We start from the raw sequence: 288,358 nt of genomic DNA, 5'->3' as shown, positions 1-288,358 counted from the left end.
ATTGTTCAGACCCTTAGAGGCACAATGTCACACCACATTTCTCCAAACAAACATTATGCATTTCTCTCAATAATAAACTCTGTCAAAAAAGAAACGCAACCCCTGTATTTTAGAGATTTTGATCTGAAGTTTTAGGACGACACGGCATTTTTATTATTTAAGACAGAAGTCTGAAATTTGGCAGAATAATAACCCAGATGGGCATGTTTAAAATTGTCATTTCAAAAGTCATCTCACAGACACCAGTTTGTCACCAGGGGGGCGTCTTTCTCAGTATCTCGTATGAGCACCACGCGCTGCAATCACTGCACGGCATCTCCTTGGACAAGAACGGATAAGACGCCGGATTCTTTCCTGGGGAATGGCTCTCCACTCCTCCTGCAGTGCAACGGCGAGCTGTTGCAGCGTCTGTGGCGGCGGCTGACGTTGACGTACGCGTCGATCCAGAGTATCCCACAGGTGTTCAATAGGGTTGAGGTCTGGTGATTTAGAGGGTCATGGCAAGACATTGACGTTGGAATTCTGCAGAAAGTTCATTGTTGCACGTGCAGTATGAGGCCGGGCGTTGTCCCGTTGAAAATCTGTGTCTGTTGGTCAATAATCGGGAGAAGGTGAAGCTCTAACACGTGGTTGATGTAACGTTGGGCTGTCAGGTTCCTGGAACGATCACCAAGTCTGATTTCTGGTTGTATGAGATGGTTCCCCAAACCATGACGCTTTCTCCGCCAAATCTGTCCACCTGTCGGACGCAGATGGGCGCAAAACGTTATGACGTCTCCTATACAGACGCTGTCTTCCGTCGTGACGTTGCAAAAGAAAACGTGATTCATCAGAAAACCAGATTCGCCTCCAGTTTTGTAAAGTCCGTATCCTTACGTTGTTGCACCACCTGAGTCGTCGGCGTCGATGTAGGGGCGTAGTACAGGTCCAACAACTGGTCTACAGGCACGTAAACCCGCTTCTTTCAGACGGTTCCTAATCGTTTGAGCTGACACTCTCCTCAAACCTGGTATTTGTGTGGCAGTCACGGTTGGTAGGGCATGCCGATTACGCAGGTGATGGACCCGGATGTACCGATCTTGAAGGGGGGTCGTGATTCTTGGCCTTCCACTTCTCGGGCGATCGTTGGTCAAATTGAAGTTGTTGTAGCGGCTCCAAAGTCGGGATATCGTTGTTTTGTGAACATTTAGGTGCCGTGCAACAGTTCCAAAACTTTCTCCGGCTTGAACACGACCAATGGCGATATTTCGGTCGGCAGCACTCAATCGTGGCATTATTAACACAGCTTTTCGGCGACAAATGAATGAATATAATACGGAAGCACATGGGCTTTTATACACCCCTACATTAACTGCCATTTTCATGATTTGCATGTGTTTTTTTTGTGCGAAGTCACCATGAGGGTCATTTCATGCGTTGTGACGGAATAAGCAATAAAATACACTTATGCGTACAAATGCAGTTGTTTGGATGGTAATCTTCATTAATTACGTGTATCATTTCAATACATTCGAATAAAATTTAGTTTGGAAGCAATAACTTCATTCAAACGAATTTTTCATATCTGAGGACAGGGGTTGCGTTTCTTTTTTGACAGAGTTTACTAACTATTAGCCCTCAGGGTAGCTACCATATAATTTATTCAAAACAAAAGTACGTATAGGGATTACAATATTAAATTTTAAAGTTCGAATGAATTAATGCAACGTTGCATTTAATCGACTCTCGCGCCCTCTACCGGCCGACAATTATTTCAAGCGAACCCTATAGTGTCATGTCTCTTGGAACACTATAACGCAACTTGTGATTGAAAGCAGTTCGGCAAACACCCTCAACACCGCCTGCGGCAGTTATCGATGTATGGAGCAATCGTTTACATTCCATATATGGCAAGTATTATCTGTTTGGAAGCTGTTCGCCTCGAAGTTTCAGTTATCGATTTCAGGCAATTTGTAAGGGATAATAAATCTTTTACTGCATCAACAGGAAGCTAAAGTGAGTACACGCGACCCCAATATATAAAATAGAGGCCAAAATATTGTCGAAATGTGTGACATTGTGCCTTTAAGGCCAAGTGCCCGGCAGGACTATGTCGTCTTTCAACCAGCCGCTCTTTCCTCCAAACATTGGCCAGCATCGCGAAGTCAATTCGTTCGTATGCAGCTAGTCTCAAGCAAAACATCCTCTGCACTTAAAAATATTCTTTAAAACCATCGATTTAAATATAGTTCATGTAAGTGGATCGACGTGTCAGTCACTGGATTACCTGTGTAAATTGGACTTTTTACGGACCGCCGTCTTCAACTCGACAGTTGCTGAGCGTGGCGTTAAACAAACAAACAAATTGACAAAACATATTTAGATCACTACTTGTAAGTTTACTGGTTCAGAGGGTATATTACATAATCTCCGGCGGCGGAGATGCCTAGTGGATAAAGCGTTCGCTCGTCACGCCTAAGATCCGGGTTCGATTCTCCACTTGAGTACAGCTTTGGAAGACCTTTACTGATGTCCCCCGTCGTGACATTGCTGGAATATTGCTAAAGGCGGTGTAAGAGCCTCCTCACTTACTCACTCACTCTCTCACTCACTCACTCAAACAGGTTTACCTCACGCAGGTATTACTCACTGAAATGTTTATTTCTTAGTGAACTTCAGTGGTTGGCAGAAATAATAGTCAGGACACCATATAGACGTTGTGCCATTGTTAAGATGAACTCTAGAGTGGGTTTCATGCACGTGTATGAGCAGGATGTGTTGTGAGTCAGTTTAAAACTAGAATTTCACTGCGATTAAGCGGAACTGGGCAAGGGGGGTTGTTTTTCTGTTCCTATAGCAGGTACCACACGTGCATCAAGGACTACTCGCGACATAAATGAAACATGCAAACATCATATACGTTGCCTTTTAGGCTCGTCAGGATGCATCGCTTATAAGTGATTACAATTCAGGAACAGGGACCAAATGAGACCTTCATTTGTCGCAGTACTCACACAACAGTGCTCAAGTCTATTCTTTCGCGTCATACCAAATGACGTTAAAATATGGTACTTGTTGGTCCCTGCCTGGCACTCGGCATTAATGGGTACATCAAGGACTGGTCGGCTAGGAGTCAGTATAATGTGTCTGAGTGGGGTATTCATGCTTCACTGCGGTATGGTATCTCAGTGGGTTAGCACTATAATACCAGCCTCAGTCTCAGTACAAGCAGCCGCACATTCACATATACAGGCATGCACGTCGTTATATGAGCGAAATACTCTCAAGCACGACGTTAAACCCAACTTCACCTCACCACACCTCTATTCTTTCGAATGCAAGGTTTTGTATGTTTCTCTCTCCCTTATCATTTCAAGCAAAACCGGGTTAGAATTGGTCTTCAGCAAGCCATGGTTGATGCAAGAAGCGACTAACGGGATCGGGTGGTCAGGTTGAACTGGTTAGCATATATATCCCAATTGCGTAGACCCATGCTCATGCCGTTAACTGGTTCAGACTGGATTATTTACAGAAAGCCGCCGTATAGCTGGAATATTGTGTTGAACACTAAACAACATCAAACAACATTCCACCGCCCTCGACCACATTTAGTACTGAATAGCGACAGTGGTGCTATACTCACGTTTCTTAGAACGCCATAGTAGACCTTGCTCTTTGGATCCTGTTTGGTGACCTTGTTTTTTTGATCTGGTCTGTTGACCTTGGAATCTGGTCTGTTGACCTTGGAATCTGGTCTGTTGACCTTTGAATAATGTCTGTTTACCTTTGGATTTTGTATGGTGGCGTTGCCAGGCCCACCTTGTTCAGCAGGTGCTTGTTGTGCGGTTGTAGTTCTACACTTCCCCTCGCTCTTCCAGTAGAACACAGGGGTGCAGGAGATGTTTTCAAAGCATATCAGGGTACACTTTACTTTGCTGACGTGGCTGAAGCCAGGACCTGACAGATCGGCCATGGACGTCCGGCTGTCCAGTTGAAATGAGATTCTTTCATGACGCAGGAAGGGGTTTGGGGGCTGATGACACAGACACATACACAGTGTGATCCACCAAATTATTAGTTTCATTGTAGCTGTGGCCATATTGCAAGACACTCAACTGAACTGTGCTAAATCCAGGCCGCAACTATAGAGTCAGTGCCGGATGTGGTTCGGGTTTTAGGCGGAAACGTTTGGCATCAAGTATTATTTACGGAGACTGTGTGACTGTTTATCGGCGCTAAAATGACAGATTTCCGGAAAAAGTCAATTATTCATTAAGTTCTGTCCCAATAACAGAAACAGAACCTTAAAACGTTCTACAAGCCCCTTATGTTGCATTGGAATTGTATCGCTTCTTTCAGTAAGACAAATCACCGAATATTCGTTTATTCATCTGTTTGCTGAAAGTAAACAAAGTGTATTTAGACATTGTTTTGGATTGTATCGCTTCTTTCAGTAAGACAAATCACAGAATATTCGTATATTCATCTGTTTGCTGAAAGTAAACAAAGTGTATTTAGACATTGTTTTGGATTGTATGGCTTCTTTCAGTAAGACAAATCACAGAATATTCGTTTATTCATCTTTTTGCTTAAAGTAAACAAAGTGTATTGAGACATTGTTTTGGAATTGTATCGCTTCTTTCAGTAAGACAAATCACCGAATATTCGTTTATTCATCTTTTTGCTTAAAGCAGGGATACTCTACAACAGGGATAGGTCACTCGCTTGCTTTCTTTACCATTTGTACTAATTAACGTGTGTCTCGTCATGCTCCAACGCACACAGTGACTTGGTTCGGTCCAAGCGCAATTTCGGCTGCGTTTAACAGTACATCAGCCAGTGTATTGTATCAGTCGGAATTTTACAATGAATGAATGAATGAATTAAGAGCAAGAATTTTATGCGAATGAATGAAAGAAATTAAGAAAAAGAACAAAAGAAAAAGAACTTATGTGAATAAATGAAAGAATAAATGATACAACACTGCCATCCCTCCCCAAATATGTTTAAAAACGCAAAACTATCGGTAGAACACATATTTTAACATCAGCTGTCCTTTTTAAAAAAAAATACTTTGAGACATTTTGTTACATTAGTAACTAATTCAGATATCTTATTGCATGTGTGGAATGACATGGGCATTGACAGAATGTTAACTGACACTGTCACAGACCCCTCAAGAACAGAAAGTTTAGAACTCTCGCAAAGCGTTGTAAACACCTTTCCAGTTTTGTCAAACACTAAGATCAACAAGAAAGAAAGAAGTTTTAGAACTATAACACTCAAGCATCACAAGCACCAATAGCGTCTCAGAACAGATCGGCGATATGTCATATTTTTCACACACCTCAAATACACACTAACAAAAACAAAACAAAAATGAAAGTATCACTATTACTTGCAAAAACCTTTCACCTGATGGTATATTCCCCTCATAAAAATTAAAGGTGTAAGTGAAAGATGTTTTAGAACAATAACTAGAAACACTCAAACAACGCCCTGTAGTATTCCAATGGCAGATCGGCGATATGTCATATTTTTCACACACCTCAAATACACCCTAACAATTTTTTTTAGTTATAAAACTATCACTATTACTTGCAAACACCTTTCAACTAAAGGTATATTTCCCTTCTAAAAATTAAACGAATATGTGAAAGAAGTTTTTAGCGATATAATTTAGTCTTTCTTCGCTGTGTACTGATCATTGAAGCTAGTGAGCTACAACACGCCCACTTGAAACTTTACTACAAAGCTACTGTACTTATACTGACACTAATAACAATTATTTGACTTAAAATGGAGTGACAGAATAGGTAACTTATCTTCTACATGTAGGTTTTCAGTTGTCACAACACTCAGCGTATGTAATCAGCTGTTGAAAATACACCGGGCTCAATCTTAAAAACTACGCCGCCGCCATATTGGCTACACTGGTCACGTGACGAGCCGAGGCATAGCTTAGGAGCTTTCCGAGGAGTGACCACTCCCTCTTATAGAATCTCCCTGCTTAAAGTAAACAAAGTGTATTTAGACATTGTTTTGGAATTTGTGCAATCATTGTTGTGCCATATAGAACTGGGAAAATATGTTACGTGCCTAGAATAACTATCAACGTGTTTGAATAAGAACTTAAATAAATGCACACAGAAGTGAATGATGTTATATTGTGTACACTTGTCTGAAAATGACCAGAATATGCCAATGAGAATTCCTAACCTAAACACGTCGTTAGTCCTTAAAGCAGGGAGGACAGGGGAAGACGAGACACAGTGGGGTAACTGGCAGACAGCGGGAAGAGCGCGGACAGATCAGCAAGCCAGGGACAAGGAGGGCCGAGTACCGACCAACCAGTCCATCCCATCTACCGCCAAGGGTCAACCTGACTTCGCCGCCTTCCACTGGTAGCCTCTGCTGTGTAAATTGTTCGTCCGACGACGCAAACTTGTATTGCGAGAATAGAATAACCATTCTTTGTACGCCAAACTGTCAGTTGACCTGATGTTGAATGTTAGATGAACATGAAACACAAAACGTTTTGTGGGTAACGCAGATGCGCGAGTAAACTCTGACATTTGTAAATTGGTAACACTGGTACGGCTCCCATTTCCTAAGCTGTGAATACACAATGTATTTTAGAAGATGGCCAGATATAACGTATGGTATTTTTGAGATTACATTTCCTCAGTAATTTCCACAATACCATTTAGCAATAGGTCAAATGTAATAATTTCGGATTCCACGGCCACTGTACGCAATATTTTACGAACGTTTCAGTCATTTGTCGCCCCAACCCCCTGAGCACTGTTCCGTGGAATTCCCTGGTTCATGTTGATCATGCTTTATGTGAGAGGCTAACGGAAATGGCATTCGTGACCAACTCGTGTTATTCCGGGACATGCCGACTGGAGGTTACGGAAACGGGCTAGTGGTGACGAATGCGGGAATGGTTGGCCAGCCTCGATGACGTTACGGAAACGTGCCGTCTTCAAGCTGTGTATAGCGCTGCTCATGATGTCATCTATATGTACAAATTTACTTTATTATCATTTCAAATCAACTAACAATAATCTTAACTGCAAAATAAAACCTTCTTATGTAGGAAAACCAAGTTGTACGGATAGTCAACTTGTTTATTGCAGTGAGTGTGACGTTTCGGTGTAGGTACTAATACCGTATTCAAGCAAGTGATACACAGAGTTGTAACAAGGAGAATATATACATAGCTGCAAAGTGAGTATAAACAATGAACATGGTTGATGTACATTGACTTTCCATAGAACTTGGTTTTCCTTCATCTTTTACAACTTCTAAAATTCCTCTCAAAGAACCTTCTTTTGTAGTTCTCGGTCCTGTATAAGGAACTGATCAAGCACCAAGTTACAAATTCTAAAGGATTCTTTAAGATCTTAGTGCACCTTGTGAATAGTGGTCACAAAGTGCTCATACGAAGTGCTAGTTGCCATGTCATGCTATTATAGCATCGGCGGTGGAGTAGCCTAATGTTTAAAGCGTTCGCTCATTACGCCGAAGTCCCGGTTAGATTCTTCATATGGGAACAGTGTGTGAAGTCCATATCTGGTGTCCCCAAATAATGCTGGAATATTGCTAAAAGCGGCGTAAAACGACACTCACTCACTAACATAGCAGGTGACACAAAAGCCACGCTGTTGTTAACCAGCTCTTGACTAACCGACATCTTCGCTGCTTACCCCTCAAAGTGATTGCAAACCAACTTTCAAAATCTATCCTGGGAATAGTATGCAAAATAGGTAGGACACCCAAGAAAGAATCAATAAGCTTCATGAATGTGTACCAACAAACGGTGATACCTACCTGGGTTGCCAGTGGCGACATTGGGAAATTGTATTGATCACGTATAGCAGCTGAGGACGACGTTCCTAAATGTATCGATCCTTTGTGATGAAAGGTTCCACTTCAAGCAGATCTTTCTTGACTGTTTGGACCTTTTAAGTTGCATGTAAGACAGCTTTTGCCTTGTGCCCGTTAGGACGACCTTTAGCGCTAGGAGTGCTAAAGGTGCTGTCAGGCCTCGATTTGGGGGAATTAGCTATAGGGAGCGAGCCTTGAAACAAGAAACGAGAGAGCTGTGAGTTCCTGGGTTTATTCAAGCAAGTGTGTTTGCATGACATTCAAAATACATCAATTCATACATAATAATGACATACAATAATAGAAATAGAAATTAATGATAACACAGTTTATATCTAAGTCAGGTAATATAAGCAATGTGTGGTACAACAGGGTATGTACGGTAACTGCTTACAGAAACATAATACAAATAATACAACATTTCCTTGAGTAACTACGGTACTGCTAAACAACATAACCTGAGGGATAAATTAATCATCAACAACAATTGCAAAGAACAAGCTTTTTAAGTACTGAGTGGAGCGTCCAACAGTTTAATTACAGCATGTAGTGCCTAGTTCATTAACTGTTGTGCGGATTTATGACTATTACGTTATGTCGCGCCTAATGCGTTAACTACGGTACCGATTTATGACAATTACGGTATGTAGTGCCTATTGCGTTAAGTTAACTACGGTAGGAATTTATTATTATTACGGTATGTTGCGCTTAATGTATTGACTACGGTAGGAACTTACGACTATAACAGTAAGTTGCGCTTAATGCATTAACTACGGTAACGATTCACGACTAGTGTAAGTAAATTTCCGTTATCAACATACATGCCTTGAGCAAATACGGTAAACGGCGCAAAGTGCTCAGATTTGACATCTACCATTTAACTTCGGTATTGACTGTACGCGTTCTAACGGTAATGTTAACATTTACTTTCTCAATACAATAATTTCAGTAGATACAGTAAGGGATATTAGAGAGATGTAAAAGTATTGTAAATACGGGGACAGAAGGCCTAGTTTTAGTTAGAGTACTACTACTTAAGCTTGTTTTATCATGAATTATTTGGGTGACTACGGTAAGTGTATTTCGACGGTGGTGTTGCTATTGGCAACGTGCAATTTCGACATATACGGAGTTAAGCCATGACCTAGAATATATGTAATCCTGTAGTGCTACATTTTTGTGCTTTACAAAACAAGACAGTAACTTAGTTAAATGAATATGTAATAATGTACTAGGACGGCGCTGTTGTCATTGGCTACGCGTATTTCGTAGATTACGGAGCTAAATAAATACGGAACGAAGATTGTAATTGCAAACTACACGGATTTGAATGTATATTTTCTGGTAATATGAAGAGTAGACAATACCACTTTCTACTGATTACGGTAATGTGATTCTTGTATTAACTGTTCTGCACGGTATACAACTGCACGCGGAACGGAACGTTTAATACATCATTATTCAAATACTTATAGTGCTGGTGAAATATCAAAACACAAATGTTGGCTGTTATACCTATCATGTGAGCGCGTATCTGAGGTAAATCTACACGAATATCATTTGATCGGCGGACTATTGTAAAATACATACAACTTCGTCTTTGCTGGAAATGATTGTATAAACTCTCGGAACTGTTTTTGTGACTAAGCTACTAGAATCTAGGCTACTGAACGGGAATCTAACCTGCATGTACAGATCTAACACGCAAACATGAATGAAACTAGACAAGGACTGGGAATACACACATGTGTGTCGAAACATAGAAAAGAAATATTCGTTTGTTCATGAAAAACATAAAAACTTGAGGAGCCCACGATGCAATGTGCATAAATAAATATCCCTGGATAGTGCCTAAGAATTATCGGTTAACTAGAACTAGCATTTACAATGATAGCTATTTAAAAAGTGCTGCAATATCGTGGGAATGTTTCAAACCTAACTCTAACATATTCTAGACAATGATTACAAAGAAATTACAAGTTAAACATAAACAAGAATAAAGTTAAAATATTTCTTATCTTGAAACAAGAAAGGAGAGAGCTGTTAGTTCCTGAGTTTATTCAAGCAAGTGTGCCTGAGATGGAAGAACCCAGGATTTTATAACCCACGGCTCTACTCGTTTGTCATTATCAAGTTTCCCTAAAGTTGGAGATTCCATATGCGTTATCTACCCTATGCTGACAAGGTTTACTACACGAGGTAGGTGGTAAGAAGATGATTATCTAACACGGTTTGATTTTCTTTACGGTGTAGCCACGGTCAGCTTACGCCAAAATATCTGTCAGTGCTTGACCATGGCATTTACGACAGGACAAAGAGGATGGTACGATGGTAATCTCGATCTTGTTCAACAAAAGTTGATTTTCGATTAGGACTTAGTTGGTGGTAGACATGCTCCTGCTGGGATGGGACTACTTATCTGTTCTTGACCAATGGATGTACCCGAGAAGAAAGGCCGGAGCCGACACAGCTCAATGACTTCATCTTTGATTAAGTAGTTTAAGGTTGGCGTGGACGCATTTGCTTATTGCCTACTACTGCGCTTGACATGCCTCCAATTTGTAAAATTGTTCTACTCACTAGAGGTTTATCTTTCATCATGAAACTAAAACAACTTTTAGCTAATCCCAAATTTTATCGACACAAAACACTAAAGAACAGTTTAATCCCTCCCTTGATCTCATCTGTATACTCTATGCACTAATCTCTCTTTGGGTCAGTTTATTATGCCAGACAGGTAAATGCCGTGTGTTGTTTTAACTAATTGTAGGGGTACTGGGCTGTAGGGGTAATGGCATGTAGGGGTTATGGGATACAACCCTTTAAACAAGACAGACTATGCACAGAGACTTGCACCTATACAGAATTCCTTCGTTAAGAATAATTTGTGAAAAATATAAAAATGTATGAAGAAATATTTGCACTGTAATACATTGAACACAAATTATTAAGCAGTAAGTCGGAAAGATCCGTTAACCGTATGAGCGGGCATCCTATTATCAACCACTTGAAATGATGGCATTTCTTTCTAAATTGCATTATGTATTCAAACTTGAAAGAAATAGGTGTGTCAAGAATTGTAAAAATGGATGTGTGTAATTAATTGCTTGTTTTTAATTGTACACGTCAGTGTGGTTTAAATTTTGCGCAATTTTGAAATGTGTAAAAAAGGAAATGCCTTTCAAATATACTTTGAATTTACATGGAATTATGTGTATGTGTAAACCTGTGAATACACAATACCATTTAGAAAGTGGTCAAATGTAGCATATGTTAGATTTGGGATTACACTTTCTCAGCATACAACGTCAGCCATCTCACCCACCCAAACACCTCTGCTTTCATTTTTTGACGATAAGGTACCTGAGTCTGAGGATATAGGTTCGAATCCCTTATGGGACTCAACCCAACAAACAGTATTAGAATCTGTACTTTACTGAGAAAGTGTATCCATCTAAGCCCGGTTGTGTTACTATATGTGTGAAATATATCCTATGTGCAATTAAATATTAACTCGGTCTACCTACTACTCGGAGTTACACATTCTTAAGGATTGATTTGCACTTTTTCCATTAACAACAACATTATCTAAACTTGGTAAAGGATTAGATGATTGTCCTCCGATACAAACGAGACTAGTAAAGCAATTCATAAAATTCCAAAGTAGTGTAACGACTATCCTCCTTGTGGCTTGAGATGTAATGTGAATGAGAGGCAAGAGTTACTTCTCCATATATACCTCTCTAAGGTAGATGACACTGGAACTTCTATCGTGTCCCAGATCATTCTATAATATTCTGTCTAAGTGTGGCAACGTCTACATATAGCACACCATTGCCCCTTACTGAATCTGCAGGTACAATGTATAACAGTTTATACACTGCAGCACCTAGAATAACACAGCCTCATAAATAGTACAAGGTTAACACTGATCATGTTTGTTGTTTATGTCATAACGTTTGCCTTTGATAATATTATCATCTAATTCAGGTTCTTGTATAACTCTAGGTTTATCTCAAGGTATCAATCGTTTCTAAATATATATCTGGTGGACTTCAGGATTGTCTACATTGATTTACTTACACTGTACTGTTTCAACAATCTTACACTTGATGTTTTGAGAAGACAGTTAATATTTTGACAAACAGATCTTTGGACATTGATTGTTACAGTTGTAATGCATAGAGTTGTTAGCTAATGCTATGCATTTTATAATGATATAACATGTTTATTCTAAGTGATGGTTAATTATATTTAAGCACCTTTAATATTTAGCAGCAGAAAAAAGCGTCAGTACCAATTCAAAATTAGATAGGCACTGTAATCAAATCATAACAGAAATGGACATAATAAGCGGATGAAAAAAGCGTTTTTGTGTACAATATTCTGACACATCAATGAATAACTCAGCACAAGTCCAAGACATCACGTGAACGTTTGCAGTCCATTCAGACTCTTGACTTCAGTATCTAGTGTGACCACCACGAGCGGCAATAACTGCAGCACAGCGTCTATGCATGAGAGTGCACCAATCGATTGATGAAGGCCATTGGTACCTGGAACCACATTCTGAGAAAGGTCTGGCGCATAAATCGGCCGTGTTTGGCCTTGGTATGACATTATTCAGTCTCCTCTGAATTTCATCCCAAAGATGTCCAATTGGGTTTAAATGAGGACTCAGGGCTGGCCACTGGATAATGTTGACACCGTTCTGCTGTAGGAAGTCCCGTGTAGCTCTGGCAGTATGGGCCCGGGCGTTATCATGCTGGAAAATGTTGTTCCGGTGACGTGCGAAATGAGGTATGACGTGGGGTCCGAGAGCTTGGTCGATGTAACATACCGCTGTGAAGCCGCCTCCTCTCCTTGGACCAGAGTTCTGTAACACCACAGGACCCATTCTCTGGTTCAGGCCTATTCCAACCCATACCATGATGCTTGCATCTCCCCATGAGTCTCTTTCAATAACACATTGGCCACGTCGTCGCCATATTCGTCGCCAGTTTTGGTGTTGTAAGGCAAACTGTAGACGTTCACGCCGATGTCGAGGGGTGAGGATAGGTCTACAGTAAGGTCTACGGCAATGGAGGTTCCCGTTGTTAAGACGTCGGCGTACTGTATCAATACTGATTGGTCTTCCGTGTGTGCCCACTGTCTGGCGTGTTGTTTCGGATGCCTGCATGAAGGGATTCTGTACATGCTGTCGCATAACATGGCGGTCTTGTCGTCTTGTGGTCACCCTTGGTCTGCCAGTATGGGGCGATCATTTGTGAAGTTGGTGGCCCGGAAACGTTGCTGCAGCCTGTAGAAGGTCCTAACGTTGACCTAGAAGTGATTGGCAACGACTTGTGCAGTGTGGCCAGCTTCAAGTCTTCCTAGCGCCTGGTTCCTCTGAGCTGTCGTGAGTCGCGGCATCCTGCTGACGTTGTAATGTGAATGTTTCAACCAGGTTTGGGGTGCATTTAATAGGTCTGGTCCTTGTGAACAGCACGTGCAGCACGAGTTGCATGAAAAACATGGAGAACACCGTACCATCTCCGAGATCAGGTTGCGTTTTTGAAACCATCTCCTGGGTTCCATTCTGAGTTTGGGAAGGAATGTCTATGCTCAGGTAAAGTTGGAGATGTTGTCCAATATATACAATCAAAACATTACATGAGTTTACACTTATTCGTTTCTGCGAAGGAAAATTCCAAACTGACGTTTCTTTTGCAGCTTAGTATATATCCATATATTTCTTCTATCTGTGTGAATGTTTATTGAGTGAGTCAGTGAATATGGTTTTACGCTGCTTTTAGCATAATTCCAGCAATATCACGGCGAGGGACACCAGAAATGCGCTTCACACATTGTACCCATGTGGGGATCGAACCCGGGTCTTCAGCTTGACAAACCCTCGCTTTAACCACAAGGTTACCCCACAGCCCCCTCAAGGAGAAGTACTTTGTATAGTCGACATTGATGTTGCTGGAGCACCTATAGTAGGTAGATAGCCTAGTAGGTTCATTTGTTTTTGCATTTAAATCATTTTAATAATGATGTATTGAGTGAATGCGAAGTTATTATAATCAGGCGCGTAGCAAGCCAAGTGTTATGTTAAGCCCGATAGGGTGCAAAGCTTTATATTTAGATAGTATTGAGGGCTTGTCCAACTTTCATAGACAAAATCATGTGGAAGCCCGAGCTTTTTTTATAATGGTAGCTACGCCCCTGATAATTATGTTACTCGGAGATTTGTATGCAATGTGAATTATTGTAAGTAGTAGTTCGAATAATGAGTAATTAATTTAACACTGCTATAATACTCCAGTTATATTAAGTTCCCTACAGCAATACATTGTTTGTTGTCGAGACTACACCTAGAGCTGAGGTCACATCCGGCTGCTGATGCTGCTGCCCACGAAGACTAAGCACCCTCGTGCCAACCACAGGCCTGAGTTAATGCTCATGTTTGTTGTCTTTTTCTGTATAGCTTAAAAGTAGTATATTTTGTTTAATTGTTGTGTAAAGCGCTCTACACAACATAACAGCTATATGGTGGCGGTCTATAAATAGTCGAGTTTGGACCAGACAATCCAGTGATCAGCATCGATCTACATAATTGGAAAAGGATGACAAGCGTCGCCCAAGTCATCGAGTCTGACCACTCGATCCCGTTAGTCGCCTCTTACGACAAGCATGGGTTCCTGAAGACCTAATTGTAACTCGGAACTTCACGGGTCTTACGTATGTTGACAAGTGTGAGTATCTATTATGCCCTCACCACCTAGCTAAACATAGCAGGCTTAGTACATGGTCAATCACTTTGTCAACTGTTAGGAATGAAGACACAAATTAAGACTGTCCATTGTAATGCTCATCCATATTGTTGTATTTAAAGATTTGACATTTATGTGAGCATTAGTTTCTGTTGTGTTGTGTTTAATACAGCTGTAAGGAATCTCAGTTTCTGTGGGTTTTACTGCGATTGTTATAAAGTTCTTAGGTCACACAATTCTGATCTGGAGTAAACTGTATGTAACTGATGAAGTGAATACAGGTTGCCGTGTACTGAATGTAATACTTTAAGCACCATGTTATTTCACATCTGTAGTTAAATCGTGTCCATTGAATGTTGTACAGCGTACCTTGGTTTAGTAATGATGTCTTGCTTGGTAGATGTTTGTGTTGTAGGATGATCTTGTTATAAGACAAAACCACATTGAGTACAAAGGGCAGAGGCTCCTATCACATTCAACAAGATACAGGAAGATTGCCTAAACAAGGCCTCTTCAGTAATGGTGACACTTTGCAGATACGATAGCTGGTAAATATTACCAGTTTTTTCAGGACATTTGACTATCCTTGAAGGACCATTCCCATGGCATCTTTGCACAGTATGTGTTCATTGAGGTGATCAACGGGCATCTTAACAAGTATTAATAACGGGCATCTCAACAAGTACTGCTCACGGGAATCTTAACAAGTTTTGGTAACGGGCATCATAGCAAGTATCGGTAACAGGTATCATAGCAAGTATCGGTAACAGGTATCGTAACACGTACTGGTAACGGGCATCTTAACACGTACTGGCAACGGGCATCTTAACACGTACTGGCAACTGGCATCTTAACACGTACTGGTAACGGGCATCTTAACACGTACTGGTAACGGGCATCTTAACACGTACTGGTAACGGGCATCTTAACACGTACTGGCAACGGGCATCTTAACAAGTATTAGTAACGGGCATCCTAACAAGCATATGCATTGGTAACGGGAATCTTAACAAGTACTGGTAACGGGCATCTTAACAAAGGGGGCAGACACATCCGAGCAGCACGTAATTTGTTTATGGCATCTTACCATCTCAAGAAAGAGTAGTTCGCTCTATCCCTGTGTTTTGGGTTTTGCCCTGAACCGTTATAACGCAAGCGCCCTCGAGTTGCGAGTATTGTCATCAGCCGTTATGTAGGTGGAATATTGCTGAGTGCGACATTGAAACAAGGAACAACCCTTTTTACACAATGTTAACCAGTGAATTTTCAAAACCGTTGTTATGTACTTTCAACACGGAGGCCAGTCTACGTTTTATTTTAACATTAAAGACATTCAGTATTAGACCAATATATTAATACCTTTGAAGAACAGGTTCGTTTTTCACATGTCTAAAGGTCAAAGTAAACAAATGTTTTGCTTGCATCTATTTTAACTCACTTACCATTCGGAACACCAAACTCCTTGATTTCCATTTGGAACTGGCAAATAATTTGCTCAACTGTCTTTTCAAATACATCGTATCCTCCGTTCGGCTTGGTACAGACACTTCTTGCTTTTTACTTATCAGGTTTTGCGCAAGTCCAGCTGGCTTTATCGTGCTGGCCTGTTGTCATCCACTTGTAGCCGGAGGATCTACTCAGAGCGGCAAAGAATGGTAAATGAGGCTCCCCTGGTTCCCAGTTCGTGTAGTTGACATAGTCTCCATCAGGGCCAGAATATGTCCAGAGAAAAAAATTACTGTATACGCCAATGAAAATCAGCTCCCTCCCCAGGAAAGAAAGAAATAAGAAAATGTCGAGCCCTTCTGACAAAAGGTCGATTTAAACTATCCTGTGATTAGAGGTCAAGAGTGATTAGCTGGTCAAGAAGGATTAGGTGGTCAAGAGTGATTAGGTGGTCAAGAGTGATTAGGTGTCAAGGGTGATTAGGTGTCAAGAGTGATTAAATTGTCAAGAGTGATTAGGTGGTCAAGAGTGATTAGATGGCAAAGAGTGATTAGGTTGTCAAGAGTGATTAGGTGTCAAGAGTGACTAGATTGTCAAGAGTGATTTGGTGTCAAGAGTGATTAGATGGCAAAGAGTGATTAGATTGTCAAGTGTGATTAGGTGTCAAGAGTGATTAGATTGTCAAGTGTGATTAGGTGTCAAGAGTGATTAGGTGTCAAGAGTGATAAGATGATCAAGAGTGATTAGATTGTCAAGTGTGATTAGGTGTCAAGTGTGATGAGATGGTCAAGTGTGATTAGGTGGGAGAGAGAGAGAGAGTGAAAGTGAGAGAGATTGAAAGAGAGAGTGTGTGAGAGAGAGAGAGTGTGTGTGTGCGTATACCCTGGAAAATCTAAGTTATTCTACTTAGTTTACTTTACAGGACGAGACTCATGAAAGACATATGGAGCAACACGTATTTCAACAATAGAGTTCTGCCCCCGAGCATATCTCCTCTCTGTATACCGACACCAACCGAGAGTCACTCATGTAATACTTAAGTGTAAATATTACCTGAAAACTCCACCAGTCGTTCTGCAGCATCCTGTTTCTTCTGGATGTCAATGGGGAACATAAAACTACCCTCCTCGTAACATGCACTGCTCGCCTCGTGCCATGATGTGTTGTCCAGGTGATGTATCAACGATAAACCGATCTCCTTGAAGTAATAGTATTGCTCTGACTGCAACAGGAGAGCAACAAGATGGTTGCAGTTGTTTGTTGGACCACGCGGACCCCACTTTAATCATTTTACCTCCAGTAGATTGCATATATTATATATCAATCACTGTAATGTCCGATTCTTTCCATATCACCGTCGTAAAACTGGAATGTGTTATTATAAAATTACAAACAAAAACTAAGGTGGAACTAGGTGTAATCAGTGTTATCCTGTGAATCCTGCTTGTCGTAAGAGGCGACTAACGGGATCGGGTGGTCAGACTCGATGACTTGGTTGTCATCGTACCCCAGTTGCGTAGATGGATGTTCATGCTGCTGATCACTAGATATTTTGGTCCAGACTCGATTATTTCTAGACCGCCGCCATATAGCTGGGATATTGCTGAGTGCAGCGTTAAACAACAAACAAAGAACAAAATATTATAATAACAGAAGTGAACAATCTAATAGATCAGAGATACGTTAGCAAAAGGAAACACCACAGCCAAACGAAATGTTAATACACTTGCAGACGTTGTCACATACCATATCAATCAAATTCCAAAAATTTGAAGGTTTTTCAGTTATTGTCATGAAATGTTTTGTTACAACTTCATGAAATTCGTTACACTAATCCGTCTTCGTTTCGGCAATGTTACGTGTTACAATTCTCACGGGTTACATTCTGTCTCTAGGACACATACGGGTTGCATTCTGTCTGTGAGACACATCGTTCACTTTCAGGATACACCGCGAATCGAATATGACGTCATATATTGTAAGTTGGCTGTTTAGTTTTTGTCTGTATATTTGTCAGGTAGTTTAACGTCTAACCCTACTAGCATCAAACTGTATGACGTCATTGTTTGTACATGCTTGCACCGGGACAATACAGTCCTGTAACTGATCATCAGTCCACGAGACTGAGATACAATGTCATGCAATCACCCATGTCATCGAGCCTTCCGCCATTCCACTATTCCCCTTTCACAAGAAGCACAAGTTGCCGGGCACTTGAATATTTCCCATATTTAATTTGAATCCTCGTACAACGAAAACTGCGCTTTTGCTATGACATACAACCCTCACTCAGAGTACATCCAAACAATAATCTTAGCTCGCCTTATATCTTCTTATTGCCTGGCTGTTTTCCTCGGCGGGTTCTGTAAGCATTTTCTCAGAATCTTCTTGGCCCAGTCTAAGCGTCTTGTTTTTGCAATGATGACACGTGATCTTAAATATGATTCAAATACTCAACAGAAAAAAATGTTTCAAAAGTTCCAAATTATCAATTCTGGTGACAGTTTTTGAGTTCAGTGATTTGGGGATGGTGCGATTATGGGAATAGTGCAGACAAAGTCTAAAACAAAATGGACGAAATTGGCCTTTGCACCAACGATCATAGATTTCTGACACGACAACGGGAAGCAACTATGCAACACAAATACTAGCACCTATCTACGATCACTGGTACTCTCTGTAAGAGACACGGAGACTGGTGTGACGAAATTATGACCAATCTTTATCAGACCAAAGTAAGAATGAGGATTCAACCGACATTTATGACCATGGTGTTTCCACCACACATTAGCATGTTTGAGATAGGGGAGATACTTCTCAGGTTGTCTGTCTACTGAGTAAAATAATAGTACAATTATATTTTTTTACGTGATACTCACTTTTCTTAGAACACCATGGTAGACCTTGCCCTTTGGATCCTGTTTGCTGACCTTGTTCTTTGGATCTGGTCTGTGGGCCTTTGTCTGATTTGGATCTGGTCTGTGGGCCTTGCCTTTGGATCTTGTTTGCTGGCCTTTGGATCTATGTATTGTGACGTTGATCTTTTGAATCATGTCTGTTTACCTTTGGATCTTGTATGGTGGCGTTGCCATGCCCACCTTGTTCAGCAGGTGCTTGTGGTGCGGTAGTAGTTCTACACTTCCCCTCACTCTTCCAGTAGAACACAGATGTGCAGGAGATGTTTTCAAAGCATATCAGGGTACACTTTACTTTGCTGACGTGGCTGAAGACAGGACCTGGATCGACCATGGAGGTTTGATTGACAACATGGAATGAGACTACTCTCTGGGGCATCGCGCGATGAAAGGGTCGAAAACACAGACACACGTGTACTGTGATCCAACACAATAAGAGCTTCATTGTAAATGTGACTGGATTGCACGGAACTCAAATGAAATGTGCTGAACATGGACTCAAGAGACAACAGTCGAGAGCTGCAATGGAATAGTGATACTCCTGCAAAAACTGTGAAACTTATACTGAAATTCCAGAAGTGGTCCTGTTTCTGAGTTGTAAATGAGTTGCATTATGTATGTGTCTTTTAAGTTTGGTTGAGTGGAAATCTGAGTGCTTCATCCGCCGGAAATATCCCACAGCCCTGACCGTGGTGTTCTCCCATTACACAGACAGGCAGTTCGCAGACGCCTTAAAACAACAACATTTACGGTTCAATGAACGGATTTGCTACTACTTGTTACCTACACATTATAATAGAAAAGTCCAAAAACAGAAGAAAAAACTGGAGTTATATTTACTTTGAAAGATGGCTGAAAATACATTAATTTGAATTTTGATTGCTGCAAAATGAAAACAGTATAGTTTCATAACCATTTTGGTTTAACCTTCTCATTTAATGAGAGTTGGCAGCATCATATTGAAAACATTTTCAAAAAGACATCTAAAATGACTGGAGCATTTCAGAAATTAAAGTTCCTACTAAATAAAACAACACCAGTTTTTCTTCAGGATTTACTCCCACCTATAGTAGGCGATCGGACAAGTTATGAGTTAAGAAACTCCAATAACTTTAGCTTGCGACCCTGCAGCATCATTTAAATCTTATATCCACGTGAACGAAAAATGTGCACCTAAATATTATTTATATGGAACAAGGAAGTTAAATGTTTTGCACACAAGATTAAGATATATCATAAGTACACTTAATTATGATTTATTTAGAATAAATATAAAAAATGACCCATCATGTCGATGTGGGATGTGAGAATGTTTTTCATTACTTCCTTGAATGTCCATTGTATACTATTCAATCTTTAGAAAGTATTGTTAAAATTAGAACACTGATTGGTATTGATCTTATCCTACATGGCAATGAGGTCTCTCAATTGCTGAAAATCAGAATATTTTCAAATATATACATATCTATATCTCCCAAACAAAACTTTTTTCTCGGTTAACTTCTGTTGTATGTATCCTATTATTGGGAGATATCTTTTCCTGAGCTAAATAACTTGTGCCCAATCCTTTTCTTGAATGAATAAAATATCGTTCAATCAATAAACACAATCACACCCCTCAGTGACATATTACACAGTTTATATTCGATAATAGTTGATAATAAAACAATTTTGAGAAGAGAAGACAGAGAACAAACTATCAGTAACGAACCTGTTTCAGGCTCACCCTACTCTACTCAATAGACAGGGGACTGTTCCATTATACCCGTAGGTGTTACCCTAATTAACCTTCTACTTCAGTGTCTGTCAATTGACTGTCTGTCAAATGGGTGTCTGTCAATTGGGAGATAACCCTGCCCGTAGCTCCGAAAGGTCTAGATGTTGAATTATTCACTAACCCTTGCTACCAGGTTACTCGTGTGATCACTCAGCAATGTATTTGACTTTCTCAAATTGTTTTGTGTAAGAGGAAGGACGGAGACACTACATTACGCTCAGATCGGTATACTCGGCACAAGAGTTCCAAATATACAGTTAAAAAAAAACGTAGGATGGCGGGATGGTTTACATGGAAGATAGTACAGATTGCTTGATGGTATTGCAGAATGTACACACCTCCTCTTTATAACTATAGAAACATCTGCATGGCCAGATTTACTGATAGCATAAACAATGAATAAGAGGAAGAAACGTATACTTCGGTAGTGATCTAAAAGGTAACCTCAAAACCTGGGACTGATTACTTTTCGAAATGTTGAAAACAGTTCAATAAAAAGAGGTATACCAACTTCCCTTTCATCCTGGGTTGAAACAAGCGGACTTAATGCAAAGAGTTCGACGATGAAATAATATAGTTAGAATGTAACTATTATATATGAGATTTTCAAATATAAGCAAGAGTAAAGTTACTGAAAGTGCTGTGATATTAGACCATTGAATTGGAATAAAGAAGAATTAAGGGGAGAGGATCGAAAGCACACCGATAAGCCGAGGAACAGTATAGAGACAAATTAAGGTCAGGAAATCACAGACAGGAGAACCAAGGCTGGTTGGTAACGCTGGGACTGCAGCTTCAGAAACATAACGTATACACTATGACTACACAAGGTTATTTAGAAAGTGAGATATTGTACTGAGAAAGTTGCATCCCAAATATAACATGTGTTACATTTGACCACTTTCTAAATGTGTATTCATAGTTTGACCATAAGGTGCCTGACTCTACGGACGTGGGGTCGACTCCGGCATGGAACCCAACAAAAGTACTAGTATTTGTACTTTACTGCACACGTGAAGTCCCTTATGTACCATGTGTTTCTTCGTGTACATATAGAATATATCTGCTGAATATATTGACTGCCGTGGTGGTCCCTGGGGGTGCCCTGTTATTCAACAAATATCTGAGCTGAGGACCGGGGTTGATTTCCCAATATGCGTACAATGTGTGAAGCCCATTTCTGGTTTCTTCAATGATATATATTCCCAGTATCAGTCAGGGGCAACTCGGCGAGCTGTGATGGCTGAGTTGGTTAGATCGTTGACTTTGTGTGCTGGCGATTAGGTGCCCCGACTGGGACTCAACCCAACAAAAGTACTAGAATATGTACTTTACTGAGAAAGCATAACCCCAAATATAACATATTCTATTCGATACTTTCGAAATGGTTTTGCGTAATCACAGGATATATGGTGCTCGTCAGCATCGACATTACAAGTACGGAAACTTCTGTCTAGCATACACTTGCGATCCAATTTCATCCTAGTGCTAAACATCCTCGTCGAGAGTTCAAGACTATTCTGGTAAATACAGTAAAGTTACAAATATATTTCCTTACTTATGTTTGGCTTTTGTTTGTTTGTTTATTCATTAAATGCCACAATCCGCAATTTACAAGCAAAATGACAGCGTCCGTGTGAGGATGGGCATTATCTTGTTGACATGTCAATCCTTGGTCAGGACGTTATACTACTGATCCGGGAATGTGATCTCCGCAGTCCACACCTGTCAAACTGCCCTGAACAAGAGCTAAATGGTTTGAGCACTTATCCCATACTAAATTATTTGGGAGGGCCTGGCTGTCTGTGCATCTTATACTGCAAAGGTGTGGCCATCTGTGCATCATCGTACTGAGAGGGCGGGGCTATCTGTCCAAGTAGTATACACAACAATGGTATGGGACCAGGTCCCCCGAGGACTCCATTTGCAAAAATGAGCCCTTGTGAAATGTCCCTTATCCCATAACACCACTGTGTATATTACTACTGAGTTGCATGCAAATCTGACGAAAATCGGTCACAAAGTTTCTAAAATATTGACTTTTAAGTGAGCCTGGGGTTGGTCGAAAAAGGTCAAATGTTAAACGTTTTGTTGTAATTTAGTCTTTATTATCGGTCTAATAGTTTAGGAAATAATCACTTTTTAGTGAGCACGGGGTCGGTCTGGCGAAAGGCTATAACTCCAACGTATTATCGTACTTGTTATATTTTAGTGAGGCGAGAGGTGTTTTTTTCTGAATGAAACACAGCTATCGGTAGTTCCCCCGAGCTGCCTAGCTGCCTTGCTACCATCTTGTTAGGACGTACTTGTAGCGATGTGACAGCTGTCTCAATGTGAATGAAATGCAGATCTCAGCAGTTGTCGCCTCGCTACAGTCTCGGTTTGCTCTGAGCGAGCGGTGTGGATGAGTATTGTGCTGTCACAAGCGACAGTGAAATCTTTTTTATGTATTTTTCTCTTAGGACCGTAACCGGTTTGTCAACCAGTGCCGATACCTGGTTTCGGTTTGCGCACAATCAGCACGTGCAAGTTGGTTAACAGCGAGAGTTTCTGTCCCTCATTTTAAAACACGTGTAATAGGCACCCTGTAGTAGGCAACCCAGTGACAGGAGTTCAATGTAGAATGTACCTCGGTGTTTCCCTGTTCATAGTTTTATTATAGACGTTGCGTTGTGTACTTTTATTAAATGATGGAAAGCTTTAAAAACCAGCGGAACAGTGTACAGTCTTCTTCGGTTCAGTGGCAGTTGTCAACTCTTGCAGCAAAATATGACACAAGGCAGAAATGGGCTTCACACATTGTACCCATGTGGGGAATCGAACCCGGGTCTTCGGCGTGACGAGCGAACGCTTTAAGCACTAGGCTACCCCACCGCCCCTGGCTCTTATGAAGAGAACAGACAATTACCAAATGTTTCTTGAGAGGAACAATACTTCTATGAGTAGGAATGATCTACAGTATTTCTAACTTGACTTTGATGAGCGTCGAGGGGCGGTGGGGTAGCCCAGTGGTTAAAGCGTTGGCTCGTCACGCCGAAGACCCGGGTTCGAATCCCCACATGGGTACAATGTGTGAAGCCCATTTCTGGTGTCCCCCGCCCTGATATTGCTGGAATATTGCTGAAAGCGGCGTAAAACCAAACTCAGTCAGTCAGTCAGTCAGTGATGAGCGTCGCGACTTCATCGAAGAGGCCAGGACTGCAGTAGACAATGCCATCCAAAAAAAGTTAGAGACAGTATCTGATCATCTGTAAAGGGAACAGATGAGTGTTGCAGGAAGCAAACGATCGTGAGGATCATCTACTTCTGTACGTTTAAAGGCAGAAGACGCCAAACTGTAGCTAGAGTTTGCAGTTAAGGAAAGCCTTGTAAAGAAGAAACAAGCTTTACTGGAAGAGGAAGAAAGAATAAGACTTGAAAGAGTTACTCGACAAAATAAGGATCTTGAGACAGAGCTTGATGTTTTGAGGCGGGAAAAGGTAGTGGTGTCAGCTATGGCTAATATGGAGGCTGATGCAGAGCTTGTTGGTTTGCCTCAACAGGATCCAATCGAGAGGACACAGCAGTATGTCGAACGATGTGCTAACCTGAAAGCTTCTGACGATGCAAGAGGTCAACAGAAACGTCAACCTATTGACCCGACGGCAGGGTTTAGCAAGTACATGTTGAGGAGAGACTTACAGATGTCACGTCTGCGGAGCTACGATGACAGACCAGAGACTTACAACTGCTGGAAATCAAATTTCAAGGATGTGCTGAGGGACATTGATGTCAGTGCTGCAGAGGAGATGGGCCTGCTTATTAGGTGGCTCGGTCCCGAGTCAGGGAAGCAGGCACAGGGTATCAGGGTATCTTGGACCTGCTTATTAGGTGGCTCGGTCCCGAGTCAGGGAAGCAGGCACAGGGTATCAGGGTATCTTGGACCTGCTTATTACGTGGCTCGGTCCCGAGTCAGGGAAGCAGGCACAGGGTATCAGGGTATGTAGGACCTGCGTATTACGTGGCTCGGTCTGGCTCACAAGAGTTGATAGAGATTAACTTGAGAAAGAGACTTTGTAGTTTTGAGAGACAATGGTAAATTGTATGAGCTGGCAGATTTATTGTCTGAAATTGAGTGTTTAAAACTGTGTGATAAGTACAGGTCATTGCTTGCATACTTTGATTCTGCTGTTGGTGTTTTGCCCATTGTATCTAAACTACCATTTCGCTTTCAGGAGAAATGGAGATCCACAGCCTTCAAGTATAAGGAAGATCACAGGGTTCCCTTCCCACCATTCAGCTTTTTGTGAACTTCATCAAGGAACTAAGCCGTATCCGCAACGATCCAAGTTTCTTCGTGGAACAGGCAAATCTGAAAGAAGAGAAGCCATCCTACGACCAGAACAAATCAAGACCAAGAGTAGCGTCGAAGAAAGTTGAGGTAACATATCGGTATGACACTATGAAACCAGTTTGTCCTTTTCATAATACAAATCATCCTTTGAATCAATGTAGGACATTCAGCACTAAAACCTACATTGAGAGAAAAGACTTTCTCAAGAAACATGGCTATTGCTACAGATGTTGTATGAATAACAAACACTTGGCTAGAAACTGTAGAGAGGAAATTAAATGTGGAAAATGTGGCACATCTAAACATCCTACATTCCTTTATTTTGAGTATTCTTCAGCACAATCTGAGGACAGAATATTACAGGAGAATGGTGGGGAGAAACCAAAGGACCAGGTGATCTCCAAGTGTTCACTGATCTGTGGAAAAACTTTTGGGGGTACATCTTGCTCTAAGACAGTCTTAGCGAGGGTACATCATAAGGACAAGCCAGAATTATTAGTAAAGGTTTATGCTATTCTGGATGACTAGAGTAATGTCACACTCGCTCGGCCAGAACTATTTGAACTCCTGAAGGTTGACAATGATGACATTCAGTATACAATTTCCTCATGTACAGGAACTTCAGACGCCTATGGTAGAAGAGCTTCCAACTTAGTAGTTGAATCATTTGACAGATCACACACTCTTGATGTTCCACATGTCATTGAATGTCCTTAGGTACCAGATATGAACACCAGAGATATTTCTCAGTTATCCACATCTACAGGATATCCAGATTCCCCAACTTGACAATGACGCACAAATATTGTTGTTAATAGGTCGAGACCTCATTGAAGCGCACCATGTCTTGGACCAGAAGATTGGACCCAAAGGTTCCCCTTATGCACAGCTGCTTGCTTTAGGATGGGTCGTGATAGGAGAGACATGCCTCGGGAAGGTTCACCGACCCAACCATGTGACAGTCAACAAGATATACATCTCAAGGACAGGACAGGATCATCGGGGATCTGTTTTTCATCCATGCTCTAATAACCTTTATGTGGAAAAGGTCAGCTTGATTTTTGAGGTCACAAAGGATGACAATAAACAGGGTAGGTCAATGGAAGACATAGATTTCTTACAGATAATGGGCAATGAGATGAGTATGGGTCCCGAAGGATTCTGGACAGCACCCCTGCCATTCAAGCCAGAGAGACGTCGCATTCCAGGTAACAAATCACAGGCTTTACATCAAGCATATTCACTGGACCGGAGTCTTCAGAAAGATCCCATAAAACGCGCCCACTTCGTAGACTTTATGAAGAACATCTTTTACTCAAACAATGCAGAACTGGCACCACCATTAGATGGTGAGGAACATTGGTATCTATCGTACTGAGAGGGCGGGGCTATCTGTCCAAGTAGTATACACAATAATGGTTTGGGACCAGGTCCCCCCAAGGACTCCATTTGCAAAAATGAGCCCTTGGGAAGTCCCTAATCCCGTACCACCATTGTGTATATTACTACTGAGTTGCATGCAAATCTGAAGAAAATCGGTCACATAGTTTCTGAAATAGTGACTTTTTTGGTGAGTCTGGGGTTGGTAGAAAAAGGTCAAATGTTAAACGTTTTGTTGTAATTAAGTCTTTATTATTCTGATGAAGTCAACGAGAGTTTTCCCAATGTCGTTTTTCTATAGCGTAACCATCTGCCAAGATGCATGCAAAATTTCACGGAAATCGGTCTAATAGTTTAGGAAATAATCACTTTAGCGAGCACCGGGTCGGTCTGGCGAAAGGCTAACACTCCAACGTATTGTCGTTCTTGTTATATTTTAGTGAGGCGAGAGGTGTTTTTATCCGAATGAAATACAGCTATCGGTAGTTGAGTCTCCTTTAAACCAGCAAAATAAAATACAGACATAGTATCAGGCTATAGTATTCAATTAAATATTGAATAAACCATGAGCAAGGTTACAATGAATGACAGTACAAATTTCTAATAATGGGTCCAATACACTCAAAATCATAGATGCGTTTCTTTTGTTGAAGAATATATATGGCTACCATGGTCATACCATGGCTACCTTGGAGTAGAGTAGTAAATGACGCACATTACTTCAATACTTGTAACACCCAACCTCTAACCAGGTTATAATGTGGCCGTTAATAATATATTCACCGAAATGTCCCACCGAACCATGCTATTATGGGGCTACCAATATTCTTCTTCCCCCTTTTTGCAAGCGAAACCTTGGATCAGCAGTATGTGTTCGTTGCTAGGCAACTTGCGGTTTGTCATGAAATAATCAGTACCAGCTGATATCAGTGACAGGTATGTCTTCTCAATGATGGATGTTACACATTCCAAAGTGTGAAGTTGCACAGTATCCGTCGGTACACTTCTAACGTAGTCAATCCTTCAGGCACAGAAGTATACACCTATTGGGTGAGTGAGTGAGTCTAGTTTGACGCCGCTTTTAGCAATATTCCGGGAATATCACAGAGTGGGACACCAGAAATGGGCCCATGTGGGGAATCGAACCCGGGTCTTCGGAGTGACAGCGGACGCTGGTATACAACTATTGCATATACCACACTGAATAAGTGGATAAGGTACGAGTGGTGGGCGGGGGCAGGGGATCGATAATTGGTTCATATCCATGTTTCTTGTGCCTCATCTCTGTCATACGTACATCCATGCATAAAGATTCAGAGAGGGAAACACTCTAAACAGGACTGCAGGAAACGGGTACGACTTACCACTTATAAGTTTTATGTCGAGCATAATTCCAGCCCCAGCCTTTGGTTTTCACAATATACACGTTTGAGGTTCAGTCAATTTGGCAGGTGCAGTGAAGAATTCAATCGTGTCTGTGGATAGTTCCTGGTGGACTTCAATTTACTGTCCGGTGGGAACACCTGGTGTCATCACTATTTGATAATGGTTCATAAACAGCATACAACTTGGTTCTAGTATTTATAAGTTTACATCTGGCAGAGATCATCAGCTCAGGTTCCCTTGATCCTGGCACAGTCGGGGTGGTTAGACCCACCATCAGCTCGGGTACCTAAATGACTATAATATATATATATATAGAGAGAGAGAGAGAGACAGAGAAAGAGAGAGAGGAAGAAAGAGAGAGAGGGAGAAAGAGAGAGACAGAGAGAGAGACAAACAGAGAGAGAGAGACAAACAGAGAGAGAGAGAGAGAGAGAGAGATCCCCAGTATCCCAGGTAGGTGGCTCAGGATTGGTTGCTGGCATGAGTCCCTCGCCGTCATATTGCTGTCATATTGCTGTCATATTGCTATAATCGGCGTACAACCTGACTCTCTCACGTGTTGCTGGTTGCTGGAATGTGTCCCCAGCAGTGATATTGCTGTCACATTGCTGTAAGCGGCGTACCTCACTCACTCATCACTTGTAGCTGATGTTTTTCTGTCCGTGTTTTCAACAGTTGTATATTTCACACCATTGTTTTATGAGTATGACAATTACACTTTTTGATATAACATTGCATATGATTTACTTGGTCTCGTAGCAATGTGGCTGAAATAACGCCGATGTCATGTTCAAGGTGAATTCACTCACTCACTCTGAAAAATGGGGGTCATGACACTGGTGCATGAACCAGGGTCTAGATTTTCGAAGCTCACTTAGCGCTAAGATAGTCGTAAGTTAATGTTAATGTATGGCACTTACGACTATCTTAACTCTACGAGAGCTGCGAAAATCTAGCCCCTGGGGTTTACAAGGGGGTTTTGTGTCATAAATGATGCAACTCATTTCTTTGACTGGGGAACGGAACGATAAAAAGTATGAACGCGATAAAACACCCTTTCTAAATCTACAGGAAACCCATTCCAGGTTGGACCCATGCTCGTCGTAAGAGACGACTAACGGGATCGGGTACTCAGGCTCGCTGACTTGGTTGACACATCTCATAGTATCCCAATTGCGTAGATCGATGCTCATGCTGATGATCACTAGATTGTCTGGTGCAGACTCGATTATTTACAGACCGCCGCCATATAGCTGGAATAGTGCGGCGTTAAACAGCCAACCAACCAATCCTTCCAAGATGAATGTCTATTGCAGGATTCCGACTATATCATTCTATCATGGATATCGTATCCATGGATCACATCAAATAGTCATGATATCAGGTGTTCACGAATTCATATGTCAATTCTCATGACAACCATTATCAACAACATGTTAGACTGTAATACCTGAGAACTACCCCCAAAATGTAATCTTTTGATCAATTGAATTAAACAGTGACTACAAATTATCTGGCAACGTGATGACGCCACACGTGGTCACGTCTGAGCACCACAACATTACTCAACATATGGATTAAGCCCAATTTATTGTCTTATTAGCAGCACGTCAAGTGCCACAGTATACACGAGTATATTATCAACATGGGTTCACCATAGTACGTGTATATAATTAAGAAAACAACATAAAACTATGTATGTTCTCCCTAACAAATATACTTATTATTATGGCGGTGGTGCGGCCCAGTGGCTAAAGAGTTCGCTCGTCACGCCGAAGACTCGGGTTCGATTCCCCACACAGGTACATTGTGTGAGCCCATTTTCGGGCATGACATTGCTAGGATATTGGTAAACTGTAAAACATAAAACCAATAAAACCACACTCGCTCACATAACATTACCCCGCCTTGGTCTCTCAAGTCTACCTTTCTATCCCCACAGGTGAAGCCCATTTCCGGTGTCCCCGCCGTGATATTGCGGGAATATTGCTAAAAGCGTCGTAAAACCCAACTCACTCACTCACTCCTGCCACTTGCCCCATCGGTTTAGTTTGGGGGCTTTTTTTGACAAATCCAACCTGTCTTCTCTTCAAAGCTAGTAGTCTTCCATTTGTAACCATTCGTTTTAACCAGCATCGCTGACCGTGCAAACTGCGGAAAATTGGCCTTCCCGGGAGCCCAGTTGGTGTACTTGGCCGACGACCCGTCCATGTACGTCCAGCCACCAGGAATGTCATAGTACACGCCGATGAAGATCTTTTCTTGAGCTAAAATTAAATGTCATTTTGTCAGTGACATACTTAACATCTTAAGTTTGAAATGGATTGAAATATTTATTTATGATTACATAACGAACTTAACAAGATAATTTACACAAAAATGAAATATTTTGTAATTGTGGAGACGATCCGTTAGTAAAGCAGCCCCTCCCAGGCAGTATGTACGGAATGTAGTACTGGTATGAAATTCAGTTTCTACATCATTCATCTGCATCCTCTCACGCACCGGCAAAGGGGGCGTCTCAAGCGCCGCACTTGAATATATGTGCACAGTATCCCGTAGGCGTGCCATTAACCTGTTATTGTGGGTTCGATTCCCGCGGGCCCCGACTATAGGTTTGCAAGGACCAGATCTGTGTGTATCACGAATATTGTCAGTATCTTTAAGACTTATCTTATTAAAAACAAATTCCAGATACGACATGTCAGGATATGACTGTAATACTGTTCAAGGTGATTTTAAACTCACTCACTCAACCACCCAACTACGCATTCATCCATCCTGCCACTCACTCAGTCACTCACTCAATCACTGAACCATCCAATCACGCACTCAATCAATGAGCCATCCAATCACGCACTCAATTACTGAACCATGCAATCAGGCACTCAATCACTGAACCATCCAATCACGCACTCAATCACTGAGCCATCCAATCACGCACTCAATCAATCACTGTGCCATCCAATCAGACACTCAATCACTGAACAATCCAATCACGTACTAAATTACTGAACCGTCCAATCACGCACTCAATCACTGAACCATCCAATCACGCACTCAATCATCCACTCATCCACTCACTCAGTTGCTGTAGGTAAATACCAGAGTGTTCCACTAGTCTGACGGCGATGTCTTGTTTCTTCTGGCTGTCTACTTGAAAGAGGGAGGTGTCTCCTGGTAGGTTCTTTCAAACAACTTCTGCCTCCTGAAACCGCTTCTTGTCATCGTAGTAGATCAGGTACAAGTCAATTTCCTTGAAGTAAATCCACACCATAGGCTGGATAATCTGGAAAAGAATGGTTTGTAAATCTACACATGATCGTGAACTGAAAATGCCCCGAGACAGATACGTTATTCATGGGACACATAAAGTATAGTGAGATTCTGTATCGTCGAAACTTTGAGCAGCTTGTGTTCTCACGTCACCACGTTGAAACACGTTGAGTCCTACCGTTGGCTCGGTAAAGAAGGAAACTTGATTCCCCGATGAAGAGAACTCTTTTCCACTTACGCCTTCCCCATCGTCAGTGTTCTCTTCTTCAATGGAGACTTCGACGTTGATGTTCTCGCGTCAAAATTCAGTTCTGGCGTCAGACTGGGCGTCTTGCACTTGTGCCGTAGAGATGTAGATATAGTCGAACTTTTCTCGCAAATACACCTCTGTTGCCAGGTACGATATGCGTTGTAAGGGTTGCTGGCTGAAACCTGTGCCGGAGGTTCGAGTCCTAGAGGGTCGAAACTGGAAGGCGGCCATGGGGACGGTTGATACCTTCATTGCGTGGCTAATAATGTCGTCATAAGTGCCAACTAGTGTTTTCTAACACGTTGAATCGACGAACAATGACAGAAGTACCGGTTTGAAGCATTGTCAACTACATGTATTTTTATTCGTGCAATTCGAACACAAAAATGCTTGATTGTGTTTCTTCGACCATTTCAACGCTCTTTGTGGTTGGGTAAGTGAGTGAGTTGGAGAGTGAGTGAGTGAGCGAGTTTAAAGCAGCCATAAACAGTCTTTCACTCAAGTCGAAAAATTCTTTCACAAGATTACCGAAGAAAGAATTTCATGTCATAATAACTTTTGCCTCTGAGTACAAATATTTGGTGAGTTGTATCAACATTTACATGTTTTGTGTGCGTGCGCGTGTGTGCGCGCTTTCTTGTTTGAAATTGTCCCAACTAATGCTGGTCATGTAATGCTATTTCATTGAGATACCAATCCGTAGTATAACAAAGATACCCGACACACTCAGTTGACTCCGATTGTTCAGACCATTAGAGGCACAATGTCACACCACATTTCTCTAAAATTACATTATGCATTTCTCTCAATAATACAAACTATTAGCCCTCAGGGAAGCTACCATATAATTTATTCAAAACAAAAGTACGTATAGGGATTACAATATGAAATTTTAAAGTTCGAATGAATTAATGCAACGTTGCATTTAATCGACTCTCGCGCCATCTACCGGCCGATAATTATTTCAAGCGAACCCTATAGATTTATGTCTCTTGGAACACTATAACGCAATTTGTGATTGAAAGCAGTTCGGCAAACACCCTCAAAACCGCCTCCGGCAGTTATCGATGTATGGAGCAATCGTTTACAGTCCATATATGGCAAGTATTATCTGTTTGGAAGCTGTTCACCTCGAAGTTTCAGTTATCGATTTTCAGGCAAGACGTAAGGGATAATAAGTCTTTTACTGCATCAACAGGAAGCTAAAGTGAGTACATGCGACCCCAATATATAAAATAGAGGCCAAAATATTGACGGAAAGTGTGACATTGTGCCTTTAAGGCCAAGTGCCCGGCAGGACTATGTCGTCTTTCAACCAGCCGCTCTTTCCTCCAAACATTGGCCAGCATCGCGAAGTCTCTTCGTTCGTATGCAGCTAGTCTCATGCGAATACATCCTCTGCACATCGATTTAAATATAGTTCATGTAAGTGGATCGACGTGTCAGTCACTGGATTACCTGTGAAAATTGGATTTTTTACGGACCGCCGTCATTCAACTCGACAGTTGCTGAGTGTGGCGTTAAACAAACAAATAAATTGACAAAACATATTTAGATCACTACTTGTAGTAAGTTTACTGGTTCAGAGGGCATATTACATAATCTCGGGCGGCGGAGACGCCTAGTGGATAAAGCGTTCGCTCGTCACGCCTAAGATCCGGGTTCGATTCTCCACTTGGGTACAGTTTTGGAAGACCTTTACTGGTGTCGCCCGCCGTGACATTGCTGGAATATTGCTAAAGGCGGTGTAAAAGCCTACTCACTTACTCACTTACTCACTTACTCTCTCACTCACTCACTCACACAGGTTTACCTCACGCAGGTATTACTCACCGAAATCTCTTAGTGAACGTCAGTGGTTGGCAGAAACAATAGTCAGGACACCATATTGTAAAGATCAACTCTAGAGTGGGTTCCATGCACGTGTATGAGCAGGGTGTGTTGTGAGTCAGTTTAAAACTAGAATTTCACTGCGATCAAGCGGAACTGGGCAGGGGGATTGTTGTCTGTTCTTGTAGCAGGTACCACACGAGCATCAAGGACAACTCGCGACATACATGAAACATGCAAACATCATATACTCGTTGCCTTTGGCTCGTCAGGATGCATCGCTTATAAGTGATTACAATTCAGGAACAGGGACCAAATGAGACCTTCATTTGTCGCAGTACTCACACAACAGTGCTCAAGTCTATTCTTTCGTGTCATACCAAAAGACGTGAAAATATATTACTTGCTGGTCACTGTCTGGCGCTCGGCATTAATGGGTACAACAAGAACTGGTCGGATCGGAGTTAGTATAATGTGTCTGAGTGGGGTATTCATGCTTCACTGCGGCATGGTTTCTCAGTGGGTTAGCACTATAAAATCAGCCTCAGTCTGGGCTAGTACAAGCAGCCGCACATACACATACACAGGCATGCACGTCGTCATAGGAGCGAGATACTCTCAAGCACGACGTTAAAGCCAATTTCACCTCACCGCACCTCTATTCTTTCGTATGCAAGGTTTTGTATGTTTCTCTCTCCCTTATCCGGGTTAGAATTGGTCTTCAGTAACCCATGGTTGTTGCAAGAAACGACTAACGGGATCGGGTGGTCAAGGTGAATTGGTTAGCATATGTATCCCAAATGCGTAGACCCATTCTCATGCCGTTGACCACTGGCTTGTCTGGTTCAGACTGGATTATTTACAGAAAGCCGCCGTATAGCTGGAATATTGTGTTGAACACCAAACAACAACAAACAACATTCCACCGCCCTTGACCACATTCAGTTCTGAATAACAACAATGATGTTACTCACGTTTCTTAGAACGCCATAGTAGACCTTGATCTTTGGATCCTGTTTGGTGACCTTGTTTTTTGGATCTGGTCTGTTGACCTTGCGATCTGGTCTGTTGACCTTTGAATCGTGTCTGTTTACCCTTGGATCTTGTATGGTTGCGTTGCTCTTTGGATCTTGTTTGTTGGTCTTTGGATCTTGTATGGTGGCATTGCCATGCCCACCTTGTTCAGCAAGTGCTTGTGGTGCGGTAGTAGTTCTACACTTCCCCTCACTCTTCCACTAGGACACAGATGTGCAGGAGATGTTTTCAAAGCATACCAGGGTACACTTTACTTTGCTGACGTGGCTGAAGACAGGACCTAACAGATCGGACGTTCGGCTGTCCAGTTGAAATGGGATTCTTTCATGACGCAGGAAAGGGTTTGGGGGCTGATGACACAGACACATACGCAGTGTGATCCACCAAAATATTAGTTTCATTGTAGCTGTCAGTGTCAGTGCCGGATGCGGTTCGGGTTTTAGGCGGAAACGTTTGGCATCAAGTATTATTTATGGAGACTGTGTGACTGTTTATCGGCTTTAAAATGACAGATTTCCGGAAAAACTCAATTATTCATTAAGTTGTGTCAACAACAGAAACAGAACTTTAAAACGTTCTACCTTATGTTGCAATGAGAATAGACCGATCCAGTCTCGGCCGATAAGCCCTGCCCACTACGTTTTTTACGTTAGGGGGGGGACAACCACTGGCAAATCACAATGGCGTCACCGCCGGCGAAACGTTACGTGATTGCGAACGTTGTTGATGAATTCTGCTTGTGATACTTTGGTATCCGTCGTTTGTGAATGTTATTTAAAGAGGCAAGTTATACGTATGTGATTTTTAATATACATGTATTTTAGCTGGCAGATTACAACTGGCGAGTGAAAATGAGTTACATGACCGATGAAAAAGCGTCTCGACTAGCTGCTGAGACTGTAGGAAGCGTAATTTCTTTCGAGTCAATTAATCTATCTGGCAATTCACCTCCGTCACAGATATTAGCAGGGAAAGGATAACTGAATTTTGTTGTTTTGGTTTATAATTTTTTTAAACTCGTGAACACCACATGGTCATGTTGCACATCGTTTCGGTATCTATAAATAGATTATCAACACTGCGCGTGGCGCCTTTTCTTATCCGTTTGCGTTGTTCAAATTTAGTTCAATAATCTGAAAACATGGGTTTCTATCTTTTAATGAATTAAGAGAATGGTAAATAAAAAGCAGAAAATATTTCCCGTCTACAACTTCATGTACCTTATTTCTCTGTACAATTAATGTAAACAAATCAATCACAGCATAACCTATTTGATCTTATTTGGAAATCTGGAGAAGTTGGGCTTGTAAACAATATGTTTCCATGGACGTATCTGGACATACCCAGAAGCAAATATTCAACAGCTGATCTGCAGCAACTCTCAGTAAAGTTTCTCTCTTCAAAATCTGTACACTATGATAAAATGACACTGAATATAAGGAAATAATTTTTTTAATCATCATTTCCATTTAATTTTTCTATATGTACTTTCTTGTGGAATCCTAATTTACATACAAACTTCCACGATACTGGACTTCATGAACTGCCAGCGTTTATGTACAGGTATATCACAGCACCAGAACACAAAGAAGATCCAAGATACAGTCTGCACCTGTACACTAGCTGACCCATCTTCCAGAAATAGGAAACGTGATGCAAAATTTTGGAACAGAGAATCCACAGTTATTCGAACAATTAACTAGCATTGAAATAGAATGTTACACAAAATACAAATGTAGATCTATTGTTTTTTCATCAGAGATGTTTAACTGCTAACTACTAGTGTAAATAAGGTGCAAAGAATATATCCTATGTTCAAAGCCTTCTGTCAATACAATTATTGCTTCTTAATTAAACAATGATAATCTTAGTTTTATTAGATCTGAGACCATATCCCTAGAGGACATAACACTGATTTTGATCTATTTCCTTTTCTGAGATACTTACTGGTGTCATAAAAATTATAGTAAAGTTGATTCAAAATTTGGTAAAAGTCGTAACAAAGGTTTAGGAAAACAGACATGAAAATGTCCTGAAGCGTTCACCTCCTACAAACCAGTGTGCCATTTAATATGAAGCTCATTTTGCAAATAACCATCAACAAACCTTGAACAATTTGTCGAAATCCACCATCTTAATAAACACTAGCTTTTGCTCAGTCTTCAAATAGTAGTAACCTCCTATAAAACCTATGATTTATCAGAACAATTACATCAAATATGGGTTAAATATATGTTTCAATCTTTATTCCGTTACATGAAAAGTCACCTGAGATTTTTGTAAGTTATTCTGTTCCAGGACTACATAATGCCTGACCAGGGTTTGACCAAAACGTAGCCTTTGCTTTTTCAAATTTTCTGGATGTTGAAATAACTTTAATGAGTTATGATACTAGCAATCACTTTCAGAATTATCTTATTAGTAAATGTAGTATTTAAAAAACCCATCTAAAAGCAGGAGCCAAGAAACTAAGTTAATACCAAGTGATTGTCCTGCCATAATATGTATGGTGTTTGTTTGCTTAGTTCTGCCTTAAAATCTAAAACATCTGATATGTCAATCAATTAAATATTTATTTATTATTGATTAGATTATTATTAATTTTATTACCCTTCGACGTTTACTAAAAAAGGCAAGATTCTGAAAACATACCGTGATATCATTTCCAGTGAATTAATCAAAATTACAGTTGTAATATTACTCCTAAAATGTACCATTATATGTGAATAATATATGTGGTAACAAAACTTCAAATAATGCTCTCATAATTAAGATATACACTTTATTTCACTCCGTCCAATACTCCAGAAAGTCACTATTCTTCTCACATAGTTTTCGTATTCGATCAACCTGGAGGAAGGTAATTCAGTTCAAAGTCCCATGCAATTCTTTATAAAAAATCTGAAATATTTAAAGCATGGTTTTGTAGGCACTCATAAGAACTAATTTTGATACTTGGATATTGCATGATAGGCAACTGCTGACACTGACAATATTTCCGTTTGAATAGAAAATATTACTCCTCGAATATTTTGCTCTGTTAACAAAATACTGTAGGCCTTCAGATTGTACTTATAAAACTTAAAACATCCTAAAATGTGTGACAAATTGAAGAATATCTAAGAGCGAAGGGGACAATATCCGCCACATTGTTCTTTCATGTAACATGTTTTGCTATTTCGGTTGACCCTAACCGAAATGAAGATTTGTTTACATTGTGTCACGGCTTTCTCGCCTGTCTCTTTTGAGCTGGGGGTCAACCTGACTTCGCCGCCTTCCACTGGTAGCCTCTGCTGTGTAAATTGTTCGCCTGACGACGCATAGTTGTATTGCGAGAATAGCATAACCATTCTTTGTACGCCAAACAATTGACCTGATGTTGAATGTTAGAGGAACATGGAACACAAAACGTTTTGTGGGTAACACAGAAGCGCGAATAAACTCTGACATGTGTAAACTGGTAGTATTGGTACGGCTCCCATTTCCTACGCTGTGATACACAATGTGTTTGAGAAAGTTGCCAGATATAACGTATGGTATTTTTGAGATTACATTTCCTCAGTAAAATCCACAATACCATTTAGCAATAGGTCAAATGTAATAATTTGGGATTCCACGTCCATTGTACGCAATATTTTACGAACGTTTCAGTCACTTGTCGCCCCACCCCCCTGAGCACTGCCCCGTGGACTTCCCTGGTTCATGTTGATCATGCTTTATGCGAGAGGCTAACGGGAATGGCCTTCGTGACCAACTCGTGTTATTCCGGGACATGCCGAATGGAGGTTAAGGGAACGGGCGAGTGGTGATGACTGCGGGAATGGTTGGCCAGCCTCGATGACGTTACGGAAACCTGCCGTCTTCAAGCTGTGTATAGCGCTGCTCATGATGCCATCTACATGTAAAAATTTACTTTATTATCATTTCAAATCAACTTACCATTTCAATCTTAACTGCAAAATATGTAGGAAAACCAAGTTCTACGGATAGTCAACTTCTTTATTGCAATGAGTGTGACGTTTCGGAGTAGGTACTAACACCGTTATCAAGCAAGTGATACACAGAGTTGTAACAAGGAGAATACATAGCTGCATAGTGAGTATAAACAATAAACATGGTTGATGTACATTGACTTTCCATAGAACTTGGTTTTCCTTCATCTTTACAACTTCTAAAATTCCTCTCAAAGAACCTTCTTATGGAGTTCTCGGTCCTGTATAAGGAACTGATCAAGCAACAAGTTACAAATTCTGAAGGATTCTTTAAGATCTTTGTGCACCTTGTGAATAGCGGTCACAAAGTGCACATACGAAGTGCTAGTTGCCAGGGCCCTTATTCTCGAATCGTTCGTAGCCCTAAGAATTCTTAACTTTGATCGTAGCCAATGTGTTAAGAATGGGCATAAGAAGTTCGTAGGACTTAAGAAGTTTCGAGAATAGCTAGCCAGGTCATGTTATCATAGCATGGGCGGTGGGGTAGCCTAGTGGTTAAAGTGTTCGCTCATTACGCCGAAGTCCGGGTTAGATTCTTCATATGGGAACAGTGTGTGAAGTCAATATCTGGTGTCCCCAAATAATGCTTGAATATTGCTAAAAGCGGCGTAAAACTACACTCGCTCACTAACATAGCAGGTGACACAAAAGCCCACGTTGTTGTTAACCAGCTCTTGACTAACCGACATCTTCGCTGCTTATCCCACAAAGTGATTGCAAACCAGCTTTCAAAATCTATCCTGGGAATAGTATGCAAAATAGGTAGGACACCCAAGAAAGAATCAATAAGCTTCATGAATGTATACCAACAAACGGTGATACCTACCTGGGTTGCCAGCGGCAACATAGGGAAATCGTATTAATCCCATAAAGCAGCTGAGGACGACGTTCCTAAATGTATCGATCCTTTGTGATGAAAGGTTCCACTTCAAGCAGATTGTTCTTGACTGTTTGGACCTTTTAAGTTGCATGTAAGACAGCTTTTGCCTTGTGTCCGTTAGGACGACCTTTAGCTGGTGAAATATCAAAACACAAACGTTGGCTGTTATACCTATCACGTGAGCGCGTATCTGAGGTAAATCTACACGAATATCATTTGATCGGTGGACTATTGTAAAATACATACAACTTCGTCTTTGCTGGAAATGATTGTATAAACTCTCGGAACTGATTTTGTGACTGAGCTACTAGAATCTAGGCCACTGAACGGGAATCTAACTTGCATGTACAGATCTAACACGCAAACATGAATGAAACTAGACAAGGACTGGGAATACACACATGTGTGTCGAAACATAGAAAAGAAATATTCGTTTGTTCATGAAAAACATAAAACTTGAGGAGCCCACGACGCAATAAATAAATATCCCTGGATAGTGCCTAAGAATTATCGGTTACCTAGAACTAGCATTTACAACGATAGGTATTTAAAAAGTGCTGCAATATCGTGGGAATATTTCAAACCTAACTCTAACATATTCTAGACAATGATTACAAAGAAATAACAAGTTAGACATAAACAAGAATAAAGTTTAAATGTTTCTTATCTTGAAACAAGAAAGGAGGCAGAGCTGTGAGTTCCTGGGTTTATTCAAGCAAGTGTCCTGAGATGGAAGAACCCAGGATTATATAACCCACAGCTCTACTCGTTGGTCATTATCAAGTTTCTATAAAGTTGGAGATTCCATATGCGTTATCTACGCTATGCTGACAAGGTTTACTTCACGAGGTAGGTGGTAAGAAGATGATTATCTAACACGGTTTGATTTTCTTTATGGTGTAGCCACGGTCAGCTTACGCCAAAATATCTGTCAGTGCTTGACCATGGCATTTACGACAGGACAAAGAGAATGGCACGCAGGTAATCTCGATCTTGTTCAACAAAAGTTGATTTTCGATTACGACTTAGTTGGTGGTAGATATGCTCCTGTTGGGATGGGACTACTTATCTGCACTTGACCAAGGGATGTACCCGTGAAGAAAGGCCGGTGCAGACACAGCTCAATAACTTCATCTTTGATTAATTAGTTTAAGGTTGGAGTGGACGCGTTTGCTAATTGACTACTACTGCGCTTGACATGCGGGCTTTAAACAAGACAGACTATGCACAGAGACTTGCACCTATACAGATTTCCTTCGTTAAGAATAATTTGTGAAAAATATAAAAATGTATGAAGAAATATTTGCACTGTAATACATTGAACACACATTATTAAGCAGTTAATCGGAAAGATCCGTTAACCGTATGAGCGGGCATCCGTTTATCAACCACTTGAAATGATGACATTTCTTTCTGAATGGCATTATGTAACTTGAAAGAAATAGGTGTGTCATGAATTGTAGATATGGATGTGTGTAATTGCTTAAGCTTGTTTTTAATTGTACACGTTAGTGTGGTTTAAATTTTACGCAATTTTGAAATGTGTTAAAAAGGAAATGCCTTATAATATACTTTGAATTAACATGGACTTATGTGTATGTGTAAACCTGTGAATACAGAATACCATTTACAAAGTGGTCAAATGTAGCATATGTTAGATTTGGGATTACACTTTCTCAGCTTACAACGTCAGCCATCTCACCCGTCCAACCACCTATGCTTTCATTTTTTTAAGGTTAAGGTACCTGACTCTGAGGATATAGGTTCGAATCCCCTATGGGACTCAACCCAACAAACAGTATTAGAATCTGTACTTTACTGAGAAAGTGTATCCATCTCAGCCCGGTTGTGTTACTATATGCTTGAAATATATCCTATGTGCCATTAAATATTAACTCGGTCTCCCTACTACTCGGAGTTACACATTCTTAAGAATTGATTTGCAGTTTGTCCATTAACAGCAACATCATCTAAACTTGGTAAAGGATTAGATGTTTGACCTCCGATACAAACGAGACGAGTAAAGCAATTCATAAAATTCCAAAGTAGTGTAGCGACTATCCTCCTTGTGGCTTGAGATGTACTGACTGACTGAGTTTGGTTTTACGCCGCTTTTAGCAATATTCCAGCAATATCACGGCGGGGGACACCAGAAATGGGCTTCACACATTGTACCCATGTGGGGATTCGAACCCGGGTCTTCGGACTTGAGATGTAATGTGAATGAGAGGCAAGAGTTACTTATACCTCTCTAAGGTAGATGACACTTCTATCCTGTCCCAGATCATTCTATATTACTCTGTTTAAGTGTGGCAAAGTCTACACATAGCACACCATTGCCCCTTACTGATACTGCAGGTACAATGTATAACAGTTTATACACTGCAGCACCTAGTATAACACAGCCTCATAAAAAATACAAGGTTAACACTGATCATGTTTGTTGTTTGTGTCATAACGTTTGCCTTTGATAATATTATCATCTCATTCAGGTTCTTTTATAACTCTAGGTTCATATTAAGGTATCAATCGTTTCTAAATATATATCTGGTGGACTTCAGGATTGTCTTCGTTGATTTACTTACACTGTACTGTTTCAACAATCTTACACTTGATATTTTGAGAAGACAGTTAATATTTTGACAAACAGATCTTTGGACATTGATTGTTACAGTTGTAATGTATAGAGTTGTTAGCTAATGCTATGCATTTTATAATGATATAACATGTTTATTCTAAGTGATGGTTAATTATATTTAAGCACCTTTAATATTTAGCAGCAGGAAAAAAGGTCAGTACGAATTCAAAATTAGATAGACACTGTAATCAAATCATAACAGAAATGGACATAATAAGCGGATGAAAAACAGTTTTTGTGTACAATATTCTGGCACATCAATAAATAACTCAGCACAATTCCAAGACATCACGTGAACGTTTCCAGTCCATTCAGACTCTTGACTTCAGTAACTAGTGTGTCGACCACGAGCGGCAATAACTGCAGCACAGCGTCTATGCATGGAGCGCACCAATCGATTGATGAAGGCCATTGGTACCTGGAACCACACTCTGAGAAAGGCCTGGCGCAATAAATCGGCCGTGTTTGGCCTTGGTATGACATTATTCAGTCTCCTCTGAATTTCATCCCAAAGATGTTCAATTAGGTTTAAATGTGGAATCAGGGCCGGCCACTGCATAATGTTGACACCGTTCTGCTGTAGGAAATCCCGTGTAGCTCTGGAAGTATGGGCCCGGGCGTTATCATGCTTGAAAATGTTGTTCCGGTGACGTGCAAAATGTGGTATGACGTGGGGTCTGAGAGCTTGGTCGATGTAACGTACCGCTGTGAAGTCCTTTGACCAAGGTTCTTGAAAACCACAGGACCCATTTTCCGGTTCAGGCCTATTCCAACCCATACCATGATGCTTGCACCTCCCCATGAGTCTCTTTCCATAACACATTGGCCACGTCGTCGCCATATTCGTCGCCAGTTTGGGTGTTGTAAGGCAAACTGTAGACGTTCACGCCGATGTCGAGGGGTGAGGATAGATCTACAGTAAGGTCTACGGCCATAGAGGTTCCCGCTGTTAAGACACCGGCGTACCGTATCAGTACTGATTGGTCTTCCATGTGTTCCCACTGTCTGACGTGTTGTTTTGGATGCCTACATGAAGGGATTCTGTACATGCTGTCACACAACATGGCGGTCATGTCGTCTTTTGGTCACCCTTGGTGTGCCAGTACGGGGCGATAATGTGTGGAGTTGGTGGCCCGGAAACGTTGCTACAGCCTGTAGATGGTCCTAACGTTGACCTAGAAATGATTGGCAACGACTTGTGCAGTGTGGCCAGCTTCAAGTCTTCCTAGCGCCTGGTTCCTCTGAGCTGTCGTGAGTCGCGGCATCCTGCTGACGTTGTAATGTGAATGCTTCAACCAGGTTTGGGGTGCATTTAATCTGGCTGGTCCTTATGAACAGAACGTGCAGCATGAGTTGCATGAAAAACATGGACAACACTGTACCATCTCCGAGATCAGGTTGCGTTTTTGAGACCATTTCCTGGGTTCCATTCTGAGTTTGGGAAGGAATGTCTATGCTCAGGTAAAGTTGGAGATGTTGTCAAATATATACAATCAAAACATTACATGAGTTTACAGTTATCCGTTTCTGCGAAGGAAAATTCCAAACTGACGTTTCTTTTGCTGCTTAGTATATATCCATCTATTTCTTCTATCTGTGCGAATGTTTATTGAGTGAGTCAGTGAATATGGTTTTACGCTGCTTTTAGCATAATTCCAGCAATATCACGGCGAGGGACACCAGAAATGCGCTTCATACATTGTACCAATGTGGGGATCGAACCCGGGTCTTCAGCTTGACAAACCCTCGCTTTAACCACCAGGCTACCCCACAGCCCCCTCAAGGAGAATTACTTTGTATAGTCGACATTGATGTTGCTGAAGCACCTATAGTAGGTAGATAGCCTAGTAGGTTCATTTGTTTTTTGCATTTAAATCATTTTAATAATGATGTATTGAGTGAATGCGAAGTTATTATAATCAGGCGCGTAGCAAGCCAAGTGTTTCGTTAAGCCCGATAGGGTGCAAAGCTTTATATTTTAGATAGTATTGAGGGCTTATCCCACTTTCATAGACAAAATCATGTGTAGGCCCAAGCTCTTTTCATAATGGTAGCTACGCCCCTGATAATTAGGTAACTCCGAGATTTGTATGCAATGTGAATCATTGTAAGTAGTAGTTCGAATAATGAGTAATTAATTTAACACTGCTATAATACTCCAGTTATATTAAGTTTCCTACAGCAATACATTGTTTGTTGTCGTGACTACGCCGAGAGAGCTGAGGTCACATCCCGCTGCTGTTGCTGCTGCCCACGAAGACCAAGCACCCTCGTGCCAACCACAGGCCTGTGTTAATGCTCATATTTGTTGTCTTTTTCTGTATAGTTTAAAAGTAGTATATTTTGTTTATGTGTTGTGTAAAGCGCTCCACACAACATAACAGCTTTATGGTAGCGGTCTATAAATAGTCGAGTTTGGACCAGACAATCCAGTGATCAGCATTGATCTACATAATTGGAAAAGGATGACAAGCGTCGCCCAAGTCATCGAGTCTGATCACTCGATCCCGTTAGTCGCCTCTTACGACAAGCATGGGTTCCTGAAGATCGAATTCTAACTCGGAACTTCACGGGTCTTACGTATGTTGACAATTGTGAGAATCTATTATGTCCTCACCACCTAGCTAAACATAGCAGGCTTAGTACATGGTCAATCACTTTGTCAACTGTTAGGAATGAAGACACAAATTAAGACTGTCCATTGTAATGCTCATCCATATTGTCGTATTTGAAGATGGAACTATTTATGTGAGCATTAGTTTCTGTTGTGTCGTGTTTAATACAGTTGTAAGGAATCTCAGTTTCTGTTGGTTTTACTGCGATTGTTATAAAGTTCTTAGGTCACACAATTCTGATCTGGAGTAAACTGTATGTAACTGATGAAGTGAATACAGGTTGCCGTGTACTTAATGTTATACTTTAAGCACCATGTTATTTCACATTGGTTGTTAAATCATGTCCATTGAATGTTGTACAGCGTACCTTGGTTTAGTAATGATGTGTTGCTTGGTAGATGTTTGTGTTGTAGGATGATCTTGCTATAAGACTATATACAACATTGTGTACAAAGGGCAGAGGCTCCTATCACATTCAACAAGATACAGGAGGATTGCCTAAACAAGGCCTCTTCAGTAATGGTGACCCTTTGCAAATATGATAGCTGGTAAATATTACCAGTTTTTTGAGGACATTTAACTATCCTTGTAGGACCATTACCAATGCCATCTTTGCACAGTGTGTGTTCATTGATGTGATCATGGGTATCTCAAATCCCAAATCCACCACAGTTTGTGTACCAACATATCTCGTACTGTTGTACAGTTTTTAAATTCATGTACTCAACAGCCAATAAAGCCACACACAAAAAAAAATTAAAAGCAATTAAGCAAATTGTCTCCTCAATGGTTGTTGGTAAGGCCACAGATGGGCAGTACCGTTTGTAGATATACCATTCCAGATGTACTCATGACTACTTCTTGAAAGGTAAGGATCCTCCATTTACAAGCATTCGTAACGGGCATCGTAACAAGTATTGGTAACGGGCATTATAACAAGTATTGGTCACAGACATCTTAACAAGTATTGGTCACAAACATCTTAACAAGTATTGGTAATTGGTAACGGACATCGTAACAAGTATTGGTAACGGGCATTATAACAAGTACTGGTAACAGGCATCTTAACAAGTATTGGTAACGATTATCCTAAGAAGAACTCATAACAGACATCTTAACAAGTATAGGTACTTCGTAACAGGCATCTTTACAAGTATTGGTCACAGGCATCCTAACAGGTATTGGTTACGGGCATCTTAACAAGTATTGGTAACGGGCATCTTAACAAGTACTAGTAATTGGTAACGGGCATCTTGAAAAGTATTGGTAACAGGCATCATAACAAGTATTGGTAACAGGCATCTTAACAAGTATTGGTAACAGGCATCTAAACAAGTACTGTTAAGCGGTAACGGGCATCTTAACAAGTACTGGTACGTTCATCTAACAAGTACTACTAACGGGCATCTTAACAATATTGGTAACAGGCATCTTAACAAGCATTGGTAACGGGCATCTTAACAAGCATTGGTACGGGTGTCCTAACAAGTACTGCTAACTGCCATCTTAACAAGTACTAGCAACGGTCATCTTAACAAGTATTGGTAACGGGCATCCTAACAAGTATTGGTAATTGGTAACGGCCATCTTAACAAGTACTTTTAATTAGCATTTTAGCAAGTATTGGTAACAGGCATCTTAACAAGTATTGGTAACATCATCTCAACAAGTATTGGTAATAGGCATCTTAAAAAGTATCTGAACGGGCATCTTAACAAGTATTGGTATCAGGCATTTAAGAAGTATTGGTAACAGGCATGTTAATAAGTATTTGGTAACGGGCATCTTAACAAGTATTGGTAACGGGCATGTTAACAAGTACTGGCAACGGGCATCTTAACAAGTATTGGTACAGGCATCTTAGCAAGTTTTGGTAACGGGCATTTTAACAAGTACTGGCAACGGGCATCTTAACAAGTATTGGTAACGGGCATCTTAACAAGTATTGGTAACGGGCATGTTAACAAGTACTGGCAACGGGCATCTTAACAAGTATTTGGTAACGGGCATCTTAACAAAGAGGGCAGACACACCCGAGCAGCACGTAATTTGTTTATGGCATCTTATCATCTTAAGAAAGAGTAGTTCGCTCTATCCCCTTGTGTTTTGGATAATAAAGTACAGTTTTGCCCGGAACCGTTATAACGCAAGCGCCCTCGTGCTTTCACTGTGATAGTGATATCTATTCCTTAAATGAAGTGCTTGCTCGAGTTACGAGTATTGTCATCAACCGTTATGTAGGTGGAATATTGCTGAGTGCGACATTGAAACAAGGAACAACCCTTTTCACACAGTGTTAACCAGTGAATTTTCAAAACCGTTGTTATGTACTCTCAACACGGAGGCCAGTCCAAGTTTTATTTTAACTTTTAAAGAAATTCAGTTCCAGAATATTTGACCAATATGTTAATGCATTTGAAGAACAGGTTCGTTTTTCACATGTCTAAACGTCAAAGTAAACAAATGTTTTGCTTGCATCTATTTTAACTCACTTATCATTCGGAAACACAAAACACCTTGATTTCCATTTGGAACTGGCAAATAATCATATTTGCTCAACTGTCTTTTCAAATACATCGTATCCTCCGTTCGGCTTGGTACAGACACTTCTTGCTTTTTACTTATCAGGTTTTGCGCAAATCCAGCTGACTTTATCGTGCTGGTCTGTTGTCACCCACTTGTAGCCGGAGGATCTACTCAGAGCGGCAAAGAATGGTAAATGAGGCTGCCTTGGTGCCCAGTTTGTGTAGTTGACATGGTCATGAGTGCCAGCATATGTCCAGGAGAAATTAAAACTGTATACGCCAATGAAAATCAGCTCCCTTCCTGGAAAAGAAAGAAATAACATTAGGTTGGGCCCTTATATCAAAAGGTCGATTTAAACTATCCTGTGATTAGATGGTCAAGACTGATTAGATGTTCAGAGTGATTAGATAGTCAAGAGTGATTAGGTGATCAAAGGGGGTGATTAGGTGGTCAAGGGGGTGATAACATGGTCAAGGGAATGAATAGGTGGCACAGAGTGATAAGGTGGTCAAGGGTGATTAGGTGGTCAAGAGTGATTAGGTGGTCAAGAGTGATTAGATGGGCAAGAATGATTAGATGCTCAAGGGTGATAGGATGCTCAAGAGTGATTAGGCGGTCAACAGTGATTATGTGGTCAACAGTGATTAGTGGTCAAGAGTGATTAGATGGTCAAGGTGGCGATTAGATGGTAAAAGGGGTGATTAATGGTCAAGTGTGTTTAGGTGGTCGAGTGATTAGGTGGTCAAGAGTGATTACATGGTGTAGGGGTGATAAGGTGGTCAAGGAGGAGGTCGAGAATGATAAGATGTTCAAGCGGGTGATAAGGTGGTCAATAGTGTTTAGGTGATCAAGAGTGATTATGTGGTCAAGGAGGTGATTAGATGGTCAAGGGGGTTATTAGGTTGTCAAGGGGGTGATAAGTTGGTCAAGAGTGATAACGTGGTCAAGAGTGATAAGGTGGTCAGGAGTGATTAGGTGTTCCAGAGTGATTAGGTGGTCAAGAGTGATAAGATGGTCAAGAGTGATAAGATGGTCAAGAGTGATTAGATGGTCAAGAGTGATTAGGTGGTCAAGGGTGTGTTTAGTTCGTCAAGGGGATGATAAGGTGGTCAAGAGTGATAAGGATGTCAAGGATGTTATTAAGTGCTCAAGGGTGATTACGTGGTCAAGAGTGATTAGGTGGTCCAGAGTGATTAGGTGGTCAAGAGTGATAAGATGGTCATGAGTGATTAGAAGGTCAAGAGTGATTAGATGGTCAAGAGTGATTACGTTGTCGAGAGTTATTAGGTGGTCATGAGTGATTAAGTGGTCAAGACTGATTAGATGGTCAAGAGTGATTAGGTGGTCAAGAGTGATTAGATGGTCAAGAGTGATAAGGTTGTCAATCGGCTCATAAGGTGGTCAAGAGGATGATAAGGTGGTCAAGAGTGATAAGGTGGTCAAGACTGATTAGATGGTCAAGGGGATGGTAAGTTGGTCAAGGGGGTGATGAGGTGGTCAAGGGAGTGATAAGGTGGCCAAGAGTGATAAGGTGGTCAGCAGTGATTAGGTTCTCAAGAGTGCTTAGATGGCAAAGAGAGATTAGGTGGTCAAGAGTGATAAGATGGTCAAGAGGTTTATAAGGTGGTCAAGATTGATTAGGTGGTCCAAAGAGGTTAGGTGGTCAAGAGTGATAAGGTGGTCAGGAGTGAACAGGTGTTTCAGAGTGATTAGGTTGCAAAAGTGATAAGATAGTCAAGAGTGATAAGATAGTCAAGAGTGATTAGATAGTCAAGAGCGATTACGTTTTCCAGAGTGATTAGGTGTTCAAAAGTGATTAGGTGCTCAAAGGGGTGATAAGGTGGTCAAGAGTCATCAGGTGGTCAAGAATGATTAGGTGTTCAAGATAGATTAGATTATCAAGAGTGATAAAATGGTCAAGAGTGATTATGTGGTCAAGAGTGATTAGGTTGTCAAGTGGCTCATAGGGTGATCAATAGAGTGATAAGGTGGTCCAGAGTGATAAGGTGGTCAAGAGTGATTAGATGGTCAAGGGGATGGTCAGTTGTTCAAGGGTGGTAAGGTGGTCAAGGGAGTGATAAGGTGGTCAAGAGTGATTAGGTGTTGAAAAGTGCTTAGATGGCAAAGAGAGATTAGCTGGTCAAGGTTGATTAGGTGGTCAAGGGTGATTAGTTGGTCAAGAGCGATTAGATGGTCAAGAGGTTCATAAGGTGGTCAAGAGTGATTAGGTGGTCTAGTGTGTTTAGGTGGTCAAGAGTGATAAGGTGGTCAAGAGTGATGAGGTGTTCCAAAGTGATTAGGTTATCAATATTGATTAGATAGTCAAAGTGGTGATAAGGTGGTCAAGGGCTGATGAGGTGGTCAAAAGTCATCAGGTGGTCAAGAGTGATTAGGTGGCCAAGATAGATTAGATAGTCAAGTGTGATAAGATGGTCATGAGTGATTAGGTGGTCAGGAAGGATTAGTTGGTCAAGGGGGTGATTAGGTAGTCGAGTGGGTGATGAGGTGGTCAATGGTGATAAGGTGGTCAAGAGTGATTAAATATTCAGAGTGATTATATGGTCAAGAGTAAATAGGTGGTCAAGAATGATAAAGTGGTCAAGAGTGATTAGATGGTCAAAAGTGATTAGATTGTCAATCGGGTGATAAGTGGTTCAAGAGTGATTAGGTGGTCAAGGGTGCTTAGATGGCAAAGATAGATTAAGTGGTCAAGAGTGATTAGATGGTCAAAAAATGATTAGATTGTCAAGGGGGTGATAAGTGGTTCAAGAGTGATTAGGTGGTCAAGAGTGCTTAGATGGCAAAGAGAGATTAAATGGTCAAGGTTGATTAGGTGGTCAAGGGTGATTAGATAATGTGGTCAATGGTAATGGATGTGATTAGGTGGTCAAGGATGTGATAAGGTGGTCAAGGGGATGATTAGGTGGTCAAGGAGGTGATAAGGTGATCAAAGGAGATAAGGTCGTCAATTGTGATCAAATGTTCAGAGTGATTATATGGTCAAGATTGATTAGATGGTAAAGGGTGTGATTAGGTGACCAAGGGAGTGATAAGGTGTTCAAGAGTGATAAGGTTGTCATGGGAGTGATTAGGTTGTCAAGGGTGATAATGGGTAATGACAAGGTGGTAAATATTGATTAGTAGGTCAAGAATTATTAGATGTTCAAGAGTGATTAGGTGGTGAAGAGTGATTAGATGGTAAAGAGTGAATAGGTGGTCCAGTGTGATTAAGTGGTCAAGAGTGATAAGATGCTCAAGGGGGTGAAAAGGTGGTCAAGGGGTGTGATCAGGTTGTCAAGAGTGATTATATGGGCAAAAGTGATTATGTGGTCAAGGGGGTGATTAGAAGGTGAAGGGTGTGATAAGGTGGTCAAGGCGGTGTTCAGGTGGTCAAGGTGGTGATAAGGTGGTCCAGGGGGTAATAAGGAGTTCAAAAGGGTGATAAGGTGGTCAAGGTGGTGATTAGATATTCAAAGGGGAGATTAGGTTGTCAAGGGGGATGATAAGGTGGTCAAGGGGGGATAAGGTGGTCTGAGTGATTAGCTGGTCAAGAGTGATTAGATGGTCTAGTGGGTGATTAGGTGGTCAAGGGTGATTAGGTGGATGAGAGTGATTAGGTGGTCACGGATGATTAGATGGTCAAGAGTGATTAGATGGTCAAGAGTGATTAGACGCTCAAGGGGGTGTAAAGGTGGTCAAGGGGGGTGATAAGGTTGTCAAGAATGATTATATGGAGTAGGGTGATTATGTGGTCAAGGGGGTGATTAGAAGGTGAAGTGGGTGATTAGGTGGTCAAGGGGGTGAGAATGTGCTCAAGGGGATGATAAGGTGGTCAGGGGAGGGGTAAGGGCATCAAGAGTGAAGAGGTGGTTAAGAGTGATTAGGGTGTCAAGAGTGATTAGATCGTCAAGAGTGATAAGATGGTCAAGGGGGTGATAACGTGCTGAAGAGTGGTTTGGTTGTCAAGAGTGATTAGGTGGTCAAGGGTGATTACGTGGTAAAGAGTGATTAGGTGTTCAAAGGTGATTAGAGAGTCAAGAGTGATTAGATGGTCAAGCGGTTGATAAGGTGGTTAAGAGTGATTAGGTGGTCAAGAGTGATTAGGTGTTCCAGAGTGATTAGGTGGTCTAGAGTGATAAGATGGTCAAGTGTGATTAGATGGTCAAGAGTAATTAGGTGGTCAAGGGGGTGTTTAGTTCGTCAAGGGGATGATAAGGTGGTCAAGAGTGATTAAGTGGTCAAGGGTGTGATTATGTGCTCAAGGGTGATAAGGTGTTCAAAAGTGATTAGGTGTTCAAGTGTGATTAGATGGTCAAGAGTGATTACGTTGTCGAGAGTTATTTGGTGGTCATGAGTGATTAGGTGGTCAAGGGGGGGGATAATTTGGACAATAGTGATCAGGTGGTCAAAAGCGATTAAGTGGTCAAGAGTGATTAGATGGTCAAGAGTGATTAGATATTCAAGTGGGTGATTGGTTCGTCAAGGGGATGATAAGGTGATCAGCAGTGATAAGGTGGTCAAGAGTGATGAGATGGTCAAGGGTATGGTAAATTGGCCAAGGGGGTGATAAGGTGGTCAAGTGAGTGACAAGTTGGTCAGCAGTGATTAGGTGCTCAAGAGTGCTTACATGGCAAAGAGATATTAGGTGGTCAAGGGTGATTAGGTGGTCAAGGGTGATTAGATGGTCAAGAGTGATTAGATGGTCAAGAGATTCATAAGGTGGTCAAGATTGATTAGGTGGTCCAGAGTGATGAGGTGGTCAAGAGTGATAAGGTGGTCAGGAGTGAACAGGTGTTCCAGAGTGATTAAGTTGTGAAGAGTGATAAGATAGTCAAGAGTGATAAGATGGTCAAGAGTGATTATATGGTCAAGGGGGATGGTCAGTTGTTCAAGGGTGTGTTCAAAAGAGTGATTAGGTGGTCATGAGTGATTAGATGGTCAAAGAGTGATTACGGTGTCGAGAGTTATTTGGGTGCTCATGAGTGATTCGGTGGTCAAGGGGGGATAATTTGGACAATAGTGATCAGGTGTTCAAGAGCGATTAAGTGGTCAAAGAGTGATTAGATGGTCAAGAGTGATAGGATATTCAAGGTTGTGATTGGTTCGTCAAGGGGATGATAAAAGGTGATCAAAGAGTGATAAGGTGGTCAATAGATTCATAAGGTGGTCAAGATTGATTAGGTGGTCCAGAGTGATTGGGTGGTCAAGAGTGATAAGGTGGTCAGGAGTGAAAAGGTGTTCCAGAGTGATTAGGTTGTGAAGAGTGATAAGATAGTCAAAGAGTGATAAGATGGTGAAGGGATGGTCAGTTGTTCAAGGGTGTGGTAAGGTGGTCAAGGGAGTGATGGAGGTGGTCCAAGTATGATTTGGTGGTCAAGAGTGCTTAGGTGGCAAAGAGAGATTAGGTGGCAAAGAGAGATAGTCAAGTGTGATAAGATGGTCATGAGTGATTAGGTGGTCAAGAGGAATTAGTTGGTCAAGGGGGTGATTAGGTGGTCAAGGGTGATAAGGTGGTCAAGAGTGATTAAATATTCAGAGTGATTATATGGTCAAGAGTAAATAGGTGGTCAAGGATGATAAGTGGTTCAACAGTGATTATGTGGTCAAGAGTGCTTGGATGGCAAAGAGAGATTAAGTGGTCAAGGTTGATTAGGTGGTCAAGGGTGATTAAATGGTCAAGAGCGATTAGATTGTCAAGAGTTCCATAAGGTGGTCAAGAGTAATTAGGTGGTCAAGGGGGTGTTTAGTTCGTCAAGGGGATGATAAGGTGGTCAAGAGTGATTAAGTGGTCAAGGGTGTGATTATGTGCTCAAGGGTGATAAGGTGTTCAAAAGTGATTAGGTGTTCAAGTGTGATTAGATGGTCAAGAGTGATTACGTTGTCGAGAGTTATTTGGTGGTCATGAGTGATTAGGTGGTCAAGGGGGGGGATAATTTGGACAATAGTGATCAGGTGGTCAAAAGCGATTAAGTTGGTCAAGAGTGATTAGAGGTGGTCAAGAGTGATTAGATATTCAAGTGGGTGATTGGTTCCGTCAAGGGGATGATAAGGTGATCAGATAGTGATAAGGTGATTGGTTCGTCAAAGGAGATGATAAGTGATCAGAGATGGTCAAGGGTATGGTAAGGGTATGGTAAATTGGCCAAGGGGGTGATAAGGTGGTCAAGTGAGTGACAAGTTGGTCAGCAGTGATTAGGTGCTCAAGAGTGCTTACATGGCAAAGAGATATTAGGTGGTCAAGGGTGATTAGGTGGTCAAGGGTGATTAGATGGTCAAGAGTGATTAGATGGTCAAGAGATTCATAAGGTGGTCAAGATTGATTAGGTGGTCCAGAGTGATGAGGTGGTCAAGAGTGATAAGGTGGTCAGGAGTGAACAGGTGTTCCAGAGTGATTAAGTTGTGAAGAGTGATAAGATAGTCAAGAGTGATAAGATGGTCAAGAGTGATTATATGGTCAAGGGGGATGGTCAGTTGTTCAAGGGTGTGTTCAAGAGTGATTAGGTGGTCATGAGTGATTAGATGGTCAAGAGTGATTACGGTGTCGAGAGTTATTTGGTGCTCATGAGTGATTCGGTGGTCAAGGGGGGGGATAATTTGGACAATAGTGATCAGGTGTTCAAGAGCGATTAAGTGGTCAAGAGTGATTAGATGGTCAAGAGTGATAGGATATTCAAGGTTGTGATTGGTTCGTCAAGGGGATGATAAGGTGATCAAGAGTGATAAGGTGGTCAATAGATTCATAAGGTGGTCAAGATTGATTAGGTGGTCCAGAGTGATTGGGTGGTCAAGAGTGATAAGGTGGTCAGGAGTGAAAAGGTGTTCCAGAGTGATTAGGTTGTGAAGAGTGATAAGATAGTCAAGAGTGATAAGATGGTGAAGGGGATGGTCAGTTGTTCAAGGGTGTGGTAAGGTGGTCAAGGGAGTGATGAGGTGGTCAAGTATGATTTGGTGGTCAAGAGTGCTTAGGTGGCAAAGAGAGATTAGGTGGCAAAGAGAGATAGTCAAGTGTGATAAGATGGTCATGAGTGATTAGGTGGTCAAGAGGAATTAGTTGGTCAAGGGGGTGATTAGGTGGTCAAGGGTGATAAGGTGGTCAAGAGTGATTAAATATTCAGAGTGATTATATGGTCAAGAGTAAATAGGTGGTCAAGGATGATAAGTGGTTCAACAGTGATTATGTGGTCAAGAGTGCTTGGATGGCAAAGAGAGATTAAGTGGTCAAGGTTGATTAGGTGGTCAAGGGTGATTAAATGGTCAAGAGCGATTAGATTGTCAAGAGTTCCATAAGGTGGTCAAGAGTGATTAGGTGGTCTAGTGTGTTTAGGTGGTGGTCAAGAGTACGATAAGGTGGTCAAGAGTGATTAGGTGTTCCAGAGTGATTAGGTTATCAAGATTGATTAGATAGTCATGAGTGATTAGATGATGAAGAGTGATTAGATGGTCAAGGGGGTGATAAGGTGGTCAAGAGTCATCAGGTGGTCAAGAGTGATTAGGTGGTCAAGATAGATTAGATAGTCAAGTGTGATAAGATGGTCATGAGTGATTAGATGGTCAAGAGGCATTAGATGGTCAAGTGTGATAGGATGATCGTGAGTGATTAGGTGATCAAGAGTGATGAGATGGTCAAGGGGTTGATTAGGTGGTCAAGGGTTGATAAGGTGGTCAAGGGTGATAAGGTGGTCAAGAGTGATTAAATATTCAGAGTGATTATATGGTCAAAAGTAAATAGGTTGTCAAGGGGGTGATAAGGTGGTCAGAAGTGATTAAATGTTCTGAGTCAGTAGATGGTCAAGATTGAATGGATGGTAAAGGGGCTGATTAGGTGGTCAATGGGATATGGTTGTCAAGTGTGATAAGGTGGTCAAGAGTGGTTGGTTCATGGTGGTTTATTTCAGAAAAGTAATTTAGGCCATAGGCCCAGGTTACAATTTGAGAATTACAGAGTGAGAAAATATGTTATAATGAGGACTGTCTCAGTAACGTAGCTTGATATATATATGCCGATAAATGTTTTAAGATGCTTGCATTTGATGATTGCAGAAGCGTATTAAATTTTTGGATTGTTGGATATTAATAAAAGTGTAAAGGTATATACAGTCGCCGCAATACTTGATATTTATTACAAATAAGTAAGAAGTGATATTCATCTTCTATATATGGCAATTTACAGATATTACATAATCTGTCATTTCTAGCCTCTCCAATATACCTGCCAGTTTCTATTCGTAGTTTATGAGACCCCGATCTAAACTGAGCAAGCGCACGTCTATGTTTAAAATAGCTAACTGTGAAGATATATGATTCAACACCGAACATAGGTTTAAACAACGTGTATCCAAATGTTTTGTGCCTTTTATTAGTGCAGAATGCCAGTCCTGTTGACACGAAACTTTGAGTCTACCAAGAAATTCATTTAAAAATAGCGTTTCACTTCGAACCATCTGTTCTTGCCAAACAAATCCAAATCCATAGACTTCTAATATATGCTTTATCCTAGATGCCCAGCTCCTGCAACCATTACTTTCCATTTGTTACAAGCATGTTATAACATTTCTTTACATATCGCTCATTTGACATTTTCAATATACACACCAATATTTGATAGACCTGTTGATGGTATAAATATACAATGGATATCTTCCACATTCGCCTCGCACAACATGCGCTGAAACAGAGGATTTAATTCCTAGAAATCGTTTACAAGCTGCTACATGTATAACTTCTATTTCGTTAACAACATTCAGTCCCCATATTTATGCACCGTATAAAAAAATTGGACAAACTTTGGTGTCGAAAATCTTAAAGAACAAGTGAAAAGGTAATGGCTTAAATATTGACAGTGATCTAAAAATACCAAATAAAACTTGCTTAGCCTGCAGACATACATGTTCTATGTGTTTGGTCCATACTAATGACCTACTGAATAAAATACCTAGATATTTGTACCAGGAAACACATTCTATTTGTACACCATTGATTTTAAATCAATCACTTAAAAGCCAGTCACAGTCTTTGATGACTGATTTCTTCAAAAACTGAAGCTGTATGTAATAAACAAATGTAAATGTACTTTGTCAGTGTTTCGTCTTTATTATACCCATTCATGTAACATGTGTTTCATGCACGATCGTATGTTCGTCAAAGGGAGATAACTCCATAACTCCATTGAAATCTGTGTACTAAGGACTACTGTATAATTCGGACTTTTTAGTCGGTCCCAAGCTGGTCCGAATTAGACAGAGTGCACTGTAACTGTATAAGTTCAGGATGAAGCTGAATTCCTGGTACGCAACATGCTTCGATTTCATAAGCTAGTTCATTGATAAGAATAGAAAAAAGAAGAGGGCTTAGGATACACCCTTGTCGTAGACCCAATGGACAATCAAAACATGTTGATAAATTATTATTAAATTTGACACACGCTTTAACACTTGCATAGAGGGCTTGGATTGATTTAAGCATTTTGCTGCTTACTCCTCTTAGCCTTAAAATATTCCACAGTTTTGTCCTATTCACGAAGTCGAAGACTTTGGGAAAGTCTATGAAACATGCATACACTTTACCTCTCTTTTTTGAGAGATATCGTTCAATAATGGACTGTAGGATAAAAATGTTATCAATAGTACTGTCACCTTTGCGAAACCCCTCTTGCGATTCAACGATTATTTCATAGCAAGAGCACCAAAATGTTAGTCTATTATTCAGAATATGTATGTACAGCTTGCTGAAGATACTTGTAATTGATATACCTCTGTAATTGTTAACTACACTAGTGTCCCCTTTTATGTATAGGTACAATAAGACCCATACACCACGATTCTGGAAAATACGCTCGATCAAACAGAACATTGAATAGCAACTGAATATAGGGAACTAAAATATCCTGTGAGGGACTTAAAAATTCTGCTATGATATGATCAGGCCCAGCACTCTTGGATGATTTTAGTTCTGTACTCGCTGCACAGATCTCATCTCTTGTAATAGGAGCGTCAAATTATACTAGGGCTGTCTTGATCTATCTTCACTTCAATATCATGATCGATAGAATGTAAATCGACATTAAATGTATCCGTATGTTGAAATATGTTTTTGAAATGTGTATACCACGAGAGTCCATTGTTACGTTGGGAATAAATTCTTAGATGAAGAAAGCCTGCACATGGTGTTCCAGAACAATTTTGAGCTATTCAGATTTGTAAGTAATTTATCTTTTACAAATCCGTAGTAATTTCTTTTTAGATCTTAAAGTACAATTGGTATTTGTTTCTGGCGATATTACATACTTTCGTGAGATGCTCCATCGTTAAAATGCCTAAAACACCCAGAAGTCTGTCTCTCATGTCTTAGAAATGTGCACTCTTTGTCAAACCAAGGTTGTGAATTTCGTCTATTTATGCCATGTTTGCGTTTCATACACTGTGCAGCTTGACATATTGCATTTGTAGAAATGTTACTGCGTTGTTAATATCTGAAGAACGTTATCACAAAGCTTTCAAGCAATCTAGATATATCAGGTGAAAGTAAATTCTCCTGAATTGGCCGACCTTGTCCACATCCATAAATCTAAACTTCGCACCCTCGCCATTGCATCCTGTGTTACATTACCATCCTCGCGTAGAGTGGCGTGTATGCCACGTGACTGAAACGTACATCGTACAGGTGAAATGATCAGACTCGGACCTCGTAACGACATCGAATTCGTGACACAATGTGAATAAAGAACTTGAAGTGATAATAAAGTCAATGACACTTGTGCCCACTGCTGAAACAAAAGTATATTCACGAACACCTGCATCTGAACCACATCTTCCATTCATGATAATGAGATTGGAAGTAAATACATAGCTGTAGCAATGAACGCCCGTATTTGTTTTATCACCATGTCACGCGAATGACGTGATATATTACGGGTATCGTGGCATATATGAGCAATGGTCTAAACCAACATGACTCGAAATATCATGTAGAATGTAATCCAACTCTATACCTGTTCTTTGCATTAAAATCCCCACCTAGTAGTACATCTACATTTGCCAAGCTCTTGAATTATGTCAAGTAATGATTCTTGTAAAATACGTATACCGCACTTAGTGGGCTTGTTGTTATACCATGGAGAACTTTCTGGGTGTATGTACACACAAGCCATAAGCGTATCTTTATTTGTAGAGAGCATAGATTTGTCAAACACAACAAAATTGCATTCTCAGTACATTTTGTGTAACTTAATGAACTTCTGTATACTCCTTCTAACTAACACTAGAATGCCGCCTGATAGTCTTCCTGCATTGGATAGTTTCACTGCTGGAACACTATAAGAGCACATACTCAGGAAATCATCTTCAAAGAGACATGATCATGCCGGGTCTCAGTGGAGTCCCACAATGTCATGGTGTGCTAGGAAGGATAAGGAGACATTATCACACACCTTAGAATACAGTCCATTAATGTTCCAAAAAGGAAACTAATACAAAGATTCCCGCCTGGGCAGAGCCACGCCCTATCTGTTATCATTCTGCCCACCCTTCCTATGGAGCTCGTAGTCGGGGAGGCGAGTTTTGGTATCGCTCTGTCTGTCAGACTGTCTGTCTGACTGGCTAGCAGAACGATTCATCAGCGTCCTTGATGATAAGCTTGCCGTTCTTATAATAACCGAATTTGTTTTCACTTTCAGTTTCTGTAAAGTTTCTCTCTGTTTCTTTGTAAGGTCGTTAGAGATCCCATACCCAATACATTTCAGTTTATGTCTCCAGACTGACCGCCCATGACTTATCCTCTGGGTACATAAACGTCACTATCATGGGTATAGGTGATCTTTTACCTGTTGAACCCAGGCGATGTGCTGCTACGATAGTATCAGGTGTGAGTGGTGAGTCCTCTTCTCCGGCTGTGTCGCTGGGTATATCACCAAAACATACTTCTTACATACGAGAGAAGTCTCGTTCTCCTTCTCTGACATACCGTAGATGATCGCGTTATTTCTTCTGCTGTACTGCTCCTGTCTGTCGATTTCACTAGTAAGCGCGTCAATCTGCTGTGGTAGGCCTCTTCTATTGTCGGGGTTTAACAACTCGGTTACGTCTTCCAGGTGATCTAGGCGGTTAGCAACTTCAACAATGTCACATTGTATTATGTCCTGCTGATGCTGAATATTGTTCATATCTCGTTGCACCTCAGCTAGGATCGTGTTGATTCTACGTGGCTCCATCTTTAGTTCATCTATTTCTTTCTTCATGTCAGTCTTAAATGATTTTAATTCTGATAATATTTCCTTTTGAATAACCATAACTCTTTCTTCACCTGTAGGCCCTGGGTTGAGTTCAACATCTCCACATAATGCAACATGACTGGTCCACTGACAATTGCAGAATGTTACCCACTTGTTGTCTCATATTTTCGGGAGTTACTACAATGAGCATATTCAGTACACGATACGGTAAAAGCGGTGCTTATATCAACCGAGCATATCTGACAAACTGTGATTTTCCAACACATACAATGCTGACAGCAGCACACATGGTAACAAAAATTCTGTACCTGAGCTCAAGTCCACTGCTCCATGTCGTTGATCCATTGTAATGGCTGCCGCCTCGCCCCCCACCGTGTGAGGCAGGTTGAACGAAACATCCAATCCGCTCTCTCCAAACTTCTGTAGAAATCCCATTTTGCTAACTTGGTATCTTTACACCTTACACATACATCCGGGAAGTGTATTGACCCTGGTTAATGCAGGAACATGATATTATTCTTAAAACCTCTCAGACAACAATCACTGCCCGACTTCCTCACTCAGGGGAGATAACTGGCTGGTTGGATGGTCAAGAGTTATTAGGTGGTCAAGAGTGATTAGATGGTCAAAAGTGATTAGATTGTCAAGGGGGTGATTCGGTGGTCAAGAGTGATTAGATGGTCAAGAGTGGTTAGATGATGAAGCGGAAGATAAGATAGTGAAGAGTGATTAGGTGGTCAAGAATGATTAAATGGTCAAGAGTGATTAGATGGTCATGCGGGTGATAAGGTGGTCAAGAGTGATTAGGTGGTCAAGAGTGATTAGATGGTCAAGAGTGATTAGATGGCCAAGTGTGATAAGATCGTCATGAGTTATTAGGTGGTCAAGAGGGATTAGATGATCAAGGGGATGATTAGGTGGTCAAGGGAGTGATAAGGTGGTCAAGGGTGATAAGGTGGTCAAGACTCATCAGGTGGTCAAGAATGATTAGGTGGTCTAGATAGATTAGATAGTCAAGTGTGATAAGATGGTCATGAGTGATTAAGTGGTCAAGAGGATTAGATGGTCAAGGGGTGATAATAAGGTGGTCAATGGGATGATAAGGTTGTCAAGTGTGATTAGGTGGTCAAGAGTGGCTGGATGATCAAGAGTGATTAGGTGGTCAAGAGTGATTAGATGGTCAAAAGTGATTAGATTGTCAAGGGGGTGATTCGGTGGTCAAGAGTGATCAGATGGTCAAGAGTGGTTAGATGGTGAAGCGGATGATAAGATAGTGAAGAGTGATTAGGTGGTCAAGAATGATTAGATGGTCAAGAGTGATTAGGTGGTCAAGGGGGTGATAAGGTGGTCAAGAGTGATTAGGTGGTCAAGAGGTGATTAGATGGTCAAGATTGATTAGATGGTCAAGGGGGTAATAAGGTGGTCAATGGGGTAATAATGTGGTCAAGACTGCTTAGGTGGTTAAGAGTGAATAGTTGGTCAAGAGCGATCAGATGGTCAAGAGGTTCATAAGGTGATTAAGAGTGATTAGGTGGTCTAGTGTGTTTAGGTGATCAAGAGTGATAAGGTGGTAGAGAGTGATTATGTGTTCCAGAGTGATTAGGTTGTCAAGATTGATTAGATCGTCAAAGGGGTGATAAGGTGGTCAAGGGGTGATAAGGTGGCCAAGATAGATTAGATAGTCAAATGTGATAAGATGGTCATGAGTGATTAGGTGGTCAAGAGGGATTAATTGGTCAAGGGGATGATAAGGTGGTCAATGGTGATAAGGTGGTCAAGAGTGATTAGATGGTCACAAGTAATGAGATTGTCAAATGGGTGATAAGTGGTTCAAGAGTGATTAGGTGGTCAAGAGTGCTTAGATGTCAAGGAGAGATTAAGTGGTCAAGGTTGATTAGGTGGTCAAGGGTGATTAGATGGTCAAGAGGTTCATAAGGTGGTCAAGATTGATTATGTGGTCTAGTGTGTTTAGGTGGTCAAGAGTGATAAGGTGGTCAAGAGTGATTAGGTGGTCTAGTCTGTTTAGGTGGTCAAGAGTGATAAGGTGGTCAAGAGTGATTAGGTGTCTCAGAGTGATTAGGTTGTCAAGATTCACTAGACAGTCATGAGTGATTAGATGATCAAGAGTGATTAGATGGTCAAGGGGGTGATTGGGTGGTCAAGGGGGTGATAAGGTGGTCAAAGATGATCAGGTGGTCAAGAGTCATCAGGTGGTCAAGAGTGATTAGGTGGTCAAGATAGATTAGATAGTCATGTGTGATAAGATGGTCATGAGTGATTAAGTGGTAAAGAAGGATTAGATGGTCAAAGGGGTGATTAGGTGGTCAAGGGGTGATAAGAAATTTGTGGTGGGGGTGATAAAAGGTGGTCAAGAGGATTAGGTTGTCAAGAAATAGTCCAAGTGGAGAAAGGTCAAGTGTGATAAAGACATGGTCATGGTAAGAGTTAAGTGTTCAAGAGGGATTAGGGGTGCCAAGGGGTGGCAATTGGGTTAGTCAAAGGGTGGTGGAATAAAATGGTGGTCATTCAAGAAATTCATGACCAAGGTGGTCAAGAGTGAAGTTAAATATTCAAGGTGTGATTATAATGGTCTTCAAGTAGTAAACAAGAGTGGTTAAGGGGCTGATAAGGTGGTCAGAAGTGATTAAATGTTCTTAGTCAGTAGATGGTCAAGATTGAATAGATGGTAAAGGGACTGATTAGGTGGTCAATGGGATGATAAGGTTGTCAAGTGTGATAAGGTGGTCAAGAGTGGTTGGATGGTCAAGGGGGTGATTCGGTGGTCAAGAGTGATTAGATGGTCAAGAGTGGTTAGATGGTGAAGCGGAAGCTAAGATAGTGAAGAGTGATTAGGTGGTCAAGAATGATTAAATGGTCAAGAGTGATTAGATGGTCATGCGGGTGATAAGGTGGTCAAGAGTGATTAGGTGGTCAAGAGTGATTAGATGGTCAAGAGTGATTAGATGGTCAAGTGTGATAAGATCGTCATGAGTGAGTAGGTAGTCCCAAGAGGGATTAGATGATCCAAAGGGGCCGTTAGGTGATTAAGGCAGTGAGAACAGGTGGTCAGGAAGTCATCAGAACAGTCCAAGAATGATTAGGTGGTCAGATAGATTAGATAGTCAGAAAAGTGTGATAAGATGGTCATGAGATGATTAAGTGGTCAAGAGGACAGTGGGGATGGTCAAGGGGTTGATTAAGTGGTCAAAGGGTGATGAGGTGGTCAAGGGGGTGATAAAGATTGGTCAAAGATGGATTAGGTTTACATTCAAGATAGATTAAATAGTCGCAAGTAATGATAAGATAGTCAGGCTGGTGTTAAGAGGTGATGGTCAAGAGGGACTAGATGGTCAAGGGGTGATTAGGTAGTCAAAGGGGGTGATATAGGGTGGTCAAGGGGTGATGAGGTGGTCCAGAGTGATTAAGTGGTCAAGAGGGATTTGGTTGTCATGATAGATTAGATAGTCAAGTGTGATAAGATGGTCATGAGTGATTAGGTGTTCAAGAGCGATTAGATTGTCAAGGGAGTGATTAGGTGGTCAATGGGATGATAAGGTTGTCAAGTGTGGTTAGGTGGTCAAGAGTGGCTGGATGATCAAGAGTGATTAGGTGGTCAAGAGTGATAAGATGGTCAAAAGTGATTAGATTGTCAAGGGGGCGATTCGGTGGTCAAGAGTGATCAGATGGTCAAGAGTGGTTAGATGGTGAAGCGGATGATAAGATAGTGAAGAGTGATTAGGTGGTCAAGATTGATTAGATGGTCAAAGGAGAAATAAAGGTGAATCAAATGGGGTGTTAATGTGGTCAAGACTGCTTAGGTGGTTAAGAGTGATAAGGTGATTAGGTGGTTTAGAGTAATTAGGTGGTTAAGAGTGATCAGATGTTCAAGAGTGATTAGATGGTCAAGATTGATTAGATGGTCAAGGGGGGAATAAGGTGGTCAATGGGGTAATAATGTGGTCAAGACTGCTTAGGTGGTTAAGAGTGATAAGGTGATTAGGTGGTTTAGAGTAATTAGGTGGTTAAGAGTGATCAGATGTTCAAGAGTGATTAGATGGTCAAGGGGTAGATAATGTAGTCAAGGGGATGATAAGGAGGTCAAGAGTAACAAGGTGGTCAAGGGGGTGATTAGATGGTCTAGGGGTGATTCGGTGGTCAAGAGTGATTAGTTGGTCAAGAGTAATTAGATGGTGAAGGGGATGATAATATAGTGAAGAGTGATAAGGTAGTCAAGAGTGATTAGATGGCGAAGATTGATTAGATGGTCAAGTGGGTGATAAGGTTGTCAAGAGTGATTAGATGGCCAAGAGTGATTAGATAGTTAAGTAGGATTAGGTGGTCAAGAGTAATCAGGTGGTCCAGAGTGATTAGGTGGTCAAGAGTAATTAGGTGGTTAAGAGTGATTAGGTGGTCACAGGGGTCATGAGGTGGTCAAGGTGTGATAAGGTAGTCAAGAGTGATTTGGTGGTCCAGAGTGATTAGGTGGTCAAGAGTTATTAGATGGTCTAGAGTGAATAGATGGTCAAGGAGGTGATATGGTGGTCAAGAGAGATTAGATGGCCTAGAGTGATTAGATGGTTCAGAGTGCTTTGGTGGTCAAGAGTGCTTAGGTGGCCAAGGGGATGAGAAGATGGTCAACGGTGATTAGGTGGACAGGAGTGATGAGGTGGTCAAGAGCGATTAGATGGTCAAATGGGTGATTAGATGGTCAAGGTGGTGATTAGGTGGTCAAGGGGGTGATAAGGTGGTCAAGGGGGTGATCAGGTGGTGAAGAGAGATTAAATTTCAGAGTGATTAGATGATCAAGATTGATTAGATGGTCAAGAGCGTGATAAGGTGGAAAGGTGATTAGGTGATCAAGACTGATCAAGTTGTAAAGAGTGATTAGGTGTTCAAGTGTGATTAGATGGTCAAGGGGTGATTAGGTGGTCATGAGTTTTTAGGTGGCGAAAGGAGTGATTCTGTGGTCAAGGGTGATAAGGCGGTCAAGAGTGATTTGATGGTCAAGGGGGTGATTAGGTGGTCAAGGGGATGATAATGTGGTCAACGGTGATAAGGTGGTCTAGAGTGATTAAATGTTCAGAGTGATTAGATGGTCAAGAGTGATTAGATGGTCAATGGTGTGATTAGGTGGTCATGAGGGTGATAAGGTGTTCAAGAGTGATTAGGTTCTCAAGGGAGTGATTAGGTGGTCAAGGGTGATGAGGTGGTTAAGAGTGATTAGGTGTTTAAGAGTGATAAGTTGGTCAAGTGTGCTTAAATGTTCAGAATGTTTAGATGGTCAAGACTGATTAGGTTGTCAAGGGCAATGATCAGGTGATCAAGATGTATTAGGTGGTCAAGGGGGTGATTAGATGGTCAAGAGGGTGATAAGGTGGTCAAGAGGGTGATAAGGTGGTCAAGAGTGATAAGGTGGTCAAAGGGTAGATGAGATAGTCAAGGGGCTGATTAGGTGGTCACATGGGTGATAAGGTGGTCCAGGTGGTCATTAGATGTTCAAAGGGGTGATTAGGTGGTCAATGGGATGATCAGGTTGTCAAGGGGTGAAAAGGTTGTCAAGTGTGTGATAAGGTGGTCAAGGGGATGATAATGTGGTCAAGATTGATAAGATATGTCAAGGGGTGATAAGGTGGTCAAGGGAGTGATAAAGTGGTCAAAAAGAGGCAAGGGAGAATTCTAATCCTGATGACCAGTCAACTTCTGAACAGATTATACTCCCGAGGAACAACAGCAACCGTCGGCGACTGAGAGTCAACCCCGCACCTCCGGACAGGAGACAGAGAAGATAGGAGTTAAACCAGCAGGAACCTTGGGGAAGTACCTTCTCAGCGTTATGCTGTATTAAATATCCACATAATGAATGGTCGATGTGGATCGGATGCTGAAGTAGGTGATTCTACTTATATTGGTGCTAATGGCACGAGGTTTAGTAGACTATGCTATAGCGTCGTCATCACTGACTTTTCGCGACTTTTCAATCCCGTCCGCACAGAATTCGACCATCTACCTTCTACTTTGTGTTTACGTGCACTTCACTCATATGGTACCCCAATACAATGAAAATCCTTTAGATTTATTTGGGGAACAGGATAAATTAGACCACTTTAGACAAAATATTCTCAGACAATGTACAAGGACTGACTTAGTGAGTCTCTGGATTCAGCATTTACTGATATCGATAGGAAGTGTTGATTTGATAACTGAAGCTCTTTGCATAGCTGCTGGCGACATGAAAAATAAATCACAACTTCAGTAGACAATATGAAAATCCATGGCACGATCGTGAATGCAGGAAACTTAAAAAAGGAAAGATGTAGATAGTTAAACAGATTTAGGAAATCGAGAACGCAGACACTTTAGAAAAAATATCCACCTTGGTAGGGAATGCATACCATGCACTTTGTAACAAAAAGCAATGAATATTTTAAGGTAAAACAACAAAATTAGAGAATTGTATAAATGATTCAAAAACATTCTGGTCTATGCTGAAACAAATAAAACGGACAAGCGTATTCGCGAAATAATATACAAATTGAAGATTGGTACAATTATTTCAGTGACCTGTTCTCTCCACTCGGATAATGACAGTGCATTACATGACCAGTCTGACACAGGAAGTGAACAATTCTGATTGTTCTGATTTTAGTCAAACTTCAGAAGATATTCTTGACTCACCAATTACTAAGGAGGAAATACTTCATAAAGTATCACAAACTTAAAAGCTAATAAATCTTCTGAGTATAGACTCTACCATCTCTGAATTTTTAAACACTATATATACAGATTTACTGTTTGCCATCTTAGAACTGATATTTCAATATCATCTTGGAAAAGGATACTTCCCAAATCCTGGTCCACTGGCATAATAGTTCCGCATACATAAGAACGGAGACGTAAAAGCAATCCTGAAAATTATAGGGGCACAACGTTATTAAGCATTTGTGCTAAAATATTTACATCTACCATAAATAAGAGGTTGTAGTTAAATGGGCAGATACTCTATAGACAAGATATAACAAGAATCACAAGCTGGCTTTAGGAAAGGGATACACTACTATTGATAAACATATTTGTTTTACATTCTATTATTCAGAAATATCTTAATCAAAAGGGACAAAAATTCTATGTGTCTTATTTGTGGATTTTTTTTCCAAGGCGTTCGATTCAATAAACAGGAACAAACTATGGAATCTCTTAGACAAGCATAGTGTCAGTCAAAAATGGGAAAAGTACTGCGGAGCATATATGCAAATGTGAAAATTTGTGTATGAGTAATAATGAATTATCAGATACATTTCCGAGCCAATTAGAGTCAGACAAGGCTGTATATTCTAAGCCCTTTCTATTTACATTTTTTCATAAATGAACTAGCAACCCGAACAAAGAAAACTGTTCAAACGGTATCCAATTACATCCAGACATAATGCAAAATATTCCTGTTACTGTTGCCAGATGACATCATATTGTTTTCAAGTACAAATTAAAGGCCTACAAAGAAATTATTGAACTAGAGAATTATTGTGATAAATGAAACTAACTGTAAACCAGGCTAAAACAAAGATAGTTGTTTTTAAAAATGGAGTAAGCTTTAGCCAATAATGAAAATGGTTCTTCAAGGGAAATAGACTGGAAACAACCACTTCGTATAAATACTTAGGCGTGCATTTTACCAATCATCTTTCATGGGCAGTACACACATCATAGGCAACTATACAAGCAAAGAAAATATTAATAGGTACATGTATAATAAAATATATATATATATTTTAGGCGACTTGTCTTACAATTCTTTTTCAAAATATTTGACGCCAAATATACCCAATTTTTGTTATATGGTGCAGAAGTCTGGGGTTTTAAAACTTTGATGTCATAGAAAAGTCAGAATTTGTATGCATGCAAGAAATTTCTGGGCGTAAAACAGCCAATGTCCTTGTATGGTCTACGGAGAATGTGGAATATATCCATTGTACATAGAATCAAATGTAAAAATTATTAGATATTGGTTGAAATTATTAACAATGCCCTCACACAGAATTGCCAAGAAAAATGTTATGAAATATTGATACTATATGATAGCAATGGGAAACGTAATTGGGTAACAGACATAAAAACAGTTATTATCATCTATCGGCTTCGGCAATGTACCTGGCATGAACAATTTGTAGAATCTCATTCTCACTTTCGTCCGCTGTACAGTTAAACAAAGACTTAAAAGATATATTCCTTCAAAACCGTGGTTAACTAGTCTCTCATTATCTAATAAATGTTTTGCTACCACAAAATGATAAAAAGATTCCATATATGCAGAACATTATCTTTCAGTCTTGACCATAAGGAAATATAAATCTTCATTGGCGAGATTCCGCTGTTCGCGCATGATTTATTATGTTGAAACTGGAGATACCAGGTATTGAGAAAAGTAGAATCTGCAAATGTGTAACTATCGAGGTCGAAGATGAGTTTCACTTTTTATGTGTTTGCCCAGCATACTTATCGTTAAAAATAGATATATAAAGAAATATTATTATGTACATCCTGAAATGCATAAGTTTATATCATTGATGAATAATTCCAGTAAAACACATATAGAAAGATTGTCCATATATATCCATAAAGCTTTTATTCTCCGAAAGAATGCTCTACTACCCGCACATGATTAAACAATGTACTACAGGCCTGTGGCCTTTCAGTATGAAATAAAGATTGATTGATTAGATAGTCAAACGGGTGATAAGGTGGTCAAGGGGTGATAAGGTGGTCAAGAGTCATCAGGTGGTCAAGAGTGATTAGGTGGTCAAGATAGATTAGATAGTCAAGTGTGATAAGATGGTCATGAGTGATTAGGTGGTCAAGAGGGATTATATATTCAGAGTGATTATATGGTCAAGAGTAAATGGGTGGTCAAGAATGATAAGGTGGTCAAGAGTGATGAGGTGGTCAAGAGTGATTAGATGGTCAAAAGTGATTAGATTGTCATTCGGGTGGTAAGTGGTCAAGGTTGATAAGGTCGTCAAGGGTGATTAGATAATGTGGTCAAGAGTGATAAGATGGTCAAGGGGGTGATTAGATGGTAATGGGTGTGATTAGGTGGTCAAGCATGTGATAAGGTGGTCAAGCGGGTGATAAGATGGTCAAGCGGGTTATTAGGTGGTCAAGGGTTGATAAGGTGGTCAAGGGTGATAGGGTCGTCGAGAATGAAGAAATGTTAAGAGTGATTATTTGGTCAACAGTGATTAGGTGGTCAAGGGAGTGATTAGGTGGTCAAGGGTGATAAGTTGGTCAAGAGTGATTAAATGTTCAGAGTGATTAGGTGGTCACGATTGATTAGATGGTCAAGAGTAATGACAAGGTGGTCAAGATTGATTAGGTGGTCAAGAATTATTAGGTGTTCAAGAGTGATTAGGTGGTGAAGAGAAATTAGATGTAAAGAGTGAATAGGTGGTCCAGTGTGATTATATGGGCAAGAGTGATTATGTGGTCAAGGGGGTGATTAGAAGGTGAAGGGTGTGATGAGGTGGTCAAGGCGGTGTTCAGGTGGTCAAGGTGGTGATAAGGTGGTCAAGGGGGTAGTAAGGAGTTCAAAGGGGTGATAAGGTGGTCAAGGTGGTGATTAGATATTCAAAGGGGTGATTCGGTAGTCAAGGGGGTGATAAGGTGGTCAAGGGGGGATAAGGTGGTCTGAGTGATTAGATGGTCAAGAGTGATTAGATGGTCTAGGGGGTGATTAGGTGTCAAGGGTGATTAGGTGGATGAGAGTGATTAGGTGGTCACGGGTGATTAGATGGTGAAGAGTGATTATGTGATCAAGGGGGTGATTAGAAGGTGAAGTGGGTGATTAGGTGGTCAAGAGGGTGAGAATGTGCTCAAAGGGATGATAAGGTGGTCAGGGGAGGGGTAAGGGCATCAAGAGTGATGAAGTGCTTAAGAGTGATTAGGGTGTCAAGAGTGATTAGATCGTCAAGAGTGATAAGATGGTCAAGGGGGTGATAACGTGCTGAAGAGTGGTTTGGTTGTCAAGCGTGATTAGATGGCAAAGGGTGATTACGTGGTCAAGGGTGATTACGTGGTAAAGAGTGATTAGGTGTTCAAAGGTGATTAGATAGTCAAGAGTGATTAGATGGTCAAGCGGTTCATAAGGTGGTTACGAGTGATTAGGTGGTCAAGAGTGATTAGGTGTTCCAGAGTGATTAGGTGGTCAAGAGTGATAAGATGGTCAAGAGTGATTAGATGGTCAAGAGTGATTAGATGGTCAAGAGTAATTAGGTGGTCAAGGGGTTGTTTAGTTCGTCAAGGGGGTGATAAGGTGGTCAAGAGTGATTAGGTGGTCAAGAGTGATTAGGTGTTCCAGAGTGATTAGGTGGTCAAGAGTGATAAGATGGTCAAGAGTGATTAGATGGTCAAGAGTGATTAGATGGTCAAGAGTAATTAGGTGGTCAAGGGGTTGTTTAGTTCGTCAAGGGGGTGATAAGGTGGTCAAGAGTGATTAGGTGGTCAAGGGTGTTATTATGCGCTCAAGGGTGATTAGGTGGTCAAGAGTGATTAGGTAGTCAAGGGTGTGATTAAGTGCTCAAGGGTGATAAGGTGTTCAAGAGTGATTTGGTGGTCAAGAGTGATTAGATGGTAAAGAGTGATTACTTTGTCGAGAGTTTTTTGGTGATCATGAGTGATTAGGTGGTCAAGGGGAAGGGGGGATGATTTGGAAAATAGTGATCAGGTGATCAAGAGCGATTAAGTCGTCAAGAGTGATTAGATGGTCAAGAGTGATTAGATATTTAAGGGGGTGATTGGTTCGTCAAGGGGATGATAAGGTGGTCAAGAGTGATGAGATGGTCAAGGGGATGGTAAATTGGTCAAGGGGGTGATAAGGTGGTCAAGTGAGTGATAAGGTGGCAAAGAGTGATAAGGTGGTCAGCAGTGATTAGGTGCTCAAGAGTGCTTAGATGGCAAAGAGAGATTAGGTGGTCAAGGGTGATTAGGTGGTCAAGGGTGATTAGATGTTCAAGAGTGATTAGATGGTCAAGAGATTCATAAGGTGGTCAAGATAGATTAGGTGGTCCAGAGTGATGAGGTGGTCAAGAGTGATAAGGTGGTCAGGAGTGAACAGGTGTTCCAGAGTGATTAAGTTGTGAAGAGTGATAAGATAGTCAAAAGTGATAAGATGGTCAAGAGTGATTAGATGGTGAAGGGCATGGTCAGTTGTTCAAGGGTGTGGTAAGGTGGTCAAGGGAGTGATGATGTGGTTTAGAGTGATTAGGTGGTCAAGAGTGCTAAGGTGGCAAAGAGAGATTAGGTGGTCAAGGGTGATTAGTTGGTCAAGAGCGATTAGATGGTCAAGAGGTTCATAAGGTGGTCAAGAGTGATTAGGTGGTCTAGTGTGTTTAGGTGGTCAAGAGTGATAAGGTGGTCAAGAGTGATTAGATAGTCAAAGGGGTGATAAGGTGGCCAAGATAGATTATATAGTCAAGTGTAATAAGATGGTCATGAGTGATTAGGTGGTCAAGAGGGATTAGTTGGTCAAGGGTGTGATTAGGTGGTCAAGGGTGATCAGGTGGTCAAGAGTGATTAAATATTCAGAGTGTTTATATGGTCAAGAGTAAATAGGTGATCAAGGTTGATAAGGTGGTCAAGACTGATGAGGTGGTCAAGAGTGATTAGATTGTCAAAAGTAATTAGATTGTCAAGAGGGTGATAAGGTGATCATGGACTCATAAGGTGGCCAAGATAGATTAGATAGTCAAGTGTGATAAGATGGCCATGAGTGATTTGGTGGTCAAGAGGGATTAGTTGGTCAAGGGTGTGATTAGGTGGTCAAGGGTGATAAGGCGGTCAAGAATGATTAAATATTCAGAGGGATTATGTGGTCAAGATTAAATACGTGGTCAAAGATGATAAGTGGTTCAACAGTGATTAGGTGGTCAAGAGTGCTTGGATGGCAAAGAGAGATTAAGTGGTCAAGGCTGATTAGGTGGTCAAGGGTGATTGGATGGTCAAGAGCGATTAGATGGTCAAGAGGTTCATAAGGTGGTCAAGAGTGATTAGGTGTTCCAGAGTGATAAGGTTGTCAAGATTGATTAGATAGTCATGAGTGATTAGATGATCAAGAGTGATTAGATGGTCAAGGGGTGATAAGGTGGTCAAGAGTCATCAGGTGGTCAAGAGTGATTAGGTGGTAAAGATAGATTAGATAGTCAAGTGTGATAAGATGGTCATGAGTGATTAGGTGGTAAAGCGGGATTAGATGGTCAAGTGTGATAACATTGTCATGAGTGATTAGGTGATCAAGAGTGATGTGATGGTCAAGGGGTTGATTAGGTGGTCAAGGGTTGATAAGGTGCTCAAGGGTGATAAAGTGGTCAAGAGTGATTAAATATTCAGAGTGATTATATGGTCAAAAGTAAATAGGTGGTCAAGGGGGTGATAAGGTGGTCAGAAGTGATTAAATGTTCTGAGTCATTAGACGGTCAAGATTGAATAGATGGTAAAGGGGCTGATTAGGTGGTCAATGGGATGATAAGGTTGTCAAGTGTGATTAGGTGGTCAAGAGTGGTTGGATGATCAAGAGTGATTAGATGGTCAAAAGTGATTAGGTTGTCAAGGGGGTGATTCGGTGGTCAAGAGTGATCAGATGGTCAAGAGTTGTTAGATGGTGAAACGGATGATAAGATAGTGAAGAGTGATTAGGTGGTCAAGAATGATTAGATGGTCAAGAGTGATTAGGTGGTCAAGGGGGTGATAAGGTGGTCAAGAGTGATTAGGTGGTCAAGAGTGATTAGATGGTCAATATTGATTAGATGGTCAAGGGAGTAATAAGATGGTCAAGCGTGATTAGATTGTCAAGAGTGATTAGATAGTCAAGGGGGTGATAAGGTGGTCAATGGGATGATAATTTGGTCAAGACTGCTTAGGTGGTTAAGAGTGATTAGGTGATTAGGTGGTTTAGAGTGATTAGGTGGTTAAGAGTGATTAGGTGATTAGGTGGTTTAGAGTGATTAGGTGGTTATGAGTGATCAGATGTTCAAGAGTGATTAGATGGTCACAGAGTAGATAAGGTAGTGAAGAGTGATTAGATTTTCAAGAGTGATTACATGGTCCAGAGTGATTAGGTGGTCAAGACTGATTAGGTAGTCAAGGAGGTGATGAGGTGGTGAAAGGGGTGATTAAATGGTCAAGGGGATGATAAAGTGGTCAAGGGGGTGATAAGGAGGTCAAGAGTAACAAGGTGGTCAAGGGGGTGATTAGATGGTCTAGGGGGTGATTCGGCGGTCAAGAGTGATTAGTTGGTCAAGAGTAATTAGATGGTGAAGGGGGTGATAATATAGTGAAGAGTGTTTAGATGGCGAAGAGTGATTAGATGGTCAAGGGGGTGATAAGGTGGTCAAAAGTGATTAGATGGCCAAGAGAGATTAGATAGTCAAGTAGGATTAGGTGGTGAAGAGTAATCAGGTGGTCCAGAGTGATTAGGTGGTCAAGAGTTATTAGGTGGTTAAGAGTGATTAGGTGGTCACAGCGGTCATGAGGTGGTCAAGGGGGTGATAAGGTAGTCAAGAGTGATTAGGTGGTCCAGAGTGATTAGGTGGTCAAGAGTTATTAGATAGTCCAGAGTGAATAGATGGTTCAGAGTGCTTTAGTGGTCAAGAGTGCTTAGGTGGCCAAGGGGATGAGAAGATGGTCAACAGTGATTAGGTGGACAGGAGTGATGAGGTGGTCAAGGGCGATTAGATTGTCAAATGGGTGATTAGATGGTCAAGGTGGTGATTAGGTGGTCAAGGTGGTGATAAGGTGGTCAAGGGGGTGTTAGGGTGGTCAAGGGGGTGATTAGATGGTCAAGGGTGATAACGTGGTCAAGGGGGTGATTAGGTGGTCAAGGGTGATAACGTGGTCAAGGGGGTGATTAGGTGGTCAAGTGGTGAAAAGGTGGTCAAGGGTGTGGTAAGGTGGTCAGGAGTGATTACCTGGTCAAGAGTGATTAGACGGTCAAGAGTGATTAGATGTTCAGAGTGATTCTAGGGTCAATTGTGATTAGATGGTCAAAGGTGTGATAATGTTGTCAAGAGTGATTACATGGTTAAGAGTGATGAGGTGGTCAAGGGGGTGTAAAGGTGGGCAAGAATGACAAGGTGGCCAAGAGTGATTAGGTGGTCAAGACTGAATAGGTAGTCCAGAGTTATAAGGTGATTGTATGGTGAAAAGTGATTAGACGGTCAAGGGGTTATAAAGTTTTCAAGAGTGATAAGGTGGTCAATGGGATGATGAGGTTGTCAAGTGTGATAAGGTGTTCAAAAGTGATTAGGTGTTCAAAAGTGATTAGGTGTTCAAGAGTGATAAGGTGTTCAAAAGTAATTAGGTGTTCAAGAGTGATTAAATGGTCAAGGGGGTGATTAGATGGTCAACGGGGTGATTAGGTGGTCAAGGGGGTGATAAGGTGGTCAAGGTGAGTGATAAGGTGGTCAAGGGGAGTGATAAGGTGGTCAAGGGGGTGATTAGATGGTCAAGGGGGAAATTCGATGGTCAAGATAAATTAGATATTCAAGAGTAATTTGATGGTGAAGGGGGTGAAAATATAGTGAAGAGTGATAAGTTAGTCAAGAGTGATTAGATGGTCAAGGTGTGATAAGGTGGTCAAAAGCGATTAAATTGTCCAAAGTAATTATGTGTTCAAGAGTGATTAGGTGTTCAAGAGTGATAAGGTGTTCAAAAGTGATTAGGTGTTCAAAAGTGATTAGGTGTTCAAGAGTGATAAGGTGTTCAAAAGTAATTAGGTGTTCAAGAGTGATTAAAAGGTCAAGGGGGTGATTAGATGGTCAACGGGGTGATTAGGTGGTCAAGGGGGTGATAAGGTGGTCAAGGTGAGTGATAAGGTGGTCAAGGGGAGTGATAAGGTGGTCAAGGGGGTGATTAGATGGTCAAGGGGGAAATTCGATGGTCAAGATAAATTAGATATTCAAGAGTAATTTGATGGTGAAGGGGGTGAAAATATAGTGAAGAGTGATAAGTTAGTCAAGAGTGATTAGATGGTCAAGAGTGATTAGATGGTCAAGGGGGAGATAAGGTGGTCATGAGTGGTTTGGTGGTCAAGAGCGATTAGATGGTCAAATGGGTGATTAGATGGTCAAGGTGGTGATTAGGTGGTCAAGGGGGTGATACGGTGGTCAAGGGGGTGTTAAGGTGGTCAAGGGAGTGATTAGATGGTCAAGGGTGATAACGTGGTCAAGGGGGTGATTAGGTGGTCAAGGGTGATAACGTGGTCAAGGGGGTGATTAGATGGTCAAGAGGGTGATACGGTAGTCAAGAGTGATAAGGTGGTCAAGAGTGATTAGATGGTCAAGAGTGATTAGACGGTCAAGAGTGATTAGATGTTCAGAGTGATTCTAGGGTCAATAGTGATTAGATGGTCAAAGGTGTGATAATGTTGTCAAGAGTGATTACATGGTTAAGAGTGATGAGGTGGTCAAGGGCGTGTTAAGGCGGTCAAGAATGATAAGGTGTCCAAGAGTGATTAAGTGGTGAAGACTGAATAGGTAGTCCAGAGTTATAACGTGGTCAAGGGGGTGATTAGATGGTCAAGAGGGTGATACGGTAGTCAAGAGTGATAAGGTGGTCAAGAGTGATTAGATGGTCACGAGTGATTAGACGGTCAAGGCAGATTAGATTTTCAGAGTGATTCGAGGTTCAAGAGTGATTAGATGGTCAAGGGTGTGATAATGTTGTCAAGAGTGATTAGATGGTTAAGAGTGATGAGGTGGTCAAGGGGGTGTTAAGGTGGTCAAGAATGATAAGGTGGCCAAGAGTGATTAGGTGGTCAAGACTGAATAGGTAGTCCAGAGTTATAAGGTGGTGAAGAGTGATTGTATGGTGAAAAGTGATTAGACGGTCAAGGGGTGATAAAGTTTTCAAGAGTGATAAGGTGGTCAATGGGATGATGAGGTTGTCAAGTGTGATTAGGTGGTCAAGAGTGGTTGGATGGTCCAGACTGATTAGGTGATCAAGAGTGATTAGATGGTCAAAAGTTATTAGATGGTCAAAGGGGTGATTCGCTGGTCAAGAGTGATTAGATGGTCAAGAGTGATTAGATGGTGAAGGGGTGATAAGACAGTGAAGAGTGATTAGGTGGTCAAGAGTGATTAGATGGTCAAGGGGGTGATAAGGGGGTGAAGCGTGATTGGAAGGTCAAGAGTGATTAGATGGTCAAGGGGGTGAAAAGATAGTGAAGAGTGACTAGGTAGTCAGAGTAATTAGTTGGTCAAGAGTGGTTAGATGGTCAAGCGGGTGATAAGATTGTCAAGAGTGATTAGGTGGTCAAGAGTGAGTACATGGTCAAAGTGATTGGATGGTCAAGGGGGACATTAGGTGGTCAAGAGTGATTAGGTGGTCCAAAGTGAGTAGGTGGTCAAGAGTGATTAGACGGTCAAGAGTGATTAGATGTTCAGAGTGATTCTAGGGTCAAGACTGATTAGATGGTCAAGAGGGTGATACGGTAGTCAAGAGTGATAAGGTGGTCAAGAGTGATTAGATGGTCAAGAGTGATTACGATCAAGGCAGATTAGATGTTCAGAGTGATTCGAGGTTCAAGAGTGATTAGATGGTAAAGGGTGTGGTAATGTTGTCAAGAGTGATTAGATGGTTAAGAGTGATGAGGTGGTCAAGGGGGTGTTAAGGTGGTCAAGAATGATAAGGTGGCCAAGAGTGATTAGGTGGTCAAGACTGAATAGGTAGTCCAGAGTTATAAGGTGGTGAAGAGTGATTGTATGGTGAAAAGTGATTAGACGGTCAAGGGGTGATAAAGTTTTCAAGAGTGATAAGGTGGTCAATGGGATGATGAGGTTGTCAAGTGTGATTAGGTGGTCAAGAGTGGTTGGATGGTCCAGACTGATTAGGTGGTCAAGAGTCATTAAATGGTCAAGGGGGTGATTAGGTGGTCAAGAGGGTGATAAGGTGGTCAAGGGGAGTGATAAGGCGGTCAAGGGGAGTGATAAGGTGGTCAAGGGGGTGATTAGATGGTCCAAAGTGATTAGATGGTCAAGGTGTGATAACGTGGTCAAAAGTGATTAAATTGTCCAAAGTAATTAGGTGTTCAAGAGTGATTAGGTGTTCAAGAGTGATTAGGTGTTCAAAAGTGATTAGGTGTTCAAGAGTGATTAGGTGTTCAAGAGTGATTAGGTGTTCAAAAGTAATTAGGTGTTCAAGAGTGATTAAAAGGTCAAGGGGGTGATTAGATGGTCAACTGGGTGATTAGGTGGTCAAGGGGGTGATAAGGTGGTCAAGGTGAGTGATAAGGTGGTCAAGGGGAGTGATAAGGTGGTCAAGGGGGTGATTAGATGGTCAAGGGGGAGATTCGGTGGTCAAGATAAATTAGATATTCAAGAGTAATTTGATGGTGAAAGGGGTGAAAATATAGTGAAGAGTGATAAGTTAGTCAAGAGTTATTAGATGGTCAAGAGTGATTAGATGGTCAAGGGGGAGATAAGGTGGTCAAGAGTGGTTTGGTGGTCAAGAGTGATTAGATGGTCAAAGTGATTAGGTCGTCAAGAGGGTGATTAGATGGTCAAGGGGTGATAAGGTGGTCAAGAGTGTTTAGATGGTCAAGATTTATTAGATGGTCATTGATGTGATAAGGAGGTCAAGGGTGATTAGATGTTCTAGAGTGATTAGGTGGTCAAGAGTGATTACGTTGTAAAGGGGGTGATAAGGTGGTCAAGGGGCTGATAAGATGGTCAAGAGGGTGATTAGATGGTCAAGGGGGTGATTAGATCGTCAACGGGGTGATTAGGTGGTCAAGGGGGTGATTAGGTGGTCAAGGGGGTTATAAGGTGGTCAAGAGTGATTAGGTGATCCAGAGTTATAAGGTGGTCAAGAGTGATAAGATGGTCAAGAGTTATTTGGTGGTCAAGGGGGTTTATAAGGTGTAAACAGTGATTAGGTGTTCAAGGGGGTGATAAGGTGGTCAAGAGTGATTAGGTGATCCAGAGTTATAAGGTGGTCAAGAGTGATAAGATGGTCAAGAGTGATTAGGTGGTCAAGCGTGAATAGATGGTCAAGATTGATTAGGTGGGAGAGATAGTGACAGTGAAAGAGAGAGTGTGTGTGAGATAGAATGTGGGAGAGAGAGTGTCTGTGTGTGTGCGTGTCCGCGTGCGCGCGTGCGTGCACCCTGGAAAACCTAAGTTAATGTACTTAGTTTACTTTGCCGCACGAAACTCATGAAAGACATATGGAGCAAGAAATATTTCAACAATAGAGTTCTGCCCCCGATTATACCTCCCCTCTGTACACCGACACCAACAGAGAGACACTCATGTTATACTTAAGTGTAAATATTACCTGAAAACTCCACCAGTCGTTCTGCAGCATCCTGTTTCTTCTGGTTGTCAATGGTGAAAATGAAACCACCCTCCTCGACGCATACACTGTTCGCCTCGTCCCATAATTTGTGGTCCAGGTGATGTATCAACGATAAACCGATCTCCTTGAAGTAATAGTATTGCTCTGACTGCAACAGGAGAGCAACAAGATGGTTGCAGTTGTTTGTTGGACCACGCGGACCCCACTTTAATCATTCAGTAGATTCCATATATTATATGTCAATCACTGTAATGTCCGATTCTTTCCATATCACCGTCATAAAGCTGGACTGTGATATAATAAAATTACAAACAAAACCTAGGGTGGAACTAGGTGTAATCAGTGTTATCCTGTGAATCCTGCTAGTCGTAAGAGGCGACCAACGGGGATCGGGTGGTCAGACTCGATGACTTGGTTGTCATCGTACCCCAGTTGCGTAAATGGATGCTCATGCTGTTGATCATTAGATTGTCTGGTCCATACTCGATTATTTCTAGACCGCCGCCATATAGCTGGGATATTGCTAAGTGCAGCGTTAAACAAGAAACAAAGAAAGAAAGAAACTATTATGATAACAGTAGTGAACAATCTAAGAGATCAGAGATACGTTAGCAAAAGGAAACACCACAGCCAAACGAAATGTTAATACACTTGCAGAAGTTGTCACATACCATATCAATATCTCAGATAAATTCCAAAAATACTTGAAGGTTTTTCAGCTATTGTCATGAAATGTTTTGTTACAACTTCCGGAAATTCGTTGCACTAATCCGTGTTCGTTTCGGCAATGTTACGTGTTACAATTCTCACGGGTTACATTCTGTCTGTAGGGCACATACGGGTTACATTCTGTCTGTGAGACACATCCTTCGCTTTCAGGATACACCGCGAATCGAATATGACGTCATAAATTGTTAGTTGGTTGTTTAGTTTTCGTCTGTATATTTGTCAGGTAGTTTAACGTCTAACCCTACTAGCATCAAACTGTGTGACGTCATTGTTTGTACATGCTTGCACCGGACGATACAGTCCTGTAACTGATCATCAGTCCACGAGACTGAGATACAATGACATGCAATCACCCATGTCATCGAGCCTGACCGCCATTCCACTATTCCCCTTTCACAAGAAGCACAAGTTGCTGGGCACTTGAATATTTCCCATATTTGAATCCTCGTACAACGAAAACAATGCTTTTGCTATGACATACAACCCTCATTTAGAGTACACCCAAACAATAATCTTAGTTCACCTTATATCTTCTTATTGCCTGGCTGTTTTCCTCGGCGTGTTCTGTAAGCATTTTCTCAGAATCTTCTTGGCCCAGTTTAAGCGTCTTGTTTTCGCAATGATGACACGTGATCTTAAATATGATTTCAATATGTTACAAAAGTTCCAAATTAATCAATACTGGTGACAGTTTTGGAGTTCAATGATTTGGGGATGGTGTGATTGTGGGAATAGTGCAGACAAAGTCTAAAACAAAATGGACGAAATTGGCCTTTGCACCAACGATCATAGATTTCTGACAGGACAACGGGAAGCAACTTTGCAACACAAATACTAACACCGATCTACGATCACTGGTACTCTCTGTAAGAGACAAGGAGACTGGTGTGATGAAATTATGACCAATCTTTATCAGACCAAAGTAAGAATGAGGATTCTGCCGACATTTATGACCATGGTGTTTCCACCACACATTAGCATGTTTGAGATAGGGGAGATACTTCTCAGGTTGTCTGTCTACTGAGTAAAATAATAGTTCAATTATATTTTTTTACGTGATACTCACTTTTCTTAGAACACCATGGTAGACCTTGCCCTTTGGATCCTGTTTGCTGATCTTGCCCTTTGGATCTTGTCTGATGGCCTTGCTCTTTGGATCTTGTTTGCTGGCCTTTGGATCTTGCATGGTTGTGTTGCTCTTTGAATCATGTCTGTTTACCTTTGGATCTTGTCTGATGGCCTTGCTCTTTGGATCTTGTTTGCTGGCCTTTGGATCTTGCATGGTTGTGTTGCTCTTTGAATCATGTCTGTTTACCTTTGGATCTTGTATGGTGGCGTTGCCATGCCCACCTTGTTCAGCAGATGCTTGTGGTGCAGTAGTAGTTCTGCACTTCCCCTCGCTCTCCCAGTAGAACACAGATGTGCAGGAGGTGTTTTCAAAGCATATCAGGGTACACTTTACTTTGCTGACGTGGCTGAAGACAGGACCTGACAGATCGACCATTGAGGTTTGATTGACAACATGGAATGAGACTACTCTCTGGCGCATCGCGCGATGAAAGGGTAGAAAACACAGACACACGTGTACTGTGATCCAACACAATAAGAGCTTCATTGTAAATGTGACTGGATTGCACGGAACTCAAATGAAATAGGCTGACCATGGACAACAGTCGAGAGCTGCAATGGAATTGTAATACTCCTGCAGCAACTGTGAAACTAATACTGAAATTCCAGAAGTGGTGAAATATCCCACAGCCCTGTCCGTAGCTCCCAAAGTTTTAGATGCTGAATTATTCACTAACCGTTGTTACCAGATTACTCATGTGATCACTCAGCAATGTATTTGTTTTCAAAATGTAGCAGGATATGATGTCAATTGAGACATATCAGATTTTATTGTTCAGGTGAAGGTGTTTTATGTAATTATAAAATTATGCAAATAAAAAGTATAAACTGCTAAACTCCAAAAATATGTTTAAAGCTTTCATTGGTGAAGGGTTATTTAATAAACATTGTGGTTGTTTAAAAATCAGATTTACAAAACTGATAAAAGGTTTTGTTGAGGGTTTGTTAATAAAATTCTATGTGGTTGAGGTGCATCTGAATTATGCCCCTTTGTGGAATATTTACATCACTAAGGAAGTGAGGTGGTTCATTCTGGCCTCAATTTCATATTGTGTGTAATGTGACCAGAGATTAAGTCTCTGATTGGGTACAAGTTTTTTTAGGCATATTAAATACACTGAGTGTCCAAGCACATGGCACTTAGTATCCAGCATTGCACAGCACAGCAGCAGCACTGTTACTTGCCACAGAAGGTTAGTTGAATACTTGTTTTGTTTAACAAATTAACTTTAGAGGTTGTTATTTATATTATGCTTGAGAAAACATTTAAAATACTACAAATAAATAATTAGCAAATTATTTCTAGCATAACATGTAACTGTAGTGTATGCACTTGTGTATGCCTTGGCAATTTTTGTGAACTTGGCAAATGTTGTTTGCAGGTGCCAAAAAGGGGTAGAATAGTAAACTCCATTCCATTCCATAGATGGGTAAGGTGTATTTTCCTTAGTACATTGTGTGAATGTTTTGAACGTGGTGTGCGTGTGTATTTGTGTCACATGACTATTTTAATTTAATTAATGCAACCAATGAAATGTTACCCTATTTGTGATATAGAATATTCTTATAGAATGATTGTTTGCTGTCCATTGGATTCTTTGTCAAATGTTTCAGGGTGATGTTTTTGTGGACTTAACTACCCAACGGAGAATAAAATGTCCTCCCCTATACCAGCGACTTTGTTGTTTTGAAGACCTGGTCACACAAATATACCGTTAAAAATACGTAGGATGGCGGGATGGTTTACATGGAAGATGGTACATATTGTATCATGGTATTGCAGAATGTACACAGCTCCTCCGAGGAACAGTATAGAGACATGTAGGGTCAGGAAATCACAGACAGGAGAACCAAGGCTGGTTGGTAACGCTGGGACTGCAGCTTCAGAAACATAACGTATACACTATGACTGCACAAAGTCATTGAGAAAGTGAGATAGTGTACTGAGAAAGTTTAATCCCAAATATAACATGTGTTACATTTGACCACTTTCTAAATATGTATTCATAGCTTTCGGTTGTGGGAGGTGGGCCAATCACCGAACCCCAGTTGTATCAATGCAGATACTGATCTCTTGGCTCTAGGGTTTTATATACCTCACAGCATTCCGTTTCATGATAGATGTATTGATTCTAGGTGGATGGAAACGTGTTGGTATTTCAATATAAATAATGAACTGTTTTGTAGATGAACAAATTGTCCCCTTGGGTAGAGAAACAGACAGCCGCATGGAAGACACATTTTCAAACAGACCACTTGTGAGAGTCATACTGTTTTATGTACGATATTTATAGTTTTTCAAAAGATTAATGTTCATCCTGACGATGGGGAATGTTAAGTCAAGGAGAGAGAGATCAGACGACTGTAACTCCTCAATAACCACATTTTATCCATGTGCTGTCACTCTGACATACCAGGAATAAGTCAACACCAAGTTTTATACTCACATAGGTTTACTCGATCCATCTCTTCATTACAAGGTGCCTTGGACATGACAGGACAGGGCAAGCTCTCAGTTCCGACATGGCGCTGCAATGGAGCCTGGAGCAATCTCAGTAGTCCGGGGTGTAGCAGAGTATGGCCGACAGATAGCGTCTATCAAATGGGCATGGAAGGCTTGTGGAATGGCTTCCCATATTCTAAAAGCATAACTCTGCTGCCAAATCACGAACGTTGTCTGACGGAATCAGTACACGGTGTAGACGTCGCTCCATTTCATGGGAGAGATAGCGATGTTTTGCCAAAGCAGGACTTGAACATTGTACTGTTAAAGTAAAGTGAAAGAATCCCTAGACGTGTGAGGATGGGCATAATCTTGTTGACATGTCAGTCCTAGGTAATGACATTGAAGAAAGGGTTATACTACTGGTACGGCAGCCCACACCTGTCAAACTGCCCTGAACAAGAACTAAATGCTTTGTGCACTTATCCCATACTAAATTATTTGGGAGGGTCTGGCTGTCTGTCCATCGTATACTGCAAGGGTGAGGCTATTTATACGTTATATACTGCAAAAAGGTGTGGCTATCTGTACATCATCGTACTGAGAGGGCGTGGCTATCTGTATATCATCATACTGAAAGTGCGTGGCTATCTGTACATCTACTGTCAGGGTGTGGCTGTCTGTACATCATCGTACTGAAAGGGCGTGACTGTCTGTGCATCACCTACTATCAGGGCGTGGCTGTCTATGCATTATATACTGTCAGGGCATGGCTATCTGTGCATCATCGTACTGAGAGGGCGTAGCTGTCTGTGCATCATCGAAATTGTCATCCAATTAGGTTTCCTTCTATCCCTGGCGGATCTACGAGGTAAAGTTTGTTCTTGAACTTCCGAGCCTTGTTACTTCAGTCTCACTGATGTCTGCAGTGTCAACTAGAGGTGTCAGTGCCTCAGTTACTGACTCTACATGCTCAGCAGTCTCCGTTTCTGTTTCAGCAGCAGTTTCTGGGGCACTCATCTGAGATCCTGTCTCCTCTATCCCTTCCCCCTCTTTATCAGATTCCTGGTCTTGTCCAACATCTGGATGATCGTCACCATCCTATTGAACGTCTTCCATAACTTTCAGCTCAGGTGCAACTCCATTGGACACTGTAAATAATCCATAAGTAGCGGAGTCTGTACTCAAGACAGGAACTGTATCAATACGAACAAGGTCATCCTCTGAACAGGTGGATTCAGCTTCAGTCAAATCACTCTCAGACTTCGACTAGTCCTGTCGTATACTGGGCATAGGCTGGGGCTGATTATCTTCCCGACATGGTAAATGTCATATGGGCAACAAATGATTGCAATGGAGGATTTTCGTCCGACCATCACCGAACTCAGGTGAAACCACGTTTGGTTGATTAGTGACGATATAAACTTTCTCCTCCCATTTGTCTTCTAGCTTGTGTTTACCATCATGTGCTAAAATTTTCACCAGCATCCTATCACCTATCTGAATTCCAGCTCCTCTAGCTTTCTGATCATAACTTTTCTTTTGTTTTTCTTTTGATTTGATAGACATTTCTGATGCCAACTTGTATGCTTCTTGAAGTCGCAACCGTAATGTCTTTGTGAATGACAGTAGATTTTCATAGCCTGGGTTCCTATCAACCCCAAAAGCAATGTCTATTGGCAATCTTGGATGCCGACCAAAAACATCAACATATACCGGGGATACACGGTTGTTTCGTGTTTTGTGCAATTGTAGGCATGAACAAGCGGTCCCACGTGAGGTTTCCAATCTGCCTTCTTGTTATGGTCCAATGTTCCAAGCATATTCAACAATGTTCTGTTAAAACGTTCACATTGTCCATTTCCCATTGGATGATATGCAGTGGTACGTGATTTTTCCATTCCCATGATGTTGCAAAGTTCTTTTATCAGTTTACTTTCAAAGTTTGCACCCTGGTCAGAATGAATTCTGGTAGGTATTCCACAATGTAAGATGGTTCCAAGATCAAAAAGACCATAGAGACAAGTTCCAGCGGATATGTTGTAGTGACATTTACAAGTGGCACTCTGGTATTAGTCTTCGTCTTGCGCCGAAATACATCATATGCTGAGAGGGCGTGCCTGTGCATCATCGTACTGAGAGGGCGTGGCTGTGTGTGCATCATCATACTGAGAGGGCGTGGCCGTCTTTGCATCATCGTACTGAGAGGGTGTGGCTGTGTGTGCAGCATCATACTGAGAGGGCGTGGCTGTCTGTGCATCATCATACTGAGAGGGCATGGATGTCTCTGCATCATCGTACTGAGAGGGCGTTGCTGTCTCTGCATCGTCGTACTGAGAGGGCATGGATGTCTCTGCATCATCGTACTGAGAGGGCGTTGCTGTCTGTGCATCATCATACTGAGAGGGCGTGGCTGTCTCTGCATCGTCGTACTGAGAGGGCATGGCTGTCTATGGAACATCGTACTGACAGGGCATGGCTGTGTGTGCATCGTATACTGAGAGGGCGTGGCTGTCTTGCCCTCGTATACTGAGAGGGCGTGGCTATCTGTGCATCACCATACTGAGAGGGCGTGGCTATCTGTGCATCATCGTACTGAGAGGGCGTGGCTGTCTGTGCATCATCATACTGAGAGGGCGTGGCTGTCCGTACATGATCCTACTGAGAGGGCGTGGCTGTCTGTGCATCATCATACTGAGAGGGTGTGGTTCTCTGTGCATCATCATACTGAGAGGGCGTGGCTGTCTGTGCATCATCATACTGAGAGGGCGTGGCTGTCTTAGCAGCATCATACTGAGAGGGCGTGGCTATCTGTGCATCATCGTACTGAGAGGGAGTGGCTGTCTGTGCATCATTATACTGAGAGGGCGTGGCTGTCCGTACATCATCCTACTGAGAGGGCGTGGCTGTCTGTGCATCATCATACTGAGAGGGTGTGGTTCTCTGTGCATCATCATACTGAGAGGGCGTGGCTGTCTGTGCATCATCATACTGAGAGGGCGTGGCTGTCTGTGCATCATATTCTGAGAGGGCGTGGCTATCTGTGCATCATATACTGAGAGGGCGTGGCTGTCTGTGCATCATAAACTGAAAGGGCGTGGCTGTCTGTGCATCATCATACTGAGGGGGCCTGGCTGTGTGTGCATCATCGTACTGAGAGAGCTTGGCTGTCTGTGCATCATAAACTGAAAGGGCGTGGCTGTCTGTGCATCATCATACTGAGGGGGCCTGGCTGTCTGTGCATCTTCGTACTGAGAGGGCATGGCTGTCTGTGCATCATCGTACTGAGAGGGCATGGCTGTGTGTGCATCGTATACTGAGAGGGCGTGGCTGTGTGTGCCTCGTATACTGAGAGGGCGTGGCTGTCTGTGCATCATCGTACTGAAAGGGCATGGCTGTCTGTTCATCATCTTACTGAGAGATGCTTGTGCATCATCGTACTGAAAGGGTATGGCTGTGTCTGCATTATCATACTGAGAGGGGGTGGCTGTGTGTGCATCGTATACTGAGAGGGCGTGTCTGTCTGTGCATCATCGTACTGAAAGGGCGTGGCTGTCTGTGCATCATATACTGTCAGGGCGTAGCTGTACATCAATGTACTGAGAGGGTGTGGCTGCCTGTGCATCTACTGTCAGGGCATGGGTGTCTGTACATCATATGCTGAGAGGGCATGTCTGTGAATCGGCATACTGAGAGGGTGTGGCTGTCTGTGCATCATATACTGTCAGGGCGTGGCTGTCTGTGCATCATGTACTGAGAGGACGTGGCTGTCTGTGCATCATCGTACTGAGAAGGCGTGGCTGTCTGCACATCATCATACTGAGAGGGCGTTGCTATCTGTGCATCATATACTGAGAGGGTGTGTCTGTCTCATCGTACTGACAGGAATATTATCACAGAAAATTTGGAAGTATATTCGGATGTATGTAAGCACGATAAATATTTGGGTGTCTATTTCAGTAACAAATTTAGTAGGTCTACATATGTAAAAAAACGTCAGCCCAAGAAAGACTGGATATGCAACCACCCAGGCTGCTATTGTCATCTGCAGACCACGTTGCAGGCTGTGATCGATTAGCATGCTTAAATCAGAGTTATGTTTCGCACAACGAATTAATAAATAATATATTTCTGGCGTCAAAAGCTTGATTTATTAATTCGTACGACAGGCAGCTAATCGGCTATGTCAGCACTCACCAGACTTATTTCCTTTTGTTTTTGAGGTTTTTGTGGTTGTTATTTGTGTTTTGTTTTTTGTTGTTTTCGTTTTGTTTTGTTTTGTTTTTTTGTTTTTTTGTTGGTTGTTCTTGTTTGTTTGGGTTTTTGTTGTTTTTTGTTGGTTTTTTGTTTTGCCCCTCGTTACCGTTATTTATCGACAATCGATATTTAATTAACGATTACGCCATATAGCTGGAATATTGCTGAGTGTGGCGTAAAACTAAACTCACTCACACTGACTAATCAACGATTATCGATCTCTATGATCTATATCGATGGCCAGCCCGAACAGTTGTCTCCCCTTTCATTACATGTTCTGTGTATACTATTGAGTGGAGGGGCGATGAGGTAGCCTAGTGGTCTGGGTTCGATTCCCCACATGTGTACAATGTGTGAAGCCATGCAAAGAATCTGGAAAATGTGCAAATGTTGAATCCAAGTTTCGAATATTCAGTGTATTACCTTGACTTTCAGAACTAGGAGTCCAGGAGACTCCACAAATACACTCCCGGGCCATTGCATCCTTTAGAGTAATGAGGGCAGTGGGGTAGCCTAGTGGTTAAAGCATTCGCTCGTCTCGCCGAAGGCCCTGGTTTCGATTCCCCTCATGGGCAGAATGTGTGAAGCCTATGTCTTGTGTCCCCCGTCCGGATATTGCTGGAATATTGCTAAAAGCGGGGAGTAAAACCACACTCCCTCACTCCCTCCCTCTCTCACTCACTCGGTGGTATATTTTAGCCATATGAAAATGTGAGACAGACGTTTATGTTTTCAAAATTTACGATCAAGTTACGACCGTCACAGCGCAACACGGCTTCGTGCAAAAAAGGCCTGCGTAGTATTGTGTTTGTTTGTTGTTTAACGCCGCACTCAGCAATATTCCAGCTATACTAAGCAGCAAAAGAAACGTCAGTTTGGAATTTTCCTTCGCAGAAACGGATAACTGTAAACTCATTTAATATTTTGATTGTATATTTTAGACAACATCTCTAATTTTACCTGAGCAAAGACATTCCTTCCCAAACTCAGAATGGAACCCAGGAAATGGTCTCTCGGAGATGGTACGGTGTTCTCCATGTTTTTCATGCAACTCATGCTGCACGTGCTGTTCACAAGGACCAGTCCTATAAAATGCACCCCCAAACCTTGTGGAAACATTCACATTATAACGTCAGAAGGATGCCGCGACTCACGACAGCTCAGAGGAACCAGGCGCTAGGAAAACTTGATGCTGGCCACACTGCACAAGCCGTTGCCAATCACTTCCAGGTCAACGTTCGGACCATATCCAGGCTGCAGCAACGTTTCCGGGCAACCAACACCACAAATGATCGCCCCCGTACTGGCACACCAAGGGTGACCACAAGACGACAAGACCGCCATGTTGTGCGACAGCATGTACAGAATCCCTTCATGCAGGCATCCGAAACAGCACGCCAGACAGTGGGAACACACGGAAGACCAATCAGTACTGATACAGTACGCCAACGTCTTAACAACGGGAACCTCCATTGCCGTAGATATTACCGTGGACCTATCCTCACCCCTCGTCATCGGCGTGAACGTCTACAGTTTGCCCTACAACACCAAAACTGGCGCCCTGGACAACACCAATGGCAGAACAAGAATATGGCGACGACGTGGCCACTGGGTTACCGTAGACCAATGTGTTATGGAAAGAGACTCATGGGGAGGTGCAAGCATCATGGTATGGTGGAAATAGGCCTGAACCAGAGAGAGTGGGTCCTGTGGTGTTCCAGAACCTTGGTCCAGGAGAGGAGGCGGTATCACTACAGTGCGCTACGACAAAGCTGTCGTCATCCCTCATTTGCACGTCACCGGAACAACATTTTCAAGCATGATAACGCCCCGGCCGAGGACTTCCTACAGCAGAACGGTGTCAAGAAGCCCTGAGTCCTGATTTAAAACCCAATTGAACATCTTTGGGATGAAATTCAGAGGAGACTGAATAATGTCATACCAAGGCCGAACACGGCCGATTTATTGCGCCAGGCCTTCTCAGAGTGGGTTCCAGGTGCCAATGGCCTTCATCAATCGATTGGTGCACTCCATGCATAGACGCTGTGCTGCAGTTATTGCCGCTCATGGTGGTCAAACTAGATACTGTCAAGAGTCTGAATGGACTGCAAACGTTCACGTAATGTCTTGAAATTGTACTGAGATATTTATTGATGTGTCAGAATATTGTACACAAAAAGTGTTTTTGATCCGCTTATTGTGTCCATTTCTGTAATGATTTGATTACAGTGCCTATCTAATTTTGAATTCGTACTGACGGGGTTTTTTTTGCTGCTGAGTATATATGACAGCAGTCTGTAAATAATCCATTCCGGATCAGACAACTCAAAATTGACATCATGATCATCGATCTACGAACCTGGGGTACGATACCATATATATCAACCAAGCCAGTCTGATCACCTGATCCCGTAGCCGCTTCTGGCGACAAGCTTTTAAGCATGGGGTTCTAAACGTGTTTTCACGTCTCCCGTATAAATAGAGATATTAAGGGATTGTGTACACACACGCGTTCCGTTAATGGGAACGCACTCTGTAGATGCACGGCTTCAAGTATTTACAAGTGAAAGGATATCGCGATTATTTGAAATGTCCATGGCGTATATCCACAAGTCAGTCTCAGTCCATTGATTTCCCTGCTGTATTATACATGTCATGAAACAAGCCATGCCGGGGTTTTCTCAGTTCACACTATTCGTCTTATTGTCTCTGTTTGTCAGCACTCTACCCCCGTGCTTATAGGTTTCACCGAAATGGTAAATGACTGGGTGTTTGTTTTGTTATTATTGTTTATGTTTTTTGGGGTGGGCTTTTGGGGTTGTTTTGTTTTGGAGGGGGGAGGGTTGTTTTTGCTTAGTTTTGTTTTTGTTTGATTTTTTCTATGTTGTTGTTTGTTTGTTTGTTTTTTTGGGGGCTTGGTTGTTTCTGTGTGTGTTTTTTGTGTGTTTATTTTATTTTTTCATTTTTTTTTGGGGCATATTTGTGGGTTTTTTTTGTTGTTACATAACGCCGCACCCAGCAATATTCCAGCTATATGGCGGCGGGCTGTAACCCAGATAGCACGACGTCATCGGTCCGTCGGTGGCTACAGTCGGCAAGCCGACAGCGGCTAATAGCTGGCGGCCCGCCTGCGGTGCGCCGGATCTCGACGGGTCCGTAAACGTGCGAGACCTGCATAATGGATCAATTATAAATTGTGACTTTCCTTCCACGATATATGTGAGTGAGCTTAGTGAGCTAGTGAGTGACTTTGATGTTACGCCGCTTTAAGCAATATTCCAGCAATATCACGGCAGGGGCCGGGGCACCAGAAATGGGCTTCACATATTGTAGCCATGTGGGGAATCGAACCCGAGTCTTTGGCTTGACGAGCGAGCGCTTTAACCACTAGGCTAACACCACCACCACACCAACACACACACCCCACCCCACCCCACACCCCTCCCCCCCGGCCCTCCACGATTTGAAGCTGACATGTCGTTGATATAGCTGGAATAGTGTTAAAATCAGCGTTTGAACCAAACGCACTCACTCGCTCAAATTAATTAAGATAGCATCTGTTGTACGAGACGGGCAATTACTGTTAATTAATTTCCATCAATCATTAAAACACGTTTAAATGTTTGCTAAAAATATTTTGAAATGGATCTGGTTCATTTTCGTCTATTATTTATTTGTCCCTGGTATAATTGACAATCATCACTTATAGTAAGTTACTTCTAGGCTAGACATACCGTGATTACGGAATCACAGTAGCTCTCTCACTTAAGATTCTTCGACGAAGAACATGTGTCACCTGTTGGGGGTGTGTATCTTCTGACAGAGTATTAGCCAATCAGAGCTCTCTTTCTTATTTACTATATATTCATACGCCAAGGTCCGACTTACATATAGTGCCTAGTTTATAGTAAATTCACTATCATTAACTATATTTAAACGGATCGATAAAGAAATAAGTGACAACAAAGAACTTGAATTGAACACAAATAGAACAGAATTTAGTTTAATGATGTACATAGCTCAAGCGGAAATACTTCCGCCACCGGGATATTGGACATTTTACACCACTTGACAAGTCCACGCTGCAAGCTGTGGTCGTGTGTTGAGCAGACGAAGTTGTTTCGAAGCTGTTAGCAATGGATGTGGCCGGTGACAACACCCCTAGGGTCATGTGGAAGCCTGATAGAAGCAAACCAACCAAAATGGATAGACTCAGGACATCCATCAATGAGAAATACGGAGTTAAATTGGGTGTGTAGCGAAGCGTCTACTCAGTATAGACTACTGTTTGAGAATGAGTTTTGATTGGGCATGTTTACAGCAGTCATGTCATGCCGATAGTCTATGATTTACTGCTTTGTTTTTATGTAACCAGAGTTAGCTCTGTTTGCGTGCGTGTAAATAAGACGAGACAGAGACAGTCGCGAGACTCAAGTAAACTAGCCATTGATATGTCTTAAAATAAGTAGTTGTTCCATGTAAGTTAGGTACGTATAGTTTGTTGACACTATTTTGGTGACTAAAAATTGGTGTTTTGTAAAACAAAATTCAACAAATTCTCATTGACGGTCAGTTTGTTTCGTTATGAAAAGAGACTGCTGTCCAGCCTTGCGTGTCTTTGCTTGACTGACCACTAAGATTCAGATGGAATATAGATGAGATTACTAAGTGCCTGAGAAAATATACATGACCATAACAAGAATGTCCCCGTCAATGACAGAAGACTATAGGCCATCAGTCTTCCATGCGTATCTTCAGGTTTGTTTTCTTTGTTGTTTAATGCTGCACTCAGCAATATATATGGCGGTGGTCTGTAAATAATTCAGTCTGGACCAGACAATCCAGTGATCAACAGCATGAGCATCGATCTACGCAATTGGGATTACATGACATGCATCAACAAAGTCAGCGAGCCTGACCACCTGATCACATTAGTCACCATATAGCTGGAATATTACGGCTTTAAACAACAAACAGACAAACATAGAGCTGACACGCCATTATGTACGTAACTTGAAAACTTTTCAAATCAGCTTAGGGCAGCATTTTGTTTTATGTGTTTCACTTAGCCACGAAATTCTGAACATGGGTCGGTCAGGAATGAAAATAAAAAAAAAACTTGATAAAGACAAAATTATCCAAATTATGTTGTTGATTCTCATTTATTTTGTAATTCTTATTAGAATTTCTTTTTGGACTTGTGGCAGCGAATGATTAAAACATTTTAGATAGATAGATAAACATTTTATATGACGAGGCGGTACATTCAAGGTTCAAGTCGGCGGTGTTGGAATGAAAACAAAGTATTTGGGGTGGGTAGATAGTAAAATTAGAAGGGTCGGTCGGACGATGAGAAACACGAAAAATAAAAATGCTGCCTTGATACCCAACCCAGTAATGTCAGGGTTTGACAAGGTTTTATTTTCAAGGTGTTTATCTATATTGACAATGCAAGAGAAATGGTACGACAGTGTCATCTGTTATTTTACACCACTATGTCCCGCCAGTTCTTGACAGTGGAAGGTTACAAGACTGACATCTTGTATTTTTGTTATTAACCAAGAGACATCCTTGTTTTGTGGTTTTCATTTTGTGTGCCAGTGTCTCTGAGTCATGTACTTGCCATCTATTTTTGTTATATTCTAATATCCTGAAAACTAATTATGAAATGTTTTTGCTTCAGAAACATACCAACAATTCCATCGATGGTCATGTGATCATTATGCTGCATTTTGGGAGGAAGTATGGAAATTTACAGGCGTGATTTCCTCTGCTCCATACAAACAGGTCAGATAACAAACTAAGAGTATTATGCTTAGTCTTGTACAGAACCTGAAGCAAAGATATTTGAAAAGTGGAGTCTATAAGTTTTGACAAGTTGGATTTAAAAAGGTCAAGGAATATTATTATGGATAACTGTGTCTATCTCCTGCATACATGAGTTTGGGCAAGACAGTCCAGATTTCCAATAGTGTAGATTAGGTAAATGAAAGCCTGAAGCAGGTCTACTGTACTTTGTAAAGGCAATATTTCCCTTTTATTGAAGAGATTATCTTTGTGAAGAAATCTCAGAATACTGTCATGAGATTAAATTTACTGATGGTACATATAGTACACCCCACTCACTCTTCAACCAGGGAAAGGACAGATGCCTAAGCAACTTGGGTAGTTGAACTGTCCTGCAGAAAATATCAATTAGAGTTGGAATGGATTGAATATATCATGACAGCCAGTTGGGAACTTCAATCAATAATTCTTAATATCAAGCTCAACACTACAACAATTCATTCCTTTTTTGTAGTAATAAATGTGTCGTTGTGATGTAGTACACTCACAGCTCACCAGCATATAAACATGCTATTTGATACCAACATACAATATGTAAACATACAGGCTGTTGACAAATGTGTACAATATTGGATTTCATTTGTATTGAAAGGCGAACACCCAACTGTGACATGTGCTTGACATGGGTAGGGATTACCGAGTCTCTTCATGTATATTTGTTCCAAAGAGCTCTTGATAATCCATATTGGGTGTCCTGGGGCCAACTGTTCCTACTGGACTAAAACACACAAATCTGATATTTCCCTCTTGGCTATTATTATCTCTTGCAGTGCGTTTTGCAAGGGTATTAAATTGTATGCCTTCCGTCCGTGTGTCTGTCCGTACAAATTCGTCTTTTCCGGACTAGAATATACAAACCATTCAATATTTCTTCACCAGTCTTGGCACATAGATAGGTCTGATGGTGAACTTTTGCCTTTTGGTAGTTTTGGATATCTGAATGAAATAATTTTTGCATTTCCATGGCAACAAGTTTGACTTGAAATTTCTTCTTTTTTTTTCTTTCTTTTTTTTTATTCATTCAAAATCAGTAGATACATGTATACAAAGTACATGATGCAACACCACTTGTACACGGTAGAACAGAAATTCATATGGGTTGGGATTACACATATTTGGATCTTCATTAGGCTTGAAATTGGTGGTAGTGCTCCTTTCCAGAGCAGAACTTTAAAAGCTTTCTGTACTTTCTTTCCACCCTGTGGGTCTCCAAGAACATAATGACATATATCAACAGTACCACTCTATTTAATAATGATATAATTATGGCCATTTATAATACCACGCCTTTTCCACACATTCGTGGGTCTCCAAACATGCTCAAAGCACTAACACATTATTACCCCGGATAACCCAAGCAGCCTTTGAAGCACTAGAAGGTTATTAGTTACATAACCTGTCCCACCGGGTACCCACTTTCTGCTGGGTGAACAGAGGCAATTTTGAACAAGCTCACTTGCCTAAGATGAGACCACATGTGTAACAACGCTTTGTTGTGGGGCAGGACCGAAGTCACAGAAACTCTCAGGAGTCAAGCTGCCACGGGCACCCATCCAGTGACTGTCCACACTCAGCGTTGCTTAACTTGTGACCTGAGCTCTATGCATAGGACCACACGCCACCTCTCCACGCCATTTCCAGTATTAACATTACTGATATACAGTGAAGCCCTGTTAGTCCGGACCCCGATAATCCGGATGTCTCACCTCCCGGACGATTTCAGCTTGTTACCAATCTATGCCTATTTAATTTGCCTTGATAATCCGGAAATTCGGTTTCCGGAACCGGATGGTAAGTAGCTGTAACCAATCAGTAAAATAAACAGTAAATTGCTTCACAGTCCAGACGCTGTAAGTCATGTTCACGAACGTAACAACACCTCCCAGCGATGTTAACTTAACTGGCCTCGAACAATAAACACTCGGTGTCATGGAGTTGACAAGATGAACTCTTGTTAACTTTTGAGAAATGTCAATTAAGGGTTGTTGTTTTAATTAAGAAGACCGAGGTGTTTACAAAGGCGTGGATGACAAGTGAGCTGTTTTGTGATTGGTTAATGTACTTTGACAGACAGATGCAGTCACGTGGACTTAAAGTGATTTTGCTTCTGACAACGCTGCAACGCGCAAACAATTAGCAGCTGTTACAGACATGTGGATATTATTTCTCATGAAGATGATGATTGTCAAGAAGAAGAGGAGGAGTCGTGTCGTTTTTGTAATAGTAAGGGATAGGGCTGCAAACGAATACACTATGTGGCGAATATGATACGTATCATGAATATTGGGTAACGAATACGAATAATTATTCACGAATACAATATTGTAGTTAAGTGATTGATGTACAATATGGAATGCCCATGTTGACAGTTTTGATTTGTCACAGCAATAACCAGTGATCTCATGACACTCAGATTTGGTATGTAATCTTGGTAATAGTTATAATCAACAGTATCATGTGCAGTCTTGGCAAACTAACATGACTTGCGCTACTGCAATGCTAGTACATGTTCCATTCTTGCATATCTCACTTTGAAAAGGACATAAGGGTTCAAGTAAAACATGCTCCCTTAAAAAAATCATTAATATTCGGTTCTGGTGACCACGAATAACGAATTGAATTCATGAAGGGCTACGGTTCGATTCACCGAATATGCGAGTGAATCGTTACAGCCTTAGTAAGGGAAGCAACTCTTGCTTGAACTTGGGTCTTGATTCAGTAGTCCAGACGATTCGCAATCGAGACGAATTTGCTTAGAAACGCAACCGTCCGGATTAACGAGGCTTCACTGTACATCAAATGGTAGATTTGACATAGTCATGACTAGTTGACATATTCATGAAGAGTATTTTACCATTGCGGGAGATATTTATGACTTTTTTTCTTGTTGAAGTGGATCTACTATCAGAATTTACTATCGAATCAAACCATTGCGATTGTGTAAATTAAATCTGACATGGCCTTTTCAAAATTCTGCTTTCAGTTATAGGTATTTAAAGATAATTACTGGTGTATTTAGGTTAATGCTATTGACATAAATACTGACATTACCATGATATAGGTAATAAATATTATGTGTAATGTCGTATTGTAGAAATCATACATTTTGAAAAGAAAAAATATTAATTGTATACACATTATTTGTTCCCATTGTTTACGATAAGTAAACACAAATGTCAATTTCTTCCTTATGTAGTGTCATACTTACAGTGATCTGTATTTCAGATGTTATTGAACTCAATGAACTGACACATTGCAAAACCCTGACATAAGCCTTTGAAAAACATTTTCCTGATAAAGGAAGCATTGCTGCAAAGCATATATCTTGCAAGTAGGGCCTAGGTGAGCAAGCTGTCGAAGGCACCGTGCTAGTAAGTGAAAGGTGCCTCGATCGATCCCAACTTGTGACTGGGTGTAAACAGCCTTGGAGCTAACATTCTTCAGGCTCTTGCAGTGTTGTTACAACCCCTAGTGTGCAGTACACAAGGTTGGATATCTCCGTGGGTCATTTCTAAAACGGCAAACACACCCAGAGTTTCAAGGAACATTAAGATGGGTATCAGTGTGTTTGAATGTGTTTGCAGGTGGTAGATACCTCCAAGAACATAGCAGAGGTGCCGGAATGGTTTCACGGAGCCAGACTGAACTATGCAGAGAATCTACTGCAGTACAATGATGACAGAGTGGCTATCTATGCTGCAGGTTTGGCTTGAGTTATATTCTGTGTTTAACGTAATGTGCCAGGCAACAGAGAATTAGGTTGACATGCAGGTGTATGTGTTGTGATGTGAACTTGAAATAATCTTCCTTAATACCAGAACATGGCATGCAGCAAAATATGCCAAAAATTTGGAAAATATAGAAAGTTCATTCAAAGTCCAGGAGACTCCACAAATACATTCCAGGGCCATTGGATCCTCTAAAATAATATTGGGCGGTGGGGTAGCCTAGTGGTTCAAGCGTTTGCTTGTCTCGCCAAGGCCCCAGTTTTGATTCCCTTCATTGGCACAATATGTGAAGTTTATTTGTGGTGTTCCCCACCATGATATTGCTGGAATATTGCTAAAAGCGGTGTAAAACCCAACTCACTCACTCAAGTAATAAAACGGTATAGTGTAGATATGTCTAAGATTAGATAATTACTATCAGGGGTTGAAAGTTTTTCAAAACTAAACTTTGAACTTTCAAAATCTGCTTGACCAAATATTAATTTCACTTGACTACAATTAACAATTTGGTTTCTTTTGCAAATAATCTTTATCAATTGTAAACAACAGTACAGCTAAAACAATTCTGCACAGTTTTTAATCAATAAAACACCAATTTACTATACAATGACTACATCTGTAATTTTCAAAAAGCCGCTTACAGGTCTTTTTTCAGGATTCATTTTGAATAAAATAGTTAATTTAGAATGTAACTTAGTTGAAATTACCCATCTCTCAACTAACAGACATTTGATAATAGATTGACTTCATCGGTCCTTGTCTCATTTTAATGGTCACAAATTACTGTGCGCCTGTACGATAGTAATATCAAACCAATAAGTTACAAGTCAATCTAGTCTGAACATGCAAATTAGGGTCATATCAATTAGATGTCAATATGTTACTGTAAATAGATTGTGACCATTTTTGACAATTAGTTTGTAGATCTCGACATTGCAAATGGCAATTGAAGAAGTACAATGCAAGTCGTTATAAGAATACGCTAGGAAATAAAACACAGATGTTAGTTGGTAACAATTGCATTTTTATTTCATCATCAAAATACATAATTTTTAACTAATCCTGCACTACTTACTTCCTGCACTTATTGCTTACGACTCGAAACGTGGCTGTGCCAGACGATTGATGTTGAAAGCGTAGACTATGATCACTTCGTGGCCTCGGGTAAACATCCGTCTGCACACGCATCAACGGAAGGTGATGTCAGCCACCTCAGATTATTGCTTTTCGCACGCCTCGCAAGACGTGTGGTTTGCCAGCTCGACTGATTTGTATCCTATGAATTGTGCTTGTTCATAATATACTGACTTTTGGATGTTTTTCCTTTGTATTTCAGAGAGTGTAGGTATTACCCTTCTGTTTCTGTTTTGTAGTACTGTTGTAGTGATGGTGTTAGTGTTAAACACAATATTTTTCATTATTATTATCGGCCACTTCGCCATTCAGAACACGTGGCCTCGATGTATTCGTAGCGGCTTGTTCATGGCTCATGCTTATTTGTTATACTATTATCTTATATTAAGCCTTAATTCTTGTCTTCAGTTTTTGTCAGTATTTGTGAGACGTTTGTTCTCAATTATGCTGTTTACCTGTGTGTTCCTCATTACTATTGTAATGTTTTTCACCGTGTGTTTGCTGGGGGTTTCTAATATGTTGCAGTTTCTATACAGCACACGCTGTATAGTTTGTAAGGCGGGGTATCTCATAAGTGCCTTCATTCATACTGTTTGAATTGCACTTTTCCGTGTTTTTCCCCGTTTTTTCACATGAATGAATGTGCTTGTTGCGCTTTCTTAATATATCATCTTAACACCTTTTTTCTGTCTATGAAGCGCCAGGTCCAACACCGACGTCGCCTATGGCAAGCACCCAGATACTTGCCACACCACTGATGTCCACTAACTCTAGGGCGTCTGGCACTCCGTCTTCATTCTCCAGGTTGCTGTTTTCAGAGTTTCCATGGCAGGCGTCATACTCCTGACGCCTAAGATCCATGCGCCGCACACTCAGCAGTCACTGGATGTTTCGACATCCATTCCACACTTGGCCTAGTTAGCAGGGACTGCAGCGCCTGTACGGCACTACCAGCTGTATGGCGCCTCTACTAGATCTAGCACCTGTATGACGCTACCAGCTGTATGGGCCTCTACTAGATCTAGCGCCTGTACAGCTACAAGCTGTATGGCGCCTCTACTAGATCTAGCGCCTGTACGACGCTACCAGCTTTATGGCGCCTCTACTAGATCTAGCACCTGTACAGCTACAAGCTGTATGGCCTCTACTAGATCTACCAGCTGGATGACGCCTCCACTATATTCAGTGCCTCCGTGTTTAACATACTGCGCCAACACCTCCAACATCGTCAAGGGTTCAGCAGCTGTTGGTTGCACTACTGTCTCCGATGGCCCCTAAGTCGGGAGACGCATACACATCTTGCCCTCGGAGATTTCAACTATTATGGCTTCTAAGGCCGGATGTGGCGCTTTACGCAATCCCTTGTCAAGAAATTAAGCGCGTGACAGTTCTCAAACTTAACTTCGGCTATTAACACTGTCTCTCCAGACCTGACCTGAGATGAATCCGTACAGGATCGTCACCTCTCTTCTATGATGGCTTGGTAGTGGATGGTCCTCACTGTCCTTGGCGAACACTTACGGGCAGATCTCGCCAATGCATGTGTTTTTTGAGGTCAAGGCTTTCTCTCCCCTTTTCCGGTTGGGATTCAAAGTTTTAGTGGAATCTATCTGGCCAACCCTAGTCCTTGACTACCATATTTAATAACGAGTTCAAGGACGTCTATCGAACAGTGTGAGACTTTCCTCAGAGGGAGATAGCGTTGACGGCCTTCCAGCAAGTCCAACATCCCTCATCACATGAATCCAGTACCTACTCTTGCCTCGGCACCACACTGTTAGGCAGGCTTGGAATCAGGCTCCTATCTGTGGTTGGAGACGTGGTGACAAGTCTCATATCGACACTGGAGGATATGAACGTAGCTACGTCCCCTTCAAGGGTGACGGAAGCAGGGGCAAATGAAGCTCAAGATCCACACGACTGGACACTCCCTCTTCCAGAGGCCCTTGTATTATCCAAACACCCGTACACTGGTGACTACTGCGTTTCTGACGTAATTGGTTATTTCTTGGGGGTCCATACGTCACGACATCTGGAAACATGTGTTCCGGCTCCTCATAGCTCTGCCTCAACGATGTGCCTGGTTCCGAGGTTTACTTTCGACCGGGAGTACCTGCGCTTTTACTTCAACAGCTCCATGGTTATTAACTCATATCATAATGCAGCAACATTGATAATTTGGTGATTTCACATGTGCTCTCCACCATATGGCGTAATTTGCATACGGACAGCAGCCGTTTTTCACCATAAGTCTTTTTACTAGCTGGGCTAATTAGCTGGGTTGACTTGTCAACCAGGAAGTTTCAGACCTTGTACCATCACACACACTGACGTACATTTGAAGCCTCTTTCAAGCAGACAGGATCCTCATTCGGAATCCGGCAGGTACAGGTTTTAGACCCTCATCCCATGTGTGCTGTTCGGACCGATGTCCACCCGGGAATGACAGGCGGACATTAGTCAACGTGTCGGTCTCCTGCCTCCCTTACCTCAGTGTCACAGGTTCAATTGTTCATACAATGTACAACACAGCACCCCTGGCACATTTTAAATTTTTGTCCCTAACAGCTTGCCATACAGATGAGCAGGCTGCAGGCAGGTACATCCTGGGCTCTGGCACATGCTGCTCCTGCAGTCTGTGCACTCAGGTGATATAAAGCTGCATGTACCATGTGCCTGGCACATACCATGCTGGCAGTGGCAGCCCTCTATGTAATTTCCTAATTACAGGTAATGCAAGTTTGTTTGAATTGTTCATATTAAACAATTAGTTAGGTGTAATCCTGTATTCAAATAATTATATTTAATAATGGTTTAGTAACCATTAACTTTCATAATTATTTATATGTAATAATTATGTAAAATGTCACAATAGTTTTACTTGTCGTATTGATTTATAAAGACACACCATGCTGGCAGTAGCAGCCCTCTATGTATTTTTTTTCTTGTAGTGGACTCGCCCATAGATGTCATAGCTGCAGTCCCCTTGACTGAGCGAGTTCCGAACTACCTACATTTAGGTCAGCGCCTTCATGCAGAATTGAGGCACCCCCTTACAATATCTGATAATCTCAGGGTTTCGGTCATGAGCTCAATCAGCAGTTTGGAGCTCTAGGCAGTGTTCCTCGCTATTCTTCACTGGACGCATTGTCTCCCGGGCAACCCGATTGTTGTGTGGTTTAACAAGAGTTTGACCGGGTTACTGTTTCCAGAAGTTCCGTCTGTTCTCAAGGAATAGCCGACACCCATGTCTGTCTGAGAATTCAGCATATTCCTGGGTGCGGGTACATCTTAGCGGATGCTATATTGGGATCTGACAGAGTCGCTTTCACAGACTGAATGCTACACAAAGAGATACCGGTTTATGTGTCTCTGTCTCCGGATGGTCAGCCTGGGCAGCGGATGGCTTAAGCCTTTCCTGTCCTCCGGTCTTGCTTCCAAATGTTTTCGTCCCAATCAAGAATTAACAACTTGACGTCAACAACTTGACTTCAAATTGCACAGCGTTAGCTACAAGGGTCATGTGTTTGGTGCGCTTGGTGTTAATTGGATACAGTTTGAACGACACAGTCATGGTTCTGTACCTCTGGGTATTTTATGGGGATTTCATCACTACACACCTGTTGCCGGCTAGGGCGAAATGATAGACGGTTCTCTATTTCGCCCTTATTGTCTGTTGTCGATGTGAAGACGTTCCTGTGTTCCTCTTGTGTTCAGCTGGTGTACTCAGTTTGTACATTAAGCGAACTCAAGCCGTCAGAGGCATGTAAGCAAAACCCTGAGTGTTTTGTGGATACGGACTTCCTTTATTCATGCGTATAATGCGGCTGGTCTGGTTTCCCCTACATCTAAGCCAACCTCCAGTACTTCGCACACTCGCCTCTACTATGGCGCTTCACTGTTACTGTACAGTGGCATTGATAATGCAAGAGTGTTTCTAGAAGTCGGACACAGTCTCCGCCAATCAGTAGCCACACCATATGTGTCCAACGCTACGGGCCATTGGTGCCAGACCAGCACTTCAACAATCCCCGAAGGATATCACATCCTACATTGTTGTTCGCACTGAAGCACGACGATGTCGTGGGGAATGAGTTGTTTTGAGCAAAACAACTGGGTATGTCAGTTAAGGAGTAACACTTGGATAGACTCAGGGCCATGCTTCTTACTGCATTCCCTAAAGCTAATAACGCTTTAAAAATCGGGTGGCCTTTTCCATTTAAGCCTACATGGCTTATATGCGAATGACCACTGATCTGAGGTCTCTATCGACCTGGTGTCTTCCAGATTCCATGAAGGTGTCTTCATTCATGATATTTCTTCCCATGAGGCATGATGTTGCCGTGTGGGAAAAGAGTTGTTCCGAGGGAAACAACTGGGTGTGTCAGTTAAGGAGCAACACTTCGAAAAACTCAAGTCAATGCTTTTTACTGCATTTCCCTAAAGCTACTCTCGCTTTAAAAATCGCGTGGTCTTTTCCATTTAAGCCTACATGTCTTATATGCGAATTACCACTGAGAGATAGTCACTGTCTGTTGACTATTCTGCCAGGTGCAACAAGGATAGCTTCCACCATGCTTTTTCTTCCCAAGAAGCACGCCGACGACGTATGGAAAAGAGTTGTTCCAGGAGAACAACTGGGTGTGTCAGTTAAGGAGTAACGCTTGGGTTATCCCGAGTCACTGCTTTTTACTACATTTCCCTAAAGCTAATAACGCTTTAAAAATCGTCTGGTATATTCCATTTAAGACTCCGTGTCTTATATGTGTATTACCACTGCCTGATCGTCACTCGCTGTCCGATCTAGGTGCGACGACGGTTTTCCACCACCGAGGCGCACTTGATAACATTGACCGAGCTGTCTTTGTTTACCTTGCTAGGCGATCCCCACAGATGACACGCCCTCCATCCTGCCTGTCCGATAAATGTGCAGGAAGCAAGTAGTGCAGGATAAGTTAAAATTTTAGTAAAGTCTAAATATTTTTATATTTGTATACTTATCCTGCACTACTTATGATAAGGGCCCACCCTGCGCTTTCAGCTACCTCCCCTCTTTGTTTTCTCTGTGGGATTTACGGCAATAATCTGAGGTGGCTGACGTCACCTTCCGTTGATGCGTGCGCAGACGGATGTTTACAGAGACCAGGAAGTGATCACAGTCTACGCTTTCAACATCAATCGTCTGGCACAGCCACGTTTCGAGTCGTAAGCAATAAGTGCAGGATAAGTATACAAATATAAAAAATATTTAGATTTTACTAATATCAAAACATTTCAGTAGTTTGGCACTGTTTAAGTTTAATTTGGATATTAACTTGACCGACCTGGGCGTCGGGCAATGGTATTTTTCACCCCCTGACTTTAATTATAGGATCTTTATATTCTTTTGAAGACATTGGTATAATGAACACTATTTGCATGCATGCATCATATTATTGTGGGTGCATCTATTTCTGTACATTTATGTGTACTTAACTCTCATTTGCTGCGTCATGTAAACTGTGTGATAACGTCCCCTGATTGGATCACCTGATTTGACATGTGCATGCCGGAAGTTAATATTGATAGGCATACTTATCTTGACATTGATGTTTTGATGTGATTATTTTTAGGTGTGTACAATCATAAACTGAAATGCAGAGTTGGTGTTATGCCAGTCCTTGCAGATTTTCACTTGTCACAGATTCCCTTTTTTTCCTATGTTGAATTAATAAAATGTCCTGCTTCTCTCATTTGTGTGCCAGAGAAACATTTTTATGCAGTTCATATTTTGTTGTAGGTGAGGGAAGATCTGAGGTGATAAAGAGGACGTACAAGGACCTGAGGAAATCTGTAGGGCTGTATGCATCAGCCATGAAGAAGATGGGCGTGAAGTCTGGTGATCGAGTTGTAGGTAAGACATAATAATAATAGTAATGAGAAGTCTTATAATGCGCTAATCTCCACGCAACAAAGCATGCTCAAAGCGCTAACACCCTGATTATTATTACCCCGGATAACCCAAGCTGCCTGTTAGGCGCTAGAAGGTTATAGTCACATGACTTTATCCAACCGGGTACCCATTTTCTGCTGGGTGAACAGAGGCAATTTTGAACAAACTCACATGCCTAAGGTGAGACCACATGTATCACATGTGCTTCGTTGTTGGGCAGGACGGAAGTCCTAGAAACTCTCAGGAGTCAAGCTGTCAAACACGGTCACCCATCCAAGGACTGTCCGAGCTAGACGTTGCTTAACCTCAACTGATTCGTGACCTGCACTCTGTGCACAGGACCACACGCCACCACATAGTCAGGGACAGGGCACATTCCACTTGTATAGGCACACATCGATTGAAGTGCTCATGTGATCGTGACTCCCGTACTTTACCACAGACCTATGACTGTCCTTGTTTTCAGTCACTTTGGAGAATGGCTCCCAGGTAAGTTGGCAGCGGGACTGACAGTTTTTTTCTAGTTGAAGGCTACAATTTCTGGCTTTTTAGGTCAGCATCTTGTGTTATTTTGCTGGATTGGTAAATGTTTCATGTTAATTTGCATCTCTGTTAGGTTTCATTAGCATTGAGAAATTGGTTTGAAAAAGAAGTCTGTAGTCCCCAGGGGACACCAGAAATGTGCTTCACACATTGTACCCATGTGGTAAATCAAACCCACCAGGAGCGAATTCTTCAACCGCTAGGCTGCTCCCTAAGCCCCATCTGTATGTTGATATGCTGTGTTGATGTGATATGCTGGGATTGTTGTTGGACTAAAAGACGCACCCGCCAGCTTTGTTTGTCTGTGAAGCAAGTTGTAGGTATTCCTGTGATCATGCTTACCCTGATGTACGCAGTATGTCTTTGCCGTAGGTTACATTCCCAACTGTATCGAGGCTGTGGAGGCGATGTTAGCAGCAGCAAGTATTGGAGCAATATGGAGCTCAACATCACCTGACTTTGGTGTAGTGGTAAGTAGATACCCGACCCTAAGGGATGTCACATTATTGAACTGTGTCTTGATTGGGTTAAACTTGATCTTCAGCAACACATGCTTGTTGTAAGAAGCAACTCACGGGATTGGGTGTTCAGGCTCGCTGACTTGGTTTAGGTTTGTGGATTTACTGACCTCCGTCATACAGCTTGAACATTGTTGAGTGCAGCGTTAAACGACTAACATGAAAGGGGGGGTTCAGGGGGTTCGAACCCCCCATTGGCTCCACCAACGCAAAAAAAAAGCTTCAACGTGGTATTAAGTTATTTTCAAAGGGAGGGAATCTGCCAATGCGTATGTGTTAATGATGTCAACATTGCCATTGCTGTTAACTGTAGCTTTCAACAGAAATTCTCTAGAATGTAATATAACTGGTGAGCTGATTTTGACATTGTGTCACATATCTAAGCTAGACTTGTGTATGTGTTAAGGGAATTTGTGAAATTATGAATGTGATAAGATGCACAGTATATCAATGCTGGTAGATACATGAAGTATACTTTTGATAAAAGGACAATTGTTAAATAAAACTATCATGTATGATAGTGGCCTCTTACGACAAACATGTCATACTGAAGACCAATTCTAACCCAGAAGTTCACAGGTTGATACTCAAAATGGGGCGAAATCATGACTGCTACTCTCTGTTAAAAAAGATGTCCTTTCAAAAAAGCTATTTCCTTTTATCTTCATGTTTTGAAACTGGTTGATATAACATGTCCTGATGCTAGTGGTTGTAATGATGATCAGTCTGTTTATACCTTTTCAGGGTGTGTTGGAGAGGTTTTGTCAAATACGTCCCAAGTTGATATTTAGTGTGAATGCTGTCAACTACAATGGCAGAATGCACAACCATTTGGAAAAGTTACAGCAGGTTGTCCGAGGTATCCTTTTGTTTTTATTTCCTTTGTTTAGATGCAAAATCAGCAACAGTGTTATTCTTTACTTGACTGTAACTGTTGTGTGTGCGTGTGTATAACACCACAAGATTTGGATGTATGGCAATGATGTGTAAATGTTCTGGACCAGACAATCCTGTGATTGACATCATGAGCAGTTACAATATGATGACATGAATCAACAAAGTCAGTGAACCTGTGTTTTCACTGCTTACAACAAGCTCGTGTTATTAAATATTCCTGAATATATACTTCATGCCCTTGTGGTGAAAATCTTTCTTCAAGTTTTATTACATAGGAGCAATAATTTAAGCCCAAATTATATGTCATTTTATCGTGACAGATCGCATTGACTATCCTATGAAGCCTTTCACTTCTGTGTAGACCTTGACAACATGCTGTTATTATATAAGCTTGATATGTTGTTTTGTCACATAGTTAGCCGTGTCCACACAATACAGAGTAGCCTCCCTTATATATCAGAAACTTAGTCCTATGTTCAACAGTACATGTTTTACTCCCACAGGCAACAAAATAAGTAGTACACTGTACAAAACACATTTCACCAACCATGAAAGAATAGAATTAGTCAGATATAAACAGATTGATCTCTTCTCTAATGCAGTCAGATTCCATATTTGGTGTGCATTTGGCATCAAGTAATGACAGGAGTTAATATAGCTGTGTATTTAGAGAGTTTTGTGCAGTTGCATAATTTTTTCTTTTCCTGACTCACGATCTTTTGCTTATATCTTTCCTATGCGAATGGTAGTGGAACACTTGAATCCTTTAAAGTTCCCGAAGCGGACATAAAAATACACTCACCCACGAGTTACCTCCCTTTTCCTGCGTAAACAGTCATGTGACCAGCCTTACTTGTCACTTTCCCTTTTCGCCCAAGCGGATGGTTGGGCGAGCACTGGAGTCCTATATACACCATTATATATAAAGAGATCGGCTACAACGCAGTTGACACCGGCTCAAAGTAAGAAAAAGACGTCGACTTCTTCTACGTCGCAGAAGAGAGCATCTGTTTCCAGATCGGAGGTTAAATCTACGCAGCCTAGTAAGTCAACGCATCAGAAATCCTTCAACAAAGAGATTATACCTCACGAAGTAGACGTTTTTGATGATCCCTCGTTACTTTTACCTGAAGTACCGCCTAGATCCTCTCCTGCAACTGCCACAGCAGGTCAGCTGTTTGACGAACTACCACTTACAACGGAGTGAAGTTGACGCACACAACTCATCAGCGTTCGCGAACCGCAGCAGCTTCAATCAACGCAGAACTTGATCCGGGTGAAATTATGAGGCAATTCACCACCAGATGATGGTCATGATGGAACGTAGGTTAGAGGAAGAGGCGAAGGCTCGACGGAACCACTCATCTGCTGACAACGTACGCAATCCCACGGACCTGCGCGAACCTACTCCTCAGGGAACTACGTCTCAAGAAAATGTTGGAGGAATGTACACCTTTGCGAAGGTCTTCACAGTCTGACCACTCAGTCATCTTGGAGGAGGATAGAAGACATGAGAAGCCTACTCACTCTTCAACATCTGCAAACCCTCAACATTCGAGAACATCTGAGGATCCATTTCCTACACCAAGCCGCTCTAGATCGCATCACTCATCAGGTCACAGAGGTTCGCGATGAGAAGGCTCAGGTCACAGAGGTTCGCAAAGAGATGTATCCAGAGATAGAGGTTCGCGAAGAGAGGACTCTCAAGATAGACGTTCGCAAAGGGAGGAATCTACAGATAGACGTTCGCGGAGGGAGGAATCTACAGATAGAGGTTCGCAAAAGGATGATGGAGGTTCGTGAAGGGATACATGTTCGCAGAAGGATGATTCGCGGAGGCATAGCTTTACCGATCGAGAGATAACTGATGAACAAGCAGACTTCGTCTTCCCGGACTCAGAGGTTACAGCTTGGATAGCCAGTGGTTTGAACTTGGAGTCTCCTTCTAAGGATATAGATGAAGTCTACATTTATAAGATGCGTAATGACGACTTTGACTCGGTAACTATCCCACCGATTGAACCTATATCCAAGGTACCTTCCAACCTACACACAGCTTTCGAGAAAGCTACCAAGTTCCAAAATCAGCATCTGCCATCTTTTAATGTGAAGAGATGCCCCTTTACATCATATGGATCCCTTTATGAAGGCACCGGAATAAGATGATAACTTGAAGTTACAAGATATACAAAGTGGAAGATAAAAAGTTATCCGAACTTAATACTGCTACAAGGAGATCCTTCTTCATTTTGGCCAGGTCCAGAGCTATCAATGAAGCATTGATTAATAAGTTTCAGAACCCAAGTTCGGAAGAAGATAGAATGCTATTATAGGCTCTGCTCACTCAGAAGAAGGACCAATACTTTTTATCGGACCATTTGGCATCAATATTTGCGCAGACAAGGTCTACTGGCATCTTGTTCATGGAGTAACAGATTCACCCAACCGCTGCTTAGAGTAGAGCTCTGTGGGAGGCGTCTACTATCTTTGGAGGAGAGATAGACGATGCAGCTAAGGAAGCTACTCACGATTCAAGAGAAGTCATGATGATAAAGTCTATAGATACTCTGGCTAACGTCGTTCGTCATACTTCCCAGAAGTACAACAGCAAGTCCAAATATTCCGGCATCCAGAAGGCTAAGGAGAAGAAGTACTCTAGCTTCAGAGGCGGGAAAGGTTCCTTTCGTCACCCATCCAGAAATTACAGAGGGAACTCGGGGAGAGGCCGCACTGGAGTCTTCCACCCCCAGCCGTTCCTGTAAAACGATCAACATAGGGTGGACGTCTACAAAGGTACTGGAAAAATTGGGGAATACTAGAGGACGACTACGTCTCCCAAGTACTACGAGAAGGCCACACCTCCGCTAACCCTCAGCCCGATGGTCTTCGACTATGGAGAGGAGCAGGCAGACAAGTTAAAAGAAGCCATCAACTCACTACTTATGAAGGAGGCGGTAGAGATAATAGATCAGCATCATCTCACGCCAGGCTTCTACTCCCCAATTTTTCCAGTACCCAAGAAGAACTCCAAAGAGAAGTTCAGATTGATTAACAACATGTGCAAATTCAACAAAGACCAACATGTGCAAATTCAACAAAGACTATCTACTGAAACCAGACAGGTTCAGAATGATCCACCTACCTCAACTCAGACTGCTCGTCCGTCCAGCAGATTACATGGCCAGCATAGACCTTCAGGATGCATATCTACACATCCCCATACATCCGGAATCAAGAAAGTATCTGCGATTCCTATTCAGAGGGCAGTACTTCCAATGGAACGTCCTACCGTTTGGAATATCTTCGGCCCCTTGGCTATTCACACGAGTAACCAAGCCTATAGTCGCATACCTACATCATCGAGGTCTACGCAATGCCTTCTACCTGGACGACAGCATTCAGGTTCACCAAAATGCCAGTCAACTCAAAGACTTGACTCGCACAGGAAGGTTACAACTAAGACCGCTGCAACGGTTCCTGACAAAGCATCTCAACAGCGTCGACCCTATCTTGCTGCCAGACAATCTCAAGAGGTACCTACTTTGGTGGAGTCACAGGTCGAACGTTTGCGGAGGGACCTATTTACAAGAGCCGGACTTCGACACACATCTCTACGTAGATGCTTCGATACAAGGCTTGGGTGCGCATCTCAACAATCAAGTTGCATCAGGGAGGTGGTCCAAAATAGAGCAGCATCTTCACATCAATCTGCTGGAGATGAAAGCTGTGATCAACACCTTACAACTAAGGTCGAGCTCGCTGAGCAACAAAATGCTGATGGTCCACACAGACAACTCTACAGTGACTCAACACTTACGCGTTTCCACCCCCGATATTACTACTGAAAGTACTGTTGAAGATCAAACAGACACAGGTGCTACAACTGACTGGTCGCGCCCTATTGGCCAGCGAGAGTATGGTTCCTAGACCTAGTAGAGGATCTCGGAAGTCCAACAATCAAGTTGCCAGATTGGCCGAACCTATTCATACATCCGCACACCAAGCAAGTCCATGGGAACCCAGTACTGTTCCAGCTACACGTGTGGACCGTATCAAAACAAGTTTGAAGAAGAGAGGATACTCCGCCAGAGCAGCCAAGGCAGTAACGTTGGCGTTACGCAGATCCACTCGTAATCTGTATGATGACAAGTGGCTGAAGTTTGAGACTTATGCAAGGCAGAAAGGCTTCATTGCTATGAAAGCTACTCATCCTCAAGTGGCGGAATACCTATGTCATCTTAGACATACTAGACATCTGAAAGGTTTGACATTATCCACGTACCTCGCTGCCTCAGTACAGTGATCACCATGAAGACAGGCATCAAGTTGACGAAAGTACCAGAATTACTTGCTCTGCTGAGATCTTTTAAACTGGAGGACCAGCAAAAGAAATTCAGAGCTCCGGCCTGGGATCTGAACGTAATTCTACGTCATCTCATGAGTGATGCCTACAAACCTCTAGATCAGACTACCCTCGAGCTGCTGACACAGAAGACTCTGTTCATGCTTGCACTAGCCACGGCAGCTCGAATATCAGAGATACATGCGCTGAACTTTGCTCGAACTAGATTTGACATGGGGCAACGTACTGCAGTACATGTAGGACTTAGATGGGATTTTATTGCCAAGAACCAACTACCTGGTCAGCCAGATAGACAGTTCCATGTACCAGCTCTATCCACAATCCTCGGACCAGAGGATATGCAGGACCTATCCTTGTGTCCGGTCAGAGCCCCGAAGATATATCTTCAAAAGACTAAAACAAGGATACGAAAATTCAAGCGCCTGTTCATCCCATTATCTACAGAGACATCAGCAGAAGTCTCAAGAACGACCATATCGTTCTGGATGAGAGCCGTCATATTGAGAGCCTACAAAGCAGAAGGACTAGAACCTCCAAGAGCTTCCAACCCACACGAAGTCAGAGCACTGGCGTCAACATTGGCTCTGCACGGAAATTGCTCTATAACAGCAATTATGAAAGGGCTGCTTTTGGAAGTCAGATACGGTGTTTGCCAACCACCACTTCCGAGACATAGCCACCGAAGAAGTCTCAGGCATTCATCAATTTGGGCCTCTCGCTGTAGCACAGCAACTAGTGGTTCCACAAAGGCTCTGAGTTGGAAAATCTCACCCTTTATCATGTTGACTTGTTGATAACTTTTACTAAGGAAAAGTATTAGTTTAAAAGTCCATGTGCACAGTCTAGGACAAACTAGCATGAGTGATTAAAGACCCTGTACAGGTAAAGATCTTACCTGTACATTAAGGGGTCGCAACTCATTTATGATAAAGATCTTATCATAATCTATTGGTTGTTATAGATATCTAGTGATAAGAAGATACTAGTATATCTGAAGCCACATAGATCAACATGATTCAACTTGTCTGAGATTGAAGTAAGTCAAGAAAGTGGTCCCCCGAGTTATAACGGAAGTTGGAAGAATAGGATCCCGGAAATGCCGTTACACAGTTTCCCATGGGGGGATACAGGACGTATCTAAGGACAGCTGATGAATCCAGGAAGTGGCCTGACCCACCACCAATCTGCAGGATTCTATAAGCAAAAGATCATGAGTCAGGATAAGAAATAAAATGTAATTTTTCAAGTAAAATTGATACTTTTATACATATCCTGACTCGTGAGGTCAAGCCCTCCCAACCTCCCCGCTGGAAACACTTCCGATTTGACAGTAGATCCATTTTACGCGGGAAAAGGGAGGTAACTCGTAGGTGAGTGTATTTTTACGTCCGCTTTCGGGAACTTCAAAGGATTCAAGTGTTCCACTACCCATCGCATAGGAAAGGGAGATAAGCAAAAGATCATGAGTCAGGATAAGTATAAAAATATCAATTTTACTTGAAAAATTACAGTTTTTTAGGGCAATCAGTAATTTTCTGCAGCACTAGTGCATGAACTCTGGCAGTGTTGTGACAGATATGATATTCACACTGAAAGAGTTCATAAGCAACTAAAATTCAGTCACATTTATGTTTATGTGTTTAACAACTCATGACAAAAGGGATATTCTACAAGGCTTTCTCAGTGATGTTTTCTTCAAGGAATTCCAGGCTGTTGACATGCTTTACTTGATTTTCAGAAAGTAAGTTAAGTGCTGTCTTAATTTCAGGTTTACCAGATCTGGAGAGAGTTGTCATCATTCCTTTTGTGGCAGAAGCACAATGTGACCTATCACACATTCCTAATGGGTAAGTAAGTTTCACAGTATCCAGTTTATATAGAGGTCCCTCTATTTCATCTTATCTAGCGCTGTAGCCTCAAATAGATTATCAGCCAAATCATTTTTGAAGTCTGTATGGTGGTGTTTATCCATGTTCAACTGCGGAATGATACTTCAGTGGTCTAGCAGTTTAAAACCAGCAATGAATGTGATGTTAAACAACACAACACAGCACTACATTGCTGTATAAGTGCAAACACTTAGTATTTGGGAGGCAAATATTTCAGGAACATAGGGTAGGCAAATGCTGTTATGTTTGTTAAATATTTTTCATTTCACAATATGTTGATATTGTCAGCTGGACCATAAAATGATGAAAAGGAACTGGAAAGGTCATACCTGTGGATCTCAGATTCATTTGTTAATCTGACCGTTTCAGAAATGACTTTATACTTTACTTTATACAGCTGCTTTTACTTTATACAGCTGCTTTTACTTTATACAGCTGCTTTAAGTTAAGAAGTTTCTGACAAGAAATGATACAGATGTTCAGAAACTAGGGCTGGGACGGGTAGGAAAAATTGGAATCGAGGACCCGCATGTACTTACCCGAATCGGTATCGAGTACCCGGAAATGTAAGGAATGCATACTTTCAGTCAACTTTCTGAATATTCAATCACGAGGTGACAGATATTATAACAGAAAACCTCAAAGGATGGCAATGAAACATTGAAACTGATCTTAGGCTATTTGATTTACATCTGTTTATAACTAATATAAAGAGTAACACCATTACTTACATTGTTACTTAAAACACAGAACATTTGTTAAAACACAGAAATTTTCATTCCCGCTGTTACTGTAACTTGACTACTCACTGCTCATGCGCAGATAAATTACCGTCGTTGATAATAACGTCCATTAACTGGACAATGCCAAAAATGTGTGTTACGTTAATAGTGAAAAAGACCAGTTATTCATTCAACCAGTAGACAACTACGTTCATGTGTGATATTCTAAATGAACCTATAATGTTTTACATTTGATTATTTGATTGATGTATTTACTGACTGGAGAATTCTGTACAAGATATACAGACAGGCAAACTGTAATGCAACTGAGTTAAGCAATATAGCAAAATGCTTGGCTCGCATCTGGGAAGACTGGTCATTTTGCTCTGTTGCGCAACTCAGTTGGATTACAGTTTCCCTATTAAATGAAAAGCAAAACTATTGTTAAATCGATATTCTGAAACCGATCTATCTTCATTGGAATAACTGCATGCTGATTATTATTTGTTAAGCTATAAAATGTATATGTTACGTGAGTTCTGCTTCTATTTCTGATCATCTTTCTTCTTATTGTAATGATAACCAGTCGAACATTGTATTTGCAAATCAGAATGTTAATTCCTTAGTTTTAATTGATATTCCCATCACATACAATCATTTAATTCCAATCTCTTTAATAGTCAATGTATTCATGTTAAACGCAAATGTAAAAGCTGTGTTTCATGAAATTGAAATAAAACAGAAACTAAAGACAAAATTCAATGTTCATGTAATCTTAAAAACTTGATAAGCAATGAACACAAATACACAATGTAATGAACACGTTTATTATCCCCACGCGAACGCCCCGTCCGTCCGTTCGTCCTTCCGTGTACTTTTTTCTTTTCCAGAGCAGAACTCTAAAACCGTTCACTATTTCTTCACCAAACTTGGCACATAGATAGATCTGGTGGAGTACTGGTGCCTTTTGGTAGTTTTGGAATTCTGAATAAAACATTCTTGGCGTTTCCATGGCAACAAGTTTGACATAGACTGAAATTAGTGATAATGCTCCTTTCTGGAGCAGAACTTTAAAAACCTTTCAATACTCTCCTTCCACTCTTCTATATACACACCTAAATATTTGACATAATCATAACTCGTAGACATAATCATGAAGAGTATTTTGCCATTGCGGATGATATTGATGACTTTGTCTTCTTGTTGTTTAGGTTGTGTTTTAGTGCAAGATGTTTTTGCATTGACCTTGTAGAGCTTCCGCAGTAGATTGACATATTAGATAGAAAAAACGTATGGGTCTCCAAATTTGTAACTGTGTTAAATTATGAGATTAAGTATATCCTGATCTTGGCGTGTCAGCTTAGGAGTAGTCCCACACCTTCACCACTTCAGTAGAATTCACCAGCAGGGTCTAACACTAATAAATCTCAAAACCATAAGCAGACTGTACTATCAATTTCAGACATGATACCACAGAGTCAACATCTCGTTCTCTTGCCATTTGCATCAAGCTCAAAATGAGCCCAAACACTCAACTTAGCATGCGTGTCGTCCATATTGCTCTAGGTTAGAGATACGAGCCCTTGTCATTACTGAGTTCTCTCCCTTTCCGGGTACTCGATTCCTTGAAATAGGACTCGATTCCAGCTGTACCCGACCCGGATTCGAGTACCCGAGTATCCGTCCCAGCCCTATCAGAAACATTTTGATTGATAAATCCATGTGTATTTCTTTCAATAATCTATTTTACCAGTACATCTGTACTTATTTATAAACATTGACTGTTCAACAGGTGCCTGTTGGAAGATTTCTTGAATGATGGGAAGGAGGATGGTGCTATTCCCCAGCTGGAGTTCGAGCAGGTGCCCTTCAACCACCCCCTGTTTATCATGTACTCTTCTGGGACCACTGGGGCACCCAAGTGTATGGTCCACTCAGCTGGGGTAAGCAACATGTCATTTGGCTTAGGGAAGTCTTGAGGCTTGAGAGTCTCTGACCAGGAGCCGGAGTTATGTCCCTTACTTGTGACATGGTCTGCCAGCTGTTAAGTCAGATTCCAGATTCCAGATTAGCAAAGTGGTAAATGAATGAGACGTGTTGAATTTCCCTGTAAATGAATTTATATTGTTCTCTGTGGTTGCTTGGATGTTAGTGACTAAATGAGCTGTCTGTAAACCTATTACTGTTGACATGTATTCTTCAAGAGATTTGATTGTATTATGTTTTTGCATCTATGGTGGTGGTGGTGGAATTGGGTTTAACGTTGTGCTTGAGAATATTTCGCTCATATGACGACATGCATGTGTGTGTATGTGTATGTGCGGCTGCTTGTACTAGCCCAGACTGAAGCTGGTTTATATATAGTGCTAGCCCACTGAGATATACCATGCTGGGGTGAAGCATGAATACCCCACTCAGACACATTATACTGACTCCGAGCCGACCAGTCCTTGTTGGACCCATTAATGCCGAGCAAGTACCATGTGACGTGTGACGCGGTCGGGGATCAAACCCGTAACCTTCTGCACTCTTTTGCATTTATGGGGGTTTAGGAGTATTTACAGTATGCAAACCAGTTTAGACTTCTTTATTCCTGAAATGTCAAATAGTTCTATTCTTACTAAAAACATGTCAGAAGTTGTAGTCGTACTCATTCTGTTATCAGTCATTCAGAAAACAATATTCAGCTTTTGAATGTGACCTAGTATCCTGTTTGTACATGAAAACATAAATGCAGAAACATTTGCACGATTGAGCAGTCAAATGCCCCAAAACACTGGTAGTTAATTAATTGCCAGATGAAATAATGGACCATAACAGTATCCTGATCTTGCAGAAACTCATGTCAGTTTACTGTAACACGTGGCTTATTAATGCTGGTACAATCAGTATTGAGTGATGCTATTCATCAAAGGGAGGTAACTACAGTCAGCTTCCTCCAAATATGGACAAAAGATCAATGTCTGCAAATGGAAGTTAGCTATGTATGCCTTGAACTAAAAATTGCCTTTAATATTTTTCATGTTAATAGAGGTATATATGTAAAATCTAGTTTGTAAAGTTATTCTTATAAATAAATGTGAAAACAATAATAACTTCACAGACAGCTTATGAAATAATAACACACAATTATATGTAGACAACAGTAGGAAATCGGTGACATTGTTCCATGCAATAATGTGACACAAACCCCATTATCTTTCATTATCAATCAGTTCATGGTAGTCTGCTTGGCCTATTTTTGTAATTGGTGGAAACATAATTACAAAGAATTGCTTTGTTAGCTGACCGGTGCCCCACACAGGCCTACCAAAGAACTTATCCTCTGTGCAGAAAAACGCAGAAAAGCTCACATTAATCGTGTAAATAGCAACATAAACATATTACCTCGCAACTGAAACAGTATAAACAGCAACGAAAGATTATGAAACTGCAACATTTTTGCAACAACGAACTTTGTCCTCTGCCATGCATGTGCATTACGATCTGCACTTCTTTCAAATTTCCTAGCAACCTTGAATCGCCTTGCTTAGAAAATGTATTGAATATGTCGAAATAATTTCTGTCAATCATTTCATACGAATGCATAGTAAACTTAACAAGTGTGCACACAAGTATGATGATGATAAACGCCAAATAACACAACAGAAATACTCTGAAAAGGGAATGTAACTTGTGTCCAAGCTGGAAGATGTCAACATGCGGTGGGGACTTCCTCTTCCATGTGTACATGCTCAAAAAGTTGCAGCTCCTCGGTTATTATATCCCGTATCATCGATGTAAAGTTGCCATTTTTACTGTTTCAGTAGCGAGGTATTATGTTCACGTTGCTATTTGCACGATTTGTGTGGGTTTTTCTGCGTGTAACTGCTCAGTGGGAAAGTTTTCTTTGGTAGGCCTGACACAGTGCCTTGCAAAATGAAATCCAAGAAAGGGAACACGTTCAGCATACCATGGAGATTGGCTGTGAATTCATATTTGTTTCAATGGTGGTTCCCACAGCTCTGTCAAGAAGACATATGGGAGTATTGACATGTTAGGATCGTTCAGCAAAAACAGTTTGCATTTGATGTCGGTAAAATCAAAATGTCAACGTCAGTGAATAACCTTGAGTTTAAGCAGGAATGTAATCCATTGTAGGTACATATATTGAGATAAAAAGAATATCTGATAAGATCTCTGAAAATTATTGATAACTAAGATTTGATTATATGCTTGCAGTTATTTGTCATGTACTATAATTTCATATGATAATATACAAGTTTGGATTTTTCTTTTTTGCGCAGGGCACCCTGTTAAAACATTTAGAAGAGCACTGTATTCAGAGTGACATGACACGAGATGACATCATGCTCTACTACACAACAGTAAGTACCCCATGAAGAGTGCTGTATTCAGAGAGACATGACACGAGATGACATCATGCTCTACTACACAACAGTAAGTACCCCATGAAGAGTGCTGTATTCAGAGTGACATGACGAGATCTGATGACATCATGCTCTACTACACAACAGTAAGTACCCCATGAAGAGCACTGTATTCAGAGTGACATGACACGAGATGACATCATGCTCTACTACACAACAGTAAGTACCCCATGAAGAGTGCTGTATTCAGAGTGACATGACACGAGATGACATCATGCTCTACTACACAACAGTAAGTACCCCATGAAGAGCACTGTATTCAGAGAGACATGACACGAGATGACATCATGCTCTACTACACAACAGTAAGTACCCCATGAAGAGTGCTGTATTCAGAGTGACATGACACGAGATGACATCATGCTCTACTACACAACAGTAAGTTCCCCATGAAGAGCACTGTATTCAGAGTGACATGACACGAGATGACATCATGCTCTACTACACAAACAGTAAGTACCCCATGAAGAGTGCTGTATTCAGAGTGACATGACATTTAGATGACATCATGCTCTACTACACAACAGTAAGTACCCCATGAAGAGTGCTGTATTCAGAGTGACATGACACGAGATGACATCATGCTCTACTACACAACAGTAAGTACCCCATGAAGAGCACTGTATTCAGAGTGACATGACCGCGAGATGACATCATGCTCTACCACACAACAGTGACATTCGAGATGACACGTGATGACATCATGCTCTACTACACAACAGTAAGTACCCCATGAAGAGTGCTGTATTCAGAGTGACATGACACGCAGATGACATCATGCTCTTACTACACAACAGTAAGTACCCATGAAGAGTGCTGTATTCAGAGAGACATGACACGCAGATGACATCATGCTCTACTACACAACAGTAAGTACCCCATGAAGAGTTGTATTCAGAGAGACATGACACGAGATGACATCATGCTCTACTACACAACAGTAAGTACCCCATGAAGAGTTGTATTCAGAGTGACATGACACGAGATGACATCATGCTCTACTACACACAGTAAGTACCCCCCATGAAGAGTGCTGTATTCAGAGTGACATGACATCGAGATGACATCATGCTCTACTACACAACAGTAAGTACCCCATGAAGAGTGCTGTATTCAGAGTGACATGACATCGATGACATCATGCTCTACTACACAACAGTAAGTACCCCATGAAGAGTGCTGTATTCAGAGTGACATGACACGAGATGACATCATGCTCTACTACACAACAGTAAGTACCCCATGAAGAGTGCTGTATTCAGAGTGACATGACACGAGATGACATCATGCTCTACTACACAACAGTAAGTTCCCCATGAAGAGTGCTGTATTCAGAGTGACATGACACGTGATGACATCATGCTCTACTACACAACAGTAAGTTCCCCATGAAGAGTGCTGTATTCAGAGTGACATGACACGAGATGACATCATGCTCTACTACACAACAGTAAGTTCCCCATGAAGAGTGCTGTATTCAGAGTGACATGACACGTGATGACATCATGCTCTACTACACAACAGTAAGTTCCCCATGAAGAGTGCTGTATTCAGAGTGACATGACACGAGATGACATCATGCTCTACTACACAACAGTAAGTACCCCATGAAGAGTGCTATAATGGAGAGGATTGAATTTCAGGCATGTCGATTGCTGCTTAAAACAACATTCTTTCATTGTGGAATGACTTTATAAGTTATCACATCGTGTCGAGGTAAATACAGGATTTTATCAGTCCTGAGTAAGGTTGTATTCCCCGAAACACATTTATCTAGCTGAATGTTTTTACTAAATCAAAAGAAAACAATACGCATCAAATCGACTTGTTTTTATTTATGTGAGATGCCACATTGACAACAGCTGATCGATTGACCTCAATGCAGCTCATGTTACTGAAGGCTTGGCAATGCACACTTTTCTCACTTCGTGTGGTCACTGAGGCGTGGCGGGATAATATGACTTTTGTACTCCCTGCTCGTGAATCTTGACGGGTGTACATGGTGTTTTATCAGAGTCACGTGAACCAATCAAAACTCGACATTCTTACATGATGCTGGATAACAGTATTTGTCACATGCCTGTGTAGGGCTCAGTAGTTTGGGAAGACCCCAGTATGACTGCACTGAGTATGTGACTGTATCTCAATTATACACATTCAGTATTATCGCTGTTTACTCTGTGGCCATCTCATGCGGACACTGCTGTAGAACTGCACTAACCAGCTGTGTCTGTGATATTGTGATTCTCTTTCATGGACACAAGGGCTGGTTATTTCTCACAAGTTGCCGATCGATAATCGGAGCAGAGTAATTGATCAATAATTGATAAATAGCCAATTGTAATCATAAACCTCTACCACAAAACTCATGTGGGCAATAATGCACACAATCCTAACATAATACTACAATCATGAGCATACTTCCTGTTGACTCGCGCTCAAGTATGATGTTTACATTGCAGTTTTACGAGTCATAACAAGTGATGCCGTTTCCTGTCTTGATTTAACAAACATAACAATAAGAAACATACGAAAGTTAAATTTGTTGTTTCAAATCTGATGCATATCGATTAGTCCATCGATAATCACTGATGCAAGCGAGATCAATCAATTGACCAATTATTCGATCAATCACTCCAGCACTAATGGTCACTGCCTCAGTACTGAAGATGTACTAATACTGTGATTGTCTGCAGGCTGGCTGGATGATGTGGAACTGGTTGGTCTCTGTCCTGGCCGTCGGGGCAGCCATTGTTCTGTATGACGGCTCACCACTGGTGCCCCACCCCAACGTCCTGTGGGACCTGGTGGATCAGATAGGTATCACTGTCCTGGGAACTGGAGCTAAGTGGTTGTCTGTGCTGGAGGAGAAGGATGTCAAACCAGGTAACAATTTCACCATTGAAAGGAGATCTCCCTGAAAAACATGATGCTTATGTTAAGTTAAAATGTGAAAAATCAAGCACCCTTGTGAAATATTAAGAGTATTTGGTTTGTATTTTGGGTAGGTGCTTTCGCTCAGATTGGTAATTCATGTCTTCTGGGATCAGGGTTTACATTGCATACCAGAAAACTAGGTCGTTCGTCAACGATGCTTATCGGCTACGCACGATTAAGCAAAATGGCCGTCAAACGACCAACTCCTAAACTCAATTTCAATGCGTACGACGTGGGCATGCTGGTCTTTGATTTGGAACTAGCAATGGCCACCAAGGATATGCTCATCAAGCAAGGGGTTATTCCGGAAAACTTATTGAAGTAAAGGGCTGTTATATGATATATAATGGCCACATAAAGAAACTGTGCATTGTCAAAATATTATCCCAGTTGATAAGTACGATAACAATGTCAAAGGTACATATAAACTTTAATGGGGGGATCATGAGACCATAACAAGTAAGGAGAATTTCAATTGAAAAGTCAATCACGAGTCCACAAGCGGGACAGGGGTCAAACGACCATGTCACAAGCTCAATAACAGGTATGTCCACCATCGGCATTGAGAACAGCAGTGCATCGACGACGCATAGAGCCTATCAAACGTGCAAGGAAGACTTGTGGGATGTCACGCCAGATTCTCTCAAGTTCTGTTGCAAGGTCAAGGACGTTATCTGGAGGATGAGGAAGACAGCGTAGACGTTGATCCATCTCGTCCCAAACATGCTCTATCAGGGAGAGATCCGGTGAATTTGCAGGCAAAGGCAGTAAGTCAACGTTATGGTGTTGCAAGAAATCCATAGCAACCCTTGCCATATGAGGGCGGGTATTGTCCTGTTGGAAGGTTAACCCAGGGCCATGACGTTGCAGAAAAGGAATTGCCACAGGTAGAATCTGATCCCAGTAGTCCACACCAGTTAAGTTGCCCTGAACAATCACCAAAGGAGTTCTTTGGCGTGCTGTTATTCCACCCCAAATCATCACGGAACCACCACCAAAGCGATTCCTCTCCAAGACACAGGCCTGTGCATAACGTTCTCCTGCGCGTCTATAGGCATGTTGAGGTCCATCACTATAGGAAATGTTAAACCTGGACTCATCTGTAAAAACAACATTTCTCCACCAAAACAAGGGTCTGCGGACATGATTTCGTCACTACATTTGGCGAGCTTGTCGATGACATTGTGTCAGGATAGACCATATGGCGGGACGTCGTGGTCTGATCCCGTGATGACGTAAACGTTGTCGAACGGTGTTGGGGTGGATACGGCGAAGTCCTGGGATGGTTCAGGCAGTCATCACTGCAGTCTGAAACCTGTGGCGAAGATGGGTCACCCTTATCCATCTGTCCTGTCTTGGCGTTGTTACACGTGGACGTCCAGAACGTGGCCGGTCGATGACGTCATTTGTGTTCTGGTAGCGTCTCACCAGTGCAGAAATGGTGTTCCGGTGGCAGTGGAAATGTGCAGCCACTTGTCGTTGAGATATTCCCCCACAGACCATCCCAATGGCCTCATGACGTTGTGCAGACGTGAGCCTTGGCATGCAATGCGTTTCAATAGCCATTTTGAGCTTTCCAAAGTGACAGTATTGTGTGGCATTCATTTGCTCTGTTTCTCTTTCCCAGAGTGCATGTGCAACAATGTATTGCACGTCTCAAGGACGAACCCACTGATGTCACGGAACGTGGCACGTGCAAGCATGTTGGATACATGTCACTAATCTCTGAGTTTAAATCCTTATGTCTCTACACAGGTTTGATAAATTTAGATTTTAAATTTTTGTATGCACAGTTTCTTTATGTGCCTAGTATTTAATAATGGCAACGGTTGCTTTGATGGTCGGTGGGGCTATAGTCAGTGCGCTGGCCGTTTCAGGTAGTAATTACCTTTTTTGTACACCATGGCATGATGTCACTATGGTAATCAGCCTCCACAATTCATGCTTGTCCACCACCCCAAGACTGCTATATTGTGTTGAAGACAGGTAAATTTCCAACTATGGTCTACATAGACAAGAAGTATTTGAGGACTATGATTCTAAACTCTGTTCTCAGTGCTTCAGTTTTGCTACAAATTGGAGCTGAATAAAACTGACCGAAATGTTTTTTGTCTTTTGCATACATGACTACTTATAAGAGGACTAGTCTTAAAGTTTCAACGCGTCATATGGGTATGCTTTTGGAGAGAAACAAGTATCTGATACTGGCATCATGTTTGTTTGTATACTCCTCAGCGAGCTGAGAGTACATTATCAACAGAACAATGGTTGATCTCATATTTTCTATTAGTTTGTTTGTGGCTAATATGAATGTACAATGAAATTTATTCACACACTTACTTCATTTTCCCTAACAATGGAGATGAAATAGCCTACTGGATAAAGTGCTCACTCATCACGGCAAAGGGCCGGGTTCAATTCCCTATCTCGGTACAATGTGTCATGCCCATTTCTGGTGTTCAGTGCCATGATAGCTAAAACCTGAGTAAAGCCATATGTAAATAATCATGCCTTAGTTGATTGTCAATTGTCTTTTTCTAACCAGGTGAGACGCACAAGCTGACGACATTGAAGATGATCCTGTCGACAGGCTCCCCGCTCAAGCCCCAGTCCTATGATTATGTATACAGGGACATCAAAAGTGACTTGCTCCTGGGCTCCATCACAGGTGAGGTCTTCTAGTCGGTGGGGGAGGGGCCATGGGTTGTCCAGCTATCAAGTGTTGCAATAGCTTATGTAGAGTTGTGTCCCCTTGGTAAATATTCCAACCATGGTCGTGGGATAAGACGCCGAGGGGATTGTGTGTTAGAATTGGTCCGCAGCAGTTCCTGTTGATGTGGATTGGTGACTGATGCTGTGTAATGCTGTGAGTTGGTCATGATGGTTCGGGCAATATTGTTTACAGTCAGCCTTCACATAGCTAGAATATAACACAGTTCAGCATTTAGAAACAAAGAAAAACATTAGTTGAATGAAGTATTCTTCTTGTTAGGCACACTTAATTCAAACAGCCACATCTAAACATATTTGTGAGTGATTGTGGCACATGTAAACATAATCATGCGTACCCTGTAACGTTGTGTTTTGTGTGTTCTGAATCAAAGCCGTTTCCTCATTACCCACAGTGATTTGCTGTCCAGAGTTGGGTCCCTTGACTTTATGAGGATCTTCTGACCATGGTTTGAATACCCCGCTAATATGATCATGATCCATGTTTAGTTGTCCAAGGACCACATTTCACTCTACAGAGTTTCACTTTGATGTAATAATGTTCCAGACATTCATCTTGACATGCTCAAAGGTCAATTCCTGGCAACAAGTATGCAGCAATTGACAGTTATTATTCAAGTTCAATAAGATATTTACTTACTTATCAAAATTTGCTTAAAGATTCAGGTTTGATTCCCACATGGGTACACTGTGTGCAACCCATTTCTGGTGTCCCCACCATGATATTGCTGGAATATTGCTAAAAGCGGCATAAAACTAAACTCACTCACTCTAAGAAATACTGAGTCTATGTCTAATCCTATATATACTGTAAGCCATTAAAACGCAATTGGTATTTGTTGTCCTGAAACTTACAAAAAGTTCTATTGAAGATTTTTTCCTGCGATACAGAGGGATGTAGGGATAAAAGGCTGTTATTCTGGCCCATTTCGAGTTCGAGTCCCGGAGCATTCCTCTCACATGAACTTTGATACTTAAAACTGAACCTTTGACATTTCTCGTAAACACAACCACATTCATGAAACACGTTGTTCACATGCATTACCTGCACCCAGGCCCTGTAAAAGCACTAGGAATTGTGGAACTCAATCACTTTGAGACAATGCCACACTTGACACAAGACGAAAGGAATCAGGTTATCGGTATGGTCAGCCAAGGTGCTTCAGATGTGATGATTGCCAGGCACTTTAATGTGCATCCATCCACTGTAAGTAGACTCAGACAACGTTTTCGGGCTACCGGAAGTGTTGCTGATCGTCCGCGACCTGGTGCACCACCTGTGATAACAGTTCAACAAAAACGCAATATCCGAGTATCACACTTGCGAAATCGGTTCCAAACAGCTGATGATTAGGCAAGGAGGACAACTGGGACAAGTCAACGTCATTTCAGCGCCCAAAGGGTGCAAAGGACGCCTTGCTGCCTTCAACATCCGGTGTCGTCACCCGTACCGTGGTCCAACCTTATTGCATCGCCACAGACTTGCCAGACAGCGATGGGCAGCAAATGGGGCCAGTCTTGGCAACAGGACATGGCCAGATGTCATTTTTCAGATGAATCAGGTTTAACTTATCCTTTGCAGATGGACGTCAACAGATTTATCGACGTAAAGGAGAAAAGACTTGCGCCAAACTGTGTCCTTGAACATGATCGTTTTGAGGGGTGGTGTCATGATCAGACCACAGACCATCAGAGGCTGCAGACCATCCAACAGCTTTCAATGCCCCAAAGACTGCGAACATGTCTTGTAGCGCACGGTGGACACACACGATATTGACTGCAAGTGACCCCTCCTTTGTTTGATGTCGTTGTTGCGTCACTGATGTTGTTGTTGACTGGACATTTTCAGATGAAATTATTCACAGATGTTCACTTAAAACATATCTGCCAGTTAGGTTTATATATGTTGAAATTAGTGTGAGTAAAGAAAGTATGAATGTCAAATTACGTTTTAATGGCTTACGGTATATATGTTTTATGTTTGCAGTAATTTGAGTTGGATATTTTACAGTTTGGTGACTGTTGAATTGTGTATATTGCAGTGACGGCACCCTGAATCCAAACGGTGTAAGATTCGGCAGTGCAGAAATATACAACATAGGTAAGCCTTGTCACCTTTGAAATTCTTCTGTTTCTGTTCAGTACTTGAGGTTGCACCATGGGGTTTTCATTTGCAAAGAGATTGATTATTTGCAGGCAGTGTTATTCATTAACTGGAGTATTGCTGACTGCATCGACCAGTCAAGTTTGTTTGTTGGAGCTTGTGGGTAGCAGGTGGTCACAATGTCTGATTATGTAGTGTCATGTCCAGTGTTTGAAAACAGTACATATGCCTTTGGTTTCTGGAAGAAACTTCAGTTGACTGTCAGGATGTGTTTAGAGGTGGCTGATGTTTTGCCAAATGATGATTTCTGATAAATATTCTTACATCATATGATAGTGCCATGCCTAGAGGGGAGCTTTCAGACTCATTACATGAAAAAAAGACAATAAGTAACTAGCTGTGGAATATAATGTGCAAGTTGCAAAGTTTGATCAACTACACCTTATTGTCACAATAAGTCTCCACCTTAAATCTATTACATAAGGGCCCATGCAAATTTGAAACTATGTGCCCACCATTTTATAAAGCATTCTGAATTTAAAGAAATTCATTTGTAATTTAATTAATTAAAGGTCTAGATTTCATTCAAGTTTGACTGAAGTAACAAGAGACAGAAGAGTTTAGCTAGGGCCTAAAGTCTAAAGTCTAAATAATGATGTTTTCTTCTTCCAGTGGAAGCCTTCAAGGAGATTCAGGACAGTGTGTGTCGCCCAGCGTAGCGCAGACAGGATGGAAGAGAGAGTTGTCCTCTTCCTCAAGATGGCGCCGGGGAGCGAGTTCAGCAAGGAGGTTATTGGCAACATCAACTCCTCCATCAGGATGTATCTGTCTGCCAGACATGCGTGCCTTCTATTATTCTGCCGATTGATGATATTCCTGTGAGTGAAGATTGTTTAAAGACATTCCTGAGAACCATTTGTATTTATTTTGACTCATACACCTCATGACAGAATGATTTCCCAGAGTTTCTTGTATATATCCTTTGGTATTCCAGGGCCGAAGGGTTTTCCAGTAATCTTTGCTTGTCATGAGAGAGAATACCATAATAATAAAACTCGATTGTTTGTATGGCCATGACAGCATTTCTTCATAATATAGCTGGAGTAAGCCTCCGAATCCAGTGCTCTCTTACTCACCACCCAACCTCAAACAAAAGATGCGGACCCAGTTTGCTCACCATATATATATATAGCCACATAAAGAAACTGTGCATTGTCAAATTATTATCCCAGTTGATAAGTAGGATAACAATGTCAAAGGTACATATAAACTTTAATGGAGGGATCATGAGACCATAATAAGTCAGGGAGAATTTCAATTGAAAAGTCAATCACAATGACGTCACGAGTCCACAAGCGGGACAGGGGTCAAACGACCATGTCACAAGCTCAATAACGTATGTCCACCATCGGCATTGAGAACAGCAGTACATCGACGACGCATAGAGCCTATCAAACGTGCAAGGCACGCCAGATTCTCTCAAGTTCTGTTGCAAGGTCAAGGACGGTATTTGGCGGATGAGGAAAACGGTGTAGACGTCGATCCATTCCGTCCCAAACATGCTCTATCGAGGGAGCGATCGGGTGAATTTGCAGGGCAAAGCAGTAAGTCAACGTTGTGGTGTTGCAAGAAATCCATAGCAAAGCAACCCTCTTGCCGTATGAGGGTGGGCATTGTCCTGTTGGAATGTTAACCCAGGGCCATGACGTTGCAGAAAAGGAATTGCCACAGGTCAAAGAATCTGATCCCTATAGCCCACACCAGTTAAAGTTGCCCTGAACAATCACCAAAGGAGTTCTTTGGCGTGCTGTTATTCCACCCCAAATCATCACGGAACCACCATCAAAAGCGATTCCTCTCCAAGACACAGGCCTGTGCATAACGTTCTCCCACGCGTCTATAGGCACGTTGACGTCCATCACTATGGGAAATGTTAAACCTGGACTCATCTGTAAAAACAACATTTCTCCACCAAAACAAGTGTCTGCGGACATGATTTCGGCACCACATTAGGCGAGCTTGTCGGATGACGTTGTAACAGGATAGGCCGTACAACAGTTGTCGAACTGTGTTGGGGTGGTTCGGGCAGTCATCACTGCAGTCTGAAAACTGTGGCGAAGATGGGTCACGCCTTATCCATATGTCCTGTCTTGGCGTTTGTTACGTGCACGTCTAGAATGTGGCCAGCGATCGATGACGTCATTTGTGTTCTGGTAGCGTCTCACCAGTGCAGAAATGGTGTTCCGGTGGCAGTGGAAATGTGCAGCCACTTGTCGTTGAGACATTCCCCCACGGACCATCCCAATGGCCTCATGACGTTGTGCAGACGTGAGCCTTGGCATGCTATGCGTTTCAATAGCCGTTTAATTTTTTTAACGATTGCAAGGGCAGGGGTTGAGCTTTCCAAAGTGACGGTTTATATATATGTATATATGGGTACTTGTTGTCCAAGATTTTTAATGTCCAAGGTGACAGTGATTTTTCTAAACTATTTTTAGAAACAGAACATAACTTTCTTCTCTTCTAGGGCAATTGGGTAGCCTAGTGGTTAAAGCGTTCGTTTGTCACGCTGAAGGCCAAGGTTTGATTCCTCACATTGTCTGACGCCCATTTCTGGTGTCCCCCACTGGCGATATTGCTGGAATATTGCTAACAGCATCGTAAAACCATACTCACCCCCTTTCTTCTAACCTATATGCATACTTTTACAATGTGGTGTTCACGTTTCTCTGTGTCACTTCAGTACACCATCTCTGGTAAGAAGGTTGAGGATAGCCGTAAAACGTGCCATCTCCGGTCTGGACGTCCCCCCAACATGGTGCCCTCGCCAACCCAAGCTCCATCGACCTCTTACTACAGCATTCCAGAGCTGCTGAACTTCTAGAAGTTTCATTAATATGAATTCAACAGTTGTCAATTGTCTGACACTTAATCTTTAGGGTCTTATTTGTTTAACATCTTTTAACCAAAGATTTACGTCTCGACATTTCTGTGGGATGCCAAAATAGTATCAACAAATTCATTGTAACACATGCCCAAATACCACAAGACATTTGGAAGACAAGTCCAGTGTGCAAGCCAACTTCCTGCCCATGTCATGTTAAGCCCTGTAGTTAGATTGTGTGTTTTCACTGGAAAAAGTTTAGAAACTTGGCTGTCAAATATATAGAATTATTTGGTCAAATTGATTGGAAACTTCAACAGGCATTGCTTGGGTGATATTAGCAGCCACGTTTCTCAGGAACATTGTTGATTTTATAAAACATTTCTACTTTAAACTTATCCTATCTCACGGTATGTACCTCTTTTTCTTCTACGACCATGTGTGGGAAACGTGCTGTAGGCTAAATTGAATAAAAGTTATCTGGCCTCTGACCCCCCCCCCGACCTCTGCCCCCACTCCGATAGCAGTACCCGTCAATCATCTCAATAAGCGTGAGCTCAGATGATCACGTTACGGTCTGTGCCTGTCATTCTCGTCTTGGAGCTTCTAGTAATCTGTGATGTGGGGCAGGTTGGGTGGGTACAGGATAAGTATATAAATATACAATTTATAGTAAAATTTTCAACTTATTGAACTATCAGTATGTGTGATGGTGCACTCATATTGGATTAAAATGGCAAGTGTGGAATCTAGACTTTGATTTACTGAGGTATGCGAGAGGACAAGCTTGTTTCACGAAGATGTAGGGTTGAAGAATCTGTTCACTGGAAAGAATCCACACATTTGACTGTAGCTGATTTTATGAGTTTTGTATTTTATGAGTTTTAGTGGAATACTGACTGGTCAGTTTTGTTGAGCATCTCGCAGAAAATCTTATGGAACTTCCAGCATGATGTGCATCTAAGTTAGTGAGTGCATAGTGGGATATCGGAACAATTCACATATTCCTTATTGTTTCAGTTGTGTCAAGTGTCGGATATTCAGAGAGATACTTCAATAATCTATAATCAACTCTACTACGTTCTCTACAAGAGACATGAGCTTGGTGAAAGCACCACTAGGGAACTTTCTGAAGAAGCAGAGTCCCATCCACAAAGTGATGGGTCACTTTAGTGCAAGGATGCTTTGTGGTACAGGGCATCCATCATGATGAAAGTGTACTTTGTTTTGTCTTATATACCACATATTCTGGTGATAGTGTTACAGTGGTTGATGAGGGAGTATGGTGATGATGTACTATTGTATTATTATGCTGTTGTTGAGGTGCCTAGTTAAAGGAAGGAACCCAGACATCCCAAGATGACTACAGGGAATGTCCTTGAGATTGCTTGTCTATTCATTATTCAAAATTCAGATGAGAATTGGTCATGCTTTGTCGTAAGAGGCATCTAATGTTTGACACATGCCGTTGTATCCCAATTGTGTTGATAGATACTTGTGATCTGAATCACTGGATTGTTTGGTCCAGACTATATTATTTACAGACCACCGCCATAAAGCTGGAATATTGCTGAGTGCAGCATTAAACAACAAATAAACAATCCTTAAGTTATAAGTTAAGATTACCTTCGTTCTTCCGTCAGTAGGACGTGGAGAACTATTATCTAGGGTATCTGATCTAATTAAGCCTGCATAGTTCCATGTGTTGCAAGTGCCTACATATGTTTTTTATCACTCAGTTTAAGTGTGTTATAGTGTATGCAATGATTTAATTGTTGGTGATTTGTATATTGTTTGTTTTTAGTTCTTTAAGCTAGACCTTGATTTGATGAGTGAGTGAGTGAGTTGAGTTTTACGCCGCACTCTGATTTGATGACTGTTGAGTGATACTAAAAAGCGTAACAGTGAAAGGTCACGAAGTGTACTCTACAGAGACGACTCCTCCGTTTTCAGGAAAATTGTAATGATAACTCCTCCCTTCTTGTTATCCGTGCTCAGAGATGCCAACCCCTACGATTTTATCATGCATAGCCCCACCTCCCACCCAGGGCTCAAATTTAAAAATTTAACAATTGAGCCTTGAGGAGTCCTTTCAATCCCGCAGCCCCATTGTGTATACTACTACTGAGGTGCATGCAAAATTTGATGAAAATCGGTCAAATAGTTTCTGGAACTATTGACTTTTAAGTGAGCATGGGGTCGGTCGGGAAGAGGCAAAATGTCCAACTTTTTGTCGTAATTAAGTCTTATTTAATCTAATGAAGTCATCGACAGTGTTCCCAATGCCGTTTTGCTATAGCGTAACCATCTGCCGAGATGCATGCAAAGTTTCACGAAACTCGATCTAATAGTTTAGGAAATAAATCACTTTTTAGTGAGCATGGGGTCGGTCTGGCGAAAGGCTAACAAATCTAACCTATTGTGCGTCGTACTTGTTATATATTATCGAGGCGAGAAGTGTTTTAGCTGAATGAAACGCAGGTCTCGGCAGTCATCACCTCGCTACCGTCTCGTGGGTTGCTTTGAGCGAGCGCCGTGGACGAGTATAAGTGTGTATGTGCGTGTCATTGTCTCGGCTTGGCTATGATGATGCACGGCCGGCTGACTAGCGAGGCTACAGGATGTCTGAAAGTGAATGAAACGCATCTCTCGGCAGTTTTCCCCCCGGGTCGTCGTCTCGGTATCACCGAGCGAGCGCTGTGGGCGAGTTGCAGTGTGTGGCTCGGCTCGGCTCGGCTTGTACAGCCGACTGGCTGGCTGGCTGGCAACGTTATGTTGATTTCCACTAAATCATACCGCATCTCTCGGCAGTTCCCCCGGGTCGACTCGCTGCCGTCTCGGTAGCATTGATTGAGCGCTGAGGGCGAGTCTCAGTGTGTGTGTCTCGGCTCGGCTATTTACCTACAGCTCACTGAGATGGCTGGCTACGTTATGTTGATGTCCGCGAAACAGTTTCTTATTGTGAATCTCCCATGATTTGTTTGGTATTCATAATGAAGGCTTGTTGGGCCTGTTGCTTCCCTTGTTCTATGAAAAAAAAGATTTCTTGTCTTCGCAAATGACGGCGTTTTACGAGACTTGGTCAGAATCTCTTGTTTCATTCTGTGATATTTTGCGATTTCTGATAGCACCAAACGAAGCTCTTCCAAATATGCATACTGAAATTAGAACCGAACTCATCTTCTGCCGATAGCGCAGGTGACACGGACATCACAGGCGGCATTATATTCGGACATGTCTAGTAGCTTTGCACAACGTCACAAATGTGCATGTTATACGCCGTTAGAAGCGCACTGAAAAAGGCCTTTTTAGATGCATGATAGATATTAAAATTCCAACCATGTATAATGAAATTAGAACCGAACTCATCTTCCGCCGATAAGCGCAGGTGACACGGACATCACATGCGGCATTATATTCGACATGTCCAGTACCTTGCACAAGGTCGCAAATTTGCATGTTATACGTTGTTAGAAGTGCACTGGAAGGCCTTTCAGATACATTATAGATGTCAAAGAATCCAACAACTGATATAGAAATAATTACCGAACAAAACGTGCGCTATTATGGGCTGACAGTGTCAGCGACGCACCAGATGCGGCATTATGTTACAGACGTTTGCAGCTTGGCAAAATGTCGCACATGTACGTGTTATACGTTGTTAGAAACAAATTTGAAAGGGCTTTCATATGCATTATAGATATTAAGGATCGCACAACGGATATAGGACTTATTACCCCGCTGCTACGATAGTGGGGTGACGCGGAAAAAACAAGCGACACTACATGTAGGTGTTATACGTCGTTAGAAACAGATTTGAAAGGGCTTTCATATGCATAAAGATATTTAAGTCGAACCATGGACATAGAAATTATAGCTGAAAAAGAGAGACCTTTCAAACATATTATATATATATATATAAATAATCGTATAAATGAATGATATATATTACGAAATACACGTACGTCTACATGTGAAATACGTTGCACAATGGTGATTAATAGCTCGTCGGAACCACCCCAAAGAATCATTTAAGAGCTATTCGTATTAACTAGCACTCACTCCAGCCCCAACCCCTACCTTCAGGGTTTGGGGGTTGGGGCTGGGGACTTAAAGAGTGGAGGAATCTGTTGGAATTGACGCCGAGACAGGTTCCTCAACGTTTGATGTACTAGCCGCTTGTTTGATGGCACCCTCTACAAATGCACACCTCACTAGCAGCCTGTAAGGGGTGTTTTTTAGCATAGTATTTACTTACTGTTTTGGCCATGTGCAAGATAGTCACTGGCCATCTTACATTGCAGCATCATTGGGATGCCCTTGCCACTTCAGTCTCCAAAGCTTTTCGAACATCCGTGGCTGTATATGTCCTACGTTTGTTTCCCTCGTTGATTTTAAGGAAACCTCTTATCCTCTGCAAGCGGGCCAACTCGAGGGACATGTTTTCCTCTTCGGTACCGTCCCGCCACTTTTCTGAAGAAAGGTGACTTTTCCGGCTGGACATCTTCAGGCATGTCACCACGTATATACTGGCGGTAATCCCTGAACATGTTGTACTCCTCTTTGCACAAGGTTATGCTGACCAGGAAGCTCGTGGACGTCTTGTGGTCCATGAAAGAAATCTGGTACCTGCCGGCAACAGATCGTGCCTTATCAAAGTCAGCCAACTTCATACAGGATGCCACTGAAGGTCTTTGGGCATGACCAAGTTGAATTATCCCACAAGACAGGTGTACCGCATCACCAGGCGCTGATCATCATCGGATTGTCGATCTGCCTTGGCCCTGATCCAGGATGTCCCTCACCTCCTGTCTGGTTGCAGGATCCGTGTATCCCTTTTGAACAACAGAAATGGGCGGCGGTTTTCTGGTTTCATCTCTGAACTCTGCAACAGACTTATGGGCATCTTCGCATTTATATTGTTTACCTACACCTGTATATGAACAATGTGTAGCACTTGTACACCTACGCAAATTATCGAAAACCCTGGGTGACATTTTTAACATATGTTTGACATTAGGTGAGAAAGGATTTGACTGCTGACATGTAATATTTAATGCTACCTGCAGAAACCCCTGTTTTGCAAAAATTACCAAGTTAAAATGATGTATTTCATCTACGTGCTCAAATATATCAAACTTGATACAAGCCATATTACTTTTAGGAATGCATTTTTTGGATATTATAGAAAAACTTAGAAACGCGGCGACATGTGTCACCAGCATTACGCCCTGCTTTTTAAGAATATTGGTTAAATATTGCTTAAACCCTGAAAGTGTGGGTTCACTTTAAGTGAACCTATCATATAAGCCAGTGTTAGTTAGATTTAGCCATGTGGCATGTGCGTGTTAGGCGATTTATGCAGCTCCCAAGGGGAGCCGTGCTGAAATAGGGAGCGGTAGGAATTTTCTGATATGGTTTTCCAACAGTTTGGCATGCATGACAGGTCTTACAAAATTCAGCCCCATCTTGTCTCAAACTGGGCCAAAAGGAATGTGCCAAAATTTTCTCACAAGTTTTGTTTACACCAAGATGACCTGCCATGGGACTTTCATGTGCCAATGAAAGTACATGCTTTCGAAATAGTTTCGGTACCACGATTTGATGATACAGTTTCCATTCATCCTCCGCGGGAACTTCCGGCGACCTATATTTCCTCATCAGAACACCATCCTTGAAGTAACAAAAACTCGAACCTAGCTAACCTCCTCAAAAGCAACAGCCTTACTAGCCAACTTCTGCAATTCAACATCCTCAACCTGCGCACTAATAAGCTGCTCCCTGGAAAGAATGTGATCACCACCTGACAAACTATCAGACTTATCAAGAAGACCTGAAGAGTTACTACTCTTTGAAGATAAGTCACCAGCCTCTACCTCACAAAAAGAATGATCCATGACAGTATCTGACAAATCATAAATGGTATCATTCGGCAAAGAAGTCTTGGAAGAAATGCCTTTCGACATTGAACGAGTCACTGCACAAGAAGGAAAAATACCCGGAAATTCATCCTCCAACTTTTCTGTACTAACTGAACTCTCCAGTGAAACAGTGACAATGGGATCAGCACCAACCTTGGCCCCCATAAGATCATTACCGATCAACAAATCGACACTCGGAACTGGAGAGAGTCAAGAACACCAACTTTCACCTTACCAGAAATCAGATCTGAAGTCAAATTCACAAAATGGAGAGGAGCAGAAGAATTGCCACCTATACCCTGAAGCAAAACATCTGAGTTCGCTGAAGACTCATCAGAAAAAGGCCAAATATCCTTCAAAATCAGAGATTGAAGAGCTCCAGTATCCATCAAGATAATACCGGGCCGTGGGGTAGAATTATCTCCCGTAAGCGACACAGAACCCTTAGGAACAAAGGACAAAAACGCCTTCCAAACTACAGAATCTGGGGACTTACTCTCACAAATAAAACTCTCCTCAGAACCACCTGGAAAGAAAGGTTTAGGTGCAATAGACACAAAAGCATTTGGGGAACCTGCAGCCTGATTTTTAAACTGGAGTTTGTAACATGCAGAAATCAAATGACCTGACTTCTTAAAGTATGCACAAACAGGATCAAAACCGCTAGAAGTCTTAGGCTTACACTGAAAAGAATGTGACTGCTTGTCACAAGAATTTGAACCTGTTCTAACACCACTGTAACCTGCATGTCCTAAAGTCTTACCCGGGGAAAAGCCCTTTTGGCCAGAAATCTTGGTATAACCCGGAGACCTAAAAGAACTCTTGTGAGTCAAACAATAATCATCTGCCAACATCGCTGCCTCATGTAAGTCATCAACCTTATGTTCATCCAAATAGGTCTTGAGATCAGAATGAACACTCTGCTTGAAATCTTCCATCAAAACTAACTGTCTCAAACCATCAAAATCTGTGACTTCCTTGGACCCACACCACCTATCAAACAAAGTTTCCGTTTCTCTAGCAAACTCTACAAAAAGTCTCATTGTCCTTTTTTTTATGAGTGTTTCTGAATTTCTGACGATAAGCTTTAGGCACTAACTCATAAGCTTTAAAAGCGTCTTTTTGACAAGATCATAGTCTGAACTTTGCTGTATCGACAAGGCCAAATAAGCATCCTGAGCTTTACCCTTCAAAACAGTTTGCAGTAGCATAGTCCATGACTCTCTAGGCCACTTGACGTTTTCAGCAACTTTTTCAAAATGTAGGAAGTATTTGTCTACTTCTTTCTCATTAAAAGGGGGTACCAGTCTTGCATACCTTGCAATGTCAAAAGAGGAAGAATTTGAGGGAGGAGAAGGGTTTTCAAGCTTTTTCAGTTCAATGTCTCTGTCAATTTCCAGTTTTCTCAATTCTCTTCTTTCTATTTCTTTCTCCATTTCAAACTTTTTCATTTCCATTTCTTCCTTTTGAATTTGTAATTGGATTTCAAGCTTTTTCATCTCAAAATTTTCTGAATTTTCTTCTTTCACCATTTCCAAAACCTCATGCCCAAAAACTTCCTCAGCAATAAAATGATTTAACACAATTTTCAAAATCTGAAATTTTCTCATAGCAGGTTTGGCCTCAAGTTTGAAATGTGAAGAAATTTGCAATAGATCTGATTTACGCAGTTGACTGACTGTCTCAGGGTCAGGGGACTTGAGAAATTTCTCAATGTCAAACACCATTTTGCTGGTTTCACAATTAACTTGTTGCAAAACTGCAGAAATTTGAAATAAATTTAACAAAAGGTCTCAAATGTCAAATGAATTCTATCCCAAACGAGCCCCCAATTTTGTTACGGTTAAATAATTGCCGTGACAAAAGGTTTAAGAATACCCCTTTGAACCTGCAAAATATAACACAGACAAGTCTAAAATATTCAATAATATATTGAACAAACAATGAGCAAGCTACAATGAATCACAATACAGATTTCTAGTACAATGCAGTTGAGTCACAAATCTAAAGTAATGGGTCACAAATATAAAATATTAACTCACCAGAGTCTTGCTATTTACAGTGATATTCTAATTGAAGGTAGTTTACAAAGAGAGCGGTCAGGCACGCATGGTCAGCATGGAATGTAGGTCAGACGATGTTGATGAACAGACGACGACGAACACAACTCCAGTGATATGATAAGTCCATGTGTTAGTCCGTGTGTCAGTCCTTGCCTCGCACCACACAACACCCAGCCTTTATATATACTTACACAGATTCTCGAACTTTCCAGCAAAGCATGGCTGTATCATTAAACACTTAGATCTTTCTTGAAACATGTTGAACATACGACACGACGTCAACACATAAACATCCGGTCAAGGGAGGTAACTCTGGGGCGCTATCATAAAGGCGTGCCGCTAAAATACTGTTGCCACTGAACATATATGACTCGAAATGTGACCCACAACCAACACTCAAAACTTTAAACATTGTGACTCATAATTATTATCACCTAACCAATGTTATTACAAATTACAAAATACACACTCTCGTAACAATATATTTTATAACTGTTAAGATGACATTTGCTTCAGTCGTCAGTTGGAACAGATACAAGGCTGACAGGGCCGTGAAGCCAAAGACAGTAGCGCAGGTAACAGCTTCACCAATGTCAACATGGTTCATTTTAATCTCATTCTTCTTGCAGGCCTGCGAGTGGTCGTGGTTGTTGACGGTGACGTCCTCGTTGTCCGAGGATAACCGAGACATGTTAGATGGGTAACAAGTCTGTACTGAATGCTGGCCATCGTAAGGCGATAATATTCTGCTGGAGGTTTTTTCTAAAACAATTTACGAGCCATGTGTGCTCTTGCGATGTCATCTTGACGCACAAAACGACGTCCATATCGGTATGCAAGTACTTCCACGTGTGCCTCCACGATTTTGTCACGGTCGTACTGCACAGTGACACGTCGGTGAATAGCATGTAATGGTCGTCTTCTAGTCACAGTGGTCCATTCCTACACTATTACTGAGCAACCCCGATTGTTCTGTTTAAGGTTGGATAGTGTATACCCACACGTATGTGTTTTAGCATCGAGGAACCAGTCCGTCGTGGGAATGTGTCTGGTATATATTCGTATAACTATGTTTGCAAGGGTTTCGGGGTCAGACGGTTGTAACCGTTCTCTGTAAAATAGAGAAACACATTTCTGACAGAGGTATTTGGTCCTGTCATGTGAACATTATTGTGTGGTTTTGGTTTTCATTGTAATTGCTTAACATTGGTTTTGTTCAGTAAGATCTGTTTTTAGACCTGGCTGGAAGCTTCTGGAGCAGCCGCAATAATCAGGTGTAGTTCCCCTCGGTCTGTAAGAATGTTCATGAAGGGTACTCTCTCCTTCTCCTTTTGAGCGAACGACCCTGTGAGCTGTTCCCTTTACAGATGACGCGTATATGAGTCTCATAGCCCAACCAAGGCACAATCATCCAAATGAGGCGCCGTTCATCATCATGCACGTGCTATTTCTGAAACGCGACCCTAAGCAGAGGAATATGAATATCTATTGAAAGATGCATTATTTACTTTTACAATAATTGAATAGTTTAATTGAACTTTTAACGAGTCATAGTTACTTTTTCCGTTAGTGTATTGACATCAGATCAGAAGATAACACCACTGAACACATCCGGGCACTGTTTGCATGTAACACAGGATAAGACCTGGATATGGAATCCTGGAAGGGACATTGTCGCGTTGTCGCCCTCTCAAATACAAACAAAATGAGGCAAAATTAACCAAAACGCCATTGACGCGACAACGCGACATTTCGCCCATTTGTCGCATTGTCGCGTGTCGCGTTTTAGTCAATTTTAGGCTTCTTTTTACATCTTAGATAGGGCGACACGCGACAACACGACATATTGTGACCTTGAAAATTGTCGCTATGTCGCGTGTCGCCTTTGGAGGAATAGAAAATATTATTCAAAACGCGACACGCGACAAATGGGCGAAATGTCGCGTTGTCGTGATGTCGCGTGTCGCGTGTCGCGTTTGGGTTTATTTGCCTCATTTTACTTGTTTTGAGAGGGCGACAATGCGACAACGCGACAACAATGTCCCTTCTCGGATTCCATACCTGGATCTGTCCAACGTAACTATTCAGCAGTGGAACCATTTGTTTTCACCACCCACAACGGTATACGGCGGGTGGCGCCAATACAGAAAGTCGAGGCGCCATGTTATCATGATAATTAGAGAATAATCTTGACTTATTAGCAACGAGGTCGGACTATCACTAAACAATACTGTACTCCAGAAAACACGCCGGTTGAGAGAGGCTGTCAAGGTGAAATGTCGAGGAAAGCTCTGTACATCTGCATACTGTACAATTAACCCTGTGTAATAGTGTACAGTGTACGTCATTAGCTTCAAAACTGCTTTCCCATGCCACAGTTTCAGGAATTTAACATCTTCCGTCCAGCTCGCCCCTAAACTGAAATAGGACTGTGTGTAGGAATACGACCAGCATCGATGAGGTGATTGTCCTACACATGTTATATTTTGGGATTATAATTTATCATTAAAATTACAGATTCTAGTACTTTTGTTGTGTTGAGTTCCATTCACGAGTTGAACACACACCTCCGAGTCAGGCACCCAATGAACCAGCACAGTCACGCATCAAACCCCAGGCAGCCACCGCGGCTTCCACAAATATCCAATAAAATCCCACAACTGGTAGTCTAGACCACATGCGTGCCCCCTGTGACAAGTGTACATTGGTACGTCTCCCACGGTTGAGAATCTGTAATCCCAAATATAATATGAGTTACATTTTTCCACTTTCTAATTGCACTGTGTATTCAGAGGTGACCGTCGTCGCCGACTATTGCGAGGTACGGTACTTTTTCCTACTACGAGATGAAGACTTTTTAAAGGACAGGGATAACAGAATCGGAACATTGCTGGAACATGCATGTCGAAGTAAAAGACTTTGATTTTAAAATATATTACTCGAAAGTTCTGATTTGATTTTGAATTTTCTGCATTATACCATGAACGTTTCCGTTTAACCTTACTGTGCATTGTATGTACAGTGAACTCTGTATAATCCGACATCTGAATTATTCGACAATCTGTGAATTCCGACATATTTTTGGGTCCCGGTAGCGTTCTTCTATATTATCATCATTTAAACATTGAATTATCCGACATCTGTACTTTCCTGAATTCCGACATCATTTTCTGGTCCCAATGACACTATTACTCTGTACAATCCGACATCCTCTCCCCATATTGGACTAAAATAGCCAATCAACCTGTCAATAGTCAGTTGACAACTAACATCCTGGTACTGGTAATCTCTTCGGTCCCAGCACTTGCTAATTAGGAGGTAATTAGCAGTGTGAGAACGCCTGTAACCTTTGTTTATACAAGCTGAGTGGCCAGTGTGAGGGACCTAGGTATATTTTGTCAAGCATAAGATAAAATGGGCTTTTTCATGTAAGTGTGAATATGGTGATAGTATTACATGTATGTATATTGTACTGAAGATAATAAATACAAATGATATATATGTACATGTAAATACAGATTTGTTATTCCTCCCTTTATTTACCAAGAAAATAGCTATTAAAGCATTAATTTCATGATATAATGTATGGTACTGTTTGAAAAGTATTCGAAGTAAGGAGACATTGAATTATCCGACGCTCTGTATTATCCGACATTTTTCCCAGTCCCAGTGAGTGTCGGATTATACAGAGTCCACTATACTTGTACCGAGGGCTCTTTTGATTACATCGCTCACAAAGTACGCTTGTCGGTCCCTTAAAACATACGCCGCCATATAAGCTGGAATATAGCTGACTGTGGCGTAAAACTCCACCTCACTCACACCCCTAAAACATTAACACACAAACACAATGAAAAACAGAAACACTCATTACAAAACAAAAACATGTTTTATTCAGTGGTACTTTGGAACTGATCATCGGGTGTTATTTGGCTCCCTAATCACGAATCGCTGATAGCGTCCATCAAACAAATAATATAAAAATACATTGAGTTAAGCCCACATACATGTGTGTACTGTATGAGGCTTTAAAGAACACACATAAAGGTATGTAGAAATATACCAATAACGAATGCCTGTGAATAAAGTAAATATATATTAGGGGTGTGAAGATGGCACACCACGATGAGACTAAATATTAATATCTTTCGACACGCATATATTATTACGCTGAACCGTATGAGCAATGTTACCCACAATCCACAGTATATTATACAGACAAAGACACATAAAAAAACATTGTGATAAATGAAAGATTCCAACATCGTTAATATTTCTGGTTGCATGTAAAAAATACGATCAATGTGTATATCATCATGTTAGTGTGTTCAACTGTTTGGTTGTAAAATGCTTGGTATTATAATCCTGGGCAATCATGAAACAGTTGTAGAAATATATTGCAACAGACAAGACATTGTAGCTCACCTTCATCTGTTTGTAAGTCCAGCTGAAGCTGTCGTATAAACAACGGGTTGTGAGCATGTAATTTCAACAGGTTTTGAATGACTAATAGATGCATATAAGTAGCTTTATTTCTATCAAGTTTCGTAATCATCATGATAAGCATTGCCAATTTGTCATCCTTTCCAACTTTTGAATCCATGCTTCAACACTCGGGGATATGATAGCATGTTGAGTTTTGAGTGAATTATGCCACACTCCTGCGTTATTAAAGTATATTTCTGTCAAGAAGTGATTCGTCCACTACAGTCAGGATACAAAGGAGACTAATTAGAATTCTGGTTCTAAATATTTAAATTTGTGATATCACGAGTGGGAAGAAGAATATCAAATTATCAAATTTATCTGTGAGGCAGTTTGGAATAGGGTCTTACTATTGTTGAATCGATCTGCTTTGAAATACATATTTGATATTCATGTGCCATACACAGTAGTTGTAACTGTAGAATTCTATGTAATTGTTAACAATCGGAATTATTTAGGCTGTTAAACTCAGTGCGTTGGTAGGATTGGCGTGAACCCATGAAGGGTGAAACAATCCACAAGTACTGCTGCATTGGAATGTACACCTTTGTAACTATTCACGGCCAAAGTTGCCGTTTGGTGCACTGTGGCAGGTAGAATTCAAGCTGTATGTAACATCCACGTGGAGAGTTGTGTTGTCAGGGTACAGTTGGGTTATTCTCGAATCTATGTAAAATGTTACATCCACGTGGAAGTTGTGTTGTCAAGTGTACAGTTGGGTTGTAATCTATGTAAATGTTACATCCACGTGGAAGTTGTGTTGTCATGAGGTGTACAGTTGGGGTTGTAATCTATGTAAATGTTACATCCACGTGGAGGTTGTGTTGTCAGAAGGGTACAGTTAGGTTTGTAATCTATGTAAATGTTACATCCACGTGGAAGTTGTGTTATCGAAGGGGTACAGTTGGCTTGTAATCTATGTAAATGTTACATCCACGTGGAGAGTTGTGTTGTCAAAATTAGCTACAAGTTGGAGTTTGTAATCTATGTAAATGTACTTACAAACACGTGGAGAGTTGTGTTGTCAGGGTGTACAGTTGAGTTGTAATCTATGTAAATGTTACAAACACGTGAGAGTTGTGTTATCAAGTGTTACAGTTGGGTTGTAATCTATGTAAATGTTACAAACACGTGTATGAGTTGTGTTGTCAGGTGTACAGTTGGGTTGTAATCTATGCTTAAAATGTTACAAACACGTGGAGAGTTGTGTTGTCAAAGTGTACAGTTGGGTTATGTAATCTATGTAAATGTTACAAAACACGTGGAAGAGTTGTGTTGTCAGGTGTACAGTTGGGTTGTAATCTATATAAATGTTACAAACACATGGACGCGTCGTAATCAGTATAGATGTAATATTCAAAGTGACAGAGTTGTCTTGCAGTCTGTATAGACGTGACCTCCACCGGAAAGTTAACGTTGTACTCTCTGTCGATGCTAACGGTCATGAGTAGAGTTGCGTTAACTTGTAATCTATTATGTAATTGCTTAATATTTACGGGCTATATATACTGATGTAACATTCACTGGTATTAGTAATCTATGTTGATATTACTGTCATGGATAGAGTTGCGTTGTAATCTCTGCAAAATGTAATATTTACGATGGTAGGATCTGCTTGGTAATCTAAGCTGGTGCTAACATTCACAAGAGTTGCGTTGAGTCTAAATGGTTCTGGGACAACATCAAAGTGGAAGATGGCGTTCCCTGATGTAGCCGTTGCTATGAGCAACAGAGGCACCGACAAGATGTTCAGGCATGAGTCCCGCTGACGCCTGAAAGTAGTAAAGAAAAGGTACAGTAAGAAGCACTGTCAATACTGGACGACTTGTTAACTCTACATCCCTCCATCAACGCGATGTTATAGTGACGCTTATGTATTCTGTGTTAGAACACGGGGATGTGCATAACTCACGACAGTGTATGGCGAAATTTGTGCGTAGTCTACTAGTGGGCAGAGTAGATGGCAAAGTCGAATTTTGGACTAACAGCTTAGTCTCTGAATATATATAATTTTGAAAATAAACCAACAATTCCGTTTAAACTGAAAAGAAGCCCCATTGCGAAGGAAAATCCTGAACCTGAGGGAAATCTAGACTTAGCTTCATTTACAGCTTTAGCATTGAAGAAGGAAAATAATGGGTTCGAGGACTGTGAGACAGGCCAGATGACTATTGGTCAGAGCACTCGCCAGGCCGTTGGATGATTGGTTTTACTATAAATAGCGCCTATGCGAAAAGTTGTTGTGTGTTCCCGGCTGATCATGGCAGGGTAGACTAACCACTAGTCTCTGATATGAGCATATTTTACAGATAAAACAGTTCATATTAAAACAATAAAAATGTAATGAAAGAAGCCCTTTCTTCATTTTCAAAGCTGTAAAATCTAAACTTGCCACATATTCTAGACTTGCATTACGTTCTTGGATATATTTGTTTTCGGGTTTTCACGACAGGCTAATGGCAAGGATCAATTGTTATTTACCAACATCATAGCAACCTGTAGACACTGGACTAGAGGTAGGTCGCAAGATGAAAGATCGGAGTACTACCACACCGTGGGATGCGCTACCTCCGATCCTTACTTAAGGCAGAACGCACAGAACCATGAATATCATGATTTCCAACACATAAGACATATTTGTGCTGAGACACAACATATGTTATATATGGGATTAGACTTTGTACGTAAAGTAAAGATTCCCATCCGGGATTCAAACCCACAGTCTCAAAGAGAGGCACCAATTCACCAGCACCAAATGAATAGACAAAAGAGACGGTATTATTCCAAACAGAACGTAAGCTGCATTTAATAATAATAATGTAGTTTTGTATAGCGCTAGATTCCATAAAAAAACTATATGCTCAAAGCGCAACACGGAATAGAATAAAATACATTATAAAAGACTGATATTAGAGAGAAAATGTCAACACTACTGAGTCTGTGTACTGATTGGGATTCAGGCATAGTAGATGGTGAAGAGGTGAGTTTTCAGCTGTAACTTAAAATTGTCAAAGGATTTGATTCCTCTCATTTCTAAGGGAAGGTCATTCCAGAGCATTGTTGCAGCAGTTCTGAATGCCCTTAGTCCATATCCCTTCAGTCTGTAAGGTGGGACTTTCAGAAGATGTTGGCTTCCAGAGTGAAGATTTCTTGCTGGCCGATGTTCACAAAGGAGCTTATTTAGGTATGGTGGAGCTGTGCCCTCGCGGCACCTGAATGTCAAGCACAGTATGTTATACTTGATCCTGGCTTCTACTGGAAGCCAGTGAAGGGCCTTGAGAACCGGAGTGATGTGACTCATCCTTGAAACACGTGTAACAATCCTGGCGGCGGTGTTCTGTATCAGTTGGAGTTTCTTCAATGAAGATTTGGATATACCCCAAAGGAGACTATTGCCAACATCTAGTCGCGATAGGACGAGTGATTGCATAATATTTTTTGTAGCATCACCAGTGAGGCAGATCCGAATTTGACCGATGGATCGCAGATGGAAGTAGACAGACCTGCATAGGTTGTTCACATGATCTTCCATGGTCAGATTTGAGTCAATTACAATGCCCAAGCTTTTGACACATGGCACGAAATCGATTTGTGAATGACAGATCGACAAACCAGTCTCTTCTATAGATTGTAGCTGTTGTTTTGTGCCTAGAAGAATGGCCTCTGTTTTCTCGGCATTCAGTTTGAGCATCCTGTTCGTCATCCATCTATGTATATCAGATGCACAGGCTGTGATGTCATTAAGAGCGGATGATGTCATGTCAGGTTTAAAAGTATTGAACATTTGGGTATCGTCTGCATAGGCGTGTTCATTGACGTCATGTTGTTGTACCACCCGATCAATGACGTCATGTTGTTGTACCACCCCATCAATGCTGTTGGTGTAGAGAACAAAAAGTACTGGTCCCAATACCGACACTTGTTGAACACCGCAGGTCAGGGATACTGCACTTGACTTGTGGTCACCGATGACAACTGACTGGTATCTCCCTGATAGATGAGATGAAAACAGGCTTAAAGCTGTACCTCCTAGCCTTATTTCCTGGGCAAGCACTTGCAGCAACATGTCGTGATCAACAGTGTCAAATGCCGCTGATAAATCAAGGAGGACCAGGGCTCCAACTTTACCTTTGTCAATGCCAGATCTGAAGATATCAACCACACTGAGGACTGCTGTCTCTGTACTGTGGTTCACTCTGTAAGCCGACTGGAATTCATTCAGAAAAGCATTGGCGTCAAGATGAGACTTCAGCCTGATGTTCACTGCTCGTTCAATAATCTTGGAGATGAATGTGATGTTGACACTGGCCTGTAATTCTTCAGTTTCTCAGGGTCACGGTTAGGTTTCTTTAAGAGTGGATGTATTACGACCTGTTTCAGATTATCCGGACAACACACCGGTAGCCAGACAGCAGTTTACTATAGCTGTGAATATGGGCAGTTGGACATCCAATATCTTCAGGTTGTTAGTACCGTATCAACAGAGCAACTAGTCGAGCAACACTACCTCCGATTCCGTGAATGGTTCCAGTGCAAGCAGAGGTTCGCAGTCAGGAGAAGGGGAAACACCAACAGAGTTAATACCTGTAAAACTGTCTCTTATAGTTTTAATTTTGCAATCAAAGTACTCACTGAAGGAATCCGCCAAGTCCTTCTTATGTTCTTGTCTAGGTAGCTTTGGATGCTGCTTTCTCCCCAAAAGAGTCTTCATATAATCATTAAATATCGAGCATTGCCACAGATTTCATGGATTTTCTTCTGACAGGATTCGGATTTCGCAGAACGCATAACCTTGTGGTGTTCATTGCGGGCACGCTTGAACATCTGTCAGTGTACCTCTAGGCGACTCTTACGCCATCTGCGTTCTGCAAGACGACACTGACGTTTGGACTTGCGAACCTGCTCGTCATACCAACCCGTCTCTCTCCTCTGCTTTGTTGACTTCGACACAAGCGGAGCATGTCTGTCCAACAAACAAGACAAGGTGCCACACAACAAGTCAGGCAGTCCATTGGCGTCAGTTGGTGTGTCGGGAAGAGAGATGAACTTGTCAGGTCAGACTTGAAAGCGTCCATATCAACTGCTTTGATATTTCGACACTTGAATACAGACATTTTGGGCTTCTTCTTACAAACATTCCAAGTCATAGTGATAAGGAAATGATCAGAGACTTGTAAAGCTTCAACTCTTATAGTAGTGACAAGATTACTGTTTTCTTGACTCACCACCCAGTCTAAGATGCAGAATTGGCATTTCACCACATCCTAAAAACCATTGTGTATTCACACCAGAGACACATCCACGAAATATGGGGTAACCTCGAAACACACTTACCATGTCAGACACCTTTACAAACCCACGGTATATGGGGTAACCTCGAAACACACTTACCATGTCAGGCACCTCTATTCATCCACGGTATACGGGGTAACTTCGAAACACACTTACCATGTCAGGCACCTTTATCCATCCACGGTATATGGGGTAACCTCGAAACACACTTACCATGTCAGGCACCTTTACCCATCCACGGTATATGGGGTGACCTCGAAACACACTTACCATGTCAGGCACCTTTACCAATCCACGGTATATGGGGTAACCTCGAAACACACTTACCATGTCAGGCACCTTTACCTCATCCACGGTATATGGGGTAACCGTGAAACACACTTACCATGTCAGACACCTTTATGTCACTATAGCCAAACACGATGGCGTTCCCTGGTGTAGCTGAAGGCAGCATGAAGGCGAAGGTGGTGGCAAGCGTTGCTGGGAACATGTAGAACAATGGGTTCACACCTGTCCCTATTGCCTGCAATACATGGAGAAGGTTTGATTGTATATTTTGTTGCATTTCTACTTGACGTTAAATAACACTGGAATAGGAAGAATATGTAAAGAATATTCGCTTATTAATCATTAAAAAGACAGATCAGACTAAATCATACGTTAAACTATGTGCATTCCTAACTATTTCCTTTTATGTTTAAGATGGACTGATGGATAAGTACCATGAAGAGTTGCAATGTATGTCGTCATCACAGCGTTCACATACCTGTGCGACTGCTACTAGTGTCTGTACAATGTATTTTCATTGCTAAAACGTTGATCAGAATTGGCATTTACAGAACAAAGAAATAACTGTGATACTCTTTCTCTCACGTTATTTCAAATTCCTCAAACTTGTGTTTGAAGTAATTGTTTTCAAGGTACATTCGCCCTGTTTTTTATTCTTCAGCAATATTCCAGCTTACGGACCGATCCATGTCGTTTGGGTAACCTTACAGGTCAACATCTGATCGCTAAGTCTAACTACCCAATATATTATGTGGCCTCTTACAGTCCCTGCTTGAAACATGTTCTATTGCGGAATCTCCACATGGTGCCTGTTTTGGAACGTACCAGGTTGGCCAGAATTGGTAGGATGAGGTTGGCAGTGGCCCCATTACTGGTCACTTCTGTGGCAACAGTACATATGGAGCATATGACGAACAGCATCAGCCAAGGGTCCATTCCTCGGAAGGTCTCAAGCTGGGTTCCAATCCACAGCGATAGCCCAGATTCCTGTTAAACAGAAAGAGCCATTCTTTTACCAACAACCTTTCTCTAATGCACACAATATACACTAGACGCCAAAAGAAACGTTACCCTCATACCTTTATGAATCACTTCAAAACTATCAAAGATATGTTAGAAGGTTTTAGTTTACAAGAAAGCTTAACAACACAGCTTTATGCAAATCACGAAAAGAAATTCTCAAATGCATTCATATTGAGGTGAAATGCATCTTTTTCAGAAGAGTCAAATTGCTCTATATTCGTCCATGCCGCAATAAACCAATAACAGTGATTTTGATGTCCAAAAGGAACATCTAACATTATCTTTGTTAATATTTATGCTTGCAAAGTAAAACTTTTCCATTTTCTGCATACACATAGCAACACCAATCGCCAAAACGCAGCAATATTAAAGCAGTATTTACATTTTACATGTGGAATGATTCTATAGGGTATAAAGAGAGCCTAGAAGACATGATCTGATACATAAGTACGAGAAATAAGTCACGATTAACAGCTGAAGGGAGAGAAAGAATAATTGGGATGGTGCAGATGGGGTCGACATACAATATTGTTGCCAACGCCCTCGGATGCCACAGTATCAAGGTTATAGTAGTCCATGGGCTAATATCAATACGGAGCAGATTCACTGTCAATTTATACTTTCACCTTGGACATCAATACCAAGCAGATTCCCAGTTAACGTATAGTTCCATCTTAGACATCGATACATAGCAGATAGCCAGTTAATGTATAGTTTCACCTTGGACATCAATACGTAGCAGATTCCCTGTTTACGTATAGTTTCACCTTGGACAGCAATACGTAGCAGATTCCTAGTTAACGTATAGCTCCGTCCTGGACATCGATACATAGCAGATTGCCAGTTAATGTATAGTTCCATCTTGGACATCAATACGTAGCAGATTCCTAGTTAACGTATAGTTCCATCTTTGACATCAATACGGAGCAGATGTCCAGTTAACGTATTGTTCCATCTTGGACATCAATATGCAGCAGATTCCCAGTTAAAGTATAGTTTCACCTTGGACATCAATACGTGGCAGATTCCTAGTTAAAGTATAGTTCCTCTTTGGACTTCAATACGTTACAGATTCCCTGTCAACTTATAGTTCCATCTTGGCCATCAATACGTAGCAGATTCCTAGTTAACGTATAGTTCCTCCTTGGACATCAATACGGAGCAGATACCCTGTCAACTTATAGTTTCACCTTGGCCATCAATACCTAGCAGATTCCCAGTTAACGTATAGTTCCATCTTGGACATCAATACGGAGCAGATGTCCAGTTAACGTATTGTTCCATCTTGGACATCAACATGTAGCAGATTCCCTGTTAACGTATAGTTCATCCTTGGACATCAATACGTAGCAGATTCCCAGTTAACGTATAGTTTCACCTTGGACATCAATACGTAGCAGAATCCTTGTCAACTTATAGTTCCATCTTGGACATCAATATGCAGCAGATTCCCAGTCAAAGTATAGTTTCACTTTGGACATCAATACGTGGCAGATTCCCAGTTACTGTAAAGTTCCGCTTTGGACTTCAATACGTTGCAGATTCCCTGTCAACTTATAGTTCCATCTTGGCCATCAATACATAGCAGATTCCTAGTTAACGTATAGTTCCTCCTTGGACATCAATACGGACCAGATACCCTGTCAACTTATAGTTTCACCTTGGCCATCAATACGTAGCAGATTCCCAGTTAACGTATAGTTCCTCCTGGGACATCAATACGGAGCAGATACCCTGTCAACTTATAGTTTCACCTTGGACATCAATACGATGCAGATTCCCTGTCAACTTATAGTTCCACTTTGGACATCAATACGGAGCATATTCCCTGTCAGCATATAGTTTCACCTTGGACTTCAATACAGAGCAGATTCCCAGTTAAAGTATAGTTCCTCCTTGGACATCAATACGTAGGAGTTTCCCTGTCAACTTATAGTTTCACCTTGGACATCAATACGGAGCAGATTCCCTGTCAACTTATAGTTCCACCTTGGACATCAATACGTAGCAGATTCCCCGTTAACGTATAGTTTCACCTTGGACATCAATACGGAGCAGATTCCCAGTTAACGTATAGTTCCTTCTTGGACATCAATACGTTGCAGATTCCTTGTCAACTTATAGTTCATCTTGGACATGAATACGTAGCAGATTCCCAGTTGACGTATAGTTCCTCCTTGGACATCGTTGCAGATTCATAGCAGATTCCCAGTTCAACGTATAGTTCCATCTTGGACATCAATACGTAGCAGATTCTCTGTCAACTTATAGTTCCACCTTGGACATCGATACGGAGCAGATTCCCAGTTAACGTATAGTTCCATCTTGGACATCAATACCTAGCAGATTCCCAGTTAACGTATAGTTCCATCTTGGACATTAATACGTAGCAGATTCCCTGTCAACTTATAGTTCCATCTTGGACATCAATACGGAGCAGATTCCCTGTTAACGTATAGTTCCATCTTGGACATTAATACGTAGCAGATTCCCTGTCAACTTATAGTTCCATCTTGGACATCAATACGGAGCAGATTCCCTGTCAACATATAGTTCCATGTTGGACAGGTACTAGACGATGCAAATGTTTTCAAAATAATAGTTGATGTTACGTGATGGCTTTAAAGAAAATAGGAGCTGTTTATTCTAACATTTAATTTCGTAAGTTCTCAAACAACATGAATATTCAAGATGTAGTGGCAATCGGCGATTGCATTTCAGATTAAAGTTTGCAGTTACTACAAAGTCAATTGTTATATGCAATGTACCATAAATATAGTCGAAGTTGACGATGGTGGTGACAACAGTTGAGAAAGAGTAGTGAAAATTCGTGGTTTTCAAAATAATAGCATTTACTTATTATAATATTTGTAATTTTAATACAACATTAATATTCTCAGTGAAATGGCAGACGTGGAATGTACGTTGTTAACAGATGGTATAAATATCTAGAGAAGAAGACTTAATATATAGTCCCGTTTGTTATATGAAGTGAAGTAAACTACACATTGAGACTGGCAGTGACGGCAAAAGTTGCTAATCATTCATAGGCGGATCCACGAATTATCAAAGCTTATCACTTGTGAAATGTTCATCGCTATGGGATGCACATGACGTGGTATTTTAAGGAGTAGTTTCATTGTTGACCGCAAGTATGTGTTTGACACTATCTTTACTATGTCTCTGGTATCATACCGCTGCTTAAAACAGCTCATCTAGGTCGGATGTCATATGTTACTTGGGGTTACAACTTGTGTCACATCTCATGTACTGCGTTTTGAACAAAGGACACTTTGCAGTCATTTCTGCCATTACTACACAATATATAATATGCACACTTTGCTAAGGATCAAATTGTGGATTCAACAGAAAACTATGATGTGGGGTCAAATTGGATTTAAATATCTTAGCTTATTGTAATAATGGATCCTAGGTTTTAGTGTGTCATTTCATCTTGAGGATCCCATACCTGCTATTGACAGGTGTGGTGTACTTGCCAATGGCTCGTTCCATGATTTGCAAAATGGTTGATTGGTGCCATCAAAACCATTTTTATGGTTCCTCATCTATCAAGTGCATAAGGTTAGAATGAAGTGACTGTTTGCTTAAAGAGGGGTTAACATATATTTTAGCCAGTTTTAAATGGATACAATTTCAAATTATGAATCTACGTTTAAGTAATGTTGTGAATTCTTGTGATCCTTAGCAAAGTGTGAGTAGTATATATGCGCCAAGTGTTTTCTATAAAATACCAAGGATTTATTCACGCTATACACATCTGCCCTTGGACATCTAATCTCTATGATGAATGCGGGTCATCACTGTTACGCTAATGGTACTCAGTTGATGAAGACATTCTTTCCAAAGGATTCTCAGTCTGCAGTTGATCAGATGATGATTTGAACAAACAAGATTCAGTGTTGGAAGGATGTTAACATTCTGAAACTCAACACTGATAAAACAGAAGCCATGTTAGTCGGGACTTGGAAGAACAGGGAGACAGCAGATATATCAACACTATGTGTTGGAGAATCTCATGTCCAGGTATCAGACTGTGTCAGGAAACTGGGCGTCCTTCTCGACAGTGATCTCTCAATGGAGCATCATGTTAGTATGATCTGCACAGCATGCCATTTTAATCTGAGAAATATTGGCAGTATGAGACATCTCCTGACCACTAACGCCGCTAATATGCTGTAATAGTCTGCTCGTTGACATCTCACAGCAACAGTTCTCCAGACTACAGAAGATACAGAACATGGCGGCAAGGATTGTGTCATAACACCTGTGCTCATCCATTTACATTGGCTCCCCGTGTGAACGTGTGCAGTTCAAGGTATTGGTATTGGCATACCGATGCCACCATGGATCAGCCCCATCATATCTGGTCGAACTCTCACAAATGTATAAACCGCACAGACCCCTTCATTCAGCAGACCAGCATCTCTTCCACATTCCGATGACTAACGTGAAATGATATCGCCGAGCTTTCAACTATACTGCTGCAGTTCTGTGGAACAAATTCTCGACTGAATTCAAACAACTCGAAACACTCTCGTTTTTCAAGTCCCAGTGCCTTGTGTTTGTCGTCCCCATTGGCAGAGTTAAAATTGATATTGTAGTATATCTGTAGCGCTGTGAGCATGAATGTTATTTCGTAAAGGGTTCATCACTGGTGGCCAGAGGTCAGAACTGAACAACTGTCCAACATGACCTGAACCTCAGAAGATTCGGACTCAACCCTCAGCTTGGAAGGTTATGAGCACAGAATTCCGTGATTCGAAGACAGTTTTACGGGTCGACGACCAACCCATTCTACAACAACAGATCAGTATTAAGTCTGTTGACGGACATGAGCAAATAATCCACAACACGTGCAGATGGGTGTTGACACAAAGAGTTCTACTATTCATTCGGTCAGCAGGTCCAGTGTTGCACAGGAAGCTATGAATGAAGGTTGCGTAACCAGTTACCGCTTCCTTATCAATGACGGCCGACAACTCTAGGGCTGAAATGACTGATGGTCCTTTACTGTAGCTTGGTTCAATGCCCACCTGTCAACGTTTGACAGTAATCAGTTATTTTGACTTAACATTACACTCGAATTATTATGAACAAAGAAAGTACATCGTTGTTCGAGGTTTTTCTACAGAGACTTCAGTTCCTTACCTGACATGCTGTGGCCAGAGCGAATCCACCGCCAAGCAGAAACAGAATATTCCAGGGCATCTTCTCGTGGAGGAACTTCCAAGTCATCAGTGGTTCGAATGGAGCGTCTGCCTCAGCTCGTTCCTCCTCGGTCATCCCATAAACTGTTTTATCAGATAATCGACAATGTTATCGATGCGATAAACTAGTCTGATACACTTGGTTTACGCTTCAATAAATATGAAAAAGGTCACCAAGGAGGTTACCTATAAAAATAGAACGTCAGTGCAAACGAATATATAGTCTTGGCTACTAAATAGTCTTAGTGAGTGAGTGAGTATGGTTTTATGCCGCTTTTAGCAATATTCCAGCAATATCACGGCAGGGGACACCAGAATATGGCCTTCACACTTTGTACCCATGTGGGGAATCGAACCCGGGACTTTGGCCTGACGAGCGAACGCTTTGACCACTAGGCTACCCCACGGCCCCCTACATGGTGTTAAGCTCATCGATACAATGTCAGCTTTCTCAATGATTATTGAACCCTGCATACATAAACTGTCTCTTCCAGATCAGATCATCGTCTTTTTATTGATCATTTTATGATAGCCATTATATCTTAACGAGATTACCACCCCAGATTCTTTCCTTGTAATAAACATATATGATATGTTATGAATTAATATTAAGAATAATGCTCTCCAGAGGCTCTCATAATACAGTTGTTATTCCTGCTGCATGATACCCAGCTCGTGGGGGAATCCTTTGGAAAAACTCACGAACCAAGTGGCCTTATAGCATGCTGAGACATATTTTGCAAACATTTGATATGGACGTGTTCAGCCCAACGCTAGAGCGCCAATGTAGCAGACAGAAACTGGATTCGAACCATGGACCTTCTGGTCCGAGGTCGGAGGTAATGTGCACTTGACCAATAAAGATTAGCCCCGTCGGACATCAAGTAAATATGTCATCTGTGCTACACTTTCGGAATTGTTCATGGCACACTGAAAACTTTAGCTCATTCATCGTTCATACTTCACGAGGGCGGTGGGGTAGCCTTAATGGTTAAAGCGTTCGCTCTTCACGCCGAAGACTCGGGTTCGAATCCCCACATGGGTACAATGTGTGAAGCCCATTTCTGGTGTCCCCCGCCGTGATGTTGCTGGAATATTGCTAAAAGCGGCGTAAAACCAAAACTCAGTCAGTCAGTCATACTTCACGGCTCATATACACAAGGCTCCTCCACCTCTCGTTACCACATTCGGTGACTTAATGGTGTAGAGTGTATTGACCCTAGTCAGTATGTGTTAGTCAACTAATAAAATGTACCGACTGTGAGGTCAGTGAGCCTCACGGGATGTTAGAACAACGATAAAAGCACGACTATTGCCTGATATTGAGTAGAGGCGATAGCGACATGGTCATCATTTCATACATTGCCAAGCGGAAACATTATAATCTTCGCTAAGGTTGGACAACGAAGACCCCATCCCATGGTTATGGTCATCAAGGCCGACATAAATACAAAAATACAATCCTGGCATCAGAATGCACTAACACTGACATCAACAAATGAAAACATTAGTCTTTTTCACATAGGCTGTGTGTACTAAGGGGGGGTATTGTCCCGGAACTACAATACAACTCATATTGGACCATCATGGGCATATTCCTTCCCATGATAACAAGTCAATTGTATCGGCTTTATCGAACAGAAACATAAAGTAGTTCGGAAACAATTGTGTAAATAATCACAGATCACTAGCAGTATAACCTGTGGCAATATGGACAGCATCTGAAAGGTTTGCGATCATCATTTTCACAGTTTCACACCTCCTTCAGCAGGTGCTCAGTTATTTTATTTAAATGAATAAACTTAATGATCACTGTTCTTTGAATATTTGTCAGCTTTGTCTTTAAGAGTTAGACATGTGTACCCCAGACATATACAATGTACTGACGTACAAAAGAAAGTACACACCTTGTGTACTGAGACTATTCCCAAATAAACAAATATTTTGCTAGCAACGTTGTCATTGGTTACGATACGAAATCTCGTGTTCTTGCAACACGTACACAATGTTTGTAACTTGTAGTCACAGTCGAAACACTTTTCTTATTTTAACACTGTTTTTAAGAAAATATTTTACCAAATCGTCATGTGTGTACTTTCTTTTGTACGCCAGTTTATATCAGCAACATGGGTTCATTAGTTGTTTTGTCTCGACACGCACTGTTGACAATCAACAGGTCGTTCGTAACAGTAGCAAAGTGCTAAAGGCTACATAGATGGGCGTGGCTGGTGTATTTACCGTTACGTCTGCAACAAAACACACGTGGAATCCTTGAGGGCAACACAAACAGCAGGAATGACAGGAGAATAGCTGGAGTGGAGTCTCGAGTCATACTGAAACAAGGACAGATCAGTTATGTGTTGTATTTGACAAACGCAGGATCTGTGTGAGGAACATGTCATCGCGCTTAACAATATGATTTGAATAATGTTACACCATCAAAATAATCATACACAGATCGTGCAACGCCCATTATAGCCATACAGTCTTTTAAGACTTTGCTTGGTTTGAGCAATAGGAAAAGCATGAACACATGCAGATTTTGTAGATAAATACTTCCATGTTATTTACTGTGACGTTACAATGTGACATCTGTCATATGTGGTATTGACGTGAAGCCATATGTATAATTGTGAGTGAGTGAGTTGAGTTTTACGCCCCTTTTAGCAATATTCCAGCAGTATCACGGCTGGGAACACCAGAAATGGGCTTCACACATTGTACCCATGTGGGGAATCGAACTCGAATCTTCAGCGTGACGAGTGAACGCTTCAACCGCTAGGTGACCCGACCGCCCCGCATAATTGCGAAGGGACAAGAGATAGCCCAGAAATGTGTTATAGACAAAGACGACCTTGTTATCCTAAAAAGCTATATGCGTCTGTGTTACTCCAACTTAGTCCACATCAAGGTGTTTAAAATGTATTTATTGAGTATACAATTTCTATTGTGCTCACTTGTACTCGAATAGATCTCCCCATCCACCAACTCCACCAAGATCCCGTGTGAGCCAGAAAATGACGAGAAGAATGAAACACACACCGACACTACCTTGTCCGTACCTGTGGCAACAAAGGTATGTCATGAAACAAAGGTATGATACGAAACAAAGTTATGATATGAAACATAGGTACAAAGGTATGACCTGCAACAAAGGTATGACACGAAACAAAGGTATGATATGAAACAAACGTATGATACGAAACAAAATTATGATATGAAACAAAGGTACAAAGGTATGACACGAAACAAAGGTATGACACGAAACAAAGGTATGACATGAAACAAAGGTATGACACGAAACAAAGGTATGACATGAAACAAAGGTATGATACGAAACAAAGGTACGACATGAAACAAAGGTATGAATAGAAGGAACATTAAAGTTCATTATATCTTTCATGGTCTTAATGATCTTACACCGAACTGTCCTTGTATTCAAACTTCCTAAGTAGCAGATTTATGTAGAACTGTTTAGTCTACCGGTCATATAATTCCTTTGTCATCATGATAAAAATAATAGTTATTCAAGTAGCTAGAATACACGGCGTCTAGAGGAAACTCACGTAACCGATCCCAGTTTCTTGTACTCAATCTCCAGGAGACCTCTCACTTTCTTCGCCTGCAGTTTCCTGGTCTCGTTATCCTTATTCATGCATGAACAGATGTCCCTAAATCACGTCAACTAATCAGTCATGCGTTTCAGATTAATCAATAACATTATTCGCAAAGCTTTCAATATTGAGTTAATGATTGGTTGGTTTGTTTGTTGTTCATCGAGAAAATCCAGTGATCAACATCATGAGCATCGATCCAGGCATATGGGATACGATGACATGTATTGAATGAATGAATGCTTTGGCATTATTTTACACCGCGTTAGCAATGATACTACGGGGGGCACCAGAATGGGGCTTCAAACATTATATCAATGAGGGGAATCAAACCTGTATTCTTTAAGAGTGTACAGTTTGATCACTGATATGTGTTAATAGGGAATTATATCGCAGTAGGTATTCTAGGGGATTATATCGCAGTAGGTATTCTAGGGGATTATATCATAGTAGGTATTCTACGGGCTTATATCGCAGTAGGTCTTCTAGGAGATTATATCACAGTACTGACTGACTGAGTTTGGCTTTACGCCGCTTTTAGCAATATTCCAGCAACATCACGGCGGGGGACACCAGAAATGGGCTTCACACATTGTGCCCATGTGGGGATTCGAACCCGGGTCTTCGGCGTGACGAGCCAAATATATCACAGTAGGTGTTCTAGGGTATATATCGCAGTAGATGTTCTAGGGGATTATATCACAGTAGGTATTCTAGGGGATTATATCACAGTAAGTCTTCTAAGGGATTATATCACAGTAGGTATTCTAAGGTATAATATCACAGTAGGTATTCTAGGGGATCATATCACAGTAAGTTTTGTAGGGGATTATATCACAGTAGGTATTCTAGGGGATCATATCACCGTAGGTATCGTAGGGGATCATATCACAGTAGGAATCCTAGGGGATTATATCACAGTAGGTATTCTAGGGATTATATCACAGTAGGTATTCTAGGGATTATATCGCAGTAGGTATTCTAGGGGATTCTGGCACAGTGAGTATTCTAGGGGATTATATCACTGTAGGTATTCTAGGGGATTATATCACAGTAGGTATTGTAGGGGATTATAGCGCAGTAGGTATTCTAGGGCATTATATCGCAGTAGGTATTGTAGGGGATTATATCACAATAGGTATTCTAGGGGATTATATCACAGTAGGTATTCTAGGGGATTATATCGCAGTAGGTATTCTAGGGGATTCTGGCACAGTGAGTATTCTAGGGGATTATATCGCAGTAGGTATTCTAGGGGATTCTGGCACAGTGAGTATTCTAGGGGATTATATCGCAGTAGGTATTCTAGGGGATTCTGGCACAGTGAGTATTCTAGGGGATTATATCGCAGTAGGTATTCTAGGGGATTCTGGCACAGTGAGTATTCTAGGGGATTATATCACTGTAGGTATTCTAGGGGATTATATCACAGTAGGTATTGTAGGGGATTATAGCGCAGTAGGTATTCTAGGGCATTATATCGCAGTAGGTATTGTAGGGGATTATATCACAATAGGTATTCTGCATGGCGGATAGTTTTGAAATGTGCACACGAGGATGTATGAATACGCCAACTGGTTATATGAGAAAATGTTCTGAACAAATTTACAAGAAAATAGTAGGCAGATAAATGTACTTTGTAGTTTCTGAATGAAATACATAAATCTGTGGTGTTTTTTTGCATATATATCTATATCTATCTATCTTTATATCTGCGTGCGTGCGTGCGTGCGTGTGTCCGAATCAGGTGTGGAAACGACGATGGTGATCCCTGATTACAGAAGTTGCTCCTACCTGCATCTTAGGAAGATCATGTACAGCCAGCCCCAGCACACAAACAGGAGGACCACGGAGAGAGGTAGGCCATACGCCATCCATGTTGCAAAGTTGATGGGTGCTCCGAGACCACGGCTGTTGTACAGTCTGAAACATTGTGTGACGTGTTACTTAACGCGACGTTGACACCCACCGTGCACTTCTGTTAGTCAAGGCTTGGCCAGATTGGCAGCCCATGCCCGTGCCTTGCACGTCATTCAATGAGTGTGTCTCATAACTGAACTCGAAATATATTTCTTGTTACTTCGATTATTTTCTCGTTACTTCAAATGTCTTCCAAAACTTCATAGTTTCTGGTTGCTTCGAATATTTTCTCGTTACAATGATTACTTTCTTGTTTCTCGATAACTGAAGTTAACGGTAACCTTATAAAACAGATGTCTGTAATATAAGACAATTGGACTAGAAATTCGTCTTTAAAGCCATACAGGTAATACATGGAATTTGATAAGACGATGAAATTCAGAAATCAGGGAGACTTTGTAACCTTGGGTAAAAACATTACCCGTCTGACAGTTGTGGGAGGATGTGGAAAGATAAGAGGTGGAAATGTTGAAAACAGTCCTCACTCATCTGACAGTCCTTTCAACACCAGGTTCGCTGCACTTCCGGTGATACCTGCCACGCCCCCTGCCGTCGCACCATAGGCAATACACAGAGTCAAGGCTTTCTTTATACGAATAAATTCCGGATTTTTCGAGACGTCGATTTCATTTCTGAAAAGAGTAAAACATATAATGTACGGGGCGGTGGGGTAGCCTAGTGGTTAAAGCGTTCGCTCGTCACGGCGTAGACCCGGGTTGGATTCCCGGGGTATATTGTGTGAAGCCCAATTCTGGTGCCCCCTCCGAGGTATTTGTTGAATATTGACAAAAGCGGCATAAGACTATACTCACTCACTCACTTATAAGTATACACTGTATATTGGAGAAACGTGGTCTTGCTGAATAAAAAAAGACACTATTAGAAAAGTTTGTGATATCTGTTAACGTTATATTATAAGGTGGTTGTAGATATTAAAATCCCTACATACTATATGATGTTGTTTTTTTGTTTAACGACGCACTCAGCAATATTCCGGCTATATGGCGGCGGTCTGTACCAGACAATCTGGGCCAGACAATCCAGTGATCAACATTATGAGCATCGATTACGCAATTAAGGCACGATGACACGTGTCAACCAAGTCAGCGAGCCTGAACACCCGATCGCCTTTTACGACAAGCATGGGTTGCTGACGTCCAATTCTACTCCGGAACTTCACGAGTACACCCTGTAGTTACTATCTGATACACTCTTAGCGTTGACTGTAAGTCTGGTGTCTCATGATGCAATCATCAATATTTCACCTATACACCTCGGTCTGGACCTGACAAATGTCTGCAGTTAGGACACGATGACTCGTATCAAATAAATCAGCGAGCTTCCCAAGACAAGCATGTATTAACGAAGACCAAGGATATTAACGCCTAAAATATCAGTCAAGGCTTTTTTATTTACGGACCGCCGCCAAAGTACTGCGTGTTGAGTAAAATGTAGCAAAAACAAAAGTTTAAAAGCTCTAAGATATTATTGATGTTAACATAGCTGTTAAACATACAAGCCATGATCAGTAACTGTCTTTACTTATTTTCGCCCATAATATTTCACTGTTCCTAAGACTAATCTTACATTTCCTCTATATTTTCCGGCTTTTCTTTCAGCTGCCCTTCATCTGTAGTTTTCTGGATGTTTCCTTTTTCGGGTTCCTTGGTATCTGTATCAATTTCCACTGACGTATGTTCACCCCGAACCTCTGTGCCATTTGCATTCATTTCTATCACTGTAGGAAGAGCACCTGACAAAGACATATTACAAGTCATATACAATGTAATAAGGCTTCACTGAGTAGTACATGTTTAACATAATTATCACAGAGTAAGCAAGTACATAAAATTTGTAGTTTCCGTCAGCTACAGACCTGATCAAAAGATGAATATCATCTCTTCTGCCGACATATGTCTAGTTTCCGTCAGTAACAGACCTGATCAAGAGATGAATACATCTCTTCTGCCGACATATGTCTAGTTTCCGTCAGCTACAGACCTGATCAAGAGATGAATACCATCTCTTCTGCCGACATATGTCTAGTTTCCGTCAGCTACAGACCTGATCAAGAGATGAATACCATCTGTTCTGCCGACATATGTCTAGTTTCCGTCAGCTACAGACCTGATCAAAAGATGAATACCATCTGTTCTGCCGACATATGTCTAGTTTCCGTCAGCTACAGACCTGATCAAGAGATGAATACCATCTCTTCTGCCGACATATGTCTAGTTTCCGTCAGCTACAGACCTGATCAAGAGATGAATACCATTTGTTCTACCGACATATGTCTAGTTTCCGTCAGCTACAGATCTGATCAAGAGATGAATACCATCTGTTCTGCCGACATATGTCTAGTTTCCGTCAGCTACAGACCTGATCAAGAGATGAATACCATCTCTTCTGCCGACATATGTCTAGTTTCCGTCAGCTACAGACCTGATCAAAAGATGATTATCATCTGTTCTGCCGACATATGTCTAGTTTCCGTCAGCTACAGACCTGATCAAAAGATGACTATCATCTGTTCTGCCGACATATGTCTAGTTTCCGTCAGCTACAGACCTGATCAAGAGATGAATACCATCTCTTCTGCCGACATATGTCTAGTTTCCGTCAGCTACAGACCTGATCAAGAGATGAATACCATCTGTTCTGCCGACATATGTCTAGTTTCCGTCAGCTACAGACCTGATCAAGAGATGAATACCATCTCTTCTGCCGACATATGTCTAGTTTCCGTCAGCTACAGACCTGATCAAGAGATGAATATCATCTCTTCTGCCGACATATGTCTAGTTTCCGTCAGCTACAGACCTGATCAAGAGATGACTATCATCTCTTCTGCCGACATATGTCTAGTTTCCGTCAGCTACAGACCTGATCAAGAGATGAATACCATCTCTTCTGCCGACATATGTCTAGTTTCCGTCAGTAACAGACCTGATCAGGAGATGAATACCATCTGTTCTGCCGACATATGTCTAGTTTCCGTCAGTAACAGACGTGATCAGGAAACCACCTACCATCCTTCTCTGGTGATACCCATCTTGTTTCCTTCAGCTGTTGAATGATGGCATAAGCGATCGGGTACATCATGGCCGTAGCTGCAGCATTGGTGATCCAGATCGACAAGAACCAAGTTGATATCATCAGCCCAAGCATCAACCTTTAAAGAATGTGAAGAATTTGGAATTTTTATTGTTAATTATATCCTTAGACATTTTTCAATATGTAACAAAGCGTAACATAAATCCATAAAATTGTACCTCATCTTTCAGATGTTTCACATGGTCAAATGCAGGTTGATGTCAGGTCTCGTTAGGGTTGGGTATTGCCAAAATGTTCGTATTGCGATACATTGTGATATGTGTTGGCTTATTGCAATATGTATAGCAATGTATTGTGAAAGTGTAACAAATGGTCAAAGGTAATGAAATTATTGTTTCCTTCCGCTTGAAATGATGCCACCATGACTCAGGTGTGATTGTACAAGGGATCAGTTGAAAATGTTTCCAAATTGCAGACTTCGCTCTAAAGGTTGGAACTGGAGAAAGCGTCTGCAGCCGCGTAGGCCATTTTGGTTTGTTCATCAATACAACGAGAGCCGGTACCAATTTATTTTTTTATTTATATGGTTTAAAAGTCATGCAATGCAATTATATGGCCAATAAGCATTCTCAAAACTATTAATGTATAATGATATAAAGGAAATGTTAAAAATGTTATTAATATATTTGACTACATCACGAAAATTACCGATCATGATCCCGGAAATTGCCGGTCGTATCGGGTGAACTGGTTCGCGAAAAGTGTACCGCAATATATCGTATTGTGAAGTTCGAATTGCAATATACCGGTTAACCAGTGATATCCCCCACCCCTAGTTCTGATACTGAAATATTTCTGTGTGTAAAAACAAGTAAAAATGTTCACATCATATGCAACGATGAACGTAGATGTATCAGTTCAAATGAGTTTTTGCGATACACAAACATTACATATGCTATAATGCTGTGAAGGTAATTTTGAAAATGTTATTAGAATCTCTTTCGAATTTCAATTATCACTAGTTCCAATAATCATGTCAAGTGTCATCTGATTTCTGGATGAAGAGATACTTTTTTGGTACTTCCATTTTCATGTTCCAATTTCCATTACAGCCGTTTCATATTTTTCCAGTTGAAAGTATTTTAAGTGTACAGTGAATAGTGTTGATGTAAATACATAGTGTGTACATTACCTCCATATATATTATATATTACTGACTGACTGAGTTGAGTTTTACGCCGCTTTTAGCAATATTCCAGCAATATCACGGCGGGGGGACACCAGAAATGGGCTTAACACATTGTGCGCATGTGGGGAATCGAACCCGGGTCTTCGGCGTGACGAGCCAACGCTTTAACCACTAGGCTACCCCACCACCCATATTATATATTACATATACATACAAAGTACATATACAGTCAGTCAGTTATAGCATTTCTAAAGGTAAATGGAAGGATGACCAGAAAGAATGAAAACTTGCATACTTATGATTTGAAAACGCAATGAATTTTGAAATTTCATAATATTTCACTTCATTGTATTTCTTTTTGAAACCATATATAATTTGGTTTCACTGCCATCTTATTACATGTATACAACCTATTTGATTGTTATTATCACCACATTAAGCTGATTATTATGCTTACCTTTAAATCCAAATAAAATATACTCTTCACCTAAATGAATTTTACTTTCTGTGTATCCTTCAATCCTTTCAGTAAATTTTGTCCAAATATCCACTGACAATTACAAAAAACATGTGCAATAGTTTGGATCGTTACACAGTAAACATGCTGGTGACTTAACATAGCCAATCTTATATAAATATGAAAGCTGTGAATACTTGTATATTAATTAATATAATATTTCATTAATAGTATATTTTAATAACAGTATATATGAAGAAGGGTCTAGTTACCATCTAGGTTCAGTTCCAACCCACAACAAAATGCGTAGAGCGATTCGTCGCTGGATGTGCCAGCGTTCAATAGCTACAGCCATGCAGAGTCCGCCAATAAACATCATGATCGTGTCCTTCAGAAAACAGGCAAATATATATTCCGTAGGTCAAACCAAATGTACACATCTGTGTTAACCTTTAGGCAATGGATAACAAATGTTTGAGAGGAATTCTAGAAATTGTTAGCAATAGGAATGACAAGTGTTTATGGATAATCAACTTCTTTATTGTACTATTGCCACGTTTTCAAACATGAAAACGGTATAAGCATCTATACCAGGGTCCCGGTCCTCAAAGCGATCGTAGCGCTAAGGTGATCGTAACTCCCATACTTTAACATAGACTTACGACAGTCGTAGCGCTACGATCGCTTTGAGGAACGGGGCCCTGAACGCCACAATTGTACAATAAGGAAGCCGATCATCCATAAAGACTTGTCATTCCTAATGGATAACAATGGAACTAGATATGCCAGCAAACCTTATTAGTGAAGTGCCATTCCCTAGACTATTGTTATCACAACTATTTTGAATATTAACACAAGTAGATGAATGCATGTGTCAACACACTAAAAAACATATTTAATTTTGACATCCATAATAAACTAAAAGGTTTAAAGAACCACTAAACTTTGTTTTTTGTTACACTTTTAACCATTACATATGAAAGATTTGTGGTTAGTCTTATGCGGAACACCAAATTTATTCTTTAAAAACTTGTGGTTAATTAATACCGAGCGATTAAAAGTGGCCAAAAAGTCGCCTGCTTCCCTCTCGCCCGCCAACGAAACCACAGACAGGTTACGTAACTCTGTCGCCAGTGCACTGCAGTGACGTCATATGAGGAACGATTTTCAGTTAGTTGTATAGAAAGTGTGTAGCACGCTCATCATTTTGATGATTTCTCGACATGAACGACGACATGCCGAATCGTTGCTTTGTCGTCAATTGCTCCTAGGGGTCGGGTGATGGTGTCACCATGCACAGATTTCCACAGGACCCCGCAGTTCGTGCTAAATGGGTTATGTTTGTGAGTGCGAAGCGAGCGTTGTGGAAGCCTGAAACGATATCTTACTTGTGTTCAGATCGCTTCACGGAAGTTAAAGAATCAAAACTACTTACTAGTTATAGTAAAATATGTATATGATTGATGACCATAAAGATTTTCCATAACACAACTTGTAACATAACGATTTCTTCCTCGGAAGTGAGGTTGTGGTCGAAGTAACAATAATATTGTAAGTAGTATTATATTGACACCCACCTCGCTGCCAGGAGAGAAATTGTTATGTTATACGCTATGTCATGCAAAATCCTATTGGCCATCAATAAAATACATATTTTACTACCAGTAGAAAGTAGTTTTGATTTTGTAACTCGGTGAAAACAAACCTAAATAGCATTTATCCACAGACTGGCGGATGTTCCCGACAGGGCGCCGCCATTTTTTGAAAATCGTAAAGTCTGTTAGAATGAATGAGATTATAGTTTGTTTTCATCAAGTTAGAAAATCAAAACTACTTTCTACTCGTAGTTAAATATGTATTGGAATCATAACCAAAAGGATTTTGCATGACACAACTTATAACATAACGATTTCTTCCACGGAAGCGAGGTGGGGGTCGAAGTCACAATACTGCGCGATAAATTTCTTGCTACATTCACATGGTTAATGTCCACTCACCAGTATGTAGATACTAGTCAATGTGCGTCTTTATATTTGGTCTTATAATCCTAATTACTTTATTATCATATCATTTTGAAACTAAATAAAAAGCTGACGATCTGCTGATACTTATAGTGAATTTATAACAGAACTGTAATATCTAGACATTTTATAGTTTGCCAATGTGAATCATAATTCGCACACACACCCTAGTATGTTGTCTGTCTCATTACACTTCACGGCGAAAACAATGATTCTGTTGAATGCTACGACAAATGAATAAAAAACAAAATACAAATATTAAAATTAAAACAGATTAAAGTTATAGGAACAATATCAGGCCATTACCTTGTTTGAGGAATGTATCCATCAATATCCACAAAACTGTTCCAAATGATGTGTCTTTTAACAGTTTAATATACGAAAAAGTGATAAATCTTTTCAGGTATTGGAGTATAGTCTCATTGGTCACCCAAGATAGCACACCTGGCAACTAATTGCATAATGTCCTCCTTTCATTAAAAACAGTAACTTAGTTAGCCAATAATGGGCAATCAATCAATGTATTGCCGGTTAATCCTTTGCAAGAAGGACGTTGTTTTTACGCAGACACCGACACCGCAGAGTGTATTCAGTATAGATTAGTAAATCTACATACATAAACACTACCTTTTGACAATTCCGCTGTGTAAGATAAAAGTAATTAATCAATCAGCGTGTTATCGGTTAATCCTTTGATCGATGTTTATAATGTTGAATATTTACTCCAGACACAAGAAATGCCAAATGGGAACCTTTGTCGGGTAATCTAAGTGTGTTACCACTAATTATACCTGTTATAAATTCATTAACTGACCATCAAGTGAATGATGACAAATAACATGTGTAGGTTTATACCACCTAACACGGGTTACAAGGGAGTATTAATTGCTGTATTGCATGTGAAAACTTATGGGCCGACACTGTTTTGAGAATACAAACAGATTTTTACATGACATGATTAAATATCGAGGTAAAAAAAACACAGAAATGGGATCAATTTGGATCAGTCATTATACAAATAGGGGCTAACGACACCAATCAATTGTGACAGAAGCGTCTATGAAAACAAGTTGTAACTCGGAAACTAGGCAAAGCAGGAGACAAAATTAAATGACAGTAGATTGTGAGAACATATAGCTTTCATTTTCCACAACAATTGTCACGATTTCAGGTTTATACAAGCCTGTAAACAAGATAATTTACCCCCCTAAAATGTAGATGAATTCTGCATCGGCCCTCAAAGCTATTCCTCATATGACGTCACAGAGTCGCGCCGCTCTGATTGGTTGAAATTTCGTTCGCGGGTGAGAATTGTGCACTGTTGTCAAAAAGGTCGATTTAAGTCGAAATGAGTAGTTTTAATGACGGGGTTTCATTTATAACGATGCCAGTTAGTGATTTATGTATTTTAACCCCCTAGGGTTTATGTGATCTTTAACAAAGTTCAGCCTCCAGTGCGATTCATTTACACGTCATTGAGAAAAGGAACGTTAAGAGAGAAACAGCTGAGAGAGATTTTGGGGAAGCGACGTTCTGGCGATCATCTGATCATATGATCGTCGGTTCGAATCCCTGTTCTGTGGGAGAATATGTCTTGGTTTGCCATCGCCATACGCGTAATTGTGGGTTTCACCAAATTGGTACACGTCCAAGTTTTCGGGCTTTCTACAAGATTCTACTAAACTAGGACGTCACGAAACACTGTTGGAAGTGGCGTTAACCGAACTCTTTCACTGATATAGCAGGTTACTTACGTTCATGTATGCCTTTGATATGACTTTAGCCGGGACCACATTCAGCAGTGGAAACATGAACACAGGGACTAGGCCTGTGACGGAGATGGGTATCGGCTCTGTGATCCAGAACACTGCCATCATGCAAACTACGTACGCACATCGTGATTCCTGAAACAGAGTGAGTGAGTGAGTGAGTGTTTAGTGTCACATCGGCAATATTTCGGCCATACAAGTCAAAATATTGATTACACAACAGTCTCGTTTCCTACTGACAGGGTTCCGTCCTACTGCGCAACTTAGTACAATAACCAGTCCAGAATTTTGAGACCAACTTATTCAACTGGATATATAGAAATTAATCAGTATTATTTGATACATCTAATCACTTGTATATTGCAACACTACGCTCCTTCTAATCCTTGCAAACACGTAGTGCAGCCTGCTCTGTCGTACAGCGTGCTCTGACAAACGGAAATCTGGAAATCTTGGAAATCTCAAAACGAGGCTCGGTCGCTAGAAAAGTGGCGGTCTGGTACGGACTTGATATTTTATCAATCACATTGTACGTTACAAAATTACATTTAATAAGCGCAGAAAACACATAACATGTGTAACCAGTCAGCCAGATGAATTGTGAATCATTATACGACCTCTTGAAACAGGGGCAGTCTGTGACGTCTCAGTTAACGACATGCTTCCTAAACCTGGTTATAAAATATAGAAATACGATTTTATTAACTTTAAAATTAATATTAATTTGTAAATACCATTTTCTTATGAAGCAAGAAATTCGAATTCAGTGTAACCATAGTTGTTTGTTGTGTATCTATTCACTTTCACACGAGAAATTTCGGATCGGCTGAAAAGTAGGTCATTGTCTGAATTGGTTAATGAGACTCATGTTTCGGTTTGTGTGATGAGAACACATATAACAGTGGAACTGCTAGAGTATCGCAGATGTTAACTTAAAACTAGCATGTTGTCATTATGATACAGCACCATAGACAACAATACAATATACAAATGGGCCGAAGATCACCAGCAACTGAAGGTAGATCACCATACTAGGGACCATGGGGAATTAAACTACATTTGCTACCTGCTAGGACCCTAGCTGGATTTACACCATCCCTTTAACAAGGAACAACGAATCGTCTTCCCAATTTTAAATACTTGTGACAAAGAACCTTCAAAATATATTAAGTGTGACAGACAATCAATAATTTCCCAAGAAGTATTTCCCCTTTTTTAAAAGCTTTTCTACCCACTGGGGATCCAGGTGCCTCGTCATTGTGTAACAAGACATCTAAATGGTTTATTTACAGTGCGTGACTCAGCTTTCTGATTCATAACTCAACTGTTCCCAAAGTGTCGATAACACACACACACACACACACACACACACACACACACCCCTTCGTCCCTTCCCCCTCCCAACAATTCTATCAGTGGTATCACATGATTCAGACAACACTCTGCAGTTTCTCATCTACAGATACAATGTGACTCCGGTCATGCTAAGTGGGGTGTAACCGGGGTATAACTCCTGTCATGTGATCTTAGCGTAAGGTAAAACAAAAGTAGTGCACCGCTTTGACAAAAGACGTTGGTGAAAGTTGATCTTAATCCTGCCTGTATCGTGTTGCGTGGTGTTTACAGAGCCCTTTAATCTGTGTCAGAGCTGAGGTGCTAACGTTTCGTATGTGTAGGATAAAATATGTCCGAGGGTTTTTTATGTTTTGACAACACAAAGGACAAGCTATGTGGAGGTCTCCCTTGTCGCCCACGGGATATGAATATTAATATGTTCAACGAATCTATTCGTTTAATAAATAACAAGTTTTGGATCAATAACAAGTCTAGGGCTTCAAGGCTACGATGTGTCTAACTGCATTTAGAAAAACTCTCAGGGGGCGTCTTTCTAATATTTAAACAAACAAGTATCTAACTCAAACCTATTTCTTGAACAGATGCCATGGGTGGCAATACTCACATAAGATAAATATTCTCTATGGGACACGGACCTGCTGGGTCCCTGAGATCTCTCTGGAACTTAGATACATATATTGTAACACTAATGAGCTATACCGTAACTGCCCAAGTCACAAGCCTGACTATGTGACCTTTCAGACGATGATTCCCAAAATACATTGCTGTTAAAGTCGTTGAACTCTGCACATACCTTGGGACCCGTGAAGATCCGGGTTAGAATTGATCTTCAATAACCCATGCTTGTCGAAAGAGGCGACTAACTTGATGATCAAGCTCGCTGACTTGGTTGAAACATGTCATCGTATCCCAATTGCGTAGATCGATGTTGATCACAGGAATGTCTGGTCCAGACTCGATTATTTACAGAGCGCCGCCAATTAGCTGGAATATTGCTGTGTGCGTCGTAAACTAAACTCATTCACTCACATACCTTGGTACAGGGAACATGAAAGCAGTCTGCATATCGTCTTACTTTACATTGAGGAGAACGGAAGGTCGCGGGTTCGATCCCCGACCGCGTCATACCAAAAGACGTTAAAATATGGTACTTGTTGGTCCCTGCCTGGCGCTCGGCATTAATGGGTACATCAAGGACTGGTCGGCTCGGAGTTAGTATAATGTGTCTGAGTGGGGTACTCATGCTTCACTGCGGCATGGTATCTCAGTGGGCTAGCACTATAAAACCAGCTTAAATCTGGGCTAGTACAAGCAGCCGCACATACACATAGACACATACACACGCATGTACGTCGTCATATGAGCGAAATATTCTCAAGCACGACGTTAAAACCCAATTTCACCTCACCTCACTTTACATTGAAGTGCATCAGTACGGTAAAGTCTATGCAACTTGGCCCCGATTTCTCGAAACAAACTTAAGTCTGAGTTTTGACTTAAGTTAGAGTTTTTACTCAAATTTGAGAAAATGCATTTCCCAGAATGAACTGAAATCGATATTAAACTCAAACATAGTAGACAATTTGAGTTTGGTAGATTGATTACTTAAGTTGTTTGGGCTTTTTTATCTTAAAAATGCAGCTGAGTTAAAAATTCAGCTGTTTCAAATTGTCAAACTTAGTTTGAAATTTGAGTAAAACTTAAGTTTGTTTCGAGAAATCGGGACCAGTACCCAATCCTGGTCTGTGTATCATGTATGACAATGAACCTTCAAAATGTATTCAGTTTGGCAGACAATAGCATACAACTTTATAGATGCTTGCTTCTTGTTCATTGCATATATCGACGGTTCAATGCTGATTCTTACAAGCTATTGGTGACTAGAACAAATTGATGAGAAGAATATATACATATATACAGCATACCTTTAGCATGTACATATCACCAATGACGTCAAAATTAATTTTCTCTAACGTTTCTGAAGTCGAAAGAAAATCCTTGAAAAAAATAACAGAAAATGGCATTATCCAGATACTAATTCTTTTACTGTATTGTACAGGGTATGCCCTACTTACTGGAGCTGTTGTACCGTGTCATGCGGAGTGTCGATCGTGCCACTTACATATATAAAGTAGGGCAAGGTGTTCAGTGTTACATCACGTGAACCGAGACAGCCAGGCCAGGCTTTACCTACGAACTTCGTTTCAGTTTTGACTCATTGTGTGGACAGAGAGTATGGTTTTACGCCGCATAACACACATGTAGGGTAGTGAAGATTTTGACACAAATCGCATGGAGCTTTCTCCTGAACACCTCTGCCCTTTACGCGAGTGCTCAAGAACTGATCAGGAATTGTCCAAAATTTACTCTTTTCTACCCGTTTCCACGCTTGTACCGAACACCATGGAAACCTGCCAGAGTGTAAACACCTTGTGTGAGATAGATGTTGGGCTAAACAATAGCACGTTTGTAGGGGTTTACAACGAAAACAGTTATTTCACTGCAAATATTAACGCCAATGCAGATGAAGACCCAGTCTTGACCATCGTCAGAAACAGATTCCATTTGGTGCAGAGGCCGTGTGAAAACTATATAACAGACAACTGAAATCAGTGACCTCACCAGGTGTTCGCCAAAACTGTCATCACCGAAATCAGTGACCTCACCAAAGTTGAAAACGAACAAATTGTGTCATGTCACTGGTCCATGGTACGTATTCTAAAACGAGATAGGGGCGGTGAGGTAGCCTAGTGGTTAAAGTGATGGCTCGTCACGCCGAAGACCCGGGTTCGATTCCCCGTTTGATCACAGTGTGTGGAGTCCATTTCTGGGGACAGCAAAAATAGCTGGAATATTGGTAAAAGAGGCGTAACAAACCAAATCACTCACTGAAACGAGGCAAGCATTTCTTATTTAAGCATTATAAATGCCCACGGTTACATCTGCTAGATTTCTGGCGACGGGGTAGCCTAGTGGTTAGAGCGTTCGACACGAAGAAGACCCTGGTTCCATTCCCCACATGGGTACATTGTTTTTTTGTGGTGCCCCCCGCCGTGATATTGCTGGAATATTGTTAAAAGCGGCGTAAAACTAAACTCACTCACTCACTCTGCTAGATTTCAGGTCACAGCGCAATGCGAATGACAAGAAAATAGGCCGTTCTGTCTGGAGATGAACCTACAAAGGATGTTGCTCAAAAGCTAGAGCTGAAATATCAGGAGACAGTGCAATAAGAACATCAGCCAAGCGAGAGAGCGAAATGATCCTTGAGCCGTGAATCAGCACACAGACGACAAACAGTTCATGCATGTAGTCGAGTCGGGTTGTGCATGAAACGGTGGGTATGCGCATGCGTCATTGCGATTGAAATCACGCTGTTTAAATTGACCACGCACCCACAGGCCCTCGTGTCTTTGCGAGGCTAAAAGCTTTTTAAAATATATAACAATTTGAGATGACCCCCCGACTCGAAATGCTTCACAGTACAATACATTATAACACGTATTGTATTGTACTGTGTAACATTTCAACAATATTTTTTAAAATATTTAATCCTCGCAAACACACGAGGGCCTGTGCACGCACCCTGATATCCTTAGGCCTGCCCTGAATATGATAACCACCATTTCGTTCCGCTACGAAACACCATGCGAAAATGTTGAAAACAAATGTTCTCTTACGTTGCTTCAAAAAATATCAAGGACAGGACAGATTAGTATGGAAGCCTGCCACTTTTGCAGCATAGAATATTTTTTCAGCGAAAGTTCTCGTTGTTTCGAATGTTTTTTCGTCGCTTCGATTATTTTCGCGTTGCTTCGAATATTTTCTCGTTGTTCATTTTTTCCAAAAACTTGAATGTTCAAGTATTTTCTCATTAGTTCAAGTTTGTTTTTTTCTAAAACTTGAAACTTCGAGTATTTTCTCGTCGCTTTAATTTTTTTAAAGAAAGTTGAAGGAACGAGAAAATACTCGAAGCAACGAAAAATTAATCGAAATTTCAAGTTTTTGAAGGACACTTGAAGTAACGAGGACATACTCGAAGCAACGAGAAAATACTCGAAGTAACGCGAAGATTATTGAACTAACGAGAAAATACTCGAAGCAACGAGAATTGTCGCTGAACGAATATTACATGCAAGTGGCAGCATTAGGCTTTCGTAGATTAATATATATAATATAAGGCTGACTGGATAAGAGGCGGGCCTGGTTAAAGCGTTCGCTCGTCTCACCGAAGACCCAGGTTCCTTTCTCCACATGGGTACAATGTGTGAAGCCCATTTCTGGTGTCCCCCGCCGTGATATTGCCGGAATATTGCTAAAAGCGACGTAAAACTATATTCACTCACAGTAAGTATATACAGTATATACAAAACTCACTAACCTGGGTAACAACAAGTAGCATCTTTTCTTTGAACACCATAATGTTTTATTACACGTACAATGAGATCAATTTAAAGTAAACACTCATTTTCACAACCCAGGGCCCCGTTTCACAAAGCTATCGTAACAGCTGCGACTGTCGTACCTCCTATACTGTAACACAGACTTACGACAGTCGTAGCGCTACGATAGCTTTGTGAAACGGGGCCCTGGGTTTTATTTCATTGCATTGCTCGTTCTACTAAACCTGGTAGTCAAGTCTGCTGGAGCCCCAAGGTGTACCGAGGAATATTGTATCGACGTACGTGTCCTTAAGGTAATAGAGACACCGTTGGAATACGACTCTTGCAATGCGATATTACATTTTATACACTGACGTAATTTCCCGTACGCACGTTGCACGGACGCATGCACACATGGTGTTCGCGACAGCTCTGGGTTGGGAGTAATACTGGATAACACTGCGGATTTGGAGCATTGCAAATGTGTCACACAGGTTTGTCACACAAAGGTGAGCGCAGCCATTGGGTCACCTAGTGACCTACTGCTCTACCGTTACTGCAGAAAGGTCGTGTTCAGTGTATAATAGAGGTAATCGTAATACCTTGTCCAGAAACGGTGTCATGCAGAACAGAGTCTGAAACCATTATTGTTTACAGTACATGACTGTAGATATGCCGGATTTTGACACACCATAAATGATTCTGTAGAAAGGGGTCAGCCTTTGTAAATTTGCATTTCTATGTACACATTCCTGTGTTGATCAAGCAATGCATTAAAATGTTTTAATGTACATGTAATTATTTTTTTTAATATTAGACATTGTTGCGGCCGTGTTGATGCAAAGTTTTCTTGTTGATTTACTGAATATCACAACTGGACCTGAGTGATCTGCCACTTACAAAGCCATTGCGAGACACAGATTTTCGATCTGTTCAATAAACATAGTGCAACGGCCCATATCTTCGTGCAGCCGGGAGTTTACTTTACATCGCCTTGTGATGATATTTCACTCACACAATAAAAATCTGCACAAAGATCTTTCTCATGTAGCTTTTACACCCAAGTTACTTCTTTCTATATCCGAGCTGAGTGCATTCAGATTTGAACCTGCTGAAACAAGTTTGTTCTGGGCTGCCCAAGCAGTGTACTGAAATGTCTGCGATGATGTACAGAAAGCTGCTCCAATCAATCAGCGATATCGACTTTATACTTAATAGGGTTACAACGAATGAGTACAAGTTTCAAAGTAGTTCATATGAGTCATATTTCGATATTTGTTTCGTTGTTCCAAGCTAGTGAGTTAATTTTCTATCAATGTAACACCATAAATAGGCTTCAAACGTTGTACCCATGCGGGGATTCGAACCCGGGCCGTTCTAACCATCAGACCACCCCATCGCTTCTGTTTCAATGGTACATACAGGATTATTCTGGGGCAACTGGCAATTCCCTACTTATAACGTACCACAATAACTGTAGTCAGTATGCACCTACATATACATTATGCACCTATATACATAGTATGCACTTATACACACAGTAATAGGTTATACACCTATATGCATATCAAACCAAATATCCTTACGTGTTGGAACTGAGTATATAGTACTTAACTACACATGTCCAAAATTAGACTAACAGCTAGTCTCTGAAATGAACATATTTTACAGAAAATAAAAGATTTTAAATTAAGATTGTAAATACAATAAAAAGGAGCCCAGGGACTTTCTTTATTTCCTGAAGCTGTGGAAATCTAGACTTGCCACATTTTCTAGACTTGCGTGGGCTTTCTTGGATATATTTGCTTCAGGGTCTGTACGACAGACTAGCCCAAAATTATGCAACTTACATCAGATATCAGGGGCGTTGGGGTAGTGTTAGTGGTTAAGCCTAGTGGTTAAAGCGTTCGCTCGTCACGTGAAAGATCCGGGTTCGATTCCCCACATGGGTAAAATGTGTGAAGCCCATTTGTGTTGTCCCCGCCATGACGTTGCTGGAATATTGCTAAAGGCTATTGCTAATAATATAACACCAGAAAGATGCTTCAAACGTTGTACCCATGCGGGGATTCGATATTGCTGGAATATTGTTAAAAGCTTCTTACAACTAGACTCACTCACTCACATCAGATATCTGGATTATTTTACTGGTATTTGATAATGAGACGGGCTCGTTACATATGGCTCGTGTGATACAGTCTGTCCCTCTCCCGGGGTTTTCACCGTGCCATTTGGGTCCAACTGTAGTTTCTGCAGTTTTTACCTGCGGAAACATGTTACCTGTTCAAGTTAAATAGATCATGAAGATTGCCAGACGTGTTAAGGGTGTCACGTCATAGACCTAAAGTCATGTGTGAAATCATGCTTGAGAAAAAAACGCATCGTCATTGTCTTTGTGACCTACTTTTACCATGCTACCTGTGACAGGTGAGGTGAGGTGAGGTGAAATTGGGTTTTACGTCGTGCTTGAGAATTTTTCGCTCATATGACGACGTGCATGCGTGTGTATGTATATGTGCGGCTGCTTGTACTAGCCCAGACTTAAGCTGGTTTTATAGTGCTAGCCCACTGAGATACCATGCCGCAGTGAAGCATGAATACCCCACTCAGACACATTATACTAACTCCGAGCCGACCAGTCCTTGTTGTACCCATTAATGCCGAGCGCCAGGCAGGGACAAACAAGTACCATATTTTAACGTCTTTTGGTATGACGCGGCCGGGGATCGAACCCGCGACCTTCCGCTCTCCGGGCGGACGCTCTAACCACTACACCACGGAGGCGGTCACCTGTGACACGTAGCAACCATGGCCAGGTGTACCAGGGCGGTGTTTTTTACCTGGGAATACATCAAAACGTTTGATGAAGCTTAAGACATAGATATATATATATATTCAATGTAAATTATCAGTGACAGTAGATTCATGCATTAATCATTCACCTGACAGTTACACTTGATTTTATTTTATTTTATTTAGTTTTATCAGAAAGGGGTTAAGTTGTCAGTTGTCAGAGACCAACTTTTTTGTTATTATTGTTTAATAAATCATGAAAAATATATATCGTCATATTGAACGTACAAAGACTTAGCTAACAGGATTTTGCTGCCTATTATGAAGTTTTTGATAAGAATCATGCGATTGACTGTGAGAGATTCAAATACGCACATGCGTTTGTTGACATAACGGCTTTCATGGGTCCAACCAGGGAGATGTTGTAGATTACCCTGGTCCAACTGAGGGTATTTCTGACGATCTTGGGGGGCTTGCTATGGAGATTGTATGTGCGCTTCCAACAATTTTAGGAAATGTAATTATAAATCGCTACGAGTTTCAAAACAATATTAGACATATATCTGCATGTAACTAATCAACTTTAATCTTTAACATTGGGCATATATTTTAGTCTTTCTTTTTTTGATCATCATATATTTTTCAGTGAATTCATTTAAAATTCCACTTGGGGTATGATACAAGGTTACACGAATGTTCAGTTTGAGAAATATTTTTAAGTCATTTTTGAGTTTCTGCTTTGGATTTAATGTAGCTTTTATAAATTTTATGTACATATTTAAAAATACAAATCCCATTTGTGATTATAAAACCCTATTTAGAAATATAATTGGAAATATAAGGTGAACATCTGGTAATTATGACGTCAGAATAAGTCTGTAACAAATAAGTTTTTCTCCTTCATTTAGTTGTATCAAAAAGGTTTAATTCTTTAAAAACATAAACAGCAATACAATGCGTGATTACTTCGGTGATATTAAGTGCCATTGGAATCAAACAAGAAGAGAGTTTTCGTTCCTGTCTAAAGTAGTACTGATGTTCATGCGCCAATATGAAATCCTTCCAGAGGGGCACGAGTCGCTATTCGGCTTGTCCCGGAATAACACGAGTTGGCCACGAATGTCTGCGCCATAGGCTTCGCTAATTCAGTAATTGATTTTGTAGAAACAGTGTGAAACGGTGTGCAGTGTAGTCTATTTTGTTGTTGTTATTTTTTGTTTGACTTTAACAAAATGGGCCTGCAGTATTTCATTCTTTGCCTGTAGATTTTAAGGCCTGCGGGCGGTAGCAAGCCCTGATGGCCAACTGGCAAATTAAAGTAGCCTATTGCAAACACTGGGGTAGAGTGATTCTGAGGATCTGAGCAGATACACGCAACAGGGGAACGAAGGGAGCGAAATGCGGCAATCTGTAACGGGTGAAAGTAATTTAACAGATTGTAGTAATGTTGATATCCTATACAAGCAACAAGCTGGTCAATATCTACGGGACAACAGAGCACCTCGGGGTGACTGGGTGGCCCTGTTAGCTTGTCACTCAGAGCAATCGGAGTCAAGTCCCACCGTTGGTAGAACGTGGGAAACCCATTAAATGTGTCTTTGGTTCTTTGATATGTAAAACGTTGAAGTTTATATATTGCTGACTTGTGAGATCCTTTAACTTTTGAATACATAAATTGTAATAACTGAACACATATATTCTAGCAATATGACGGCGGCAAGGGGTGGGGGTGTCATGAATAGGATTAGCACCTTCCTCTCCTCGGAATTGCTCGAAACTTACTGGGGACAAGTGATCCAACCGAATTCACATTGGATTCAGGATTCGCACCTTCCTCTCCTCGGAATTGCTCATGACCTACCGGGGACAAATGATCCAACCGAATTCACATTGGACTCGGGCTGGAATAAATAACACCCACGCAACAGTCTAGTCTCAGTATAGCAGTGTAACGAATAATACTGAGCCTAAGTTTACTTTGACTGACCCACGCAAGGCATTGGGATGTATTTATCCATTGTCAAGATAGAGGCCTTTTATCAGTGTTACTGCTATGGAAATTGTGAGCATATTCATAGTTAACGTTTGTCATTGGACGGGGTGTAGAATAATTTGTCACAATGTATCAATGTCAGTATATCAATACGTGCTTCCTTCCTGTACTCCACTAACGTACTCATTGAACAAATTAACGTCAAGTCTCAAATACCCCCTCACGTCATAGCATTCCTTTGGCGAGTTGGTGGGTTTTCAACTATGGGCCCCCTTGAACTAGGAATACATAATCAATATTTGAATAGCCTTATGGCCAGGAGGCGCAGGGCACGACCCGGATTGTGTATCTATTGGATCTATTCTGTGACTGAGCTGGCCTGTAATTCTCAGGGAATTCTCAGGAATCGGTCGAGCCGTTCTTCCGCTGGCTAGTTATCGTGTATTTAGCAAGAACGCCGGAACCTCGCTTTGGATTGACGCCATTACTTTGTATGTCAGCAAGATTGTGTTTTGATAAATGATATTTAATTAAGGAGAAAACAATCCAATATACTATAAATACATTATTTGTTATTTGGGGCTAATATGGGTTAACTAAAGAGACAAAAAAACAACATTTTTGTTACGTTATTGATTCATAAAAGAAAGGCAATCCTCCTTAAATTTCATTTTTATGAAATGAAAGAACAAATCATTTAATATGATTTAAATAACATATAGATTTCGTGGATGAGCATTTTAACAAAATATGCCATAAGAGCAACATGAAGACACGACGCCCTATTTTATTCAATCATCTTAACCGTACCTCAGCAACAGTTACAGTACTTCTTTGAGAGGCATTTATAAGTTGTAAAAATGAAGGAAAACCAAGTTACATATAGACATTTGCTTGACAACGACATTAGAATCTTTGTCCAAACGTCGCCTTTCACAGAATAAAGAATATGCATATCCTTGAAATTACCACCATTCTCCAACACACAAATTGCTGGACACAATTCAAATATAACTTCTTAGAGAGGCATTTAGAAGTTGTAAAGATGAAGAAAAAACCAAATTCTACGGATTGAGTCGACTTCTTTATTGCAATGATAATGGTGTTAGTACCTACACCGAAACGTCGCACTCCTGAATTAAAATATAAGTTGAAAAGATTATAGTCCTCGGAAAGGTAACAGATTTTGTATATACTTGGATGAAACGTTTTTGGTAAACGAATATGGACTTAAAATGTGCATCTGAATTTTAGGAATCATACACTCTTTGCTGCAAATCCTGGTTCATATGGCATGTATAAGGCAAGATACTTTTATGAATGACAACTTCTATATTCTTTGTTATTTGTTTGACAAAACTGTAATGATCTACGCCGAAACGCCCCATCATTAAGAGGTTGTTATTAATAAAGCATCTTGCCTTTACTGACACTGAAGTTCATGGAAACGTATAAATGAAGTTAGTCACGTGGAAAATAAACTTACTTCCCGACAGCAGTTTGTTAGAGCCCGGTATAGCTTGGTGTATTTTGTTTGTATCTAAATATATTTAATAACTATCCTCCGTGATTCATTCACGTCTGTGACGTTTTGAACAGTTCATGTTATTAATGTGTTGTTGATTCTGGTTCAAAAACCAAGTTTCAGAAATCATCATGGCCGACATCTTGTCCCTTTAGGCTCATTTTCCTAATTGCCTGGGTACTCCGCCCCAACAATGTATCGAGAATGATTATGGTTCAGATATCAAGTGGACACCGCATTTGGTTGACTCTGCAGTGAGTGAGTTTGGTTTTACGCTGCTTTTAGCAATGTTCCAGCAATATTACGACGGGGACACCAAAAATGGACTTCATGCGGGGAATCGAACACGGGTATTTGGCGTGACGAGCAGGCTACTCCACTACCCGTTCCCTCTATAGACTGTTACTGGAATTTAATACTGCTATAGTTGTTAAATGTATCGTTAATGATCTATTTCGGTGCTCTTTGTGCTATAAAATAAAATTATTTATGAATCATTTTAGAAGTGATAAAATGTACTATAAGGTTCGTGTACAGGCCGATTGTTTTGGGTGAGACTTACCTTGCCTGGTACCAAGATGGGAAGAGGCAGTAATCCAACCACTGTGATGGTAACTATTAATATTGTCCTGAGATTTCCCAAATCCCGAAGTGTTTTGCTTGTCCCCATCCTGGCAAGATACCCGTGGCTGTCGGCAAGACCGCTCTGAATAATAAACTCTGGCGAAATCGCTTCCGCGAGGTCGGTGTTCTGCAGGGCGCTTACTACAAACCGGTTCTGCTCACCCTTTGCTGGTTCGCTGAGCGCTGCGCACTTTTACACAACTGTGTCAAGTTACGTTTGTTGTACAGAGTGAATGAGTGAGTTAAAATTTAAAATCACTTTGGCAACATTTCAGCCATATCGTTGTTGTGCAGAAACCGCTCATCAGTTATAAAGTGTTTTTATAGTACACCTGAAAATTCATATGATCCTGTCAGGTTGATCGATTAAAGGGAGGTGGGGAGAGTTGTCAACTTCTGCAACGAGGGAACAAGACGTTTCGTGTATGTTCTTTCTCCTCCATCTCACTCACTCACTGGGCGGTGGGGTAGCCTAGTGGTCAAAGCGTTGGCTCGTCACGCCGAAGACCCGGGTTCGAATCCCCACATGGGTACAATGTGTGAAGCCCATTTCTGGTGTCCCCCGCCGTGATGTTACTGAAATATTGCTAAAAGCGGCGTAACACTAAACTCAGTCAGTCACGCCAGGTGACCGTAACTACCATACTTTAACAAAGGCTTACGACACTCAATGAGCTAAGATCGCTTTGTGTAACGAAAGTGTAACATGTGTTACAATTTAGGACTTTCTAAATGACATTGTGTATTCATAGATTTCGGTTGTGGGAGCCGTGCCAATTTACATTCGTCAGAGGGATACACAAGTATGTGCTCTAGACTACCAGTTGTCAGACTAACAGTTTTATGGAAGCCACGAGGGCTGAGTGGGTTAGATCGCTGACATTGCGTGCTGACGATTAGGTGCCTGACTCTGAGAGTGTGGGTTCGAATCTGTGGCTCAACCTAACAAAAGTACAAGAATCTGTACTTTACTGAGAAAGTGTAATCTCAAATATAACATGTTACATTTGACCACTTTCTTAATGGCATTGTTTAGAACTTGTGGATTTTCTTTTGTAATGTTTCCAGATTTATCTGGTTTTAGGTTCAGGTTTGGTGCATGTGTCTGGGGACGTCCCTAACGTCAACATACAGCAACATGACAGTTTGGGTGTTGGTCTGTAATAATATGGGGCGGGATAGTTGTGACTGCTGGAAGACCAGGGTTCATAGTCGATGGAAGGGTTACCGGACAGTACTACCCAGACAACACAGCGGAGCCGATCCTACCATGCTGGTCCGTTTGTCGACTACCACCAGACAATATAGCAACAGAATGGAATTACCAGCTATGTGCCCTGGGTCTCGATCTACAAAGCATTCTATGGCATTCGTAAACCTACGATAAACTATAGAGCTACGACAGGCCGTAACGTTACGAACGCTTTGTGGATCGGGACCCTGGGCTCCGTTTCACAAAACTATCGTAGCACTACGACTGTCGTAAGTCTATGTTACAGTATAGGACGTACGACAGTCGTAGCGCTACGGTAACTTTGTGAAACAGGACCCAGGTGGTCCCCGATGGCAGAAAGGTGAGCGTAACCCCCGTGCTTTAACATAACCGTATGATACTCAGGTCGCTTTTTGCAATATGTCTGACCTTTCCCCATCGACGACGTCTGGGACATCATCGGGCGACGTGTTCGCCGGCTGCATAGGTCATCTTCTTCATTAACCGACTGCAGAGAGAATGGGCAGAAGTCCATCGTACGGTCACAGAGGGATTGGCGCGTCTTGGCGAGGTTAAGAACACGGGAATCAAAAAGAGAAGGTAAATCCGAAACAGACACCCAAAAGATTTTACGTGCAATTAAAATGATTTTGTTAAGATTCGATTAATTGTGCTTTTGATATTAAGAGAGCCATACCAGCGTTGAATTGAAAAGGTTAAAATATTTTCAATAAAACAACGATAAAACAACAGCACCACCTCTTTGCTAGCGTTAAATAATCTCGGTTTCGTATAAGATTATATTTGATGGCATTTCTTAAAATGAAATCAGTGTTTGGACCCCACTGTAGTTTATTGTGGATAATAATGCCTAGATATTTGTACTGTGTTACAACTTTCGCTCCTGATTTCAACAGACATAGTGTCACTTATTTTGCTTCCAGAGACCATATACATGGAATGAAATGACCAGCTATGAATCCTGGATCCCGAGCCACAAAGTATTCTTAGGGCTACGCCATACGTAAGCCTAAGATAAACTATAGAGTTACGACTGGTCGTAACGTTACGAACGCTGTTTGTGGATCAAGACCCTGACAGCACAAATACAGGTGAGCGTTATGTCAGATGTGTGACGCCGGCCGGTAAATAATCGAGTATGGATCCTGCGATCCCGATATTGCAATGAACGCTCCGCGCCAGAACGTCACAGGACTGCATGAGACGTTCGTGTCCACCTCGTAGGATGATGTGGTGGGATGGATTGGGGTTTGAACGTTGTGTGTCTGTTGTCTGTGGTATGTTCTCTTACCAATAGTTTCCTACAAGTGCGGTTGGTTTCTCAAGCAATCGTTACCCCATATACCTACTTGAACACAAGCCGCAGCACACCAAACAACAACAAAAACTCTACATTAACATGGGACGAAACTACCTCGTACAGTTTCCATTGCCATTCTCACGTACGAAATTATTGACGAACAATCTCTCTACAAAAGTCATGAGACTTGGAGTTAATTTCGCCACAGTTTAAAATGTGTATAGATTTAGGAAAGGAAACTTAAAAAAAGTGTGTACGTAATCAAGTACCATACACTTAGAGACAAACCAAACATGTATAACACGATAACAGTTCAATAAGCATACAGACATGAATACAAAGACATGCATGAGATTATGTTCCTAAAATGTTGGAAAGTAATATTTTGTAAGCCTGGAAACATAATTTGAAGTTGAGTAACAATTAATGGATAAAATCATTGGTGAAAAAGGTAACTGAAGCATTCGTAGATGGAGACACGCTCGTGGATAAAGGTAACTGGAGCATTCGTAGGTGGAGACACGCACGTGGATATAGGTAACTGAAACATTCGTAGATGGAGACACGCTCGTGGATAAGGGTAACTGAAACATTCGTAGATGGAGACACGCACGTGGATAAAGGTAACTGAAACATTCGTAGATTGAGACACGCTCGTGGATAAAGGTAACTGAAGCATTCGTAGATGGAGACACGCACGTGGATAAAGGTAACTGAAACATTCGTAGATTGAGACACGCACGTGGATAAAGGTAACTGAAGCATTCGTAGATGGAGACACGCACGTGGATAAAGGTAACTGAAGCATTCGTAGATTGAGACACGCACGTGGATAAAGGTAACTGAAACATTCGTAGATTGCCTGACTGACTGAGTTTAGTTTTACGCCGCTTTTAGCAATATTCCAGCAATATCACGGCGGGGGACACCAGAAATGGGCTCAACACATTGTGCCCATGTGGGGAATCGAACCCGGGTCTTCGGCGTGACGAGCCAACGCTTTAACCACTAGGCTACCCCACCGCCCCTTCGTAGATTGAGACACGCACGTGGATAAAGGTAACTGAGGCATTCGTAGATTGAGACACGCACGTGGATAAAGGTAACTGAGGCATTCGTAGATTAAGACACGCTCGTGGATAAAGGTAACTGAGGCATTCGTAGATGGAGACACGCTCGTGGATAAAGGTAACTGAGGCATTCGTAGAGTGAGACACGCACGTGGATAAAGGTAACTGAAGCATTCGTAGAGTGAGACACGCACGTGGATAAAGGTAACTGTAGCATTCGTAGATGGAGACACGCACGTGGATAAAGGTAACTGAAGCATTCGTAGATTGAGACACGCTCGTGGATAAAGGTAACTGAAGCATTCGTAGATTGAGTCACGCACGTGGATAAAGGTAACTGAGGCATTCGTAGATGGAGACACGCACGTGGATAAAGGTAACTGAAGCATTCGTAGATTGAGACACGCTCGTGGATAAAGGTAACTGAAGCATTCGTAGATTGAGACACGCTCGTGGATAAAGGTAACTGAAGCATTCGTAGATTGAGACACGTTCGTGGATAAAGGTAACTGAAGCAATCATAAAATATCTTCAATGTCCTTTCTTTTATTTCAGAGTTGTCCTTGTCGAGAGAGGCTGTAGGTTAACACATGGGTCATGTTAAGTCATATGAATCATAATTTGGGTTCATATATTCAGCAGCACGAATAATGTGTTATCTTATGTCAGACTATAAGTGACAGTCATCCATTTGTGTCAAGATTGTTAAACAACTTTTTCTGCGATGCATGACAATTTCTAATAGCTGAAAAGGTGTTTGGGTACAGGGTATCATGAACATCTTCCTCGTAATATTTATTGACTACCTTTCTAAACTGATCTATTTAGCAATTCATGGGGACACTTTCTAGTCAAACAGACTTGTGTCCTTTGTGTTTAAAGGACAGGTAACTTGGACTAGCGTTCGATTTCATACAATGTGGATGAGCAGCACACCCGAACTTGGCATAAATACTTCTTTCGTCTCGTAAGTTTATTGATCCTATTTTCTGCGCTACGGTATGTCTTTATAACAGTAGCCTAATATCATTATCTGGTAAATATGCATAGTATATTCACACTTGTGTCTCGTAGACCCTTTGGGTGGATATTATATTTAACCATGTGTTTTTATTGTATTGATCAATTCATGTGGGACATTACTAAAATATTGTTTCGCAATCTCTGTTTAACAAATAGAGCGCTCGATTTTGAAAAATATCTGCATACACATATAATGATTGCTATATAGATAGTGGTCAAATGTAACAAAGGTGTTATAATAGTGTTTGAAATACATTTTCTTAGTAAAGTACAGTGTGAACGTGCGTGCGTGTGTGTTTCGACGGGAACTTCTTTATAAACCATTAACACAAAAACAATGCAACAGTTAACTATACCAAAATAGGTAGATTGTTCTGTGTTAAAAGGCAGTGCTCACACTCGGGGTGTGATGAGACATTTTCTCTTTGTAGATAGTAGTGTAATGAAGGAGTATGTAGTTTAAGAACCTCATTTAAACTTTGTAATTAAAATGTGTATACGTGTGCACAGACTTCGTCTCGTTGCTGTTTGGCTGAAACATTGCCGATGCACCAGCACAAGCACATGACGTAAAACTTCAAATCAACTGAAATATAGTGTGTTACGTCACACAGGAAATTAAAGCAAGATTTTTGGGATGTCAACTTCTTTATTGTGAATATCACGCCGTTTAGGACTGTATGCTTGCTCCTTCATCAGGTGAATGGTAGGGAGTATAAGGGGGGACACACACAAACACACACACACACACACACAAACATACATCGGGCACTTACAAAGAAAACATATATAACAAGTTTAACAATGTTGAGGAAAGAATATGTAATAACAACATGAGGCCAGTGATACACTAAAACAACATGATACTAGATTGATGGGATGTAATACAAACACGAGGAGGCCAGTGATACACTAAAACAACATGATACTAGATTGATGGGATGTAATACAAACACGAGGAGGCCAGTGATAAAACTACATGATACTATTGATGGGATGTAATACCAGTGATACACAACAAAACAGCATGATACTAGATACTGATTGATGGGATGTAATACAAACACGACGAGACTAGATTGATGGGATGTAATACAAACACGAGGAGGCCAGTGATACGTCACACAGACATTGCAAACTCTTGAATGATGGCTCGTGTTTAGTGTAATGTTATCTTTTATAAGTTATTGAGAAAATTATATATAATAACTCATTGACAAATGAGTGAATCATATCACGCCTGTTAACTTTATAAAATACTCTGTCTTGTGAGTTATATTTGTTAATATAAAATAGAGAAAACTTGTTACGGCAGAGACATAAGAAGTCTCTGTGTTTTAATCGCCACAGCTTGTGAAGCTACGCATGAATGTCATAAAGAATTCTTTTTCGCAATAACTGCCACGTAGTCCCACTTTTGCATACTTCCGTACGTGAGTTGATTCATGTGCTGAAACGAACTTTGATCCTATCCATTCGTACTGCACAGGACATATTTATTCCGATCTGTGAAACGAAACGTTGAGGAAACTTTAGATTTAGAACCGCGAAGAACATGTCGGGCAAAGCAGGACGTAATATCAAGCCGAATCCCACTGCAAACGGGTTGTCAGTGAACACGGCAGCACCTGAACCCTATGAAAACCCGTCCGACGATGTCAACAATCTCGATATTATGAAAGATTTCAAGTCTGGGCCACTGGATCTCTACAGAAAAAAGGCGTCCTTTGACTGGAAACAAATGCGAGTTTTCCTGGACGGTGAAGATGTGATCCGTTTTAAGGTAACTGAATCGAACAAAGCGTTGATTACCTTGAAATTTAGATTTTAACCCTATATGTATCGTATCATATCACAAGGTGAGCAAAATAGCTTCATGTATGGTACTAAACGTCTCTTCATTTAGTTGTCTGTCAGTTATATTATAATAATTATTATTGTTTTATGTGGTATAAATGTGTTACTGTTGTCACTCTTCAGTGTTGTTTTGTTAGCAGTTACGCTGAAGGGGTCGTTGTCGGCACAGGTACTGCAGATATGTACCCCAGGTACGTTTCTGTATACAGATATGTACCCTAAACAAAGTCAAAATACAGAAACGTACCTGGTACCCTAAAAGGCGGACGAGTCCATATTCCGCAATCCAAACCCGAAACCGTATGTAGTTGTTCCTGTTCAACTGATTGCGAGTGGTATTCATATGCATCGCGAAATATCCGTTACTGTGTATTCTCATTACTTCCATAACGCAATCAAATGTATCTAATATAACAGTATGACAGTTCCGATCAAGAATGGGAATGGAATCGTCCTAAGGTACGTTTCTGTATTCTCATTATGGCCAGTACAGAAACGTACCTGCGGTACATATCTGTAGTACCCGTGCCGACTACGACCTCTTCAGCAGCAGTTATACACGTAAAACACAAATTCTATAAATTAATATATCCTTTTTGATATTATTTTTTAATATAAAACACTGTCCAGTAAACAAATGAATTATTAGACCAGCATGCAGTACCATGTGAACACAGCAGTTACTTTTGCCTGATGCAGATGTTGCTACAAAGTTGTTACATTCGCGTAACCTTGATTCGTGGATATAACGGAAGTGCAGCGAAATTCATATTTTAAATGCATGATTTCATTTTGTATACGCACTGATTATTATGTTCATTGATTCAGCAAACTGAAAATGTCTAACATTCCACTTGTGAATGAAACGTTTGTTTACGGAAGCCATTTGCAATCATCAACCATTTGTGTGACCGCAAAAAGTGACGTCACGTTGTTTCGTGGATTACGTAGTCGGTATGTACGACATCCCACTGCAGTAAGTATTGACACCAAGGAAAGCAGACACCGAGAAGTGAGAATGTTGGAGCTAACGGTATCTTTTTTAATTGACATTTTGTAAAAATAAAATTTGGTAATGGTGGTATTAGTGATCTGAGGCTATTTATCTCAATGCTGGACAATTATATTTAGTGTACTTGTGTGTAATGCAGAGATTTGAAACTTTTTTGTCAGCGAGGCGTGGCATTTTATGTACATCAAAAGTACCGCTTCGTGACGCCAGTCGAGACTTAATTTACGAGCTAGCGTGATAACTTCCGTGATCCACGAATCAAGGTTATCCACAAATTTAGGTTACGGTTCGGTGTGGTCACTGTCCGCACGGGTACTAATGATGTGTTTCCAGAGGTGCAGATAAGATGCGTATCTGTGTAAATTACGCATATATTTAGGTGAAAACTCAATTCCTTTTAAGTCTTTCTTATCGTTCCTCATATTAAAGATCAAATATAAATCAGGGCTCGATTAAGTGCTTTGTTACTTGCACTGGTGCAACCCAGTATTACAAAGTGCAACCTAGTTATTAGTCTAACTTGCACCAGGCACAAGTCAATTTTTTTGTGGGTAAACTTCTGAATAAAACATCTAAATAATTCAATAGCATATTTCTGATATTACATATTGCAATAAAAACAGTGCAACTGGAATTTGACTGGTGCAACTAGGTTTTTATCTTAGGTTTCACCTGGTGCAAGTAGGTTAACATCTTTTAAATTGAGCCCTGTAAATAACAAACACGAAAACCAACATTTAAACTATTTAATATTTTTACAAAAATGGGAAGTGGCATAATACCCAATTGAGTTTGAGCAAGGTGGGTACAATTTATTTAGTTACTAAAAGGAAAATTAGGGTATCCAATTGAGATGAACACAAGCGAGTAAATAACTCAATGATACAAAAAGTTATCTGTAGCTCTGGTACCCCAGGGACGTTGCTGTATACAGAAATGTACCCTAGCAGAATACAGAAACATACCCTAGGACGTTTCCATTCCTCATTATGGCACTTTCTCAATCAAAACTGTCATATTGTTGTATGAGATACATTTGATTGCGTTGTATACTACAAACAAAAGATATGGGAACACCTTAACATTTGATTGTCGTATATAAACTGAAACATGGTGAGGCATTTATACTCTAAGGTAAATGCAACGTTTTGTGTACTTAGTGGGCACTTTAAACGACATGTTGGAACATGCAGTGAAGCAACTGTTTTAATATTTGTTGAGTTTGAGTGAAATGAAACATTGTCAAAAACAGCGAAAAACAAGGGTACTGAAACACACTAGCACCATGTTTGATTCAAATGCCCAAACACAACAGCCTAGTGCATGTGGTAGACAGACTTCCCATGCAGCTTGTGGCAACATTTCCTTTAAAAGAAGCTACAGACAGTATTGAAGCCTCACATCTTCTTCACCATACCACAGCGCAAACCGTTAAGCACCCGCAACAGAAGCAGGACCATTGCATGGTTACAGGATGGTGAATCCATAAGAAGTGCTGCTCTCCGTCTTCAGGTGTCTCTCTCTGTCATTCACAGACTGAGGGTCAGGTTCCAGGCCACTGGTAGAGTAAAGGGCAGACCTCGCTATGGAATACCCAGAAAAACATCAAGGGCAGATGACCGATATGTTATGGTCCAAGCCCTTCGGAACCAATTCACAACTGCCTGTGCCCAGTTGCCACAAGCTGCATGGGAAGTCTGTCTTCCACGTGCACTAGGCTGTTGTGTTTGGGTGTTTGAATCAAACATGGTGCTAGTGTGTTTCAGCATCCTTGTTTTTCGCTGTTTTTAACAATGTTTCATTTCACTCGAACTCAACGAATATTGAATCAGTTGCTTCACTGCATGTTCCAACAAGTGTGGTTTCAAGTGCCTGTTAATCACACAAAAAGTCGCATTTACCTTAGAGTATAAATGACCTCACCACGTTTAAGTTTATGTACGACTATCATATTTTAGGGTGTTCCCATATCTGTTGTGTGTAGTATATAAGAAACGACCATACACAGGAGCAAAAAGTTCGCTGTGCACAATACCACTCACAATCAGCTGAACGGGAACAACCACATACGGTTTCATTTTTGGATAGTGGAGTATGAACCATCCATCACTGCAAAGACTTCTGCCCGTATCCCCCCTTAAATTTCATTCTAGTCAAATCATTAGGGGTGTCACGATACACCAATCTCACGATACGATACGTATCACGATTTTAAGGTCACGATACGATACGTATCGCGATACATAATTTTTGCGCCTTTTCATAGCATTACCTTACCGGCAACGTAGGCGCTCGCTGATTGGTCCATCAAAATAGTCTAGCCAATCACAAAAGCTGTTAGTTTCCAACTTATTTTTTAAGTAAAGCTAGCTATATCTATTTATCGGAGCCGTCTCGTATAATTTTACTATCAAGACTTTGAAGGAGATGGATATAGCATAAAAATTTAAATCGATAAAGTTTTAAAATAGGAATCGATACACGTAAGCATGTATCGCTTATCGTATCGTCAGTAAAAATGTATCGACGCATCGATACATTCGCGTATCGCTACACCCCTACAAATCATATCACCTGAATATATATATTTCTCATCTGATAAGGATGAATTTTAACATGTTTCTTACATTGTATCTGAACATACTGAAAGACATATCCAACTTCGAAAAAAGCCACTCAAAGAAATCTTTCCTCATCGTTAAAATTTAGGGGGATATGGGGACAAGTCTTACCCGATCACTTAGTTGGGGAGAATGTGCATTTCTTTGGTTCTCCACAAAGCAGTGATTATGGCTTCAAATGCCACGAGACAAATGACCAGGTTATCTTTGGTGCTGTAGTTTCTGTTCGTTGTAAGGTTGAATTGTGTGTGTGTGTGTCTGGGGAGGGAGGGATAGCCTAGTGGTCAAGGCTTTTGCTTCGTTACGCTGAAGACCGGGTTTGATTGCCCACATGGGCACAATGTCTGAAGCACATTTCTGATGTCCCTCAAAATGATATAGCTGAAATATTGCTAAGAGTGGCGTAAAACTATACTCACTCACTCACTCTATTGTATTTGTGAGTCTTGTATATGATACAATACTGTGTTGTGGTGTTATTACACCCCTACAAGATAGTGATTGTCAAGCCAAGTTTTGTTTTGAGCACCAGGCACTTACAAGTTCTACAAAGATTACTTAGAGGTTTAGACGCTGTTCATGGGGCGTTTAATACGCCAAATATGGTACATGGAGGCCAAGGTGCTCACTTTGGCAGATAACTCACAGCAGTACTTGAGCACTTGTTGGTTCTGGGTAATACATGTACTTGGAAAGGTTTGCAACGCCAATCAGTGAGTGATAACTTATCTTGTGAAGAAGTTACCTGAATGATACCCAGAGATACCCACTGATACCCCAGTACATGGTGGACTTTGTATGGCAAGGTTTTTACACTGATTGTCAGTGTGAGACCAGCAATTTGGATGAACTGTTTTGAATGTTTATGTAATGTTAGGTGAGGGACCGTTCATAATTTATGGCTAGGGGGGTAGATGATGATTTTTATGGAGAAGCATGTACAATGTGAATGACCCCCCCTAAAATTTATGTACAAAATAAGTGACCCCCCTGCATGTCATGTACAAAATCAATGGCCACCCCCCGCCTTCCCATAATTTCTAGCATAATTTTAAACATATATGTTTGTACACATTTGCTGACCCCTCCTTGCTCCCCAGAACAAAATAGGTGACCCCTTCCCCCTAAAATCATCAACACACACACACACACACACACACACACACACACACACACACACACACACACACACACACACACACACACACACACACAGAGACACACACACACAGACACACACACACAGAGAGACACACACACACAGACACACACACATACACACACACACACACACACACACACACACACACACACACCAGCCATGAATCATGAACTTAGTCACTCAAAATGTAACGAATATAGGTTTTGTTTACCTGCTAATATACACTACTCCAACGAAGTTAAAGAACCTGTGTGACTTGGCTTAGTGTGTGTTGTATACCAATAGTGTCGATTGTTGCCTTGTCGAACACTTGTTTGTGCTGTCAGATGGTCTGTTCCTCAAAGCCATCAAGGGGCAGTCGGGTAGCCTTGTGGTTAAAGCGTTCGGGTTCGATTCCCCACATGGGTACAATGTGTGAAGCCCATTTCTGGTGTTCCCTGCTGTGATATTAGGGACTGTTATTAATTTATGACCAGGGGGGTTATGATGATTTTAAGGGGGTGGGTGGATGGGTGGTGTTTGTCACCTATTTTGTACTGGGGAGGTAGGGGGATCAGCAGTGTTGTACACATGAACTTGGGGGAGAGGGGCAGTAATTTTGTACATAGAAATGTTAAAACTTTATGCTTATTAATTTTGAGAAAGAAAGGGGTGTCATTGATTTCGTACATGACATGGGGTCTGTGTGTCATTTTAGGGGGTGTCATTTACATTGTTCATACTTCTCCATAAAAATCATTATCACCCCCTCCAGCCATAAATTATGAACAGTCCCTTAGTGGAATATTGCTAAAAGTGGCATAAATCCAAGCTTACTCACTCACTCAAAGCCATCATAGTTTAAGCCATCATGGCATAATATGCACTATTTCACATGTAACCTAGACACATACATGGTTGCCATGGACATATTCACAAATACATTTTATCATATGATCAACCAGGATGGAAATATATTTGTGGACTTTCTAAAATTCCAGGCCTTATTATCATGCTCATGGCATCAGTGTTTTTGTGGAAAAAATTGCCAGCTGATTGATTAGTTTTTCTACAGAATAGGTATTACAGATGTTGGTGACAGGATATGAACGAGTCACAGCTGTGGCCTTGGGCTGCTGATGCAGGATTTGTATTGTCAGTAGACAGGATCCTAAACCATAAGGAGTGATAATAGTAGATGGAATTTAATTTATAATGAATTTTCTTTTTTCATTTTTTGTGTAAAATTAATGCCATGGTGTTTGTTATCAAATATTCTGTGCCAATTTGATATATGTTGCAAGTGTTGTGACAACATAGGGGTTGATAATGAACAGAACCCGTGAAGATTGGTCAGGCTCGCTGACTTGGTTGACACATGTCATCGTATCCCAGTTGTGTAGATTGATGCTCATACTGTTGATCACTGGATTGTCTGGTCCAGACATGATTATTTACAGGCTGTAAATATAGCTGGAATATCGCTGAGTGCAGCGTAAAATTAAACTCAATCACTCACTAAAAGTGAACAGCTGTTGAATAGACAAAAGGGAAGAATCAAGGCTTCAGGTGTTAAGCCAGTTTGAGAACCGCCATTATGACTTTGTTTAGACAGAGGTCAGATTGAGGGCCAACATTATGGCTTTGTTTAGACAGAGGTCAGATTGGGGGCCAACATTATGGCTTTGTTTAAGCAGAGGTCAGATTGAGGGCCGACATTATTGCTTTGTTTAGACAGAGGTCAGATTGAGGGCCAACATTATGGCTTTGTTTAGACAGAGGTCAGATTGGGGGCCAACATTATGGCTTTGTTTAGACAGAGGTCAGATTGAGGGCCAACATTATGGCTTTGTTTAGACAGAGGTCAGATTGAGGGCCAACATTATGGCTTTGTTTAGACAGAGGTCAGATTGAGGGCCGACATTATGGCTTTGTTTAGACAGAGGTCAGATTGGGGGCCAACATTATGGCTTTGTTTAGACAGAGGTCAGATTGAGGGCCAATATTATGGCTTTGTTTAGACAGAGGTCAGGATTTGTAAGATTCTTCGACAGCGTGAACATATTAGACAATGGGGTTGCCAAGTGGTTTAAACTTTTGACAGTGATGTTAAAGAACCAGGTTTGATTCCCTGTTTGAAGCCTGTTTCAGAAAAAGGTTTTTTTGATCTTTGACACTTGATGGACTCATGTCATTGTAAGTCCCTGGGGTCAGTGGTAAGCAATACAGTTATAGGAAATTGAGTTAAACATGACACATGATTCTAACTTGACCTCATATCAAGCCTTGGACCCTCATTCATTACTGACAGACTCTAAGACTTGAACATAGTCAGACCCAGGTCATTCTCTGGTTGTAATATGAACTTTCCTGGTCTTTTCATTCCAGAACAAGATTTGGAAAACTCTGGAAAATGATCCACTGTTTTCAAGGTCGTATTCCACTCCAAGCCTGTCAGAGACACGCAAACTGGCGTTTCAGCGTGTTCGGCAGATATTTGCTTACAACTTCCTCCCTGACAGTGAGCTGTATACCAACCCTCTGAAGCACAAGATCTTCAGCGACAGTTTGGGGATGTATGACTGGAGCATGGCTGCCAAGGTCCAGCTCACTGTGGAGGTAGGTACAGAAACTACAGCCAGGCTGTACAAGGAACCAGCTCTTTATGCCTGAGTACTTGTATTTGGATTTTGTTTAAATCTCAAAATTGATCATTGCTTTTTAAAGCTGTTGATAGTCAATAAGTTATCAATCAGTGGAAGAGAACAGAAAATTGTTCCAATCAGGGCATGTCTCCCTGTAGCCATACATCCAGGTCATGAATTTGTTGAACTTTATTATAGATAACTTTTTAGTATTATTCCAAATGTGGGCAACTTCTTTCACTTCATCAAGTAAAATCGTTTCTTCAAATGAAGGGGAAAGAACTAGCCCTGAAACATTTTAGCCAAGAATAAATGATAAAGAAGTTGTTATCCATAAACAGCTGCATGTTATCGTCAAGGTTGATGGCAAGACTGCTGTCTTGAAGTCCTTATCACTTTTGGGACCGTAGTTTCATTCCCTTGAAATAATGGTTCATTGGAGACTAGTCAAGCTTCCTCACCTTCTTCACATAAACTGTTACGTTTTTGACATAAATATTCAGGGCTTGATTTAAGCATTTAGAACAAGCACTGGTGCAACCTGCCAAATGCAACCTCATATTTATACCAACTCAAGATTATTACCCAGTGCTGCTAATAGTTTGCTGTTGGAAAAACAGAATAGGTAGGAGCTTGGAGCAGTGACTGACGACACTACACAGACAGTGTCACAGAATGACTGTTACTGTTCATGGCATAACATGTAATGAAGTAAGATAAAATGATGTTATCAGACCAGAATAATTGTGTTGTACTCTTCTATATCATCAATACCAAAATTCAAGCATTTTATATTATTGTACCTTGAATATAAGGTGCAACCTGTTTTTGTTAGGTGCAACAAGGTTATCACCTAAGGTTGCACTAGGTGCAAGTAGGTTTCATTTTCTTAAACTGGGTCCTGCTACTGAAACTATAAGGCTTATGTTGAAGATGCATTGCTCAAATGATCCAAGGTGTGGGCCTTACAGATGTCTGATCTGAAAAAAATATATCTCCATTGATGCTGGCAAAATAGTCAGCTGAACCTGAAGTAGTGGTGTTTGTTGCCACTTGTGTGAGTATTGAAGTGTTCTTCTGTTTGCATGTAGATGTTTGGTGGAGTTGTCACCTCAATGGGGTCTCGCAGACATGAACAACTCGTGGAAGACAACAAGAAATTTGAGGTGAGTGTTGCATGTAAACTGCTAGGCCAGGTACATGGAGTGATGTCAGCTTGTACTTCACAGGGTTTGTACACTGTGTTCCTCATCATTCATGGATGGTTTGAGGTGTAGTGTGTCTGTTTGTAGTCAGCTAAAGACAAAAGGATGGTAGAGGTGAGGTGAAATTGGGTTTATCGTCGTGCTTGAGAATATTTCGCTCATATGACGACGTGCATGCGTGTGTATGTGTATGTGCGGCTGCTTGTACTAGCCCAGACTGAAGCTGGTTTTATAGTGCTAGCCCACTGAGATACCATGCCGCAGTGAAGCATGAATACCCCACTCAGACACATTATACTGACTCCGAGCTGACCAGTCCTTGTTGTACTCATTAATGCCGAGCGCCAGGCAGGGACCAACAAGTACCATATTTTAACATCTTTTGGTATGAAGCGGTTGGGGATCGAACCCGCGACCTTCCGCTCTACAGGCGGATGCTCTAACCACTACACCACGGAGGCGGTCCAAAGGATGGTAGAACTCATGGAGGACAACTGAACCCAACTCTCTGCTTGAGTTTGTGAACCTGCCATTACTTGAACTGAGGCAATAGGGGTGGTGGGGTAGCCTAGTGGTTAAAGCATTGGCTAATCACGCTTAAGACCCGGGTTCGATTCCCCACATGGGTACAATGTGTAAAGTCCATTTCTGGTGTCACTGCCATGATATTGCTGGAATATTGCTAAAAGTGGCAACCCAACTCACTCACTGACACAATATGTTGGGAAGATACACATGGGGTCAGCTATGAAATGTTACAGTTCGTTTGACGTATACTGTAAATACACATTGCCTTTAAAGTGGTCAAATGTAACATATGTTGTATTTGGGTTTACACTTTCTCACTTGTTTTGGTATGCTTTATTTGTCAACCTTAAGTGATGCGTTTTGTTTCCGTTAGGCCACACCAATTTTATTTCTTGTTTTACGGATTTCAGTCCACAGAAAACCTAAAGGCAGGAGGGAAAAAAAATAAATAAAAATTCACCAGTCAAAGTAATATTCCTTTTAAATACGAAAAGTATTTTACTTTGGCAATTTATGAAGCATATATGGGGCAAAAAACAATCTAAACAAAATTTCTTGTAAGTTTACATTTTTGGCCAATAAAAACATTAGGATTTATTTTTTGAGCGGGGAAATATAATTATTATTATAAAATTGGTCTGGCCTAAGTGAGGTTTGTAATTCCTTCCAGAATTTTGGCTGCTTTGCTCTGACTGAGTTGAGTCATGGCAGCAACACGAAGGCTATGAGGACCACTGCGACCTACGACCCTTCCACCAAGGTACCTGTAGCTGGTTTGCGAACAATTTTCAGGAAGCATTATATGACTGAATAAGGGTTTGTTTGAAATGTCGGTCTATGATACTTCATAGCAATGTAACTGCTTGTATAAAACTTTCTACTTTATTAGAGATTTGATAACAGTTCTAGTAATTCAACAATGTGGCTGAGGTCAGAACGACCTTTTAGTGTATTGTTTATCAGGTCAGAAATGTGGCTGTTAAAATGAGTTTCCTCAGCATGGAACCTGGAAGGTTTTTACCGCTGATATTGATGAAATGATGATTTCAGGAGTTTGTATTGAACACTCCTGATGTGGAGGCGACCAAGATCTGGGTGGGGAACCTTGGCAAGTCCGCCACCCACGCGATACTGTACGCTCAGTTGTACACACCAGATGGCTCTTGTCACGGACTCCACACGTTTGCCGTTCCTGTCCGTGATCCAAGGACACTGCTGGCCTACCCCGGGGTGCTGGTTGGAGACATGGGAGAGAAGATTGGCCTCAACGGCATCGACAATGGGTGAGTGTGCAGATAGTCTGCTTCAACCAATAATTTCCTTTCCTGGTCTGCAATCAAATACCTGACCCAGGAACAGCATAGATCCATTTGTTACACAATCAGGTAGACGTTGATCTGACAGTGTTGATCTTTAAGGCACTATGTCAGTATCTCCTTGTTCCGACAGCATTAATCTGTACTTTGGTAAGTAAATATATTCTCAGATATGGTAAATCCTACATTTCAACTTTTCAGATTTGTATCTTTCAACAATTACCGCATCCCTCGTGAAAACCTGTTGGACAAGTTCGGGGATGTTACACCCGAGGGCCGCTACATTACACCATACAAGGTATGTTGACAGCAGTACATGTGAATTGTCCACAAGTCCTCTATCCCCATTCCTTCATAAACAAAATGGCTCCCAAACTATCATGCAAGTATATCCTTTGTCAGTGGCCTTGACCTCTACATCAGCTGTTGGCTGTTTATCCATCACGGAACTGCAAAATGTCATGTCAAGAAAAGAAAAAATTGAAGAAAAGCACATCATAAATATTGTATTGAGATAAAATGAAGATCTATTACTGCCTTATGTTATCAAATTAATTACTATTACTTTTAATATTGTTAAGTTGTGGGCTAATTCCACCATCGTTTGCCACGGTTACAGGATCCCAGCAAGAGGTTTGGCGCCTCCCTTGGTGCCCTGTCTGGTGGGAGAGTTGGCATCACGGGGATGTGCACCTGCAATATGAAGCTGGCCCTACCCATAGCTGTACGCTACTCTGCCGTGCGCCGACAGTTTGGACCGTCAGACAGGGAGATCCCTGTTCTAGAGTACCAGCTTCAGGTAGGAGTGTGTTGTCGGGCAGCCGGGGTTAACATAGGGGACACAGGATCCTGTTGTACTAGGAGTCTTAATGGATGTAGTCAGACTCAGTTGACTGTGTACCCATGAACATCCAGGTTAAAACTGATCTTTAACAACCCATGCGAGAAGCAATAGCCTTTGTTGACACATGTCATCTTATGCCAATTGCATAGGTTGATGCTCATGTGGTTGATCAGTGGATTGTCTGGTCCAGAACTGAATATCAACAGACCACCGCCATATAGCCAAAATACTGCTGAGTGCGGCGTTAAACAACAGACAGAAACATACAGTTGATTGTGTAATATAATAACTGAGCGTGGAGTGCTCTGTTAAGCATCAAGCAACCAAAAGATTGAGGGTGGTGGAAGATCTCAATATAGCATGTCCACATTTAATCAAAGTCTGTATCCTTACTACAGTAAAGATGTAATTTCCCCCCATTTTGTCGTATGGATAAGATCGAGCTTGTACAGACAGTTGTTGTATCCATGGTGATGTCGTGTTGCAGCAATGGAGACTCATCCCCTACATTGCAGCTATGTACGCCATGGAGAACTTCTCCACCACGTTCTTCATGGACTACGTCATGTTGAGGATCGGACTGATGGCCGGTGATAAGAGCGAGAAACAGGTAGGATCTCTGAAAGTGGTCCAGTAGAATGGTTGACCTGATAGTTGAATAATTCATTGGCAGTATCTATTTGTGTACATGGACTGATCCAAGGAGGGTTACAAAACCCTTAGTTATCTCCCCGAGTCTACGCATGCCCATAGAACGTTTCCTGTAATAAACTTGTCTCGTACCTGCCACCCGAGTGTTCGGTCGTGTTGTGATAGCTCTTGCATATAAACTTACATTTGTGTTGGAACCCGAACCTGGGGACACTAAAGTGGCGACGAGGATGGACACTACCGATATAGAAGCTAGCTTTTAACTACGTTGGAGCACAAAACTGGCACTGGGTGGTAATTTTGTAAATATTTCATGAAGTTTGAATTCAGCCGTCCGCCATTTTTTTTTCGCGTGTGCGCATACCACGTGCTCGGGAAGACAGGCATTAGAGACTGGGATTTCATAGTCGGGGAATATTTAGGTTTAGCCGGTGCAGTCAAATCTCGCAACAAGCTATAAGTCTTCCCTCCTACCAAACTCAACCGTGCAGCAACTCTCTTGTCTGGCGCAATTTCACTAAAGATGAAGTACTGTTCTAATCTCTCACAGTACGCTGGCCAATCATCACTTGAATCGTCAAAATTTTCTATACAAAATTTCCCTGCCATTTTCTTCTGAATAACAGTTCATAAATATTCCCGACTATGAAATCCCAGTGATAATCCTGCTCCTGTTGAGTGTGATCTGGAAGGGCGACCGATTCCAGACCGTCTTCCGGAACCAGTGTCGTCAGTACCTCGCAGAAATCCCGTATGAATCCGGCGAGCGCCGAACAAGTTGGATTTGTAGACCCATATGATTGACTGACATTGTTCCTCAGTTCGTGTAAATGTGTAAATAAGTTAACACTTCACCTGCACCATAGCTCGAGTTATAGACTGTAAATGTGTTAATCAATCTCAATTGAGCAGCAGTTCTATCAACACTACGAGGATTAAGAATAGTGGGGAGGAGTGTTGTGTATTTGAATATGAACTAACACGTATAGCGTGTAACGAGTTATCTCCCTTAGTCTGCGCATGCCCATAGAACGTTTCCTGTAATAAACTTGTCTCGTACCTGCCACCCGAGTGTTCGGTCGTGTTGTGATTGCTCTCGCATATAAACTTACATTTGTGTTGGAACCCGAGCCTGGGGACACTAAATTTATCAACTCACGTGGCGTGTGGTTGTGTTGTAGGCCGAGCTAGGTCGGGAGATCCATGCCATCTCCTGTGCCAGTAAACCGCTGGCTGGCTGGTTGGCCAGAGACTCCATACAAGAGTGCCGGGGAAGCTTGCGGTGGTCACGGATACTTCAAAGGTAGCTACTTTAGCTTAGTGGAAAAATTAAAATGCAAATTTTTAGAAATCTCAGTTTTGAAAACTACAACAAATTTTGCCAATTTACCTGCTAAAGAGACATAATTTTTAACTTACCTTACCATAGGTCTAATGCATATTACCTCAAGCTCCGCTTAAAGAGATCAGACAGTCGTTGATTCGCCATTCTATAGAACGGCCACCTCGTGTATCGACGAGTGTACAGGCAACGGAAGTGACGTGATCTCCCCTCCCGCGCAAGCGCGGTCCATCCAAAATCACTTTTACTTCAAGCGTACTGATATATTTCCAGAGTTGAGGATTTAAGGTTAGTAATTTCACTGGCATCAGTGCATGTATATTCAGTCTTTAGGAAATCCCACCCTCTACATTAGTCCATGCTTGTTGTAGTGAACCGATTGGGTGACATCCGAAACGACCATGACCCCAACATGACCTATGAAGGTGACAACAATGTCATCTTGCAACAGACCAGCAACTATCTTCTCGGCATGTATGAGATGGCCGCACAGAGGAAAGGTAGGCCTAGTTCAGTGTCTTGTGGATGAGATAGCAGTTCAAAAGACGAAAAGTGTACTCTAAGAATGGTCATGAATTTAAATGCCCCATTATAGTATGTAGATCATAGATACAGGGGGTTTGGTTCTTTGTGACATGGATGACTCATCCATTGACCATGGTTATTTGGTTCATTACGTGTTGTTTGTTGTTTGTGTGATAAGAAGTATGGTTTGGTTACCTGACAGGTCAGGGCATCTCCACGCCGTTAAACAGTCTGGACTTCCTGGCTGACCTGGACAAGATTCTCTCATCTAGGTTCACAAGTGCCTCCGTGGAAGACTGTATAAATCCTCAAGGTGAGTCCATTAGTATATTCCGCCGTGATAGTTGTACCATCTGTGATCATTTTATATTGACAATTGTATAATCTGTGATAGTTGTACAGTGTTATTTGCATAGTGATAGTTATATAATCTGTGATAGTTGTACAATATTATTTGCATAGTGATAGCTATATAATCTGTGATAGTTGTACTATGTTATTTGCTTTGTGATAGTTGTATAATCTGTGATAGTTGTACAATATTATTTGCATAGTGATAGTTGTATAATCTGTGATAGTTGTACAATATTATTTGCATAGTGATAGTTGTATAATCTGTGATAGTTGTACAATATCATTTGCATAGTGATAGTTGTATAATCTGATGTCTCCAACAGCCTCTGCTTATTGTACAAGGATGCAGTGCTAGGGGTTGGTTGATAATGTGACTTCACATGACATAACATGACATCTCCCTGACAGTGTAGATCATGGCTCAAAATGGAATGTCTGATCCAGACTAGATGATTTACAAGTTGACATCATTTTGTTGGAATATTGCTAAGTGTGGTATTAGACAACAAACCTGAAAACCTTAACTACCAACACATGGCTCCCTGTTTGTTCAGTGCCTCTGGCGGCCTACCAGTGGCTGGTGTGCTACTTGATGAAGGACAGCACGGCCAGACTCAGGCAGCAGTCTGCAGCAGGCAAGGACTCCTTCACAGCCAGGAATGACAGTCAGGCATACTACTGCCGCAGTCTGGCACTGGCATATATAGAGGTGAGATATTAGACATTGTCTGGCACTGGCGTATATAGAGGTGAGATATTAGACATTGTCTGGCACTGGCATATATAGAGGTGAGATATTAGACATTGTCTGGCACTGGCATATATAGAGGTGAGATATTAGACATTGTCTGGCACTGGCGTATATAGAGGTGAGATATTAGACATTGTCTGGCACTGGCGTATATAGAGGTGAGATATTAGACATTGTCTGGCACTGGCATATATAGAGGTGAGATATTAGACATTGTCTGGCACTGGCGTATATAGAAGGGAGATATTAGACATTGTCTGACACTGGCATATATAGAGGTGAGATATTAGACATTGTCTGGCACTGGCGTATATAGAAGGGAGATATTAGACATTGTCTGACACTGGCATATATAGAGGTGAGATACTGGAGACATTGTGTGGCACTGGTGTATACAGGGTTTATTACCCTTAAGATAAATTTGTTGATTCTTTTTCAGAAGAAGTCCTCCTTGGGGTACTTATAAGCATTAAAATGTCCATTTTGAAACCTACGACAGTTGTAACTATATTTCAATAAAAATATTTACAAAACGAAAAAACACGTTCTGCGTTATGAGACCACCCCTACAGGGCCCCAGCGGGGCCCCCTACCGGCAAGAGCAGGTAACTCTAGCCGACAACCTCGCACCTCACTTTTCATGCTGTCGTCTCAGAAGACAGACGTGCGTGTAGTTCATTGTGAAAAGAAATCAAAATGAGTGGTACAGAATCAACTAATGTATGTATGGTTCCTCTTTTCTCTCGCACGGGCTTTAGTGGAATTGTAGGTTGATTTTTTCATTCATGATTGTTGTAACTTAGTCGGACAGGCTCCATTTTCCAGCCATGCGGCAGGCAAGATGGCGGTCGGTTTGGCTTCCTTCTGTCCCACGGTTGTAACTTTTTTTAAGTTACATCGCTAGGGGAGGGTAATTTCTTATTATTACTATGGTAGGCTTGCCTAACGCTTACACTTTCAGCAAAAGGTGAGTTGGGGTAAGTTTTTCATATAACATTTACGCTATATATGTTAAGCGCAGGAAGCTTGCATTTTCACCCTTGTTCATGATATGTTAAAGGGTAAACCTGCCTTAGCTTTTCACATAGGGTTTATCGCCCGCGGCGTATTATATTTTACGGTGTTGCATATATGTGTGTTTTTAGACTGTACATCAGTTTCCATGATAAATGGTTCTGTTTGTTACAGTTTCACCCGCGGCGGCATGCATGCGCAATGTTGCCACCTCAGGATTCGCGACGATGTGTGCCTACGCTTTGTTTGGCTGTTGAACATCATGATGATCAATCGTGTGAGAACTGCCAGATTTTCACCAAAGACGACGGCGTCGCTCCGCAGACTTTTGTTTTATACAAATCTGCTGCAGGCGGGGGGGGACTTATGGGCACAGGACCCACCATCTAAAGTGGCTAAAAGTAAGAAGAGTTCTTCTTCTTCTAGTGGGGTGGGGGTAAGCGGGCCAAGACGGCGGTTAAACCTTCTTCCCTATCCCTCCACTTCCACAACTCAATCAGAATCTGCACCCGTGATGTATTAATGATTTAACATCCATATTGCAGCAACAGATGACTTCGGGTTCGCCGCTGATCTCGACGCCGATGTCCGGGTCTCCGTGAGGAGATCGGCTTCCGCTCGAGTTGGCGGTGCTCCGAGGTCGCCTGTCGGGGTTCCCCTGCCTCGGCTCCGGTCCGGGGACGGTTCTACCCGGAGGGGTCGTTACCTTGAGCCTTGGCTCTGGTGACCCCTCTGCTGGTGCGCCTGTGGCTGGCCCGAGCTTCGCTCCGCTCAGCGCAGAGTACTAGCGTGTTGATACCGGTCTCGTACCGCTTTGCTACCAACTCACAAGCGGGGGTTTCCCCGAAATGCCGGTGCTACCGGGTCGACTCGGGCCTTACGTTCCTTCGGGAATCCTGTCTCGCAGGCTCTTCCCTGGGTCCTCGGCACCCTGGCTCAACCTCGAGCCTAGGGTCGGTCGGGCCAGGCGCCTTGGCTCTTATGGCTCCCCTATCTTTGTCTGTGGAACCGACTTCCGTGCTCGGGCGACTCTGGATACCGAGTTCGCTGTCGGGAGGCGGAGGAGGAAGCCATGGATGACGACGGGGCATGAGACGCCGGGGAAGGTTCCTTCGCTTGGTCCGTCCCTGCGGCAAGTAAGGGAACGATTATGCCCTTTTTGCCGCAGGGTGGTCGTCAGCCGCCAGACGACCCGACCCCGCGGAGTTTCGTCTCCCGGGAGGCGCTTGTTCGTGTCGGTCGCCGAGGCCCACTTGCGATTTTTACCGTCACTGATCAGTGAGGTTATTAACCCTCTCCTCTCAGGAGGCCGGTCACGCCGATCTTCCGGAGCTGAACCGGGCGCTACCTGATGGGAGAGGGGGCTTTACTGACCCCGGTGGTAGACGAGTGTATTTATGCCTCAGTCGCCCTGGGAGGGTCATCTGGCCATAGCCACGCCAGTGCCGGTTTCTTCAGTCAGGTCAGCCTCCTTTACTTAACAACCAGGGTCGGCGTCAAACACCTAGTTGTTTCCTCCTTTACTTCTAACAACCAGGTGTTGAAGTCGGTCTATCGCTCCTTTGAGGAACAATACCGTAACGCCGCTCAACACCTAAAAGGTTTCAGTCCACTCAGCATACCTCTGCCGACCGGCCCTGCAGAGGAAGCTGGGGTGGACCAGGAGGCGTGGACGGCGACTCTACCGTTTTAGGGTAAGTATTAAACTACCTGATTCCTACCGCCAAAATCGATAAAGCCGCTTCATGTCACCGCCCTATTGATTTACCTGCCTTTACGCTTCCTGCTTCGTCTGGTAGCGCAGTTTAGAGTACATGTGTTGGATGTGCGTAAGACACTTAAGACGATGTCAAGAGAACACAGTCAATCCGTGAAGATAAGCAGTTATTCTGCTGTTACGGGCGTAAAGTAGGTCACCCAGTTACCACACAGACCATATCGAGGTGGATCGTGGTCAATATGTATGGGTTACATACACAAGGGTATGACTTCCAGAGGGTTTAAAGGCTCATTCGGTTCGAGCAGCAGTTGCCACGCCCAAAGCGTATGCGGCTGCTCTGCCCATTGAGGAGATATGCTCTGCGGCTATTTGGAGCCGACCGAAAGCACGCTCATTCGCCATTATCAGCTGGACAAACATTCGCGAGCTGTGCTCGGTTTGGCCAGACGATTCTCCACAGTGGACAGAGTAGCACGCCTCAGGCCGAGTAAGCCTTGTGGCTGATTTACTCATTGTTTTATACTGGTGTCGGGTATATTCTTCCCTATTTTGCACTGGTGAAGGTATGTGGTGGCGGTTTTTATTTCCGTTCTTTTGGTATCGGTGCCTTTGGCTTCTATTTTCCATTTTTCCCGCTTGGCTAGCGTGTGCTATGGACAGTAGTTTGTTTTGGCGAAGTCCCTAGTTTTACTCACTTCCACCAATCAGGATGGGAGGTGTAGTTTTTATCTTGGGGGTGTGTACCGATTGACCAATGGGCACTAAGCTTTGACCTCCCAGGGTCCTCGCCTTAGTCACGCCCCCCGCCTTGATTGACATTGGCGGACACGTGACTGGGTAAGTGTGATTTCTATTTTCATACGGCTGTACTACGCGTTACTGCGCTCGACCAGTGTGTCAGACAGAATGCCACTCCCGGTTTTCTGATCTTTGGGAGTCTGTTTTATGCTTATAAGTACCCCAAGGAGGACTTCTTCTGAAAAAGAATTATACAAACCTGTAGAGGTTATGAATTCTTTGAAGAAAGTCCTCCTTGGGGTACGGCCACCCGCCTCCCCTCATTCTGTCTGATCCGTTCAGCATGAAAAGTGAGGTGCGAGGTTGTCGGCTAGAGTTACCTGCTCTTGCCGGTAGGGGGCCCCGCTGGGGCCCTGTAGGGGTGGTCTCATAACGCAGAACGTGTTTTTTCGTTTTGTAAATATTTTTATTGAAATATAGTTACAACTGTCGTAGGTTTCAAAATGGACATTTTAATGCTTATAAGTACCCCAAGGAGGACTTTCTTCAAAGAATTCATAACCTCTACAGGTTTGTATAAATTCTGATTGGGCAATAGCCAAGGCATACAAAACCATGTAGGCGGATTTACCATGGTGTACGAACCGCACACCCCATCAACTCTCTCATGTGCCACAATACGCTGGTTGTACAAATGACCTCGACCTTAGATGGAATGTGGCTGCCAAACGACTGATCGGTTCGAAAGTTTAGAGCTGGTGTACACAATTATGAGTATAAACAGAGTAATAAAATTGTTACCATAATTTTGTATTTGTTTTTTGTCAATATAAATGTTTCTGTATTTCACTTGTCGTTTAACAAAACCTCAAATTTTTCCTTATCCTGACTCATGCTCTTTTGCTTGTCCCCTTCCTCTTGCGAACATAGTGGAACACTTGTATCTCCTTAATTGAAGCTCCCTTCAATGTAAAATCACTAATTGGTACTCACCCACGAGTTACCTCCCCTGCCGTAAGCGCGGGAACAGGTGTCGCCACCCTCTGGCCTCATGCTTCACTCTCTCCTTCTTCGCCCAGTGAGCAGGATGTGAGAGCGCCTGTGTCTCCTTACACACTATATCCTTTGGTTTTTCTTAGTTAGTTACCTTTTATAGTTTACTATAAAGGTATAGCTAGTATCCTTCAGTTATTTGCATTAATAATTAATCGTATTTCTGCTGTTTATTCACGTGAGTTCGTGATTGTTCAGCTAGGTTTACATTGATGAAAAACTGTACTATTTGTACATTACGCTTTTCCGCTTGGATCCGCATGTGGTATGCCCTAGTTGTACTCGCCTTGTGCGCTTGATTCACGCTTGCAGTTACTGCATAAATTTAACCAATTCTGCCTTTGATAAATACCATCTTTGCGTCTTGAGACGTGTTGCAGATAGGTCACGCAAACTAGGTGTAGACATGGCCGCTACGTCGGATTGCCCATCCAGTCAACTGCTGTCGAGCGATCCCCTCCCGCCTGGTGTTCTGCTTGAGACCCCATCGAAGAGGGACGTGGGATGCAGTCCGTCACCTCTAAAAAAGCGAATCGCCTCTCCAGACATCCAGTCATCGCAGACAAAGTCCAAGAGGGCCTCAACGCTCTTCTCAACGCAGACTTCGCACTTCCCCAGGGCAGCGTCTTCCTCCAAAGGGAAATCTACGAAGTCATCGAGAACTTTCTCAGCCGAGATCGCTTCCAGCAGCAGAATTGGGCCTCTACGATGACCAGCCTATCATCATACCCGACATACGCCACAAGAAGCTTACCAGTGACAGCGACAGTGACGCCAGCAGAGATCACCATGCAGCCTGATGCCTCTACACTGATGTCAGACGAGATCGCTGAGGGCCCCACCGCTAGCACAGCAGAGAGGGCACCATCTACTACGCCGCAGATCATCCCTAACGATCTTATGAAACAGATCATGATTATGATGGAAGGCCACTATAGACTGGAGAAGCAGCCATCCCAGGGTCCGAAGCCGCCAGCGAAGGCTCCAACGTGAGACAGCACCCCAAGGGCACAATCTGTCAACGTGAGCAGCCACGACAATGCAGCCTTCGGCGAAGGAAGTCACAGACCACCTCGACGGCGAAGGACCCAGATGTACAGCCTTCGCGAAGGCCTTCGCGAAGGCGGGAAAAATCATCACCTTCTTCGGCGTCATACTCAGATACGGAATCTGATCATCAGACCACACGCAAGCCTTCTTGAAGGTCATATCATCGCTCCCCAGGACCGGACGCCTTAAGCGAAGCTTCGCTGGCTGGCGCTCGCGAAGGACACCTGAACCCAGATCGTCTTCATCTAAAAGATCATCAAGGGACTACACAAGAGCTTCGCGAAGCTACCATCAGTCCCCTCATAGGTCGCCAAGAAGATCAACCTATCGATATAGATCACCAAGACGATCACCTCGCCGATCACCACGTCGATCACCTCACAGATCTGCACATAAGTCCACAACTAGATCTCCACAAGCGTCAAACGATATAGAGATAGAGCCACATAGCCCTACATCAGAAGAGCAACAACCTCTTATCTATGATGATGGAATGGAAGATGATGGAGGAATTATTTTCTCAGATGCAGAGATAAGATATTGGATGGTCAATAATCTAGATCTCTCATCACCTTCCAAGAGTGGCAATAAGGCGCAGACTTATCTGATGAAAGAAGATGACGCGAGATGCTATTACACTACCCCAATCGACCCGTTAGCATGGCGTACCTCAGAACCTAGATACAGCATTTAACAAAGCCACAAAGGTTCAGACGCCACATCTGCCAAATTTCAGCTCCAAGAAGTTCTCCACGCATAATATGGACCCCTTCTTCAAAGCGCAAGACATCGATGAGAACTATAAGCTGATCTCCGATGCCAAGAACAAGTACTACAAGATTGATGATCGGAAATTGGTTCAGATAGAAACCATGACGAAGCGCGATGTTCTTTGGTCTAAATAGATCTAGAACAATCAATGAGACACTTATCTCCAGATTTCGGAACACGACCTCTGAAGATGACAGAATGATTTACTCGGCCCTACTGATGCAAAAGAAGGACCAGCAGTTTTTAACAGATCATCTGACGTCTGTCTCAGCAGCACTGACCTTAGCTCGTCGTCAAGGCCTCCTAGCTTCCTGCAACTGGGGTGAGAACTTTACAGCTCCACTATATACAGCCCCGTGGTCTTCCCCATCCATATTTGACGGAGGAATAGACAGAGTCTCCAAAGAAGTCACCAAGGATTCTAGAGAAGTCCTGATGATTAAATCGATGGACACGCTAGCCAGTGTCATTCGACAGACTTCACAAAGATACTCAGGAGATCTAAATTCACGGGCCTACAAAGAGCTAGAGACAGGAAGATTGCCAGTTCCAGGGAAGAGATTCTTTTCGTGGCCCATATGGCAACTATAGAGGAGGGTCAGGACGAGGCAGGACACCCAGAGGTTCCCGCGAACTATAAACGCTGAAAGACAGGTTCGAACGACTGAGTCTTCCACCCCCAGCCGCTCCAGTACAACCGCCACAAGTGGGTGGACGTCTTCAACTACACTGGGAAAACTGGGGAATACTGCAAGACACCTATGTCTCCAACATTCTTCAACGCGGATTTCGTATCCCACTACAGGCCAAGCCTCCACTAACAGTCAACCCTCACAAGTTCGAGGTACAGGCACAACAACTACTAAAGTTAAGAGAGGCGGTTACATTACTCCTAACCAAGCAGGCCATAGAAGTAATAGAGCAAGGAAACATCGAACCAGGTTTCTACTCCCCAGTTTTCCTAGTACCCAAGAAGAACTCCAAGGAGAAATACAGACTCATTTACAACATGAGCTTCTTCAACAAGACTTACTTAAGCAGACCACCCAGGTTCACTATGATACATCTACCGCAGCTACGGCAGATGATTCGCCCCATGGAATACATGGGCAGTATAGATCTACAAGATGCTTACCTGCACATCCCGATACATCCCGAATCCAGGAAATACCTTCGGTTTACGCTAGACGGGTTACATTACCAGTGGAAAGTACTCCCCATTCGAATAGCATCAGCCCCATGGTTATTCACGATAATAACGAAACCGACAGTTACCTATCTACATCGGTCCAAGGGCTAATGCGAGTGCTCTTCCTCGACGACGGGATACAAGTAGATCAAGATCCACAGCATCTCAAACTACAGTTAAACTACATCATAAAGCTACTAACACAGCTGGGATGGTTAGTAAACTTACACAAGTCGGACCTAGTACCATCGCGAAGATCTGCAATTCCTAGGAACTGATTTATCACCAATCTCAACCGTATAGTCGTATTTCAGAAGACCGTTGGCTCAAGATCCAACAGATCATTCCACCAGCTCTACTTTCTGCGCTACCACTTCGACAATGGCAGAGCTTACTAGGTCTTCTAACATCAGCCCAAGACTTGACAGTCATAGGCAGATTACAGTTACGCCCATTACAGGTCTTCGCCAATACACATCTCGACGACCTACAACCATTCAGTCTACCAAACATCTCAGACCTCATCTATTATGGTGGACAAAGAAATCGAATGTCTGCGAAGGGATTTGTTTAGCAGAGCAGGAATTCAAAACCCATCTATATGTAGACGCTGCCGCCCAAGGTTGGGGAGCTCATCTCTCCAACCGACGGCATCAGGGTTATGGACTCAGCTAGAAAGCAAACTCCACATAAACGCATTAAAGATGAAAGCTGTAATCAACGCCATAAGACATTGGAGCAACATTCTACAGAATGCGCCTGATGATACATACCGACAACTCGACAGTGGCGCTTTATGTGAACAGACAAGGCTCAACGAGATCGCCGAACCTTTTGAATTTAACCTTTCAACTGTTCGAATTAATCCAAGATCTAAATCTACATGTCAAAGCATGCCACATTCCCCGAGCCAGGAATATACTAGCAGACGCACTCTCTCGCCACATCTACCGTCACGACAGAATGGATGCTCAGTACAGAGATATTTGCACAGATAACCAAGCAAATAGGAGCCGCTAGTAGATCTATTCGCCACAAGGTTCAACAATCAACTACCGACATTCGTGTCACCAGTGCCAGACCCACAAGCATGGGCAACAGACGCTCTAAGCATATCATGGGAAGGCCTCAATGCGCGTCGCGTTTCACTTCCAGCAATAATACCTCTAGTATTACAGAAAATCAACCAAACGCAGAGCCTACAACTCACTTTGGTCGCTCTCTATTGGCCGGCCAGAACGTGGTTTCCTCTAATACAAGATATCGGGTCAACCGGCACTAGAACTACCCAAGCGCCGCAAAACCTGTTAATACATCCTCACACCAAACAGGTGCACAGAAACCCAGAAGTATTCAAACTTCATGCATGGACTGTATTAAAATGTGTTTAAACAAGAGAGGATATTCTACCAGGGCGGCAAAAGCGTCACGCTTTGCCTTTACGATACTCAACGCTGCGTGGCTTGTACGATGACAAGTGGCAAAGTTTCAAAATTATGCAGCAAACAAGGGTTTTACAGTGAGAGATGCCACGCATCCTCAAGTGGCAGACTATTTGTGTTACTTACGGCAAAACAAACATTTAAAAGGCTCGACATTGTCAACATATCTTGCAGCTTTAGTTCTGTGATTTCTATGAGAACGGGTGTTAAATTAACAAGAACACCAGAGTTACTGGCCTTACTACATGCGTGCCCGCATTGGAGGACCAAAAGCGGAAGTTCCACGCCCCAGCTTGGGATCTGAATGTAGTTTTACGACACCTCACAAGTGAGGATTATGAACCATTGGAATCGACAACATTTGAATTTCTCTCACAGAAAACAGTCTTCCTGTTATCGCTAGCCACGGCAGCCAGAATATCTGAAATTCATGCTCTAGATTATGAGAGGATACAGTTTGATGACAATCAAAAGACAGCGCACTTGGGATTAAGATGGGATTTCATCGCCAAAAATCAACTACCAGGTCAACCAGACAGGTTATTTCACATCCCTGCGCTATCCTCAATTCTCGGATCTCAAGATACATTGGACTTATCTCTATGCCCAGTACGAGCTCTCATAATCTATTTATGGCTGTTCCAAAACAAGGCTAAGATCGCCAGAAGATTGTTCATCCCTATCGCCTACAAATCAGACAGAAGTCTCTCGTACCACCATATCTATATGGATAAGAACTGTCATTTTACGCGCCTATAAGGCAGCAGGACTGGACCCTCCAACAGCATCAAATCCCCATGAAATCAGGGCATTGGCATCCACCCTTGCCCTTCACGGTAACTGTTCATTGAATACAATTATGGAAGGATGCTTTTGGAAATCTAACATGGTGTTTGCTAATCACTATCTCAGAGATATCACCACCGAGGGCGCCTCTGGCATTCATCATTTCGGTCCTTTGGTCCTCGCCAGCAATTGACAGTCCCTCGTGAGGGCGTTAATATTCACCCCCACGAGATTATTATATATATGATACATATATTCATTAGCTTATAACTCCATGGAGTTCTAGGGCTATGTATATATTTAGCTTAGGTTATTCAACCTTAAGCTCATACTGAGTTATATTCAGTGTACAGCTACGATAGAGTAGCAGTTTATATATATATTGATATATCAGTATATTAGTAAGGTAATACCCCACTTATAGTGTATATATCTATGGCTTATTATAAAGGAAATATCCTAAGTCTCAATGCCTTATGAAGTTCCCAAGAGGGGTTATTACAATATCACTTACTTAAATCACTAATTATAATCCAAAGTATTCTGTTTACCCACCACCTCTCCGGTGGATTCTACAAGCAAAAGAGCATGAGTCAGGATAAGGAAAAATATGTAATTTTTTGAGTAAAATTGATATTTTATACTTATCCTGACTCATGAGGTTAGCCCTCCCATCCTCCCCACATCACACTTTGGATTTCCCTGTAAATTCAAGTGTTGGGCTCGCAAAATCAGGAGAGAGTGAAGCATGAGGCCAGAGGATGGCGACACCTGTTCCCGCGCTTACGGCAGGGGAGGTAACTCGTGGGTGAGTACCAATTAGTGATTTTACATTGAAGGGAGCTTCAATTAAGGAGATACAAGTGTTCCACTATGTTTGCAAGAGGAAGGGGACAAGCAAAAGAGCATGAGTCAGGATAAGTATAAAATATCAATTTTACTCAAAAAATTACATATTTGATAATTTTTATCATAAACTAAACCATCCTGAGTTATCTCCCTTTATGACCGTTCAGGAAAAGTCATGGCGAAAGGTTTTGCATCTCATTCTGCCAAAGATTGAATGTTGTTTTTTAAAGATAAGCTAAATAAAGAAATCTTAAGGGTAATAAATTCATCACATGGTGTTTTCAAAGGTTGTACAGGACTGTAAGACCTTTGTAAAATTCTGTATTTACAAGGGTCTTACACTTGCAGCAAAGGAAATATGGAATTTACAAGGGTCTTACAGTCCCATACACCCTTTGGAAACACCATGTGACTAATAGTGTTGAACAAACTGGTACAGCAGCCCTTGTAGAGGAAACATCTGGAAGTTGCTGTCACTGACATGAGGGTCTTTTGTTTGTAGCTGAATGTCTTGGACCGATTTGTGAAGCTGCTGGAGGAAAACAATGGAGAGGAAACACCTGCCAGCCTGAAGCCTGTGCTGACCCGCCTGTGCTCCCTGTTTGGCCTGTGGAGCATTGAAAAACACCTGACCACTTTGTACCAGGGTATGTACTATACAGCTCAGAAGGGTGAGGTATTGAGAAACATCTGACCACTTTGTACCAGGGTATGTACTATACAGCTCAGAGGGGTGGAGTATTGAGAAACACCTGACCACTTTGTACCAGGGTACGTAATATACAGCTCAGAAGGGTGGAGTATTGAGAAACATCTGACCACTTTGTACCAGGGTATGTACTATACAGCTCAGAGGGGTGGAGTATTGAGAAACACCTGACCACTTTGTACTAGGGTATGTACTATACAGCTCAGAAGGTTGGAGTATTGAGAAACATCTGACCACTTTGTACCAGGGTATGTACTATACAGCTCAGAGGGGTGGAGTATTGAGAAACATCTGACCACTTTGTACCAGGGTATGTACTATACAGCTCAGAGGGGTGGAGTATTGAGAAACACCTGACCACTTTGTACCAGGGTACATAATATACAGCTCAGAGGGGTGGAGTATTGAGAAACATCTGACCACTTTGTACCAGGGTACATAATATACAGCTCAGAGGGGTGGAGTATTGAGAAACATCTGACCACTTTGTACCAGGGTACATAATATACAGCTCAGAGGGGTGGAGGGTTGAGAAACATCTGACCACTTTGTACCAGGGTATGTAATATACAGCTCAGAGGGGTGGAGCATTGAGAAACACCTGACCACTTTGTACCAGGGTACGTAATATACAGCTCAGAGGGGTGGAGCATTGAGAAACACCTGACCACTTTGTACCAGGGTATGTACTATACAGCTCAGAGGGGTGGAGTATTGAGAAACATCTGACCACTTTGTACCAGGGTATGTAATATACAGCTCAGAGGGGTGGAGTATTGAGAAACACCTGACCACTTTGTACCAGGGTACGTAATATACAGCTCAGAAGGGTGGAGTATTGAGAAACATCTGACCACTTTGTACCAGGGTATGTAATATACAGCTCAGAGGGGTGGAGTATTGAGAAACATCTGACCACTTTGTACCAGGGTATGTAATATACAGCTCAGAGGGGTGGAGTATTGAGAAACACCTGACCACTTTGTACCAGGGTACGTAATATACAGCTCAGAAGGGTGGAGTATTGAGAAACATCTGACCACTTTGTACCAGGGTATGTAATATACAGCTCAGAGGGGTGGAGTATTGAGAAACATCTGACCACTTTTTACCAGGGTAGAAGTGAAGGAAGTGAGTATGGATTTACGCCGCTTTAAGCGATATTCCAGCAATATCACAGCGGGGGACCCCATGTGGGGAATCGAACCTGGGTCTTCAGCATGACAAGCAGACGCTTTAACTACTAGGCTACCCCACCGTCCCTGAAGGGTTGAGAAATGCCTGACCACATTGTTTCCTCATATAATACAAACAAACCTCATGGACCCCAGAATACTGTTTATGACTGGTATTAATAGGCAGGGAAATATAGAAGATAACCTTGAAGCTTCTACACGACAGATATATCTGGTATTAATAGGCAGGGAAATATAGAAGATAACCTTGAAGCTTTTACACGACAGATATGTCCAGACAAAGGAATGTGGATCACATGTCACGTTGTATAAACACCAATAAAAGATTCTGAAATTTTGACTTCCCTCTATACAAAACATATGACCAATGGTGCTCAGTTATACTCTGACTGGGTACAATGTGTGAAGCCCATTTCTGGTGTATGCTGCCATGATGTTTCTGGAATATTGCTAGAAGCAGCGTAAAAGTATACTTACATACTATCCATGCATTTGTAGGTGGCTACATCACAGGTAGCAGTCCTCCACGTGTTGTGAGGGAGGCCATCCTCCGTCTGTGTCAGGAGCTGAAGTACGACGCTGTCGCTCTTGTCGATGTGATGGCGCCAACTGACTTCATCCTCAACTCACCGATCGGAGCATCAGATGGACAGGTGAGTTACACAGTATCCCAGATAACCCATTTGAGCATCAGGTTACATGTGTGAAATAAACCTGTAAGACAATCAGATTGACAGATGAGTTTACACGATAGCCCGACCTACCTGTTGAACCTTTCATTGACAGTTACACAACTGCTGAAATTGCCACTTGCGTCAATGTAGTGCTGTTGTATAACCCCCACTGGAATCAGGCCGTGGCTTGTTTCCTTGGTTACCTCATGTTGGATGAGGGCTGAGTGAGGTCCAACCCATGAAGTACTGAGTAGAGTTATCTATCTGCTGGTATACTGGCCACATGAAGAAACTGTGCACACAGAAAATATTGATGTAGGCACACAGCGTCTTTGTACATAAATACAAGTGTAAACATAGCAAGTATTGGAGACAATCAAACGCTCATGCACGTGCCAGCAACGTGACGTCATTGATGGTGGCCTATGGACTTGCAATGTTTCTGCTCGCGCAGCCCGCGCAGCTGCACACAACATGTGAAACTCAGAAATTGCTGTCACTGTCAAAAGCTTGATCTTTGGTCATTCAAACGTTCACAAATTCATAAGTCACATGCACATCATGCCAAGATTAACATCTGCTCAACGTCAAGAAGCCATTGGAATGGTTCGAGCAGGAATAAGCCAACAACAGGTGGCAGCACATTTCCAATGCCAACGTAACACGAAATCTGCATTGCCCAGACGTTATGGAAACACGAATGACGTCGCCAACCACCCACGTTCTGGGCATCTCTGACGTAACGACGCCAAGACAGGACCGATGGATTCCGGTGACTCATCTCAGACACAGGTTCCAGGTGGCAGTGACCACGTCTAAGATCATTCCCCATGCCTTCAATGCTCATTTGGTATAGCCTCTATGCGTTGTCAATGCACTGCTGTGCTTCACGCACATGGTGGTCATACCCGTTATTGACTTTGTGACTTCGTCATGTGACGCCGTACTCAATTTAGAACTTCTGACGTCACCGTTACGAATATTGTTCATGTTCTTTTGACATTTTGTTGTGGTCCGATACTTCAGCTTCTAAAGTGTCTACGTAATTTCATCTTCTCTGTGTTGTATTCCAATTCTGAAGGAATTTTCTGCGTGCACAGTTTCTTTATGTGGCTAGTATATTTGGACAGACCAATTCTAGTGTGTATGAAACACTTCTGGCATGCTTCTCTCTTCAGATTTACAAGAACCTATATGGCGCCATGATGCAGGGAGAAGAGGTGCTGCAGCGACCTGATTGGTGGAGAGATTTTGTAAACAAGCCTGTGATTCGTCAGCCCAAATCAAACTTGTGATTCAACTGCTCAGATTAGAGACTATATAGCTCATTCCATGAATGAAGACGAGGAACAAAGACTTATTACAATACATCAGTGGCTGTGATTCTGTACATGTGAGAGAAATAATGCTGAGTACATGAGAGTGTTGAGTAAAGACAATACTTGTGTTTGAGGCTAAGGGCAGTCCTTGGGCCCTATGACATCAGAGTTGTGACAAGGTCCCCTTTCTTGGTTGATTTTCACTTTGCAGTACCTTGTCACTGTATGTAAGTCCAGGCTTTTGAGTAACATATTCTTCTTGTCATTATTGTAATAATGGGTCTAAAACGGCCATTACTCTGACCGACCACAAATATGGCTTAAACCATGGCTCGATGTCTTTGAGGGTATTTAGCTCTGGGTCAATATAGACCGGAGTCAACGTGGATTTCAGCTTACTTCACAGGCTTTAGAGCCTCCAGTTGATTGTTATCTCAAATGTTGAGCCGATAAACAAATTACCAAGTTTGTAAATCCATTGTTAACACAAGAATTGCCTCCTCTACCTAAATTCTAGCAAGGCATAATAACTCTATTATTATATATTTCTCAATGCATATCTAAAAACATTTACAGTAATTCTTTATGGGTTTGTCATGTGTCAAGACTTGATGATTCTGTTCACCAGTATAATTGTGTTAATGTGTATTGCAGATAAAAAAAATGTTTATTGAAAATGAAATAGGTTGAAATTTCATGTTTACTGGATGCTATTATCAAAGTTATCAAATGTAACACATGTTATGGGATTACACTTTCTCAGTGAGGTACAGTTTCTCGTACTTTTAAGATGTAGATGAAACTGTTATAATGTTTTCACTGCTGAGTATTATACCAATTATTCCATTGTTTCATTGTTTGCTTAGAGGCCTATAACAATGATGTGGGCACATTGTCGTAAATAATCAAAGATGATATCATCCATAACTTCATGACGATTAATTGTGACATTTTACATCAAAAGATTGACTGACGTAATGTTTGAGATCAAGAAATGTGTTTATGATATTAAACTAACAGCAGCTGATTATGTGTCCCATGAATTAATAGTCAAAGTTCCTAGTCATAGTCACCACAGTTTTAACATTTTCTAGACTGTTTCTCAGAAAAATATTAAGGGTTCAGCGACACTATGACAGGTATGCCGGTATGTAAACACAAATCATATGTGTGACAGAAAAGCATGAGAAACATGTTTGTCAGAAATAACTGATCGGCAGCGGATGTTTGTTTTTTTCTGTTCATGTTTTTGTCAGATTCACACTCAGATAGAGGCGATGTGGTAGCCTAGTGGTTAAAGCGTTCGCTCGTCACGCTGAAGACACACATGGGTACAATGTGTGAAGCCCATTTCTGATGTCCCCCGCAGTGATATTGCTGGAATATTGCTACAAGCGGCTTAAAACCCAGCTCGCTCACTCACTGGGAAGACCCGAGTTTGAGTTCCCCGACATGGGTACAATGTGTGAAACCAATTTTTGGTGTCCCCCGCTGTGATGTTGCTGGAATTTGGCTAAAAGCGGCGTAAATCCAAACTCACTCACTCACCCTCAGATATGTCACTTCCTGGTATATAAGGATTTATTGCCTAGATGTCTTGCCATTATGGTATTTGAAAGTATTTTCACATTAAACGTTCGAATATGAGCTTGCATCAGTTGCTGTTAGTGTTCCTTATCTGTTTGACGGATGTGAGACAGCAGTTAAGTGAAGTGTAGGACTCCCCTTTGGACCAAAAATATCATTAAACACAAACAATAATATCTCACACAAACAATAATATCAATCACATATGATAATATCAAACAATTATATTGAACACAAAGTCACAAAATCTTCACCTTCCTGGCGTTGAATGCCATGTGTTGTCAAGGAACATTACACATCATTGCAGGCACCACCTGGACTAGTCAGTGGACTAGTTATCTGAGGCACTGCAAGTGGCTCTTTGGGGTTGCATTCTGACGGCATACGAGGCAACCCAAGCTTGTCATAAGAGACAACTAACGGTATCGGTGGTCAGGCTCGCAGATTTGGTTGACACGTCATTGTATCCCAATTGTATAGATCGATACTCATGCACCTGCAGGGGGCTACACCTTCAATGAACCTCGTGTGTGTTACGTTCCTACCCAACAACCATGAAAACAACATAAAACAAGATCATGCTTCTTTAGTGTTTATTGCATCTAGTCCAGAGCAGGGGAGAACAACTTTATACAAGACAGAGAGAACAGATACAAATGTCCAATAGATAGAGGGAAATAAATTAGGTGCTGCTACATGAAATACATTACACTCATTGTACCAGCAGTTCACAGGCATACTGTCAACACTGCGTGCAGGAGCAGGTGGGTGTATACCGCCATTATATCACAACTGGGAGTTATGTTCACTGTTTCGATTGGTTGGATTGACAAGACGGGAAGGAGACAGGTTTCATGGTTTAACATGCTTGTGCAAGTTCTTCACTTTACACATGATATAAGTCAGATAGCATCCTCCTCTGTCCTCAGGGTGAGGACAACGTGTCTATTCTATGGAGTAACAGCAGTCCTTGTCAACCAGAGAATATCTTTAGCAAAAGAGGCAGTGAAAGACCTCATTATGAACACTAAAGACAAGTTTCTTGGGGAAATTTACTCAACATTATTAGTGCGATGGTTCATATATGAATAAACTCTGAGGACAATAGATAGATATTTTTACAAAGGTTGTGACCAAAACCTGGGACGTCTTGGAAACGTTACTCAGAGTAACAACAAACGTGCCAATGACACTGAAGTAAAATATGGACAGTTTTGACATTTGGTGATATGAAAGGTGGACATTTGATTCACTTCGGGGAAAACCAGGACTGCATATACAAACTTGAAAGTATGCCTGTAAAACTAATTAACAATTAATATTCTAAGATGTTGCGTAGTTAATGAATACAGTACGAATTGCATAACGTTCGTGATAAACTTAAAAATTGCATGTTGTAATCATTAACAAAAAGGAATAATTGCAGAATCCACCTTAAAAAAATATAACTTATCAGTAAAATAACTGTTCCATCCAACTGAGATAAAACTGCAAGAAAATCTCTTGTTTCAAGATGTACACATACTGTAACTATTCTAGTAATATGAACAGAAATATATATATATTTCTTGCAAATTTCAATCCTAAATATTCTCCAAAATGTTTTGGTCTTATTGTTTCATAACTGTATGAGAGAGCCGCTTACTTTGTCAAGACAAATCTGTAACAGACTAAATAAACAAAGTAATCCTCTAATTCTCATCAACTTGAAACACAGATTGACCATTACAAAATTTATCCTCTCAAGAAAACATTTATAAGGCCAGACCAATTTTTTACTTGTTTTACAGACTTTTTTCCTCAGAAAACCTAAAGGCAGGAGGGGAAAAAGAAAAAAAAAAATCACCAGTCAAAGTAATATCCCTTTTAAATGCTAAAAGCATTTTACTTTTGGCAATTTATGAAGTAAACAATCTAAAAAACATTTCTTGTAAGTATAAATTCATTTATACATTTTTTCTTATTCTTGAAAAAATATGACTGGCGGATCCGTAAAACAACAAATAAAATTGGTCTGGCCTAAAGTGAATTTAACTGGAAACCATTTTTTGTAATTGTATATCAATTCTCATCAAATGAAAACTAGTCGCAAACTAGAACCTTATTAACATTCAAACCTTGCAACAAGAAACATTTAAAAGGTTTATTCAAATACATACTAACTACAATTTGGTATTCATATATTTACAAAGTTCATATTATCAGAAAAATTACATTTCATAACATGTGAAAATGTAATAGTAAATAGAATGTGAAGGTAAAAACTACATCTGATATTTTTTACCTGAATTTAGTAACAAACTGTCAACATGTACATTTGTTAAACATTAAAATATGAACGCATATAAAAGTGACTATAACAGACAGAGTTGGGGACCCACATACGGACATCCTCCGCATCTATCAGACTAACATGACATGTTATATAAATAGTGTTTGTAAAGGGATAGGCAACTGTAAGGTAGTTAACATGTATTCATATATACATTAGATAAGAAAAATGTATACAATGTCAAGTGGGGAGATATAACAAAATATATAATATCACCAAGTGTTTGTAAACTGACTTAGCCAATACACTTGGACCAAACTGTTAACAAGGAGTCTTTACATCACATCTACGACTTGCTGCACTTCACCGTCATATCTACGACTTGCTGCACTTCACCCTCATATCTATGACTTGATCACTTCACATTGTGATGTAACAGCTGATAACCATGCCGATCCTTCTCAAAAGAAGATAAAGACACTTAGTATTGACTTGCCTACAGTTACTCTGTCAAGGTATAACCATAGTCTATGAAACTCCTAGTATGGACTTGCCTACAGTTACTCTGTCAAGGTATAACCATAGTCTATGAAACTCCTAGTATGGACTTGCCTACAGTTACTCTGTCAAGGTATAACCATAGTCTATGAAACTCCTAGTATGGACTTGCCTACAGTTACTCTGTCAAGGTATAACCATAGTCTATAATGGACTTGCCTATGTCAGTCTATGAAACTCCTAGTATGGACTTGCCTACAGTTACTCTGTCAAGGTATAACCATAGTCTATGAAACTCCTAGTATGGACTTGCCTACAGTTACTCTGTCAAGGTATAACCATAGTCTATGAAACTCCTAGTATGGACTTGCCTACAGTTACTCTGTCAAGGTATAACCATAGTCTATGAAACTCCTAGTATGGACTTGCCTACAGTTACTCTGTCAAGGTATAACCATAGTCTATGAAACTCCTAGTATGGACTTGCCTAGTTACTCTGTCAAGGTTTAACCATAGTCTAGGAAACTCCTAGTATGGACTTGCCTAGTTACTCTGTCAAGGTTTAACATAGTTAAACTCCTAGTATGGCCTTGCCTACAGTTACTCTGTCAAGGTATAACCATAGTCTATGAAACTCCTAGTATGGACTTGCCTACAGTTACTCTGTCAAGGTATAACCATAGTCTATGAAACTCCTAGTATGGACTTGCCTACAGTTACTCTGTCAAGGTATAACCATAGTCTATAAAACTCCTAGTATGGACTTGCCTACAGTTACTCTGTCAAGGTATAACCATAGTCTATGAAACTCCTAGTATGGACTTGCCTACAGTTACTCTGTCAAGGTATAACCATAGTCTATGAAACTCCTAGTATGGACTTGCCTACAGTTACTCTGTCAAGGTATAACCATAGTCTATGAAACTCCTAGTATGGACTTGCCTAGTTACTCTGTCAAGGTATAACCATAGTCTATGAAACTCCTAGTATGGACTTGCCTACAGTTACTCTGTCAAGGTATAACCATAGTCTATGAAACTCCTAGTATGGACTTGCCTACAGTTACTCTGTCAAGGTATAACCATAGTCTATGAAACTCCTAGTATGGCCTTGCCTACAGTTACTCTGTCAAGGTATAACCATAGTCTATGAAACTCCTAGTATGGACTTGCCTACAGTTACTCTGTCAAGGTATAACCATAGTCTATGAAACTCCTAGTATGGACTTGCCTACAGTTACTCTGTCAAGGTATAACCATAGTCTATGAAACTCCTAGTATGGACTTGCCTACAGTTACTCTGTCAAGGTATAACCATAGTCTAGGAAACTCCTAGTATGGCCTTGCCTACAGTTACTCTGTCAAGGTATAACCATAGTCTATGAAACTCCTAGTATGGCCTTGCCTACAGTTACTCTGTCAAGGTATAACCATAGTCTATGAAACTCCTAGTATGACCTTGCCTACAGTTACTCTGTCAAGGTATAACCATAGTCTAGGAAACTCCTAGTATGGACTTGCCTACAGTTACTCTGTCAAGGTATAACCATAGTCTAGGAAACTCCTAGTATGGCCTTGCCTACAGTTACTCTGTCAAGGTATAACCATAGTCTAGGAAACTCCTAGTATGGACTTGCCTACAGTTACTCTGTCAAGGTATAACCATAGTCTATGAAACTCCTAGTATGGACTTGCCTACAGTTACTCTGTCAAGGTATAACCATAGTCTATGAAACTCCTAGTATGGCCTTGCCTACAGTTACTCTGTCAAGGTATAACCATAGTCTATGAAACTCCTAGTATGGACTTGCCTACAGTTACTCTGTCAAGGTATAACCATAGTCTATGAAACTCCTAGTATGGACTTGCCTACAGTTACTCTGTCAAGGTATAACCATAGTCTATGAAACTCCTAGTATGGCCTTGCCTACAGTTACTGTGTCAAGGTATAACCATAGTCTATGAAACTCCTAGTATGGCCTTGCCTACAGTTACTGTGTCAAGGTATAACCATAGTCTAGGAAACTCCTAGTATGGCCTTGCCTACAGTTACTCTGTCAAGGTATAACCATAGTCTATGAAACTCCTAGTATGGCCTTGCCTACAGTTACTGTGTCAAGGTATAACCATAGTCTATGAAACTCCTAGTATGGACTTGCCTACAGTTACTCTGTCAAGGTATAACCATAGTCTAGGAAACTCCTAGTATGGACCATGGCTCTTGCCTTTACTCTGTCAAGGTATAACCATAGTCTATGAAACTCCTAGTATGGCCTTGCCTACAGTTACTCTGTCAAGGTATAACCATAGTCTAGGAAACTCCTAGTATGGACTTGCCTACAGTTACTCTGTCAAGGTATAACCATAGTCTATGAAACTCCTAGTATGGCCTTGCCTACAGTTACTGTGTCAAGGTATAACCATAGTCTATGAAACTCATAGTATTGACTTGCCTACAGTTACTCTGTCAAGGTATAAACATAGTCTATGAAACTCCTAGTATGGCCTTGCCTACAGTTACTGTGTCAAGGTATAACCATAGTCTATGAAACTCCTAGTATTGACTTGCCTACAGTTACTCTGTCAAGGTATAACCATAGTCTAGGAAACACCTTTCCTAGCTTTTCTTCAACTTCTTTCAAGTAGTCCTTACTTAGGTTTTCAGAGAATTCACCTAGAAGCATTTCCAAATCAAATTTTAGATACAATTCTAGTTATAAAGAACATGAAGCATGATGGTAACTGTGTCTAAAAACTCACATTCAAACTTGGTACATTCAGAAAATACTCATTTATTAGTAATACTTAACTTTTTACTATAAGTGTTTTCTCAGTTATCTGTTACAGTCTAGGCTTCTGTGATAGTTATGAGTGCACTTCCTCTATCACATGCCCTGGTACCCATGGGTCTCTCATAAGCTGTAGGCCGGCATTTATCCTTTCTACTGCTGGGACAGTGACAACTCAACTTACTAAATCCCAGATGTTACAGACTGCAAGATGCAGTCATTATTAATCGTCCACAGTCAAATAGAGGACCCATTTCTTATTTATCAAACAAGCTGTATGACCGAGTGCAAATCAAAGGCTGAGTTAGAGAATGAAGTTAAGTCGGAGTGTCTAAAATACAGTAATCATGATTATGACCAAAAGCCAGTAAAATGCAGCAAGTGATTAAACTACAGAGCAATACAGTTCGGAAGTTGAAGCAAAACAGACATGGCATTGTTTCCCTTGCATCATCAAACCATGACTAGTCCTCGCCATCTTCTGGGCACCGTTCCTCAAAGATGTCGTAACACTATTGTAACTCAGTTAAACAGACAATCAGTACTAAGATCTGTTCGTGGAACGGAGCCCTGCATAGCTCGGAGGTGCCATTTTTGCTGAGAAGAGACAAATTACTAAGCCACTCTTTTGTATTGTGTTGGAAAAACACCTGAAACCCTTCTGTGAGAATTGTTAATACTTCACAGGAGTGTACACAGCCCATGTGAACATATTCAAGTAGTCAGAAATCTATACCAACGATAATCCATGTCCTGGTGATAACAAGCAAGAAGTCAGGCCACCATGAGATTAGACAATATCACACAAACATCAGTGTTACTTACATCACTTGCAATAGACTTATTATCATCTTCCCTCACACTTAAAATTCAACTTCAGGGAAGGGTAGGGTTGATGTGTTCTATACTGCCTCGTTCCACGACCTTATATAGACATCCCTGACAACTACACGGCTTATGTATCCATGGAGGAACAAAGTGTACACCAACCTGTGAAGTATTGACGATGACTGAGGTAACAGATTCTGTTGACATTGTGTCCATGGCAACCACTTTGTTAACATAATGTTATCCTAACAGCATATATCAATACACTTGCAAATACATGTTGTAGTAGTTTGTTGTATTTCAGGGTAAAGATTCTTGTGACCTCTGATGCATGTTGTCCATTGCGACGAATTAACAATGTACAAACAAACTAACTGAACACACTTTGTAATACTTGACACAAGAAATGACTTTTGCTGGTTGTGATAAACAAATGGCTAACTTCATATCATTTTATGAGTAAGCTATGAACAATATGTCAGAAATTGTCAGTTCATCAACAGCACCAGTAAGCTTGATACACGTCTCTAATGTTCACCACCTTTGGGAAACCAGACAAACATTGGTAAACTGCTGACAAACCTAGAATCAGTCACTGTGAACCTGGACACGACGTCACCATCATAATTTTCTGTCCTGTCTACGATGAATTACAGTCCTTAGATGGCTGAACTACCTTGCTGGCCCCTCTAATGTATTGAATCATAACATGAACACTTCCTCTGGTAGCACACTGACCTGAATCCCTGCCCCTGTACAGTTGATCCTTCCTCTGTGTACCCACTGATTTGAATCCCTGCCCTTGTACAGTTGATCCTTCCTCTGTGTACCCACTGATCTGAATCCCTGCCCCTGTACAGTTCATCCTTCCCATGGGTACCCACTGACCTGAATCCCTGCCCCTGTACAGTTCATCCTTCCTCTGGGTACCCACTGACCTGAATCCCTGCCCCTGTACAGTTCATCCTTCCCATGGGTACCCACTGACCTGAATCCCTGCCCCTGTACAGTTCATCCTTCCTCTGGGTACCCACTGATCTGAATCCCTGCCCCTGTACAGTTCATCCTTCCTCTGGGTACCCACTGATCTGAATCCCTGCCCCTGTACAGTTCATCCTTCCCATGGGTACCCACTGACCTGAATCCCTGCCCCTGTACAGTTCATCCTTCCTCTGTGTACCCACTGACCTGAATCCCTGCCCCTGTACAGTTGATCCTTCCTCTGGGTACACACTGACCTGAATCCCTGCCCCTGTACAGTTGATACTTCCCATGGGTACACACTGACCTGAATCCCTGCCCCTGTACAGTTCATCCTTCTCATGGGTACCCACTGACCTGAATCCCTGCCCCTGTACAGTTGATCCTTCCCATGGGTACACACTGACCTGAATCCCTGCCCCTGTACAGTTCATCTTTGTGTTATTCAGGTGGGGGCTAACTGTGTGACTTACCAAATGACCATGATCAATTTTACACACTTCATGGCAAAACACCCTATTTAGTTCCCAAATAAAGAAAAAAAACATAAATCTACCTTCAAAAATTGATCATATCACATATTCTTCTTGTGCTTGTATAACCATCTAAAAGTCATGTAGCAAACTGATAAAAGCTAGTGATAACACTGCTCAACACAGCCAACATCTTATCACTCAGTAGTTGAACCAGGACACGACTCACCATGATAATCAAGGCTCGAAAGTTTACATGAACAGGGGAGATAACTCACATCTGTACTGCTCCAAGCTATCCTGCAGACAAGCCCTAGAGGAGGCAAGGGCAGTTTGGAAAGTGGAGTTTTTAATGAAGCATTATTTCGCATTGGTGCATGGGTGCTGTCACAATGGCATGACACGACATAATGATCAGTTTGTTCAAATCAACAGCCTATTCTGTTTGCTGTGTACTGAAAATCAATTCTAACCTGTTCAGATAATGTAAGTATGGTTTGCGGCACTTTCAACAATACTCCTGGCAAAGGACATACAGTGAAAGAAGACACTTGCAATATTCTCGACTAACAGTGGACACATAAAATGGCCTGAATCTTTCCCATTTCCATTTGTTCCAGGGGAATACAATATGTATATACATGTACAGACGTACAATAGGCTTATCTCCTCACCACAGATGACACCTCCTTGCCAAGCTTGCTAACAGTTACAACTCATGGTTAATAAATGCTTATTCAACAGATGTTGGCCCAGATCCTAATGAAAGGTGGGCAATGCATATCGTTATGAACAAGATCCAGCCAAATGTTGAGAAAGTATGATTGAACACAGTTTTCAGCAATATTCCAATTCAGTCTCGGAGGGGAACCAAGTTTATACCAATGGGGAATCAAACCCAGGATTTAGGCATGATGAGCAATACCACCCATTCCAGCTCAGTGCTGCTTTAGATTTGATACGTAAGCAGACCAGGTAAAGTTGTCACTGCAGTGTAAATACAAATACTGTTAACACCAGCTGAATCAGAATATTACTGCAGGGTTGGGGAGACCAGAGGTTAAAGCGCTGTCATGCCAACAGCCCAGATATGATTCCCCTCAAGGGGCTCAAAGAGAAGCCTACCCTCTCCTACCCTCATGCTGCTCGAACAATGTAAAAAGGTGTGCGAAATCACTCATTCACTACATTTGGAGATGAGTAGAGGACCACATGTAATAATGACTAATTATGAAGGATATAAATACTGCAATGGTATGTTGAAAACTATCACTTCTAATCTATCTACATCTAACTAAACCTGAATTCTACACCAGTGGTAGGGGATGGCATCTCAAAAGGAACTGATATTTTTAGCTGTTTTTGTTTGTTGGTTGTTTTAACGCCCCAGCAATATTCCAGCTATATGGCAGTGGTCTGTAAAGAACCTGTGATCAACAGCATGAGCAGTGATCTATGCAATTGATAATAAACTTATACAGGCTGTTATTTTTACAAATTTTATACAATGCAAGGAGAGAGAATTTTAAAAACAACAACAGGGGTTTATCTACTTGAAATGAAAAATTCATTAAAAAATCTATCTAACAACTAAAGTAACACAATTAATTACCTTTAGGTACCCTTACATGTGAAAGCTTGTATTTTCTATTCATTAAGAAAGGTATCAGTCAAATATGGTGGTACAGTACACCCAGGTATCAGTCTAATATGGTGGTACAGTACACCCAGGTATCAGTCTAATATGGTGGTACAGTACACCCATGTACCAGTCTAATATGGTGGTACAGTACACCCATGTATCAGTCTAATATGGTGGTACAGTACACCCAGGTATCAGTCTAATATGGTGGTACAGTACACCTAGGTATCAGTCTAAGATGGTGGTACAGTACACCCAGGTATCAGTCTAATATGGTGGTACAGTACAACCAGGTATCAGTCTAATATGGTGGTACAGTACACCCAGGTATCAGTCTTATATGGTGGTACAGTACACCAAGGTATCAGTCTAATATGGTGGTACAGTACACCCAGGTATCTGTCTAATATGGTGGTACAGTACATTTAGGTATCAGTCTAATATGGTGGTACAGTACACCCAGGTATCAGTCTAATATGGTGGTACAGTACACCAAGGTATCAGTCTAATATGGCGGTACAGTACACCCAGGTATCTGTCTAATATGGTGGTACAGTACATTTAGGTATCAGTCTAATATGGTGGTACAGTACACCCAGGTATCAGTCTAATATAGTGGTACAGTACACCCAGGTATCAGTCTAATATGGTGGTACAGTACACCCAGGTATCAGTCTAATATGGTATAGGTATCAGTCCAAACAATAACATTGTACAGGTTGGAATCATTCTAATATGGTGGAACAGTACACCTGGGAATCAGTTCTTAATGGTACAGTGCATCTTGATAAGTTCTTAAATGGTTTATGATTTCGTTATTGAATCATTCTAGAAAGAGAATGATTCTGTTGAATTCTCCCTAATATTTACCCAATATCACATGCTTCTTAATTTTGTTCACCATTGTCCTTTTTCATAAAGATAACATCAACTCTGTAATTCTCTTTGAAAAATACCTTGCACCCTCTGTGGAGAGACAAAGGCAGCAACGGACAAAAGTTAAGGCAAATAATAATTATAAATAAAACAAAACTGACCTGAGACAAGTACCCTGATCACTGTGACACACGTGTTGTAAGGGAACTAGTATCGAAAGCTTCATAACCTTTCTCATCTGCATCCCTCGTACAAAAGTGGAGAGTTTGAATAATGGGTTTATATGTTTCACAGAAAAGGTTCAAGTGTTTTGCTGTCTTAATGATGCTTAACTTCCTTGATTAAACTTTAAACTGACTGTAGAACTGAAATTTCTGGCCAGTACAGATATACTCCTCAAAACAAGTGAAGAACAGTCAATTCCTACGACTATAGTTGATATATCATAGCTGGTGTGTATTGTAACACACCCTTCCCACTGTGGATGTTCCTTAACTTGTTTTGAATAATATATATATCATCATCCCATCGCTGGCTTGTATACACAGTGTTGCACCATGCATAAATATGTAAAGCCAACAAGATGTAGTTGTAACCTATCCATTAATGGAAAACAAATAAAATTCAACCAAGAATTTGAAATGAATCTACTCTGAACTTAGTGAGAAGCTGCCATTGACAATATGCATGGATATACTGCAAAACTGTGGTACATGTTACACAAGAGTGTATGACCATTTATGGAAAGCAAATGAAATTTGACCAAGAATTTCAAATGAACCTACACTGAACCAAGTGAGAAGCTACCATTATCTGCCATTGACACAATGTATCTAAGAAGATACTGCAAAACTGTGACATATGCTGTACAAGTTTGTCAAGCAGGTAACACTGATGTTGTGATGTAAGCTGACAGTGTTTTTCATCACCTGCTTCTTCACTCTGGTTTAATGCAGCTGTCACTTAAGTGCTTATGGCAGGCAAACTGGGAAAATAAATCACATATTTCAGAATCGATTCTTTTTACTTTATATATTTTTATAGATTCTGATGTATAGAGAAATTTTTAATTCAGAGTCACTTGCTTTACAATAGAGGTCAAATATCAATCTCTGAATAGATTGGTAATTCTAATTTTAATTTTCTTATCTTTGTAGATTCTGAGGTATTTGGAAATGTTTTAATCCAAATCGGTAATTTTACTGTCACTTGAGGTCGAAAATCTCTCTAACCAGAACTAGATCAATCCCTGTCATTGGTAGAAAATGGACACTCCATTATACAGGTGATGGAAGAACACATACTAATGCCTTTCAGTAATGTCGTACCAAATACGTCCGGATCACTTGAGACAAAAGGGGAAAGGACCGTCATGATACAGCTCTTAACCAAACTAACGGTGCATTTGAAAGACATTGTTACCCTGCCTATATCCTGAGACACAAATGCACAGAATATCACTGTTCCAGGTAATACTTGATGACGATTCATAGTTAAATATGTAGAACTACAGGTACACATCGCCATCAGGTGCCATTGCATCAATCACAAAAACCTGGATGATATACAGCCACTAAATTACCCCAGAGACAAGGCATGAACTCATCTGTTATCCGTGAACTGATAACAAGTTGTTAACATCTCCTACTACAGAGTAACAAGTATTATGCTGTCTCAGTGTGGGTCTCAGTAAAACATCCCTGAAACATGCATCAATAAGAAATGCATATGTAATTAATGTAGGGCTTGATTTAAGGAAATGAAACCTACTTGCATCTAGTGCAACCTTAGGTAATAACCTACTTGCACCCAGTGCAACCCTAGGTAATAACCTACTTACACCCAGTGCAACATTGGTAATAACCTACTTGCATCCAGTGCAACCTTAGGTAATAACCTACTTGCATCCAGTGCAACCCTAGGTAATAACCTACTTACACCCAGTGCAACATTGGTAATAACCTACTTGTACCCAGTAACCTTAGGTAATAACCTACTTGCACCAAGTACAACCTTAGGTAATAACCTACTTGCACCAGTGCATCCCTAGGTAATAACCTACCTGCACCCAGTGTAACCCTAGGTAATAACCTACCTGCACCAAGTGCAACCTTAGGTAATAACCTAATTGCACCAAGTGCAACCTTAGGTAATAACCTACTTGCACCAGTGCATCCCTAGGTAATAACCTACCTGCACCCAGTGCATCCCTAGGTAATAACCTACCTGCACCCAGTGTAACCCTAGGTAATAACCTACCTGCACCAAGTGCAACCTTAGGTAATAACCTACTTGCACCAAGTGCAACCTTAGGTAATAACCTACTTGCACCAGTGCATCCCTAGGTAATAACCTACCTGCACCCAGTGCATCCCTAGGTAATAACCTACCTGCACCCAGTGTAACCCTAGGTAATAACCTACCTGCACCAAGTGCAACCTTAGGTAATAACCTACTTGCACCAAGTGCAACCTTAGGTAATAACCTACTTGCACCAGTGCATCCCTAGGTAATAACCTACCTGCACCCAGTGCATCCCTAGGTAATAACCTACTTGCACCCAGTGCAACCTTTGGTAATAACCTGGCTTTACCACACGTTGCAAAAAGGTTGCAGTTGATGCTCACTTTAAATTATATTCGATGCTTGGATTTTGGTACTGAAGATATTGAACATTGTAACAAAATTATTCTGAGTCTGATAAGATAATTTTATTTTATGGAACTTCATAAAATTTCATGAGTAAACAGTATGTCATTCAATCACTGTCTGTGTAGTTGTCAGACTCAATGCTCAAAGCCAGTTTCTCATTCTGTTTTCCAGCTGACATCTGTCGCGGTGGCTGAGCGGTGTTAGGTGGCTGACTCTGAGGATGTGGGTTTGAATCCCAGATGGGACTCGAGCAAAAGTACTAGAATTTGTACTTTACTAAGAAAGTGTAATCCCAAATATAAGATATGTTACAGCTGACATCTGTGTTCAAGCAAAATATTTACATGCATTGGGAGTAAGTTTGTATAAACATGAGGTTGCACCAGTACAGGTTCTAAATGCTTAAATCAAGCCCTGTTAATATAGAGCACAGAAATAATGAAGTTTCTGCTGAATACTTCAGAAAGTCAAAGAGACAGCGTGAGGGCCTTACAGATGAACATCCAAATATAACAAAACAATATGATTCTCTCATCCCACATTCATGTCTTCGTGCTGTCCCAGTTTCTAAATACTGAATATATCTTATCATATTATTATAACATTCATGTCAATTTCCACACCACCTTCACAGTGGCATTCAGGACCGGTTCATTACGGCAACAATTTGTTCTGATAGCAAAATCATATACATTGAAATTAAAAGCCAAACAATACCATGAGACTATAAGAAAAAGTTTAAAACATAAAATGTCAATTAGGATTAACAGTATATTATATAATGAAATATTGTAAAAACTTTAAAAACAATTTCTATGGTATAAAAAGATAAATCAGAATAGTCATGAAATATGTAACTGAAGTTCTGTGAGGAGTATTACAAGTCAGCTGGGGCTGTTTTCCCACTATAAGTACTACACGGGGAGATAGTATGTGCTGTAATTCATGTAAGCATGCCACCCTGACCACTGGTTGCCCTATATGTCAAATATCATGATCGGTCAAACGTAAAGAGTATACACAACAAAAGTACAACAAAACAAACTTGCTATTTCATCTAAAAATATAATGCATACAACAGAACAACTATTACAATTGTTGCAGGAATTATCCTTATAATACAATAACAAAATATACAAAAATGTAATGAAATCCTATCTTGTTGCTACCATAACTGATACAGGTTTTAAAAGTAACATGCTCAATTCAATTTCATTTGTGATACCAAAGTTTCATATTCCGAATTTTACTGAAACTTCATGAAAAAAATTATATTTACTCACATCAATATTATATTTATTTTATATTATACATTAATCTTTTTTTTCTAATTTGAGACTAAAACATACTGAAATTCAATTTCTCTTCATCAATTAAACCTGAATCTCATCCTGACATGAATAACAAAAAAAAACAACCCATCTTGAAACAGTAATAGCAGTGCTTGTACGTAAAGTAAGTGAGCACTAAAGCGAGGTATAGGTAACCATGACATCTCACTTCAAGTTATCAGGTGCCACACTGACTGCAATACTCATCTGTACCCCTGTAAACAGTAGCAGGGTGTATCTAGGACCCTGCACATTACATACATACATATATAATTACATAACTAGATATACAAGTATTTACATCACAAAGCCGAGCAAAATATACACTACACTGAGATTCCAACATTCCTGGGGTCTTAGATTATCCAGTTTACATAATTCCACTTGAAAATTGTCCTACAACAAATCACCACTGCATTTTCAATATGAACTGATTTGAATAATTGGTCACTTAAATAGCCATCCAATGAAACTGATTTCAAGAGCAAGAGAAATTCTGTGTTAAGTCATGGACAGGCAATGAAGATGGCAAAATTATTTTTTCTACGGTAGTGAATGGGTCAATGGTATTTATTACAGCAGCATGAAGATATAATACCCTTGATAATTGAAGATGGGACAACAGTTATAAGAGGTAACTTTTTTTGTCGAGTATATATGTGTACCTTGTCAATGTCCATCCATAACTGCATCATCATCCAGGATCCAGTGTCCTTTATACTTGTATCTCCCAGCTTAATGATACATGCCCTGGACCAAATCACCGCCATAGATTCAGCTGACGAATGGTGTCATCTTCTCATTTTCATAACAAATGCAGAAATACTCTTGCAGATGAATGAAAATTCATTTTTGAATCATATTCAAAATAAACACAAATCTGAGCTTGTGAATGGGGTTGTGGGTATATAACATAATGGAGACATTAACACTGTCATAGCCACATACATGAGTTTGTGAAGTGGGCCACGTAAATAAGGAAGTGTCTGTATGTGCAACAATTGTTTCAACATCGACCTTGCTGCTTAATCCATTAACCCCAATCTAACAGTTCAGTCCATGTTATATAAAATCATTACCCAGGTAAGTTTTTAAATATGGAATAAAATTAATCTTAAGAATCTGATGTCACAACCTCTTGCTAATTAACATGACACTGAGAAGAAGCTTAATTCAATGCAGTCATAACCTACTGTTGATGATGGTTAATATGCAAGTAACCCTGAAACAGGAGATGGTTGGAACCACAAGTCTATCAACACAGGGGCACCTGCCCGGGTCAAAACTGTCTCAATAGAAGACATTTAAAACAGTAAAATGGTAAGTACAAACATCTCTAAATATTCGTCTAACAAGTATGTATCTCACACTCTTTCTAATATTTACATTGCAGTACTTTTCTGTACATATGTAGAAAACTCAACATGATTTACCAGCTTTCTAAGGATATTAACTCATACCAACGGAATTATTAAGAACAATTAACATATTGTTACAGTATCAGTTAGTCAAGTGTTGCTCTGAGGTGGTGGGATTGTGAAGACTTTATGTATTAGTTTCCTGACAAATGACTCAAAAATGTGTTATATTTCCTGACTTTAAGTACATGTCATGGATTGCCATTCAAGACATTTTTAAGGAAAATGAAGGATATTATCTCAATGCCGAAATCAACTATATCGCATATTTCAGTCAAGATGAATTCAACATAAGAATTATTCACATAAGGATTTTTTAAATATGTAAACCTGAGTGACCATGGCAACCAAACTCTTGTACTGCTGTAATATATTTGATGTAGAACAGTACAAAAGTTGCAATAACGGCAAACTATGATGCATTTAACTGGCTACCACTCATTTTATATTCAACTCAAGAATTGGGACATGTTTGATTACAAATTGGACATTTTTACTGATGTTTGGAGTTGGGAATCTAAAAAGGCTGCTACAAATACCTGAGCCTTGTCAGTGAACGCTGTTGAACTAAACACACCAGTAAATACTTGACCATTATTTCTATTTGTATCTGATAATCAGAATATGTACATGTCTATGCATGAATATATCACGGTATCTGCCTCATAGGTTGTTGGACCCGTGGATCACCTCAGTACAACACTGACCTAGTCAGGTCGGAACACATCTTCTATATCCCCAGGTCCGTCATTTCTCTCAACATGATCTGCCCCTGGATTCATTCCCATGGCCATTGCTGCTGGCTTCCAACGTCACTCAGTTGTGATAAAAATCTTGTTTCTTGTAAAAGCAATTTTTAATTCAGAGCTGGTGAATGTGGCAGTTTAACTACTAAGTTAAGTAATCTTAACTTAATCATTTGTTATAAGGTTGTCACATCAAATGTAGACCTCTAGAAAAATATTCTGGATCAGAATCCACCATTTTCCCCATGTTATTCATCAATCAAAGCACCATCTGCATATGGCAAACATTTTCACAACATAAAAGTGGTAACAACCTTTGTGTAATTCAACAATTTGCCATTTATTCCAGGCAAAGAAAAAAGTACTAAAAAGCTGATGATCCAGTAATGCCTTTGACACTACAAAAACTAAAATGTCAAATTCGTTTTTTTCGTGTTGTATGCAATAAAAACAATATCAATGATGTTCTTTCAGTATTACCACATCACCTTTGTACAGGATGGACTGAAAACAAATTTGATCACAACACAATGTCTCACAGACTCTACAACTCTGAATTTGTTAATACATGTCTTAAGATGCCATTATTGTTCACCCACAATCCACCCTCAGGCCACAGGAGCTTTAAGTGACGTTTACTCAGTCAACACATCGTCTCTGTAATCAAACCCTCACTAATACTATATTGTATCTTGTTACTTCAATGCCTGCCACTACATTCTTCTATATACATATGCAGTAAGCATACAACAGCATTGATGTGAGGTGTATAACACAAGCACTATATTGGCAACACTGATATGTCAATACCCTGAACGACAAAATTAAAGCAGATTCTGTGCTTCCTGTAACTCACTATTACAGTCAACTGTAATTGTTTGAAATTTGAAAAACTAGCAAATCTCAATTTGGTATTTCACTCCTTAATTCTTGCTGTAAATAGTACCACGTAACCATGGTAACTGAGATTAGTTCTCTTTCACAGCCCATGTACTAACATTTATGAAATTCAATTTTCTTTAAAAAAGTGTACAACTGCTTTTAGTAACCACTGAATGTCTTCAGCCTATAGTTTTCTAACATTTCCATGTTAATATTTCTTACATAACATTTACATGATTTCTCTCTCTATAGATAACTACACATAACCACATTCCTAGGTATCATGAAATGTAAATAACTTGTATCTCTTAATGGTAAGTTAACAGGTCTTTGAGGTGATGTTTTGTGATCAACAAGTTACAAATATTACACTGTTAGCTGTTTGTCAATGAGCATCAGAAACTGACAAATAATATTTATATTTCACAATGAATTTCAGCTTGCAACACTTTTCATTAAGAACACTACTAAGCACTGTTTGTAAACAACAAAATCAAGGACCTTGTCGGCCATGCTGATATATCTAAGGGAGACAACTGAGTAGTGCAGTAGCTTGCAGCCCGCTACACCCTGTGTGAGCTGTCTGGGTTGTATGTGATGATAGTGTCCGGATGGTACGGCGGGCGCTGTACAGTTCGAATGCTTGGCACTGAAGCTGGCTGGTGAGACTGAAAGGACAAAGATGTTACAAGGTTAGGATAATCCTCAGTTATCCAGTCAATGTTATCCCCATCCCTTTTGTAGTTTCAGGGTGAGTAAAACTGAATGTTGCTTCAATGAGTCCTTGTCACACATGCAGACTGTGCTGCATCCTGCCTGAGATCTGACACCTCAAGGTCTGACTCTGTGATTGGGTCAAAATGTACCCTAATGGTTTTACAAACAACTCACTGTATCCAGCCTCGTTGATATATGAGCCTTCATGATATATACACATCACTAATCAAACACCGCCTGCTTATTTTCATATGATAACACAAGACACTATGCTAAATGTTTTGAAAATTTTATAATTTTGTGAATTGAAATGGTAACAGAAGGATACTTTTCTCTGATCTATATTTTTATGTAAGTACGAAAACACTACATGCTGTTGCATATGCTGTGAAACCCTGTGTATTAAAATGGTAACAGTACCATATTGTATTCTGAATGAAACAAAAACTGAAATTGAAATTCAGTAACAAGTTAGTTGAGGAATACATAAAAATATGAACATCAACAATGCCGGGATGTATGGTCAGTCTACGTAGTTATGCTACCAATGTTATTGTCGCACCTTTCTCCTACAATGATTATTGTGACTATATGACCACATCAGTACCTGGCGGAGCCACCCCTCACATGGATAACAATATTAACATCTGCCTGTATCCTCCATATACTAGCAATAAAGCCTTGAATTCTCAGCACTGGTATCCTCTGCCATACCCCATTGTGCTTGGTGCCTTCGCACACATGAACATGCAACCTATAGCTTCTGAGACATTGTGCGAAGCACATGCTATGTATGTGAACTGATGTATGCACGGCAGGGCTCCAGATAAGGTCCGTATCGGCGTATGTACAGATAGAAAATATGCACGATACGGTAGGAAATAATTTCGAAAACGTAGCAGATACGCACCACAGCAAAGGTGTACGGTGTTAGAATCATTTACAGACATATTTATTTGAACAATTATTGTTTTATTGTTTATTGACCTGTTTACACAATAGTAGCAATGTTGTGGTGCATATATGAAACGAAACACAATATTACTGAAACTCATTCCATTCAGTACTCTTAAGGTTTTCCAGTACTCCTGTATTGAAAAAATATGGAGTACGTACTTCTGATGTTGTAATATTATCTGGAGCCCTGGCTTGGGTATGATTGTGAGTTTAGAGCAAAATTGAACAAATTGGACTCAAGTGCTGATTAATTAATGCTCATATGTATAGCTCAGTATTGCTGAACAAACAACAATCACCTCACATTAGACAAACTCACCATGTCCACATCTGCACCTTCATCATAGGCCAAGTGACTCTCAGAGTGACCTCCCTCTACGTCAGAGTCCTCTTCCAGCAGATTCATCCTAGAGGGTGCTAGTTTCTCTCGTATACTTGTTGGTTAAGGAAAACTTATTTTATATTATTTGTGAACTTTACAAGACTTTGATTCAGCATATACAAATTTTCATGGACAGGACACCACCTATGCAATCAATACTATTTCACAAGCAGATCAAAGACTGAGGGCATTCTAATGTGTTTCGGGATCCAAGTATGTTTGCATATTCACATTGCAGCAATATTCCAGGCATATAATGGTGGCTCTAAGTAATTGAGTTTGGACCAGACAAACCAGTGATTGATGTTCTGAGTAAAATTCCACATCGTCTACATACAATGACTAAATCACTAGTTTGACTATCTGATCATTAAGTCACCTCTTAAAACTATCCTAGGTTGCTGGAGACCAATTCTAACCAAACATTCCTTTCTGGAAGCAAGTGAACTGGGTTCCACATCCCCTAGACCAGTATTTCAGTCATATCATTGGGTGGTAAGTGATGGGGGAAAAAAACTTGGAGTGATGCTGGTCTTTGACATTTACAACTTTGGGGAAATCCAGAATCAGTTTGGATCGGATTTAAAAAATCCACAATAATATCTTACTAGAATGAATAAGGGCCACAACCCAATAGCAAATTGCAGCACCATAAGTGAGGACACCACCCATACACACATTACAGCACCTGAGACAATACCCATACTTCCATATATAACAAAGCCACAAACTACATTGATTATCATGAAGAACACCTGCCAAGTATGTCAAAAAGATGGAAAAGTGTGTGCAACATGTTTTTTCAAAGGATACATTTGTTTTGAAGACTTCTTCTTCTTTCTTGAAAAAAATTTCCTTGCTAAGGAGGCGAACTGTTTCTTTGATGCTGCAAGAGACAAAGTAACAACATACAATGGCTGGTATAGAATGAGGAGCAGTAGGCCTACCAGGAATTACAGTTGCCAGTGTCAATGATTATCTTGCACATTACGATGCCTCCTTAGGCTAAACTTCCCCTTTCTGGATGCTTAATGAGGGATGTCTACATGTATCTAAAGGATAAGGGCAGCAGATCAACCAGAAACGGTAACCCAGAAACAATGCTTTCCAGTGGAGTCAAAGAGGATTTGCCTCAAAAAGAAATCCTCCTTACATAACTATGTCTATAAAACAAACAAAAATATTTCTCCACAAATACATCCATATTTTACTGTACATGTTAACACTGAACCACTCCAATCACACTAAATCTGCAGTTTGTGCCAAACATATTAAATCTACTATGTCCAACCTGTACACTGTCTTTCCAAATTCAAACAGGCATGTTATTCGTGTTATTAGCTAGGCTTACTTGGCAGAAATATGACTCTGCTCAACAGGCGTCAAGTGGCTCAAATTTGTGTGAAATGACCAAGGACATTATGTTCAAACACTGGTTAAATGGTAAAAGGGAGTATATCGTGACATCCGGTTGCTGCTTGTACTAGCTCGGACCACTTTCCAACTGAGATATGATTGTATAGTTTCACACGGATACCCCACTTGCACAAACTATACTGACACCATGCAGATCAGTAATTCTTTAATACCCTCATTCATTCATTCATTCATTCATTCATTCATTCTGACACCATGCAGATCAGTAATTCCTTAATACATGCATTCATTCATTCATTTATTCATGAATTTATTCATGAATTAATCAATTAATTACACCACTTTTAGCAATATTCCAGCAACATCAGGGCAGGGTACACCTAGGTCTTCGGCGTCACGAGCCAACACTTTAACCTCCAGGCTACCCCACCGCCCCTATTGCCTCAGTGCAAGTCATGGCAGGTTCACATACTCAAGCAGAGAGTTGGGTTCAGTTGTCCTCCATGAGTTCTAACGCTGCACTCAGCAATATTCCAGCTATATGGCAGTGGTCTGTAAATAGTCGAGTCTGGACCAGACTGTCCAGAGATCAACAGCATGATCATCGATCTATGCAATTGGAATACGATGACATGTGCCAACCAAGTCGCGTGCCTGACCACCTTATCATATTTGTCGCCTTTTACGACAAGCATGGGTTACTGAAGATCAGTTCTAACCCGGATCTTCGCGGGTCCTTATTGCCAAGAACCAGGCAGGGTAACAAGAATACCATCTATTGGTATGATTTTGGGGATCAAACTTTATGCTCATCTAGCACATCTATCACGGATGATGTTGACTAAGATTCCCAATGCAACTCCTTGCCACCCACCTTTCCCCATATGTTTGAGTTTCCGTCGGAGTTCTGCATCCTCGTCATCCCCCTTGGGCAGCTGCTGACTGAACGGAAACGCTTCCAGTGTGTCGTCTCTGTCATCACCATAGCCCTCCATCATGGCTGAAAGGGAGTGAGTGAGGGAATGAGTGAGTTTAGTCTTACGTCGCTTTTAGCAATATTCCAGCAAAATCACAGCAGGGGACACCAGATAATGGGAGTGAGCAACCGAGACAGCAATGATGCACATTTAATCTGAATTATAACATACATGGGCATCTGCTTTTAACTGAGTATAACACTGAGTATTTAACTGGAATACCACTGCCTTATCACTATTCTGGTATGCTTTCCAGAAATACATCAGGGCAAAATCAGGATTGAACCCATGATCATGTATATATATGTGTGTCCAAGGGACGTAACTCTGCACTATGGCCATCCATGACCTCTCTGGAACACTATCTGTGTATCCAGTAGGTTGGCCTGAATAGCGTCAATGCACCTGTAAGAGAGTCCGAGTATTTCAAAACAAGCTCACTTGTTTGTGTGCCCACTAGTCCCTCCTCGCAGTTTCCCTACCTTTGGTTAATGAACCAGATCAAGGGACAAAGATGGTGGACATGTAATTATCACTATCTGTGATGACAATGCACCCAGTTGCACTGGGTAAAGCTGTGTTGAAATCTGCACCCTCTCAAATGCTTTCCTATCTCCACATTCCATGAGTCTCTCAACACACAGCTGGAGTGCTCTGGCTTAGCAGAGCTTGCCGAATGTGCTGAAGGCTTCCTGCAAATGTACTGACAAGCTCAAAGAGTGTAATAAGGGCTCAGACTCAACAGTCAACAGGTGCTTGCAGCTTGCAAGAGGGTTTCATTCACTCACCACTGTGAATCAATAACCAACCTTTGGAAAACATCAACAGAAACTATGCCATGTGTATCATTCTTGACATGCTTAAGCCATGAGATGATCATTGATTTAGCACCCATTGCTACACTGGGCATACATATCAGACCCTAGAGAAATCCAAGTTTGGGAGCAGGTGACTAAGTATATATATTCCTGTGATGGTGTATAATTTTTTTTTTTCCATAGGACACTAAATTCTTCTTCTTACCATCCCTGTCAGGACTGACTGGTGTCACTGCTGGCTCGAACGCAACTGCATTCATGCGGTCTGAAATAGGGATCAAATCATGAACTGATGGAGGTTACTGGGGACGTCCCTATTCAGGATCTCTATTCTTTAGTGCATGGGCTTCATGGGATTATCATTAAGAACAATCCATCCATTTTCTTACACAAATGTTACAAAACCCAGTTCTGATGCCACTGGGGTATGACTCACACAATTGGAGTAATTACTTTCCTAACCTTAGGAATTTTTTATAACATGCTAACGATCTTATGTAGATTATCCATTTAAATTTACATTTTGACATTGCATTCAATGCAGTAGATATTAGCAATAAAACTTCTTCTTCTGTATGGTAAGTGAAATACAAATCACATAAAAATAACTATTACATTAAATTTAAATACAAGGCAATAAATTGGGAAAGATTTAATTCCAACCTGGGTATTAAGACTAAAATTAACTGCAGGTATGGAGGTGAATATCAGCCTCTCCGCAGGTCACCGCTGGTGCAAAAAGATGTAACTAAATGCAAATAAAATGCAAAAACACATGTTCTAATGCCATGATGCAGGCAACTGACCTCGCTCCAGGGTGTTCATGAAGTCCTCGTTGTCTCGAAGTTCCTGCAGGAACTCGCTGTTCTGGAACATCAGTGCTAGCCGCTCATCCTCCAAGTACTGAGCCAGCTCAGGGTCAAGGTCAGAGGAAGCCATACGGCGCCGACGCTCATTTTCCTTGATTCTCTCTTGTAACATATCAGAACTGAACTGATGGTTGTGATTGGACAGGATCTGAAACAGATTTACTGTAGAATGAGTCACTGATACACTAATTCTAAGATCTCATGAGTGTAAGTAATGCATCCAAAATACATCCACCAATACCAAACTTGTCTATGAACCAAAATGATAATCATGATTAAGTGAGAACATGGTATTCCTGGGAAAATGCATGTCAACAAAGGACAGTAAAAATGTAAGGTATGTCAACAAAGGACAGTAGAAGTGTAAGGTATGTCAACAAAGGACAGTAAAAGTGTAAAGTATGTCAACAAGGACAGTAAAAGTGTAAAGTATGTCTACAAAGGACAGTAAAAGTGTAAAGTATGTCAACAAAAGACAGTAAAAGTGTAAGGTATGTCAACAAAGGACAGTAAAAGTGTAAGGTATGTCAACAAAGGACAGTAAAAGTGTAAGGTATGTCAACAAAGGACAATAAAAGTGTAAGGTATGTCAACAAATGACAATAAAAGTGTAAGGTACGTCAACAAAGGAACAGTAAAAGTGTAAGGTATGTCAACAAAGGAAAGTAAAAGTGTAAGGTATGTCAACAAAGGACAATAAAAGTGTAAGGTATGTCAACAAAGGACAGTAAAAGTGTAAGGTATGTCAACAAAGGACAGTAAAAGTGTAAGGTATGTCAACAAAGGACAGTAAAAGTGTAAGGTATGTCAACAAAGGACAGTAAAAGTGTAAGGTATGTCAACAAAGGACAGTAAAAGTGTAAGTATGTCAACAAAGGACAGTAAAAGTGTAAGTATGTCAACAGTTGCAGAACAATACAAACTTGATCAAAATTAGAAACATGCATGCACGCATGCACAATTGATTTTCTACAATGGATTTTGGCCATGATCAGGGCACAATTGCTGATGCAGCCTTACTGTGAAATAATCGCTCACTACCAACATGGAATGAACCATATCAACATGATTAACAGCTTCAATGATCATAATGTTAATATTCATTATAATCAACTACTTTTTTCAACAAGCAAAAACACTGGATATTCTGGTCCAGGCTTGAACAATTACAAACTGCCATCATACAGCTGGAACATTGCTGAGTGCAGTGTTAAACAACAAACAAACAAAATCTGTCCCTGTACATACCCTTGGCTGTGACACTGTCCTCCTGTGGTGTGGTTTCTCTGATGTCGTCACTGATGACGGAGATCTCTGGGGAGACACAGTTGGAGACAGTCGCAAGAAGTCATCCGGCAGTCGACCCAGCATTGGCGGGTTCCAGTTCCGATAGGATGCCTTCTTTGTAGCACTACTCATACTGAAACTCCGGCCATGTAGCTTCCGAGATGTGTGATCAGCAGGGCCATGGAGACTCCAAGAGCGACTAGCCATGGCCGCTGATGGACCTTTCCAAGATGATTTCTCTGTGGAACCAGAGTGATTCCAAGAGGATCTACTTGAGTCTGTTGGACCATGCCATGAAGGACTCGCCGACGCAACAGGACTGCTCCACGATGATATTGGAGTCTTTGGTTCAGTATTGGACAAGGCCAGTTCATCAATACCTAAATCCAGTAAGTCTGCTATGGGCGGGTTCGGTGGACTAGACTTCACTGTTTTTCGTACACTGGGGGATATCAGCATCTGTGGCGACTGTACAGCTTCTGAGTATGGTGGTGGGGATTCCCCTATCGGCTCTGGCAGTGGAGCCTTCTCTGACAATGACCTTTTTGGTGGAAGGCAATCTTGTTCGAGAGGGAATGGCTGCAATACAAGATGGGTGAAAACATGACAGATTGACTGTCAGCATATGCAAGAAGCGACTAACGGGATCGGGTGGTCAGGCTTGCTGACTTGGTTGACACATGTCATCGCCATTGCGTAGATCAATGCTCCTGCTGGAGCTACTAACGGGATTGGGTGGTCAGGCTTGCTGACTTGGTTGACACAAGTCATTGCAGGGGTGGAAATAACTTTAAAATTGATAGTGTACTCCGGCACAATGGCACATGTAAAGTCACTTGCCCTGATAATTTTTCCACTATACCGACCGTTTTCTTACTGATTTTTTAAATAAACAACATAATTAACATTGGAAAGTCAACTGGACACTGGTACAGTGTGATATACAAATTTGCTTGCCTGACAGAAAAAAACAGTGGACACAGACGTCGGGCAATGGGTTATTTCCACCCCTGCATTGCCATTGCGTAGGTCAATGCTGTTGCTGGAGAATCACTGGATCGTCTGGTACTCAATTATTTAGAGACTGTAAATATAGCTGGAATCAGTGTGCGAAATAGTTACCAAGTTTGCCCGCCAGCCAGGCTAGCTATGCCTGAAAGTTACTAGCCCACAAAATAATTCACTAGCCCGAAATGTGAATGTAGACAAAGTTTTCATCATTAGGCTGCTAATATGATGAACATATTTTATCAGGCCATAATCTTGCATGATTTAAAAGAGTATTATAACTTAACAAGTTGGAGAGAGTGATATATTTACAAAATGACCCCAGAAAATTCACTTGCCAGTTGGGCCAGTGACTGTGGAGATTTGCCTAATTACTAGCCCGACTGGAGTTTTACTAGCCACGGGCTAGCGGGCCAGTGGCTATTTCGCACACTGGCTGGAATATTGATGAGTGTGGCGTAAAACTAAACTCACTCACACATGTAGTCCCATACATGAGTCAGTCAGATGTCAGCAGAATTTTGAGTAGTATTTATTTAGATTCTATCTAGTTGAACAGATTAGGCAGAAGAAAATTTTACTTGTCCTGGACTTTGGACTAGTGGTTTAAGCTGCAGACTGAATGTGTCACTTTGATTTATATTTACCAGTCCGGCTGCTAGTGCCGCCTCATCCTCCCACTGTAAGTCTTCAGGGAAAACCTCGTTGTCGACATTCATTGTAAGAAGCTGATCGATTGTGGCATCCACGATTCCGTTGTTGGCTCGGAGAACAGCCTCAATGACTTCCTCATCCATGTTGGGAAACATCCTCTTAAAGTCAGTCATTGCCTGGTGAAACTCCAGCTGCTTTGTTGGTCTCGAGTTCACCGTACCCGGCGTGAAATCATTTTCGTATCTAGGGCCTTGGCGGCCCCGTCGGTGGTTGTTCATTCGTTCCATTTCAGCCATCACTTACAGAGGTGATGTCACCTTGGATATTTTGTACAGAATGGCATCTTCATGGGAGTCGCTATTTACAATCAGATCACAGGTGCAGACTTTTGTAGAGGTATTCAGGATCTGGTCATGATTGTCCCTCTTCTTCACAACATCTGCAGACTCTCCTACCTGGGAAAAAAGACATAATCTCAGTTATCAGATAAATGATCAGTAGTACATCGCCTCATACCTCACCACTCCCTCTTTTTAAAAATTACTGAAAAAGGGACAAGTGCCCAAATTAGCATCGGAATCAGCTATAGTTCACAGAATAAACACATGCTACACCATGGCTAACTGTAATCCTTATTAGTATACGAGTCTGCTACCAAATTGCCCCTTTTCCATATTTGATTAGTGTTGGTACACCTACAGAATACCGGATACCTACCAGCCATATTGATTATTGTTTAGTGTCACCTTAACCCTAAACCTTACCCTAAGTAAATTTGCATGCTTTCAAAGATGGCGGATGGTATCCGGTATTTTGAAGTCTTGCCTTCGTGTTTACTAGGTAAATTCTACTCAGTTTACAGTATGAATGTAGTTCATTTGGACAGCTTGTCAGGATTACAATCCAAAGGTTGTAACTTTGAATCTGATGGATTACAACAAGAGCCGGTTAGTTATCAGAGCTCCAGATAAGATTTAGCTCATGTGGGTACTGTACCCACTGTATTTTTGGAGTGGGTATTATGAATGTTGAGTGGGTATTTCATTTTCCGTTACCCACTGCTTTCAAATATGTTCGTATTTCAGTCATTTTACTCACCTAAGTATTATGTCATTTAATAAGTTTACTAAGCAGGTATGTTCTGCCTTATGTCATACCTAATCAAAACCAACTTAAATATAATGGAAATGATTTCATAAAAAATCACTCATCCTATACTGACAGTACAACACTTGTCCTATACTAACAGTACAACTTGATAGCAATCGATGTCTTTTTCATTACGCAAGCGATTTTTATAAATATATTCCTTACGCATTTATTTTAAACTTTTTGCGTATCTAACATTTTAAATGCGTGATTGGTACGCAACAATTATTTTTCAATGCGTAATTGGAAATTTTCTATGTGTATTTTACCCCGATACGCAGCTTATCTGGGCCTCTGAGTTATCATAGTGACACCAGAATGAGAGGTTCTATCATGTCTAATATTGTCTATAGATAACCTAAGCCTCGTGTAAACATGAATCAGCTATAGTTCACAGAAAGTCGCATATAAGATGGTCCTGAGCACACGCAGTGCATTTTTGCAACATATTTGATAGGGACCATTTCAGCTCATATTCAAAACAGCATCATCAGCCTATAGGTTGGTTTAAGAGTAGATATAGTCATGATTGTTTGGGCTAATTATGATGAGAATGACAATCTGATTCTGCTAGCGAAAGTGAAAGTCAACAAAGGACAAGAATGCAGAAAATGCCTGCATAAACGAGAATTCTGTGAGTGATACTGGTTCTGGTAATGGTGGAGAATAGTGGCCGAGCGTTCCACCACTGAATCTTTATGCTCATAGATGTGATGTTTACCAAACAGCCACCTGCTCGGAGATTCAGATGACAGCCAAGCCGGGCTTGTTATGACACTTTCATTTTCGCATATTACGGAGTATTTTTACATTACGGGTTCATATATTGGTGCCAGTAACATAAACAATACATAACTACAACGTATAACACATACGATACCTAATTCAGATCCACATCAACATCAGAGATCGTCTTTTCCCCTGATGTTACAAAGTACAGAACTTCCTTTCGGAAGTCTTTAATCACATAAAGTATGTAACAAATATTGAAACGAAAAATGATTCGATAACTTACTTTTCAGCCGTACACGGTGTGTACACTTTGTGTAAAAAGATAAATAGGGTAAACAAAAATTGTTTCATATTTTCAAATTATGATCCAAAAATGCATCTATTTTATGATCACTTCAGGCAGCCACAATAACTCTACCTTCGATGGAAAGTATATGTTTTTAGATAACCCAGTGTCACAGAGAGGTCAAGGGTAGATAACTCCAATTCGCAGGCCAGGCATGCTCCCCATATGAAATGATAAGTTTGGTGGTCAAGGCATAGACAAACTCGATGTGGGTATATCACAGTTTGATTTGATTTAAATCATGGCAGGCAGTCGAATTGAGAGATTTGGAACGATATATTCAAGGTATGTTGAAAGAGAGGTATATATTGTTTTGTTTGTAGACCTTTGATTTCGAATGGCACACGTTCACTGTTCAGAAAGTTTCGGAGAAAATATGAATGATACCGCAATAAATCAATCTAGGGTATAATGTCACAATTCCAGCGGCTGATGGATGTCTACAACTTTCTCATATTTATCATGTCTGTCAATTGTAGGCATGTGTTCTTTAAAGGGTGATTACAATGATGATTCTTCACATGCGTAATATTATGTAATATTGAATGATTAATGAATACATCATATGCTCATACCATTACAAGTACACATACAAATATAGGTTTCTTACAAATGTGTTTTACCCAATTATGATATATCATCATGTAATGAAGTACATGATACCAGACAAGAATACAATATATTCAACAATAAGCAAATACATCACTTATGCATAAATAATGAAATAGATTATAACCTGGCACTTCTGTGGGTGACATCGAGTGTTGTTACGGGCGGTCAACCCTCCGATACTACAGGATTGTGATACCTGAGCTAAGCAAATATAACACATGAAAACATATACATATGTCACGTGACTGAGAATAGTTCAGACAACAATTAACATGTACAATACACATATCTACAAGGAAAGGTTTACTTCATTGTGATTTATATAAATATGCATAATCCAATCACACTTACAATACAAAGTTATATATAAAATCATCACTCATACACACATTCTTGCATAAGACTATTCATACATTTGTTAATTACGCTATCAAATACTTTACTGAGAATGCTTACTTATGATACTTATTTATGTTATTTATTCATTAATAAAGCATATAGCAATAATGTACTATAATTACTAACCTTGGAAGTAGATTATTGATTATCTTGAATTGCTGTGCACATCAAGTACTGGTGACAAGTGCTGAGCACATCAGGTGTGGGTGACAAGTGCGGTGTGTGAAAATGGCTGATGACCTATCATTTGAAATAAGCCAATCCCAATCAACCAGGTGATCATTACAAATCACATACCTGACAGAAAGATAGAATAACCTAATTACCCTATGACCTTGTAATGGAATGATCCAAAGCAATCAGAGACCTGCATTAAGCACTTAAAACACTATTTGCCGACAACTGCTCATTGCGAACACAATGAACCTCTGTTGAACCCAAAACAACACAGATGTATATACATTTTGATAAAAATAACGCAACACATGAAGTTAATATAAATGCTTTTATTTCACCCTATTACATTACTTGTGTTCAGATCGCTTCACGGAAGTTAAAGAATCAAAACTACTTACTAGTTGTAGTAAAATATGTATATGATAAGATGACCATAAAGAATTTCTATGACACAACTTGTAACATAACGATTTCTTCCTCGGAAGTGTGGTTGTAGTCGAAGTAACAATAATATTGTTATTTAGTATTATACTGACACCCACCCAGAAATTGTTATGTTATACGCTATGTCATGCAAAATCCTATTTGCCATCAATAAAAAATATATTTTACTACCAGTAGAAAGTAGTTTTGATTTTGTAACTCGGTGAAAACAAACCTTAGCATTTATCCTCAGACTGGCGGATGTTCCCGAAAGGGCGCCGCCATTTTTAAAAATAAAAAAATCTGTTAGAATTAATGAGATTATAGTTTGTTTTCATCAAGTTAGAAAATCAAGACTACTTTCTACTCGTAGTTAAATATGTATTGGAATCATAACCAAACGGATTTTGCATGACACAACTTATAACATAACGATTTCTTCCACGGAAGCGAGGTGGGGGTCGATTCACAATACTGCGCGATAAATTTCTTGCTACATTCCCATGGTTACTGTCCACTCACCAATATGTAGATATCAGTCAATGTGCGTCTTTATATTTGGTCTTATAATCCTAATTAGTTTATTATCATACTTGTATGCATTTTGAAACTAAATAAAATGCAGACGATCTGCTGATACTTATAGTGAATTTATAACAGAACTGTAATATCTAGACATTTTATAGTTTGCCAATGTGAATCATAATTCGCACACACGCCCTAGTGTATGTCTCATTACACTTCACGGCGAAAACAACGATTCTGTTGAATGCTACGACAAATGAATAAAAACAAAATGCAAATGTTAAAATTAAAACAGATTAAAGTTATAGGAACAATATCAGGCCATTACCTTGTTCGAGGAATGTATCCATCAATATCCACAAAACTGTTCCAAATGATGTGTCTTTTAACAGTTTAATATAAGAAAAAGTGATAAATCTTTTCAGGTATTGGTGTATAGTCTCATTGGTCACCCAAGATAGCACACCTGGCAACTAATTGCATAATGTCCGCCTTTCTTTAAAAACAGTAATTTAGTTAGCCAATAATGAGCAATCAATCAATGTATTGCCGGTTAATCCTTTGAAAGAAGGACGTTGTTTTACGCGAGACACCGACACGACAGAGTGTATTCAGTATAGATTAGTAAATCTACATACATAAACACTACCTTTTGACAATTCCGCTGTGTAAGATAAAAGTAATTAATCAATCAGCATGTTATCGGTTAATCCTTTGATCGATGTTTATAATGTTGAATATTTACTCCAGACACAAGAAATGCCAAATGGGAACCTTTGTCGGGTAATCTAAGTGTGTTACCACTAATTATACCTGTTATAAATTCATTAACTGACCATCAAGTGAATGATGACAAATAACATGTGTAGGTTTATACCACCTAACACGGGTTACAACAATGGAGTATTAATTGCTGTATTGCATGTGAAAACTTATGGGCCGACACTGTTTTGAGAATACAAACAGATTTTTACATGACATGATTAAATATCGAGGCAAAAAAACACAGAAATGGGATCAATTTGGATCAGTCATTAAACAAATAGGGCCTAACGACACCAATCGATTTTGACAGAAGCGTCTATGAAAACAAGTTGTAGCTCGAAACTAGGCAAAGCAGGAGACAAAAATTAAATGACAGTAGATTGTGAGAACATATAGCTTTCATTTTCCACAACAATTGTCACGATTTCAGGTTTATACAAGCCTGTAAACAAGATAATTTAACCCCTAAAATGTAGATGAATTCTGCATCGGCCCTCAAAGCTATTCCTCATATGACGTCACAGAGACGCGCCGCTCTGATTGGTTGAAATTTCGTTCGCGGGTGAGAATTGTGCACTGTTGTCAAAAAGGTCGATTTAAGTCAATTAAAGATCGAAATGAGTATTTTTAATGACGGGGTTTCATTTATAACGATGCCAGTTAGTGATTTATGTATTTGTACCCCCTAGGGTTTATGTGACCTTTAAGAAATACAGTTCGCTCTACCACCATGCGTCCTCGTACTTTAACTATAATAGTTCAGGGCAAAAGTGTGCTTTATTACACTATACATGGTGGCAGAGCAAACTGTATTTCTTTTCTAAGATGCCAAATGTAATACTTTCTAAGGATAATTACGATTAATTTAAGGCAGGAAACAAACGATGGTGTCGATGACCTAAATTAAGAATGCTCGCACAGGGCTAACTGGCGCGCTGTTCTATTGATATGTCTGACGTTAAGACGAACGTTACCAGAAAAATACAAATGATAACAGTTTGATGACGTTTTACGTTCGGATTAAATATCTTCTCTGAATTATTTTGATTACATCTGTCATTAACGTAAACCATATGGGGCAATATGAACGTCACATTTCTACTACCAACATAAGTTTATATCAGTATATCGAGACGAAAAGCTGAGTAGTCAAGCGACATTGTGGGAATGTAAACATTGCGAACGTTACCGTGTCGCTGAAAACTTGTGAGTCGAATTGACACATTTTAACCATCGTAAAACATAAACGTAATGTTTCCACCAGTGTTGTTTGCTGCGTGAAGCAACTGCAAACCAAGAAACATGATGCAACGGAGTAGTTTACTGTAGGAGACCGTATGAGGCGATGACAACTGACATGCATAGTGACGTAGCTTACATTGTGACGTAATGTAAATGGTTCGATTACGAGGGAGTAGACTAGAATGGCGCAGTGACAGGATAACATCATTCAAGTGGTACATCATCAAAAAACTATACCTTTATTGTCTGATAATGTTTTTTTTTTTTCGATTGTTCAAAACGCTAGGCATCTTAGAACTGTGTATACAGTACACGTAATGAACACTAAGAACACATTTCAGTTTTTAATTGATCTGTTTATTGTAGGCTTAAAAGCGGAAAGAGTTCCTTCCGTTCCCCCCAACCCTAAACCTAACCCTAAACCTAACCCTAACTTAAATATTGGACTTTTAGTCATTTTGTGAGTTCTCTGATAATTGTTGTGTTAAGTTTTGTTAATAATTTTAGTATATTTATAAACATTATTTGGGAGGGGGGGAAAGGGAGGAACTCTTACCTTAAAAGCTTTCACAGTATTTTTCTATCCCAAATTTATGCCTACTTTACCATGATCAAGTGTTCTGAAAAATCATCAAGTAAGGTTTACCTTGTATAATGTTAAAAGTTAAACTAGCTTGTTCATAGATCACGCTAGATTTATAAACCACAAGAGTTGAACTAAAAAGCCAAATGATTGCCCAATATTTTGAACAATGCATTCCTGTTGACACAAAGCTAACGTAATAATGTCACACAGACGTCTGATTGATAGTATAATTTTATCCTCATCTTTATTAATGTTATCCACATGAGATATGGTTTTACTAGTTTCTGCAAAATGCAGATTTTGCACTGTTCATTCTTATATTGTTAGAACTAGTCTTCAGCATTCCATGATTTTCATAAGATGCGACTAATGGGATCAGGTGGTCATGCTTGCTTACTTGGTTGACATGTCATTGTATCGAAAATTGTGTAGATCACTAGACTGTCTGGTCCAGACTCAATTATTTACACTCCGTCGCCATATAGCTGGGATATTGCTGAGGTAGTTGTTAAACGACAAACACACTAACAAACAAATAAACCTTATATTGTTGCGGGCCTGGGGTTTACCCTCTATGTCAGTGAGAATAAAGGCTGCGGGTGTGAGGTCAACTCGTTTATTCTGAGGATTCAGTGGATATCAGTTGATATCAGTAGACACTCTGTAACAATAGTGTTATCATAAGTACAATTTCTTTGATGGGTTAAAATACAAGCATACATATTACATCACGCTATATTACATAACATCAATAAGCATATGTTTATAGGTGCATTACTATCTGTAATAATGCATACATCATATGCTCATACCATTAGAAGTGCACATACAAATATATGTTTCTTACAAATGTGTTTACCAAATTATGATATATCATCATGTCATCAAGTACATGATACAAGACAGTAATACAATATATGAAACAATAAGCAAATACATCACTTATGCATAAATAACGAAATAGATTATAACCTGCGTACCCTGCCGGTGACACGGGAGTGTTGTTGCCGGCGGTCATCCCTCCTCATACTACAGGACTGTGATACCTGAGCCAAGCAAGACATGAAACACATGATAACACATGAAAATATATACATATGTCACGTGACTGAGAATAGTTCAGACACAACAATTAACTTGTACAATACACATATCTACAAGGTAAGGTTTACTTCATTGTGTGATTTATATAAATATGCATAATCCAATCACACTTATAATACAAAGTTATATATGAAATCATCACTCATACACACATTCTTGCATAAGAGTATTCATTCAGTTGTTAATTACACTATCAAATACTGTACTGAAAATGTTTACTTATGATACTTATTTTATTTATGTCATTTATTCATTAATAAAAGCATATAGCAATACTGTACTATAATTACTAACCTTAGAAGTAGATTATTGGTTATCTTGAATTGCTGTGCACATCAAGTACTGGTGACAAGTGCTGAGCACAAGGTGAGGGTGACAAGTGCTGTGTGAGTGAAAATGGCTGATGACCTATGATTTGAAATAAGCCAATCCCAATCAACCAGGTGATCATTACAAATCACATACCTGACAGAAAGATAGAATAACCTAACTATGACCTTGTAATGGAATGATCCAAAGCAATCAGAGACCTGCATTAAGCACTTAAAACACTATTTGCCGACAACTGCTCATTGTGAACACAATGAACCTCTGTTGAACCCAAAACAACACAGATGTATATACATTTTGATAAAAATAACGCAACACATGAAGTTAATATAAATGCTTTTCTTTCACCCTATTACAATATCTTATAGGCTTCAAGGGTTGTTGAAGTCTGGAGCACTGAGTCAGGTGGACTGCCCAATATGGAAGTCGGTGTATGAAGCTTTCCCCCCTCAGACGGAACCAATGCATGAGAGAGAGATTCCAGACCAGAAAGTCAGGCCTATTCTCTACCCAGAAGACTTTGTGCGAGTGTAAGTGTAGAAACTCTCCTTGATATTACCCAGAAGGTTGAAAAATCCAATGTATAAACTTGCTCATAGTAGCTATCCCTCTGGTCTTGTTACACTACAAGTCTCCATCACCAGTAAATACATATTATGACTGATTTGGGATGTAGTTGTGATTTATGTATATTTCCGAAAATCAAATTTGCCCTTTTGATTCCTGAACCTACCAATGCCTAGTACTGAAGTCTAACGTAGATAACTGTAGGGGTGTGACATATGTTGTACGAGATTGCTAATACCGTTTTCTGACATCATATGTAGGGATGCCACTATACATTGATGCATCGGTACTTTGTCTTAGATGATACAATTATTGATACATTCAAAACTGTATCGCTATTTAGTTTTGAAAGTTTCGGTTTAAATATGGTTTTGTGTTGTTTACACTTTGCAATTGTATCATGTTTTTTGATGTTATGACAGTTATAAATGATTATTTTTCATGCACAAAGATGGGAAATTAGAACTTTTTAATCTCTGAGAATAAAAGATGTTGATCTTTTCATGGACAAATATAAAATATGAAATATTAATGTTCAAAATGTAACTAAATTTATGCAATAATGTCGCGAAAATAGGTGTCGAGAAATGTATTGATTCATGAAACTTATGTATTGTGACATCCCTAATCATTTGACAACTCACTGGACAGAGCTATTTCCCTCTTGCTGAAAATGGTCTGTGTCTAGATTAATTGAATAAAAACAGTGAGGCAGCTTTGTGTATTCACAATAATGGAAGAATGTAGTGACTACACCCCTGTGAAGTATTGACAATGTGACTCCTGATGTCTGCAGCGGGACATTTGCTGTTTAATCTTCTTGTCTTTACCATATTCAAGGCCATTTAAAGCGACAATGTCATTTCCTTTAGCTGTTCAGTTCAGTGTTGTGATACTGCATCTATCTCAGTGTATAGAGTGTCAACCTGTTTTGGGGAAAGTCCATGGTCTAATCCCAATCCTCCTCCTACCAATGGGTGAAGCCCATTTATGGTGTTCCCCCGCCGTGATATTACTGGAATATTGCTAAAAGTGACGTAAAACTAAACTCACTCACTCCTACCAATGGACATTAACAGATGGTACTTGTTATTACCCTGCAACTTGGCATTATTGGGATCAAACCAGACCTGGTTAGCAGGGAGTCATTACATGTCTGAGTTAGGTATCCATGTTAAACTGTGGTTTGGTATCATAGTGGGCTAGCACTATAGAAGGGGTATTGAAGTTTACTAGTAGATGTAGCTACACATAAGAGCATGCATGTCACTGATGTTGATTGTGTTTTTAAACCTCATTTATCTCAACTCAACCCGTGAAGGTCCGGGTTAGAATGAGCCCTCGGTAACCCATGCTTGTCGTAAGAGGCGACTAACGGGACCAGGTGGTCAGGCTCTCTGACTTAGTTGACACATGTCATCGGTTCCCATTTGCGCAGATTGATGCTCATGCTGTTGATCACTGGATTGTCTGGTTCAGACTTGATTATTTACAGACAGCCACCATATAGCTGGAATATTGCAGAGTGCGGCATAAAACTAAACTCACTCACTCACTATCTCAACTCATTGATGGGGCTAAAGGGCTTACTTGTCCTGTTGAGATCCCGGGTTCGATTCCCCTCATGGATACTCTGTGTGAAGCTCATTTCTGGTGTTTCTCACAGTGATATTGCTGGAATATTGCTAAAAGCGCCTTGAAACAATATTCACTGACAAGATGGCCCAGCTGCCGTGGCCTTCTCTGGTGTGATGACATTTCTGTTTTGCTATATTTTGTTTCTTAAAATGACCAGTAGGAATACATTAAATAACTCGACTGCAAATCAAGTGAATGAAGGTGCTCTTAAGTTGCTTGTTGTTCGTTGGTTATTCTCGCATCATCTCTGATAAACATCATCAGGCCATGTAGTCACGCACCTACTGAAACACTGTTTGCCATAGTGCACAACCCCAGCGCTCCAGATCATTTTTCAACATTAGGAGTATGTACTCCTTATTTTTTTAATGTAGGAGTACTGGAAAAACGTTTTAGAGTACTGAATGGAATTTAATGGCTAGGTGAGGTGAGGTAAAATTGGGTTTTACGTCGTGCTCGAGAATATTTCGCTCATATGACGACGTGTATGCGTGTGTATGTGTATGTGCGGCTGCTTGTATTAGCCCAGACTTAAGCAGGTTTTATAGTGCTAGCCCACTGAGATACCATGCCCGCAGTGAAGCATGAATGCCCCACTCAGACACATTATACTGACTCCGAGCCGACCAGTCCTTGTTGTACCCATTAATGCCGAGCGCCAGGCAGGGACCAACAAGTACCATATTTTAACGTCTTTTGGTATGACGCGGTCGGGGATCGAACCCGCGACCTTCCGCTCTCCGGGCGGACGCTCTAACCACTACACCACGGAGGCGGTCGAATTTAATGGAGTACCAGTAATCTTGTGTTTCGTTATGCACCACAACATTGCTTCTCAGTACTCTTGTGTAAACAGGTAGAAAAACATTAAAACAAAACTTTTTCAGATAAATACGTCTGTAAATGATTCTAAGACAGTACACCATTGCTGTGGTGCATATCTGCTACGTTTTCTAAATTATTTCCTACCGTATCGTGCATATATTGTATCCGTACATACGCCGATACGGCCCTTATCTGGAGCCCTGCAACCCAACTCACTTATCCATGTAACTTGACCCTGAACATGCTTAAAACTGAGTAAAGGTTAAATTTACACACTGTTGTCTCAGATCACAAAATCAGAACATTGTGAGTGTTGTATTTATTATGATAATCACCATGGATACTGTTGTGTAGGTTTACCCCTCCAATCCAATCCAATCCTGAGTTGCCGCTGTTACAGGTCATTGGCTCCCTCCCTCTGCAAGCAGTCTGCGTTCTGCTGTTTATTTTGTTGACAGTTACATAGACAGATTCTTTAATACAAATGCATAAAATCGGTGATTTCCAATGTGATTGGGGTGGCTGACAAAACATCCACTTGCACAGTTTGAGATCGATTGGGTCATTGGATGAAGAGATATTTACAGAAAACTGGGTCCACATGCATTTCATGCCAAACTATAATAGAAATAGATTCTTGAAAATAGTTTTACCTGTGTTTGAAACATTCTTTTCAAGTAAGTGGTTAACCATATTGTTACAAATGTATTTCACATTTGTTGCCTATGAGATTCTACTATTCAATAAGAATTCTAAGCAAATGTCACCAGACTACTGAGGCTTTACTTTGAATGGCAAAAGAGGTTTTACAGGGTAAGAATTTTAATCAGGTGTTTTGGAATTAATTCATTATTTGATGCCTTGACAGGAATGGGTAATTATGGAGACTGTTTACTGTTTCAGAAGGTACTACAATACGTTTGGTAACACAGACGTTGTGGATCTGAGCAATGAGTCTGTGAAGACAACATGTCAGAAGTAAGTCTGTGCATATGTGTGGAAATCCTGGAATAGATTTCAGGGTTTGTCTAATTTGGAAGTTCCTGCGACCAGGTGTTAATTATTGTTAGGTTTGTTTTTCATGAAATATGTAGAATGTTAGCTATGCAGTGAAATATTTGATTTCCAACACCAAACTGGTTGTTTGGAGCTGTTTTTTGCCAACTGTAGAACAGGCTAGCTATTCTCAAAACGTAATTCCTACGAAGTTTTTAAGCCCATTCTTAACACATTGTCTACGATCAAAGTTAAGAATTCTTAGGGCTACGGACGTTTTGAGAATAAGGGCCCTGGAGTCTAGTTAACATGGCCACAGGTATTCCATTTTGGTGATTGAATGAATGATTTGAGCAGATCTGGCTGTGTGCCATACCTTCATGTTGTTGATGCTCACAATATCAATCACGTTGTTTGTCTCCCCCCATTTCCTGTTGTTGCTGCCTGCAGTGTGTATCCATGGTAACCGTCACACGTTTGTCATTTCTGCCATAGATTTGTGGAGAAATACTTCGACCTACAGCAGAAGGGTGTCCACCCGGACGATTTGTTTGACAAGACGACAGAGATCTTGAAGGCCGAAAATGCACGGCTTCGTTCAACAGATGAAATGCCACAGGTAAGTTGGCTTGCATTCATATAGTGCTGTTTACCATCTTTCCTTGATTTGATGTTAGTGAATTTTTTTCATTTCAGTATGAATTGATTCAGTTATGAGACACCTGAACCCTTCTACATTTTGATGTTGCCTGCTCATATCTGAAACCTGTCAGCATTCATCAGTTTTCCACCAATCTTGATGCATCGGCAGTAAATGCTGCATTTGCTGTTGTGCTAAAATTGTATGTTATGACTCAAGAGCATTTACCTCCTCCTGTATCAGGGGCGGTGGGGTAGCTTAGTGGTTTAAGCGTTCGTTTGTCATACCGAAGACCTGAGTTCGATTCCCCTCAGGGTACAATGTTTGAAGCCCGTTTCTGGTGTCCCCCACATTGATATTGCTGGAATATTGCTAAAAGCGGCATAAAACTAAACTCACTCACACCCAGCCCTCCTGTATCCACTGATGTGAATGTAAAATAACAGATTTTGTTCTTTAACATTTAACATGTTATGTAGAACCAGCAGGTATTACTACTTAGTAGTAGTGTAACAATGCAGCAATACAGTGCGGTATCACGTTATGAAACTCCCTATACACTAGATGATATAAAACTCCTGTACTGCGGTTGTGAGTGAGTGAGTGAGTGAGTTTAGTTTTACACCATTATTAGCAATATTCCTGCAATGCCATGGGGACACCAGGAATTGGCTTTACACATTACACCCATGTGGGGAATCGAACACGTGTCTTTGGTGTGACGAGTGAACACTTTAACCACTAGGCTACCCCTCCGCCCCTTTATTGCAGTACATACTACTGTGAAGATCCGAGTTAGAATTTGTCTTCAGCAACCTCTAATTGTGATAAGAGTGACTAACAGGAACGGGTGGTTGACACATGTCATTGTATCCCAGTTGTGCTGATGGATGCTTATGAATATGATCACTGGATTGTCTGGTCCAGACGTGATTACAGCCTGTTGCTATGTAGCTGGGACATTTCTGAGTGCTGCATTTAACAACAAACAAAGATACATACAAATTTTTCCTTATCCTGACTCATGCTCTTTTGCTTGTCTTCTTCTTCTTGCGAACATAGTGGAACACTTGTATCTCCTTATTTGAAGCTCCCTTCAAAATAAAATCACTAATTGGTACTCACCACGAGTTGCTCCCCTTTGTTTCCCCTGGCGGGAAAGGTGTCGCCACCCTCTGGCCATGTGCTCCACTCTCTCCTTCGCCCAGTGAGCAGGATGTGAGAGCGCCTCGTGTCTCCTTACACACCATATCCTTTGATAATCTCTTAGTTTTTACCTCTCATAGGTTACTATAGAGGTATAGCTAGTATCCTTTACTATTTGTATTGATTAATTATCGTATTTCTACTGTTTATTCACGTGTATTCGTGGATTGTTCAGCTAGTTTTACATTGATGAAAATCTGCACGATTTGTAGATTACGCTTTTCTGCCTCCGATCCACATGTAATATGCCCTAGTTGTTCTATGTAATTGAGCGTTTAATTCACGTTGCAGTTACTGCATTAATTTATCTCATTCTGCATTTAATAAATATCATCTTTATGCTGCCTTAAGACGCATGCAGATAGATCACGCAAAACAAGGGCAAAACATGGCAGAGAGTCCAGATATTCCATCCAGTCAGCTGCTAGCGATCGACCCTCTCCTCGCCTGGTGTTCTGCTAGAGACCCTTCGGTGAGGAACGGGACGCAGTCCGTTACCTCGAAGAAACGACCGCCTCTCCAGACATCCCGCCATTGCAGACCAAGTCTAAGAGGGCTCTCATCGCCGCCTCAACGCAGATTGAGGACACCCAGGGCAGCGCGAGACTTCCAAAGGGAAATCTCGAAGACAGCAAGAACTTTCTCAGCCGAGATCGCTCCAGCAGCAGAATTGGGCTCTCACGATGATCAGCCGATAATCATCCCCCAACTTACGGCAGAAGAAGCGACCGGTGTCAGCTTTACTGTGACTTCTGCAGAGATCACCATGCAGCCTGATGCCTCTACACACCCATCGCCAGACGCCATTGATGTGAACCCATCGCAGAAAGACGCCCGACGACTTCGTCACAGATCATCCCAGAAGACATGATGCGGCAGATTATGAACATCATGGAGGACCACTACAAACTGCTAAGCAGGGTCCGAAGCCGCTGGGCTCCAACGTAGACAGCACCCCAGAGGCACCCCCGCAACGGTAGCAGCCAAGACGATGTCACCTTCGCTGGAAGTCCCGCACCACCTTGACGAAGGACCTAGATGTACAGCCTTCACAAGGCCTTCCGGCATGGAGATCATCACCATCTTCGATTTCATCTCTAGATATGGACTCAGACCATCAGACATCACGGAGGCCTTCGCTAAGGTCATATCATCGATCCCCGACCGGACGCGAATGAAGCTTCAAGGCATTCGCTAAGGACATATGATTCCAGATCCTCATCATCTAGAAGAACATCGAGGGACTATCAAGAGCTTCGCGGGGTTATCAACATTCACCTCACAAGTCTCCGAGAAGATCATCCCATAGACGATCTCCACTTCGCTCATCACCAGGTCGATCACCGGGTCAGATCTCCACATAGAGCGGCACACAAGTCAACTCAGATCGCCACAAACCTCATCAGATATACAGACAGCTACACGCAGTCCCGGCGAGCATCTACAATTTGTTAATGATGATGGTTTTGAGGATGATGGAGGAATCATATTTTCTGATGCAGAGATACGGTATTGGATGGTCAATAACCTAGATCTCACATCACCATCTAAAAGTGGCAATACAGGAAAATGCAGACGATTTGATGAAGGAAGATGATCCAGATGCAATCACTCTACCCCGATCGACCAATTATTGCGAAAGTGCCACAGAATCTAGATGCAAGCTTTCCAGAAAGCTACGAAAGTTCAGACACCACATCTGCCCAACTTTCAAGCCAAGAAGTTCTCCACGCATAACATGGACTCCTTCTACAAGGCCCAGGACATCGATGAGAACTATAAGATCATCAGCGATGTAAAGAACAAGATTTACAAGATGGATGATCGCAGTTGGCTCATATAGAAACCATGACGAGACGTATGTTCTTTGGGTTAAATAGATCTAGGACGATCAATGAGACTCTTATTACTAGATTCCGGGATTCCACGACGGAAGATGATAGAATGATTTATTCTGCCTTACTTATGCAAAAGAAAGATCAGCAGTTTTTAACGGATCATCTTACATCTGTTTCAGCAGCACTGACCTTAGCTCGTCGTCAAGGCCTCCTCGCCTCCTGTAATTGGGGGGAGAACTTTACAGCCCCACTTTATACAGCCCCGTGGTCGACAACATCCATCTTTGACGGAGAAATCGACAAAGTCGCCAAGGAAGTCTCTAAGGATTCCAGGGAAGTCCTTATGATTAGATCGATGGACACACTAGCCAGCGTCATTCGTCAGACTTCACAAAGATACTCAGGCAGATCTAAGTTCACGGGCCTACAAAGAGCAAGAGACAGGAAGATAGCCAGCTCTAGAGGTAAAGATTCTTTTAAAATCAGCCTATATGGCAACTATAGAGGAGGATCAGGAAGAGGCAGGACACCCAGAGGTTCCCCGCAATTATAGACGCTGAAACACAGGTTCGAATCCACTGGAGTCTTCCACCCCCAGCCGTTCCAGTACAGCCAGCTCAAGTGGGTGGGCCTCCAACCACTGGGAAAACTGGGAATATTGCAAGACCCTTACGCCTCCAACATTCTTCAACACGGATTTCAGATCCCTCTACAGGCCAAGCCTCCGCTGACAATCAAACCCCCAAGTTGATTTACAAGCAGCAACTACCAAAGATAAGAGAGGCTGTTTCATCACTCCTATCCAAACAGGCCATAGAAGTAATAGATCAAGCAAACGCGTCGAACCAGGTTTCTACTCCCCAGTTTTCCTAGTTCCCAAGAAAACTCCACGGAGAAATACAGACTCATCTACAACATGAGCTTTTCAACAAGAACTATCTCGCAAACCACCCTAAGTTTCATGATGATACATTTACCTCAGTTACGCCAGATGATTAGATCCTATGGACTACATGGGCAGCATAGATCTACAGGATGCCTACCTACATCCCCCATTCATCCCGATTCCAGGAAATACCTACGATTTACTCTGAAGGGCTACATTACCAGTGGAAAGTACTCCCATTCAGAATATCATCAGCCCCTGGCTATTCACGCGAGGATAACGAAACCGATTATCAAATTTCTACATCGTCCAAGGGGCTACGCAGTGCGTTTTACCTCGACGACGGGATACAAGTAGATCAAGATCCACTGCGTCTCAAACTACAGTTAAATTACATCATAAAGCTACTAACACAACTAGGTTGGTTAGTAAACTTACACGCAAGTCGGACCTAGTACCATCGCCAAGACCTGCAGTTCCTAGGTATTCGATTCATCACAAATCGCAACCGTATTATGGTACCAGAAGACCGTTATTCAAGATACAGCAGACCATTCCACCAGCTCTACTCTCTCCGTTACCACTCGCGACAATGGCAGAGCCTACTAGGTCTTCTCACATCAGCCCAAGACATGACTGTCACAGGCAGATTACAGTTACGTCCCCTACAGGTCCTCATCAACGCACATCTCAACGATGTACAACCATTCAGTCTACCAAAACATCTCAGACCGCATCTACTATGGTGGACCAAGAAATCGAATGTCTCGCGAAGGGATTTGTTTAGCAGAGCAGGAATACAAAACCCATCTGTATGTAGACGCGTTACTCCAAGGTTGGGGAGCTCATCTCACCAACCACACGATATCAGGATTATGGAATCAGCAAGAATGCAAACTCCATATAAACAGTCTAGAAATGAAAGCTGTAATCAGCGCCATTCTACATTGGAGCACATTTCTACAAAATGCGGCTAATGATCCATACAGACAATTCGACAGTGGCCTTCTACATAAACAAGCAAGGCTCAACGAGATCGATGAACCTTTTGAACCTAAGCTTTCAACTGTTCGATTTAATACAAGATCTAAATCTACATGTCAGAGCAGTGCACATTCCCGAGCCAGAAATATACTAGCAGGCGCTCTCTCGGCCTCATCTACCATCACCGACAGAGTGGATGATCAACAGGAAATTTTGCACAGATAATCAAGCAATTAGGAGCGCCACTAATAGACCTATTCGCCAGCGATTCAACAATCAGCTACCGACATTCGTGTCACCAGTCCCAGACCCCCAAGCTTGGGCAGCGGACGCTCTAAGTCTATCATGGGAAGGCCTCAATGCGTGCACGCTGTTTCCGCCGGCCAGCAATAATACCTCAAGTATTACAGAAAATCAGACAAACACAGAGCCTACAACTCACTTTGGTCGCTACCTACTGGCTGGCCAGAGCGTGGTTTCCCATACTAATTCAAGAAATCGGTCAACCAACACTGGAGCTACCCAAGCGCCGCCAAACCTGTTAATTCATCCTCACACCAAACAAGTGCACGAAAACCCAGCAATGTTCCAACTACACGTATGGACTGTATACAAATGTGTTTAAACAAGAGAGATATTCTGCCAGGGCGGCAAAAGCAGTCACGCTTTGTTTTACGTTACTCAACTCAGAATTTGTAATGACGGCGACAAGTGGCACAGTTTCGAAAATTATGCAACAAAGAAAGGGTTTACAGCAAGAGAGGCTTCACAACCTCAAGTGGCAGACTATTTGTGTTACCTCGTAGCCAAAACAAACATTTAAAAGGTTCAACGATATCAACATATCTTGCCACAAGCTTTTAGTTCTGTAATCACCATGAGAACGGGTGTCAAATTGACAAGATCTCCAGAGTTACTGGCCTTACTACGAAGCCCGATTGGAGGACCAAAAGCGGAAGTTCCACGCCCCCAGCTTGGGATCTGAATGTAGTGTTACAACACCTCACGAAGTGAGGTCTATGAACCTTTGGAATCGACAAACTTTGAATTTCTCTCACAGAAAACACTGTTTCTGCTATCGCTAGCCACAGCAGCAAGAATGTCTGAAATTCACGCTCTGGATTCACGAGAGGATACAGTTTGATGACAATCATAACACAGCGCACCTCGGATTAAGATGGGATTTCATCGCGAAAAAATCAACTGCCAGGTCAACCAGACAGATTATTCCACATCCCGGCTATCCTCTATTCTCGGATCACAAGATACACAAGACCTATCACTGTGTCCGTAAGAGCTCAAAGTTTATTTTACTTACGACGATCCAAAACAAGGAGAAGATTTCTCAAACGCTTATTCATCCCCTTATCGCCACTTACGAATCAAACAGAAGTGTCACGGACCACAATATCTATTTGGATAAGGACTGTCATTCTCCGTGCCTACAAGGCAGCAGGCTTGGACCCACCAACAGCATCAAATCCACATGAGATCAGGGCACTGGCCTCTACCCTCGCCCTACACGGTAACTGTTCCTTGAACACGATTATGGAAGGATGCTATTGAAATCTAACATGGTATTTGCTAATCACTACCTGAGAGACATCACTACAGAAGATGTCTCTGGCATTCACCATTTCGACCACTGGTCCCTCGCCAGCAACTGACAGTCCCTGCGTGAGGCGTTAAAATATTATCCTCACAAGATTAATATGTATTTTATACATACTCATCTAGCTTATAACTCTCACGGAGTTTTAGGGCTATGTATATATGTTCAGCTTAAGTATTCAACCTTAAGCATATACTTTGGTATAGTCAATTTCAGTGCCTCTATCAGAGTCACCTATATATATATATATAATTTATATGTATTGTTCAATATATTCATAATGTAATTCCCTTTAATGGCTTTTATATAACCTATGGTTTTCTTTATACAGGAAACATCCTAAATCTAAGCCTTCATGAAGTTCCCGTGAGGGGATATTACAGTATATCTATACAAAATCACTAATTATAAATCCAAAGTATTCTGTTACCCACCTCCGTCCTGTGAGGATGCTACAAGCAAAAGAGCATGAGTCAGGATAAGGAAAAATATGTAATTTTAGAGTAAAATTGATATTTTATACTTATCCTGACTCATGAGGTTAGCCCTCCCATCCTCCCCACATAACACTTTGGATTTCCCTGTAAGTTCAAGTGTTGGGCTCGCTAAATCAGGAGAGAGTGGAGCACATGGCCAGAGGGTGGCGACACCTTTCCCGCCAGGGGAAACAAAGGGGAGCAACTCGTGGTGAGTACCAATTAGTGATTTTATTTTGAAGGGAGCTTCAAATAAGGAGATACAAGTGTTCCACTATGTTCGCAAGAAGAAGAAGACAAGCAAAAGAGCATGAGTCAGGATAAGTATAAAATATCAATTTTACTCTAAAAATTACATTTTGTTACATTACACGTTATACTGATATATAAACTCGTGAATAATATAGTTTGGATATTGCTGAGAGGGGGTTAAAGAAACAAACAAACAAAGATACATACAATTTGTTACATTACACGTTATACTGATATGTAAACTTGTGAATAATATAGTTTGGATATTGCTGAGTGGGGGTTAAAGAAACAAACAAACAAAGATACATGCAATTTGTTACATTACACGTTATACTGATATGTAAACTTGTGAATAATATAGTTTGGATATTGCTGAGTGGGGGTTAAAGAAACAAACAAACAAATCATATGTGTTTCTTCTGCAGTCAATCTCAAACATGGAGTCAAGCAAGGACGATGGAGAGAAGTTGTAACCGGTAGCAACAAGATGGGACAAGCAATCAAACCTGTGTGAACTTATGTACTGAATGAGGCTTACCAGCATTGTCAACTCAGATACTAGTATCAAGAGAACCTCCTTTATCAAGACATATACATACAGGAGATCATCATTGGGAGCCACCCAGTATGTTAATGTGAAAACAGGGATCATGGACATTGTAAGGTTGTCAGTAAAACCTCATAGTATTCTCAGTGTGTTTAAATCCTCCCAGCTGTGGGACAGGCATGAAGCCACTTGGAATGGTACAATGATACACTGGACCACTTTGTACCATGATACAAGGTCTGACTTTTGAAATTTGCATTGTTTGTAGTTTAATCCTGTTTTTAATCCTACTGTGAAACAAATGTGCTCATCTAATTTGTGTAAATGTTAATACATTGTATTAAGTTTTGTTTTGTAATAGTGAAATTGATCATGTTCTACAGTAACACAGTGCTCTTTGTGATGCTTGAACATCAATAGGCGTAGGGAAAACATTGCTCTGTAGACAAGGCCACTATTGTATACGGCATTAGAATGAGTGGGCATGTTTAAAAGTGTATGATGTGTGTGTGAGAAAATAAAAAACATCAAATCTTCAAAACAAATTTCTGTTCAGAGATGAAATACACAATGCCATTTTAGAAAGTGGTCAAATGTAACGTATGTTATATTTGGGAGTACACATTCTTAGTAAAGTACAGATTCTCGTACTTTTTGAGTTGAGTCCCATCCGGGATTGGAACCCACACCCTCAGAGTCAGGCACCTAATCGCCAGCACACAAAGTCAGACGCCTAGACCTAGACCGCTCTGCCACCGCGGGTTCCACAAAAATGGAAGTCGGACAACTGGTAGTCTAGACTGCGGACTTTGTGTACCCCTCTGATAAGTGTTACTAAGAAAGTGTAATCCCAAATATAACATACATTTGCTACATCTGGGCACTTTCTAAAATGGCCCTTTATTTCATAGCTGTCAGTCGGCTGACTTTGTGTGCTGGCGATTAGGTGCCAGCCTCTGAGGGTGTGAGTTCGAATCCCGGATGGGACTCAACCCAAAAAGTACTAGAATCTGTACTTAACTAAGAAAGTGTAATCCCAAATATAACATACATTACATGTTAAGAGATGGTTTACCTCCAGTTCATGAGACCCAGGAACATCCAGTTTAGGACTGTTTTCAATTCTTTCCTCATGTTGTTACGTAGTGTGACTTTACATAGCAACAAGACCCAGTTCATTCATATATACACAAATCAATCATAAACACAAAATCTCACTCAAAAGCAATTTTATATATAAACGTTAATATTTTTAGCATTACAATAATATTTATAAATATATATACACATGCTATAACAACATTATTTACGATTTGTAATGTGATTTAACAATCTTATTTACAGTTAAAAACGTGCTAGAACTATGTTATTTATGATTAATAGGGACGGTGGCAGAGCCTATTCGTTAAAGCATTTGCTCATCACTCCGAAGACCCAGGTTCGATTCCCCACATGGGTACAGTGTGGGCCACTTCTGGTGTCCCCGCCATGATATTGCTGGAATATTGGAGGCCACTTCTGGATTTATAATGCTTTACCATGATATTGTTTAAAACATGCTGAATAATATTTACTTTAACACATGCTGTAAGTATAATGTTTACAGTTTAACACATGCTGTAAGTATAATATTTACAGTTTAACAATGCTCTAAGTATAATGTCTACAGTTTAACACAGTTTAACACATACTGTAGTAAGTATAATTTACAGTTTAACACATGCTGTGCTATTTTACAGTTTAACACATGCCAATAAGATTTACAGCTTAACACATTAACACATGCCATAAGTATAATATTTACAGTTTAACACATGCTGTAAGTATAATATTTACAGTTTAACACATGCTAATGTTAACAGTAAGTATAATATTTACAGTTTAACACATGCTGTAAGTATAATTTTACAGTTTAACACATGCTGTAAGTATAATATTACAGCTTAACTAAGTATAATATTTACAGTTTAACACATGCTGTAAGTATAATATTTACAGTTTAACACATGCTGTAAGTATAATATTTACAGTTTAACACATGCTGTAAGTATAATATTTACAGTTTAACACATGCTGTAAGTATAATATTTACAGTTTAACACATGCTCTAAGTATAATATTTACAGTTTAACACATGCTGTAAGTATAATATTTACAGTTTAACACCTGCTGTAAGTATAATATTTACAGTTTAACACATGCTGTAAGTATAATATTTACAGTTTAACACATGCTGTAAGTATAATATTTACAGTTTAACACATGCTCTAAGTATAATATTTACAGTTTAACACATGCTGTAAGTATAATATTTACAGTTTAACACCTGCTGTAAGTATAATATTTACAGTTTAACACATGCTGTAAGTATAATATTTACAGTTTAACACATGCTGTAAGTATAATATTTACAGTTTAACACATGCTGTAAGTATAATATTTACAGTTTAACACATGCTGTAAGTATAATATTTACAGTTTAACACATGCAAAATATTTACAGTAATGTAATATTACAGTTTAACACATTGTAAGTGCTTAACACATGCTGTAAGTATAATATTTACAGCATACTGTAAGTTACAACAGTTTACTGTAAATGTTTACAGCTTAATGATTTACAGTTTAACACATGCTGTAAGTATAATATTTACATCCTCATCGGCTGTAACCCCAAACTTGAAATATTTCAACTAAATTGAAAAATGACCCCTACCAACCCATTTAATCTCCTTGTTCACTGACATATGTGTGGCCAGCTGCCATCTAAGTGACATCGACGACAAAAGTTCTTTGATGTTCAAAAGTTCCAGTGGATAAGCAACATGTTATTGATTGGGAATACCTCTCAACTCATTTGGCTTGAGACTTGCACTTTCATGTCATGTCACCCTCTCACGACAACTATCAGCCAAATTGGGTTTATACACATTTAGACCACTTTGAAAATAGGTCTGAATACATCGTTTTTGGTGACTTTTCTGAGAACGGAATTTGCAATTATGCCATAGCTTCATAGGGGTACTTGCACCCTTGGACCCCGGCATGTCATACTTTGGGGTTGGACGTTCGGAAAATGAACATATGGTTCCAAATTGTTATCGACTGTTGATTGGTGGAGGAGCAGCACAATGCTGCCGTCGTTCTGTGGTAAATGAAGGACAGTTGGATCAATCGTCCACCATGAACGGAGGATGCTCAGTGTCGCGTCACGTCAGTACATGTTCGCGGGTGTGTTGATCGACAACCGGACAAAGCGTCATTCGCACTGAGGAATCCTCGGCCGATGGAGAGAAGGCCTGCGTGCCTTCTTTTTTTCATGAAAACAACGTCACAGATATGAAGGGTTGTTTTGTGAAGAAATTCGTTTCTTCCCATTCTTTTTGTGGAAGGAGGGTTCGAGTATTGGCTTCAATAAATGCCGGTGTTGCATGTTAGACTTTACGGATTGATGGTTGATACCAGTGACGGTGTATGAAATAAGCCAAAAACCCAGCCAGACATCAGGGCTGGTAACTTCAAAATGTTACCAGCCTAAAATGGATTTAACCAGACCATACATCAAGATATGTATGGAACTCCGAACATCTAAAAGTTTAGCTAGCTGTAAATCTAGACCGTCCGTCAGAAATGTAGCCCGTCTCGGGCGGTCGGACGGGCCTTATTTCATACACTTGATACACAAGTACACCAGATGCATCGCATGCTTATTGTACCCGTGATGATCCGGGTTAAAATAGGTCTTCAGCAACACATGCTTGTCGTAGGAGGTGGTCAGGCTCGCTGACATGGTTGAAACATGTCATCGTATCCCAATTGTGTGAATCGATGCTCGTGCTGTTGATCACTGTATTGTCTGGTCCAGACTAGATTATTTACAGGCAGTCGCCATATAGCTGGAATATTGCTGAGTGCGGTGTAAAACTAAACTCACTCACTCACTGGATTGTCTTAGCTGGAATATTGCTGAGTGCGGTGTAAAACTAAACTCACTCACTCACTGGATTGCCTTAGCTGGAATATTGCTGAGTGCGGTGTAAAACTAAACTCACTCACTCTCACTCACTGGATTGTCTTAGCTGGAATATTGCTGAGTGCGGTGTAAAACTAAACTCACTCACTCACTCACTCACTGGATTGTCTTAGCTGGAATATTGCTGAGTGCGGTGTAAAACTAAACTCACTCACTCACTCACTGGATTGTCTTAGCTGGAATATTGCTGAGTGCGGTGTAAAACTAAACTCACTCACTCACTGGATTGTCTTAGCTGGAATATTGCTGAGTGCGGTGTAAAACTAAACTCACTCACTCACTCACTCACTGGATTGTCTTAGCTGGAATATTGCTGAGTGCGGTGTAAGACTAAACTCACTCACTCACTCACTGGATTGTCTTAGCTGGAATATTGCTGAGTGCGGTGTAAGACTAAACTCACTCACTCACTCACTCACTCACTGGATTGTCTTAGCTGGAATATTGCTGAGTGCGGTGTAAGACTAAACTCACTCACTCACTCACTCACTGGATTGTCTTAGCTGGAATATTGCTGAGTGCGGTGTAAGACTAAACTCACTCACTCACTCACTGGATTGTCTTAGCTGGAATATTGCTGAGTGCGGTGTAAGACTAAACTCACTCACTCACTCACTCACTGGATTGTCTTAGCTGGAATATTGCTGAGTGCGGTGTAAGACTAAACTCACTCACTCACTCACTCACTGGATTGTCTTAGCTGGAATATTGCTGAGTGCGGTGTAAGACTAAACTCACTCACTCACTGGATTGTCTTAGCTGGAATATTGCTGAGTGCGGTGTAAGACTAAACTCACTCACTCACTCACTCACTGGATTGTCTTAGCTGGAACATTGCTGAGTGTGGTGTAAAAATACACTCACTCACACTCACCCAATGGTGTAGATCGATACTCATGATGTTGATCACTGGATTGCCTAGCCCATACTTGATTTTTGGCAGACCACGGCCAAATAGCTGGAATATTGCTGATTGCGGCGTTACACAACAAACAAACAAACAAACATGTTTGTATAACCATCTAGATGGTACTGCTCAGTCTTCAGCTAGGAATGTACACATTTTACGCCAGTATCCCAGATTCTGAATGATCTCACCCAGAACATAAGGAGTGGAAGATCTTGATGACTAATTATTCAAGGTGTCGCTATAACAACTAAAGCATTGCGTAAACAATGTAACTGTTTCTGTTTCTTGTAGATTAGGAGCTGTTGACTATGGTTGACTAGTCTCTCGTTATTTCACAGGGTATTCAGTACGAGAAAATTACGAAACGTTTGGTGTTAAATTATTAATCCATTTTCTCTTAGTCCTGGGAATCTTTTCCACATTAGAATTGGCTTGTACGTGTAAATTTGCCCATGGGAATATATACCTTACTATGCATATATGCAAGCTTTGTTACCCATGGAGATATAACAGCTTGGCCAATGCATGCGATGTGCAAACAATTATCGTTTTCATTCAGAACTATTGCCCAGTGAAATGTGCACAATTATCTGCTCATTGCATGCCATGCGCAATAGCTGTGAATGAAACATAATTCTCCCAACATTCCACAGTAACCACTATGTGTGCTGATGAACAACCGTCACATCGGAAAACCACAGTGTGAACATGTTGGTAACAATAACCCACCACCGATGTGCGGAGCTTCACTGCTGTAAGCCGAATTGTGAGTGGACGTGGAGTTCCTTTTAGGTTTTATTTAATGGATTGATGGCATAATCTATTGAATGAGTGAGTTAAGTGAGTGAGTTAATATTTAACGTCACATCGGCAATATTCCAGCCATATAGTGACGAGAAATATTTTATATAAATAATAAATTATAGTTGCTAAAGAATCAGTCAGCGAAGGACTGTAAAATAACTAGAGTATCACAGATGGAGTCTAAAACTAGCATGAACATGTAAAACTATTTTATTTACGAAGACAATACAATATAAAAACGGGCTATAGATTGCCAACAACTGAAGGTAGATCACCATACTAGGAACCATGGGGACTTACATTACTTTTGCTACCTGCATGGACCCTAGTTGGATTTACACCATCCCTTCAGCCATTGGCGACAGAAGAGAAATCTAGCCATAAATTCAAAGCACACATATTCTACGATTAAAAACGTGGTAAGCCTAAATTGACTCTAAATGTGTTGGGACTTACGTACCCCCTCAGTATGTATAGTAAGCAATTTCAAACTACCACTGTGCGTGGAGGTTAACACGTACGTTACGCATTATATTGGATTGATTAAACTGGGTACTAAGTGTTTCTTAAAATTGTATCTTAGATATCATATTCTAAAAATCTCCCCAACATCTAAATCATTACAAGTGTTCAAGCAAGTGGGCATTTGTTTTTATACATTCAACAAAGTCATTCCACTTCAATTCTTTCTTCGATGCGAGACGGACGACACGCACTAGGTGGCACTTTGGTGTATGTGAATATGATTCACATGGGCAATCTATAATGTCCAGTAAAATAGGAAATATGGTTCAGACATGTAGTACATGTTCAGCTTTTCTAGTCCAGCAGCAAAGGAATCTCTCATGACACACAAAACACCTACAACTCCATGGTCTAAAGTAGGACAGTACGTGTTTGTGATTCGCGTCCAAAACTATTTGGTAACTGTAGATTATCACAGTGACAACTTCGAGCTGGACCATGGTACAACAGCAGCGTCAGTAATAGATGCCACAAAAGCAAAATTTGCTGGACATGGCATAGCTGACATTAGGAATTTGCAGCCCTTGTGCGTGATTGGGAGTTAGAACGCATAATTTCACCTTACCGCATCCATAGTAATGGGAAAGAAGAGACAGCGGTCAAAATAGCCAAGAATGTGGTAAAGAGAACGAAGCACAAGACTGTTGGAATGGCTTAACACTCCAGATGCGTACGGTAACAGCCCTGTGCAGAAACTGATGTCTAGAACTAAGACAACTATGCCAACTGCTGTGAGTTTACTGAAACCACAGACTGTGGATATGTATGACAACACCGTCAACAAACGACAAAAGCCAAAGCCTTTTACTACAGAGACGCTAAGCTGTTGCCGAAGCTTGACGTTGGAGACAGCGTGAGATTACAGTCTGTAAATCCAAATATGCCCTGGGTCATATGTGGTCAAGGTTGGACCAAGATCCTACCTGGTCCAGTCCAAATCCAGATCTTATAGGAGAAATTGAACATTTCATAGGCTTGACCGCAGCTATACACAGATGGACAAACCTGTTCAGTCTCCTCCAGGCTAGCCACCAAGTCCGCTGGAGAAGATCATATGCAGTGAACCGGAGAAGACACGAGAAACACTGATTAAAAATCCAACACACACCTAATACGCCCTGCTACACTGCAGACACTACCAACAACACAGAATGGTGCTCCACAGTTCACAGTTCACTGGACACTAACACACTACTTACACGCCCTGCCACACTGCAGACACTACCAACAACACAGAATGTCCTGCACTAACACACACCTAATACGTCCTGCTACACTGTACAAACTACCAACAACACAGAATGGTGCTCCACACTTCACTGGACACTAACACATACCTAACACGTCCTGCTACACTGCAGACACTACCAACAACACAGAATGGTGCTCCACAGATCACTGGACACTAACACACACCTAACACGCCCTGCTACACTGCACACACTACCAACAACACAGAATGGTGCTCCACACTTCACTGGACACTAACACACACCTAACACGTCCTGCTACACTGCAGACACTACCAACAACACAGAATGGTGCTCCACAGATCACTGGACACTAACACACACCTAACACGCCCTGCTACGCTGTACACACACTACCAACAACACAGAATGGTGCTCCACACACATCACTGGACACTAACACACACCTAACATGCCCTGCTACACTGCAGACACTACCAACAACACAGAATGGTGCTCCACACTTCACTGGACACTAACACACACCTAACATGCCCTGCTACACTGCAGACACTACCAACAACACAGAATGGTGCTCCACAGTTCACTGGACACTAACACACACCTAACACGCCCTGCTACACTGCAGACACTACCAACAACACAGAATGGTGCTCCACACTTCACTGGACACTAACACACACCTAACACGTCCTGCTACACCGCAGACACTACCAACAACACAGAATGGTGCTCCACACTTCACTGGACACTAACACACACCTAACACGCCCTGCTACACTGCAGACACTACCAACAACACGGAATGGTGCTCCACAGTTCACTGGACACTAACACACACCTAATACGCCCTGCTACCAGAGACCATTCTATTATATGGTCTCTGCTGCTACACTGCAGACACTACCAACAACACAGAATGGTGCTCCAGAGTAAACTGGACACTAACATGCGTCATTTTAACCCCACTAAGTAACGTCAACCAAACCTTGAAAGCCTGAGGTATATTCTTATCGAAACTGGCCTTCAAGGTCGCTTATAAACCCATAACCAACTTGTACTAACATAAAAATAATAATAAAAAACAACATCAAAACAAAAGCCAACAAATCCATCTCATACTTCACCCCTCCTACAACCTCCCCCGTGGTGTAGTGGTTAGAGCGTCCGCCCGAAGAGCGGAAGGTCGCGGGTTCGATCCACGACCGCGTCATACCAAAAGACGTTAAAGTATGGTACGTTGAACAACCACCAATCGGACCAAGCTCTGACAGGGAACAAGCCACGCTGTAGACTTCAGTCTACTCTGACGAGTCCATTGTTTATTAATTTAACTTACTTTATTAAAAACAAAACATGTAAAACAATACTATACTGTTCACACTTTGTTATGGATGAAATCATTGATTCAACAGAAAACTATCATGTGGGGTCTAATTTGGTTTAAATATCTAAGCTTATTGTAAGGATGGATCCCAGGTTTCAGTATGTCACTGCATCTTGTGGATCCCATACCTGCTATTGACAGGTGTTTTTTATTTCTCAATGACTTGTTCCATGATTTGCAAAAATGGTTGATTGGTGCAATGAAAACCAATTTATGGTTACTCATGCATCAAGTGCATAAGGTTAGATTAAGTGGCTGTTTGCCCAAATGAGGGTTACCATATTATTTTTTATTCAGTTTAAAATGGATACAAATTCAATTTATAAATCTGTTTAAGTAAAGTTGCGAATTTACGTGATCCTTAGCAAAGTGTGAGTAGTATAATTTCAAATGTATGTTTTGGGCGGGACAATTACTTTATGTGGCACTGTGTTTCCTCGGCTCACTCCTGCATTAATTCCCAACGCTGTTCTCAGAGTTCCGGGGCTGTGGGGTAGCCTAGTATTGCTGGAATATTGCTAAAAGCGGCGTAAAACTAAACTCAGTCAGTCAGTCAGTCTCAGAGTTCCCTCAGCGAATGAAACTGTATCATGAAAACTCATAAAATTGTAACGCCGTTCTTAAAATTGTTGATGTGTAAATTGACAAATATCATCATTCATTTTCAAAATAACTGAATATGTCAGTCATCTTACTGATTGACTGCCGTAATGTATTGACTTTATGATATATATTACCTTAAAGAAAATACAACGTGACAAGAATCACTTGTTTGTTGTAAGAACCGACTAATCAGGATCTGTTAGGACGTAAACGTGTACAGTGACGTAAATCGTTGATTTTTTAACTTAGGCAAGAGTTAGGTTGTAGAATCTGTCGACAAAGGAGAGTAAATTAACTGGAATATCACCCATAAAAAAAAATAAATGAAATTGGCAGTCGCTTTACAAATTTACTGCCGTTATCTATTGATCGTTACATACATTTTATCTCAGTGGTAACATAGGTACAAAATCACTTGCTTTTTGTAAGAAGCAGTAATGAGGATCTGTTACAATGTTTACGTGTGATGTCACTTGTTCACCTGGTCAATACACGATAAAATTCAACACATTGTGATTATTTTATTGTACCTCCAATATTCCTGACAGCAACACTATCAACACGTAATCACCCAGCTTAAGATGCCGTGCCGTGCATCTCTTGTACGTGTAAATTTGCCCATGGGAATATATACCTTACCATGCATATATGCAAGCTTTGTTACCCATGGAGATATAACAGCTTGGCCAATGCATGCGATGTGCAAACAATTATCGTTTTCATTCAGAACTATTGCCCAGTGAAATGTGCACAATTATCTGCTCATTGCGTGTGCCATGCGCAATAGCTGTGAATGAAACATAATTCTCCCAACATTCCACAGTAACCACTATGTGTGCTGATGAACAACCGTCACAGTGTGAACATGTTGGTAACAATAACCCACCTCCGATGTGCGGAGCTTCACTGCTGTAAGCCGAATTGTGAGTGGACGTGGAGTTCCTTTTAGGTTTTATTTAATGGATTGATGGCATAATCTATTGAATGAGTGAGTTAAGTGAGTGAGTTAATATTTAACGTCACATCGGCAATATTCCAGCCATATAGTGACGAGAAATATTTTATATAAATAATAAATTATAGTTGATAAAGAATCAGTCAGCGAAGGACTGTAACATAACTAGAGTATCACAGATGGAGTCTAAAACTAGCATGAACATGTAAAACTATTTTATTTACGAAGACAATACAATATAAAAACGGGCTATAGATTGCCAACAACTGAAGGCAGATCACCATACTAGGAACCATGGGGACTTACATTACTTTTGCTACCTGCATGGACCCTAGTTGGATTTACACCATCCCTTCAGCCATTGGCGACAGAAGAGAAATCTAGCCATAAATTCAAAGCACACATATTCTACGATTAAAAACGTGGTAAGCCTAAATTGACTCTAAATGTGTTGGGACTTACGTACCCCCTCAGTATGTATAGTAAGCAATTTCAAACTACCACTGTGCGTGGAGGTTAACACGTACGTTACGCATTATATTGGATTGATTAAACTGGGTACTAAGTGTTTCTTAAAATTGTATCTTAGATATCATATTCTAAAAATCTCCCCAACATCTAAATCATTACAAGTGTTCAAGCAAGTGGGCATTTGTTTTTATACATTCAACAAAGTCATTCCACTTCAATTCTTTCTTCGATGCGAGACGGACGACACGCACTAGGTGGCACTTTGGTGTATGTGAATATGATTCACATGGGCAATCTATAATGTCCAGTAAAATAGGAAATATGGTTCAGACATGTAGTACATGTTCAGCTTTTCTAGTCCAGCAGCAAAAGGAATCTCTCATGACACACAAAACACCTACAACTCCATGGTCTAAAGTAGGACAGTACGTGTTTGTGATTCGCGTCCAAAACTATTTGGTAACTGTAGATTATCACAGTGACAACTTCGAGCTGGACCATGGTACAACAGCAGCGTCAGTAATAGATGCCACAAAAGCAAAATTTGCTGGACATGGCATAGCTGACATTAGGAATTTGCAGCCCTTGTGCGTGATTGGGAGTTAGAACGCATAATTTCACCTTACCGCATCCATAGTAATGGGAAAGAAGAGACAGCGGTCAAAATAGCCAAGAATGTGGTAAAGAGAACGAAGCACAAGACTGTTGGAATGGCTTAACACTCCAGATGCGTACGGTAACAGCCCTGTGCAGAAATTGATGTCTAGAACTAAGACAACTATGCCAACTGCTGTGAGTTTACTGAAACCACAGACTGTGGATATGTATGACAACACCGTCAACAAACGACAAAAAGCCAAAGCCTTTTACTACAGAGACGCTAAGCTGTTGCCGAAGCTTGACGTTGGAGACAGCGTGAGATTACAGTCTGTAAATCCAAATATGCCCTGGGTCATATGTGGTCAAGGTTGGACCAAGATCCTACCTGGTCCAGTCCAAATCCAGATCTTATAGGAGAAATTGAACATTTCATAGGCTTGACCGCAGCTATACACAGATGGACAAACCTGTTCAGTCTCCTCCAGGCTAGCCACCAAGTCCGCTAGAGAAGATCATATGCAGTGAACCGGAGAAGACACGAGAAACACTGATTAAAAATCCAACACACACCTAATACGCCCTGCTACACTGTACACACTACCAACAACACAGAATGGTGCTCCACACTTCACTGGACACTAACACATACCTAACACGTCCTGCTACACTGCAGACACTACCAACAACACAGAATGGTGCTCCACAGATCACTGGACACTAACACACACCTAACACGTCCTGCTACGCTGTACACACTACCAAAAACACAGAATGGTGCTCCACACTTCACTGGACACTAACACACACCTAACATGCCCTGCTACACTGCAGACACTACCAACAACACAGAATGGTGCTCCACAGATCACTGGACACTAACACACACCTAATACGCCCTGCTACCAGAGACCATTCTATTATATGGTCTCTGCTGCTACACTGCAGACACTACCAACAACACAGAATGGTGCTCCAGAGTAAACTGGACACTAACATGCGTCATTTTAACCCCACTAAGTAACGTCAACCAAACCTTGAAAGCCTGAGGTATATTCTTATCGAAACTGGCCTTCAAGGTCGCTTATAAACCCATAACCAACTTGTACTAACATAAAAATAATAATAAAAAACAACATCAAAACAAAAGCAAACAAATCAATCTCATACTTCACCCCTCCTACAACCACCCCCGTGGTGTAGTGGTTAGAGCGTCCGCCCGAAGAGCGGAAGGTCGCGGGTTCGATCCACGACCGCGTCATACCAAAAGACGTTAAAGTATGGTACGTTGAACAACCACCAATCGGACCAAGCTCTGACAGGGAACAAGCCACGCTGTAGACTTCGGTCTACTCTGACGAGTCCATTGTTTATTAATTTAACTTACTTTATTAAAAACAAAACATGTAAAACAATACTATACTGTTCACACTTTGTTATGGATGAAATCATTGATTCAACAGAAAACTATCATGTGGGGTCTAATTTGGTTTAAATATCTAAGCTTATTGCAAGGATGGATCCCAGGTTTCGGTATTTCACTGCATCTTGTGGATCCCATACCTGCTATTGACAGGTGTTGTTTATTTCTCAATGACTTGTTCCATGATTTGCAAAAATGGTTGATTGGTGCAATGAAAACCAATTTATGGTTACTCATGCATCAAGTGCATAAGGTTAGATTAAGTGGCTGTTTGCCCAAATGAGGGTTACCATATTATTTTTTATTCAGTTTAAAATGGATACAAATTAAATTTATAAATCTGTTTAAGTAAAGTTGCGAATTTACGTGATCCTTAGCAAAGTGTGAGTAGTATAATTTCAAATGTATGTTTTGGGCGGGACAATTACTTTATGTGGCACTGTGTTTCCTCGGCTCACTCCTGCATTAATTCCCAACGCTGTTCTCAGAGTTCCGGGGCTGTGGGGTAGCCTAGTATTGCTGGAATATTGCTAAAAGCGGCGTAAAACTAAACTCAGTCAGTCAGTCAGTCTCAGAGTTCCCTCAGCGAATGAAACTGTATCATGAAAACTCATAAAATTGTAACGCCGTTCTTAAAATTGTTGATGTGTAAATTGACAAATATCATCATTCATTTTCAAAATAACTGAATATGTCAGTCATCTTACTGATTGACTGCCGTAATGTATTGACTTTATGATATATATTACCTTAAAGAAAATACAACGTGACAAGAATCACTTGTTTGTTGTAAGAACCGACTAATCAGGATCTGTTAGGACGTAAACGTGTACAGTGAGGTAAATCGTTGATTTTTAACTTAGGCAAGAGTTAGGTTGTAGAATCTGTCGACAAAGGAGAGTAAATTAACTGGAATATCACCCATAAAAAAATAAAATGAAATTGGCAGTCGCTTTACAAATTTACTGCCGTTATCTATTGATCGTTACATACATTTTATCTCAGTGGTAACATAGGTACAAAATCACTTGCTTTTTTGTAAGAAGCAGTAATGAGGATCTGTTACAATGTTTACGTGTGATGTCACTTGTTCACCTGGTCAATACACGATAAAATTCAACACATTGTGATTATTTTATTGTACCTCCAATATTCCTGACAGCAACACTATCAACACGTAATCACCCAGCTTAAGATGCCGTGCCGTGCATCTCTTGTACGTGTAAATTTGCCCATGGGAATATATACCTTACCATGCATATATGCAAGCTTTGTTACCCATGGAGATATAACAGCTTGGCCAATGCATGCGATGTGCAAACAATTATCGTTTTCATTCAGAACTATTGCCCAGTGAAATGTGCACAATTATCTGCTCATTGCGTGCCATGCGCAATAGCTGTGAATGAAACATAATTCTCCCAACATTCCACAGTAACCACTATGTGTGCTGATGAACAACCGTCACATCGGAAAACCACAGTGTGAACATGTTGGTAACAATAACCCACCTCCGATGTGCGGAGCTTCACTGCTGTAAGCCGAATTGTGAGTGGACGTGGAGTTCCTTTTAGGTTTTATTTAATGGATTGATGGCATAATCTATTGAATGAGTGAGTTAAGTGAGTGAGTTAATATTTAACGTCACATCGGCAATATTCCAGCCATATAGTGACGAGAAATATTTTATATAAATAATAAATTATAGTTGATAAAGAATCAGTCAGCGAAGGACTGTAACATAACTAGAGTATCACAGATGGAGTCTAAAACTAGCATGAACATGTAAAACTATTTTATTTACGAAGACAATACAATATAAAAACGGGCTATAGATTGCCAACAACTGAAGGCAGATCACCATACTAGGAACCATGGGGACTTACATTACTTTTGCTACCTGCATGGACCCTAGTTGGATTTACACCATCCCTTCAGCCATTGGCGACAGAAGAGAAATCTAGCCATAAATTCAAAGCACACATATTCTACGATTAAAAACGTGGTAAGCCTAAATTGACTCTAAATGTGTTGGGACTTACGTACCCCCTCAGTATGTATAGTAAGCAATTTCAAACTACCACTGTGCGTGGAGGTTAACACGTACGTTACGCATTATATTGGATTGATTAAACTGGGTACTAAGTGTTTCTTAAAATTGTATCTTAGATATCATATTCTAAAAATCTCCCCAACATCTAAATCATTACAAGTGCTCAAGCAAGTGGGCATTTGTTTTATACATTCAACAAAGTCATTCCACTTCAATTCTTTCTTCGATGCGAGACGGACGACACGCACTAGGTGGCACTTTGGTGTATGTGAATATGATTCACATGGGCAATCTATAATGTCCAGTAAAATAGGAAATATGGTTCAGACATGTAGTACATGTTCAGCTTTTCTAGTCCAGCAGCAAAAGGAATCTCTCATGACACACAAAACACCTACAACTCCATGGTCTAAAGTAGGACAGTACGTGTTTGTGATTCGCGTCCAAAACTATTTGGTAACTGTAGATTATCACAGTGACAACTTCGAGCTGGACCATGGTACAACAACAGCGTCAGTAATAGATGCCACAAAAGCAAAATTTGCTGGACATGGCATAGCTGACATTAGGAATTTGCAGCCCTTGTGCGTGATTGGGAGTTAGAACGCATAATTTCACCTTACCGCATCCATAGTAATGGGAAAGCAGAGATAGCGGTCAAAATAGCCAAGAATGTGGTAAAGAGAACGAAGCACAAGACTGTTGGAATGGCTTAACACTCCAGATGCGTACGGTAACAGCCCTGTGCAGAAACTGATGTCTAGAACTAAGACAACTATGCCAACTGCTGTTAGTTTACTGAAACCACAGACTGTGGATATGTATGACAACACCGTCAACCACTGACAAAAAGCCAAAGCCTTTTACTACAGAGACGCTAAGCTGTTGCCGAAGCTTGACGTTGGAGACAGCGTGAGATTACAGTCTGTAAATCCAAATATGCCCTGGGTCATATGTGGTCAAGGTTGGATCAAGATCCTACCTGGTCCAGTCCAAATCCAGATCTTATAGGAGAAATTGAACATTTCATAGGCTTGACCGCAGCTATACACAGATGGACAAACCTGTTCAGTCTCCTCCAGGCTAGCCACCAAGTCCGCTGGAGAAGATCATCTTTTTCAGTGAACCGGAGAAGACACGAGAAACACTGATTAAAAATCCAACACACACCTAATACGCCCTGCTACACTGCAGACACTACCAACAACACAGAATGGTGCTCCACACTTCACTGGACACTAACACACACCTAACATGTCCTGCTACACTGCAGACACTACCAACAACACAGAATGGTGCTCCACAGATCACTGGACACTAACACACACCTAACACGCCCTGCTACACTGTACACACTACCAACAACACAGAATGGCGCTCCACAGATCACTGGACACTAACACACACCTAACACGTCCTGCTACACTGTACACACTACCAAAAACACAGAATGGTGCTCCACAGATCACTGGACACTAACACACACCTAACACGTCCTGCTACACTGTACACACTACCAACAGCACAGAATGGTGCTCCACAGATCACTGGACACTAACACACAACTAATACGCCCTGCTACACTGCAGACACTACCAACAACACAGAATGGTGCTCCACAGATCACTGGACACTAACACACACCTAACACGCCCTGCTACACTGTACACACTACCAACAACACAGAATGGTGCTCCACACTTCACTGGACACTAACACACACCTAACATGCCCTGCTACACTGCAGACCCTACCAACAACACAGAATGGTGCTCCACACTTCACTGGACACTAACACACACCTAACACGTCCTGCTACAATGCAGACACTACCAACAACACAGAATGGTGCTCCACACTTCACTACCAACAACACAGAATGGTGCTCCACAGATCACTGGACACTAACACACACCTAACACGCCCTGCTACACTGTACACACTACCAACAACACAGAATGGCGCTCCACAGATCACTGGACACTAACACACACCTAACACGTCCTGCTACACTGTACACACTACCAACAACACAGAATGGTGCTCCACAGATCACTGGACACTAACACACACCTAACACGTCCTGCTACACTGTACACACTACCAACAGCACAGAATGGTGCTCCACAGATCACTGGACACTAACACACACCTAACACGCCCTGCTACACTGTACACACTACCAACAACACAGAATGGCGCTCCACAGATCACTGGACACTAACACACACCTAACACGTCCTGCTACACTGTACACACTACCAACAACACAGAATGGTGCTCCACACTTCACTGGACACTAACACACACCTAACATGCCCTGCTACACTGCAGACACTACCAACAACACGGAATGGTGCTCCATAGTTCACTGGACACTAACACACACCTAACACGTCCTGCTACACTGCAGACACTACCAACAACACAGAATGGTGCTCCACACTTCACTGGACACTAACACACGCCTAACACGCCCTGCTACACTGCAGACACTACCAACAACACAGAATGGTGCTCCACACTTCACTGGACACTAACACACACCTAATACGCCCTGCTACCAGAGACCATTCTATTATATGGTCTCTGTTGCTACACTGCAGACACTACCAACAACACAGAATGGTGCTCCAGAGTAAACTGGACACTAACATGCGTCATGTTAACCCCACTAAGTAACGTCAACCAAACCTTGAAAGCCTGAGGTATATTCTTATCGAAACTGGCCTTCAAGGTCGCTTATAAACCCATAACCAACCTTTACTAACATAAAAATAATAATAAAAAACAACATCAAAACAAAAGCCAACAAATCCATCTCATACTTCACCCCTCCTACAACCGCCCCCGTGGTGTAGTGGTTAGAGCGTCCGCCCGAAGAGCGGAAGGTCGCGGGTTCGATCCACGACCGCGTCATACCAAAAGACGTTAAAGTATGGTACGTTGAACAACCACCAATCGGACCAAGCTCTGACAGGGAACAAGCCACGCTGTAGACTTCAGTCTACTCTGACGAGTCCATTGTTTATTAATTTAACGTACTTTATTAAAAACAAAACATGTAAAACAATACTATACTGTTCACACTTTGTTATGGATGAGGGGCGGTGGGGTAGCCTAGTGGTTAAAGCGTTGGCTCGTCACGCCGAAGACCCGGGTTCGATTCCCCACATGGGCACAATGTGTTAAGCCCATTTCTGGTGTCCCCCGCCGTGATATTGCTGGAATATTGCTAAAAGCGGCGTAAAACTAAACTCAGTCAGTCAGTGTTATGGATGAAATCATTGATTCAACAGAAAACTATCATGTGGGGTCTAATTTGGTTTAAATATCTAAGCTTATTGTAAGGATGGATCCCAGGTTTCAGTATGTCACTGCATCTTGTGGATGCCATACCTGCCATTGACAGGTGTTGTTTATTTCTCAATGACTTGTTCCATGATTTGCAAAAATGGTTGATTGGTGCAATGAAAACCAATTTATGGTTACTCATGCATCAAGTGCATAAGGTTAGATTAAGTGGCTGTTTGCCCAAATGAGGGTTACCATATTATTTTTTATTCAGTTTAAAATGGATACAAATTAAATTTATAAATCTGTTTAGTAAAGTTGCGAATTTACGTGATCCTTAGCAAAGTGTGAGTAGTATAATTTCAAATGTATGTTTTGGGCGGGACAATTACTTTATGTGGCACTGTGTTTCCTCGGCTCACTCCCGATTAATTCCCAACGCTGTTCTCAGAGTTCCGGGGCTGTGGGGTAGCCTAGTATTGCTGGAATACTGCTAAAAGCGGCGTAAAACTAAACTCAGTCAGTCAGTCTCAGAGTTCCCTCAGCGAACGAAACTGTATCCTGAAAACTCATAAAATTGTAACGCCGTTCTTAAAATCGTTGATGTGTAAATTGACAAATATAATCACTCATTTCAAACTAAATGAATATGTCAGTCATCTTACTGATTGACTGCCGTAATGTATTGACTTTATGATACATATTACCTTAAAGGAAATATAACGTAACAAGAATCACTTGTTGGTTGTAAGAACCGACTAATGAGGATCTGTTAGGATGTAAACGTGTACAGTGACGTAATCGTTGATTTTTAACTTAGGCAAGAGTTAGATTGTAGAATCTGTCGACAAAGGAGAGTAAATTAACTGGATTATCATATCACCCATAAAAAAATAACTGAAATTGGCAGGCCCTTTACAAATTTACCGCCTTTATCTATTGGCCGTTACATACATTTTATCTCAGTGGTAACATAGGTAAAAAATCACTTGCTTCTTGTAAGAAGCAGTAATGAGGATCTGTTACAATGTATACGTGTGACGTCACTTGTTCACCTGGTCAATGCACGATAAAATTCAACACATTGTGATTATTTTATTGTACCTCCAATATTCCTGACAGCAACACAATCAACACGTACTCACCCAGCTTAAGATGCCGTGCATCTCGGTACAAGGGAGCATCAATCTAGACAAATGTCCTACAGTATATTGAACATGATCGGTAGTAAGTTAGCATGGCACTGATGTTCATCACTCACAGCGAATACTTTTTGCAGACGTCTCTTCAACAATGTCAGCCATGTTCGGGACAAGGAGCAACGGTCCACTGGGATAACACCCTCCTGCATATCCGCCACATCTGAGATAAATTACAGTCCCATTATTCCTGTAAGAGATGTTCATAGCTGCTTTCCACCCTACTTCTCTCCATTTCTGATCTGGGGAAACAATCCATCCCGTTTTTCGCAGATTGATTGTGAACTCGCCTTTAACACCACACTGACTTACTAATCTATTGTGGTGTTCGGTGTAACAGTCACGTGCACTACCATACTTTGGGGGATTTCCTGAAGAACGCGCAAAAGTGGTGTCGTCTTGTTTAATTTCCATTGTCTGCAAATCTACTCTGATCTTCTCATACCAAACCTCCCCTTCATGACTCAGACAATTATCAGTCAGCTTGCCTTCTCCACCACAATTCCGGTTTGTTATTGCAGGGTAAATACCATGATTGTGAAATTGAAGTGTGAGATACTCTTTGGGATTCCCGGTTCTCATGTCATGGCAGTAGATCCGGGTCTGATAGAAATGGAACTTCGGCAGCCTCATCCAATACTCTCCATCAGTACTATTGGGATGGCACTGCTTCACACTGGCACACGACGATGGTACCGCCAGCTGACAGTTGGTAAACGTCCAGTTACCCGTCGCATCACATTCTGCCCAAGTCTCAGGTAGGAAGTCTTTGTCACAAATGTACTTGAGGACAGTTCCAACTGGACTTTCCAAGTATGAGACTGTTGTATTCAAGGTTGTGTAGGGTATCTCGGGGATGTCCGATCTCAAACAACCAGATACCACACATTCTGGGACCGGCGATGTAACACAGCGTGAATTAAGGCTACACGTGTGATTAACACAAGGACCTGCAAGAGTTGTAGGCCAGTTTTGGATGTCTGACTGTACGAAGGAGGAAGCAGCAGCTTGTATGTTGGAAGGGGCTGAATCCATGAAGGACTGGCTATTGAGCTCACAAATACCAGTTCCAATGTTATAGTTGATTGATTTACATCCTGTTTTCAGAAGACAGTATTGGACACATATCATCAGTCCACGGACTTTAAAAGAGTGGATTTGAACATCTGACAGTCTCACTCCCTTCTTCAGATTGTACACACTCCTTACATCCGTGCACATCTGTCCTACATTTTGTGCAACTTCGGTTAGAAGGACTGCAGCAAAGAACGCCAAAGTTGTAAGATGCATTCTATTTGTACTGCTTCCCAGAATATGCGCTTTCTGTCAACAAGGTATCAGACAGATTTCAAAGTGCGATCGTTCATATGAGACGCTACACTAAGATGAGTCGTTTCCTGAGATGGAAATTGTGTCTGTGCTTTGCGTCGGTTGATGCACATTGAAACCGTCTTCTAATTGCGTTATATCCATCATGTACATTTGAAGATAAACTCTTCAAAGCTGTAAAGAGGATGCTATTTTGTAATCCACGACATGCCCTGGTGGTTATATGTAGAGTTTAGTCCATATTCTGTTTCAAGTGCTTTTTCGACTTTTTTTTTGTCTTTTTATCAACGTGTCCCATCGTACGTGCTGAACTTCGTCTACGATCTATATCTGACAAAAGGTTCTGCAATAACAAATACCTCGGGTTGTTTGAAAAGAACGATGAACTTGATGTCACTTTAAATAAGTGTCACATTATTATTTAAAATGTTCCTGGCTTGTCCTGCAGGGCGGCTGGACTGAGAATAGTATACAGATGGAGGCATCTTCGAACTTTGAACTGTATAATATATTATATAGCATGTGGTCAATGACATGACAACCTAAAGGTTTTGTTTGTAGGTCTTATAGTATTCGGTGGATCTTGTATGTATTTGGGGTTTATACCACTGTCGTAACTACGTACAACTGTCAGTATACCCTGAAAGAGTTACCTACTCGTATTGCCGTTCAATGTTATTCTGGGGGGATGAAAAGGACTCAACACTGGTCCGTTGAGGATCGCTGAGTCCAGGAGTGAGGCGTCGGACGAGCGTAACTCCTAACCAACGAGTCGACACCGTGGTGTAGTGGTTAGAGAGTCCACCCGGAGAGCGGAAGGTCGCGGGTAGACAGAACAGGATAGATTCGTCCCATAGTGAGTGACAGCGATTCGGCTCGGTCCATTGTTAGGTCTGTGCCACTCGATCTACTCGTGTTGAAAGTATCTTTATGAATGGTTCGAGCCTCACCTGACTTGATCACATGTCCTAATACATCGTTGGGTTCGTTATATCTGACCATGAACACATGACGTACATGACTGATCGGTGAATCATCCGTTATCCGGTGAATCATTATTGATTTTTTGAGTAAGTTTCATCTGTTCTGTCTCTTATTACGAGGACCGCCTCCGTGGTGTCGTGGTTAGAGCGTCCGGAGAGCGAAAGTTCGCGGGTTCGATCCCCGGCCGTGTCATACCAAAAGACGTTAAAATATGGTACTTGTTGGTCCCTGCCTGGCGCTCGGCATTAATGGGTACAACAAGGACTGGTCGGCTCGGAGTCGGTATAATGTGTCTGAGTGGGGTATCCATGCTTCACTGTGGCATGGTATCTCAGTGGGCTAGCACTATAAAACCAGCTTCAGTCTGGGAAAGTTCAAGCAGCCGCACATACACACACACACACACACACATGCACGTCGTCATATGGACAAAATATTCCCAAGCATGACGTTAAATCCAATTTCACTTCACCTCACGACAACTATCAGCCAAATTGGGTGTCTGAGTGGGGTATTCATGATTCACACCAGCATGGTATCTCAGGGAGCTAGCACTGTTAACCCAGCTTAATCCATATAAGCGAAATATTCTTTAGTACGACGTTAAACCCCATTTCACCTCACCTCTTATTACGAATGTGTTCTGCCCTTACCATCTAATTAAATGACAACGGTAACACGAAACAATTAGCAAATACACATATCACTACCAATCGTTCGTGACATTCTGTCATCAGTACTTTCCCCAAATATCAGCGACTTTGAAGCAATGATGAGAATAGCCGTTAATCTAAATAATGAATTTGTTGAGATGTTCAAATGTGTTTGGAATCCAACTCTACTATCCATCAATATCAACCCTGTTTTCAGTATGGGGTCACATATTCAACCCTCTAAACTCGGAGGGGCGGTGGGGTAGCCCGGGTTCGATTTCCACATGGGTACAATGTGTGAAGCCCATTTCCTGTGTCCCCCGCCGTGATATTACTGGAATATTGCTACAAGCGTCGTAAAACCAAACTCACTCCCTCTAAACTCGGAAGACATGATATCAGCACATGTTTACTTTGAACTATAATCCCTTGTCTGACTTGGGAGATAGAGTTAAATAGTGTGTTCCAAGAGGTGGAACAAAACAACCTTTGTTCAAATCTGTAGTCGAACAATAGAACAATGGTATATTTCATGTGTTAAAATATTCAACTATTGTATGTACCATGTGGTTGAAGTAAACATTCACTGTCTGAACCAGGTTTAGTTCAGTCGTTTGTTACGAGACGTCGAACTTGCTTTTCCTTAATACAGTTCTGTACGATAAAGTGAGTGAATGAGTTTTGTTTTACGCCGCTTTTAGCAATATTCCAGCAATATCACGGCGAGGGACACCAGAAATGGGCTTCACACATTGTACCCATGTGGAGAATCGAACCCGGGTCTTAGGCGTGTTGAACGAATGCTTACCCGCTAGGCTGCCGTACGCCCCTCTGTATGATAAATGGTCCATGACAGCCAATCGTATGGTAGACACTATTTCTCATTTGGTTTAGCTACCTCACCAAAACATTTTAATAACATATTGTCCCTCTAATACACTATTGTCTTTATCGCTATGCTATAAAATGCTTTTTTTGTACCAACGGTCTCCAGTCAGTTGATAGCTTTTGCAAGCGATGCCACAACATTGGGCATTCGTATCAGTGATTCAAATGATTACAGAAATGACCTTCGCCCGATCATGCAGTCAGTCACGTGGCTGTAGACGAGAATGGCGGCACCTAGCTGTACAAAGAGAATACATGGCACGGTATGTATCAATTGCCAACCTTTTCACAATATCTGAGTTTCTTAAAACATTACCCCCATAACAAGATAATGAATTACGTCGTGCGGTTTTCGGAGACATTTAGATTTAGGATGTGTCTTGTTGCGTTGCACTTTTCTCATTTCTTGATGTTCAAGAGGTGTAGAGCACGCCACAGAGCAGCCAGTAGAGCACGCCATACAGCTTCCAGTACAGCACGCCATACAGCTGCCAGTTGGGCACGCTATACAGTTGCCAGTAGAGCACGCCATACAGCTGCCAGTACAGTACGCCACAAAGCTGCCAGTAGAGCACGCTATAGAGCTACCAGTAGAGCACGCCATACAGCTGCAAGTTGAGCACGCCATACAGCTCTCAGTAGAACACGCCTTACAACTGCCAGTAGAGCACGCCACACAGCTGCCAGTCGAGCACGCCATACAGCTGCCAGTACAGCACGCCATACAGCTGCCAGTACAGCACGCCATACAGCTGCCAGTAGAGCACGCCATACAGCTGCCAGTAGAGCACGCCATACAGCTGCCAGTAGAGCACGCCATACAGCTGCCAGTAGAGCACGCTATACAGCTGCCAGTAGAGCACGCTATACAGCTGCCAGTAGAGCAGGATATACAACTGCCAGTAGAGCACGTCATACAGCTGCCTGTAGAGTACGCCATGCAGCTGCCAGTAGAGCACGCCATACAGCTGCCAGTAGAGCACGCCATACAGCTGCCAGTACAGCACGCCATACAGTTGCCTGTAGAGCACGCCATACAGCTGCAAGTTGAGCACGAAATACAGCTTCCAGTACAGCACGCTATACAGCTGCCTGTAGAGCACGCCATACAGCTGCTTGTAGAACACGCCATACAGCTGCCAGTAGAGCACGTCATACAGCTGCCTGTACAGCACGCTATACAGCTGTCAGTACAGCACGCCATACAGCTGCCAGTACAGTACGCCATACAGCTGCCAGTACAGTACGCCATACAGCTGCCTGTACAGCACGCCATACAGTTGTCAGTACAGCACGCCATACAGCTGCCAGTACAGCACGCCATACAGCTGCCAGTACAGCACGCCATACAGCTGCCAGTAGAACACGTCATACAGCTGCCTCTAGAGCACGCCATACAGCTGCCTCTAGAGTACGCCATAGAGCTGCCAGTACAGCACGCCATAGAGCTGCCAGTAGAGCACGCCATACAGCTGCCAGTAGAGCACGCCATTGAGCTGCCAGTACAGCACGCCATACAGCTGCCAGTAGAGCACGCCATACTTAGCCTTTCCGTGAACACCCGGTGTCAACAGTGAATGTTCAACCATCCGTGTAATGGTTTATATGTTAAGTTTTCGTTTTGTCACAAATGGAACTGTGTTGGGGATAATCCTGACGTATTGTTGATGTTGGGTTTATACAGAACTACGAGCAAAGGCGAATGTTTCAAAAGGGGCAAAGAAACTGTGTCATTCGTTACTGATCCAATGGTGCAATGAACCCCAAACGTCATATGCAAATGTAAAGAGACATCAACTTAGTAGAGCTAAGACACCCCCATTTTAGTCTTTCCAAAACATTGTGTCGGCAAGTTCCCAATATCGTAGGAGTTCGAGCCGAGGTTTTTTAGTCTTTTCAAAACATTGTGTCCAGATATTCAAGCTAGTCCTGCCTACAATATATTCAAACTAATGAACATATAGTTCTAGATTAATATCGACTGTTGATTGGTGGGGGAGCAGCACAATGCGGCCGCCGTTCTGTGGTAAATAAAGGACAGTTTGATCACTCGTCCTCCTTAGCTGAGGATGTTGAATTTCATGTCATAACATGTACATACGCGATCGCGGCATTCGTGACCAACTCGTGTTATTCCGGGACAAGCCGAATAGCAAGTTTACGGAAAGGAGCGAGTGGTGACGAATGGTGATCGCGGGTGTGTTGATCGAAAACCGGACAAAGAGTCTCATAATCATTCACACTGAGGAATATTCTCGGACGGTGGAGGGAGGCATGCGTGCGTCCATGTTTTCATGAAAACAACGTCACAGATATGAAGGGTTGTTTTGTTATGAAATTCGTTTCTTGGATGAAACGATGGCTTGAGAACTTGCTTCAATAAATGCCGGTGTTGCCTTATTGATCAATGAAAGATACCTGAGTGCACCAGATGCGTCACATGCTTGAAATTGCCCGCGGAGATCCGGGTTATACTGGTTTTTGGCCGATCAGCGAAAACCCTTCTTCAACAACGGAAAAAGGTGTTCGCTCAATAGGTCCCAAAGCGGA

At 41.2% G+C, this 288,358-nt stretch overlaps 6 protein-coding genes and 4 long non-coding RNA genes across 10 annotated transcripts; 6 read left to right on the top strand and 4 right to left on the bottom strand.

Annotated features, from left to right (window-relative positions):
* The first annotated feature begins 20,344 nt into the window (after window positions 1–20,344).
* On the top strand, window positions 20,345–43,703 carry LOC124263284. Its single transcript, XR_006894802.1, has 3 exons — window positions 20,345–20,500; window positions 37,780–37,786; window positions 43,689–43,703. It is a non-coding gene; the product is annotated as an uncharacterized LOC124263284 (long non-coding RNA).
* A 36,374-nt stretch (window positions 43,704–80,077) lies between these two features.
* On the top strand, window positions 80,078–80,996 carry LOC124263283. The gene is made up of 3 exons (XR_006894801.1): window positions 80,078–80,521; window positions 80,711–80,758; window positions 80,943–80,996. It is a non-coding gene; the product is annotated as an uncharacterized LOC124263283 (long non-coding RNA).
* Window positions 80,997–90,106: 9,110 nt separating this feature from the next.
* On the top strand, window positions 90,107–126,686 carry LOC124263282 (acetoacetyl-CoA synthetase-like). Its single transcript, XM_046697871.1, is given in 16 exon segments — window positions 90,107–90,279; window positions 91,712–91,815; window positions 95,460–95,577; window positions 102,517–102,630; window positions 103,585–103,682; window positions 104,475–104,589; window positions 110,759–110,837; window positions 113,394–113,544; window positions 115,888–115,968; window positions 118,728–118,917; window positions 121,514–121,649; window positions 123,741–123,799; window positions 124,475–124,499; window positions 124,501–124,642; window positions 124,645–124,680; window positions 126,546–126,686. Coding segments are annotated over 16 exon segments (1,704 nt in total). The 5' UTR covers window positions 90,107–90,164.
* Window positions 126,687–140,837: 14,151 nt separating this feature from the next.
* On the bottom strand, window positions 140,838–159,676 carry LOC124263281 (solute carrier family 13 member 2-like). The gene is made up of 12 exons (XM_046697870.1): window positions 159,550–159,676; window positions 158,108–158,273; window positions 157,015–157,152; window positions 156,395–156,523; window positions 154,553–154,657; window positions 153,944–154,048; window positions 153,225–153,319; window positions 150,928–151,070; window positions 145,561–145,722; window positions 144,833–144,970; window positions 143,069–143,362; window positions 140,838–140,927 (listed from the first exon to the last, which is right to left on the bottom strand). The coding sequence occupies exons 1-12, from the start codon at window positions 159,674–159,676 to the stop codon at window positions 140,838–140,840; spliced, it is 1,692 nt and encodes a 563-aa protein (XP_046553826.1).
* A 24,054-nt stretch (window positions 159,677–183,730) lies between these two features.
* LOC124263279 (peroxisomal acyl-coenzyme A oxidase 3-like) lies at window positions 183,731–214,639 on the top strand. The gene is given in 16 exon segments (XM_046697869.1): window positions 183,731–184,093; window positions 191,330–191,560; window positions 192,678–192,752; window positions 193,990–194,079; window positions 194,370–194,602; window positions 194,837–194,933; window positions 195,255–195,434; window positions 195,967–196,089; window positions 197,312–197,401; window positions 197,403–197,433; window positions 197,844–197,972; window positions 198,200–198,310; window positions 198,906–199,060; window positions 210,217–210,361; window positions 212,118–212,272; window positions 213,472–214,639. Coding segments are annotated over 16 exon segments (2,190 nt in total). The 5' UTR covers window positions 183,731–183,865; the 3' UTR covers window positions 213,589–214,639.
* Window positions 214,640–225,009: 10,370 nt separating this feature from the next.
* On the top strand, window positions 225,010–225,337 carry LOC124263278. The gene is made up of 3 exons (XR_006894799.1): window positions 225,010–225,076; window positions 225,111–225,212; window positions 225,247–225,337. It is a non-coding gene; the product is annotated as an uncharacterized LOC124263278 (long non-coding RNA).
* An 801-nt stretch (window positions 225,338–226,138) lies between these two features.
* LOC124263277 lies at window positions 226,139–228,455 on the bottom strand. The gene is made up of 3 exons (XR_006894798.1): window positions 228,112–228,455; window positions 227,682–227,980; window positions 226,139–227,550 (listed from the first exon to the last, which is right to left on the bottom strand). It is a non-coding gene; the product is annotated as an uncharacterized LOC124263277 (long non-coding RNA).
* A 2,308-nt stretch (window positions 228,456–230,763) lies between these two features.
* LOC124263276 (CUE domain-containing protein 1-like) lies at window positions 230,764–243,742 on the bottom strand. Its single transcript, XM_046697867.1, has 9 exons — window positions 243,662–243,742; window positions 241,626–242,087; window positions 239,932–240,549; window positions 238,621–238,831; window positions 238,020–238,079; window positions 236,894–237,019; window positions 235,456–235,528; window positions 234,580–234,694; window positions 230,764–233,254 (listed from the first exon to the last, which is right to left on the bottom strand). The coding sequence occupies exons 2-9, from the start codon at window positions 241,926–241,928 to the stop codon at window positions 233,150–233,152; spliced, it is 1,611 nt and encodes a 536-aa protein (XP_046553823.1). The 5' UTR covers window positions 241,929–242,087; window positions 243,662–243,742; the 3' UTR covers window positions 230,764–233,149.
* A 235-nt stretch (window positions 243,743–243,977) lies between these two features.
* LOC124263285 (28S ribosomal protein S23, mitochondrial-like) lies at window positions 243,978–263,030 on the top strand. Its single transcript, XM_046697872.1, has 5 exons — window positions 243,978–244,144; window positions 250,391–250,552; window positions 253,956–254,030; window positions 254,544–254,667; window positions 262,368–263,030. The coding sequence occupies exons 1-5, from the start codon at window positions 244,101–244,103 to the stop codon at window positions 262,413–262,415; spliced, it is 453 nt and encodes a 150-aa protein (XP_046553828.1). The 5' UTR covers window positions 243,978–244,100; the 3' UTR covers window positions 262,416–263,030.
* An 18,649-nt stretch (window positions 263,031–281,679) lies between these two features.
* Window positions 281,680–283,373, bottom strand: LOC124263287. Its single transcript, XM_046697873.1, has one exon. The coding sequence runs from the start codon at window positions 283,242–283,244 to the stop codon at window positions 282,009–282,011; it is 1,236 nt and encodes a 411-aa protein (XP_046553829.1). The 5' UTR covers window positions 283,245–283,373; the 3' UTR covers window positions 281,680–282,008.
* Window positions 283,374–288,358: the final 4,985 nt, after the last annotated feature.

This window comes from Haliotis rubra, unplaced genomic scaffold (genome assembly GCF_003918875.1).
Source record: "Haliotis rubra isolate DU_JTF1 unplaced genomic scaffold, ASM391887v1 Scf877, whole genome shotgun sequence".
Taxonomy (NCBI): Eukaryota; Metazoa; Mollusca; class Gastropoda; order Lepetellida; family Haliotidae; genus Haliotis; species Haliotis rubra.
This window is presented reverse-complemented; position numbering and strand designations above follow the sequence as displayed.

Bases quoted from the DNA above. Each gene is read 5' to 3' on its own strand.
- LOC124263281 (XM_046697870.1), bottom strand. From the start codon at position 159,676: ATGATATCAACTTGGTTCTTGTCGATCTGGATCACCAATGCTGCAGCT. The intron at 153,320-153,943 runs GTGAGCACAATA...TCCTTGTTTCAG, and splicing joins GGAGATCTATTCGAGTACAA to TATGACTCGAGACTCCACTC. The intron at 145,723-150,927 runs GTAAGGAACTGA...TCTGTTTAACAG, and splicing joins CTCTGGCCACAGCATGTCAG to GAATCTGGGCTATCGCTGTG.
- LOC124263276 (XM_046697867.1), bottom strand. From the start codon at position 241,928: ATGGCTGAAATGGAACGAATGAACAACCACCGACGGGGCCGCCAAGGC. The intron at 238,832-239,931 runs GTATGTACAGGG...AATCTGTTTCAG, and splicing joins GGACAGTGTCACAGCCAAGG to ATCCTGTCCAATCACAACCA. The intron at 234,695-235,455 runs GTATCCTTTGAA...TTAACCAACAAG, and splicing joins AAGAAGTCTTCAAAACAAAT to TATACGAGAGAAACTAGCAC.
- LOC124263285 (XM_046697872.1), top strand. From the start codon at position 244,101: ATGGCAGGCAGTCGAATTGAGAGATTTGGAACGATATATTCAAG. The intron at 244,145-250,390 runs GTATGTTGAAAG...AATATCTTATAG, and splicing joins TTTGGAACGATATATTCAAG to GCTTCAAGGGTTGTTGAAGT. The intron at 254,668-262,367 runs GTAAGTTGGCTT...TTTCTTCTGCAG, and splicing joins CAACAGATGAAATGCCACAG to TCAATCTCAAACATGGAGTC.
- LOC124263287 (XM_046697873.1), bottom strand. From the start codon at position 283,244: ATGCATCTTACAACTTTGGCGTTCTTTGCTGCAGTCCTTCTAACCGAA.